The 267,896-nt window shown below is 44.9% G+C and overlaps 28 protein-coding genes, 3 long non-coding RNA genes and 3 pseudogenes across 48 annotated transcripts; 16 read left to right on the top strand and 18 right to left on the bottom strand.

Annotated features, from left to right (window-relative positions):
• Window positions 1-1,564: 1,564 nt before the first annotated feature.
• On the bottom strand, window positions 1,565-11,111 carry LOC100823202 (centromere/kinetochore protein zw10 homolog). Of its 2 annotated transcripts, none has more exons than XM_024454871.1 (14): window positions 10,495-11,111; window positions 10,259-10,402; window positions 9,353-9,526; window positions 8,482-8,640; window positions 7,605-7,835; window positions 7,405-7,515; window positions 7,102-7,194; window positions 4,335-4,430; window positions 3,787-3,915; window positions 3,436-3,513; window positions 3,095-3,253; window positions 2,870-3,023; window positions 2,613-2,779; window positions 1,565-1,852 (listed from the first exon to the last, which is right to left on the bottom strand). In XM_024454871.1, exons 1-13 carry the CDS (start codon window positions 11,029-11,031, stop codon window positions 2,637-2,639), a joined length of 2,208 nt encoding a protein of 735 aa, XP_024310639.1. In that variant the 5' UTR covers window positions 11,032-11,111; the 3' UTR covers window positions 1,565-1,852; window positions 2,613-2,636. The 2 variants fall into 2 exon arrangements, with proteins under 2 accessions (XP_024310639.1, XP_003577491.1); XM_003577443.4 differs by having other exon boundaries at window positions 2,697-2,779.
• Window positions 11,112-15,027: 3,916 nt separating this feature from the next.
• LOC112268893 lies at window positions 15,028-15,329 on the top strand. Its single transcript, XR_002960400.1, has 2 exons — window positions 15,028-15,081; window positions 15,201-15,329. It is a non-coding gene; the product is annotated as an uncharacterized LOC112268893 (long non-coding RNA).
• Window positions 15,330-17,249: 1,920 nt separating this feature from the next.
• LOC112268851 lies at window positions 17,250-17,978 on the top strand. The gene is made up of 2 exons (XM_024455027.1): window positions 17,250-17,335; window positions 17,465-17,978. Exons 1-2 carry the CDS (start codon window positions 17,333-17,335, stop codon window positions 17,933-17,935), a joined length of 474 nt encoding a protein of 157 aa, XP_024310795.1. The 5' UTR covers window positions 17,250-17,332; the 3' UTR covers window positions 17,936-17,978.
• A 1,954-nt stretch (window positions 17,979-19,932) lies between these two features.
• Window positions 19,933-25,903, bottom strand: LOC100822895 (ultraviolet-B receptor UVR8). The gene is made up of 15 exons (XM_003577442.4): window positions 25,536-25,903; window positions 25,344-25,420; window positions 24,801-24,879; window positions 24,269-24,328; window positions 23,768-23,869; window positions 23,591-23,684; window positions 23,150-23,192; window positions 23,021-23,066; window positions 22,897-22,937; window positions 22,686-22,788; window positions 21,956-22,010; window positions 21,786-21,852; window positions 21,637-21,673; window positions 20,898-20,977; window positions 19,933-20,484 (listed from the first exon to the last, which is right to left on the bottom strand). Exons 1-15 carry the CDS (start codon window positions 25,792-25,794, stop codon window positions 20,359-20,361), a joined length of 1,269 nt encoding a protein of 422 aa, XP_003577490.1. The 5' UTR covers window positions 25,795-25,903; the 3' UTR covers window positions 19,933-20,358.
• Window positions 25,904-28,984: 3,081 nt separating this feature from the next.
• On the top strand, window positions 28,985-34,162 carry LOC100822584 (ABC transporter E family member 2). Its single transcript, XM_003577441.4, has 12 exons — window positions 28,985-29,244; window positions 29,814-29,899; window positions 29,981-30,078; window positions 30,194-30,311; window positions 30,458-30,547; window positions 30,836-31,140; window positions 31,233-31,428; window positions 31,505-31,687; window positions 32,258-32,527; window positions 33,106-33,351; window positions 33,570-33,702; window positions 33,780-34,162. The coding sequence occupies exons 1-11, from the start codon at window positions 29,142-29,144 to the stop codon at window positions 33,687-33,689; spliced, it is 1,815 nt and encodes a 604-aa protein (XP_003577489.1). The 5' UTR covers window positions 28,985-29,141; the 3' UTR covers window positions 33,690-33,702; window positions 33,780-34,162.
• Window positions 34,163-36,068: 1,906 nt separating this feature from the next.
• LOC100822274 (transmembrane protein 87B) lies at window positions 36,069-40,885 on the top strand. The gene is made up of 5 exons (XM_003577440.4): window positions 36,069-36,467; window positions 37,248-38,184; window positions 38,541-38,636; window positions 40,056-40,192; window positions 40,371-40,885. Exons 1-5 carry the CDS (start codon window positions 36,253-36,255, stop codon window positions 40,537-40,539), a joined length of 1,554 nt encoding a protein of 517 aa, XP_003577488.1. The 5' UTR covers window positions 36,069-36,252; the 3' UTR covers window positions 40,540-40,885.
• A 5,099-nt stretch (window positions 40,886-45,984) lies between these two features.
• Window positions 45,985-46,587, top strand: LOC112268648 (lysine-rich arabinogalactan protein 19-like). Its single transcript, XM_024454568.1, has one exon. It carries the CDS (start codon window positions 45,985-45,987, stop codon window positions 46,585-46,587), a length of 603 nt encoding a protein of 200 aa, XP_024310336.1.
• On the top strand, window positions 46,346-49,852 carry LOC106866583 (protein FAR1-RELATED SEQUENCE 1). Its single transcript, XM_014901844.2, has 3 exons — window positions 46,346-46,583; window positions 46,917-49,160; window positions 49,362-49,852. The coding sequence occupies exon 2, from the start codon at window positions 48,012-48,014 to the stop codon at window positions 49,095-49,097; it is 1,086 nt and encodes a 361-aa protein (XP_014757330.1). The 5' UTR covers window positions 46,346-46,583; window positions 46,917-48,011; the 3' UTR covers window positions 49,098-49,160; window positions 49,362-49,852.
• Window positions 49,853-50,006: 154 nt separating this feature from the next.
• Window positions 50,007-54,974, bottom strand: LOC104584532. The gene is made up of 4 exons (XR_002966331.1): window positions 54,794-54,974; window positions 50,552-53,972; window positions 50,396-50,465; window positions 50,007-50,288 (listed from the first exon to the last, which is right to left on the bottom strand). It is a non-coding gene; the product is annotated as an uncharacterized LOC104584532 (long non-coding RNA).
• Window positions 54,975-59,237: 4,263 nt separating this feature from the next.
• On the bottom strand, window positions 59,238-60,464 carry LOC100821648 (LOB domain-containing protein 42). The gene has a single exon (XM_024455184.1). The coding sequence runs from the start codon at window positions 60,342-60,344 to the stop codon at window positions 59,442-59,444; it is 903 nt and encodes a 300-aa protein (XP_024310952.1). The 5' UTR covers window positions 60,345-60,464; the 3' UTR covers window positions 59,238-59,441.
• Window positions 60,465-63,472: 3,008 nt separating this feature from the next.
• Window positions 63,473-64,677, bottom strand: LOC112268913 (LOB domain-containing protein 42-like). Its single transcript, XM_024455185.1, has one exon. It carries the CDS (start codon window positions 64,550-64,552, stop codon window positions 63,680-63,682), a length of 873 nt encoding a protein of 290 aa, XP_024310953.1. The 5' UTR covers window positions 64,553-64,677; the 3' UTR covers window positions 63,473-63,679.
• A 2,846-nt stretch (window positions 64,678-67,523) lies between these two features.
• Window positions 67,524-68,468, bottom strand: LOC100834642. Its single transcript, XM_010240836.2, has 2 exons — window positions 67,868-68,468; window positions 67,524-67,708 (listed from the first exon to the last, which is right to left on the bottom strand). The coding sequence occupies exons 1-2, from the start codon at window positions 68,466-68,468 to the stop codon at window positions 67,524-67,526; spliced, it is 786 nt and encodes a 261-aa protein (XP_010239138.2).
• A 6,036-nt stretch (window positions 68,469-74,504) lies between these two features.
• LOC100821046 (pre-mRNA-splicing factor ATP-dependent RNA helicase DEAH10) lies at window positions 74,505-83,547 on the bottom strand. Its single transcript, XM_010239370.3, has 12 exons — window positions 82,365-83,547; window positions 82,220-82,269; window positions 82,032-82,112; window positions 81,342-81,558; window positions 80,810-81,197; window positions 80,447-80,650; window positions 77,988-78,148; window positions 77,738-77,923; window positions 77,049-77,280; window positions 75,960-76,162; window positions 75,159-75,293; window positions 74,505-74,938 (listed from the first exon to the last, which is right to left on the bottom strand). Exons 1-12 carry the CDS (start codon window positions 82,415-82,417, stop codon window positions 74,755-74,757), a joined length of 2,094 nt encoding a protein of 697 aa, XP_010237672.1. The 5' UTR covers window positions 82,418-83,547; the 3' UTR covers window positions 74,505-74,754.
• Window positions 83,548-84,408: 861 nt separating this feature from the next.
• Window positions 84,409-88,687, bottom strand: LOC100834342 (lysine histidine transporter 2). Its single transcript, XM_003575941.4, is given in 7 exon segments — window positions 84,409-84,681; window positions 84,787-84,855; window positions 84,941-85,032; window positions 85,135-85,903; window positions 85,905-86,034; window positions 86,183-88,596; window positions 88,672-88,687. Coding segments are annotated over 6 exon segments (1,338 nt in total). The 5' UTR covers window positions 86,362-88,596; window positions 88,672-88,687; the 3' UTR covers window positions 84,409-84,582.
• A 4,333-nt stretch (window positions 88,688-93,020) lies between these two features.
• Window positions 93,021-95,014, top strand: LOC100834037 (beta-1,3-galactosyltransferase pvg3). The gene is made up of 2 exons (XM_010240835.2): window positions 93,021-93,747; window positions 94,462-95,014. Exons 1-2 carry the CDS (start codon window positions 93,021-93,023, stop codon window positions 94,683-94,685), a joined length of 951 nt encoding a protein of 316 aa, XP_010239137.1. The 3' UTR covers window positions 94,686-95,014.
• On the bottom strand, window positions 94,861-103,943 carry LOC100833724. 2 transcript variants are annotated; one of them, XM_010239368.3, is made up of 9 exons: window positions 103,737-103,943; window positions 100,346-101,661; window positions 99,893-100,253; window positions 99,401-99,485; window positions 98,506-98,562; window positions 97,816-97,875; window positions 97,510-97,728; window positions 96,104-97,405; window positions 94,861-95,766 (listed from the first exon to the last, which is right to left on the bottom strand). In XM_010239368.3, exons 2-9 carry the CDS (start codon window positions 101,610-101,612, stop codon window positions 95,437-95,439), a joined length of 3,681 nt encoding a protein of 1,226 aa, XP_010237670.1. In that variant the 5' UTR covers window positions 101,613-101,661; window positions 103,737-103,943; the 3' UTR covers window positions 94,861-95,436. The 2 variants fall into 2 exon arrangements, with proteins under 2 accessions (XP_010237670.1, XP_010237671.1); XM_010239369.3 differs by lacking the exon at window positions 103,737-103,943 and adding an exon at window positions 102,182-102,448.
• Window positions 103,944-104,201: 258 nt separating this feature from the next.
• LOC100846452 (60S ribosomal protein L35a-1) lies at window positions 104,202-111,504 on the top strand. Of its 2 annotated transcripts, none has more exons than XM_003577434.3 (4): window positions 104,202-104,363; window positions 104,474-104,702; window positions 104,792-104,834; window positions 111,280-111,504. In XM_003577434.3, exons 1-3 carry the CDS (start codon window positions 104,296-104,298, stop codon window positions 104,831-104,833), a joined length of 339 nt encoding a protein of 112 aa, XP_003577482.1. In that variant the 5' UTR covers window positions 104,202-104,295; the 3' UTR covers window position 104,834; window positions 111,280-111,504. The 2 variants fall into 2 exon arrangements, with proteins under 2 accessions (XP_003577482.1, XP_003577481.1); XM_003577433.3 differs by lacking the exon at window positions 111,280-111,504 and adding an exon at window positions 105,363-105,622.
• Window positions 105,758-109,430, top strand: LOC100833420. Its single transcript, XM_010239367.3, has 2 exons — window positions 105,758-107,933; window positions 108,069-109,430. Exon 2 carries the CDS (start codon window positions 108,315-108,317, stop codon window positions 109,296-109,298), a length of 984 nt encoding a protein of 327 aa, XP_010237669.1. The 5' UTR covers window positions 105,758-107,933; window positions 108,069-108,314; the 3' UTR covers window positions 109,299-109,430.
• A 332-nt stretch (window positions 111,505-111,836) lies between the features above and the next one.
• On the top strand, window positions 111,837-117,952 carry LOC104584531. Of its 10 annotated transcripts, none has more exons than XR_001407848.2 (9): window positions 111,839-112,211; window positions 112,633-112,807; window positions 112,906-112,977; window positions 113,064-113,132; window positions 113,220-113,323; window positions 113,672-116,118; window positions 116,537-116,554; window positions 116,644-116,926; window positions 117,370-117,952. It is a non-coding gene; the product is annotated as an uncharacterized LOC104584531 (long non-coding RNA). The 10 variants fall into 10 exon arrangements; XR_001407846.2 differs by having other exon boundaries at window positions 113,672-116,130; XR_002966202.1 differs by having other exon boundaries at window positions 111,837-112,211; window positions 113,672-116,554; window positions 117,418-117,952.
• A 5,447-nt stretch (window positions 117,953-123,399) lies between these two features.
• On the top strand, window positions 123,400-125,900 carry LOC104584974 (protein FAR1-RELATED SEQUENCE 5-like). The gene is made up of 3 exons (XM_010240834.1): window positions 123,400-123,582; window positions 123,684-123,806; window positions 124,572-125,900. Exons 1-3 carry the CDS (start codon window positions 123,400-123,402, stop codon window positions 125,898-125,900), a joined length of 1,635 nt encoding a protein of 544 aa, XP_010239136.1.
• Window positions 125,901-130,946: 5,046 nt separating this feature from the next.
• LOC104584973 lies at window positions 130,947-144,415 on the top strand (annotated as a pseudogene).
• Window positions 144,416-146,336: 1,921 nt separating this feature from the next.
• On the top strand, window positions 146,337-151,967 carry LOC100832797 (annotated as a pseudogene).
• A 4,222-nt stretch (window positions 151,968-156,189) lies between these two features.
• LOC100832484 (probable glycosyltransferase 6) lies at window positions 156,190-157,961 on the top strand. Its single transcript, XM_003575938.4, has one exon. It carries the CDS (start codon window positions 156,314-156,316, stop codon window positions 157,778-157,780), a length of 1,467 nt encoding a protein of 488 aa, XP_003575986.3. The 5' UTR covers window positions 156,190-156,313; the 3' UTR covers window positions 157,781-157,961.
• Window positions 157,962-160,485: 2,524 nt separating this feature from the next.
• LOC106866692 lies at window positions 160,486-161,214 on the bottom strand. Its single transcript, XM_014902324.1, has 2 exons — window positions 160,879-161,214; window positions 160,486-160,800 (listed from the first exon to the last, which is right to left on the bottom strand). Exons 1-2 carry the CDS (start codon window positions 161,212-161,214, stop codon window positions 160,486-160,488), a joined length of 651 nt encoding a protein of 216 aa, XP_014757810.1.
• Window positions 161,215-161,424: 210 nt separating this feature from the next.
• Window positions 161,425-162,191, bottom strand: LOC106866691. Its single transcript, XM_014902323.1, has 3 exons — window positions 162,059-162,191; window positions 161,749-161,987; window positions 161,425-161,640 (listed from the first exon to the last, which is right to left on the bottom strand). Exons 1-3 carry the CDS (start codon window positions 162,189-162,191, stop codon window positions 161,425-161,427), a joined length of 588 nt encoding a protein of 195 aa, XP_014757809.1.
• A 5,974-nt stretch (window positions 162,192-168,165) lies between these two features.
• On the bottom strand, window positions 168,166-169,330 carry LOC100831578 (probable phospholipase A2 homolog 2). The gene is made up of 4 exons (XM_003575937.4): window positions 169,142-169,330; window positions 168,954-168,996; window positions 168,709-168,834; window positions 168,166-168,626 (listed from the first exon to the last, which is right to left on the bottom strand). Exons 1-4 carry the CDS (start codon window positions 169,253-169,255, stop codon window positions 168,406-168,408), a joined length of 504 nt encoding a protein of 167 aa, XP_003575985.1. The 5' UTR covers window positions 169,256-169,330; the 3' UTR covers window positions 168,166-168,405.
• A 6,034-nt stretch (window positions 169,331-175,364) lies between these two features.
• On the top strand, window positions 175,365-178,261 carry LOC100846146 (14-3-3-like protein GF14-D). Its single transcript, XM_003577432.4, has 5 exons — window positions 175,365-175,919; window positions 176,511-176,589; window positions 176,672-176,794; window positions 177,659-177,775; window positions 177,849-178,261. Exons 1-5 carry the CDS (start codon window positions 175,501-175,503, stop codon window positions 177,909-177,911), a joined length of 801 nt encoding a protein of 266 aa, XP_003577480.1. The 5' UTR covers window positions 175,365-175,500; the 3' UTR covers window positions 177,912-178,261.
• A 2,042-nt stretch (window positions 178,262-180,303) lies between these two features.
• Window positions 180,304-184,136, bottom strand: LOC100845844 (adagio-like protein 3). 2 transcript variants are annotated; one of them, XM_003577431.4, is made up of 2 exons: window positions 183,731-184,136; window positions 180,304-182,201 (listed from the first exon to the last, which is right to left on the bottom strand). In XM_003577431.4, exons 1-2 carry the CDS (start codon window positions 184,012-184,014, stop codon window positions 180,620-180,622), a joined length of 1,866 nt encoding a protein of 621 aa, XP_003577479.1. In that variant the 5' UTR covers window positions 184,015-184,136; the 3' UTR covers window positions 180,304-180,619. The 2 variants fall into 2 exon arrangements, with proteins under 2 accessions (XP_003577479.1, XP_010237666.1); XM_010239364.3 differs by having other exon boundaries at window positions 180,304-182,255; window positions 183,731-183,870.
• An 18,024-nt stretch (window positions 184,137-202,160) lies between these two features.
• On the bottom strand, window positions 202,161-219,686 carry LOC100830449. Of its 5 annotated transcripts, none has more exons than XM_024463450.1 (21): window positions 219,465-219,686; window positions 218,812-219,115; window positions 216,527-218,683; window positions 215,648-215,738; window positions 214,763-215,532; window positions 214,279-214,679; window positions 213,999-214,078; window positions 213,349-213,433; window positions 213,181-213,272; window positions 213,019-213,087; window positions 212,842-212,878; window positions 212,113-212,195; window positions 208,996-209,433; window positions 208,813-208,849; window positions 208,682-208,745; window positions 208,470-208,606; window positions 207,832-207,897; window positions 207,608-207,722; window positions 207,460-207,498; window positions 202,952-204,942; window positions 202,161-202,670 (listed from the first exon to the last, which is right to left on the bottom strand). In XM_024463450.1, the coding sequence occupies exons 2-20, from the start codon at window positions 219,095-219,097 to the stop codon at window positions 204,755-204,757; spliced, it is 5,235 nt and encodes a 1,744-aa protein (XP_024319218.1). In that variant the 5' UTR covers window positions 219,098-219,115; window positions 219,465-219,686; the 3' UTR covers window positions 202,161-202,670; window positions 202,952-204,754. The 5 variants fall into 5 exon arrangements, with proteins under 5 accessions (XP_024319218.1, XP_014758582.1, XP_010237664.1 ...); XM_014903096.2 differs by having other exon boundaries at window positions 203,931-204,942; XM_010239362.3 differs by having other exon boundaries at window positions 219,481-219,686.
• Window positions 219,687-228,809: 9,123 nt separating this feature from the next.
• LOC100830137 (binding partner of ACD11 1) lies at window positions 228,810-230,857 on the bottom strand. Its single transcript, XM_024454567.1, has 6 exons — window positions 230,674-230,857; window positions 230,187-230,315; window positions 229,818-229,921; window positions 229,628-229,703; window positions 229,441-229,524; window positions 228,810-229,304 (listed from the first exon to the last, which is right to left on the bottom strand). Exons 1-6 carry the CDS (start codon window positions 230,692-230,694, stop codon window positions 228,810-228,812), a joined length of 909 nt encoding a protein of 302 aa, XP_024310335.1. The 5' UTR covers window positions 230,695-230,857.
• Window positions 230,858-231,328: 471 nt separating this feature from the next.
• LOC100829829 lies at window positions 231,329-235,198 on the bottom strand (annotated as a pseudogene).
• Window positions 235,199-235,494: 296 nt separating this feature from the next.
• LOC100845233 (purple acid phosphatase 4) lies at window positions 235,495-238,771 on the bottom strand. Its single transcript, XM_003577429.4, has 7 exons — window positions 238,467-238,771; window positions 237,122-237,281; window positions 236,751-236,861; window positions 236,438-236,556; window positions 236,190-236,318; window positions 236,054-236,121; window positions 235,495-235,938 (listed from the first exon to the last, which is right to left on the bottom strand). The coding sequence occupies exons 1-7, from the start codon at window positions 238,653-238,655 to the stop codon at window positions 235,719-235,721; spliced, it is 996 nt and encodes a 331-aa protein (XP_003577477.1). The 5' UTR covers window positions 238,656-238,771; the 3' UTR covers window positions 235,495-235,718.
• Window positions 238,772-242,470: 3,699 nt separating this feature from the next.
• LOC112268820 lies at window positions 242,471-244,539 on the top strand. The gene is made up of 4 exons (XM_024454975.1): window positions 242,471-243,518; window positions 243,634-243,789; window positions 243,870-243,965; window positions 244,045-244,539. Exons 1-4 carry the CDS (start codon window positions 243,513-243,515, stop codon window positions 244,294-244,296), a joined length of 510 nt encoding a protein of 169 aa, XP_024310743.1. The 5' UTR covers window positions 242,471-243,512; the 3' UTR covers window positions 244,297-244,539.
• A 1,178-nt stretch (window positions 244,540-245,717) lies between these two features.
• Window positions 245,718-246,794, bottom strand: LOC112272364 (translation initiation factor IF-2-like). The gene is made up of 2 exons (XM_024462945.1): window positions 246,089-246,794; window positions 245,718-245,971 (listed from the first exon to the last, which is right to left on the bottom strand). The coding sequence occupies exons 1-2, from the start codon at window positions 246,573-246,575 to the stop codon at window positions 245,931-245,933; spliced, it is 528 nt and encodes a 175-aa protein (XP_024318713.1). The 5' UTR covers window positions 246,576-246,794; the 3' UTR covers window positions 245,718-245,930.
• Between the last annotated feature and the right edge of the window lie 21,102 nt (window positions 246,795-267,896).

Genomic DNA, 267,896 nt, shown 5'->3' with positions numbered 1-267,896 from the left:
AGTCCTAACTCCCAAATGTTGATAACCGAGCACCAATTCTTGATAGAATTAAAGCTTGACCAAAGGAGGATATCAATGTGCATGAATAATATTGTGTGTGACATGTTAGGCGGATTAGTATTGAACAGGTTTGGAAGATGATTCACGCATTGATCAGAAAATATTTTGAAAAATGCCATTACAAAGAAGCTGCGAGATTCGTCACCAAAAAAAAAAGCAGCTGCTGCAAGATCCTCTACAACCGCGCTAGGGATGAGAAGATGTTCGAGTCTGAGTTGTGTGAGCAAATGCTGGAATAAGAGAAAGTACAATAAAATGATGTGGGCAGACTGTAAGGCTTTAAATACTATATTTTCGTTGAGTTGGTGGAAAGAAAGGAGGAGAGATGAGAGAAACAAACTATTAGGGCATCTTCAATAGGAGGTACTAAGCAGATACTAGTCCTACGTGGCGGAGAGATGAAGAGAAAAGGTTAGTACTAGTTACTTGCAGAAGTAACAGCTTGTGCACGGGTACCAAGAATGAAAAGAGAATGACATGTGGGTCCATTAGAAAAAGAAGAGAATAAACAAAAGAAAGATGAGAGAGATGAAAATTAGTAACGGCTTGCCATTGAAGATGCCCTTAGCTAACAACCGGCTACAATACGTGCTCCTAGGCTCCCGGTGGGAGTAAGATGCGTGGGCCACATATTACTAAAGTAGTACTCTCCCCGTCTCATATTAAATGTCGAAATATTTTAGACATATTTTAGTATAGATAGTCCATTTTTAGACAAATTTGAGTTACTTAACATGAGACGAAGGAAGTACATTCTTAGGGCGACTCCAATGTATATTTCACAACTAAGCCATAAGCTGGGTCCCACGATATATGCTATAGCAAATTAGAAACTCCACAATGTTTAAGACCCACTTTTGGGTTCAAGATGGGGACCATCTCTTACAGCTTTAGAGATAAGGTGCACAAGTCATATAGTAGTATAAAGCTCATCTATTATATTTTATTTGCTTACGACCTAGCAATAGTGCTATGGATGGGTGTTAAGGAAAAATCCTTATGACACACTCCCACAATGTATAAGACCCAGCCTTAAGGTGCAGAAAAGTCCTTAAGACCCAGTTCTTGCACACAATGAAGACGCCCTTATAGGTAACTATTGTACATGTTGTCTATTGTATCGATTATAGATGACATGACATGATAGCCAACAACTGGCTATATTATTACCCTTGCTCTAATGCTACATGTTCATAATGGGCAACTAGAGCTGCCGATGACAGATAAAGAACATCAGCTCATTAATATGTACTTTCCCCGATTCTAAATTGTTATCAAAATATTATGTATCTAGACATTTTTTAAGAATAGATACATTCGTATTTGAACAAATTTGAGTATGATCAGAGGTAGTATTTAGGTTTATCGTGTTGTGCCGCACTTTAGTTTCTGTTCGTTTACTTTCATTGTGTGGCTCTGTGAAGCTGGACATATGCTTTGGACATGGGGTTTCGTGAGGTGGTTTCGTTTTCAAGGAAAATGGAACCAGGGGGGCATGACTCTCTGATCATCTAAAAGAATTCATATATTGATGTGGTTACAGTTTTGGGCTTTGAAAATATAAGACAATAAACTCTCCCTTGATGCAAACTGAACCCGCACGCCAATTGATATCAGCTAGTCACATAATAAAGTGTCTACAAAATCAGATGGGGAGAGGTCAATGATAAAGGCGCACTAATCAACAAAAGCAGTCTGTCCCCGCATCCTAAGCTGGAGTCCTAGAGATCCATCCTAAGCACTCCTTCCGAAGAGGCGAATCAGCGAAAATTGCTTTGACGAAATTTCGCACCTGCGCAAAGGAAACGGATCAGTTAATTCCGTTCTGATAGTTTTATTCAAAATGGACCAATAATGCATATTTTAACCTTACAAAATTCAGAGAAGTGGCAAAGAAGTGGCAAGAATTAGTAGCTGAAACTTCTTGAACGAATTATTCCAAACTAGAAACAGGTCATGCTTGAACTTGTGAAAAAACAGATCTTACTGGGGGCAAAGCCAGCCAATGTAGACTACTACATGGTTCCTAATTGCTGGTCCTGGGCTAGTGGGTTGTATAAAAGGAACAAACACAACAGGATCAATTTATATTTAGAAACGAGATGTGTGTGGTTCTTTTTAGAGAGCTCTGCATGTCTTTTCATCAAGAAAATGAGCAAACCGACAATTATAGGAGTTTGCAGCCTAATGGCTACAACAGAGACAAAAATGCACGCAGCTGTTCTTGCCATCGTTGAACCTTTGGGTTTCCATATGATTATTATATCCATTAAAATAGCTACATAGCAGGTCTGCAAGTAAAGAAATCAAATCAAATCGTGCTAGATTTTCTGGAACCCTGACGACACTCTACTGCAACCACTGGCTCTCGGAGGCTGATTTCACATGCCCATTACGTTATTACCACTAGGTCTCTAAAATGTGCTAAAAATACAAGTAGGATATACTCCAAATGACCCCATGAACAATATATGTTCACAAAAATAAGGATATACTCTCAAATGACACCATGAAGTGAAGGCATGCATAAATTAATAGAAAACAGGTAGTACCAACAAAACAGATGACGAGCACTATCAAGGACCATGATTAGCTGAACTCCATTCCAAGATAAACAGGAAAGGTAACCTCCGCACCTCAGATGATGTGAAACCACAGTTAACTAGCTCCCCACTTTCCCAAGCAGCTGTGATGGACTTCAATGACATATCAAGCAACTCTGAGCAACATTATTGTTTTCCGTATTATTGGAGAGAATGTAAAAAATATAAGCATGTTAAGATAAATAAGTCCAAAAGACAAAACGTACCTGCTAGCTTTCTGAACTTCTTTAAAGATGGTACACTTTCATCCAGCTGGATCCAAGTATCATGATCCAAGAACTTGCCATCACCATCATTCTCAACCAGGGACAAAAATAGTGAGGAGAGGTTTTCAAGAGCCAAATGTATGAGACCTTGCAGCTGGATGCGAATCAGATATTAATAAACGTCAAGAGTGATCAGCTCAAACCTTTCAGGGAGAATATTATCACCTGTAAGGTCTCCTCTGCTGCCATGTCATCTATCATAAGCATATCCTTTGTAATTCTAGAAAAGACAGGTCCAAGGACATGGCACATGCTTCTCCTGTAAATTGACCTAGGCAGTATCGATTCCCACATAATGTGTATCTTTTCTAAAATGAATACAACCTGGAAGTTGGTCACAATATATCATTAGTTGATAATTTAAAACTAATTACTTTTGAGGATTTGGCACTACACAAATAATAGAAAAAAGTTAGGTCACGAATAAGATATCAAGAGAATCCGTGTAATATTTGTTTTGCCATATTTCTTCTAGGTAGCTCATATTCTTCGGCAACGAAACATACCTGCTCAATACTAAATTTTGCTGATTCATAATGCTGAGATTGGTGTGTATTCTGAAAACCATCAGCACCATCTATGGCCTGAAAAATAATGTGGTAAACTAGAAACTTAACAAGTGTATCACAGAAAGGAAAAGAAAGAGATGCCATCATGCATGTGGTCATGTCAAAAGAGGGACAAAGTATTTTGAGGGACGCAAGGGTTCAGAAACCAGACAGAAAAGAAATACTGCCTGCGTTTTCTACCACACGGTTCATTGATTCCGCACACTTCTTCAGAACCAGACTTTTTACAGCCAGTTACCATCTATCATTTTATACTGCAAGGATTTTTTTAAAAAGGTAAGGAAATACCTCGCTTAAGTTAACAGCGACAAGCTGTATTTGTCTTCTTAGTACACTATCTGCCATCTGGGAGAAGATCGGAGCTAAATCCACAAAAACAACTAATTTCTGTAGACCACTAGGAAAATCTGCACGGTACTGGACAGAAGCATCAAGAGAAGTTAGTAAAATGCACTTCCATCTTAAAAACATGTAGATACCTCAAACGGGAAAATACTCAGTCAGATTGCTAACAAAAGAGGAAAAATATAAGTACAGCAGTATGTGGCTGACTCTTTTTTCCCCTTTACTTTAGCACAAATCATACAAGACATAAATCTAGAATGCAAAACAATATCTGAGTTTACTTGTTAACAGTTGCTTGAAAAAAGACAAATATATAAACCAATTTCCAAACGAAACTCAGGGAAGTAGAGGACAAAATTAAGCATGCACATGGGAGGCGATGCATAGTGGCAAATCTGTGTATTATGTAGGAAAGATTTCGAAACACATATTCACTTAAATCAATATCCAAGGTAAATCATGATAAGGAGCAAAGAGTAGGATATACAAACCTCAAATGCAAGACCAAGAGTTTCTTGGGACAAATGGTAGAAGTCATTGTGAATGATGGCAGCCACCTGACTAATACTACCGAGTTGCTTCTCTAGCTTCAGAAAAAAAGTGCTTAATCAGTCACTACGGTATTAAGGTGAAAAACAGTATCCGAAACAAAGAACTGAAGAGTAGAATACGGTGTGAGCTGATTGCAGGAAAGTATCATAATGAGAAGCAATGACAGAATCACTGGAAACAATTTATCTAAAATATATGAAAAGTAAGATTCCCTAAATGTTATCACACAGGAACAATGTAGGCATATGATTCATGAAACAGTCTATGTAAATCCATCTATTGATACAGCATTTGCAGTCAAAATAAGAATTCGTTATTCCACAACCCCGTGTAATAAAAGGTGTAGTTTATAGTTCAAGTGAACAGCACAGACTAAGAAAAAACATCAACGAGCCAAACATTATTTCCCGTACCTTTTCCTTTCACTAAATACTAACTATAGCATAAAGCATGGACCCTTGATATCAAAATGCTCTTATAACAGCAGATGGAGGGAAGAAAAGTCCAGTGTTCAACCATGAACTCAAAACTGTTTGAAATACAACTTTATACTATTGAAACAGTGCACCTTTTACCCATGGTAAGGCCTCGGGGCCTGATGGTGATGGATTCACGGTAGAGTTTTCCTCCAGGCCTGCTGGGAGACCGTGAAGGCCAATATGATGGCTTCTACCGCGAAGCTCCACTCGCTCAGCAGGCATGGCTTTCAGAGGCTAAACCAGGCACTGCTTACCCTGCTGCCCAAGAAGCCTCTGCCCTGAAGGACTACCATCCTATCAGCATTATCCACATTTTGACACTTGGGCACTTCTCTTTGAGGTGTTGTGGCGAGTAGGGTTTTGGTACGAGTTTCCGCAAGTAGATCGCCATCCTCCTCTCCATGGCTAGCACGCAGGTGTTGATTAACGGTGAGTCCAGCATGCCCTATTTGGCACCAAAGGGCCTTTTGCTGGGGGGGGGGGGGGGGGGTCCACTTTCACCTCTGTAGTTTGTGCTGGTCATCGATACACTAAACCGGATCCAAGCCAAGGCTAGGGAGGTCGGCCTACAGGTTGCCTAGCACCCTGCAACTAGGCGGCATCCGTCTCGCTCTAAGCGGACGATGTCGTTATCTTCTGTCATCTGGAAATCGGAGTTGCTGGCGGTCCGCGGCCTGTTCACGTTCTTCGGCCAAACGTCAGGGCTGCACAGCAACTTGCCAAATTCTCGGTGTCTCCGCTCGGTTGCTCTACTCGGAATCCTTAAGCTGTCCAACAAAGCCTTCAAACCCCTCGTTGACTGGATTGCGGACTGCCTGCCAACGTGGAAGGCACCATGATGAAAAAGGCAGGTAGGCTACTTTGTTGAAGGCGGTATTGTCAGCGATCCCCCAGCATCAGCTTCTGGTCATGGGAATCTACAAGAAAGCGAAGCAGGTCACCAAGATCCTGAGGGGGTTACCTTGGAAAGGCAGAGAGGGCGCCCAGGGTGACCACTGTCTCATCAACTGGGCCAAGGTCTGCCAACCGATGCAATACAAGAGATTGGGGGTTCACGAGCTCGCTCTCACGTCGATCAGCCTGTGTGTATGCTGGCTCTGGAGGATGCACTTAGATCCCTCGCGTCCCTGGCGGGGCCTCGATATGCAGTTCACCAAGACAGTGTACGGAGCATCTGCCCTCTTCTGGATGGACAGGTGGCTAGATGGAGGGCCATCTCAAAGTTTGTGCCAGAGCTCCTCAACCTCATCACTCGTGCCACACTGTTCAGGAGGCACTAGCTGATAGGGCTGGATCACTGACATTCAGGGGGCCCTGCCGTTCTGGCAGTACATCCAAGTCTGGCGGGTGATTTGTGGTATCCAGCTCACCGGCTCCCCGGATGCGTTGGTGTGGCACTGGCTACCGATAGACAGACCACCACCAAATCATGTTACAAGACGCTCTTTCGCGGTCCCTAGTTTCATGGTCTTGAAAGCTAAACTGAAAGTCATGGGCCCCACCTAGGTTGAAATTTTTCATCTGGCATGCCTGCCAGCACCGTTGCTGGGAAGCCAAGCGGTGGGCAAGGCACGGGTTGCAGCAGGTCGCAACCTGCATCCTGTATGACCCAATCAGTAGAGGCCATGTGTCACTTTTCTTGCTGGCTGCCCTTCTCCAGCACCTTGTGGCATGAGGTTCTCTCCTGGATCCGATCGGCCACAAGGCCGCTGGTTGTCGGAGATGACTTTGTGGATTGGTGATGTTTGGCCATCCGCTCCACCTCTACCGCATCTCAGAAGGGCACCTCGTCCTTGATTATGCTCACGGTGTGGTGGATCTGGAAACAGTTCAATGCCTCCACCTTCAACAACAAGCAGCCCGAGCTGCTGGCCTTCTTAGCGGTTAACGCTATCAAAGCCAAGGTGCAACTTTGGGTGCGGCAGGAGCAGCAGAGCTCGGAACACTGCTTCTGGCAGCTTCTAGCACCTAGGCGTGTAGTATTTTAAATCTCAACGTCCGCCTTCTTGGGCTTGCACATACTACATAGCTTTTCTTCTACCAATGCATCAAGACACAAGCTTTGTGTTTTCTAGAAGAAAAAATTTCTCTCAGAAATATCGTAGATGATCTCTGATACACATGGTATGATTGCATGGCATACACTATCATCACCGGAAATTTGGTTCATATGTCAATCCCATGACACAACATACAACTACCATGCAAAGTTAGTGCATGCACAAACCTGAACTGGCACAATAGCCTTGTACAAGAGCAACGCATCCCTAGCAGCATGGCAGAACTCCTTTGCAACTCTTGTGGATGACAAACAAGCATCCTGCACTGATTATTCAACAGAAGGAACGAATGTACATCAAATGCATGAGAAATGTTTATATCATGCAAATACTGAAAAGTGGGAGGAAGCATTTGAACACAGAAAGGTGACTGATGAGGAACGATAATGACATGTTACATTAGTACAAACAATTGTGCTAAAACCTACTAGATAACAAATAAATAAAAAAGAATTTGGAGGCAGGCGTACCTTGAGGGCTCCGTGGACCAATCTCATTAACTGAAGCGCTGATTTGGATACAAAACACTTCTCTGGCTGGAAAAGTAAATCAACAACAGAATCTCCTCGGTCATCTGATGCCTGTAATAGCAAGCATCATTAATGAATCCCACATTAGCCTGCTCAGTATTTTGCCTACAACAAAAATAGATTTAACCAAAGCAACTCACAAGAGGATTGTCGTAGTCATACTGTACAATAATTTCTCTTGCTTTCGTTAAGATCTCATTTCTCTTCCTTACGGCAAAATGAACTTCAACATTCTCAACAAATTGGGTCAACTTGCCATCCATTCTGTCAGGCGATATAAACATCATATTCTTAAGGGTGTTCTCAAATTCAGTTGTACTTCTTATAACATCTTGGAACTCAATTAGCTTGGATGCCTCAATAGGAACAGCCTGAAAACATGATTGAATAATCAGTCCAACTATTATAAAGTATATAAGAAATTAAGAACATTATTCTCAGGGAATCTTGCAGAAAAAAAATCTGGTGGCATACTTTTCTTTACAAATACAAACAGAGATTACCAAGCACATGTCCTCAAACAAGACAATCTAAACAATGAAGCTGATAGAAACTAAATTTGCTTGTAGGCTGTGATAGGCCAGTTGGTTCATTTTTTATGATAAAATTCTGAATTCTTCTCACCATGGGACCAAAAAGTTCAATCTTTAAGTTATATGTTTGCTTTAGTGACCTGATACTGTGTCATGTACAACTAGAGTGAAATATAAGTCATAGTGATTCTAGCATACAACTCTAGTCTTGTCAAGTTCTCACAGAAGTTAGAAGTGGTCAATGTTGATAGTAAATTGTATTTCTCAAAAATCCAATCACAACTCATAAGTCGATAGATCGAAGTATAGTTGATTGCTTGATGCAACAAAAGAAATATTGCCAATTGAACTGGCATTGAACAAAGAGGATATTATGAACAGACACATGCACCTGTATCAGTAAAAAGGCTGCTAGTGCTCAGCAGTAGAAACACAGCAAATCAAGCAGTTCCCAAGCATTAGTTTATCAAATAAATTAGCATACCTTGGAGAGAAAATGCGTGATAATCAGATCAGAAATTCTTGACCAGGTTAACTTTGCAAAGGACTGCATCCATGTGATATTCTCCAGACAAATGAACTTGTGGACAAACTTGATGACATCAATTATTCTTGAGTAAAGAACTGAACCATCTTTGCAGCCCTTGAACAATAACAACCAATTATGCCCAGTACAACCAGAAAAAAAAAACAAGAATCAAGTTTACACTGCCGTAATTTGTGAAATCATAGTGATTGCTTGATGGTTGATAGCTCGAGTCTTCTAGATGTACAAAGACCTCATTTTACTTACTCGGTAAATAGATAAGAGCCAAAATGATTTAATTATTTGAAGTTTTAGAACTGTTACTTTAGAAGAAATGTCATCTTCAATTCAACTTCTATTCAACATGCATATTGTGGTAATAACTTGAAAGAATCCTAAGTACACAACTGACAATTGCCTAGGTGGTACATAATCAAGCATGTATGGACCTCTTTGATTCACAGGGTCCAAAAATGCAGAAATAGGAAAAATGTAGGATTGCAGTGTTATGATTAGTTGGACTACAATACAGAAATTCAGATCAAAGGGTGTTTGGGTTACACCATAGGAAAAACAAAGGGATTTTTCCTTTCCAAGGGATTGGAGTCAACAGGAACTTTCCAATGAAAGGTGGTGCAAAGGAACCTAACCTACAGATTGCGATCCAATAATCAAACAACCCACATAGGACAAATTCTTAAAGGATTGTAATCCTCAAAAAAGATACTTTGAATCAAACAGAGCATTAAAATAAGTTTTATTCATTTCTGCAAACATAGTTCAAGAACAATTAGCTCTGATGAAGCAGGAAACACTACGAAACTATTACCTGTAGTTCCTCTGAAGGGACTATACTCAAGACTGATGCTGGGGCTGTGGGACCACCTTGCTCGAGCACTTCTACAGAAACTGTCACTGATATGTTACTGATTGCTGGAATTAGGACATGTTTTATCATCAAGTCTGCAGTTTTTGCCATCCCATAGTCTAAGGAATCAATTATCTGCATATTCAGCAACACAAAGATATGAGAAAGTGGTACATTTACCCAATATTTTTCTACAAAGGAATTTGGTCAAGCTCACAGAACAGTTACATTAGAAGAGATATGAACAACTGATTAGGTGGAGCTTCATAACATAGTAATATAGATAGATAGAAGTACCACCTGCATGTACTAAACTGGTTTGGTTTACTTACTATGTAACATATGGACATGGTCAATCACAATGGTTTCTTCGGTTCTTAAGAAGGCCGGTTCAGAAATACAAAAAATCAGTTCAGTGCAGTGAAGAATTGCCAGCTTACCTTTGATGGGTATGAAAAGGCCAAATGGTGAACTTGCCGAGGCACATATGGACAACGTAACTGATAAGTATGTTTATTTAAACTGCATTTGTGTTAACTGCTGAATGTGTTATACCGGAACTCTGAAATTGACCACCATGACCTTTAGTTCATGAATGCTTGGCCAGTGGTCATCCTCAACAATAGTTTTATTCATTATTCAAGAATCAAAAGGCTTCATAATGTTACCCATTTGATGTTACAAATGTCCAATTTGAACTAACTGCAAAAGTTTAGGGCATGAAGTATGCACTTGATTCTAAGGCAATTATTTATTGTTGATCACTAAATTCGGCATATCTCCTGATCATACTTATCTTCCAAAATATGTTTTCTGGTCCAAATTTGTAGATCTCAAGCCCAGCTGGAATTTCTCAATAAACCTCACCTCCAGTGCCTGCAGTGCCACACGAAGCTCAACACCGCAGGCGCCACTGGAACTGCCTCTCGGCGCAGCACTCACCACCACCTTCCCTCCCTCCGGTGCAAACTCCACGCACTCCTCCACGTTCTTTGCAAGTCCCACTTGCAGCTGCACCATAACCGGAAGCAACCAGCACAGCAGTTAGCAAAAACGCAGCTCCTAAGATGAAGCGAGACAGTTCAAACCAGTACACCCCTCACCTCGTCGACGAGCTGCTCCCATTCGTCCCGAAGAAGCCCAAACACGATTGGCTCGTCCCCACCGGATCCAGATCCCTCAGGGTCCAGCAGGAGGGGCTTGAGCTCAGCGGCAGCGGCGGCGGCAGCGAGCGGGTTGGCCGAGGCACGAGCGGCGCGAAGGCGCGCGGAGAGGGAAGCTACGGAGGAGGCGGCAGCGAGGTGCTCCTGGCGCTCGCGGAGCTCGCGGCGAGCGGCGAGGAGGCGATCAGAGAGGGACCTGAGGTCGGACAGGTCTGGGGAGGAGGAGAGAGGGGAGAGCGCCGACTCGAGGGAGGACTGGAGAGACGCGGACGAGGCCGCGGAGGCGGCGGCGCGGAGGAGCGCGGAGACGAGCGGCTCGCGGTTGGAGGAAGCGAAGGAGAGGGCGGAGGCGTGGAGGCGGTCGGAGCGGAGGCGGAGGCGGTCGATGAGGAGGCGGAGGTCGGGCGCGGAGAGCGGGGTGGAGGGGTCGGCGTCGGCGGTGGTGGAGAGGAGGAGCTCGCGCACGTCGTCGGCCATCGCCGCCGACAACGTGGTGGCGGGCGCGGGGCCGATCCGAACGGGTTTGCTCTGACTCGTGGGAGGAGTTGAGCTGCCGATGACTTGTCTGAGAAATGGCGAAAGGAGGGGGTTTATATGAGAATGAGAATGCGGGAATAATGCTGCTCTATCCGACCGGTATTACTTATCTCAAATTTATCCAAATATGGACATATCTTTGTGTAAAAATCGTATAGATATATGTGATATTTCGACAAATAATTCCGACCAGAAGTACTATAAAAAATAATTTTCCTAAATTCTTATCGTTGTTTCAGTTCTTAATCATAAGATGTGTTTGGTTTTAAACTAGGTTTGTCTTACTAAAAAACTGACTAATCAGAATTTTACTCTAGGTTTTAGTTGCCCACCAACATCGCCAGAAAATGAACCAAAGTGCTAAAGGAAGTATTGGTATATTAAAAAATCAACAATCATCCAAACAAAAACCATTTATTTGGTCATAACAAAAAAGTGATGCTTGATCACAATCCAAATGGACTCATGGAACTCCAAATGAAATATACCATAGAAAAAAAAGGGGCATACCAACTACACTTTACAAAATAATTTTGTCAACATCTAGAAAATCTATTTTGTTAGATGGATTTATATTAGTCAAGTTTCTTCCGTCAAAATGATGATCATAATAGAACTACAGATTGGCTATTAATGCTATTATCCGTGGGCTACAAGAATAAGGGGGTACCGGGATCAAGAATCGTGAGATAAAAACAACAAGTGTTTATTCAGCAAGTGGCTCTATAAAATCATGGAAGGGGATGGCTTGTGGCAAGAATTGATATGCTATATGTATCTCCAATCTAAGCTTTGTCTCGTGTTGATTGAGACTCACCGACCTTCCTTTCTAAAATGGGTTAATGAGAGTCAGGCCGGCTTTCTTTCAGTTTTTTTACTATAAGTGGAACAAGCGTTCGATTTTGGAAGGATGTGTGGTTAGGATCCTTCCTCTATGTGATCGGCATATTACTGAGCGAGGTAACCGGTCGCTTAACCGTCGAGTGTAGCTTGCCGATAGGCTCTTAAAGATGCAAAATTGTTTCCTTGGATGACCTGACGGGCACGATCGTCGTGATTAATCTCAGTTACCAGCTGGATGCTTCTCATTGGACAGACACTGCACCCATTTTATCAATTTACAATGACGGTCATGTATGTTGCTTTGGTTAATTCTAATGGTTGTTTCGAAAAACCCGTGACTGTAGAAGCTCAAAGTACCTCTCAAAATCAAGATCCTTCGTGTGGTGCCTTTTTTAAAAGGTGATCCTCACAAAAGGTAACCAAAACGCAGGTGGAAAGGGGGACAGTGTTGCTTTTGTAACGAAGAGGAAATGATGAAAGATCTCTTCTTCGCTCTTGCCGTGTGGCCTCATCATTGGCGGGTCATTTTTGTGGCCTTCAATCTTCTGCGAGGCATTTCTAATATGTTTGGAAACTGCATTACATGGTTAAGTAGACCAATAAAATCGCTCATATTTGATGGATGCATGCATTATTTGTTGGTTATTATTAAATTGCCAACATGACATGGTTTTATAAGAAAAAGAATCCTCATTTTTGCAGGGATCTATACCTGGTCCCACTAAAGCTTACACAGTTGTGGAATTCTTTGAACTATAGATGCAACAATTTCGAGATGGTCACACATGATTTATCAATCATTTTTCATGGCAAGTTTGTAACATGTTGTCTGGTACATGAGCTACTAGCCACTCTTGGCTTGTAATACTATTATTGTTGTTCGTGGTTCACTCTTCAAAATGATGTTTTACACTTACATATATTACGGTTGTGTGCATCTACCGGTACAGAGGCCGAAGGGTTGCCTTTCTTTTCGAGGAAAGAAGTACATCTGGATTCAAACTAAAAAGACCTCAGTTTTTTTGCACAAAAAACCTCAGGTTTTTGATGATGATCAAATATGTTCGGCTTAAGCATTTAAGTTTTGAAGATGATCAGACACCCTTAAGCACTCTTGATCCATTGTTACTTGGTTTAATACTGGAGTAAGATGTCTGGGTAGTCCTTAGACGGCATTGATGTTCACTTTAGTCCATCAACTTACAAACGGTTAAATTGGACCATGAAACTTGCCATTTAGGTTCAGTTTGGTCCAAATCCTCATCTTGAGCACACTTTTTGCCACCTCGTCATGCTGAATCGAACAAAATCGCAATTGTCGCACACGTGAGAGAGCCGTTGTCTCTTCATGGTATTTAAATAAAAACTCCCAAAATCAGAACAAGTCACTTTAAAGTTCGGCAATTTTCACAACTCGTACCCCTAGCATCCAAATTCCTTGTTTCAATGATGATCAATTATGTTTGGCTTGTTTTCCTACAACGCAAGCCTTTAAGTTTTGAACATGATCAGACAGTTTTAAGCACTCTTGATGAAATGTTGCCTGCATTAATACAAGAGCAAGATGTCTAGCTAGTTCTTAGAATTGGCATTGATGATCCGCTTTAGTCCATCAGCTTGCAAAAGGTCAAATTCGACCTTGAAACTTGTCACTTATGTTCAGTTTAATCTAAAATCCTCATTTCGAGCATAACTTTTGCCATGTCGGCATGTTAACTTGGACAAATCCGCAATCGTTGCGTAGAGAGGCGCCGCCTATTCCTGGTATTTAAAAAAAAATAAAACTCTCCAAAATCAGCACAAGTCACATTAAAGGCCAGCAATTTGGCAATTCGTACCCCTGTCATCCAAATTCCTCATTTCTGTGTTAAAACCTAGCGCCAAAAATCAATTTGCATGCGCGACAACGGCGGCGGCCAAGGCTTGGAAAGTTTGTGTGGTGTGGTGAAGGCCTCTCCCTCTCTGCTGGGAGGTTAGATGAGGATGACTATTTGGATAAAGTCACTTTAATTGTCTATTGTGGCTCCATTTATGCAAGCTAATCACATTGTTCTTCTCCATTTGAGTGGATGTCATACGATCAAAACCATACATATGAACGATTCCCCCCCAACAGTGATTATCGTCTTGAAGTTCGCCGACCGTGCGGTACTGCAAAATCTCATCCTCGCCCGCCTTGGCTACGCTCCGGTGAAAATGAGGATCAAATTAGTGGATTGAGAAGCATCCAAGTGCTTTTCCGCAATGTTGCAATGCCTCTCTGCCTTCCTTGGTTGTGAGGTGTGTGCACCACATTTGAGTTAGCATGTGGACCTGCCAAAACTGTGCACCAAGCGAGGATTTGAACTAAACTGAACCCGAATGCCAAAATTAATGGGCTGGTTTAACCATTTGCGAGATGGTAAACTAAGATGTACATCAGTGCCAAGTTTAAAGAGTAGCGGTGCATTTTACTCTAGATCAATGGACTACACAAATATGTACCTATTGAATTGGTATAGATTAGAAAAAGTTGGGTTATTTAAACGTGAATAAAAAGTGACTGAAGTTTTTTTCTTTCTGAATGAGGGAAGTGGTTTGGACGTATGGTTGCACAAGTTGTAGAGTTTATGTTTACTCATTTGTCTGGTTGAAGAAACAACATAAATTTGCTCGGAGTAGGGAAATATGTAGAAAGAATTGCCACAGTACCACTAGTCAAAACCAAGAGTTCCAAAATAGCACTGAAAAAACCAAACTTGCCAAAACAACACCGCCGTTAAGGTTTTTTAGGCCAAAATAGCACTCCGTTAGCCCTCCGTTTGGGCCAAAGCAAGGTCATCGCATTTTCCTCATCCTCCACGACCTTTCTCTTCTCAACCCCGTCCCGTCCCTTTCTCTTCCACCCCGTCCCCTTCCCTTCCACCCCACGATCCATGGCTGCCCCTCCGCCGGCCGCGTCCCCGCATCCCCTTACCTCCCTCCCCTCTGATTCCCTCCCGCGAGCGCACTCTGCCCGTCGCGGGGGCGCCGTCCACCGCCGCCCGTGCTGACCTGCTGCTGCGCCGTCCCCGACCCTGTTGCTGCTACTTCTCCGCGGGGGTTCCGTCACCATTACTGCTGCTACTTCGCCGCGGGCTCACCACCCGAACCACCTCCACCGCACTGGTACAGTTCTTCCCTTCCCATGTATGCTTTGTTTGGATTAGTCTTTTTCATTGGAGAATTTTGTACCGACGTGCAGTGCAGCAAGTTCAGAATTTGCTATTTTCTTTTGTGTGTTTCAGTGTTGATTGATGGGCACCTTCAAAGTAGAAATAGATGTTAAGTCATACTTGACGATTCTAGATGGTCGAAGAGTGTACCAAAGGGGAAAAACATGGGATTTTGATGTGGGTCGGGACTTGTCCGTGGCGCAGATAACAAAGGCTATGGAGGACAAGTTTCAGTGGTCTACTGATCAGAGAATAACCATTTGGTATGCAGCCGCAGATGGACCCGTTCCTTTAATTTCCGAGTCAGAGATAGCAGAATTATTTGACAAATGCAATGACTCAAGAACTATAAGGTTTGGTGTGACCATTGAGAGCAAAAATAATGGACCTGCTTGTTGAGAATATGCCCTAGAGGCAATCATGTATGATGTAATTCCCAATATATTCATAAAGATTATTAAGTTGTCCTTGTTTGAACATCTGATATGTATCATTGAATATGTGATTTGATTGCGGAACTATGTATTCATGTTGTTCATACTAAATTGTCCTTAGTCATTGAGGTTGTGCTGGACACATAACCTAGACTAATGTGAAAGTTGGCTAATGACTCGGTTCCACTTGTCATGCGATGGTGATGTCATTCCAGCTTACACAGACTCGGCTAAAGAGTTTAGCGAGTCGGACTGACCCATATTGAGATGCAACGAGTAGGTCGTCATTTGCATGTCTCAATCAAGTAATCCTTAGACCTGAGGTTATCACACAATCCGAGTTGTGGATCACCAACTTAGGTTCTATCAAACGTTGTTCCGTAACAGGGCAGTTATAAAGGCAGAGTTCGGGTTGACTGAGAATCAAGCTGTGTGATGTGGATAACCAAGATGGGATTTTGCCCCTCCGACTGGAGAGATATTCTCTGGGCCCTCTCAAGTGATATGATTCGGGAAGCATGGCCATGCGCGACTCGGTTAACTGTTAATCGGGTCGATCGACTAAGAGTTAGTCGGATGAATCGTATATCACAGATCGAGAAGAGAGTTGAATTATTAAAGGGATGACGATTAATCGCCTATAGTTCGACAAGGTATATCGTGAGGCAAAAGGGACTAAGACGTATGTCACATTGGAAGGTACGTCGTCATGCCTCGATGGTACTTGGGAGTCGGCACGTTCTGCTAGGAGCCGCTACCGATTGATCGATTGAGAGTCGGACTCCAATTGTGTCCAAGTCGCCATGAGCCTGCGGGGTCACAAACTTAAGAGCGGGAGCAAGTATTTGGTCGGGTTGGACCCGAACCGGAAATGGGCTGACAATGCGAGTTGGACTCGCAGAATGGATGGGCCACAAGTGCTGGAGCCCACTTCCACTCGGTATATAAGCAGGGGCGTGGGATGCCTAAGGGGCACGGTTCGCCACTCTCATGCGTTGAGAACCCTAGCCCCATTCAGTCCAACCGTCGCACCGGACCTAACAGTCCGCCGCCGGAGCTCTTCCTTGCACGTGTGGATACCGGCAGAGGTGCTGTACATTCAGCACTTCGACGATCGCGGGATTGGATCGGCTGGATCGGATTGAGGGACTGCACTGCATCAAGACGCTGCATCGATAATCCGCAACTGCGCGTCTAGTGGTAATCCTCGTGGCCTTCTACCTTGGCTAGATCTTGGGAGTTCGCGTAGGAAAAGTTTTGTTTATCTCTACGCGCCCCTTCACTGCTCATGTCAATGGTGATGAGGAAAATGATGTGCCGGTTCATGCTCCATTTTTTGCTTGGCCTAACCAAGCCTATGCAGGGGAGTATGAGGATGATGAGCCCGTGCAATATGAGGAGGATAAGAAGGCAGTCCATGTAAAGGCTCCTGAAAATGGGCCGGAGGTAGCTGATATAAGGATTCCATTGGGAACATTGGATGTTGAAAATTCATGGGATGAACAAAATGTGCCCAAGGATGATGAGGGTATACTTGCTAACAATTTGGTTCCCACTCATATCCACGATAGAAATTGTCCTCAGATTCAAGAGAAGGCTACCGTTGTTGATGCAAAAACTTTTAAGGTTTCCTTGAGACAACTAGCAATTAGAGAAGAGTGGTCTTTTAACACACAATATAGTGATAAGGAGAGATTTCGTCATATATGTTCTGATGAAGATTGTCCATGGAGGATACATGCTTCCAAGTTAAAGGGTTGTAATACCTTCATGGTATGGAAACAGCTTTTTATTGGAATTGACATGAGATATTTAGTTATGCACTTGTTATTACATTCTATAAATGTGCTTATTTCTGCACTTGTTATTACATCTTATTTACACACTTGTAAATACTTGTAGGCAAAGAAACTTCCATTTGCTCATACTTGTGGAAGTGCCAACAAAAGTGACAAGAAGAAAGGCAAAGCAAGAATGGCAAACAAGAATTGTATTGCTGATAGGGGGAAAGCCATATTGCAAGAGGAGGCCACACTTAGTGCAAAGGGTCTTAAAGAACGATTGGAAAGGGAGTATAATATGAAGTTGGAGTACAACAATGTTTGGAAAGGGCGATCTCGTGCACTTGCTGCCCTGAATGGCACATATCAAGAGAACTTTCAGTTGTTGTGGAATTTTAAGGCAGAATTAATGGTAGCCAACCCAGGAAGTGTGTGTGAAATAGACATCAAGACAGTCCGTAAGAAAGGTGGCATCGTGCACTACTTCAATAGGCTGTTTATTGCATTCAAGACATGCATTGTTGGTTTTTTGGAAGGCTGCGGATCGTATTTGGGGGTCGATTCAACCTTTCTTACAGGGAAGTACACATGACAGTTGGCTGCAGCTATTGGTGTTGATGGACATAGCTGGATGTTTCCTGTGACTTTTGGGATCTTCGAAAGAGAACACTGAAAATTGGGTGTGGTTCATGCAGCAACTTAAGTTGTGTATTGGTGATCCAGAAGGGCTCAATATCTATATAGATGTATGCAAAGGGTTGGAGAATGCCACAAAAAAAGTGTACCCAAAGTGCGAGCACAGGGAATGCATGATGCATCTCATGCTGAACTTCAAGAAGAAGTTCAAAGGTGACATACTTGATAACATGTGGCCTGCAGCTTGGACATATGAAGTTGAGAAGCATGAGACGCTCATGGGGGAGATAGAATCTATCAGCCCAAAAGCAATAGCCTACTTAAGGAAGGAACATGATCGTGTGTGGACAAGAAGCAAGTTTTCATCAATTACCAAGGTTGAATATGTTAGTAATAACTTGGCAGAAGTCTTCAATAATTGGATCAGAGAGAAGAAACAACTTGCAATTGGAGAGCTCGTAGACACATTAAGAGAGATGTTGATGCAAATGAGAGGCAAAAGGAGAGAGGTTGCAGATGGGCTGTAACGTTGATAGGATAATCGTGTTCGCTCCTTATTACTATTCCTCCGTCCAACAAAAGATGTCTCAAGTTTGTCAAAATTTAGATGTATTTTTTTTTGCAGGTTAGATGTATTTAGACATGACTTAATGTATAGATGCATTCAAATTTGGTCAAAGTTAAGACATCCTTTGTTGGACGGATGGAATACGTAGGATTGTGGTTACAAGGAAGGACCCCTGATAGAGCATATCATTTTGTTTCTTGGCCCGAATAAGACGATGAGGAACCAACCTCACAAGAAACTCAAGTATATTTTAGACCCACAAAAGGTGCATCGGTGGCGGAGGACCCGGTTCCCCTCACGGCATGTTGCTAAATCTTTGTATCTTTTGGTGTCCAAACAACATACCATAACTGGGTTTTTTTAGAGCAACGATCTATCTTTATTGATTCAAGCGACAAAGTACAAAAGATCGATACACAAACGAACACAAATAACAAAGATACTCAACAAAACTAAAAGCTTCATTGTAGTCCTTCGAAGTAAACTTCTCTTGATCCATCTTTCGCATCTTGATACTTCTCCACGTATTCGTTGACAAAATTGCAGAATACCATGCTTGCACAAGCTGAACTAACCTCAAAGGTTTTGAAAAGCCACATGAGCTGCCCACCTCAAACGATGAGAAACTAAGATCATTGAACGCACCATGACCGGGGTAATACCCTTTGCGAGACAAGCTGTAAAACTGCTTCTCCGTCGATGAATCCACAAGGAAAAATACTAGCAACCCGAAAAGACGTGTCGTGAGAACCACTGACTCCATGGCATAGGTTGCAACGCCTACACCAGGACGATGAAAGGAGCCAGGACACCAATCTTCTAGACGACGACGTCTCCATCATAAAGACGCCACCGAGAAACACACAAAAACCTAGCAAAAGAAGGTAGCAAGCAAAACTTGATGCCAGACGTTGATCCGTGGTTCCCCTCGTCTCTTAAGGCTAGATCGGCCGTGAGAGAGGGAGGAACCAATGGAGATTGAAGTTTCTTGGAAGAAGACGACGGATAGGGTTTCTCTTGAAGAAGACGACGAGATAGCCAACAGACCAATACCATAACTGGTGATATCATTGTCGCCACAACTTCTTCTTCGCCTTCGATGTCATCTTTTGCGGCCTTCTTCGTTCTGAAAATGTCTTCGTCTTTAATGTGTTGGAATGGTCATTCTAGATCTTATGCCGCCTGTCAAGCTTGAGGTGCGTCCCTGTCAATGTGCGATCAGTGATGTCTGTCTCACCGTCTGAGCCTCTGAGGTCATGGATGTACCCAGTACACCCATGTCCTCATCATAGGTAATAACCATGACAAAATTGCTGGACTATACAAATAGCAACACCAAAGAGGGATAGTTAAATGCCATCCTAAAAAATAATGGATGATCCATGTAAGGTGCAAGTTTATAACTACACAAACATGGTTTATTTTGGTTAACATCTTATTTTACACGACCCGGTCGTGCACATCAGCATTTCTGTATTTGCGACCGCAAACACCAGAGTTCTTACAGGCTTGTCAAATATGATAGATACAAGCTGGCAAGAAGAAGAAAATAATATGAACACTATACAGCTAGGCTAACCTGTAAAATTCGGTATGTACGACATCTGGCTTGTCTCCCATTCTGTTTAACGAGTTTTTCTAGATACACTCATTTGAGGTGTGTAATCGGCTTGTTTATATTCCTTTTCACATACAAGACGAGTGCAGAACCAAGAGCAAAACTTATTCTTTTCTCCCCTTTATATGCAGGTATAACTTAGTGGTACCAAACATGCCTGGTTGCACTTGCGGTCCTGAAGATGGCACATCAGTCAATTCTCCTTGTACTCAAATATCGCACCGGTATGATTGAAGCCACATGACACATGAACAGCTCTTGCATTCCTGCCAAGTTCCACCATCATAGGCTCAAAATAATCGACATCGTTTCCATGCCCCTGCAAATCACGCACTTAGTCAGCACAAGAAAATGAAATCAGCAATTTTAGTATAAATGAAATGGAGATATTGGAGATATTACGACCATATGACAGGATCTGATGGGAATTGTGCAAGCAGGTACAAAATGCAGAGCATCAGCATGAATTAATCTTTACTCTTATAAAAAAACTCAATTGGTGGTGGCGGTCCGTCACTTCCGGACTATGCCAATTGTTTTTTTACATCAATTGTAGATTTCGCATAAATCATTGAAATGAAAATAACGAATATGGACTATATGATCTAAGAAAGTAAATAAATAAATAAATAAGAGTTATAGCATTCTCTTTAAACATGTTTTTTTTAGTCCGCAGCAGCGCACGGGTGTTGTGCTAGTAATAAATAGTTGTGGTGGCAGCAAGTAACTCACCAATTGCCCACCAGAAGACTGGCCCTCTTCAAAGAATGTACCATTGGCACCTCCCCAACCCCATGTGTAAATATCTTCACCTGGATGTTTTGAGACGTTATGAGTATCACTAACAATGTGGCAATGAAATACAACTGCATATCTATCTTTTTTTTTAATATGGAACGGTCACTCTTGTCAGGTATCTCATATAAAAATACAGTCACTCTTGAGTCTTGAGTCACAAGCGATAGCATTATTCTTCTCACCTTTTTCTTATGAAGAATTTGATTAATATTTTTTATAGGACTTTGCTATTGAAAATTTGTGACTTGTTGAGTTGTGAATTGTGAGGACAGCTAGTTAAATCAAACCATGTGCAGTGACGTGGTCCTATTTGCATTATAGAAACATGATATCGTCAACTCAAAAGCCACTTTAAACTCTATCTTGTTGTTGCTAGATATACTTAACAGAGACAAATGCATAATTTAGGGAACATCATGAAAACAAGTGGAGAACTGGCAATGGACACCCTTTATTTATTTATTTATTTTGATTAAGGAGCTCAGCTCTCGATTTCATTAAAGAAACCGAACTACAGTAGTCTTATCAGGTTCAAATGTCAAACTGGAAATTTAAACTAGCTGGATACAGCATTACAGTCATATAAACGGACACCCGTTTATCAAGATACAAGCATTTGCCACTGGTACTTAGAACCCAGCGTGTTAGAGAAAAGGATGCAAAATTATGATACCTGAAATTACAGCTGTGTGCTTCCAACCACAGGATACCTACAGATGATAGAAGGTGAATGTCCACCAGGAATGAAGGAATGAATTGTCTTTAATGGATGCAATATAAAAGAAAAGCTTGAACCGATGACTAGGCATACCACATACTAACCTTAGATACAGGAAGCTTAAATAATGTACTCCTTAAAACTTCTGGGGAACGAACCATGCCCGTAACCCTGATACATTGTATTATGTAAGAATGCAACCTCAGATTTGTATAGAAACATAACATAGTAGTTGAAGTAGCAAACTTATAGGAAGAGTAATAGATTAAAATACCCGAGGCCAAGGCAACCATTTTCATTTGAACCCCAAGAATACAAATCGCCACCATCTGCAAAAAAAACATCACGATGCATACTTTTAGAACCTTAGAACAGTGGAACGGAACTGATAGTTGTAGTTGACAAATTATAGAACTATAACTTTCCACCCAAATCAGGTCGCTTGCCAAGAGATACTCCCTCCGTTCCATATTAATTGGCACGGATTTTGTACTAAATCCGTGCCAATTAATATGGAGCGGAGGGAGAAGAAATATTTCCTTAGCAAGCAACATAAGCTACAAACTGAAAATAATTCCAAGGGGCAGAACTTCAGAAGGACTGTCTGAAATTTCATGGAATAAATATGAAGCACATAAAGATTCAACAATGTAAAAACCAACAAATTTTGTTCAATTAGAACTTCTTCAGTTGATCATCCAAGAAAAGAAAAGGAGACAAAAATGTGCATATGAGGAAACTAATCTCAAGTTGCATAATGCTATAAGGTGCTAACATATTGATGCAAAATCCATATGTGCCAAGGTTACACTGCACACCACGGCACCTAGGGCAAAACCATGGCATGACCGAATCCTACTACACAAGAAATACATTTAAATGTATGACCAACGGTTTGATCCAAAGTACCAAATATATTCTGAAAATAGTTGATACCAATTAATGCCAGCAAAAATAAAATCCGTGCATTTCTTTTGATTTCATGCAGAACACAAAACTAATACCTGTTAAAGCGCAAGTATGATAACCTCCACAAGCAACTTCTTCCGAAAACTGTATCTCTTCAACAACAGTTGGTCTAGGTGCATCATTTGATCTTCCAAATACCTGTAATTTTTTGTTAAATACAAGGGATGGAGGGACAATGCAAAAAAAAAAAAAGGCTCAACAAGGACAGTGAAACAAAATGTGCCAAGTGGCTTGATTGGATACCACCTTCTCAGTCTTCTGCCCAAATATGAACAAAGTACCTTTTTCTGGAAATTTGATGTAAGAAAATTGTAAGATGGGGAAATCATGATTAGTAGTTGACTAGCTGTCCTACTTGAAAATTGCTTACCATCAATGCAAGCTGAGTGCAGCATTCCTGCAGCTATCCTTTTAATCTAGCCAATGCATAGATAGAAAGAATGAGAAGGGGGTCACTATTTAATCAGGAGGCCAGAGTGTGAAACTTAAAGCAAAATACCTTGACACCATCAAGGTTTTTGATCAACCTTGGTGTATATTCACTGCACAGATGAAGACAAGATTATCAATTATCATCCTTCTAATGAAATATACTTTTTGCGCTGCACAGTGCAAAGTGCAAGAACAGTACCATCAAACGTATTTTACAGAGAAATATCTGACAGAAGCACTCTAACTTGTATCCAGGTTTTTACTCAAGCTCATACTACGTCATCCAGGCACTAGGAACTTTGGTTATCTCAAGTTTATGACATGTGAATTCCCTATGAGATGAGCATTGTCTTCCAAGTACATAAGCATGCCAGCTTATAGGAGCGAATTTTGCATCTCTTATGGTCAAGGATGAACTTTGATCGATATACTGAAATGGGTTATCCAGAACATAGAGTTGTATATCCACAATAAGTGCTACCAAAGAAGGGACAACTGTTGACCATACCTTGAGACCATACCGAATCCCAGGATGCTAGATTTGTGGCCATGTCCAAGTCTACCAGCGCCAGCAGCTCCCCAACTCAAAGCTTCACCTCCCTCTTAAGAAAATGACAGATGAATTTCAGGCGCTCAAAAGCAGAAATATTGAAGTTAATGTAAAATATATTATTGCCATACTCACCTGTAACAGCAATTGAATGTTCTGACCCCAAAGCAACCATTCTCACTCTAACATCAGCCAAGTAGTCAACCTTCCTCGGGGTAGACACTACTTTTCCCACACCTAAACCAAGTTGAAAGAACCCTCTAAGTCAGAATTAAAAGCTGGTGACAAATATGCAACTTAATCAACTGAAAGATTATTGATGAACGAAACAAAAGGCAACCATATTATTACGAAGTAAATCTTAATAGAATCATGATGATATTCACACAAGGTGATGGAAATACGTGTAGGACAAATTGGAGCTTGCCTGCTCAAGTAGTATGTACAGGTTAACCTCATACATGATTCTTTTCAGATTTTTGTTGGGTCAAGTCACCCCACACCCAACAATGTGAATCATGCTATTGTTGATAATGTTAAAGTCTTAACTGTTCCAAATATATCATATATTGCATGAAAGTGGTGATACAACTATGGGTAGCATTAGGAATGCAAAGAAGGAGATAATACTATTACCTTTACCAAGGCCAAGCTGGCCACTCGAATTTTTGCCCCAAACAAAGAGCTCGCCATCCGCTGTTGAGAGAGACAAAGCAAAGTCTCATTACTGCAAATTGATACCACCACTACTCTAATTCACACGTTTACAACTGCAGAAATAAAGTTGGAAAATAATACTCTCTCCAGTTCTGAAAAGCTGTTGATTTAACATTGGTATGGTCTTCAGAATAGAACTTTGATCACTACTTTTTATTGTGATGTATTTATAAAACCAAACAAAAAACTTATATCATGAAAGTACTTTTCGAGACAACTTTATGCATATGATTTTCGAGTATCTAATCTAAACATAAAAGGCATTGGTAATCAAAATTTTGAACGTTTGAGTCTATCTATGTCCAGGAGCGAGCTTTTAGAAAACCGGAAGGAGTAGAAGGCAGTTAAATGTTTTGGTATTTAGTTCGAAACTAACCCAAACAGGTCCTTATCAGTTTATACATACATTCTGTTACTTCTGGTAAACCAAACCAAGACTCTTTTCGCTCACCTGTTACTGCACAGGAATGATGGTTGCCAGCTGAAATTTGTACAACTTTCTCGCCAAATCCAGTGACCTCAATAGGGTCCTACATGAAAAAGGAGACCTGATTTATCGCTTGAAAAATAAATAGAGACCTACAGAGGGAGACAAACAGGTTCATCTTTTTGGGTGGGTGGGTGAGCTAAAGGTTTATATCAAGTGTTAAAGAATTAGATTAAAAAAACATCAAGTACCAATGTTGCAAATTCACCAGTCAGAAAGTGTATCTGCTGCATTGCTTATCCATGATACCATGAGGTGTCAAACATCGGATGTAAAATTGATAATTACATGGAAACATTTCATAACAGTTTACTTCCATGCATTTTGTGTCTCCATACAGTAGTAGACTGGATTTCATAGTTTCGCGACACCTAGTAAGAGTCAACATTGCTCTAATTTGCCCCAATTAATACGAATCATAATCCTTGCCTTACTGTGACTCTGTTTCGTTGGTTGACAATGCACACGCAAATACATCAAGGTATTATTATGGGCATGAAACAGTACCACGATATGGGTCGTAGATGAGCCTATCCCAAGCTGCCCGAAGTCGTTCAGCCCCGTAGCGAACACACGACCACTCTCTGCAGAAAACAGCAGGTGAAAACCACAAACGGGATTACTCTGAAATCTTAACATTGGTCTCTCGCTCTCCGTGATGCTACAAAGGAGGGGAAGCGAGCGGGGGAGGTAGCGTACGTGTGAGGAAGAGGGTGTGGGCGCCGCCGCACGCGAGGGAGGCGGGCGGGTCGCCGGCGCGCGCGAGGAAGAAGGGGCACGCCGTGGGGTTCCACCGCGACTCCAGCGCCCCCAGCCCCAGCCGACCGTAGTCCCCGTTCCCCCACAGCGCCGCCACCCGACGCCACGCCGGCTCGCCCGAACCCGCCACCGCTTCAGTAGAGAGCCATCGCGGCCTCGACCGCGGGCTTGGCCACGGCCACCGCCTCGCTCGCCACATCGCGTTCTCGTTGGAGCTCTCCCGAGCGGTCGCGTCGCTCGCGGCGTCCGCGAGTCCACGTAGTTGCCCTGTCGCGCCTGAATGCCTGATGTTTCTGGGTGCACAGTAGTACAACTTTTTACGAACACGCTCATCTGTTTATAGATCAACCAAAGTTTTATGTCTACGCACTGCTTAGGTGCCCGATAATTGAGATTGCATCAGCATCGCTATATGTGCCAAATTTATTTTTTGAATAGAATGCTATAGCAACGTTAGATCTTCTCTGACTCTTATCTAGACTTTTAAATACATTCATATGTAAACAAATTTGATTTACTTAATATGAGATGGAGGAAGTACATGATGTTGCTATGAGATGGAGGAAGTACATGATGTTGCTAATGATTTAGCGTGCTGTTTCAACTCTCGATTCCCAGCCGATTCCCAATATTTGTATCCAATATATCGTAAGTGAGGCATATGTGTTTAGTTTGAGTCTAAAATTGTTAATATATATGATACTTAATATCTTTGTATCATTTTGGTTGAAAAGACAACAATTAATAAAAGATGACTTTTTTTTTGGTATTGAAGCATTGCAATCATGAAGGAAACATTCACATACATAAACCTTGTAACATTAGATGGATCCATACGTTTAACTACAAAGATACACATATTCGCAATGTATGTAAAAACAAGAAATATGAACCACTGAATTTGCTATACGTGTCACTATTTTTCTTGTTGGTTTTGAGCTGGCAACGAATTGCAACATTTTTTTCACAGAAGTTGTAGAAACATAGATCAATCCCAGCTGGTACCACATGGAAATGATTCTAGGTCTTAAAAATAGAGCTCTTTTGTAGTACACCGAAATTAATATAGACCGTTTATTTGTCTAGATCTAATGGCTAACTTTAGTTGTACTCCGATTCAAGTCTTATGGAGTACCACTCCAAAAACCATGGAGTACCTTCGTCTTAGGGGCAAAACTGTAACAGAGAGGCCACATCTAACACCAAATCTCGTCTTCTCAATCTTTTTGAGACTTGTCGCGTGCGGCATCCCGCTGATCGGTTCCTGCGGACCACATCTCACCGGAGATGCTCGTTGACGATCTCCAACACGTTCTGTCAGCCACTCTGCTGGTGCGCCATGATTTCTTGGGCCAAGGGGAAACCTTGGGTGTTGTCGCCGCCGCCCCTTGCAGCCGCCGACCTCACTGGGTCATGGCTGTGTATCAGGCCTTCTGCCATCAAAATCCTCTGATCCTCCACTCCATTGGGCGTTGAGAGTGGTAGTATCACTTGAGGTTGAAGATCAAAATGGATTCCCTCTTCATTCGGCGATTAATTACTTGTGTGTGTTTTGGAAAATCATAGAGGAATTTCACGGGACTTTATTTCGCTGCTTCATATTTTCAATCGGAAGTCCAGAGAGCAGTTGCGCGTTTCCATCTCAATCGGTTGTCTCTAGCAGAAGTTTCATCTAGGCTTTCTTTGCCCTGGACGATTGAAGACGACGGGAGGACATAGAAGGAAAATTGTGTCTGTGTGTTTCTATAACAAGAAAACAAAAAGTCTAAAATGCCCTTATAACATGGATGGTTAGATTTGTCTGGTACTCTGTTTCCTTGTAAGGAGTACCGGGGTACCGTAAAAATCCTCAAAAATTAAACCATTTGACAAACATGTAAATACTAATAATGCCCGGAACCAAGTACTCTCTCTGCCTCTAATGGAGAAAACTAAACAAGGTTAAGGGATGCTTGAAAAGAGAAAGATGAGCAAATTACTCATGTACAATGAGCTAGCATTATGTTCCTTTAAACGTTGTCACGTAGGATAATTACTAAGGAGATCGAGATAGGATAAAAGCATGTATATCTTTTTTTTGAAAGCTGTGATCTCTTAGCACTTATGTAAACATTACCTATATCTTTAGATGACGTGGAGGAGGGCAAAACAAACTTTCCAACTGTTATAGATGCTATTATACTTCACAGAAACAACACGTTCAAAACTAATTGCAGACTTTGAACATAGATATGTAAAAAGTGTCTTTCATTAACTAAGTGATGGTTTCTTCATCTGAAAATATGACAACTTTCTTCCAGCGCACCATAATTTATCTTTTCATTACATTTTCTTAAATATTTTTTATCCATCACATATTTTTATATTGACATGTACATTAGGAAGAGATGATCATAGTATGTCAAATATCTCATCTAAATGATATAAAGCGCATAGAAGAATACACCGTATGTACCTTAAACATGTACAATGAACATGATCATTTTGTTTCTCACCGCAGGACGTGCAAACCCATACACTTCACTCCTTCCCTCATTTCCCTTTTCAGCTAGCAATCTCTCTTCTCCTTTTTGTTTCGGCATTTGCTCTCTTTTCTCTCCATCAAACACAAATATCTCTCTCTCTCTCTCACTCACTCACTCACTCCCCTCCATCCCTCCTCCAAGTCTCTCATTCGCGCATGCATCTACGTAGTGAATGTGCGTGTGGCATTGCTGTCGCTGGCACCTGTTAACTCAAACTAGTATCACACATTTGAGTCGTTTAAATAAAAAATGAGTTACTGCCTCGTCATTACAAATTAGAAGGACCGAAACTTATTATGGTAAGTAAAAGAAGATTTTATTCAAATGTACTAAATTAAGACAGTGGTTTGGTGCTATGATTGTCGCTTATATAAGCTTTTCAACAAACATTTGTTTATTCTATTGCTTAACTAGCTAAGCATTTTTTTTCATTTTATTGCAATTTTATTATAGCAAATCATAAATAAATTTCACAAACACAATTCAACGATCATAAATTTAGGTCGCATTTGGCATTTGGCATTAGCGAATTCTCATGATCCCATTTGTTTGCCAGCTTTTACTTATTTTCTGATTAATCAACTTATTCTACGGACTAGTTTTTTTTTCAGAAACTTACTGTAGTTTTTATTTACACTTTTTAATAAAAAAATGTAAAATAAATTCAGCATAGCACATTTTGACACACGATTTAGCCTTGGCCTGTGTAATGACCCACTAGGATCAGTGCAATGACTTTTCTGGTTTGTTCTCAATTTCCGAAAAGAAAAACAGGTGTCGGGACTCGGGAATCTGGTTCGGTCGCATCCATCGGCCAGGAGAGGACCCGAGCCTAGGGTTTTGCTTGGTCTGCCCCACCGCCGTGCGTACGTGTCCGCCACACTCCCAAAGCCAAAAGCCAGCCAAAGCGATACCCTCCTTCTCCTCCTCACCGCAGCTCTAGCGCCGCCGCCAGGGCTCTACGCTTTCCCCCACATCGGAGACCCCTTCGCGGCGGCGGCGGCTAAGTGAGTCGCCGCAGATGGCGGACCGGCTGACGCGTATCGCGATCGTGAGCGAGGACAAGTGCAAACCCAAGAAGTGCCGCCAGGAGTGCAAGAAGAGCTGCCCCGTCGTCAAGACCGGTAATTCCCCCCTTTCCCTCTCTCTCCGCCCTCGCGGTTCTGATCGATGCGGCCTTAAGTTTTGCCCTCGGGTGGTATCGGCGAATCCAAGTTTAGATCCCGGTGGTTCCCCCATTTCCATGGGGTAATCTGTTCATGCGATGATTTTGTTATTTTTATATTTGGCGCTCATTGATTAGTGCGCAGTACTTGCAAGATCTGAGGAAATTGGAGCGCTTGACCTTAGTTTAGGCAGCCGTAGCATCATCTGCATGCAGTTTTTTTTAGGGAATCATCTGTATGTAGTTGTTTAAGCGTTGCTATGAACTCACTCAAGATTTAATTTAATTCTCATGCATGTTACTATGCACTAACTGCTTAGTTATTCATATCATAGTAATAAAAAGACCTGGTGTCCACATATGTGCAGGCACTCGTAGAGCTTATTCTCATTATGTGCACCACATCTCCATTTCCCCTGTTGTTTTGTAATCCGTATGCTTAAGTTAATAATTTACATTATGCATGCTTACGAGTTTCCTAGCTTGAAGTGTTACTGTGATCATGACAGATTACTGGCTTGTGTACAGGGAAGCTTTGCATTGAAGTTAGTCCAGCGGCGAAACTTGCATTCATTTCTGAAGAGCTGTGTATTGGTTGCGGTATCTGTGTTAAGGTATGATACAGCTATTGGATGTATGGTTTGTCTAAGAGCTGAAATAAAATCTTCTCACTTCTACTGCATCCTTTGCTGCAGAAATGCCCATTTGATGCCATTGAAATTATCAATCTTCCGAAAGATTTGGAAAAAGATACCACTCATCGCTATGGTCCGAATACCTTCAAATTGCACAGGTGATTTGTTAAATCGAAGAGCCCGGTCTGTATGCAGCTGTATTATCTGTCATTTGTATGTTTTTATCTGTCCTGAAGCTTTTCTTTTGAAGATGTACTGATTCTGCATTTGCAGGTTGCCTGTTCCAAGACCTGGTCAAGTTTTGGGCCTTGTTGGAACCAATGGAATTGGGAAGTCAACTGCACTTAAAGTGTTAGCTGGCAAGCTGAAGCCTAATTTGGGACGATTCAAAGTATGTTATTGCATATCTCCTATCTGATTTCTTAATCTGACTGTTAGTTTGAACTGAGTTTCTTTTGGTGGAAAAGGTCCCTTTCTCTCCTTCTCTATGAACTGCACAAAAGATCTTTTTTTAGCTTTGCATTTGTTTTGTTGCAGAACCCACCTGATTGGCAAGAAATTCTTACATACTTCCGCGGGTCCGAACTTCAGAATTACTTTACGCGTATATTGGAAGATAACCTGAAGGTGCTACTTTTTTACTCATTGTGATTTTAGTTAAAGTAGGGTTTGTTAATACGAAGTCTGCAATAAGCTCGTGATATCCTGCTTACAATTACTTTTTACACCTGCTACCAAAATGTTTGTTGGAAATATGTATATAAACGAAGATAATCTGATATTACTCAAGTTTTGAGTTGTCACTGGTACACACATTTGTATAATCTGTTGCAGAATGTGGTTTTGTATTTGATTTTTTTACTGTTGAACACTTCTGATACTGTGCATTCTGCCTCTCTTCCTACCCTTTTACAGGCTATCATCAAGCCTCAGTATGTTGACCACATTCCAAAAGCTGTTCAAGGAAATGTAGGGCAAGTACTTGAGCAGAAAGATGAGCGGGATATGAAGAATGAGCTGTGTGTTGACCTTGAATTGAACCAGGTTATTGACAGAAATGTAGGAGATTTGTCTGGTGGTGAGCTTCAGAGATTTGCAATAGCAGTTGTTGCTGTGCAAAGTGCAGAAATTTACATGTTTGATGAGCCATCAAGTTATCTTGATGTCAAGCAGAGGCTTAAGGCTGCACAAGTCATTAGGTCCTTGCTTAGATCCAACAGGTAATGCATATTTGGTACCTGATTATCTTTTGAACTCTTGGTTAAAAGCTTTAAGAAATTTACTATTGAGTGCTCTCTGTTTTTGTTTTCAGCTATGTCATTGTCGTGGAACATGACTTGAGTGTCTTAGATTACTTGTCCGACTTTATTTGCTGCTTATATGGGAAGCCAGGTGCTTATGGTGTTGTTACACTGCCATTTTCGGTCCGAGAAGGTATCAATATTTTCCTGGCTGGATTTGTTCCAACAGAGAACCTTCGGTTTCGTGATGAATCTCTTACATTTAAGGTAACATTGGCACATAAGATCTGAATTATTTGTTCAGTAATGAAACCTTGTTCTTATGTTAGTATTGTTCTGTTAGATTGCGGAGACCCAGGAAAATGCAGAGGAAGTAGCGTCATACCAGCGGTACAAGTACCCTTCCATGAGCAAAACACAGGGAAATTTCAAGCTTTCTGTTGCTGAGGGTGAATTCACTGATTCTCAGATTGTTGTGATGCTTGGTGAGAACGGGACAGGGAAAACTACATTCATCAGAATGCTGGTACATCTCTCTCTACCGGTCTACCCCCTCCTCCACACACCCCTTTGTTACCTCTGCTGTATTGCTTCGAAACCTTACGATAACTCCCTAGTACCGGCAGTGTGTTCTCTTCTGAAACTTACAATAACTCCCTAGTACTGTTACTATAATTGTACACATACTATTGAATCAGGATTGTTATTGGATACTGCGAAATGCGTGAGTTTGACGATGCTGGAAGGATACCATCGAGTTTATTGCTGGTCGACAATGTTGATCTTAATTTAGCATAGTTTTACTCTTCCTTTTTCTTAAGCTGGGCGCATCCAATCTAATACTGGCTTTCTAAAGGTGTAATTTTATCTTGTTGAGATTAGAAAATTAAGAACAACTTGTCTTTCTGATACTTCTGTTCTGTATGTTCAATCTAATTTTATTAGAATATTAACTATAACTATTATTTGATTCTTCATTTCCTCTTGATTCTTTAACGTTTGCGAAGCTCATCTTCATAAAAGAGTTTGTCATCTTTAATTTACTGAGTAGATGAAGCATTTTGCATCTTATACGATCCTTGTTATGACTGTACAGGCTGGGTTGTTGAAGCCAGATACCATAGAAGGAACTGAGGTTGAAATTCCTGAATTTAATGTGTCATACAAGCCTCAAAAGATCAGCCCAAAATTCCAGCATCCAGTGAGGCACTTGCTTCATCAGAAAATAAGGGATTCATATACTCATCCTCAGTTTGTGTCTGATGTCATGAAACCACTGCAAATTGAGCAACTCATGGACCAGGAAGTTGTTAATTTATCAGGTGGAGAGCTCCAAAGAGTGGCATTATGTCTGTGCCTTGGAAAGGTATTTTCTGCTTTTACTTGACCTTCGCTGGGAATAAAGTATAGCTGTTATTACATTCTATTGTTTTACTTTTCAAAAGTTTGAAGGCTTTTCATCTGTTATTGTTATACATTTATAATATACTAATTTTTTTTTTCAATTCAATTTCTATGCCTGTATTTATATGCGTATAATAATTGGGTATTCATCTAGGACAAAAATAATACTCCCTCCATTTCAAATTAGTTGCACGTGCAGATTTTAAAGACAAAATGTCAAATAGACAAAATACCACTTCATCTCTCTTTTCATATTACCATCCATTTTCCCCACCTCCCTTCATCCAATAGGATGATAGAATTAAAATTGTTTGCCTAGAAAAAGTATTGAGTACAAGTATTTCGAGAAACTTGCAAAGCCTACTAATTCAAACGCAGGGAGTATATGGTCCATAATCCATGTGACACTTCACCTCCTTGAGCGAGATTTTCAGCACAACCAAATACGAGCGCTTGGTCCTTTGTTATGTGTAGATATAACAAAACTTCGAGACCAATAACAGTCATCTTGTTGGTACTAACTTTGTGGTTGTTGTTCAGCCTGCAGATATTTATTTAATTGATGAGCCAAGTGCATATCTCGATTCAGAACAGCGAATTGTTGCCTCGAAGGTTATCAAAAGATTCATCCTTCATGCAAAGAAAACTGCATTTATCGTAGAGCATGATTTCATCATGGCAACGTACTTAGCGGACAAGGTTATTGTTTATGAAGGACGTGCTTCTATTGACTGCACTGCCAATGCACCTCAGTCTTTGGTATCTGGGATGAATAAATTCTTATCGGTAAGTGCAGTAACAAGTATTGATAATTATCCACAAGATATTTGTAATACTCGAATCTCAAATTGGTTCAGTTGTATGCAGCTTTCTATAAGATTAATGTTCAGTAGTATTCACCAATTCTAGATTAGCATATACAAACCTGCGCTGCTTTCATTTCTTCTTCACTGACTTGCCTATGTTTTCCTGTGCTAATTTTCTTGTTAATTGTTTTGTGATAGCATCTTGACATTACGTTTAGAAGAGACCCGACCAACTATAGGCCACGAATAAACAAACTGGAATCTACAAAAGACAGAGAGCAGAAGAATGCTGGATCTTACTACTACCTTGATGACTAATGAGGAATTACAGGTTGCTAAAATTGTCATTTGTTTACACCTGCACGATCTCCAATATACTTATTCTTGAACGACCTGTTTGCTCTTCAGTGACTTCTCGGAGAGCTTCACGTTGATAATGCTCCGAGTCTGTTGGATGCACCAGACTAGCTGGAAGCTGCTGCCACTACATGAGATCATTAGATGAGACATACAAAAATAATAGGCTACAGGAGGGAAGCCCATCGAGTGAAGTTCTTCGATTATAAAGCAGCGCATGTGGTGTTGATACTGTATTTTTGTTTATTTTTCTCTGTACGATGGGAAGGAAACTAATTGACTCTGAGGGGAGAACGATTATCAGTTTTCGTGTATCTGCATTGTTGTATCATGGCTTTACCATCTGGTATCCTTCAATCCTTGAATTCATACAACTTATAATTTTCTTTGACTTGTATATTTGTTACAGTATCTAGTCGACCATTGTGTTTCTATTTGGAAGGCTGACGTGGTGTATTCTTTGCTGATTGGATAATCAGGTCACTTTCAGTTTCTCACTAAGTGATCACTCCCTCTAGAATTCTTGGACGAAAAGTTGAGATAGGGTTATAATTCGGACTTCCGTATCAGAAAACCACAATTTCTAAAAAACACAACTACCGTGTTAATCGGTCATCATTGAGAAACATAAAGCTGAACCGACATATGAAGCCTGCACGTCAGCGTTTAGGAGCCAAAGAATCCTGATATAATCATGTTTATTGGCGGTCTGGTCTAGAACAGCGGGGAGACCCGTTTGATCGTTTTGGTACGTTTTTGCTCCGTCGCGACCCATTTCCAGCCGAAATTTGCTGCAGGTTTTGGTCTGTCCGGACTGCATTTTTGCACTGTGTTTGTCATCTCCTGACCCGCATGTCTATAGCCAATCAAGCGGACTAAATGTGACCTCCGCTAGGGGCACTTGCAGACCCAAACGGATAACGGACCAAAAGAAGCTCAAAACGAACACAATATGGGTTTTCCTGCTGGAGTTGTCCTAACTAAGCCATACCCCTTCATCCGTTTCTCCCTTCTTTGTTTTCAATCTCAAAAGCAGCCTCCAGTTCTTGAACTTCTTTGCTATCTCAAGTTCCATTTTCACTCCCTCAAAAAAAAATACTTTCTAAGCATGCACCATCATCTTCTCCTGTTAAACTGGGTTGAAGGCACCGGTGAATGGATATGTCGCCGTCCGAGCCCGAACTTCACTCCTAGAGTGATGAGGGCACGGATCCTCAAGAGCCGATATCCAACATCAAGATATGCGCGCGGGAGGAGAGAGAGGCAGGCGCACCACAAGTAAAGATGAAGGATACAGGTTAGAAGAATGACTTGTGTGCAAGGGGCAGCCAACGACAGGGATGATATGCCCAGGTTGCACCACAAGTTGAGTACGAGTACGAGGCGCACTAGGACAGTTTACGACGAGTTCGACACGTCTAAGGGGCGCCCGGATCTGCGAGTCCATATTTGAGTCGAATTCTAGTTTGAGTCGGAATCCAATTTGAGTCTGAATCTGAGTTTGAGTCTGAGTCTAAGTCTGAGTCCGTAATGTGTTTGGGCTTCCCCTCGCATATATATACAAGGGATACACCTAGGGTTAGAGCGAGACCACGTTTAGATTATTCAGAACCTTTTCATTGAACTACTGCAACCGTTCATCTGAAATTATATTCTTCTTTGATTCGATCAGGAATTTACCTTTACCATTTTATTTTGATCTGGTGTTTTTGCTACTGAACATTCATGTGTTATCTATTGTTCCATTGGGAATTAGTAGATTGCCGAACCGCTATCGGCGGCTACGTGCGCAAGCGTGTGGTGTTGCGAATATCATTTAAGGTTGATAATTGTTGCATTGACAACGAGGGAACAAACAGAGATTCGTCAACGTCTTGCGAGTTATCATCCATCAACAACGAGCTCAACGAGAAGATCGGGACACCCCTTATCATAGAGGCTGACGTGTGAGGTTCATGTGTCAATTTGTTGCCAATTGACTTTAGTAGCGGAATTTGAGTTTCTCCTAAAGGGTTGTGTTGTGATAAAAACTCAAAATATGTTTTAATATTGAAGTCTCAATTACTCTTTTTTCGCAAAAAAAGAAGAAGTCTCAGTTACTCTATATGGATTTCTTGCTATATTTACTCCCTCCATTTCATATTTCTTGTCTCAAATTTATCAAAAATGGATGACTCTATAAAACGTCTAGATACACGTGATGTTCAAACAAATTATGGAACGGAGGGAAATTGTAAAAATGGCTTTTCTTCCATGGAAAATTTGCCGATCAGTAAAAACCAGTAGTAGTAGGGGTACTTTTGCTCGTCTCTCTTTCCTCTCCGCCCCGCTGCTTCTGTTGCCCCGCCGTCACTGCGCGGCGGGCCCCGTGCCGCGTCCCCTCTCCGCTCGTCTTCCGGTGAGAGGGCAAGCTACAACGGAGTGACCGATCTACCACCATCAACCACCACCCACACGGCCACACCAGTACGCCACGCCGCTCGCGCTCGCGCTCGAGCTCGAGATCTCCCCCCGCCCTCCTCCCATGGATCCCCTCCGCTTCCGCCTCGGCGCGCTCGTGTCGGCTCTCGTGCTCGCCGCCGCCGGCGGGTGGCTGTGGGGCGGCGCAGAGGCGTCGATCCACACCTACGGCCTCGAGTCCTTCCGCGAGGTGGGCAACGCCTTCCTCCTCTCCGGCGGGAGCGAGGGCATCGTCGCTGTCGGGACCGACCCCGCTGCCCCCGCCTCTTCCTTCATAAAGTAAGCCCACGACTCCTCTCCTCTTCCGCCGCGGCGCCGCCCCTCCTCCTCCTCCTCGTTCTGTGCTTGGAGACCCCAATGGCTGCTGTTTCTGGAAGCTGCTGCCTGCTGCGGAGCCTAGGGCGCGGGCTGTTCTTCTGCGTGACGCGTTGCGTCTGCACGGGCTGTTTAGGTTCAAATTCGTGGGGTTGGTCATGGTCAGGCATTGGCGCTGCGTTGCTTTGCTCGCTGAATGGCAATTAGTTGGTGTCTGTGATGCAACGTTGACACGATTGCTTGTGACGTGCTGATTTTTCGAGGTGGATTCGGGCATTTCGGCATTCGGCTTGCTCTGACGGGTCTGGCCTTTAGGATATTTAGGAATGCTAATAGCTGCAACCCACGCTGTTACTGTGCGGTTATTTGTGGAAGGCTGGATAGCTGCAGATTTTTTTTTGCCTGCTTTTGATTTCTTGTACTGATAGTGATCGTAGTGCTATCATCTTCTCCCGGTTCATGTCTTAGGATTACCATTTTCAGTTGTAGTGTCCATGGAAACCGAAAATTTATTGATGACAATGTTATACTCGAGACCATTTTCCTGTCATGAATCTGATGAAGCTATACACTCTTTGCTTACTCTCTGTTTAGGTTAATTATCTCACTGTTCTCTTTTCTGAATAACAAGTAGGGTTGTAGACTGGTCTAGTTTTTTTAGTCAACTGAGCTATGCTCCTATAAAACTTACTCTTGATGGTCTGGAATTTGGTGTTAACTAGATGACTGAATATTGCTTTTCAGGTTTGTGAATGTTACTTTCTGGAGGACTGCAGAATCAGCGGAATCACACGCAAAAATGGCACACAGTACAGGTCTGGTACAAGCTATTCTATTTGAAGCAGCAGACAGGGATAACATTGGGGGATCTGCCTATGGTGGACAGAGGTCCATTTGCTGTACCCCTGACCTTGCTAAACTAGAGGGCTGCAAACAAGGAGAAGTAATCAAGAGGCCATCCTCTGATGATCCCGATTGGCCTGTTGTGATAGATACACATTTCAGTGCTAATCACCTTTCAGTGAAGTTGGAAGATGAGGAAGTTCGTATTACAAAGACAGGCATGTACAATTTGTTCTTCATTTCTTGCGATCCAAAACTGAGGGGCCTTGCTATGAGTGGGAAGACAATCTGGAAGAATCCTGGCGGATACCTACCGGGACGAATGGCACCTCTGATGAAATTTTATGTTTTCATGTCGCTGGTATATCTGTTAGTCATGGTTATTTGGTTTAGCCAGTACATAAGGTTTTGGAGGGATATACTGCCAATCCAGAATTGGATTACACTAGTCATTGCTCTTGGCCTGTTTGAGATGACACTATGGTATTTCGAATACTTAAACTTCAACAGCAGTGGTGTACGGCCAGTTGGAATCACAACTTGGGTGGTAACCGTTGGCGCCATCAGAAAAACAGTTTCCCGTCTACTGATCCTTTCTATATCAATGGGGTACGGTGTTGTTCGCCCAACTCTGGGAGGGCTCACCTCTAAGGTTTTGCTCCTTGGGCTTACATATTTCCTGGCTTCTGAATTGCTGGATATTGCAGAAAATGTTGGAACAATTAATGACATATCAGGCAAAGCAAAGCTTTTCCTTGTCCTCCCTGATGCATTTTTGGATGCTTTTCTGATACTTTGGATTTTCACTTCTCTTTCCCGCACTCTTGAGAAGCTACAGGTAAGCAAACTTTACTGTAATTTAATTGTTCTAATAGTTTTTTTTGTAACATCATATTATGTTATATTTATTTATTTGGTTTACAGCAACTATCAGTACTGCCAGTAGTTAGATGTGCTGGTGGGTGACTCAAATGATGCACTAGCAATTCTCGCTGGAAGCATAGTTAACTTTTATCTAGTGAGTTATTGATGTGCTAGAACGTCCTAACACTAATGTTTAAGCACAAAGGTGTTCTGTGCTCAGATAGAGGACTTTGGTTAGAATTTGATTATTAAGGCCTGTTGGATCCTTGAGAAAAGAAGAGTTGCGTGGTTGTGTTGTGACTAATATTTGGTGCTTTTCTCATTAATCAGGCAAGGAGGAGCTCTGTGAAATTGGATATATACAGAAAGTTTACAAATGCGTTGGCAGTTTCTGTGATAGCTTCAGTTGTCTGGATTGGTTATGAGGTGTGTAAATTTCACGACATAGACCCACAGTAAACACTGTGCCTATATGAAATCACTATGCAACATGCTTGATATATCTATTTGAGACAATCTTCAGCATTTGCAATATGTTTCCATAAAATGTATTAGCTTTTAATTTCCCAAGACTCATTGATAGAAATAGGCTTCACATATTGGTTTGCTATGTTCTCATCATATTTCAAGTGCAGATTGTTCTGTATATTCCGTTTAAATATGTGTGCCTTAAATGCATCTGCCATATCTAGAAATACATTGATCTACTGTTTCCCTAAAAAAGAAAAACATGCCTTTGTTACAGTCCACTGTCATATCCCTGTTGGTACAACACCTTCTACGGGAAGTTTTGATAATCACTTTCACAGCACTCCCTTAGGTTCGAAGTCTGAACATTGACTTGTCTAAATTTCTAAAGAACTGCATTTCCAAGTTCGAAATTGTCTGCAGCGATTGCAAATTCTTAGCAATATGTATCACATGACACTAGTCTTATGTGACACTGGATAAGTTGGGTTAAAAAAGATCAGTTTTACTAATATAAATTTGGGATAAGCATTGCCAGTATCTCAAAATCTCTCATTAGCGATTTTACTTTTCTTGTTGGAACCTTGTTTTGATTGATATCTATATTAGCGAGCTTTCTCTCAGAATGAATATATTCTTACCACTACCAAAGGCATGAAGTAGATTGAGGGACAGCATGCAGTTTTAATCCAACCCTTGCACATGGCATTGGTCACGGGCTGAGTGGTTGAACACATGCAAATTTATGGGACTCTACACTACGACACGGTAGATTACCGACGCATTCCAAAGTGCGTCAATTTGGTTTCAAAGTGCGTCAATTTGGTTTCAAAGTGCGTCAAATTTATATTTGTGGCATTTTAGAAGTGCTAAAAGTGCAGGCAAAATATGTGGCAGTTCTAGCATAGTTCGGGCAAATGTCTACCGTGAGATAGTGCTATTATCTGCACCATTTTTTCTGCATTTGTGCCAAATATTACTACCCCCGTTCCTAAATATAAGAAGTTCTAGCTTTGTCTTAAGTCAGTTTATAGAAAACTGCATCAACATCTAGAATATAATGTAAGTATACTATGAAAATATATATCACGATGGATTTAATAAAACAAAGGTAAAGTCATAGACATCGGTAGGTTTTTCTATAAACTTGGTCGAAGTTTAAGAAGATTGACTTAGGACAAAGCTAGGACTTCTTACATTTAGGAGCAGATGGAGTTCTACTTATTTAGATATGACTATCAACATGGTGGCCTGCAATTCCTGCACAGGCAATATGACGTTCTCCTTTACTGATCATTGATCAATAATCATTAAGCTAGCTGAATTCACAACGATTTCATTTTGCAACCTGTTTCTTATCATGGTTTCATTTTGCAGGTCTATTTCAAAGCGACAGACCCCTTTAGTGAGAGATGGCAGAGTGCCTGGATCATCACAGCCTTCTGGGATGCTCTTGCATTTGTTTTGCTTGTTGTGATATGTTATCTGTGGGCACCATCCCAAAGCTCACAAAGGTAAATATTTTGCCTCGCCGCTGCTCTTGAGCCTCAGAAAATGCACAATTTAGGAGTTCACTAAATATCTATATAATATGACCACCATCATAACAAAACAGAGGGTTCTTATGTGGGTTAACAAGAAAATGGTTGACTAGGAACCACTCTGAAATTGACACACCCTTCCCATGTCCAGGTATGCGTATTCAGGTGAAGTTGCTGACGAGGATGATGAGGAGGCCCAATCTCTGACAAAGGGGCCTGATGGTGATGTAGGGATGGTAAAGATTGACAAAGACAGAAATGCTGGTGTGAGCAATGCTTTCAGCTTAGAAGATGAGCCTGAGGAGGACAAAAGAGAGTAGTTTTTGTTTGTTATGCTGAGATACTGAGGAAACAAGTGATTTATCGGAGCAAGAATGTTCCAACGTTGCTCAGTTCTTTTTGGTGGTTCGATATCATTTTACGGTCATGCCTTCGCTAAAATGGTTTTGCTGTAGGAGCACGAGATTTTTATCCATGCCTTGTAAGAGTAATGGTTCTAGTTCGATGTGGAGTTTGGGTAGGCCACCATGGTGCAAAATTGCAAATTATTTATACCAAAAACAGTGTACATATATGTTTCTTTGCCGGTTGTGTATTTCTGATGGGCGTCTTGTACGGAACTGATGAACTGATGTGTGTAGACAAGAATTGCTGGATGAACTGTGATGCGGGTGAGGGTGGTCCGATCTTTCGATGAGATTGGTAATTCTTGATTTGGGTAGGAGGTGACGTTGACGATCCGACTATGGCCTAGGAGGCAGCGCCTTAGCAATCAATACACTAATTTCAGAGGGTTATTGATCACGCGGGGGCACGATCAACCTGACCACGAAGGTCTTTGTTCCTGCAAGCAATCGAAGAATAAGTAAGAACAAGATAAATAGCGGATGCAATCTGAAATTGCGAATATACTATATCAAACCAATGTCTCAACGAGACGATAAGTTGGAGTCTTGACGATGGTAAAACAGGTGGTCTAACCGACACACGCGATTACACGAAGGTAGCAAAGATGGCTAAATTTTATCTAATCAAAACCCAAGGCTTCTTAGGGGGGCTCATGGGGTATATATATAAAGGAGGAGGGAGAGATATTTTCGTCCACCTTGAGTAAGGAGGCTGAAATCTAACTCTATCTCTAACTTTCCTAACAAACTACAACTCTTTAGGAAACAGAAAAACAGATCTGTCAGCTTGTTTTGTCCGCCACGGTCAGCACGAGTCGAATCTCTTGATGGGGCCAGATCCGTTGGAAAGGTCTTGTAATTACCTTTCCAACAAGTACTTGTTTGCTTGATTTGGACTCCGGATGCGGCCTGGGTGATTAAAACAAATTCGGGTCTCCTGGCAGCTCGGACCCGAATCGGATTCAACTTTAATTCGTGATATCTTTCTCTATCAAGCTCCGAATCATGTGCCGTTTGATTTGTTGGAAAGTACACTTGAAATCCTTCCCTCTCAGCTGTATGAATGCTTGATTCTTGTTGGCCCTCCCGTTCGCCTCCATCGTATCTCATCTTTATCTTGGACTTGAAAAACTCGACAAGATGCCTACGTAATAAAACGAGACAAGATAGTAGTAGCTCCGCCTCTTCATAAATATGACAATGAAAACAATTACTACTTGAATTCACCTGATTATAAATCTTGTCAAATATTATAAAATTGAAGGTACCAAAGGTCGTATCCATGGTTAGCATGTCTATATCAAACTGATGTGTGGACAAGGGTGAAATCAAGCACACAATACATTACCTACCATGCCAAACATAAAAATTCAATCAGGCAGAGTATACCGGATAACTAGGAAGATATCACGCGAAGTGTTTTTATGCTCTATTTCATATTTTGTTTCGTTAAGACAAAACTTTGACTAATGATAACTCTATTAATATGTGTTTTTATATACATGAAATTTATATCAATAGATTCGTTTTTAAAAGTTTTTTTTAATAATCATGATTTTATATCATATACGTTGCTCCCTCCGTTCTTGCACTAAAACAGCGACAAGTATGTATGAACGGAGGGAGTACATATTAACAGTGTAATTCTTGGTTAAAATTTTGTCTTAACGAAACAAAATACGTCAACCTTTGTGAAATGAAGGAACACAAACGGAGGAGGAAGGAGTAAAGGCGAATTTGGTAACACAGTTCACTGGCAATAATGCCGTACACATAATAGCTGAAGACAATTTAAACAAGCTAGTCCTAGTCGACGATGACCTCCGCGTAGCCATGGACGTTGTAGTGGTCGAGGAGGCCCTTCTTGTAGTCCCAGAGCTCCAGCATAACGAATCAAATATTTGAAATAAATATCGTGCGAATTTTAAACAACACACATTTCATGAACACATCACATTTTATCACATAATTTGAGTTCTGCATACATAAATTTAAGTTGTAAACTAAACAAAAACTACAAATAATGGAGGAGCGATCACAAAAACAATAGTTCTCTTCCTTTGGCGACATCTTCTCACCAGCTTCCCCTCCGCTGACGCCTACTCATCATCGTTGGAGATGATGATGACTTCTTTCTGCTCCTTCGCTGCATTGTTCTCGTCAAGCTGAGCTTGGACCGCTCAAAGACGCGGTGCGCCAGGGAGTCCACGGAGGAGGCTTCACCAAAGGAAGCAGCGGATGATGATGAGGAGGAGGAGGTAGGGCGCGCCACACGGCCACAAGGGAGCTCTCCGCCTCCTCTCGCAGTGCGCGCGGCGGCGGTTGAGCTTCCTGCCGCCGTCTGCTTGGTGCGGCCACGCCGCGTCCGCGCTATCTTGCCTTAGAAAGCTCCATGCCGCACGCTTCCCTCTACAATCATTTTTTTTTGACCGGAAAAACGGCAGGAGAGGCTCCTACTGTGCAATTATATTAGAGGTTAGAACTGTACAGGTTACATGACGAGGGAACATGTTAGTGGGGGGTGATCACCCTAAATTACAAAGCTAAACGATTGATCAAAAGCTCTAAGCTAGATTGGAACTTTTCCTTAGTGGAGCGATGAGCAAGGAGCTTCAACTCAGTTCGAAGTAGGATCCTCCAGGTGGCTTTCAGTGGCGGGATGTGATCAAACAACATGGCATTATGCACTTTCCACAAGGCCCAGGCCGCCAGCACAAAGATCTCCCAGAAGAAGCCTATCTGCCAGGTAGACTTGGCACGAAGCAAACGCTCAGAGAGGGGCAAGTGAAGACCCCAATGAATCCCCAGATCCGCCCAGCAGTCCTGACTGAAAGCACAAGCGAAAAAAAATTGATCCAAATCTTCCTCGACTGGGGAGGGGCAAAGCAAACAATTCCAATCAGAGTTGATGATATACTCTTGGCGCTTCAGCATGTTTCGGGTATTCAGTCTATCCACCACAAGAAGCCAAGCAAAAACTTTATGCTTCATAACACATTTGGACTTCCATAGATGCATCAAACCCGGATGCTTCGGCAGAGTGTCAAAATAATGACAATAGAATCTGCTCGGAGTAAAGGGCTTCTGCCAAAGGTAATGCCAAGTATCGTGAACATTAGACTCAAGGACAGTGTGCTCCAAAGACTGCCTCAATGTATTGAATTCAGTATATGCAAGAGCAGACAAAGGGACTTGTAACGATGGGGCTTGTGGCAAATCAGCCATGAACCTTTGAACAGAGATATCTGCCTGCAGCGAAAAGGAAAAAGCCCTCGGAAATTCATCTGCAAGAAGATGGTCATTCCACAAATCCTTCCAGAGAGTGCAGCTATCACCCGTCGCCACAATGCAGTTTGAGAACCCTCGAAAGATGGGGTTCAGCTTGAAGATGTCTCTCCACCAGAATGAGCCACAAGGGGCAACCGCATGAGGAACAACCGAAGTGTAATAAGTGTCCCATAGAAGATGAACCCAGGGCAAATCACGCTTGTTTAAAATTTATCCAGATGTTTGAGCAACAAGGCTTTATTTTGGATATTCAGATTGAGCACACCAAGACCCCCTCTAGACTTGGGCCGGCAGACCAAGTCCCAAGCCGCTAAGGACTGTCATTTTTCACCAACATCAGTTTGCTTGCTCCAAAGCAGATGACGCCACGCTTTATCAACGTGCTCAATTATCTTAGTAGGAATTTCAAGAGAACACATAGTGTAGGTGGGAGATGACTGAGTTGAGAATCGTGACGCGCCCACCATAAGATAGCAGAGCTGAGGTATTTGACATGCGTCTCTCAATTCGATCCACCAAAGGCATAAAGTCATCATGGATGGTCTCGTAGTGACCAAGGGGAGTCCAAGGTATGTGAAAGGCATAGATCCCACCATGCAGCCGAGCTCAGCTGCAAGAACATTGGTCTGCTGATCCGTGAGGTTAATCGGAATGAGTTGAGATTTATGGAAATTCACCTTCAGGCCAGTGGACTCTGCAAAGCGATTGGGAACAATTTTGAGATGACCAAGCTGAGTGGCACAAGCAGGAAGGACAAGGATGGCGGCGTCCGTGTACTGAATGATCGGAAAATCATATGTGCCAGTCGTAGGGATGGGCAAAGAGAAATGACCTAAGGCATAATCTCTGTTAACAATGTCCTGAAGGAGATCTGCAGCGAGCACAAAGAGAAGTGGTGACAGTGGGTCCCCTTGTCTGACCCCCCACTTGCAACGAAAAGACTTGCCCGCCACTCCATTAAGTAAAACCACAGAAGAGTCAGAACTAAAGATGTCCCTGATCCAAGCACACCACTGGTCACTAAAACCCTCATGCTTCATGATATCAAGAATGACAGAGTGTTAAATGGTGTCGAACGCTTTCTCAAAATCCAGCTTCAAAATAACAATTTCTCTACCCGATGACTGACACTGATGTATGTATTCAAAGGCCCAAGCGAGACAATGTTGAATAAACCTCCCCTTCAAGAAACCATATTGGCTGGTGTGGATAAGCTGCGGTATCCATTTTTGCAGGCGGTTGGCAAGGATTTTTGTTATGAGCTTGATACAACTATTAAGCAACGAGATAGGCCGAAAGTCATTAGTTGTCTCAGGGTCAAGTTTCTTGGGAATCAAGGTGACGAAAGAATCGTTCAGAGCCTAGAGACCAACCTTACCATTAAAAAAATCCAGACAAAGCTTGTAGATATCCTCTCGGATGATTGGACAACAAACTTTGAAGAATAACCCATTAAACCCATCCGGCGCCCGTGCTTTGTCGATGGGAAGTAACTTGACCACACTGTCAATCTCTTCCTTAGTGACCGGGCTAGAAAGTTCCTCCAGCCCATCCACATGATTAATCAAATTCTGCAGATCAAACAGCATAGAAGGGCAACAAGTTTGTTAAAAACTTGAAAAAAAGCAACCTCCTTTTGGACATGCGTGTCACCCACCGATCCATCATCAAGCTTAATCTGAGCAATGTTATTCCGCCTGTAGCGATCAGTGGCAACAGCGTGAAAATATTTAGTGTTTTCGTCACCGAGTTGCGTCCATCTAACCGTACAACGCTTGTGCCAAAAAGCCTGCCTATAAGAAGTTAGCCCAATACAATGACTTTTAATGATCTTTCTAAAGTTGAACTCAGGCCAGGTGAGGAGACGTTGATCTTCAATATCATCGATGAGATGAATAGCTTTGTTGCAATTAGTAATCAGAAGGGAAAGCTCTGACAAGGATCTGCTCCAATTTCTGAGGCCATGTCGCACATTCTTCAGTCTGGCCACAACAACAGATGCGGAGTCACGAGGATGCACAGGCTTATTCCAAGAGAAAATTTACGGTACCCAGTACTCCAAAAACGTACATGGGAGTACCAAAGGCATCAACGGCTGATATCAAAAGGGTACAATGGTCTTTTCACCCCTTAATCAAAGCAAATACGAGTAGATCGGATTATCACATAGACCGATTAGCACCTCCTGTGCTTCGCCTCCGTGCAGTCGCCACCTCGACGCCCCCCAGTGCGCCGCCATCCCCAGCCGGAGCGCCGCCGCCACTCCGCCCCAGTGCGCCTCCACCCCGCCGCTTGAGCGCCGCCGCCACCCCCATCCGCCCCTGCCCTAGCACCGCCGCCCCCCAGTGCATCGCCACCCCGCCGCCTGAGCGCCGCCGCCACCCCGCCCCCGACCGATTCTCCCCCTGCCCTAGCACCACCGCCCCCCGATGCGCCGCCACCCCGCCCCCGACCGATTCTCCCCCTGCCCTAGCGCCGCCGCCCCCCGGTGCGCCGCCACCCCGCCGCCTGAGCGCCACCACCGCGGCCGTGGCTCTGACGGGCGCGCTGGTCTGGGCCGGCACGTCGCTGCTGCTGCAGCTCGTGCTCATCTCCGCCTCCATCTTCGCCGCTGCCGTCAAGTACTCCTTTGTCGCCGCGCTCCTGCTCTTCGTACTCATCGCGCTCCTGTGAGTGTCTCATGTCCCCCTTCTCCTCCTCCTCCTCCGTCCCCTCTGCTCTTGCCCTGTCATCTTGTACCCTGTGCAATTTGCAGAGAACCATGTAGGGTAACAAGCACTAATTTTGAAATGTGAACAAACCTAGGCTAATACTTTTGACAGCATGATTACTGTACTTTAATCACCACTTGCAACAAGCACTTAACCTAATAATCCCAGAAGTGGGAGATGAAAGCTCACCATGGCTGCCCATTTGGGCAGAAAAAGAATTGAACTTTCTTATTGAGAGGAAAGATAATTGAACAAAGGTGCTAATTTGATGATGGTGTTTCATAATGTCAGGTTTGTCAGTTTGTGAGATGGATGGTTATAATGCCAGCTTGGAGGAGATGGAAGAATATCACATGATGGTGAGTCAGATGTTTGGAAGCGTTGAAGAAGGTTACGAGCAGTACAACAGCTATGCAAAATCTAAAGGGTTTAGTGTGAGATTGGACGATAAGGAGTACATTAGTGGCACCACGGAATTGAAAAGAAAACGTTTCTGCTGCTGTAAGGAAGGGTACCATTTGGAGAAGTACTTTGTAGAAAAAGATCAAATAAGGGAGCCACGGGCGCTCACCCGTTGTGGATGTAAAGCTATGCTTGAGATCCAGCGACAACCTGGAACGGGTCTTTGGTTTGTCAAGAATTTTGTTGATGTCCACAGCCATCCACTTGACCCCAAGCAGTCTCCTTTTCTACGGTCACATCGCCGTTTAAACAATGCTTAGAAAGCTGATGCCATAGAATATGGTCTTGGTGGCCTTCGTACGTGCCAAATCATGGAAGTTATGGAGAAGCACCATGGTGGGTATGATCAGGTTGGGTTTGTTTCCCAGGACCTCTATAATTTCTTCGCCAAGTACAAGAAGAAAAGAATCTTAGGAAGGGATGCTGAATTTGTCTTGAACCACATGAGAGCCCAAGTTGAACGAGATGCTGAATTTTTCTTCAAATACAGTACGGATGATGAAGGACATCTTTGAAATATATTCTGGGCAGATTCACAATCTCAGATTGATTATGAAGCATTCGGTGACCTAGTTGTGTTTGACAGCACATATCGGGTCAATCGGTATAATCTCCCATTTGTTCCATTTATTGGGGTGGACCATCATCGCAGTACAATTGTTTTTGGTGTTGGTATTGTTTCAGACGAGACTGTCTCGTCGTACAAGTGGCTACTGCAGTCATTTCTTGAGGCGATGAGCCATAAGAACCCGAGATCTGTGATCACTGATGGAGACGCCGCCATGAGGAAAGCCATTAAGAATGTTATGTCGAGGACAGACCATCGACTATGCAGTTGGCACATTGAGCAGAACATGATACGCCACCTGCGTAATCCAATGCTTCGGGACTTCAGAAAACTCATATATCGTAAGATGGGAGTATATGAGTTTGAGAGATCTTGGGCTCGGTTCAAGGAAAAGTATGAGATCACAGAGCAGGTTGCATGGATGTCCAGAATGTACAAACTTAGGAAGAGGTGGTCTGCGGCTTATACAAATGGAAGATATTTTTTTGGGCATGCAGAGCAACCAGCGTAGCGAGAGTCTTAACTCTAGGCTCCATAATCACCTAGACCGGAAAATGTCGTTGGTTGACTTGGTGGAGCACAGCGAGCACTGCATGTCACGTATCCGCAGAAATGAGGCCGAGTTGGATGCAAAAGCTGCAAATTCAGTTCCTTTCACTAGAATAGATGCTAATCCATTAGAGAAAAATGGTGCCCGTATTTACACACCGAAGATGTTCAGGAAGGTTAGATATTGCATTCGCAGATCATCTGCATGGGAGATTGAAGAGCATACAGAGAGAGATGGGTTGGTCACCTATAGAGCTGCATTAAAAGAAGGAGCGGAAGGAGGGAGCAGACATGTCTTCTTCGTAGAGTGTTCATTTCATGGATCTTCAATGAATGGCATCTTCTGTGGTTGCCGCAAATTGGAGTGCGAAAGTGTCCCATGTTCGCACATTTTTTCACTTCTGAGTTTCCTGGGTGTAGAGACCATTCCTCCGTGTTGTGTTCGGATTAGGTGGACAATGCAAGCAAAGGCCGCATTCGTGTCGGAGACAAATGCCAATACACATGTGTGGTCAGAAGAGATGGGTCGTTACCGGCAAATGCGAAACAAGGCTAGTGTTGCTCTATTCAAAGCTTCGAAGAGCGAAGAGCGTTTGCAGCAGGTGATGGATTTTCTGCAAAGCATTCTCGATCGCCGCTTTGAGAATGATGGGACCCCAGATGAGACGGCTTTTGGTCCTATACCATCCCATTATTCTGCCTCAAGCAATGTTTTTGGGGGGAAAGTCCTTGATCCAAAAATAATCGTGACAAAAGGTGCTCCATCAAAGAAGAGAATGAAGCCATTTCATGAGACATTGAGGCAGTCGAATGGGCACAAGAGGCGAAACAGATCGTGCGGCGAATGTGGCGATTCCACACATGACAGGCGCACTTGTCCAAAACTGAAGTAGTTATTCTGGTGGTTGGTCCTCGCCTACAATGACCAGATCGTGCTGCTATTCTCGTCGGGCAAGGCAAGCTTGAACCTGACCTGACATGTTTTTTTACCCAGCTAGAATCTTAAAGAGAAATATCAGTTCCTTTGCATTTTGTAGTTTTTGCTTGTTTGTATTTATTCAGTTTGCCTCTCATAGTAGGCTTTGTTACTTTCAAGTTTGGCTAATTGCATTGTCGTTCATGCAATTTCTTTATCTGATCAAAGATTTTTGTTACAGTAATAACTGCAGCAGGAGTCGGTCCAGGAGGATGGCAGCATAAGTTGCCCTTCAATTGAGTTGGGTGGTTGTGGCGACTCTCTACTCAACTTGATATATGCACCTCCTTCTGGCCAGTCTGAGGAATTCAGCTTAGGAGATGAGCAAGATGCTCCAGGCAATCATTCTGAAGATGGTAGAAGATAGAATGGCTTATTTAGTTTGAAGGCAATCATTCTGAAGATGGTAGAAGATAGAATGGCTTATTTAGTTTGATTATTGGCTAATACGGCCATTGATTTTAGGTCACAGACCTGGAGTAGTTCTTCCGTGCTATTCATCTTTTAAATTGGGTATGACTTTATCTATCATCAGTAGAAAACTGATTCAGGTTGTATCGGCCGTGCTCTGGTTAATCTAGAACTGTCTGTACTGTATTGCCGTGTGCGTTGAGTGTCGTATTGGATTAGAGTACTTTTGAATAAAACGTGCATATCGGCTAGTGAACTGAATCTTGTATGCCCTGTTCAGATAATATTAAGTCAGTAGAATAATGCATGTTCTGTTAGGTGAACGTTTGCTTTTCTGGCGTTTGCTTTTCTTTCTGGTGTTGAGGTCGGCGTGATGGCATTGGCGTTCCATACGGATGAGCAAAGCAGTGGTGACTGCATGCATAATCAAATCAATCTTGTATTAGGCAGTTACAATCAAATCTGGTATTAGGCAGTTACGATACATCAAATCTGGTTTTTCTGTCTCTATATATATACAATCCTTAGTTCTGTTCCGGGCAGAAAATCAATCTTGAGTTCTCTTCCCGGCCGACGCCATCTAGCTAATCTTCGTTCTGTTCCAGCCGCCGCCGCCTCGTAGCTAATCTTTCGTTCTGTTCCGGGCCGCCGCCGCCAATGGAGACCAACTTTTTCCCTCAGACGAAGAGCAAGAAATCTGCAACAACAAACAAGGTCAGCATGATCCGAATTTTAACTTCAAAACCAGTACATGAACAGTATAAAATATATATGTGAAAATCTTATATGCGTAATCCCTCTGACCTGTGTTTTGTCTTCCATCAGGATCCATCTCCCTCCAGTGACCAATCTCCCTCGTGTGAGCCCAAAACTCCTGCATTAAGCAAAACAATATCTAAAGCCAAGGTTCATATCATACATCACTACTCATTACAAATCATATATATGTAAAAATCTTACATGCGTAATCCCTTGTTCTGTAGGAAACAGTGGCTTGTAGTCCAACAGCCATGTATGAACTGATTGATTGCTTGGACAAGAAACAGAAAGATGAAATTGCAAGCTACAATCTAGGAGGGCTTTTACAAATACCGAATGTCCAAATTCGCAGGAAAGCCTGCATGCAGGTGGCAGGTAGCTACAGTGTTGAAGATGATGCAACGACACTAAGATAAGGATGGTGTTAAAGGATGTAGTACACATCCTAGACCTTCCAGATGAGGGAGAGACCCCAGATGTGAAAGCCAAACATAAAGACGAGAAGGTTGAGGCTCAAAGAAGAAAAAAACAGCATGAACTATTTAATAATTACAAAGATACCACAGGGTCGATAACTTTCAAAGGACTCGTGGAACAAATTAATGAAAACAAAGGAAGTACAGACGAACATTTCGTTAGAAGATTTCTTTTGTGCGCCATATGCCGACACATGTGCCCAGCCACGAAAGCAACTGTGAGCTCTGACTATTTAAAGCTCATGTTGGATGTCAACGACATCAAACAAGTGAATTGGGCTAGGCATGGAGAGCATTAGGCAATACAAGACGAAAAGACAAACGAACCTCTGCGGCAGCCTATCTCTACTACAAGTAAGAACAAATCAGTACTAAGTTCATTTTATAACAAGTGTTGGTACATATCTGATTTTTTTCCTTCTGGTGCATTGCAGGTATGGTACTGGGAAAAATTTTATGTCAACATAGCAAAACATGGGATAGAGGTCAATTATTCTCAGCGTGAAAAACCACTAATTCGACATTGGACTGAAGCAAAGGTGGCACAGAGAACGAAGGCCAACTTCGGAGATGGAGATGTATGCAAACGATTTGCTAAATGTTCATTGCAAGTATATATCATATGATCGTTCGTTATTTGCACAAACTAACCATTAATTTTTTATTTCATATTAGATTATCCAAGATATTACAAGTGATGCAGAATATGTGCTGCATAGACCCGTCTACAGCACCAACCATGTTCATGTATGCACAACTGGAAGAAGCTGAGAACCTACACTTTGCATATTACAAATACAAATTGTATTATGACTCATCTTCATACGTTTATGTAGGATCAAAGTATACTTAAACAAATTCTTCATCGCCTAGGAGCTTTGGAGAATAAATACATTCACAATGACTACGTTTATGAAAACAAGTGGTTCGAGCCACTTGTACATGGTATGGCCGACACTGAACACAATGTGAAGCAGCTAGGGAATTTAGTACTCCGTTTGCTCCACGGCTTCGAGGTCTATCCTATTCACACACTTATGAACATATATATGTATAATGCAATTATTATCCTAAACATCTTCATATGGCTACAAGCAACAATTATTTTCTATGCAGGATAAGGGTTTTGTTTTTTCTGATATTCCCTTCACACAGACTGAGGTAAATTTACAAGTAATTAATTCTACCAGTTTCCATATGTCAAGTAATTAATTCTACCAGATTAACCTGTGATTCTATTATAGAAAACATATTGTCAAGTCGGGGACGAGTGTAAATGGCACACAGGTCCTCACAGCACGCATATCCATGATGAGAAGGACAAAGATGACGACGAGGAAGGGGACGAAGATGGTGAAGGCAAAGGAAACAGTATTGCCAAGCGGCTGCGTGGCCCTCAGGGAGGAAATCAACATCGTCCTTCAAAAAAACAGAATTTTGCTACTATGATCACGCCAAGAGGGAACGCCGCAAAGAAAAGGAAAAAAATGGTGTGTACTACTATCCGGCAAATACCTTGTTTCAAATCATAACACATTCTATAACTTGTAATTGTTCTTCATATTCCTAATGCAGATGATGTGGATGAGACACTTGCTTGGGTAAACAAGCAAAGAGATACCCGGGCTTTGGCCATCGTAGAGAGTGTCACAATTACAAAGAAATTACTAGAATGCCTAACTGTACATTATCCAACAGACTCTGTGAAGAAATATCTGGGTGACGACGTAAGAGTTGTATATTTTTTTTAATTCTGGATTATGACATATTCTAACTTGTATTGTCTTGCATCGAATACTAGATCATTGATGTGGCCATCTTTCATCATCGGTCTCAGAACATGATCGATGAAAGGGATGACGGAAGAGTCCTTGTGGAGATTACTCAAATTGTGCGAAAGTTGTCTTCAGATAGAATACATTATGAATCATCCATGGGACGGCCTGAAAGACGTCGCTGTATAGATTTGGCAATTGAATGGCTCTTGCATGACATGGTACAACAGAATTCCTATTCCATGCATATTTATGTCTATGTCTCTCTCTCTCTCTCTCTCTCTCTCTCTCTATATATATATATATATATATATATATATATATATGTATGTATGTATGTATGTATTTATTTGCTGTTGACACTCACGTCAATCTTCATGCAGATATTCCTGCCTCTTAACGTGGGGTTACATTGGTACCTAGCGGTCGTGAAGTGGACAGATTTAATAGGTGGCCAGACTTAAATGTTAATTCATGGGAGCACGTAAATATCAACCATGTGCCAAGGCAGAAAGACGGGTATGTACATTCATCGCCAATGTCTAATCTTCTTTTTATAAACTCAACGAATGAAATCCTAATTAATTCATTCAGGACATCATGTGGCCTTTTTCTCATCAAGTACATACAACTATGGTCGGGATCCAAGCTGTCCAAGAGATTTTCACAGGTGAAGATTTCGATATTATTCCTACATGCAATGTAAATTTCATCTTTGGATCCATGTTTAACTACTTTACTATACATATACAGAAAGATATAGAAATTTTCAGGAGGCAGCTACCATGTGACATCCTCTACAGTGTGCTGAACAAAATCAAGATCAGGGATATGCAACTGCAAGAAAGTGAAGAAGAAATTCCAGTCTCAAGTGATAGTTCTGAATCATAGATATGCGTCTGTCATAGCAAGTAGTCCTATATTTCTGTTAGGCCATAAATATAGTTTGTCTCCTTCTTTTATCATATTTGTCCGGTGTTGTTAGACTCCATAATTATTCTTCAATGTAGACCTAAACATTTCGAATCATTGCCTGCTGGTGTTACAGTATTATTTTCATACCTTTGTCATTTTCATCTAATCATGTGCATAAAGTTGTGCACTATTTCGGTGCAATGCTGCACAAGTTCATTCTTTCCAATTGTGCTGATAATTTCAATCTGGTTTTACATGCATTCAAAGAAACAGCAATGCTCAAGGAATAGCAAGTTCCATGACAAAAAAATAGGGAAGATGAGAAAGTTAGCATTGGTCACACGTCATACTTACCCCAGGATACTGCTGAAAAACAGGAGAATAATGCTCTCGAGTCACGTATATCTTTTTAGCAAGAGCTAAGAGTGAAGTAACCTTGTTTCCCAAAATGTCAACCTGAATCAAATGCACAAACACTTCAAACAAGTTATAAATATAAGATAAAATTAGTATACATGAGTTATTGCAGTCAAATAAAAGCATACTTCCCTGCAAAAAAAAATGAAAGCATACTTGAAGAAAGCTCATAATGTAAAAAAAATCAATTTCAAATGGGTTCAAGTGGGCAGTAACTCACTTTTGTACTGTCAATAATGTATAACAAACAATGTCCTACTCACCCACTTAATTAAAACGTCAGGGGGGCATCTTCCCCTGTGGTCGAGACTCGAGAAAAAATAATGTATAACAAACAATGTCCTACTCATCAAATAATTATGGAACCTCTTGAACAGTCACACAACAAACATGCTTATATAAACGTCTAGGAATATACCTTCTGGTGCACAAATAATTTAGGATAACGATGACTGAATTGAAATAAGGAATGTGTCCCAGAAGGGATCACAGAGCTAACAAAAACACTGTGATTATCTGATAAATGGATGAGCGTAGCATGAAGTAGCTGCAATCCAGAAAATCAGGAAGCAGAGAAATGCAAAAATATTTGATAATATCAATCCTAGCATAGCATCCTAACTATTTAGGATGAAAGAGAAGCCAGCTCCTCTACAGGCTTTGCTACACTCCCTCAATCCCCCCAAATGTTTAATTTACTTTAATTGATTACTAGGCAAACAAACAACATACAATACATCATACTAAAATTTGCACGAGCATAGCAAATCTGGAACTGAAACAAACGAATCGTGCACTATAATTTTTACGAAGTTAAACCTGTCACCAAATTCCAAAACAAACAATGCCCAAGATCATACCTGTTGAGGCGCGCCCCGACGAGCCCCAGCCCCCTAGTGCGCCGCGCTGCCACCCCTCCGCCTGACTGCGCGGCTCCAGCCCGAGCGCCGCCACGAACCCCCAGTGCGCCGTGCCGCCACCCCTCCGCCTGACTGAGCGGCTCTAGCCCGACCGCCGCCGCCACCCCTCCGCCTGAATGCGCCGCCCCCCCCCCCCCCCCCCCCCTCCGCTTGACTACGCGGCTCCAGCCCGACCGCTGCCGCCACCCCTCCGCCTGAATGCGCCGCCCCCCCAGTGGGCCGCCGCCGCCACCCCCAGTCAAGGCCCGCCACCCCTCCGCCTGAATGCGCCGCCCCCCAGTGCGCCGCCGCCGCCACCCCCAGCCGAGGCCCTCCATCCCTCAGCCGGCGCGGCCGCCCCTCGTCCCCTCCGCCTGTCCGCCAGCGCCTCCATTAAATCGGGGAAGGAAGACAACGAATAACCATTTTTCTTTTTTTTTCTTAATTGCATATCAAAATCCCAAGGGCCTCAGCTTCAAACGTAATTACAAGTTTGCCATTCAATTCGGGGTACTCCCTGGTTTTTCCACCTAGTACTCCGTGGGATTGAGATGAAGTACCAAGCAATGATAGCCATTAGATCGGGACAAATAAACGGTTCATATTAAATCCGGGGTACCGTAAAAAAGCTCCATTCCAACAACCACTCACAACAACAGATGTGGAGTCCCTCTACAATCATCCCGCATGATGATGATTGTCCCAAAGATAACTCGACAGTACTACTTACCTGCTGCATGCCGCTGTGCTTCAAATAGTCCTTGCAAAGCTACATCAATGGGTCCTATGCCGTTGCCGCCTTGTAGCTCGCCATTCCGCGCTCAGTTTCCGCCTTTCGACATGATCTCACCGTTGTTCTTTGCCTGATCCTACAAACACATGGGAAAGACATCTCCAGCGACTGATCGCCGCTAATGAGGTCACCCCAACATCGTCTTCTCTCTCGCAGCCTCAAGCTTGTCGCCCAGATGAAGAGAAAACCGCCAGAATACCAATAGTCAGTACTGAGAGTTCCAAAATACCACTAAAAAATCAAACTTGCCAAAAAAAACATCGCCATTAAGGCTTTTCAGGCCAAAATACCACTGCCGTGAAATTTCAAGCATTCCCGTTTGTCAACCTTGTCAGGCTTTTTAGAATCACAGAAATGCCCTTGTCTAAATCTAGCCAAAACAGCTCGAATTCTCTGCCCTCATCTAAACCTAGCCACTCCAAGCCGTCCGCCACCTCTGCCCGTTACGTAGATGCCCAAACTGGCGCCCACGAGCCCATTGTGGGCGCTCTACACCGCCCCGCCCCACTCGTGCACCGCCTGTTGCCTAGGAGCCCTCTCCTGCTTGGTCTCCCAGGAGCCTTCTCTCTGCTCTGTCACTCTTCTGCTTGGGTGCCGTTTGTTATTTTGCACCTCTCCTGCATTCTAATTTTAAGTTTTCATGTAGGCAAAAGTCCAACAAAACTGAAGCAACCACTGCTCCTCCCAGTGACGGAGGCAGGGGACCAGGGGCCCTGCCCATCCCGCTATAATTCGGTAATTACGCCTAGATCCTTGCCTACATGTACTTATATATAGTGTATTAACATGTTCTGGCCCCTGATAACATATATTTCTACTTTGGTCCTCCTTATGTGCTATTCAAGCCCAATGACAAGCTTGAGGGCAGCGGCCATTGCAAATGCTTCTTCACCTTCTAGTGGTGTAGTGCATCTACAAGGAGCAAAACTACCACTAGTAGTCCTCACAAAAAAGTTTAGTCAATTTACTTGAGAGAACTACTTTTTCAGTTGTTGTATGTTGAACTACTAGTGTGATGCTTTTGGGATCATTAGACCATGAAATTATGTCATTACTATTGCCTTAAAATGCTGCTGAAATGTTGTGAAAATGCTGCTGCTGGAAACTACTGTAGAAATGCTGCTGAATTGCTGAATCGGCTGGTGTGAATCTGCTGCTGAAATCTTGTTTAAAAGCTGCTGAAATGAGTGAAAATAAGAGACTTATGCTTGAAGAGGTAAGGACATATACGTCTTTTTATATGGCCGTTAGTCTCAGTTAGTGCAACAATACAAATGGTATACTTGTATATGCAACAAAAATGGATGCCCGGAAGAAAACACACCCCATTTTCTCCAGCAAGCTCCTACGGGGGCGTCAGTACGTCGAACAGCTTGCGTTGCGTGCAGGTCTTGCACCAAAAATTCATCAAGTAGCAGCAGTAATTATATTATTTACAATTGCGCTGGTTTTTTCTGCCATTAATCTCACTAATGCAACCTCTTAAATCTTAATCATGCCTGAAAACATTGATGCCAGAAGATGCGAGTCGTGCGGATGTTGAGCAGGGAGACTCTGGTCTGCACGAGCCTCCAGAACACCTTCTCGCCGGCTCGCCGCCGGTCTTGAGCTCCTCAACGCATTCGCCCAGCTCCTCGAGCCTCTCCGCCATTCCCGTCTTGGCGAGGCACACCAGCCAGCACCGCCGTCCTCTTGCACGAGCACGTCGACGCCGACGCGACGCCTGCACGGAGGCCGACATGGGCGCCACGGTAACAGCGCGGCGGATGCAGTCGCTCTGGCAGCCACGCGCAGAGCCATACGATGGATCGGCGGCGGCGGTTGAGGAACAACGACGGTTCAGGAGCTCCGCCCGATCCCGCCGCTTCCCTGGGCATGGCGGCAGTTGAAACGAAGAAGTCGTGACTCGTGAGCAGGAGAGAGCGCCGCACGGTAACACTAAATGGCACACGTATGCCATTTAGATTTCCCCGAAAATAACTTTTTTTTTCCTCCTCGGGTTGTGACGTTGAAGCTATATCGAGTCAGTTTGGGCCTGTGAGGCTGTATGGAGCATATCATTTTCTTCACTGGGCGCCGCCAGGTGCCGGGTGGCGAGCTTCTTGTGCCTCTGGGCCTAGCCTTGATCTCAGGTTCGACGGTTATCTCCTTTTTTTACTTCTTCTTTTCTTTGGGATGATGGTTCATCTCTAGCTGCGACAGAAATAAATTTTTGAGATTAGAAAAACCTCTATAACGTCCCCGCAAAAAAAAAACTCTATAACCTCTCTTATTGCAGCGTGGTTCCACGCATTAAGGGCACTTGCTTGTTCTTAGAACGAAGGATGTGGCATCTTTCGGGTTTCCAGCAAGTGGAAACAGTATTGTGATGGTCCACGGTTTTCTTTTCTTATATGTATGGTCCATGTTTATGCCGTGTGTTTGAGCAAAAGAATAAAATAAGTAACGCACAAGACTGAATTTTACTGCTGATGTAAAGTCGTTGCGAGTTATCTCAAAGTTTTAAATGAATTGAATCATGGCTGTGTGCATCAATTGATGCACAGGCCGGGATCGCTTCCCCTTTTCGAAAAGAAGAAAAATGAATTGAACCAATTTGCAAGGGCAACAAATTGTACTATTTGACTGCTATTGAGAACATTTAGCATCTCAACTTGAAAGTCACAGGATTTGTTCTATCTATCAATTTAAACAACTTCTGTCAGGATCTCAGAAATGGTGGACTCCCTGTCACAAAGGGCAGTTCACTGTTAGCTCATACTACAGGAAGCTGATGTGGGGTAATGTTGATTTTCCTCAGAAATTTCTATGGAAAATTAAGATCCTGCTGAAAATTAGGATATTTTTATGGTTGATTGCCCATAAAAGTATTTTGACCAAAGATGTACTAACTCATAGGGGATGGAAAGGGGACACTAAATGCCAGTTTTGTGGGATGGAAGAGTCCATTGATCACTTATTCCTTCATTGTTCGTTGGCAAGATTTGTTTGGAATGTTCTAAAATGTGCTTTCGATCTTCCTGTTCTGCCAAATTCTGTGGAAGAGCTATGGTTGACCTGGCTGCCTGCCTTCTCAGGCAATTCAAAAAAACTTGTTATGGTTGGAGTGGCAGGCCTGTTATGGGTGTTGTGGAATACCAGAAACAGGGCCTGCTTCTCAAATGTTAGAATTACTTCCCCTTTTGGGGTAATCAAACTGTTGTGCTATTGGCTTAATCTCTGGTCGATTTTGCAGACAAAGGAAACAAGCAAAAAATCTTCTTCGGTGGGGGACAAGACTGATCGAACAGGTTGCTAGAGAAGTGTTTGATGCGGCTAGAGGATGGTGTCCATTACAACGAATTGCTGGGTGATCAAGAACCTGTTTGCTGTTTTCTGAAGTTCTCTGTTGAAGCTGCTGGGACTCAATGGGGATTTGCGATGGGGGCTTCGTCTGGTGTGAGGATTGCACTAGGTGCTGGCGTGCTGCTGGGAGAGGTGATAGCAAAGAATTAGGGGAGGGAGTGGCTTTTATGTCAGGTTCTCTTTCTGTAGTGTTTGCTGTATGCTGTTCCTCTGACTTGGCTGACGTCCTTCTCTCCCTAGATCTCAGTTTCCCTTTGGTTATGTCTGTTTGACTGCAAAACCTTGTAGCACCTTGGTTTCATTATATGAAATCGGAGAGGGAAAACCTCTCTTTTTCAAAAAAAAAAGGGGCAGGATCTCAGAAAGTTTGTACAAGCAGACATGACGAATACATGACAGAAATCAATGAAATCCTAAGAACGGCTGACACGATCCCAAAACTGTCTTCTACCATCAGGCCGCTCGCCGCTCTCACGCCGGCAGGCCAAGCCCCAGGCCGATGTGGCTCGACTCGGCGCTCAATCCGCTCACATCAAAGCGCGCCAGTGGCGACATCGCCAAGCGCGTGACCGCCGGTGGTTCCAGCCCGAGCGTCAGCTCCAGCCCAATCTCCTCATGGACGACATGCCGCATCGGCGGTACCGGCAGAGGGCTCTGCTCCGCCTGGCTGACGTGCGAGCCGGCCTCAACCTCGGTGTCCTGACCCGACTCTTCCCGCGTTTGCTCGACTCCGATCACCATGCCTTCGTCGTCGACATGGCCATGGTTGTGGCTGCCGGCCGACTCCTCGTGGCAGGGCTCACGGCTCGGCGCACGGCCGTGGTCATCGTGCTGCTCTGGCTCTTGCCTTGGAGTGGGGGACACGCTCTTGGCACCCTTGTTGGACTTGGAGGTGGAGGACGAGGCGCGCTTGAATCTGGTGCGTCCAGCGCGCGAGACACGCAGCGGATCGGCGGCTTCTTTGTCCTTGGCGACATGGCGGATGTCGTACGCCCGGAGCGGCGGTGTGTCCTGACCGGCGGGGACGGACTCGGAGGAGACCTGGACGATGCGTTCCCCTTTGAGCACGGCTTCTACGGCAGCCTGGCAGGCCTCCCAGCGGCCGGACCAGAGCAGCCCGACGGAGCCGTAGATCGGGTTCACCATCCTTCCGCACGCCTCGTAGAGCAGCGAGCGGAAGAGCGCCGGGCGGAGGTCGTCGGGGCCGGCGGCGAGGAGGTTGAGCAGCCCGGCGCGGCCGTAGAACTTGGCGAGGAAGACGGTGGCGTTGGCCTGCGCGTCGGGGCTCTTGATCCACTCCAGGCACGGCCGGATGGTGCAGCCCTCGCTGCACCCCTTGCGCAGCACACGGCACCCGTTGCAGCTCATCCGCATCTTCGCAGGCCGGCTAGGTAGCTATGCTAGAGCTGCAGCGCAGGATCAACCTGAGTTGTTGGGAGATCGATGGACTGGTGGTGTTGTGAGGAAGATGAATAGATGATGATGGAGGAGAGAAGGGCGGGGCCGGGGGTATTTTATAAAGTGGGTTGGGCGCCAGTGGTTTTGCCAAAGGCTGATTCGGCGCCGCGGGCCAAAACAATGGGAGATGCGGATGCCTGCGGGGGGATTCAGCTCAGCACGCCGCGTCCGCAACCTGCGTCAACGTCTCCCTGCTTTCCCCCCTGACTAAACAAGGTGCGGCGTCCGTGGTTTTGGGAGCCCGGGGCTTCCGGTTTTGTTGGAGTCCAATTCCCACGTCCCAGCTGTGGGCCCACCGCCCCATTGTTTTTCTATATTTCTGCCTGGAGTTTGAAGGTGTGTCTACAGTGGGCCGGTCCTACCGTTCCTTGGTGTTTTGAATTACATGTTGTGGTGTCCCTTGGCCGCCGTCAATCGTCGAGGGGTAAGTGCGCGGTTGATTTTAGAAGGAACAGCGAGAAAACACAGAGAAATAGGTAGTAGACGGGAGTTATTATTTTCGGAACTGCTAAGACGCAGTCGCTTGGAAAATTGTTTCTCTTAGTCGACGCGAAATTTAGCTGGCAATAAATAAACCAAGAACTCATTTTCTGCAAAAGTTTGGTCGTGTTATGCATGTAGAGTAGGAACCAGGTTCGAATCCTGGCCTGACCATTTTTGTGTTTTTTTTTTGCTTTCGTTTTTTATTTATAACTTGTTTCGTTTTTTGTTTCTAATTTTTATTTCTCCTCATTTTTTTTGTTTTCAAGTTTGTATATGTGCACTAACGTAAAATAGCATTATAGGATAGCATGTACATTTATTTTATTCGAAATGTGCAATCGTATATTGCATCTTCGGACGGCTAAAATTATACGTGAAATTTTGTGCGCAAATTTGGATTTTGAAATTTACAATTGGATGGATGGCTAAAATTGCACATGCTTTTTTGTGTATGAATTTGGATTTTTAAATATACAATTAGACATTGCACCTTCGGACGGCTAAATTTGCACGTGAATTTTTGTGTGCAAATTTGGATTTTGAAATGTACAATTGGATATTGCACTATCAGAGACTAAAATTGCAAGTGAAATTTTTTGTGCAATTTGGATTTTGAAATGTGCAATTTGATATTGCACCTTCGGATGGCTAAAATTCCACATGTTTCGCGAATTTTTTAGGTGCAACTAAAAATTGCACGTGAAATTTAATATGCAAATTTCTATTTTATATGCAAATTTAACTATCTCTCTCTCACACACACACACATGTGGAATTTCTATTTTATGAGCGATCGATTGTTTCTCAGTCGACTTAGACGTAGCCACTCCCATTATCTTTTGGATCGATCTTTAATTCATTGACCCATGCGCACGAGGCTAAATTTTTTAAAATCGCAAGTGAAATTTTATGGGCAATTAAAAATTGCACGTGAAATTTTATATGCAAATTTCTGTTTTATATGCAAATTTAACTATCTCTCTCACACACACAACGGGAGCCGTCGACCGAGAAACTTGACATAGCCACTCGGCCACTCCCTTTTATGTTAACAAATTGACGTAGCCACTCGGCCACTCCCTTTTAGTTTACTTCAAGTTTTTGGTAAACATGCAACTGTTGTACTAATGGGAAGAAAAATAAAAGAGGCTAGCTTAATGCAAAAATGACATTTCACTTGCTTTTTTTATTCCTAAAACAAATTCAACTATAATGGATGTTGTGTGTTTCATCCATTAACTCACAAATTTGAAAAATGGATCCATGAACTTGGCATGTACGTTCAGCTTAGTCCAAAATGGTCAAATTCGCACGTAAATTAGCTAAGCTAGATGCCAACGTGGACATGCGGGTTGTTATCGCAATTTTGTCGGCGACAGAACTTTGCGGTTACCCTTGCCAAACCTAGGTCGTTTATCTGTGGTCCAGCTTCATGTTCATCGTTGCCAAGTTAAACTTTGATGTTCAACCTAGGTCGTCTCGGCACGTCACATGAGACTTTTGCGGTAAAACCTTTATGTTCGATTGTTCTCACATTTGAGCAAACGGTTAAATGATGCGAGTTAATGGATGAAAGTGGACATTATTGCCGAGTTAAATGACCCAACATGCAATTTCTTCGTTTCATTTTCAACTTTTTTTTCTAAGTTGTAACATGTGTAATGTTACTCTATGAAGTGGTTTTGAGCAAAAAATGGTGCAAGGGACTGCCTATGGCATAGTTGCCAGGTTTTTTCTTAAAAACTAGTCACTAGCTTTTTAAGCCACCGTTGATTGACGATCTAAAGATCGGGTATAATTTTTGCTATTGGCTTTTTGTTTATCTGCTGTTCCCGAACTATTGCACATTGAAAACATCGAGATGCACAAAAGAGAGGGCAATTCATTAGCCATAGGAGTGCAAATTTGTTGATGGTGTGTTATAATCTAATATATGTGAGCTAAACTAAAATAAAAAATACCGAAAACAACAGAAAACAATAAACTCTACCGCAGAAAGAGATTATAAGGAATGTACTGAAATAGCCAGATAACTAATGCATAAAACTTCAGAGAAGACATAACAAGTAATTTATAATTCTAACTTCTAAGAGCGGAAGAAAAGTATACAAATATTTATGGACAGATGTTAAGACAGTTAAAAAAAATAGTGCAATTAATGCAATTAATTAAACACAAAAGTGATCGTCACAGTACTTACCTAAAAATATATTAGTAAAAAAACGAGCAATGGTATGACTAAAAACCAATTGCAATTACACACGACGCAATTGCATTAAAATTGTGCAATAATATCAAAACAAGAGTGCAATTAATTAGTCGAGGTGGTATTCTGAAGGGTGCGGACGTCGCTAAGCAATTCTAAAAGGAGCAGGAGGAGAAATTAGAGGAAATCTCCAAGTAATCTCATGGCCAAGAATCGACTGATTTTTAGATAAAAAGTACTAGGTGCAAAATGGTAAAATAATAGCGTGCAAGACTGAGCTTTACCTATGTAGAATCGCTGCAAATTTTCTCATAGTTATGAATAAATTCTCTGCAAAGGTAAAGAACACTTTGACTGCTATTTGGAGAACATTTTGCATCTCAACTTGTCATATCAGAATTGTTCTATCAATTTAAACAACGTCTGCCACAGCTGAACCTCAGAGAGTTTGTACGGGCAGACATGGTGAATACATTACAGAAATCAATTAAATCCTAAGAAAGGAGCCTGACACGATCCCAAAACCGTACTACTAACATGAGGCCAGGAGCCCAGGACACTCTCACGCCGGCAGCGCAAGCCCCAGGCCGATGTGGCTCGATTCGGCGCTCAATCCGCTGAGGTCTAAGGGTGCCAGCGGCGACCTCGCCACGCGCGTGACCGACGGCTCCAGCCCGAGCGTCAGCTCCAGCCCGATCTCCTCCTGCCGCATCGGCGGCACAGGGCTCTGCTCGGCCTGGCTGACGTGCGAGCCCGCCTCAGCCTCGGTGTCCTGATCCGACTGTTCCCGCGTTTGCTCGACTCCCATCATCATGCCCTCGTCATCAACATGGCCGTGGTTGTGGCTGCCGGCCGACTCCTCGTGGCTCGGCGCCTGCTCTGATTCCTGCCTTGGGGCGGGAGAGAAGCTCTTTGCACCGGCGCTGGCGCTGACCTTCTTTGTTTTGGAGGTGGAGGACGAGGCGCCGCGCTTGAATCTGGTGCGTCCAGCGCGCGAGACACGCAGCGGATCGGCGGCCTCTGGGTCCTTGGCGACATGGCGGATGTCGTAGGCCCTGAGGGGCGGGGTGGCTTGCGCGGAGGGGACGGCCTCGGAGGAGACCTGAACGACTGGTTCCCCCTTGAGCACGGCTTCTACGGCGGCCTGGCAGGCCTCCCAGCGGCCGGACCAGAGCAGCCCGACGGAGCCGTAGATCGGGTTCACCATCCGGCCGCATGCCTCGTAGAGCAGCGAGCGGAAGAGCGCCGGGCGGAGGTCGTCGGGTCCCGCGGCGAGGAGGTTGAGCAGCCCGGCGCGGCCGTAGAACTTGGCGAGGAAGACGGTGGCGTTGGCCTGCGCGTCGGGGCTCTTGATCCACTCCAGGCACGGCCGGATGGTGCAGCCCTCGCTGCACCCCTTGCGCAGCACCCGGCACCCGTTGCAGCTCATCCGCATCTTCGCGGCGGAGTACTAGCGCTTATCAAATCGGCGCCGGAGTTTTTCGGAGATCAAAATATGCTGGGGACTTGGAATTGGAAATAGTACTACTGGTGGTGATTGGAGATGATGGAGGACAGAAAGAGCGGGGGGCTCGTTTATAAAGTGGGTTGGGCGCCAGTGGTTTTGGCAAAGGCGGATTCGCGGCGCCGGGGGGCCAAAACAATGGGAGACGCAGATACCAGAGAGCGGGATGGACTGCTTGCGGGGCCCGCCTCGTGCTCACCGGGGGCTTCGGCTCTCGCAGCACGCCGCGTCCGAGAAAATGGATTTTAGCTTCCAAACTGGAGGGGGCCGGGAACTTTCGGTGGATCTCCCTGCGCCTGCGGTGGGTGTCAACATCTGGCTGTCTACGAAAACAAGCGGCGGCGTCCATGGTTTTGGGAGTCTGAGGGGTTCCGGTTTTGTTGGAGTCCAACCCACGTTCCCCGCTGTGGCCCCACCGTCCCATTGTTCTATACTTCTAATCTGGATTTCGCAGAAGTGTCAACATTGGGCCGTCCCTACTGCCTACTGCCAAGGGGCTCAGAGTTATCGCGTGTGACACGTACTCATTTTACGCTGTAAAAAGTGGAGGCTTCGGTGCATGCGAAAATCGAACCCCCGGTTTCCATTTTCCTCGACTGTTTTGACTCTATTTAATGAAAATTTTGTTTTTTTAAGCCAAAAATTCTGCTACGAATAACCTCATCTAATCATTTCATCCGAATCCCCTCCGTTCTCATAGATGGGTTCCAATTTCCACAGCGACATGTCTTTCTTCCCGGTGGCATGCCAACATGGTCGTAGTGCGGTATTGATTATAAAAATATTGTGGTTGATTAATATATTCTCCGTTTTATAATTTTTGTCGAAATATTACATGTATGTAGACACTTTTTAAGAATAGATACATACATTTTTGAACAAATTTCAGACAAGAATTATGGAACGGAGAGAGTACATCACTATTCCATAAGCTCGGAGAGAACATACAGTTTAGTCCACAAACTCAAAACACACACACATAAAGTCCTAAACTAGTACTCACTCCGATTCTAAATTCTTGTCCCAAATTTGTCTAAATATGAAATTCTTAAAAATCGTCTACATACATGTAATATTTCGACAACAATTTAGGATTAGAGGGAGTATTAGTGTAACACCTAAGTCCAAAAACAGTTCGGCAGGATTAATTCCAGTCATTGCTGTTGGGTTTCTTGAGGGTTTTTTTGCAAAAAATTCACATAATTATAGGAAAAAAATAACATAATTCTTTGCAGGTTATTGTTGAATTAGCTAAAATTTAACATAATTCTCCGCAAATTGCTGTTAATTTTTTGCAAAACACCATAAGAAACGCTAACGGCAACCTACGGTTTTGGTTTAAGCCGATGTGGCTGCCACGTGGCTAGAATTAACCACCTGAACTGCTTTTGGACCTAGGTGTTACTCCTTTTGTTCCTAATTAATGGGGAACGGAGGGAGTACACTAATGCCAGTTTAGGGCTTTGCGTGTGTTTTCTTAGCTCGTGAACTAAACTGTGCATTCGTTCTGAGTTTATAAACTAGTGCTGTATTTTATTCATTAATATATGATCTTGTTTGAAAAGAAATCATTTGGGCACCCTGTTCATTGAGAAAGCTTCAATCACAGAAAGCAATTTATTTCCATGAATGTCGTATTGATTGCAGATTGAAACCAGCACTTTACTCGATCATATGAATTGCTACCCAAAACTCCAGGGAATGTGGATATTGTGTAGATTCTCAAGCTTTGGTATATTTGAGACCGAGTTTTAGAAAAGGAACCGAACTGCATGTACGAAATGTTGGAAGAAGATCTATTATTTACATAGGAGCAGACTGTCAACAATCCAACAATAGAATTCCAGATAGATCATCACAGCGAGCGGCAATTCAAAAAGCCAAACACCAAAAATAAAAAAGGAAAAAGTTCAGCCCGCACTAGCGTTAATCAAGCGCAAGGAAAAAAAACATTTTCTTAGATTTATTGAGAATAAGCATTTTCTTAGATTTTTTTTCTTAGATGGTACATTGGTGCGAAGAAAGCCTACTAGTCCAGTAAAGCCCAAGAATCAACTAGGCATTTGCTGTCCAGTGCGCACTCGATTTCAGTAAAGCCTAATTGGTCCGCATAGGCGCATACCCTACCTAGCTAACACAAAGTCTCGAGGTTGCGCGGACGTGATGCTCGCACGCGGAGACGGCACGGTGCGGTGGTAGCTGGAGCGATTGTTTGGTCTGGATGTCATGGTTGTGACTCGGGATCGAGCCTCAAAGACGAGGGGCTTTGTTCTCTGGATGCTTCCTGGGCTGGCGCGGGCCATGCAGCCGGGAGCAACGCTTGCCAGGGGAGCAGCCGGGGAAGCAAGAGCAACTCCAACCGTTCCCCATTTCACATCCGGCCTGTCACTTTTTTCGGTCATAGAAAGGGTGCCGGCTAGAATTTGTTTTTAAGGTCCAGTCGGTACCCCAAACCAAATTTTACATTATTTGATCAGTTTTGAATTACATCTCAAACAAATTTAATTAAATTCAAACAAATAAATAAGAAAAACTAGACGTTTCCTCGGAGACTCAATAAATGCTTGACCAGATCATCTTGAAGTTGCCGATGAGTACCGGCGTCTCGAATTTCTTGCCGCCGAGCGAGGAAAGCAGCAAAGGCGGCCGGCACCTCATGATTCACATTGGCTAGAGGACCCATCCGTTGATACGGTTCAGTGTCAAACATCGGACATTCCCACTCGCTCTCAATGATCATGTTGTGCATGATCACACAGGCAGTCATGACCTCCCACATCTGATTTCGACCAAGTGAGAGCAGGGTACCGGACGATGGCAAATCGAGCCTGCAACACACCAAATGCCGCTCGACATCCTTCCTGCATGCTTCCTGTTGCATCGCAAACCAAGATCTTGCTCCTCATGTGGGTGCATTTGAGATTGTCTTCACAAAGGTCGACCATCTTGGATAGATGCTATCTGCCAGGTAGTGTCCCTTGATGTACACATGGCCATTTATCTCATAGTTCACTGGGGGAGCAGTACCTTCAACGAGCTTGGCAAACACATTCGAGCATCGCAGCACATTTATGTCATTGTGCGATCCTGCCATACCGAAGAAGGCATGCCAAATATACAGATCCCGATCGGTCACCGCCTCAAGCACCACACTGCATGATCCTTTGTGGCTTTTATACATGCCCTGGTGTGCAAATGGTCAGTCCTTCCATGACCAATGCATACAGTCGATGCTGCCAAGCATACCTGGGAATCCTCTTTCTGCATTCTGTGCCATGATCCGAGCTGTGTCTTCTGCAGTGGGTGTCCTTAAGTACTGCTCTCCAAACACCGCCACAATTGCCCTACAGAACCTGTACATGCACTCGATGGCCGTGGACTTGGCCATGCGGAGGTAGTCGTCCTGTGTATCGGCAGGAATTCCATAAGCAAGCAAACGGAGGGATACCATGCATTTCTGAATTGATGTCAAACCGAGTGTGCCGACGGCGTCCCTCTTCAATTTGAAGTAATCGTCATACTCCCGGAGGTAATCGACGATCTTCAAAAAGAGCTTCCAAGACATTCTGAAACGGCGCCGAAAGATCACATCGTTGTCCAACGGATCATCGGCGAAGTAGTCGGCGTACGGCATGCAGTAGCCTTCCATCCTTTGCCTGGCCTTTCTCTTGCGGCGGCCCTTCCTCGATCCTCCCCTTCCCGGCCGCTCTACATCTTCGACGATGAGGCCAAGAAGCGACGAGACGATGAGTGGATGCTCCTGTTCACCGTCGGAGGCAACATCATCGGCAGCGGTGACTTCCTCGTCAAAAAGCGCGGCGAGCATCTCTTCGTCGTCTGAATCCATGGCCTTGGCAAATTGCCGAACATCTTGCGAGCAAGAAGTGAGGAGGTGGCCGCCGGGTGGGCACCGACGGGGTGCGGGAACTGGCCCGCGGCAAAGGAAGATCTACGCGGTGGCAGGTTCGGGGGTGGAAGTCGCCGGTGAGAGGGGTGGTTCCGGCGGCGATTCGGGGTGGAAGTTGGCGAAGCTCAGATAGAGAGGGGCAAATAGGGTTTGTTTTTTGGGTTGGGCCGCTGACAGTACTGGCCCGCGAGGTTTTGCACCCGAGCCGGTGCCCCCGCTCGGCATTAAACAGAGAATAGAGTTGCATTGGGTGAATGGGTGGATTTTAGCCCAAGCAATTAAACAGAAAACACAGAAAAGCTACGAAATCAAACAATTTTTATTAAATATCAAATCAACTCTGAAATTAGAAATTTGAACAGTGCATTTTTTTTCATATGTCAAATCCAAATAAAATACTAAAAAGATTGGATTGCCAAGGGAACTAAAATTTAAATTCCCATTGGTGTTAGTTCAATTCAAATCAAATGTTTTATAAAATTTTGATTTTAAGTTTTCACCAATTCAACAAAAAATATTGCCCCTTACATTCAGGGAGAAGTTTTTGAAAGATAAAAAAAAGGCTTTGACATAACTCAGATAAGCGTGACCTATAGTATACGGGTGGGGTGCGACCGAGTGATATCGAGATAATAAATATTAAATATACACTGGCATCTTTTTGATGCACCAAAAAAGCTTCTTTCCGGCATGTGTTCACGCCGTTGATTGTGCAGTCGAGTTGAAGGACTCGAAGTGCAAATAAATTGATGAGAGTACCATTAGAACAAAAACTAAGGCTAACCAATATCCATTTAGGAAAAAATTGCACATTTCTCAAATTTGGCCTGCACCCTACAACACGCAACTTATATAGCGGCCACAAAAGGTCTATTTCCTTCTTGCAATGGACAAACTTTCTTCTGCTTGCCAAAAATTGTGTTTTCCTGACCTATTTTTTTTTTTGTGTGTGTTTTTCGTGACCTAGCCAGGTCATCAAGCTCCTCCACATGCCACTTACACATGTAATATCTGAGAAGAGAATATCTGCACGGGGACATTTGATTATTTTTCGAGAGCAAAAACTGAAACTCTGACACCAACTGGTCACAATCAAGCAATGGCTCCGGCAGACTACTGCACGCCTCGATGCACAGGTAGTCTCTCGCCATCTCAAGCCCCGCTGCGGCACTGCATCTGCGCCTCGGAGCCCCGCATCGATGGTGGCACCCCTGTCTGATACCCAGAAGCTCTTTGCTCCAAGCCCGCCCTTTTGCATTCGCAAAAAAGAGAGATGTGAGCTTTTGAACGGTTGATCTCTTTGATCCCTGATCTAGGCATGTTCAGTTCCTTCACCAGTTCAGTTCCACCCATCCTTGGGGCATTGGAGAGGATTGGCAGAGAATCTTAACATTTTCTGCCAATCCCCACAGCGATCTTTACAACCGAACGAAGGCTAAGTCGATCTTAAATGTTATGTGTGTCTTCCCTTCTCAGATGATGTACTGTACTGCACTCGATTACATGATTAATGGTATGGGGGGTCAAAAGCCCCTTGTTGATCTAAAAAAGCAATTAAGCAATGCTTACTTTGATATACTTTTATATACTAGCCGTTTTGCCCCGTGGCCTGCCACGCTGCACGGAGTGCAGCGTATTTTCAGCAATTCTCCATCGTTATGCACTGACATTTCGTCTATTTTTCTTCTCTTTGCACATTGAACAGTTCATGGTGCCATGTTCTATCCCAGTTACAGTTGATAAAAGTATGAAAAACAGTGTGCAACATATACTCCATAACTCCACACGAACCGAACTAAGATGATAAATATATAGTCCTTATAGTTCACGCGATATTCATCCTTAATTTTTTTTCCTTGAGCTCCTTCCCTTCTTTCTTGGTACCAACTATTTTGCAGATAATTTGGCACATATTGGGATCTGTCATTTGAAACTATAGTTCAGACAAGGATGGCAAGAATATATTAGAAGGCCCTAGATCTCCATGGATAAACCAGTTACTGCAGCAGGGAAAGCATGTATTGAACTCTTTGCAAGATTATTGATCATATTTTCTTCTCACTAATCTTATAAAAAATAATAAACAATAATAAACTTCTGTAAAAACAATAACAAGCTCCAAGTGCTAAGACATATATCGTCTTCATGAATCTCCAAGCTAGAAACAACACACAAATATTTCTAGACGGATATTCTAATAGCAAAAGCAGGGTTCAAAAAAATCAGATTTATTATTACTGGTGACTATAAGTTTACTATTTTGAAGCGAAAAAACACTATCTGATTTAAATGTACTACTGTACTATTTTGGAAGAAATCAATAGACCAAAGTAATACCAAGTAATGGAAAAAAAAACTTCTCACTCACATTTATATCCTTGTTGGGATTTCACCGAACACGTTGTTGGCATGAATAAGCTTGCAATAGGCCATTAATCACATCTACATGTTGGAATAGCTAGTTGTTCCCGTCAGCGGAGTACATCTGAGTGGACGGAGAAACCGGAACCTGGTGGTCGGGATGCCCTTGCAGAGGAGAAGATGAGGAGGAACCAGAGTTTGGGGGTGGCCCCGCTCCTCGGCCATCGCTTGGGGACTACGGGTTGGGAAGACTTCGACCGCGGGGCTGCGGCAGACAGGCGGTTGTGTCTGTGCCAGCATGATGGAGAGCCAGCGTGAGATGTGGCAGGGCGGGGGGGGGGGGGGGGGCTCTCAGTGTATGGCGACCTTGAAGGAGGTATCGGGAGGGGTAGGGGAAGGTTACGGGTGGCGCCTCGTTTCCCTCGACGCGAAGGGCAGGGACTGCTCTGCGGCGGCATCGTCCTCTGCAGATGAGAGAGGCGCGGGGCGGCGGCGGAGGAGGCGGCCGCACGGCGCTAAGGCAGAGCGCAGCAACGGGAGAGCAGCGGAGAAGCGGCGCCGTGCGACGGTTTTATTTCCGGGGCTGTCGAGTCATGACGAAGCGGTACCGGGCAGACGAAGCTAGTTTGACAGGCGACCAAAACGCGTTCGAACTGTCCGTGCTTTTTAGATATGTATAGATTGCCTCCGCTTTTCGTATGTATATGCACAAAACACTCTTATGTGCTAAATTAACACAGTTTCAGTTTCTGGACTAAAGGAAAAACTTATTTAGTCTGGTTTGGTCGAAGAAATTAAAAGTTCTCCTTATGAAACTCAAATTTTGTGCCGGTCTTTCTTGAGAATTCCTGAGCGATCCACGCAGCTCCTTCACTAGGGGCGGTGCACCATAGTAAAAAAACACCTGAAATATCCAAGAAGCAGAGATTTGTATCAGAAAAGCACTGTTTTTGTGTTCACAGAATATGACGCTGACCGATCGACCTTGTTGTTTTTCTGCACCTAATAATAATAATAAAGGTAGGAGTGTTTCTTTCGTCGTCGTCCGCCAGACATATTTGCGTTTTGTCTCCTCTGTTTTTCAAGAATCAACCCACAGTTCGAACATGTCTTTTCTCCCCGGTGGGCCAGTCCCCACGAAAGATAGAGGAAACTCTAGGCCTCTAGCAATGCTCCGCGCCATCCATCCAGCTGCCTCCTGCGCTCTGTGCCGCCCGACGCCCATGGCACAAAGGCGGGCGGCAGCACCGGGGACCTCAGATCCGAGTGGTGGCGGCTGCTGTGTGTGTCTAGCTCCTACGCCGACCAAGCACCACCTGTACCCTCCCCTGCCCCTCCTCGCCTCCGTCCGCTCCCCGCAACAGTCACGTCCACGCGCCCGCGGAACAAGCGCCTCAGCTCCTGGCCCGCCTGGCCTCCTCGCGCCACCGTCTCAGTGTCGTCAGCTTCAACGACGGCGGCCTCCACGTCCTCCGCCGACCCGAGCATGGTGCTGCGAGCGCTCTGCGCACATGGGGAGCTGCCACATGCCCTCTGGTTGCTTGAGTCAAATGAAATTGTTGTTTTTTTCTATAAACATGAATTTTCGTGTGCAGGTGTTTAAGAGACCGTGGCAACGCACGGGCACTGTACTAGTAACTTCTTATGCCCGATTGAGGCAATAAGATCATGGCTTACTTGATATGGCCCAGTTTTTTCTTCTTTTTTTTTGGAAAAGGGAGGTTCCCGGCCATGGCCCAATTAGGTGTCGTACCAGTGGCCCACGAGGTCCCACTGATACGGGACGCGTGGGTCGCCAATGACGAAGCCCCGTCAGGAAGGCCTCTTGGGAAGCGATGAGTCCGGAAAGTCTGCCTCGAGGAGACGACCCTTGGTGAAGGTGAAGCTAAGGGCCGAGTACAAGAAGCCCTCGGGAACCCCGGTCCCGGAAAGCTGAAAAAACGCCTCCTGGCAACTAGCCGGGTGCGCTAGCCGGGAAGGGGCACCCCAGCAACCCACGCTCGGGCATGCAGGCGGGGCCCGCAGAACAGTGAAGACATGACAAGACAGCGGGCACAGTGCATTTAATGCACTGACAGGAGTCTCATCGGCAGGTGACTACCCTATGAACCATTTTTTCTACCATGTACAGTGGAACGGGCGCTGCATGGCGTCCAGCATGGATGAGTAGAAATGTATTTCATGTGGCTGTGACACGCGTCTGAAAAAACGTGTCACGCTGCATGCTTTGGCACCTGTGGTATCCCCTTGTCTATAAAAAGAGAACCAATGTCACCGATCAAAGGGTTCAGCATTCACCCAAGTAGTCAAGCCCTTAGAGGGACAAGTAGCAAAGCACAGGAACTCCCCGGCAACCTGTAACACTCATAAAAGGAAATACAACTCCAAAACAGGATGTAGGTTATTACACCTCCGGGTGGTCCAAACCTGGGTAAATTCTTGTGTCTACACTTCGTGTCTACCGTCACGCCGGCGATCGCCGGAGCTATCGCCTCGCCCTCCACCGAACTAAAAAAGGGGTGCTCGGCATCTCCGGTGCCGGAGACCTGTGCTCCGACATTAGGTAAGGCGGAATATTATAAGAATCCTTTGTGCATATATAAAATAAATAACCGAGCTTAATTTATGGTGAAGAATTTGGGATACCACATGCATGTGTTGATACTTTCTATCTGGACTCACTTGACTCAGCTCCACGTTTCTTTATTTACTCTGTCGAGACAATCTCTGCTCCACGTTTCTTAATGAAGTGTTTGTAACCATCAGCAGTTAATAACAGCGATTTTCTGGTACGTAATCTATGTTTTTTTCCCTATCAAAAGGGGGTATTCCTATTCAATCTTTGCATACTACTCCCACAACCTAGCAGGGTTCTTCCTGATCGTGCTCAGCATTTGGGATATACGGTATTATTGTAAATACGCCAGGAATATGAAAATTAACACTCGCTCTGTTTCTTAATATGTAAGTCATTTTTTCTCAACTTTGATCGTGTTTGTAGAAACAAATATGGAGTGTCTATCTCTCAGTCATCTAAAAAATAGTTATTTTTCAGCCAACAATCGTAGTCATCCAATTAAAATTTTCTTATCCATCAGACATACATTAATCTTACATGAATCTCAATGATTGAATCAAAATGTTGTTATCATCGACTAAGAAATAGTTATTTCTCGGTCACCTAAAAAATAGCAAAACCGAAACAAATAACAACATATGTAACGACACCAAACAAGCACATATAAAAACATAATTGATAAATGATAATAGTCCTAATGCTGGTGTTGTAAATAATTGAGTTTTCTTTTAAAAACTTAGTGAAAATCGACAAGCTTAGACTTAAGACAAACCCAAATATACATATAATTGAAACATAGTTAGTAAGTGAATTTTGTACTGACCGAGTCTGAAGCAATCGCTATCTCGCCATCTCGGTGCTTATTTAGGTCCATACTCTTAGTACAAACTTTTTTTTAATAAAGAACATGGTAGAATACCAGTACAAATGTGATTTTAAAAAAACTAGTTTAAATGTGTCATCAAAATGATGTCGATTTTCCTTAGAAAATAAACAACTACCTTGATTTCACACAACATTTTTCTTTGGCCAACTAGTTATAGTATCTTCTGCTCCCTCCGTCCCAAAATAAGTGACGTGAATTTATATAAGATTCTATACAAATCCACGGGAGTACATTCAATGTAACACTTTTGGTACTCGCTACTTATGGTTGTTTCAGATAAACATTACATTTCTAGATTAACAACACAGCAGCCCTTCATGGCTCTGCATGTCAACATAACAGAGCCCCATCTGTTACATGATTGTTACAATAAACCATGGCTATGGATCAGAAAAAAGAAGTCAGTCCTCAGTGGCGTAGTACTGCGGGGCGAGTTCAGCAAGCCACAGGGGATCAATCCGGCTCAGGTTCTTGACGTAGTTCTGGGTTGTCCGGACCAGCTCGTTGAAGATGACGCAGTCCGGCTTGGTCCGGAAGAGCACCGACGAAGGATGCATCTGCACGCTCTGACCGGTTGCAAGAGCCCTACCAATCAACAGATGAAACCATGAGCTTGGAGCATACAACTTTCACATGTATAGATGAACTACCGAGCATACATGATGCTAAATCAGTATTCATGTTTTGGTTCGTAATAACGAAATGCAACTTAGATTTTGTTAGTGGTCTAAGAGCGTAGGGAGGAAAGAATAAAGGCGACGAGTTATTTGGATTCAACAAGGCAGATACATAATTGTAGTTGTACCTGAATGATCCGTCTGGCTGTCGCATTGCTGCATTCAAGAAGAAAGCAGCAGTGAGGCATCTCCGAAACTGAACCATGTCATCTCCACAAGATGACACGTAAAGCCCCATCTGTTGGACGTGGCCCTGAATTTGACTGCAGCAGACAGGAAATTCCTATGTCAGCTCACTGTACTCTGAAATTCCTGAACTGGACGAGCTTCTCAGATTTTTCTTAATGTCTAATATATTGGGTTTAATTTTGAATCTTTGCTGGTAGTCCTAGAAAAATGGCAATATAAATTCAACAAATAAATCCATCCACTAAAATATTCTGTGTGCTAATGCTACAAACTCATGGCACTGTTCGAGACTATTACATCATTGGTTTTTTTTTTGCGGGTAAGAGACTATTACATCATTGTTAAATAAGCTAACAACCTCCAGGAAGGCCATTGTGCTCATGTGGGCTGCAATTACTGTTCATTGCAGCATTGTTAAATAACTTAACAAACTCCGGAAAGGCCATTGTGCTCACGTGGGCTGCAATTACTTTTTAGTATCAAATTTGTGTTAGCAAGAGGTTTGATACCCTATCGAGTTCCATGCACCAACCATTCACCCAACAGGTTAAGCGGGTGGGAAAATGCGACCAATATACTGATACTTCAACAGTTACGATCAGCCAGATCCATATCAGACATAGTTTTCCCCAACTCATCATTTAAGAGAATGCTTAACTGCATATAATGAATAATCATGTTCTGTCTAATCTGATCCAGTAGTTAAAGCCTTCAATTAAGAATAATAATATAATACTAACCTGTGAACATCACGAGCATGTCTTAAAGAGCGGTAATTGATGAAGTTTTCCCAGCACCATCTGTTCAGAGCCTTCTCCATTGTCTTTTCTTTGGCATTTGCACTTTTGCTCTTTTCCAAGCATTCCAAAGCAGCTCGATATACATTCACCAAAGTTATATGGTCTCCTTCAGAGCTTTCAAAACTCTTCCTAGCAGCTCTTGCCTGAACGGGGAATAAGGTAAAATGATCAATAAGTGCACTTGTAGTTTCTCGAGAAAAAGACAGATAGTGGGAACACACTGGATTTGTTGATCTCAGACTCAACAAGGGATGAGCCAATCAATTATAAGTTGAAGCTTAGAATTCCTCTTTGGTACCAAATGGAAAATCATGAGAAGTTCAAGGCTAAAGGTAAACCCTAAAAAAAACAGTAAGGTTCCACCACATAACTATGAAAACAAAATCAACAACCATTACCAAATTCTGTGGCACCAAAATTTTTGGCCTTGGGCCTTAATAATAGGAGCAATGAATGCTTGAATCTTTCTAGCAACAGGGGCAACCAACAGGGAGGGTGAGTGACAACAAGTGTTGCAGCAGAGTACTCCATTCTGGTACCGTAACAGTATATGAATATTCGATGAAATTAAGGTCGTGTTGATCAAATATATTTATTAATCAATGATCAAAATCAGGTCACCACGAATCAGAAAATCATGTAGTGCCTGGCCCAGGGATGTAAAAACTCGATTATGAAATAAAATACAAACCCACTCCAGGAGACAGTAACTACTCATCCCTCTACCCAAAGTCCACTCTCCCAATTTTCTTCAAAGTTCTCTACTAGCGTTTTCAAGTTCAAACATGTAAGAACGAATACCACTCAAATCAACAAAAATACCTCAAAACAACTATACGCAACTAGGATACTGTTTATCCAGGACAGAAAAACAGGTAAATGGTTCCCTGTAGTTTTTGTAACCCTCCCTGGTGTTGCAACATGTCTAAAAAAATGCATGCAATGGCATCATTGCAATGTAACTAATTTCAAATAGGAACCTAGTGTGGAACATACATTAAACCAGTTGGAAGGGATTCACGAGAATACCTCTTCTAACTTCTCGCGTGGGGTGAAGAAAATTGATTCCACTGAAAGCATAGAAACAACTATCAACATTTCTTCCAAGCACTTGAATTCGTTTGATACTATCAATGCCTTGGAGTACATTGGATCCAAAGGCAGCCTAGCCATCTGTTTACCAACTGGATCTGAGAGCTTATAATCATCAGTCAAAGCTCCTAGTAAAATCAACTGCTCCAATGATTTCAAAATGGATGTCCTGCAGTAAGTTTGGTGCAATTAGCAAAACTATGTGTCCATACAAAGCAGATTACTACAAAGCTTGCGAAATATTCTGTTCGAAGTTTCCAATGAATGCATTCATAAGGTAACAACTTAACAAGTCAGGGCAGGAGTTTGTTTTACCTGACAAATTTAAGCTGGGATCATTGTGATAAGTAATCAAATACTTCACACTGTTACAAAATAAATGACTAGTGTGTGTCTTCTCATTGCTATCGTATTTGAGTTTTGCATAGACAGCAGTTGTCTAGTATATAACTAAACACAGCAGGACACATGAAACAAAACATCAAGTTTCCCCATTGCCAGATAAACTTCATAGGAACAATTTTCTTTTGCATGTCAAATGCACTTCTTGTATGATGCTTCACTATGTTGTAATCAGATTGGGGCTATCTTTTCCCTTATGTATGAAAAAAAAGAAGTAAACTCACCTGGATGGTTTCTCCATGAAATCAAAACCTATGATGTCATCAATTCCAAGAGCTTTGAGCTGTAGTACAACATTCGAGAGGTTACATCGCTTAATCTCAGGAACTGTAGATTCCGCCAGTTTATCAAACTCACATTCTTGGAATAATCGGAAGCACTTCCCTGGCCCCTCCCGTCCAGCACGGCCACTGAGTGAAGAATGACAAGGTAAGAAGAAGCACACAGGAATTAAATATGATTGAAAGTTCTTACCTCCTTTGAAGAGCCTGTGCTTTAGAGACTGGGATGATGATAAGGGACTCCATTCCAGTAACAGGATTGTAGGCGCGTGCTTTGACCATCCCAGGATCAATAACATATTTAATACCAGGTATTGTTACAGAAGTCTCTGCAATATTTGTTGCTAGAACTACCTGACAGACAAACTGGACATTAGTAAATGATGCAAACCTAACATATTACACGACTCATCATGCCTTTATAGGATAAGTAAACATGGAAAATAACAAAATGAAAATGCATTGCTCAATGACCCTTGGAGAAGTTCGAATTTGGAAATGCAGAGCATGAAACCCATGTTGTATGGTGCAGGCATACAGACAAAAGGATAGGGGACAGCATTTTTTTCTTCTCAAAACCATTTTACAGGGATACTGGATAGTGGATACAGAGCATACATTTGTATTTAGAGAAAAGACATCATGTATACATTATTATATAGGATGTGAAAAATAATAGGCTGTCTAATCCATCCACAAAGATGTGGTGATGCACCGCTACCAAGTTTTACAAAAACTAGCTCGGCCAAAATTAGGCTCCGCGCACAACACATAACAGTAAGTCACTAAGCATCACGGTGCAGCAGAATCAAGGTAGGAATGGAGAGATGAGACGGAAAGCAGGAAAGAAGGTAGCGGCAGAAAGAGGGGAAGGGGAGAAAAACAGATGTGCGGTGGACCTCGACCCTGAGGCTGGTAGGAGGTGTGGTGGAGCTGATCGACATGGATGTGGCGTTAAGGAGAGGAGAAACGAGGAGGTGTGTGGCCAAAGTGAATGAATATGTCTTGAGCTCCGGGCCGCAACCAGTTTACCCAAAAGATCAAGCGTGTCCACACATCATTTATTAGTCCCTTCTTCAAAAGCAATATTTTATCAGGAACATGTAATATCCTAGAACAAACACCCAAGGGCTATGATACAACCAAAACAAAATCATCTGCATGGAACCAAAAGGAATGCCTTGTGTCATAACGCAATATGGTGCAAATGTGTATTCACTATTCAGCAACACCTGAGGAGAGTAAATGACAGCTCATACAGGAAACATTTTTCCTTATGCATTTGCTCTCATGTACAATTATGCTTCAGTAAATGAACAACAGCATGGCCTACATATTACACTTAATAACTTTATTGTTTAACATGAGATCACGTAGACAATAGAGTAAAATGCACTCACGGTCACTGAATTTGGTTTCGATTCTCAATTTAGTCACTGTATTTTAAAAAGCGAAACTTGACGAAATATCCCGCATACAGTCACCGGTACCGTATTTTCTACGTATGATTCCGTAGCATGCGCTAGCTCAGCCAAGATTTTTGCATTTTGCACCCTGAAAAAATGCAAAAAAACAGGCCCTGGTCCTCGTTATTTTTCAGGAGGCAAAATGCAAAAACGATCTAGGCTGAGATTATTTTTTCAAGGGGCAAAATGCAAAAATCTGAACTGAGGTGGCATATGCTACGGACTCATACATACAAGATACGGTACCAGTGACCGTATGTGGGATACTTCGTCAAGTTCACGGACCGTAACTTCAGATTTCCAAAATACATTGACTAAATTGAGAATCGAAACCAAGTTCAGTGACCGTGACTGTATTTTACTCTAGATAATATCATGTTTTCATGAATAGGAGGCACGCTAGTGTTTTGGGGCTCTATGAAAGATCTGTAACAGCTTATCAGAAAATTTCATTTCAAACAGACCACCAACATAGAGTTCCTAACTTCGGGTAATGCCTCTTTGCCTACTCTAGTCCATTTTTTCTTCCCAATAGTGGCCAGCTCATGGGCAAGTAAAGGCAAGCTTGGGCTCAAACCAAATACACCTTTCATATCTATTCTGGGGAGACGTATATTGGGGAAATAGTAATTCATGTGCCTCCTTATCAGTGGGCATAAAATACTGGAAGGTAAACATGGGCTTAGGCAAACAGATGCCAACTGCCTGTCAAAAGCCAAACAAGACAAGCAACACAAACACTCAGAAGGCTCCTTCCATCGTGGTTAGTGCAACCGGGAGCGGTAGGCACTCCGCCAACACTCCGCTCCGCCTTGTTGCTTGCAGTCACTGCATGTAGATCATGGCTTTCTCCTTGAAGCACCCTGTTGTTTCTTTCGTGCCAGATAAACCAAAATAGCAGAACTGTGGAATCCAGCTCCTTCCACCGTTGTCCGCTTAGGAGCCGGTTTGTGTCTGGCTAGCCACCAATCTGCTCAAGTGTGCTCAGCCAAGACCAGCTCAATGGGCATAATTCGTTTGCATGTCTAGCTGACAACTAATTAACTGGTCCCTCACTTCATAAGTAACATCACATTACATCAGATATAAAGAGCAGCAAGTAAAATACTCGTCAATTAGGACATTGAAGCATATAGATAGGTTGGAACAAAGGAAAGGTAAGCATTCAAAGAACAGAAAGGTCCACCTTGCGGGCTCCAGCTTGTGCTGGTTTAAAAGCATTCATTTGCTGCTCTGATGGAAGAGATGAGTAGATAGGTGTAGTCCATATCTTGGTACTATCAGGTGGAAGTTGACGAGCACGCTCCTGAATAAGTCTCTCTAGTGATTCAATCTCCTCTTGGCCAGTTAAAAATGCAAGAATGTCTCCAGGTCCTTCCTCCAAATGGATCTAAGAAAGTAAACATCCAAATATGAGGTTCATAAACAAAGAGCTCGCTAGATTAAGTCAGAGTTGAAACAGTATGTTCTGCTATTTGTATGGAATCAAATTTCCTTTCCTCTCCCTATCCATACTACACCTCTTCCATGCAAATTGGATGATGCTCACCTGAAATATTGTAACTAGTGTAGCATCTAGATAATCCGACTCGGGCTGATAAGTATACAGTGTATCAACAGGGTATTGCCGTCCTTGGATATGTACAGCTTTAGCGCCACCAAAATAGTCAGAAAAACACTTGGCGTCCAAACTGGCAGACATAATTATAAGCTTTAGAGGTGCATATTTTATTCCCTGGCATGCCTTTAGAGTAGAACTTTGAGAGTGATCTTGTCTGTCAGACGAAGTCTTTCCGTTTTTATCGGCACAGATAGATCTGGAACGTTGGACTTTTTTCAACAAACCCAGCAAGACATCTGTATGGACTGTTCTTTCGTGGGCTTCGTCAACAACTATAACACTATACTTAGACAATAAAGGATCAAGAAGTGCTTCCCTGAAAATCCAAAGCAATAATCATGCATCAGATTGAAAAAGAGATTAATATAGATAAACCGATAGCAGATTACTGGCACGCATAAATAATAGACCATAAAAATAATCAAATAATAGAAAATTCTGTTTGGTAAATGCAAAATACCTTAGAAGCAAACCGTCGGTCATGTACTTAATCCTTGTTGCATTAGATGTGGAATCATCAAATCGAATAGAGTATCCGACTTTTTTGCCCAATTGATCATTGCATTCCTCAGCAACACGTTTTGCTACTGTAACGGCTGCAACTCTTCGAGGCTGAGTGATCCCAATGACTTTTCCATCCTGACAAAACCCAGCATCATACAAAAATTGTGGCAACTCTGCATGACAAAACCAAACATATGTTTCTTTAAAGAATTGAACTGAAAGAAAGATTAACGATATTTGTAACAAATTAACTGACAACTATATGATATTTCTTCAATAACTGATAAACAATGCTCCTTAAAAGAAACCAAATAAACATACGTACTTGGTATTTGTCAAACTATTAATAATAAAGATTTTTGTAAGATCAAAAACACTGGGGCACAAAAAATACAATGAGGTTTTGGAGACAAGGGGACCTTTCCTTTGGTTCTACAAAAACTTCTCACCCTTACTCTTTACATATTGTAGGATGAATAAACAAATGTTACCAAACTAACAGGAAACTAATACATCACTTTGATAAGTTGCACAAACCAACAATCACAGTTCACAAGCATCACAAAGCTGCATTCTTTCAGCAATGACTTGATCCAAACAATAATGAGCAATGGAAGTTAGAAAAAAAACACAGCAACACACTTACGAGTCGTTTTGCCACTCCCGGTCTCACCGACGACGATCAGAGTGTCATTCTTCTTGACCTCCTCGACAAGCCTTTTCTTCACTGGAACCACAACCATCACCACCACCAACATCAACAAATTTAATCTCCCTAACTTAAACCCAAAATATTAGAGCGCAAAGGAATCAAAGTTTAGCAGTCAAACTGACCTGACGCGATGGGAAGCGATTTCCTCTGCTGACGAATCAGCTGCTTCCTCCTGTCCAAACCAACAAAAATACAGGCTTAGTCCCCAAGCGAATAGACTGAACAAACAAACGCAAAACCGCAGCAAGGATGGTGAGTGGTTGGCACCGCGCGTTATGCTGCTGCTTCTGCGGAGAAGCGCCCGAAGAGAAGGACGGCATCGCGGATGCTTCTGCAGACTCCCGGGCCCTGAAGCTCGCCAGGGCAGACGCGGAGAGCTAGCTCACCGATTATTTCCCCGCTGGCGACGGGCAGCAGGAGCGGTTCGGGCCTTGGCTGCTGCTGCTCGGGGCTTTGGTGTTAGACTAATGGAGGGAGAGGGCGGGGAGGGGAGGGGAGGGGCCGGGGGGAGGCGTTGGGGCAGGCTGAGGCGGAGCCGAGTGGGCTTAGCGGAGGCGGGAGCAGGCGGGAAGAACGCCGAAGGGGGGCAGCTGCGGTGGCTGGCGGCGGCTCTCTCTCGCCCGGTCGCGCCCGATTTCTCCCCAGCCCGCCCGAGAGTCCCGATTGCTGTGTGCGTGCGTGCGGTTTTCCGTTTGGTGCGCTGGGCTAAGGAGGCCCACAGTAGGCTAATTGGTGGTGGGCTGCGTCCTAGCTAGGACCCGGGCCATGGGCCTAGTTGCCTAGGGCCCAGCTCCGCCTTTGGGAGGAGAGGTGGGCTAGAGTGGGTATAGGGGTGTTCCTCTAAAAAAAAAAGTGGGTATAGGGGAATGAGCCAATGAGGTCGCTCGGCCGCGCCGGCGAGCTGTTCTTGGTTTGAATCTCCCCCTTCTTGCATTGTACCTCTCTTAATCGAAGATGCACCTATCGTTTATAATCAATAAAGAAGTACTTTAGCTGTAAAAAAAGAAAGAAACGGAGCCAGTAGCATGTTTGGTTGCTTTATTGTGGCTAATTGTCTGATTATTCAACTGTATATTTTTCATTGTGAACTACCACCGTCGTAGCATAGCAACCACTAGTTCATTGTCATACTCGTGGTGGTGGTGGTGGAAGACGTCGCCTTCCTCTTCCGACGACGAAGGACTAACACATCGCCAGGTTAAATAACACGCATTGTGTGGTAAGAGCCGCATATAGATGTGGTAGAGAAAGAATATGCAATGAGTTAATTAATACTGTAACTTATAACTGTTAGAAAAAGAGCTGTTATAGAAAGGACAGCTCGTTACAAGTGTATCTGGTATACTAAAGTTGATGTAAAAACGACATTATTTAGATGGTAATATTTGAGCTCAGAGGGGCAACGGAAGCCTTAAAACAGCAAGCTGCTCCTCAAAAGCATTTCAACAAACAACTTGTGTGCATATAAAAAATCTGAAGCTCGCCAGGGCAGACGCGGCTCTTACCACACAATGCGTGTTATTTAACCTGGCAATGTGTTAGTCCTTCGTCGTCGGAAGAGGAAGGCGACGTCTTCCACCACCACCACGAGTATGACAATGAACTAGTGGTTGCTATGCTACGACGGTGGTAGTTCACAATGAAAAATATACAGTTGAATAATCAGACAATTAGCCACAATAGAGCAACCAAACATGCTACTGGCTCCGTTTCTTTCTTTTTTTTACAGCTAAAGTACCTCTTTATTGATTAGAAACGATAGTTGCATCTTCGATTAAGAGAGGTACAATGCAAGAAGGGGGAGATTCAAACCAAGAAGAAACATGCTACTGGCTCCGTTTCTATATATATAGAAACAAAAGGGAACATCTTGTATATACTAGATGTTCTCTTTTGTTCTAAATCAAATTTCTTCAAGTTTGACTAAATTTGATCAAGTCAAAATCCTATATATATATATATATATTTGTTAGTAGTGAAATTGTGAATTATTTGTTGATGGTGTATCCTAACGCACCATATTTGTTGAAATAGTGAAACTGAGTGATAATCAATCGAATGCTTTTATAAGTAGCAACCACAAGTTCGGTCGGTTTATTTGTTGAAATAGTGAAACTGAGTGATAATCAATGGAATGCTTTTATAAGTAGCAACCCAAAATCACTTTGGGTTGCTAGTTCAGCTTTCGTGTGGACTAGTGGATTTATTTGAGCCTATGGGTGTCAGGAAGCTGATGCCCATACGCTGTATCCAGCGGCGTACAAATCTAGCTAAGTTAATTTGAGCAAGATTGATTCAAAGATATATCCAACTGACATTTCACAAATGTTGAAGGCTACATAACGCCTCCGTTACACTTGTGTATAGTCCAACAACCACACAAACTCATAATGTTCATCACTTTGGAAGTAAATAAACTCTGCATCTAATCATACTCTACTAGCTATATAGGCTTGTTCCTGCAGGCTTCCATCAGATCTATCGATCATGAGAAGAACTTGTAGGTTTTGGCATTGATGATGATAGACCGGAGTCCTCCGATGGGCGCCAACAACGACAGGAGCACGCCGATTATTATGCAGATCTGCCGGCCAAACCAAGAAAACATCAGCCAGTCCGAACATACAAATCTTGAATGGTAATTATTGAAATCAAGAGGCGGATTATGGGAAGAATGTTCGTGACTTACCCAGTTGGTGCACCATGAGAAGCCGAACTTCTTGGGCTTCATGATGATCAGCCACATGATGCAGGGCAGCTGCAGAAACAGTTTCAATTCAGTTAAGTAAAACAACCCGGCACACTAACTTATAAAAAACAGAGGAGGCATTGAAGACTCTTACGAAGTAGGTCGTTGGGGCAAAGGCAAAGCCACCGAAGAACCCTAGCAATCCACCGAAGAAGGGGATGGCGATGCCAACAATCATGGTGAACACTGTGCATACGAATCACCATCAAAGGATAAAAACGTTAATCAGGTACTGATTCTCTTTTAGCAGATAATTAATTGTAACGAAGGCATATGTACTATACTGACCAACGTAGAGGGAGCGAGCGATGAGACGGAGAGGCCAGCCAGGGTGGAACCGGAGCTTCTTGACGAGGAACGTCTCAAGCATGTCGAAGACGGGCATGGCGTAGATCTGGTAGCTGCCGATGACGTGGACGACGACGAACATGTTGGCGGCGGCGATGAGCCAGCGTGGCTTCTCCAGCGTGATGAGGATATTATCATCCACGGCGTTCCCAAACACGTAGTACCCCACAAACGCCACGGGGAGATAACAGACGGCGACGACAAGGTAGGCCACCATGACGCCGAGCCACATGGGCTTCTTCGACGGCTTGCCGGGAGTCGACGGTATCGTGGCCTGGATCTCCAACACCACGTTATGGCCCGCGTAGGCGAATGCCACGTCACCCAGCGCGCTGAGGAAGTTGAACGTCCTCCCGGCCGACGTGGACGCTGTCATGCTGTAATCGACGACGTGGCTGCTGCCACCGTGGCGGCGGTGCTCGAGGGAGGCGACCCAGGCGATGGTGGAGTAGGAGAGCGACATGACGGCGGCGGCGAGGGAGACGACGGTGATGGAGTTAAAGTTGGGCAGCTGGGAGAGCAGCAGGTGGGCGGACCCGAAGATGACGATGAAGTAGCTGGTCCGGATCGGGGCGGCGTCCGCCGGCGCCACCACGTCGTGGAACTTCTTCAGCGACTTGCCGCCCGTCACCATGTACACGATGCAGACGCCGACTTCCACGATGAGCTGCTGCGGGACGACGATCCACAGGCCCAGCTTCTGCCCGAAAGGCGTGCTGCCCCAGCTCGTGGTACCGGTCGAAACGCTTCCCGGGGACGCACTCGTGCATCTCCACCATCTGCCATAGCGTGTACAGGGTTATCACCCATGACAGGATCATCGCCGCCACCCCTGGCCCCCTGCATCATAATCAAAAGATCGGTTTTTTAAGGCAGGGATCGAGTTGCTTTGATCTTAATTCGTTTTTTTGTTAGTAGTACAAGATCTAATCTGAACATCGAATTGGGGAGAAGCAGGAAGGGGAATTAAGAAGGGTTTTTGACGTACCAGCCGAGCTCGGACATGGCGTAGGGGAGGCTGAGGACGCCGGCGCCGACCAAGGCGGTGACATTGTGGAAGGCGGAGTACCACCACTTGGCCTTCCTGGAAGAGGTGATGGGGAGCCAGTCGTCGATGTCCTGCTGCTCCTTCTGCTCCTTGGTCATGTTCATGGCAGACGGCGTCATTGTGTAGTCAATCGAGCTAGCCTCAATCCGATGGGATCTAATAACTCGATCGATCTCACGCGGAAGAGCCGGAGGAGGGAGGAGATACTGCTGCGATGCGAGGCCGGCCACCAGAAGCGCGGGGCAGATAGATAGATATATATATGGGATTCCGTTCCGGGCGTAACAACCGAACTTCCGTATCTGGGGATTCCGTTCGGGAACAAAGGAATTGCGCGCGAGCACTTCCTGGTCTTGCGCGATGCGCACGCGTCTCCCTCGTCCGATTCCATCGTGCGTTTCTCCTTCTCCCTCCCCTCACTCGGCCCAGTCTACGCACCTCTCCCACCGCTTCGTTCTGCCGTTCCTCCTGGTCTGCCTTGGTAGGGCCGGTTGGCCTCCTCTTCCCCTCTCCTCCGCCGGCGGAGTGCCGGGGCAGCCTCGCCGCCCTGTCTCTCTTCACCGTCGCCGGTGGGAGTTGCCAGCGAACAGCACGACGGTCTCCTTCTGTTGGCTCCCCTTTTTCTCATCTAATAAATTCATCTAAGTGTCTCCCTCTTCTCTGATTCCTTTTTCTACACGTTCATGCTGGCGGCTAAGACTCACCTCCCCCAGATCCGGTGGTTTCGCCAGCGGATCTTGGCTTGCACCGGCTTTGGAGGCGCCTGGCAAAGCAGTCCACCTAATTCCCAGAGACCAACGCTGGCTCCTTGGCTCCGGATCTCGAAGGTGGTGGCTGTAGAGAGGTTGCTGCAGGTGCGTGGTGGGTCTTTGAGGGCTTCGTCTCCCAACACCCGACGGTCCACTGCATCTGTGCGTTGTGCCGCCCTCGTCAATCTTCTGCACCGGCGACTCATGGAAGAAAGAAGGGTTGGCTGGCCCAGGATCTGGTTTTCAGGTCATGGTGACGAATATGAGGTTTGGAGATTTCTTGATCGATGGTTTTTGTCTTGCTTCTAAGCTCCAGGACACGTGCTTTTCACCGACGTTGCTGTAAGCTACTCCACGAAGAGTTCTCGTATGTTCCTTGTCTTGAATCCGATGCCTGACATCATCTCGGTAGCTGCAAGATGAAGGACATAATTTTTAGTTATTTCTTCCCTGGATCTCTAGTTGGACAATGTCATTTGGCAATTTGCATTTTGGATCTTTCCTTTACGGGTTTTCAGTGCGTCAGTTTAAAGTGTAGCTGCTGCACTTTGGAGACAAGATTCAAGGCGATATTCTTACTCTGAATCATTATTTTTTGGATGTAAATTATAGGTAAAGAGTTACTTTTAGATTTCGCTGGATGTAGCTTCAACATATGCGAGTTACTTAGATTCTGGTGCTGGATGTAGTTTTATTTTCCAGAGTTACTTTCTGCTGCTATGTAGTTTTAATTTTCAGAGTTACTTTTAGATTCTGGTGCTGGATGTAGTTTTATTTTCCAGAGTTACTTTCTGCTGCTGCTGGATGTAATTTTAATTTTCAGAGTTACTTTTAGATTCTGCTGCTGGATATAGTAACTTCTGGACGTGTATGTGTCTTTTCGATTGAAGTAAATATCATCGCTGAGAGTAAAGTCTATTTTAAACCATAAGTTTGGAAAGGGTGTATAAGTTGAACCCTGATCTTTAAATCCTGAAATTAGCACCCGACTTTGTTAATCCCGGTCAATCATAACCCTATAGTCATTTCCCGTTGTTTGGCACGTTAGGAAAAGGCCAATCCCGACCAGGATTTGCTGTTGTCCCTAGTACCCTCGATGAAATCCTGACCCACGTGTAAGATTCATCTCTAACCTCCATTCCCGAACACACACTCTCTCTTTCTCAAGTCTGTTTCTTCCTCTTTTCTCCCTGCTCGGTGGAAGACAATAATTTCAGAAATTTTGATCTCACCGGAACTACACAAGGGAAGTTCATCTTAGCCGGGTTAGCACTTAGCAGAAGTAGACAAGAGGATCTCAATAAACAAAACAAGGAGGAGAGACAAAGCCTGATTAGCAATCTTCCGTATGTGCACTTGGACTTGGCATTACACCAAACACCTTGTATGCATCGCTTGGCACTCCACTGATGCTCTCAAGCAACAGCACGCGAAGAAGCATCAGTTCGCTCCCTCTCCCCCTGCGTCCATGCCGTTGGCGGTGACCTCGCCGAGCATGGGTGCGTCCAGGCCGGTGGCGGCCAGCTCGGGTAGATCGAGCAGCTTGACGGCCACGGCCTTGCCGCCGGCGTGGGAGTGCGCGTGGTAGACCTTGGCGAAGACTACCTGGTGGGCGTTCTCACTTCAGGAGAGAGATAATGGCAAAGATTAGGATGGAAAAAGGATAGAGATGAATCTTACACGTGGGTCCAGGGTGTCATTCAGAGTAGCAATGGAGAACATCTAGTCCCGGTCGGGATCAACCTTTTCCCGGTGTGCCAAACGACTATAAGGTTAGGATTGACCGGAATAACAAAGTCAGGATGCAGGATGCTAATTTCAGGGATTCAAAGATCAGGGTTCAACTTAGACACCTTTCACAAATTCAGGATTTAAAATAGACTTTACTCTCCCGCTGATGATAAACGCCGCCACGCCGGTGGGACAGCAGAGGAGGTAAAACAGGACACGAGTAGTATGTGTACTTCTGTAAGTAACGACAAAAGGAAAACCAAAGCCAGCGAGATCGCGTGCGCGCGCACCGCGTAGAACCGGCAATATGTACATTGCTAATTAAGGGAAGAAAAGTACGCACCGGCTAAGACCAGGGAGTGCGCGCGCACTCCCTAGCCCACCCCAACAAAGAATCGTTCCTGCGCGGCCCTACGAGAATCTGGAGCCGACTTGTGGACCCCGTCTCGTGGACCGGCGAGATACCGGTCCCAAAACCCCAAACCCTAGCTACTACTCCCTGGCGGCCTGGCCCATCCCTGTAGTTCGGCCATCGGTTGGATCGAGACCGTGGCCCTATATCTGTTTTTTTTAACAATGACCATGGCTCTGGATTTCCTCGTGATATGGCTAAAATCCAACCGATGATGATGGAATTTAGGTTTGTCTCAATTTGTCTGGAAACCTGTTTTTTTCTTTTCCAAAAAAGATCTCACTTTATTGATTAATTATTAAACAAGGTAGATTGGGTCCAAGAAATTAATTGGAACAAACATGAACAAATGTTGGAGCATAAAGATCTGTTTCGCAAAGATTGGCTCTTAGTGAACTCTTATATTTGAGAGAGTGGTGCAACACTTCCGACATGTTTGGTACGATTTTAGTGCAACACTTTCAGAGCAGCCATCAATTGCAATGGTTTGATGTGCCGCGGCAGCCGATCAAATCATTCCGGAAAAGTTGGATATAAGAGAATCGTATGTGAAGCATTTCCGTATATGAAAATGGTTGCTGCGGAGGAGGGAGAAAGGAACTGACATTTCACGAAGAGTCGAACTCTTACAGCCAAGAGTTAATATATATTTGACATTGTTACTATTGTACATCATCAAATTTAATGCTAATTAACAGGTAACAAGTCGTGTGTAGTTAGCCTAAAGACACTACCTATATGAATTGCTGTACCACCGATGTTAGGTGATATATTGATTCAATCTCTGTAGATGCCCTAATAATGTATGGTCCTTTCACTCAACTTAAATTTTAGTGAATTGGTTTAGTGCATATAGTTCAATATGGTATGAAAACTAAGAGGTCTCGAGTTCAAATACCTGGACAACACAACATTTATATTAACAAAAGAGAGAAGCACTAGGCATTGGTCGTGTACCGGATAGAGTAAAATCAGTTGTCTCCCGAGCCTTCCATCCGGTCATCACAACATGAAACCTCTGCATTCAACATCTTGTTATTCATGTGGAACATCATTGCAACATTTTTTTCACAAAGCTAACAAAAACATCAATATTTTTTCATTGAACAATAAAGGCAATGAAATTTAGAGGATCATCCAACCAGAGCTTCGGTTTCAGAGATCATCAAGGACATGAGGTAGAGTACCCAACGACATAGGTGGCTGCGGCGATTATAAGGACGTGAATAATGGGGTGAGATCAGCCTTCTTTTAACAGCGCCACATATAATGATTTATGATGCGGAAGAGAGAGAAGTGGAAAAAGTCTTGCCTTCTGTTACTTTTTTTTTCAAAGAGAATCATTGATCTATTTGTAATCAGGATGCCGTTGGGGAGGGTATGGGCTAACCCGCATGTTGGCCTCCCCGTACCCAAAGAAAAATTTCCCCGTATTTACCCTCCCCATAATACCCATTACCCATTTTATCCATACCCAATGGGCATCTCGACAATATTGGGCAAACATCAAAAACAAACTTCCAAACAAGCTGGCGGCTCCCATGGATAAAATCGACAAAGAGGAAGAAAATGATCGAAATCCATCCAAGAAAAAAAATTCCAATCACAATAATGCACCGCAATCCAGGAGGGACGGTGCCAGCAACACCCAGGCGACCCCGTCGTTGAACGCCGCCACCACCAGCGCCGTCTCCCCGATGGGAGTGGTGAGCAAGCTTGGCAGCCGGCCTCGTCGGCGCCCTGGATGATGCCGGCGCGGACGACGAAGGCGACGCTGATGCCGAGGTTGATGCCGACGAGAGCGAGGCTGTGGCGGAACGGAGCGGAGGTCGAGCTTCAGGAACAAGAGGAGGTCGATGCTCGCGGCGGACAGCACGGGCGTTCTTCGGGGCGGGAAGAGTGTGTGGAGGTGGCCTTGTTGCGGCCGAGCGCGGCGGCGGCTCAGGCGCTGAGCGACGAGAGCCAAACGGCGGCGGCTCAGGCGCTCAACGACGAGAGCAAGAAAGAAGCCTAGGCGGCGCTGGGAGAACGGGATCGAGAACATGGGATCGAAGAGCTTCCGTGGGGAATTGGGTTTACCCGTTTCCGTCTGATGCTCAGTGGGTAATTCCCCACACCCGGTCCATTCCGTTTGGGGGAAATAAAATTTGCCCATACCCAGCCCAATTGTATGGTTATCCACTGGGTATTGGGGAATGGTGTCCCAACGGCATCCTGAATTTGTAATCATCAACGGTAGTACAAAAAATTCTAATGTAATAAAATTACAATTTACAAATAGGTCTTTAGACCTGGCGACGGAAACAAGCACTGAACGCATCAAAGACGGGCCACGGTTCTTGCCCCTCCATTACCGGAGACGGATAGATCTTGCCAAAAAAGACATTACAAATAGGTTCTCTTAACTAACACATGATCTTTACACAAGAAGGATATGGCATTTTTTTTCCATTGCACTACTAGATTTCACTTTTTCTTCATTTTTTAATTATGTTTATTCAATTAAATATCATTTTTTAACAGATGTGAATAACAGGAGCATTTTCTTTGACGGATGTAATCATCCCGTCGTCGGGTGATTGCTCCCCTCAGCTCTCGTTGTCCGTCAAGCTAGACAAACATGCGGTGCCGGGCGAGATCAGCGACCTTCTCAATTTGATTCCCCGTCGGCCGTCGCTTGAGCTGAGGGTTTAGACTCGATCGAGATTAATTTAGATCACCGGCTGAGCTGTTAGCGTCCACGGGTGCTTGGGAGAAATTAACAATCAGATGATTAATTCGAGTCCAGAAGAAATGCTAAGCGACCAAGCAACTGTGACTGCCCGCCCGTTTGTTCCGATGTGTTAATTAACCGAGTCGCCACTGTTGAAGCACTGACATACAAAAGTACCGGGAGAGAAGACGACTTTTAAGTTTAATTAACAAGCCATGGTACTGGTACATGCGCGCGCGCTCCATTTCTAAAGGTATTGGTACATGCGCGCGCGCTCCATTTCTAAAGGTACTGGTACATGCGCGCGCGCTCCAGTTCTAAATCCGACGACTTCATTTTTGCATGAGTACTTCCGTATCTCGTTTTATAATCTACTCCCTCCGTTTCATAATTCTTGTCTTAAATTTGTCCAAAAATAAATTTATCTATTCTTAAAAGACATCTAAATACATGTAATATTTCGACAATAATTATTAAACGGATGTAGTAGTCAACTAGTAGTATTTCAGAATTTCCGAATGGCCACTGCTCAAGCTGGCATACAAAATTACCGGGAAAGAAGAGACGACTTTTAACGAACGGTCAAATCAGTCGGTTGTTCCGAGTCTTCCGATGATACATGTGCGTCGTTCCGGTTCAAAATCCGACGATTTCGGTTTAGTTCGTATGAAATCAATCCATTCATATGTATTGATTCCATATCGTTTTAGAATCTAGTCAAATATTTTGAAAGTTGGTCATCAATATACTCCTAACAACATGTACAATACTTTCACATAATGTGTGTTGTTCTTATTTTAATTTGGGAAAATTTATTTTTGATAAAAATTGACAGTCGATCCAAGTGTGACCTTGAAGGGTAGTGTACTTATTTAGGAGTAGAATTATGGGCACGTGGGAATTTTTTATACTCCTTGTGGGATTTCTTTGCTCCTCTCATCAATTCCATGTTCTTGGTATCAGATGAGCATCTTTCTGAACTTCAGACGCGTGCTAGAGTATTGCGTACTATGGAGATTCCTTTACCAACAACATTTCCTAGTCCCGTGGCAAATGACAGGAGCGGCACCACCCCCATTGCACACACCCTCTGACCTGACCATATATCTACGCACACCCCACAAGCTAGCTCGATCACGCCGAGACAACACAGATATGCATATGGCAAGAACAATGGCATCCTACTCCTACCTTACGACGAGGCCATCCTATTCCCTCATCTCCCTAATCCTCCTCCTCTCCTTCGCCCTCCTCTGCGTCAGCTTCCCCGCCTACCTCCAAAACCCGCTGAACCCCGCCGCGGCAGGCGTCCGCGGTTGCTTCACCGCAACAACCAACGACGCCGTCGCGCCAGCAGCGGCAACGACGGACGACCAAGACCCGGAGCAGCTCCGGATCCTCGTGGGCGTGCACACGGTGGCCAGGAAGCACGCGCGGCAGCACCTGATCCGCATGGCGTACGCGCTCCAGCAGACTCCGGGGCCCAGCGCGGCGCGTGTGGACGTCCGGTTCGTGCTCTGCGCGCGCCCGATGCCGCCCGAGCACGGGGCGTTCGTGGCCCTGGAGGCCCGGGCGCACGGGGACATGCTGCTGCTGGACTGCGCCGAGAACGCCGAGGACGGGAAGACCTACTCCTACTTTGCCGCCCTGCCGGCGATGCTCGGCGAGCGGGAGCGGCCGTACGACTATGTGATGAAGGTGGACGACGACACGTACTTGAGGCTGGAGGCGCTGGTGGAGACGCTGCGGGACGCGCCGCGGGAGGACATGTACTACGGCGTGGGGCTGCCGTTCATGCACCGGGAGCGCCCGCGGTTCATGCTCGGCATGGGATACGTGCTCTCCTGGGACCTCGTCCAATGGATCGCCGCCTCCGATATGGTCAAGCGGGAGGCCAAAGGTATTGCCTGCAGGCTTCTTGTCATTCTTTGTCGGCGTCCTAGTCCTAGCTCCACACACTATCGTGTTTATGTGTTTTGCACATTCGGTCGAAGAGCCTTCTTCATCCCAAAAGACCAGTCTAATGGAAGGATGATTACTTTCCCTTGTATAAGTTGTCAGTGTTGTGTTTAGACGTTTTGTGCACTCTCCATCTCCAATCCTTCATGTAAGACCCGTAGCCCCCTTCCACTGGCGAGGTGGGACTAAAGTCACTGATGACGTCTAGTATCGTAACAATTTTTAAAATCTACTTGTCCCATCTGTTCCTAATTTAATCTTTGTCGTAAGTCAACCTTTTAAATTTTGACCAAACTTTTAGAAAAACATATGAACATTTACAACTGTAAATTACTTTTATTAAATCCATTGTGATTTATTTTCATATTCCATAGTTAAATGATATTTCAAATATTAGTACATTTTTCTATTAACTTGATCAAAGTTGAAGAAATTTGAATTAGGACAAAGATAGGACTTGTTATATTTAGGAACGGAGGCAGTAGTAGGTAGGAAATACACCGCTCCGACCGTGTAGAAATGCAAGCATTATCTCTCTGACCAACGATTTCGTCAATACTTCTGTTTTTTTTAAAAAAATTTGTGAAGGGCAGTAGTATGTTGTTGTTTATTATTTCGTCAAAATTAATGGATATTTTTCCTGTGTTTGCATCAGGTGTGGAAGATGTGACCACGGGGAATTGGCTAAACATGGGCAACAAGGCCAAGAACAGAGTGAACATTTACCCCAGGATGTATGACTACAAGAGCGCTGAAGCCGAGGATTTCTTGGAGAACACCGTTGGCCTGCACCAGCTGAAGGAGGACCTCAAGTGGGCACACACATTGGAGCACTTCAACGCCACCCGGTTGGAGCCTTCCAGCAAGCTCAACATCTAGCATTCTAGGGAGTGGACTTCACGTGTACAGATCCTTAGGTGAAAGGTTTGTAAATTCGGAGGGTTGTAAACTGAACCTGCCGTTCTGAAGGCAGCATGTATTGGATGCGGTAGTTTCACATAAAATATCGCAGTGAACAGTTTGATGTCCACAAGATTCATGATAAGACATCGAATAACCAATAAGTGCATGCACTTTGTGTTGCATCGGGCTGCAGTTGCCAAGAGGCATTTGTAGAATTTACAGGTAAGCAGGATTTTTCTGCAATGAACAGCCACCACGCATTAATCAACTTACAGGATACAGCATTGGCCCATATTTTACATGTACACAATGATGGACCCGACCTTCAAAGTCAAGAACAGGATATCTACTCGCGAATTCAATAAAAAAATAGTCCTCACCATCCAACCCTAGCTGTCCGGGTCTTTACTCGAGGGATCGGATGCTTCCCCCTGCCAATGAAAGCTAGTTGATTTTATGTGCAATATGTCACGTACTACAGTTGACATACACAGGTCTAGCCTCTGCTTCTTGCTGCGCTGTTCAATCATCTGAGAAGGTATATGCGCCAACAAAATAGTTGACAGGTGTATCTCAAAAACGGGCTGCATCACTGGAGAGTAATCAGCACATCAGAGCAAGTAAAAACAGACTTGCAGAGAGCCATCCAGCCATTGTCATGTGGCGACTGCAGCAAGGCGAGCAGAACATATATCCAGTGCAAAGAAACAAAAGGCTAGAAAGACCTTTAACTCGGGGCAGGGCTCTTTCTAGACCTTCTTGAATCACTGGACTTGTATTCAGCACCCGCCTCTTCCTTCTGCGCTTTAGGTCTTCTGGTTTTTGCCAAGCTAGGTTCACTTGTTCGAGAAGTGGATACCTGTTGGTGCTTTCTAGATCTTGTGCGCTTTGCATGCTCTGGCTTCAACTTTGCTTTGGCAGACCTGGCACTAGAAGATCCATGCAATTTCTCCGGTGAAGTCACACCCTGTTTAACTACATGTACTAATCCTTGTTGGATCTGACACTGGTCATTACTTTCTTGGAACTCTGAACAAACAACTGATGTTGAAGTTCCCTGCACAATGAAATAGGTATCAGCAAACTTGAAGAAGAAAAAAGAACACACAGACGATAAGGAACGGAACACACAGAGATCATAAGGAAAGATATTTTAATTGCATCACCAATCAATGATCGATTGATGACTATAGTATTACAACCTGTGAGCATCAGTCAAAGAAATGCAATAACAATCATAAAAACATCCTGAAACATACGCAGACTAGTGCAATAAACATACTCAACATTCCATAGTAGAAGAGAAAAAATAAAAAATCACAATAGTGCTGTGCCACACTAGATTCATGAACACTATAAATTGATCATGCTACCAGACATGGGCCAAGCATTACCTTATTTTGAGTCAAACAGGGTTCTGTGCCCTGAGCTTGCTCCTCTTCAGAATCATCCATTTCCTCACATTCGAACTCAACATGCTGGCTATCTTCCTCGGAATCACTTAACTCTTCTTGTTCCATTACAATGCCTTGAATTGCTTCTTCGCTGGGCCCTTCAGTGTCATGATAAGAACAAACATTTCCAGGCTCTATAATTGAAATACTAGCTCTGTCCTTCATAGATCCTTCTGGCTGAATGCTGGATTTAGTACTTCTAAAGTCCTTTGCACTCATGAAGTCCGTCGAGGAACATAAATGAATGTCCAAGTCAATATTGTTCTCCCTCCCACAAGGGCTTATGGATGCTTGCAAATCAATACGGTGCTCCCCCTCGCAAGGGCTTGTGGATGCTTGCCTAGCTGTTGACTGGTCATCCACTGGAGGTTTCCGCATTCGACAGTCAGACTGATTAGCAAACTGATGGCCATCCTCTTCTGGTACTTCCTCATGCATCTCAGCTTCAGTTCTTTGCAGTAGAGGATGGAAATCTATAGTATTAGCATTGCTAGGAGCTCCTTCTTCCATGTCATCTGTAGTCTGCCTATTACTTTTCTCAACTTGAACTTTCTCAAAAGGGAAAAGATCATAATTTCTTGAATTACTAATAAGATTTTGAACTGGATGACTATATGACAAATTCACTTCTTGAGGAAACTGAAAAAGCAAAGGATGCATCGGAAAATCTTGCTCAGCACCATCGTCCACCGTATTTCTGTTGTTAACTACATGTTGCTGTAACCTATCACTAGTACTATGATCAGGGAAAAGATTTAGCTGTCTATAAACACTTTCTGTAAAGGTTGGAGGCGGCACAGGAAACAGATCCTTAGCTGTGTTATCTGAGGTGCCATTAAAATGAGCTGCACTCTGATGAAATTCCTTCTGAGATATCACGCGGACGGAAGGTGGGAGGTTTACGGGAGGCAAATCTGGGGCCAACTTGACCACATGGCCACCTTTCTCTTTACGCAATGAACCTTGCAATTCATCCAAAGTGCCGCCTGATACCCTCTTAGATGAAGAAGGGCCATCAGAAGCGCAAGAGCTAAAAGGTATATATGAGGCGCTCACACCATGTTTTCTACCATTTCTGTTATCCTGTTCAAAGCAGCCATGTGCGGCACCACATTCGTCATCAAGGCTATTGCCCGTCTGCCTCATCATGCTCATGCTCCTATTATCTGTATCTGCTAAAAATGCTTCATTGACATATGAATCATCATCATTTTCAACACCCTCAGAAGCATCATTATCAGCCTGCGACCCAAAAGCATTATAAATTGTGCTTAATGACATCAGTGTACACGGACATAGATTTTAAAATAGCTTATGATATCTTGTGATTTCAGAAACACACTAACCTCCTGCCCACAAACTTCTTGTGAATCAGGCACTGAAGCTCTTAATTTTCTCCTCTTCGCTTCATATGATCTCCGCTTTTCTTTTAAGGTTTCACTTTTACTGTAAGATCGCTGGACTCCAGTGGCAACTCTCCACTGACGCTGGAGCAGTGCAGGATCTCTATGTGGCAGAAGAAACATCCAAACAGATGTCCAATCATTTTTGAATATCTTGAGTCCCTGCAGCAACAGTAGGAAAGAAGTAAAAAGTAAGCAAGTACTAATTCAACAGGGAAAAAAGATAGTCGCAGACACAAATATAACCACCTCTTCGATACGCTGCACTTCCTCAACACTCAGGGGAGAATTCTTCATACGGCGCACATCCTGCATTATTACAAACAAGAATATGCTTAGTAGTATGCTAATTCTTTTGGAAAGACAACAGTCAAAGAGATCAACATCTACTTCCTATAGGAGATCACCATAACAGCCATTACAGAACGAGGGTCCGGTCATCCCAGCCCCAAAACAGTATTGGTTTTTTGGTGCAAGGAACCATGCTCACGTACTCTTTTAGAACACGCAGGAGAGCTCTTTGAAGCTCCCAGTAAAATAGAGTTGGCGAAAACCATTTCCGCAGATTGGTTCTGATTACATAACCAAATGTGGTATGATCCATATTACAGAAATTGGCTTATACAGTTTTTCTGGGAATTTTTATCAGTCTTACTTTAATGTCGTCAAGTAAGCAAAATGGAAATGATATGATGCATACAATTTAAATAAAAGAAAATATTAAAATATTGGCATTCAAAACACTGCCAATACCGCTGTACGAACTTCACTACTTCAAATGTCATTATAAGAAAAAGGGCTCTGCTCAAGATTCACATATCAGTTTCAATACTTAATCAGTTAAGACAATGAGCGTATTCTTGAATCCAAATGGACTAAAGGATTCCAAGAATTTATCAAGTATCTTATGTACCAGTAAATGGAAAGGTATACACATACCTTAACTGGATTATCAGGAGCTTTGGATGAGCTGCGGTTCTTTTGTCTCACAAATATCTGCACCGCAAGAAAATCATGTTATCGAACGGGCATAAAGCATACAACAAAGAGAAATCAATATTTTGAGCAACTGAAAACTTGAGACTAGACTAAGCACAAGGCAAAATCAGAATTTTCCCAAAAGGTCAGGATCAGTGGTTGTAAGCAGATACATGGATACACACGAGTATTTAAAAAAATAGTAATTCATATATCATGGTTTGGACAACGGTTAACTTCACGGGTATGTGTTTTTGCTCTTCATCTAAGCAGGCCCTATCCATTATGGCTAGCTCCTAGTCCTAGAGGTCGGGCACTGGCGCACTGGCCACTGCTTCACTGGGCACTGATGCAGTAAGGGGTAGCACTTATGATTTCTTGTTGGGCCTGGAGGTATCCCAAACATGTCCCAGGTGTATCCACCAAGTATCCATCTTTATATATCTTTGTTTATTTGCCCGATACTCAATGGATACATAAATGTATCGGGTATGTATCCTGTATCAGATATGTATCGGACACGGATATGCAGCCTGACTGACGTATCAGTGTTCCAAGCAACCTGGTGAGCAGTGTGAAACTCTCTTTGCCATGTGCCATGCTAATAAAATCAGAACAGCACCTTTTCTCATACAGATTATTTGAAATGAATTCCGTCCTCCTCGTGTTTTCATATAGTCAGATGAAGTCTGTTCTATCGAGTGAAGCAGATACCAAGGGCACCAAACAAGTGATGAAAAATACTAAGTTATTACATCTACCAATCATAGAAAATTGTGGATTACTCAAAAGAAATAAAAGGATATATGAGGTTTGAAGTACAGTTTTGAAACAAATAAACGACACAAAATAGTACCTGATGTGTTGATTTGCAAGGAAGAAAACGCTTTTGTATAGCTCCCCAGTCATTATTATATTCCAGAAGCCCTAGAGCTAATAATCTGCAGGAAGAACATAAGCTAAGATAAAAAATACAGTGAAAAGTATATGATAGCACAGTTGTATTTCAATGTTATATAATCATATCATGCACGTGAAAAGGGATATGCCATTTGGTTAAGCAAGTGGAACAAAAACATAGCAAACTTAAGATGATTAACCACCCAAAAGGAGGTTGCCCTAGTTCAATATGAAGATGAAAGGACAGTTTAGTAAAGCCAGACACATGGCATAAAACAATGCCAGTAACGCTGGAGTGAAAACAGTACAACTTCAACAAGACAAACCTCGATACTCATTGTTCCTTGAATCTTACATTTTAAAGATCACATGGCAAGGAATTCTGATTGAAATTCATGGGTAGATTAGAATTAATAGAAAAAAACGTAGGTGAAGATGAAAATCATACCTGTCCTCTGCATCAGTGAAAAGCACTCTATTGACCATAACTGCAGGAGGTGGCTTATGAGGAAATAGTGAAAAATTGAAAAGTGGATAAAATCTCTGCGCTAATCTTGCAATATCAAATGGAACAGGAGCAACTGACTCCTTTTTAGTATTCTCAACAAGGGTAGCAGCTAATGATTTCTTGGGCTGTAACTGCCCACGTGAAGCTGGTGATGCTGTGGAAACGATATTTGATCTGCCTTGAGAAACATTGGTAGCATCTTTGGTAGTGCTAAGTACCGGTGTAGGAAAAAGAGGTTCTTTCCTCGAGCGGTTCTTTTCAGCAGTGCCATCCAAATGGCTTTTTCTATACTTCACAACAGCTGTCAATTGAGTAAAAAAATGATGCTTAAGTGATGACAAACAAATGAGAACTGCAAAATTGATCACATACATATTTTACGGTTTCTCTTACCAGCTGCAACATCACTTAAGTAATTGAGGACCAAATGAAGTGGTGAGACGTCAAGGATGGACATAATAGGACTCTTAATTAATGGAATCCATTGGCATTGTAAGCTCTCAGAAGATGTATGACTAAATGCTGACTGGAGATGCTGCCATTCAAAACAGAATTGTTGACGGACAGTGTTTCTCCTAGCCAATGCTTGATCACGGTAGCCAACCAACTCAATTATCATTTTTTTAAGATCAGCAGCCACATGCTGTTTAGATGGGTCGAGAACACATAGAGAGAATATTTGGATCATGAGCTGAACATGTTCATATATCAACATGTGCAATTGGCCAAGTTGCTGATCAGTAAATCCACCCATTACAGCAGCACCAGTTACTGACACCAATGATGAAGGGAGATTGACGTTCCGGGAAGGATATTGCCGTGCACAAGCATGCCCAGGAGCCAGGAGCGCAGGTGAGATATAAGGTAAAATTGGCCGTAAGGTAGAATTAGTTGATTCATGACGACAATTGGTTGATCTAGACAACTCCGGTCTCTTCAGCCTAGTCTGAGGCCTATGGCCATCTTTATCATTCCTGCCATTTCTGTTTTTACAGTTCTCGGCATTTTCATCACCATCACTTTCTAGGGCCTCCTCAATTTCGAGCTCAAAGTCTACATCATTCTCATCTTCATCCTGGGTTTCATCTCCCTGGCAAGCCTGTGAGTCATCACCTTCACCAGATAGGACAGCTGCAAGAAACTTGCGGTATTCCTCTTCCTCATCAACATTCTGCAGGCCACCTTCATCATCTGATTCCTGGAGAAAGGTTTCTAATTCCTCAAGTGCATAATTTGCCAAAGAATATCTTGCCCGTGTCCGCCTGCAGATTGCATCTTCCTCCTCGCTACCTGTCGCTTGCTGATGAGAACTCTGCACTGTTGGAGCGAAGGAAGCTTCATTCTGTAAGGGTTCCTTTTCCAATACATTCGAATGACCTTCTCCATGCTCACAATAAAACTGTGTAGAAGTGCTTTCCGGAGCATTTTCTTTGCAGGCACCTTTGGATGACAATCTTTTTTGCGGACGCGCACAGTCACCTGTGTTTTCATTACCAAGGCTATTGTGAAGATACACTTCAGTGCTTGGCTGATTTTCAAAGCTAGTTTCCTCGCACTCAGCCTCTGAGGTGAGGCTTGAAGAGGTCTCAGATGGTGATTCTTCCCTAAGGAAAGGGTTGAAATCCATATCATCGTCCTCCACATCATCATCGACTTCCATATTAAATGAAGCAAGTATAGCTTAGACAAACAGTGGAATCCCCTACTCTCTGACATTCATTAGGTGAACACAAATGTGTTAATAACCTTATAAAATGTGCTTGCAAGAAATAATGATAAGAGACACAACAATGAAACTTAAGAATAATACATATAACCAGCGGCGGAGCTTAGAAAAAATTCTTGGGCGGGCCAAGCTAAAAGAGAACACAAAATTTTGCTCTCAATCACACCACTTCATAACATATTTGTCGTTCCTTAAATTTTTTGTTCTCATTGGTTACATATATGTAATATTACTACAAACAAAAGAAGCTATACCAAAAGATGCTACCTAAGGAGCTAGACCAGCAAAAGGCAAAGGATCAACAGATGCTGCCATAGGATCTTCTTCAACTCCACTTATATCATCTCTTTTTCTTTTCAAGACAACATCAATTCTTCTCTGAGTGTGCTTCCCCATGGTTGTTGCAATTTGTAAAATTGAAAATATATTCAAGGAAACAATCCACCAACCTGTGCCTTGCAATGAAATTGACAAATTGCAAACTAGGGATTTGGGGAAAATACCTGGATAGATAAATTGGGGAAGAGGAGGAGCAGCGGGCGCAGAGGCGGGGGTGAGCGTCAGCGGCGCGCGCGGCCAGCCGTGGCGGCGGAGCGGGAGGGGCTGCGCCGTGGCCGTCGCGGCGAGGCAGCGCACGGGCCACGGGCGCAGGGCAGGCAGGGGCGCGGAGCAGCGGCGGCGTGCCGGGCTGGCTCTGGCGGTGGCTGGGTTCAGTCCGCCGCCTGGTCCTCACGAGCGCAACCGCGCCCTGGTTGCGGGCGTGCGAGACGACGAGGGGCGAAGCGAAGCAGACAGAGGCAGCGTAAGGGGGCTTATTTCTTCTGCTGGTGGGCTGGGCCTTGAGTAGCACTATTTTTTTTTTTTACAAAAAACCAGGGCGGGTCATGTCCCAGTTTGGCCTCCGTCAGTGCATATAACCGGTGCGATAAATAACATGTAGGAACTAAACAATCTTCTATTTTGGGAAAAATACATATTGCATTACAAAATAAGGAAAGTTACAACACACCGACCAGAAGTGGGGATCGAACGCACGACTGGCTCTCACGTGGCCACACCTGCTTTGATGGAGAGTGGGATGACATGGGTGGGGTGATGGATTGTGTGGGTCCAGCGCGCGAAGAATGTTCACGCGAAAGTAAAGACCAATATAAATTCTTTTATGAATAGACTTAGTTACATTACGGTACATAAAAGCCAATAGAATCAACAATTTAGCAAGGATGAAGATGAATATCAAAACCTTATTCATTTGCCTACGAGCAAACTATATCTTTGGACTTTGGAGAGTTAGGCACAATGGAAGATGACTAGAATGCACAAATACAACGTAGGACGTCTGACCTACAAACAACAACGACCATCACGAAGCACACTCGAACTAGGTTGCACAGATATAGTGATACCGATACGAATACGGACACCACGATACCACGATTTTGCAAAAACACCGATAAGGACAGTGCGATACCACGACTTTGCAAAAACAACAATATGTATAAATTTGTGATTTGCTTCCCAATTCAAGAACTACCTGTACTACCACTGGTGCCAGTGCTCAGCATTATCTAGCAGTTACATTAACAATATGAATAAACTTGTGATTTGTAATTAAGTAGACTGAACAGAGAAGCTATCAGAGAAGAAAGAACCTCGAACGGGGAACAGAGAACAGAGAAGGAGAAGTGGAGAGGGGACATGGGAGGAGGCCGGATGGAGCATGGGGAGCCGAGGAGAGGAGGAGGGGAAGGAAACTGAACCGCGTCGCCTCAGCGGAGACAGGAGAGGGCGGCGGCAAGGCAGCAGCAGCCAGCAGGAGCGGCGAGGCGACGGCAGCGGCGCAGCAGCCAGCAGGGGCAGCAAGCCGGTGGCAGCGCAGCAGCAGGGGCAATAACACCCGAATTCACAAAAACTTTCGTGTGATTTGTGAATGAGAAACAGAACTGGAAATTTTCTGGGAGAAAATTCCAAATTCTCTCAGTGCCCTTCTACAATCGCTGACAAATTGATAAGAACAATCGGAAATAATCAGGGCAAAGAGGTGAAATTAGGGCTTACAAAGTAGAGACCCGGTGGCCTCCACCCAGGGGCGAGAAGCGTGCTAGATTGGGTATGGTTGTAGCTCCGCTCTTCGGAGGGCTCCGCACCTGTGGCCTCGGGGGAACTGTGGCTTCAGCGGCGGAGGCGGAGTTGTGCGAAGACGTCACGACGGCGACGGGGAAGGACGATGTGAGCCGGCCGTGGGCGGTGACGAGCAGAACGAAACGATCCAAACCGGGCTGTCGGGTCTGTGTCTTTTTTAACGGAGGAGGCATTTGATTCATTTTGTGGCCTGTTTAGTTTACTCACGGGCCTCGTGAGGTCCACTTGGGCAGAAGGAACGAGCGCAGCCCATACGGCCCATATACCCTACTTGACGTTAAACCCTAGCCCACCGTGCTGAGACGAATCTGCGTCGTTTATCTTGGCGATGATGCGATCTCAACCGTCCAAATATCGGCCGCTTACTACATACACATAAGGCGCCTCCAACGCGCGCCGTCGCATCGCCCTCAAGAAGCCTCCACCAAACTACCCAGCTCTCGTCTCCGGCGGCGGAAGGTAAACAGCAGCAGCCATGGTGAAGGGACGCACGGGACAGCGCGTCAGGCTCTACGTCAGGGGCACCATCCTCGGATTCAAGAGGTGAGGCAGCGCTTCTTCGCACACCCAAAGCGTTCAATGCGGCTGGATCTAGTCATTTCCTTATTGCGATTGATTGAGCCTTTGCGCTAATGGCGTGTGGTGTGTTGCAGGTCGAAGTCGAACCAGTACGAGAGCACGTCGCTGGTGCAGATCGAGGGGCTCAACACCAAGGAGGACGTGTCGTGGTACGCCGGCAAGCGCATGGCGTACGTCTACAAGGCCAAGACCAAGAGCAGCGGCACCCACTACCGCTGCATCTGGGGCAAGATCACACGCCCGCACGGCAACTCCGGTGTCGTCCGCGCCCAGTTCAAGTCCAACCTCCCGGCAGAGTCCATGGTGACTTACTGACTGCCCAATCCTTTCTTTTACCGATGCTACTACCCTGATGATTTTTTGCTGAGTCTGTTGTTTTGTTCCGTGTGTAGGGGCGCAAGGTCAGGGTGTTCATGTACCCAAGCAGCATCTAAGGTTAGCATCAACCTAATCACTTGCGTTTATGTAGCCGTTCAATGTATAATTTTGCTGTTTTTGTCCTCGAGATGACATTGCATTACTAATTTTATTCTATATTTTGCGAAACATTTTGTCCTCGGCCTTGAGATTCATAAGGTTGATTGCGTCTTAGGACTTGGTACTTCATGTTAGACATTAATTGTGAACTTGATATTGAGTAATATGTCAATTGAGGATCATAATTTGTTCTGTTACATGATATGCTGCTAATAGATATGGATTCTGTGAGCCTTGGTAGTCTGCATCTTAAGAAGTACTGTCAGTGTGTGTTGTCAATCTGTTTTGTTCTATGGCCATTGGATCTGAGTTGTCAATTGCTCCTGTCAGTTAGAAATATATGGCGTTCTAGACATTGACGTGCTCTCCCGCGTAAATCCTTATGTTTTTTATATCAGAAAACGTTGCTGAATGATATTTTCAAAATCTCATAGTAGTAGTAATAATATTTACGTCTTACCAATCTGAATGTTATACTCTGTGCAGAATGGAGGGAGTATTAGTTTTTGAAGCTGGAGAGTTCTGCCTGGTACTTTCTAGGAAGTCATGTAATTCACTAATGGATGCCGTATTTCTCAGTAAAGAATGGATTAACAATTACAAATTGTTTGTAGACAAGAATGAGTCAGCATGTTCTGATGATTGAATAGTATCAAAATCAAATGTTTGGAACATACTCCCTCCGTTCCAAAAAGGAGGGCGCATAACCTCTTGCAGCCAAACCAATGCAGGGCAAAGTTATCTCATTTTGGACCTGTTTGCCTTTTGAGTAGTACTCTGTGCGTGCGCAATCTCCTCTTGCTGTGGGCTGCTGTCGCTATCACTAGTCAGCTCCTTGCATGCAAACAATTCGGAAGAATTTGCATTGGGCCCACCACTACGCTGCTTGTTGCTTGCACACGTCCGCTCCGCTTCCACCTCCTTGCATGCGGTGTGGACAGAACTGTTTGTTTGCTCATTGGACGGATGACCAGCAAGAAATTGTTTGGAGGGAACGAATTTTCGGCAGTAGACTGATTAGTACCGCCAACGAAATTGAAATTTGAAAACTGGTCATGTCCTACGCTCCATCTTCCATTCTGCTCATCCTTTGCTCCATCTTCCATGCGCTAGCATGAGCTGAAAATCCAATTCTGCTCACCACTCACTCTGTTTTCTTCTCTGCTTTCCTTCATGACTGACTTGGATCTTAACAAACTGATCAACTGGGATCGGGTAGAATAGTATGAGGGTGAAGTTGAGGATTTGCGTTATGATTTGCAGTGGGATACTGATGAAGAACGAGAAGGAGAGGATGCTGCCGGCCGCAGCAGCCCACGGATCGAGCTTGCCGGACACGGGAATGAAGTTCTCGGTGTCGCCGGCCGCGGCAGCCCACCGCTCGAGATCGCCGGCCACAGAAATGGAGTCCTCGGTGTCGCCGGCCGCGCGGCAGCCCACCGCTCGATCTCGTCGGACGCGGCGATGGACTTGGACCGCCGGCCGTGGGAATGGAGTTGACGACGTTGCCGGCTGCGGCAGCCCACGGCTAGAGCACGTTGGGCGCGGCGACGGACGGCTCAAGCATGCTGGACGCGGTGGCGATCATCAGGCGGAGCAGCACCTTGGCGAGCCTCATTCTAGACGCGGCAACAGAATTCATGGCGCACGGCTCGGGCTCAACGGCAGCAGAAGCTTCTCGCCTGGCTCAAGCTCGGGCACGCTGGAACGTGCTGGCAGCGTGTCATTGCACGAGGCTCCGACACCGGGGGCGTGCGGTCACACCCCCTTTTAGGTTCGGCAGGGGCGTCGGGGATCACTTCGGCGATCGTCGGCGTGGCCGATGGCGTACACGGACTGCAAACTAATGTACCCGGAATACATGCAAGCTAAGGACACATGCATGCGCGTTATAGCTTCTGAGTTTGTTATTAGCCAAAGAACTGGGGTGTTACAGCTTGCTGAGGGAGTCCCCGGGTGCTCTCTCTCTTTCCGGCTAAGTACCGGTTACTACTTTTTGGGCTATTCCTAGTAGTGAACTGTGAACTAGTCCAACCAACCGGGCTTCCAACCCTTTGACCGTCGGTGGGGGTCCTACTTTTATAACCAAGGGGATACCACAGGTGCCAAGGTGCATGCATTACAAGTGTCGAGCGGGGAGGCATGGCAACTCCCCCTCGGTGCGCTGGTGGGCGTGCATGAGCGCCAACTCCTCAGCCAGGGGCCTAAGGCCTAAGAACTAGCCCCTGACATCCACTGTTTACCTGACTAGACGGGCAACGCCCCTCCTGTCGGCTCATTTAATGCGCCGTGCGCCTCGCTCCATGCCCTGGTGAGACTGCGCACTTGACGCCTGGCACGTGCCCGTGTGGCGCTGCTGCTTTGCCTGCTGGGCCCCATCCTTGTGGCGGGAGCCTGTGCCTGGGAACCCCTCCTCCCGGCAAGTGGCTTCCCGGGAGGCGCCCAGGCCTGACCACATCCGGGAACCTCCCCGGCAAGTGGCTTCCCGGGGGTGTCCCGGCAGGAATATTCCCCGAAGCCCCGCTAGCCTTTCCAGGCTGGTAGCTTGCCGGGCTTCTCGTGGCTGCAGCCCGGGATGCGACCCTCCCGAGAACTCGGAGACGAGGCCCACGCGTCGCGCAACGGTGGTACCCCGGGTGCCACTGGTGCGACACAGCGGCAGCGCGTGGCTTAATGCCTAATCGCCGCGGGCGTGGATGCACTCGGCTGGGACTCACTGCTAGTCGCGGACGCGGTGTACCAGCCAATGAAGTCCAGGTACACGCCGAAGAGGTGCACGCGAGCGAATACGGCCACGCCGACGAGCAGCGCACCGGAGATCACGGCGACGCCGACGACCATGGCCACCATGCAGACGACCAACATGCCAGAGATCAGGGCGACGTCGAGGACCATGGCCATGCAGACGACGAGCATGGAGATCACGGCGACGTCGACGCCGACGACCATGGCCATGCAGACGAGGAGCACGCCCATCACGATGGCCATGCAGAAGAGGAGCCCATCACGATGGCCATGCAGACGACGAGCACGCCCATCACCAGCATCATCATCTCCGTAAGTTTTTTTTTTCTCTTTTGCAATGCGCATCTGTTGTACACACATCGATTACTCTTGTGGTGTTTTATTGTTGATTTTGCCATTAAAAGCTGCTAAAGCTAATTCTTTTCCTCCCTTTTTCTTCAATTGTAGATTTCGTCACAATGGTCAGTCAAAGGAGAAAATAGAGCAATGAAGAGAGACAAACACTTTATGCGGCAATGCTTCGTAGAACATCTCTCCATGTTTTGAATAAAGGTGTTACTCAGGCTGTTTCTCTTGAATTTGATGTACCTAGACGGACTGTGCAGAGAATCTGGACTGATGGACAACGTGGTGGTGTTGAAGGAGTCAATAGTAAGAAGCTGAAGAATTGTGGTCGCAAAAGAATTGCATGCGATGCCGATGCCATCAAAGAGATCCCGCTATCTAAGAGACCTCAAGGATCTGCCCAATGAATTGCATATGGTGAAGACCACTTTGTTTAGGCGGTTGAAGGAGGGCAGATTTAGGCGGCCCACTAATGCGTTCAAGCCGACTATCATCGAAGAAAACAAGAAAGCTAGGGTTCTGTATGCACCGTCCATGTTAGACCCACGGAGCTTACCTCATGAGCCTAAATTTCTGGACATGTACAACACCATTTATATTGATGAGAAATGGTTCTATCGCACAAAGGGAACCCAGAAATTTTACTTGGCAAATGACGAGGAGGATCCATTGAGAACCACACAGAGCAAGCACTTCATCGAGAAGGTTATGTTTCTTGCAGCCGTTGCTAGACCAAGATTTGATGTAGAAAAAAACATTACATTCGATGGGAAGATTGGCATCTTTCCATTTGTGACCGAGAAGCCAGCTGAAAGGAGTAGTGTGAATCGACCGAAAGGTACTATGGAAACTAAGGTGTTGCCGACGGTCACCAAGGAGGTTAGTCGTGATTACCTGGTGAACAAAGTATTGCCAGCTATCAAGGAGAAGTGGCCTGAAGAAGATCGTGGTAGGCCAATCATCATTCAACAAGATAACGCAAAAACTCACATTTCAGTCCATGATCCAGAGTTTGTAGCAGCAGCCACCTCCGATGGGTATGACATTCGGCTTACATGTCAGCCACCCAACTCTCCTGATACCAACATTCTAGACTTGGGTTTATTTGCTGCACTTCAGTCTTTGTTCCAAAAGTCATCTCCAAGATCTCTCAAGGACATAGTCACAAAGGTAATTCAAGCTTGGGATGAATATCCGGTTGTCAGGAGCAACCGTGTCTTTTTAACCCATCAAACATGCATGCGAGAGATCATGAGGTTGAAAGGAGAACACAAGAAGATCCCGCATATCGGCAAACAAGCTATGGAGAGACTTGGCTGCGCTGCACTGTGAACCCACCATTGTAAGTGAGGCTGCAGAGTTCCTAAATGGGACTACACAGGAGTAGTACCAGTACTCTGTCCTTGGTTTGATGTTTTGTACAGCATGCTGTTTCACTACAACGCGTAAAGCTTTTGCTAGGAATTTCAAAGTGTCGCAAGTAGTGTTTCTATCAAAAATTTGTAGTCGGTCTTTTATCTCTAGCTATCTTGGTTATCATGGTTTGTTTGGAAAGAACAGTTGAAGCATGGAACAACAACAAAATACTCCTAGTTTTGGAACAAATCTTACACAAACATACACTTTGCCGAATCGACATCCTATGCAAGCATAAGCCTTGCAAAAACAAGAACAACAACAAAATACTCCCCAGTTTCAATGCTCCACACATAAAGTATTACTTCTTCACTTTCATGTGACACATTTTCCAGTAATCGGGTAGATAAATTTTCATCAAAGGCCAATAAATATCTTTAGTGTTTTCATCGTAAGTATCAGGTGCGTACGCCAATTCGTAGTCCTCGCTATTCATGGTATCGGGAGCTTCTTCCTTGCAGCAATCAGCAACTCCAGGTTCTGCAGCCACACACTGGTCCTTGTTTGCCTTGCCTGAGTACATGGACGCGCACTGGACGGCCATGACATCGCGCACGCTGCTGCCATCACCCATGTCACCGCGGCTGCAAGCTCTGTCTCTAAGCATGCCACCACCATCGCCTCCGCACCCACGCACACAGCAGAGATTGCGAGCTCCGTCATCGTCGCTTGAGTCCACGGGCACGCACTGGATGCGCTCGCCAAGCTGGGAGTTGCACGACCTGCCGTGCATGCCGAGGCCGTGGCCGTGGCCGAGCCCACGCGCGTCGTGGCCATGGCCGAGCTTGCCGCACGTGTGTCCAAGTCCACGCGTCGTGCCGCCGTTCATGTCCCGAGTCCGCACACGCCGTCGTCGAGACCGCACGCACGGCCCTCGCTGTGTTGGTCGCCTTCTTCCTCGCGGCCGATGGAGAGTTTGCTGCTGAGTCCGTAGGAGCCGTGGCCACGCTCGTGCATGTCGCCCATGCTCGTGTCGTGGCCGACCCCGCGCACGCCGTCTTCCACCGGCTCGTCGTCCGACAAGTCATGCATGCTGCTGTGGATGAGCCCGCGTGCGCCCTCACCGAGCCCGTCGGGCTCGTCGCGGTGGCTGCCGCGCGGGTCGCAGTGCTCGCTGTGACGGACGGGTCGCCCTCCACCCACGCGCTTCTCTTCTTCCGTGTCTTCTTCCTCGCTGCAGACGTAGAGTTCGTCGAAGCCATCTTCTTGACTCTCCCCCCAAATTGAAAGATCTTGGTATTGAGCATCGTCGGTCTTGTCATCGGAGTGGTCGCAAGGCATGTCGAAGCCAACGGCAAGCGGAGCTTACTCGTCCTCCACAGACGGAAGACAAGCTCTCTTCGATTTCTCATCAAACATCTCGATTTTTCTTTTTGATTTCATCTCGTCTTGGTGTTCTTCTCTTGGAGTTGGAGGCGGAGGCAGCAAGGTGCAGTGGAGGAGGAGCAGGAGGAGTAGTATTCGGGAGGAGAAGAGAAAAGGGGGAAGAATCTGCATGCAGAGTAAAACAAGAAGGTAATAAAGTGATCAGACGGGTGGGCAGTTGAGTGGACAGAAAGTAGGGGCTCTTTGGTCAGGTGGGAGGAGAAAAGAGGAGCGCGCCCTCCTTTTCGGAACATCGCGACAAATGTTACGTGTCTTTTTTTTCGGAACGGAAGGACTAATACATAGTGCATTTGGCAGTACCAGTTATAAGACACTGTTTATGTAAGATCTTTCTTTATTTTCATCAGCATACATTCGGCTCTATTTTGGTGTAGCAATACAACAAATAAGAAATATGATCCTGCATTAAATTATTATTGGCACTGTATGAACGTAAGTTGCTATCTGTATTACTCACGCATCCTTACCATAGCTTTACTAACATTGTTTATCTCTGCTTTGTTGCATGCAGGTTTTACTGAACAAGGGCCAGTAATGCTTATTTCTTCCTTTTGCCGTGAGCTCAAAATGTGATGAATCTATGTTGGCAATTGAAACTGTTCGCCATGTATTCAGAGACCCTGTTGAAGTTTTGGTTAGTCTCGTTGTGAAATGTGCGGACCATTTTAGTATTGTTATATCAGCACTGAAGCGTAATTTGCCATCACTTTATTTGCGTTGTTTGCATTTTTTACCACCAGCCGTTTTTGGTTCTCACCAAGTTGATTTCGATGATGGTTCAGTGCTGTTCTTTTGTTTATAAATTCTTTTTGTGGATTAACGTTCATATGGTATACCCAGTTTCTGACCATTGGGAATCGGCATTGCTGACCAAGTATCTAAATAATCGTATTGTATGCGCCAGCTTTTTTTTTTACTCCTTCCGTCCCGAAATTCTTGTCGCGAAGGCAATTTCGCAAAAACCCCCTTCTCTTTTCTACACGTGAGCTCCGTGGTCCTCTCCCTGCGACGCTCCCCCTTCTCCCCGCGACGCTCCCTTCTCCTCGCCACGCTCCCCTCCCCCTTCTCCTCGCCGCGATCCCCTACCCCCTCTCCCTGCCGCGCTCCCGTCCCCCTTCTCTCTCTTTCTCTCTCTCTCTCTCTCTCTCTCTCTCTCTCTCTCTCTTCTGCCGCCCTTCCCTCACCGTGTCGCGTGCCACAAAAAGGAGGCAGCTTTCGGTGGCGGGGAGGCCGGATCCGGCGGCGCGGCGAGCCCGGCAGCTCGTGAAGGCGGCGGTGTGGCGAGCGGCGGCGTGGCGAGCCCGGCAGCTCCTGAAGGCGGCGACGCGACGATAGAAGGGGAGGAGGAGCAGCTCCTCAAGGCGGCGACGACGACGACGACTAGCAGCTCGTCAAAACGGCCACGAGGACAAGGAGCATCTTCTCATGGCCATGGCCGACAAGGTACTGTACTCTGTTCTTTTGCATTTTTTACTCTGTTCTTGTTCTTTTGTTGCGGTGGCTCTGGCCTTGTTTAGCATGAGTAACAGTGATCATCAGATGCATCTGTGATTATTCCTTGTGTATCCTTACTGTGGTGGCTTAAGCCCTTGTTCCAGCTTTGCTTTACTGTATAAATGCCCTTCCTTGACAGTATTTCTTGTTCACCATGAGTACGGGTACTTGTTTGGAGTAAACACTTGAGAATTCTTCACAGTATGTGTGTTGGGAAGTTAAAGTTAACTTGAATTTGGAACTGCATGGCACTCTTGATGCATAATATTGGACAGCTAGACTCTGTTCTTGTTCTTTTCTTTTCAGCTAGACTCTTGATGTTGCTAAGACTCCATCTGTTCTTGCTAAAAACAAAGATTATTTCTTTCAGGCAAGATCTATAAGTATGTCTCCATCGACCCCGGCTCCCCTGATGCGCCTATCATGCACGCCCTTGCTTTGAGCTTTGCCAGTGGTCATGTCCAAGGCGGCGACCCTTGCTTGCCTTCGCCGTGGTCTTGGGTCCAATGCACTGCCTCTAAGCCACAACCAAGAGTCGTTTCCATGTATGTACGTCGTGATTCAGTTAGAAATGGTCTGTTCTGCTCTCTTTTTTTTTAATTAAGAGTAGTACTGCACTGAAGCTTCTGTACTTGTCAAACAGAGATCTTTCAGGCAAGAACTTGACGGGGAGCATACCACCGGAACTAGCAGCTCTGCCATGCTTAGTACAAATGTAACAACCAGCTTCCCTCATTCTGTTGCTTCTGATTAATCCAAATGCTGAGTCAATATGGTTGATCATGACATGTTTCTCTGCAGCCGACTTGACAACAACATGCTGACGGGCCCAATTCCAGATCTCAGTGCCGCTTCAAACCTGTAAATCATGTCAGTCAGCTGCCTCATTTCTGCCTTTTAACCCCTACTTTATTTAATTGTGTCTGCCATGAATGGAATACTTGAATTATTTTTCAGAGGAGTATTTGTTCTTCTTTGAGGAGGTGAGGATCCAGAAGAGGCTACAGAAGTTAGTTGCATTTGCTTTTCTTCATGATCAAGGAGAGGAGCAGCAGTTCAAGGTTAGAGTACTCTGTTCTTGTTTAATTAATGCCCCTGCCTCTGATTGTTTCCGTACTCTCTTCTTGTTCTTGTTTAATTAATGCCAGTGTCTCTGATTGTTTCTGAACTCATTGCATGATCTGGTAGGAGTAACAGATTAGCATGACTCTGTATACCATGATGTTCTTGTTAATTATTCTCCTTTTGACTCTGTATGTATACCATGACGTTCTTATGATATTTACTCTGTTTTGCTATGCTTTCTGATTTGTTACTTTGAGTACCCTGATCTACTCCTACTCCTAAGAATAGCATGATTTACTCCTAACAGAATGGAACTTAAAGTTTTTTTTCAGCACCATCTACAGGAGTAATTGCTGTTGGGCATGTCCTACTGCCACTCTGAACATTGGGTACTGCTGTCTTCCTACTCCTAAGATAAGTACTCCTACATTGGGTACTTAGCATTTTTTTGTTTAATTAATGCCCCTGCCTCTGATTGTTTCTGTACTCTGATCTTGTTCTTGTTTAATTAATGCCTGTGCCTCTAATTGTTTCTGTACTCTGGTTTCCTATGCTCTCAGTATGGATTATGCTAATGTACTCCATGATCTGGTAGGAGTAACAGACTAGCATGAGTAGATTGTGCTCCTGTAGGACTAATATACTCACTCCTTTGCTATGCTCTCTGATTTTTACTCTGTATACCATGTGCTCTCTGTTTTTGATTATGCTAATGTACTCTATGATCTGGTAGGAGTATCATTTTCTGAAGTTGATTGATTAGCCTTGATTCTGCTAAATCCAGATTAGCCTATGCTTCTCTGCTTGTTCCTTATTAGCATGGGTAAAATCGTAGGAGTGGCATCATCTGTAGTATCATGATCTGAACCTAATCTATTCTCTTCTCTCTTACCTCTCCTATCTTATCTCTTCTGAACCTGAATCTATTCTCTCAACCTGAATTTAAATTTACCTAAACCTGAATTGAAGTCTGAACCTAAACATAAATTTAAATCAGAACTTAAATCACCTAGACCTAACCCTGAACCATGTACAGAACCTTAAACCTGAACTTAAACTGAACCTTAAACCTGAACCACATAAATTTAAAAACTGAACTTAAACTGAATCTAATCCACTTAAACCTGAACTTAAAATCTGAACCATGTATAGAACCTTAAACCTGAACTTTAAAAGCTGAACTTAAACTGAATCTAACTTAAACTTTAAGAGCTGAATCCAATAAAGAATGACACCTCTCATTGAATTGATTGTACAATTAAACTGAAACTTAACTGAACTTTAACCTGAACCATGTAGAGATCACAGTGCACATCCATACAACAAGGACTTTACTGTACTTTAACTGAACTTTAACTGAAATTAAACTGAAACTTAACTGAACTTTAACTGAATTTAAACTGCACTTTAACTGAACCTGAACTTTAACTGAAATTAAGTCCAGCAGCTTCTCTTCTCTTCTCTTCTCTTCTCTTCACTGGTTCAACAGTGCTAAAGTGTTCTCGTACAGTTCAGCGTCACAATCTAGAGAAGCAGATAAGTTTCCTTCCCTCTGCATTCTATCCTTGTTTAGGTGCTGGATCTTGTATCCATTGCCACCTTGTTCTTTCATAACCTCTAGCATGCATGACTGGAGTGTTATGAAAACTCTAGCCAGCTTGTTCGCGTCATAATTATTAAATTCTTCCTCCACATTTTGTATTAGTTCCTTAATAGTTGTAGGTACTCTGCAATCTGTTAGGGATTGAATGGACCTGAAAAATCCTAAGTCGAGCACATTCATATCCGGAGAGTTTGCTGGCTGCTGCATCAGTTGAATGTCCAGGTCAGTTTCTGATACCACTTGTAGGAAAGCTTCATCATTAGGTAGCACATGAGTTCTTGCGTTGTCCTGCTGTATTAAAAATGTTTTCCCAATATCTTCATCAGGCCACATGTTCTGTATAGCTGGAACAACTTTACCACACATAAACTGCCTCATGACTTCCCGGTTCACATTAATTGACTTAATTTCTAATGTCCCCCTCTCTCTATTCTGACTACTCCTGACTGCTGGAGTTTCCTTCACAAATGGCCACACCCTATTTTGCCATCAAAGATTATAGCACCATTTTCATCATACCTAGGTCTTGCCACCGCCGTTAGAAACATTACTTTCCCAATGCTGTTCTTATTATGAACAGTGCGCAAGGGGGATGTTTCTAAAGGATAGAGGTAATAGGTGGCTTTCTTCTTCGTCATATCAAACCACTCTTCATTGATATGCACTATGTTGGTCATATCTTTAAGGTTGGCCTTGCATTTCCTAGTGTTTCTTCATCCAACATGGAAATGCAGAATTTCAATCTTGATATTCTGTTTTCTGCCTTAAGTGTGGGCTTTAAGGTGCTAGTGCAGCGCTTTATATCTCCCCATTGGAACCTTCTGTGCAGCGTTGTACAACTAACACTCATAGCCCTAGCTAGTGCTCTTACTGTTCTCCTTCTGTTTAGCGGTATTGTAGCAATCCTAGAGAGATCTAGATCAGCTCGCTTGCGGCCTGCTCTGCCCTTTTTTTTGTTAGAAAGGTCAAGAGGTAGGTCTTGTGCAATCTGCTCGTGTGCTAGTTTCCATATTCTCTCCACTGTTCTAACAGTTGTATCCAAAAGATTGGCAACATGCACCTTGTCCTTTAATAGTATCTGTCCATTTATGCTTAGTGCCTTCAATGCAATATAAGCACTAAATCTGTGTTCATTTGGCAGGTCCCTTCGTCGTTGTTGTTGAGCACCAGCAAAAGACCAAAACATAAGTTATTCTCCATGTAACAACTCTAGTTTCAGTACTGTACTCCATTTCAGAAAACTTGCTGTCGTTACATGGTGTGTAGATGGAGAACAAATCTGAACAATAATATGCACATACTCTATTCTGAACAAATCTAACCTGAGAGTAATCTAGAGGTTAATTTACTCCTACATTTTCAGCTTTAAAGATTGATTACAACTGGGAGTAATCTACAGTTGTGATTCATTTGCATAAGAAACAAATCTATAGTACTCCATGCACAAACATGTGATGGTTAAGAAACAAATCCGTTCAGTTTGTTTGAGTTACCTGCTGCAGTTCTATCTTGCTGGGTTATATCTTCATCTTCTTGCTGAGCTATATCTTCATCTACTTGTTGTTTCTTGCTGAGCTATATCTTCATCTACTTGCTGTTCTTGCAGCATTGAATTGTGCTTCATGTACAACTTCTTCCTCCACTGCTTCACTTCTTGTTCCTCCACTTCTTGCTTTTTCTGCTTGCTGATGAAATTCTTTCATGATTTGGCAGCTGCTTGATTGAACCGCTACATGGCGAGGCTGTAGGATGCTAGTGAAGGCAGAGGCGGAGCTCTGTTGCAGATGGGGGATGGCGGCAGACCAAGCGAAGGCAGAGGCAGAGCTCTGCCGCAGATGGGAGATTGCGGCACGCCCAGCGAAGGCACAAGCAAATGGGCGATGGAGATGCCGGGCGGCGTAGCTCGTCTGCGGGCGACGGCAGGCAAGAGGCGATGGCGGCGGGCGACGGCATCGCGCGGCGGGCGACGGCATAGTGTTCCTGGCGGCTGATCCTTGTAAGTTTAACTTGCTCCTGTGATTTGAGCGATTTATGTGATTAGAGATTTAAGTCCACACATACAACTACTAATGGCTAGACTTGCTCTATTCTCATACTGTGTGTGCATGCTCTATTCTTAACAAGAACATTCAATTATGAACAAGAACATTCTGAAACTGGGTGTGCATATGTATGGGTGTGCATGGAGTGTTCTTTATTTAATGAAGAACATGTTGTGAACAAGAACATTATGTCTATTATGAACAAGAACATGTTGTGTTCTTTATTTAACGAAGATGTTATGTTCTCAACAATTTAAGCATGTGATGGTTACAACTATTCTGAACAAGAACACAAATGTGTACTGCACATCCTCTGTTCTGTATTTGGAGTATTTTGCTGAACAATAACACAAATCTGCAAGATACTCAATCTAATTTGGCTATGTTCTGTTGCAAGAGTTGCTCAGGCACATAAGTTACCTGCTGCTTCATGCATCATCTCCAGGAGGGCTCAGGTTCAGGTCTGGTATGGCCATGCTTATGAAGAGAAGAAAAAATGGTGATCCTCAGGACTGCAGTTCAAATCTGGCAGCCACAAGAGAGCTGGGCTGGCTGGAGACAAGCCGGAGGAGGTCTGGAGCCGCAGGAGAACTTGTGGAGAGTGGCGTGGCGCCAGGCCTGCAGAGGTGAGGCCGGAGGCGATCTGGAGAGGGCTGGAGGCGACCTGGAGATGGGAGGTTGGAGGCAACCTGGAGATGGGCAGCAGGCGACCTGGAGAGGGGAGGTTGGAGGCGAGCTAGAGGGTGGAGGTTGGAGGCGACCTGGACTAGAGGAGCCGACCTGGAGAGGGGTGGCGGAGGCGACCTGGAGAGGAGAGGCACATGCGACAGTTTGAATTTTGAATGTTGTAATATGAAATCTGTAATTTTTATATTTGTGAGGATGTTTTTGTAAAATTGACCTCCTGAAGAGGCTGCCACAAGAATATCGGAACAGAGAGAGTACTTAAATCTTTTCATTTGGAAAACCTTCTCATCTAAGTCAAATTGCCAGGTAGACGCCAGTTAAATATAGTCGATTCAATAACCGTGTAAAGCAAGTATTGAACTATTTCTCATCCCATTAAGTTACACCGTTGGATTAGCTTAGTTTCTCGCAGACGCGCGTCTACCAGAAGGCGTTTTAATTTCACAACTGAAAACAAGCATATTTACATTTCCATTAAAAAGAACTCTGGCTTAACTCTGCAAATGCTGCATTAATCAATTCAATCTAAGAATCTATTATATCTAAGTAGGAGAATCTCGCATCTTGATTTTCCTTAACATGCAAGCATATGTCTATCATTAATTTGTTCACACCTATTTAATGGGAAACTCATTTTTTGCACATGCATGACTTGCTATCACTCGGTGAAGAATATATCATATAATTTCATTACATGTTTTCAATTTTGGATATTCTTTCGTTGCTAGTCAATTTCTCTCACTTATGTTAATTCTCTTACGTATATTAACTAAAAATTTCCGCAACAATATGCGGGACTATCATCTACTAGTTAAGACAATGCTCTGCTCGTCCGATATCTTTTGGATAAAAGAAGATGAGGAACTAAAATATACTCACTCCTCTTTGTTGTGGAGGAGGCATGATATAATCTTTTCATTCTAGAGCCAGTTTACCTAGCATTGTATGCACATATTAATTAACCAAGAGAGAACTAAATGAGTTGATATACTGAAGCTGAACCACCAGAATAAGTTTGGACACAATAAAAAATCACATCCCCTTTGTAAACGAAACAAATATCTCATAAAATTGATATGAGATAAATGTTCCCACCAACCACAGCTTGCATTGCTAAATTTTATATATACCTGACCAATGGTCAAGTGCATTTTCTCGATGCTTCACAAGTCATTTGAGTTTTACTTGCCACCTCAATTTCTCTCCTACACCAAGTATTATTAGTGAAAACAATGCAAGAAAGACAAAATAGGCACAACAAAAGAAGGGGTTAGCTTGAGAATAGGAGGCACCAGGAAGGGAATGCTTGAGCGTTGGGCTGCTGGTATGCAATGAGTGCCCCCCTTAGTATAATCATAGATCAGGACTTCACTTTCCCTAACACTGTCCATCAGAAGAAAGCTCAGGAGAAGCTCATTCATTCTTGGGGAGCGGGGCTGGTTGTCTAATGAGTTCAATAAATATGTCGACATGAGCATGACACCTCAAGCACATCGAGATGTCATGTGGAAAACAATTTTGATGTATGAAACGAGCTAAGATGTTTGCGCATGTGTGTGTGGAACTTGTTCATAGACAAAACCTGTAGCACATGTTGCAGGTTGCAAAGCCTTGAAAATACACTTTTGTGGACTACTTTTTGAAATGAAATTTGAATTGATGTGTTCTATATATTTGGTTACTTGATACAAGAAGATACAGTGATGCACGCATCTTTTTATTTAAAAAACCTAAAAGGGCCCTACTAGTAAAAATATAATGTGTGTATCTGACTTTTGTTTTGGACCAAATGTGTATATCTGATGGAGTATAATCAACATTCATATATTTCAATCTTCTGCCCTTATTCGTGTTAAAGGAATGGGCTGTTAAATTAACAGTCATCTCGTAGGAACTGTGTATATCTGATGTTGTTTCTCACGTGAGTTGCTTCGCGTCCCATAGTCTGCAGCCGAGTCTTGTCCGACACCCTAACCAATCGGTAGAAATTGATGCACAATTTTTATCGAAGGGCCATGTGCTTCGTTGGACCAACGTCGGACACCACTTCGTCGTAGGTGCAGCAGAGTTGGTTTTCAAATTGCTAATCTGATCTGCAGCTCCTCGTAGGCATAGACTCCTCTTTTTCATGTTGCTTCCGTGCTGGATGGTACTAGCTAGCTTGACTAGGATCTCAGCGAATTCTCGGCATGGAAATTGAAAGACATGTTGCTGAACGTCTCTGTATCAGTTTCTCATGTTGCTCCTTTTTTTAGTGACTGAGATGTGAGCTTGAATTTCAGCCTCTCCATCTGACCACCGATGTATTCTCAGGAGAAGACGCTCGGACGTATGATGTATGATTGGATAGGTATCTTTCCTCATGCCTCCAACTCCAAGTCCAACTTACAAAGTTTATCGGCCAGTGGACTATGGGTGGGTTTCAGAGGCATCACACCAGAAAATCAAAACTGAACTGGGATTTGGGAATGGCCCATGTGTTGGGTTTGCCCAAATATCAGTCACATGAAAACGCACACGATCAAAAATTTATTTGGCCAGAGGCACTTGTCATGCCTCTCTTTTTATCTCTTCTCAATATTTCAAATCCCACGACCTTGTTACAGCCCACGGCTATGCCCGCGTATATATACACTGCCAACACCTAAACACACACGGACTAGTACTCACACGTGGGTAACTCCAATCCTAATAACACAAAGACTCCAATACGCATGCTAGCTTAACAAAGAAACTAACCTAATTACAACTCACAAACTCACCTAAAACTAGTAGAACTCAAACTCAAGATTAATTCTAACAATCTCCCCTAATCTTGAAGTTGCTGTCTTCAGCGCTCTCCCTGATCTTGGCTCTCTTCAGCTTCACGACTCGTCGATTCAACTCAACGCATGATCCGGACTACTAGCCCACGCGGACACATCCCGCGTGCTACGTGCAGATTAGACACACCATTAATCTCACGCAGGAACTCAACTAAACTGGTCATGGTCCCACTACACGCCAAGTTTGATCTTCTCGCCGAGACACGGAGATGACCACATGCCACCTTGTCTGCATGCACGTCGATCTCTTGCTCTGATGACACACCATACTGGACAACTTTCGACCGTGACATGCTTCCACTGCAACAGAGCCTCACACCGACGAGCACTTAGACACAACCACGACTCACGGACGCTGACGCTAAAACACATAACTCCTCAACGAGCTTGCCGACAACAGTTTGCCCTAATGCCGAGTACTTTCCGGCGATCAATATTATGATCTCCCGTTACTAGAAGATCGGTCCACCGTGATGACAACTCGACCCAATCTGCTGAACGCTACTCTTTGCACAATCGCCACCGTCGGATCTGATCCGCCGCCGCTATTGCCCGCTCTTATTCGCGGACACCGCTCCGCCACCGATGCCCGCCCCGAGGCGCTAGCACATCATCTCCCCGGGGCAAGCGCGTCTCCAAATCTTGAGCCTTGCTCTGATACCAAATGTTGGGTTTGCCCAAAGATCAGTCACATGAAGACGCACACGATCGGGAATTTATTTGGCCAGAAGCACCTGTCGTGCATCTCTTTTTATTTCTTCTCAATATCTCAAATCCCACGACCTTGTTACAACCTACGGCTATGCCCGCGTATATATACACGGCCAACACCTAAACACACACGGACTAGTATTCACACGTGGGTAACTCCAATTCTAATAACACAAGGACTCCAACACGCAGGCTAGCTTAACCTGATTACAACTCACAAACTCACCTAATCCTAGTAGAACTCAAACTCAAGACTAATTCTAACAGGATGACCGTGTAGTGTAACATGCACCCGTTCTTTTTCATATCACCGACGGGATCTCTCAAGCATATATGGGTTCTTTGACATCCTGCAATGCCCCTCCTCCGGCACTTAAATAGGGAACGTGATGGATTTAATCTGGTCCAACCATACAAGGACATGATTGTATCGAATCGTAGTTTCTATTTCTTCAAACAGCTAAACATCACTTGTTAGTCTCTCAGATATATTTTTTGAGTAATCGCCAGGAGGAAAAACTCTCCATTTGAATATATCAGCTCAAATTGAGAGTTTCCAAGAGCAGGAAGGTAGTCACGCCACAGATCGGAGTGTACCGATTAACCCAATCTTAATGACCGGATTCTAGCGGAAATATAAAACTGTAGCACCTAATTAAACTACAAAGTCGGAAAACAATAGGACTAGAGAACCACCACTATAGAAACGATCTCTGGCATGCACGAGAGGAGTACCTCGGACGTTGTCGAAGGGCAAACCACTGCCCAGTCAACACGCTTCATCTATTTCAGCCCCAGTCAACACGCTTCATCTATTTCAGCATCCTTAGACGGAGCTGGTCATAAGTGAGACAAATTTTTGCACTCCCCAATGCCTGCTCACATATAGGGACCCGGCCTCATAGGTGTTGCAAAAGAAGTTTTATATGAACTCAGAGTATGGTATGCTATGATGCTTAGATATTTATCTCCTCTCCGTTCAACTGTCCGCTGCAACTCAACAACAATGACAATGCTACGAAGCCATGAAAAAAAGAAAGGGGACAATCAGCTTTCAAATGTGACAATGAAGAAGTGATTCCCAAGCAGACTTCTGAACAGACTACCAGAGATGGAGAGAAGACCAAGAAGCAACATAAATAAAGTATAATGAGGACTCATCCAATTCGTATTGGACAAGCACTTTGTGGTATTGCAAGAAGTGGAGCATATTGCTGAATTTCTATTAATGTTGTAAACTCGTACTAATGCAGAAGAAAGTTACGTGGCTAGAAAATTGAGTCGCATTCTGCTTCCAAAGCAATCAAATTCTGTTGAGGATCCCCACCGCAGCGAGCTGGCCCTTGGGCTGTGGGGAGAGAGAAGAGGAAGAAGAAGGGGAGAAAAGTGTGACTGAAAATATGCAGGGGCTTAATACATAGGCGCAAAAACTGTGGTTTCGCAAGAAAATTATCGCAAACTGTGATTCTTGAGAAGTATGCCTCAAAGATTGTGCTTTCTTGAAATTTACTCAATATTTGACTAGCGCATATTCTAAAACGACATAAATACATGGCTGGAGTAAGTAATTAAGTTAGGAGGCGTAATTCGATACGACCCACCCGGCGTAAGTCATCGGGTTTCCAGGGCCCCGCGACTTAAGTCAGGCCCCTGTAGGTATAGCCCACCGTAAGCCCATATCCAAGCCTTGTATAACCCCGTAGTCGCGTACGTATTCGTCTATGGCGTCGAGGTAACCTGCCCGCAAATGTAAATAGGGAAAAGAGAAAAGAAAAGGAAATGAAAACAAAAACAGAAACGGCCGGATCAACGCCACGAATCGCGCACGCGGTACATTCTCGGCTGGCGGTTTCCAAAAAAAATAATCATGCGGCAGCCGCCATCTGCGATTCGATTCTGTCCGGCGGAAGAGACCCGACACCACCTCGCCATCCTTTTACACAGATCTCCGTGAAAACTCCGGCGGCCGAACACATATCTCGACGGAGTGGTCTCGTTCGAACAACCCTGCCGCGGTTCCCGCCTCCTCCGTTCGTCCAAAGGTAATGCCGTGCTTTCATGCTATTGGCGTCCACGCCAACCTCATGTAGGTTAGCCTAGCTAGCGCTATAGTTTAGCTCCGCCACCCCGGTAGCCATGTATACATTCTGGCTTTTTCATTATCAATAACATCGCAAGTTCATGTGGTTGTGCAGTGCTGAGGTATGGAGGATGACAACGGATACGCGGGCGGGGATTCTAGTTCGGATAATGAATCCACGTCATCTAGTCCTAGGAACGGGCCATTTGGTGGCGAAGGAACCGACGACGGAAACGTGAGGCTTGAGCACGAATTAGGTGTTGATCATGAGCAGGCCGATCCTGCTGATTCGGACTACATGAGCGAAGTAAGTTGTATACCTCGTTTCCTATTCATACCTGAAGTGATGATAAATACAAGGAACGTGACGCCAAGTTATGACGCGTATGGTTTCATTTCTTTTTACAGTCCATGATGGGCTCCGGCGATGAATATGAATATATTGGGGATTCGGACATTGACATGGGGTATGAAAAAGACCCTGAAGAATCGGAGGTTATTACGGGGTCCTACTCGGGAAGCACGAGTGAGGTACGTTGATCAGCTGTTACATGATTTAATGATATTGAGACTTATATATGTATTTCACATTGTGTAGTTGCAAGACCATCTTCAGGACGAAGAAGCGGGAGACTGCAGTTTTAACATGAACATTGAACTTGACGAAGATCGGCGTGGTAGATACTCAGATAATGGAGATGTTTTTCTATTCGGAAGATGCCGCTTACAGTTTGTACAACAAGTATGCTAAAGAAAATGGATTCAGCACAAGAAGAGACAAGGTGAAACGAACCAAGAATGCTCCCGGACAAGTATGCTTAAGGCGTTTTGTCTGTTCGAGGGAAGGCAAACGTCATAAGAGGTACTTTGCCAACCTGGGAGGCCGCTCGCAAAGGCTAAGGGCTGAATCTCGATGCAACTGCAAAGCGCATCTCGTTGTGAATCTCGACCGTCAGCGTGGGGTTTGGGTTGTTGCAAGGTTCGACGACCTCCACAACCATATATTGGCCAAAGCGGATGAAGTCCCATTTCTTTGGTCGCATAGGAAAATCAAAGATTTTCAGAAAGCAGAAATTTTAGCATTGGGAGCTGCTGGGGTCAGAAAACACATGATCATGAGTAGCTTCATAAGCAAATACGGGAGATACAACGAAGTGTGATTCGTGAGACCGGACGTGTATAACATGTGTGCCAGAGAGAAGAGAAAGCTGATTGCGAAGGGTGACGCGTCCACCTCACTCGGCATTATGCTCACCATGAGGGACAATGATCCTGATTTTTTTTTTCGAGTACCAGGCAGATGAGATGGGACGTCTGCGAAGCATGTTCTGGTGTGATTCGCAGTCACGTCAGGACTATCAGGATTTCGGCGACGTCGTCGTGTTTGACAGTACCTACAAGATGAACCGGTATGGCATGCCATTCATTCCCTTTGTTGGTCTGAACAATCATCATAAGACCACAGTTTTTGGGTGCGCCATCGTTTCAGACGTGACTGAAGAAACGTACGTATGGCTGCTCCAAACATTCTTGAGAGCCATGTGTCAGAAGAAACCGAAGGCTGTGATCACTGATGGTGACGCTTCTATGATCAGGGCTATTGGGGCCGTCCTCACAGGCGTATGGCACCGTCTATGTTCTTGGCACATAGAGAAAAACATGAAGAAGCACCTTAGTTTCAAATCAACAAAAGATTTCTGGTCTCTCTTATACTACACCACTTCAGAAGACACATTCGAAGACAGGTGGAACGCGTTTGTTCAGAAATGGCGGACAGATAGAACAGAACCATGGCTGAGGAGGATGTACAGAAAGAAAAGACTGTGGGCTGCGTCCTATCTCTCGGGAGGAGTTTTTCTAGGTATGAAAAGCAATCAAAGAAGTGAAAGTCTGAACACATGCCTCCACCTTCACCTTGACTTCGGAATGACTCTCGTCGATTTGATAGTGCACTATGAGAACGTAATTGTTCGTATCCGCGAGGCAGAGGCAAGTGATGACTGCAGCTGTTCTCAGACACTAGCTGTGGCAGTTACAAACTGTAAGGCGATCGAGGTGGCCGCTTCACGTGTGTTCACTCCGGCAAACTTTTATATGGTGCAGAAAGATCTCAAGAATATTGGCGGCCTACAAGTGTTTGATGTACACGACGGAGATCCTCGCCGTTTCATCGTTGGATGGAAAACAACAACAGGTACAGGTTCCGTGGACTACACACCTGGAAGTTTTGAAGAAACTATCAAGTGCAGCTGTCGTAGGATGGCTTGTAAGGGTCTCCCTTGCAAGCATATCCTCTACATACTAAAGGTATTGAAATTGGAAGAAATTCCTCAGTGTTGTGTTCTTCCACGCTTCTCGAAAAGGGCCAGGCATGGAGTGCCCGCGAGGCGAAACAAAGATCTGTTTGCATGGGCCTGGTACATCGCCACCGCCTGGTCGGACAGCAACGTGTGCGGGAAATACCCGTTCGCCGCTGCGTCGTCCGTCCGGCGGCTGCTGCCACCGCGTCCCCACCCGTCGCCGCGGCCGCTGCCGAATATGGTCGCGAGGGAGAAAGAGGCGCAAGGGAGAGATAGAGGTGAGATGGCGGTGTGGGGATCGGCGAGGGAGGCGGGGGGTTTATAACGGCGAGGGAGGCGACTGGCCGGGGAGATGAGAGGGCTGGTGGGCGCAATAACACCGGCGTGGGAAACACGCGACGGGACGGCCTGCTGGGCGTCTTGGAACCCGCGCGGCGACTGGCAGGGCGATTGCGTGGGAAACCGGCGCAGACCACGACCGCTTTAACTCGCCCACTGACCGCGCGGTTATAGGATACGTGATTGCATGCATGCAAAAACTTACGTACCCTTTTGTCTTCCTTTTGTTTTTTCATTTGCAAATTTTTATAATTTGGTTAAAATTCGGCGGTTTTGGTTGATTTCATATCCGAATTTTTTCGAAAACACGAAACCAAGTGGCCGGTCGTTGTTCATAGGGGTACGCTAGCATGGAAATCAAATTTGGTCTGATTCCGAGGATGTCGAAAAATCGGACCCCCCTTCTGAAATGACGTTTGATGTATAACCCAAACGCCCACTCCGAAGCAACTCCGTTTTTTCGACCGTCTCCGAATGTCCTCGTTTTTTATACACGGCATCTAGGACACCAAAGATGACATTGGAACACGGTTTCCGGAATTTTCCAACTTTTTGAATTTTATACGGTTTTTACGAGTTTGGTCTGAATTCAGCGGTTTTGGCTGATTTCATATCCGAATTTTTTCGAAAACACGAAACCAAGTGGCTGGTCGCTGTTCATAGGGGTTCGCTAGCATGGAAAACAAATTTGGTCCGATTCCGAGGATGTCGAAAAATCGGACCCCCCTTTCGAAATGACGTTTGATGTAAACAAACGCCCTCTCCGAAGCAACTACGTGTTTTCGACCGTCTCCGAATGTCCTCGTTTTTTTTACACGACACCTGGGACACCAAAGATGACACTTGAACACGGTTTCCATATTTTTTCCAACTTTTTGAATTTTCTACGGTTTTTACGAATTTGATCAGAATTCGGCGGTTTTGGCCAATTTCATATTCGAATTTTTTCGAAAACACGAAACCAAGTGGCCGGTCGTTGTTCATAGGGGTACGCTAGCATGGAAATCAAATTTGGTACAATTCCTATTTATTTGAAATCGTAATTTTTTCAACTTTTTTGAATTTCTTACAGTTTCTACGAGTTTCGAAAAACAAAATCCGGGGAGGGGAAACAGGAGCCATTTCTCTCGTCGCGGCCCAAACATGCGTGGCCCACCACTCCGTGCAGCGCTTGCGGCCTTCCCCTCGTCGCGGCACAACACGCGCGGCCCCACAGCGCCGTGCAACTCTAGCAGCCTTCCCCTCATCGCGGCCCCCGACGCGCGGCCCACAAGCACGCGTGCAGTGAGATGCCGTCGTTTAGTCCCACCTCGCCAGTTTAGGGCGGCAATACCGACATAAAAGGGTCCGTCGTCACAAATGCGTTACAATCAGTGCCGTCGATTGCAGTTTAAATCGGCTATGCAATTTTCGTAAAGAAAACTAAATTAGATCGAAATTAAACTATTTATTCGCCGACGCGGCCATTTTTTTATGATTTCATATATGTCTAAATCTCCAACGCGACATTTAAATGGCAATGGAAATAGGAATTTAAACGGCAATGGAAATGGAAATACGAATTTCATTCAAACATTTTGGATTTATTACAAGTTTGAACGAAATTACGAAATTAAACCTAATCTAAGAAACTCCAACTGAAGTCGGTGTCGTCGCCGCTGCCGTCGGAGACCGGCTCGTCCTTCACCGGGACGAACCCGACACTGCTACTGGCGGCGCCGCCGCCGCCGCGTCCCGCCGACTTCATCTGCTCCTAGTCGCATGTCGACCAGGCGAGCGCCTCTTCCTCGGTCATCCGAGGCGGCTCCACCGTGGAGAGCGACATGGCGGCCTGGTAGCCCGGGAACTCCTCGGGATCCTCGGGAACGGCGAGCGACGTCTGCACGCCGCGCTCCTGCGCCCACCACGGCACCGGATCCTCCTGGGCGGGCGCGCCGAGCGGCGGCGGCCCGTCGCGGATGACGATGCCGCGTGCCGGCTGTGCCGCAGGCTGCTTCTTCATGGCCATCTTCTTGCGCAGCGGGGAGAGGCGGCCGGACCTCGGCTGCGGCGGAGGGGGGTCGGGGAGAGCGCGCCGGCGTCGAGGTGGTCGAGGACGGTGACGAGCGTGCGGCCGGGCACGCGCCACCAAGCCCTGCGCCTGACGACGATGTGCCGTCCAGACGGGGGGTTGGCAGGGTCGAACTAGGCGAGCTCGGCCGCCCGCTCGCCCTGGAAGAGTGCCTCCCAGTACGCCGTGTTGTCGGCGACGTCCTTGGGGCCTGCGGGTCGCCGAAATAAGAAGACATAAAATAGTTTGACCAATCTATCGATCTGCGCGTGCCCTATTCAACTATATTCAACTCCTTAGATAATTCTTGAATGTTGTTTCGCACGTGCTCCATTTGGTTTTCTTCACACAATAATATCTCCGCAACAATACGTCTCCTCGAAGCGTTAATGGTTGTCTGCAATAAATATGTTACCTGTTAGTACAACTATTTTTGAAATGTGACGGTGGAAGTACAAACATTCGTGCCTACCTGGCTATATTGTGATGTAGACCTTTCTCCATCCCAGTGCTCCATGGAACGCATCACGAATATACCACACAAGATACTGATACAACACAGATTGATATATATCAAGACATTGCACAAAAGATTTGAATTCTGACCCACCTTATACTCGCCCATTGTTTTGATGTTGTGCTTCATACGACTTAATGGGCCAATCGACCACATCCGGAAACTCTGCACCTGATGCGTTGTTTGCCTCTTCAATGTCTCTTGTGAGGCTGAGTCTCTAAAAAAACAACTACAGTTAGATGCAACAGAGATCCGAATCTCGGGACCAAAGCGGAGACCACGCGCTCTCCGGTGGCGAGAAAACTTCCCATCCGGATGAAGACTCCAGCCAACGCCGCTGCTGGCCCCACGGTGGGCGCCAACTGTCATGGTGGGATCACGGCAGATGCCATAGGATGGCTTAACTTGGGGCCGATGGACAAAGGAGGAGCCGGAGGAGGGAGGACGTGAAGGGAAACACGCACAAATACGCAAACACACACAGATTTACCTAGGTTCGGAGCCCTCTTGTCGAGGTAAGACTCCTACTCCTGCTTTGTTGTATTAGCCGAGATAAACAAGCTCTACAATGGCGCTCCTTGAGCTGTATTCTTGAGGAAGAAGAAGAAGAAGGAGAAAACCCTAGATGCCTAAGTGCTCGTCCCCTCTCCAGGGAGGGGTAATGCTCTATTTATAGGCCGCCCATGTCACACTGACATGCGGGCCGAGTCCTAACGTCACCTTCCTTGGGCCCCGCCGGCACGCGGCTTGGTTCCCACCGGGTGGCACCGCAGGGGACAAGACAACTTTACTTTCCCTGGCACCCTGAAACAAGTACTGCTGCCCTCTGCCGGCTCCCGTCAGAGATTCTCTTTCGGTGCTTCTTTTGTGCAGTCACCTGGTACAGCTGCGTAACCGACGACTGCTTTTCCGCGATAATGATAGCGCTGCTTTACTTTGCGCCGCGATGTCAGGATAAGACCGTTGAGAGATCTCGGTGCTGGCCGAGATTAGGGTGCTCGTCCTTATCCTACAAGCTCATAAGATAAGATAATTATGTCGGCATACACCCGGTATGTCGGCTTAGTAATAGTTTGGCTTTACGATGCCGGCATACACAACCCTGCCGGCTTTGCCTTCGTCATCTCGGCTAGAGCGCGTCGTTATGATCCTACTCGGGGTCATCCCACCGACAATTTCTCTTAGGAATCTCTTTGTTTGGGCTTCTGAAACAATTTATAGGTCCTAAAAATTTGCAGCCAAAAATAAAATCAGCACGTATGAAATTTGCGGCCCATTCAAAACCGAGTGTAAGACCAATCCGAATGCTCCATCATATATTCATATCTTAAGTATGTCACCTAGAAAGAAATGTTGATGTGGCCTATGTTACGGAAAAAAAGGATATGGTATTTTAATCTGGATACGTCTCTCGGCACTAAATCCAAAAAGGATTCATAATTTCTCTTTTACAAAAAATAATAAATGACAGTTTTTCAACTGTAAAATACAAACCATTGTGCATACGCATTGAGAACGCCCAAAAGATCAGCGAGAAAAAGCTTTCCTCGACCATTCCTAACGGAAATGCTTTGCGTCCGATCTTCAGAGTACTACGATAACATTTGGACGCTTTTTTTTCTACCAAGCTGGACTAATCTCATAGGTTTTGAAACACCACATGTGCAACCCACATCAAACAGTTGGAACCCACATCAAACAGTTGGCACGCACCATAATTGGGACACACGACTTACAAGGCAAAATGAAACTGCTGCTATGTTGATGAATAAAAAAAAAACCAAAACACCAAAAGACGAGTCACGAGAACCACTGACTCAATGAACTAGGCCATGATGCTTACATCAAGATGAGAACGAAGCAAAGATACCAATCTTTTAGACGGCATCATCTTCACCGTCAAGATGTCACCTTGAAGAATACAAAACCTAACCACAAAAATTGCAAAACTAATTGTCAAAAGTTCCGTAGTTTGCCTCGTCCTTCAACCCCAAATTGGCTGCCAGAGACGAGAGAAACCGCCTGAGATTGAAATTTTCTTCAACAACGTCGCTAGGTTTCTCTCTAACGGCTAAGGATTTTTTTTTTTCATCTCGATTTGATTTAACTCTCCATTTCCATCCTCTCTCGTTCTCTCTCTTCAGATTTCGGACGGAATATTACCGGGGTCTCATACGGTCCATAGGTTTTTTTTCCGTGTATTGGGCTTAAAACGAACATAAAACGGCCATCCAAGCATGGTCTAGGCCTTGGTCGAAATAGTTTTTTTGCTCCGAATGTTACAATGCACCGCTATTGGGCCCGAAACACGGGCTTCCGAGCTGGCCCCGGGCCGTAGGGTTAGTTGACGCCATAAGTCATCAGAGCTGCACGCCGCAAACCGGGCTCATATTCCCCGTCTCCCTTTCGTATCGGATGACAAAATCCCCCTAAAAAAAAATCCGATTCTCTTTCCGAATCCGGATCCCTGCTGAATTTCCACTCGATGCCTCTGTTTACTCGCAACCCCGCCTCACCGAATAGCACCGGCCACCACCAAATTGTTCCCCAATGGCAAGGATGAAGGACAGATCCCGTCGCCAGCGGCTGCGCGCGGCCTGCGGCTAGGACCGCCTCAGTGCGCTCCCTGACGATCTGCTCCTAGAAATCCTGCGCCGTGTCGACACCCGCACCGCGCTCTCCAGGCGCTGGGCGCACCTCCCCCGCGAGGTCCCCGCACTGGATCTCAAGGTCTCCGACACGCTGCCACGGCGCTACCGGCTACCACCAATGCCTCCTCCTCCGCCGCGAAGCCCGGAAGCTGCCGTGGCCGCACGCGCTTGCCAGGACGCTGACCGCCACGGCCGAGCGGTACGAGCGCCGCGCCATGTGCTCCATGGCCGCCTCCGTCAAGAGCCTTTTGGCTGGCCGCGCTCACCGGCGGAGGTGTTCGACTGCAGCACCTCGCCCTGGATCAACAGCCTCGTCGTGGACGCCGTCGATTCATGGGGCCTCAGGGATCTCGAGGTCGTCGCGACGCCGACCGAGCCCTTCGCGCATCCGCCGCCGGTCTACAGGTTCCCCCATGGCCGCATCAGCGGGAATCCCGGCGCGTCACGCCTTCGAAGCCTCAAGCTCGGCAATTGCCTGCCCCCACCTCTCCAGGGCTTCGCCGCGCTCACCACGCTGGTCTTGAAAAGACTTGCCCAGGACGACGCGCGCTGCCGTCTACGAGGGCGTGCTTGCCGCTTGCCCGCAGCTGCAAGTGCTGCACATCGTTTTTTTAGATCAAAGGCATCTCCGCCCAGTTCCATTTCATCAGAAACGAAACTACAAAGTCAGTTAAAGCTCCCGGTTACAACCAAATCGAAAGAAGTCTCAACGCGGAGACTGTTTTTGCTGGATGCGAGACGGTTGGTTTCATTGCAATAAAGTGGAGCCGGGGAGGGAGTCCCTGTTCATCTAAAAAAAAAGTCTCAACGCGCTCTATAGAGCAACACACAAACTGGAAGGTGAAATTGAAGTTTTGTTATTACAGCCTAAATTTTGGTCGGAAGAGCAAGCCTGCGCAACTGCCTTTTAGATTATCCAACTCAGTTCGCCTTCAGTTGCAGTTGCAGCTTCTGCTCCCCCATGTTGGGCGTCCCCGGCGCAAGCAGAGTGGTGTGGCGCTTCTTGTTCATCGCAGCCGGGGAACTTCCGCCGCCTTGATCTCCATGAGCAGGAGGCACTTGTCCCAGATTTGGATATCTTGTTTGGGGCACAGCGGCTGGCAACGCTTCAATAAGCGCAGTAACTTCCCCCACAGGACATGTATGTTCGTCCAGGTGTGTCGAGAAAATAGTAGGTCTACGAAATTTTCAAAGGATCCACGTAAGTGCAGACGAAATCATAATAACACCATATCTTCTATTGCACAGCCAGTATGTAGCCATGTTTTCATAAGAGCCAATCACTGGTCTTTGTATAATACTGAAAATATCAGACCAGAGTAGTTTAGCAACCACACAGTTAAAGAACAGGTGACTAACTGATTCAGGCTCATTACAAAACAAACAGGTTTAATCATTAAGGTCTTGCCTCTTACTCAGGTTATCTCTGACGAAGTTCCACTTCGGCAATGCCCATGTTGAAGGGCTTTGTGTTTAGTGACAGCGACATGCGTGTGTGTTGACGATCCCGTCGGCTAACAAAGACATAGGGGACACCGTTTTACCCAGGTTCGGGACCCTCGGAAGGTAATACCCCTACGTATTGGTTGTCTGATCTGGTATTGATGGAGAGATTACATGGTTGCCGTGGAGGCTAAGGTGTGTAAATGAGATCTGGCGAGTGCGTCTAGGCGGATTCTATGCAAGGTTGGTCTCTTGGGAGAGAGAGTTGTGAGTTGTCCTCCTTGGATCCCCCTCCCGGTCCTTTATATATGCAGGAACCCAGGTCTCAGGTAGAGTCCAAGTCGGTTAAAATAAAAAGATATACTCGAATTAAGCTTCCTTATTTTGAGTCGCAAGATTAGGCATCCGGACTCCTGGAGTTGTAGTAGGCCTCCGAGCGGGCTTCATGCTGGGCCGTAGTGGGTATACCAAAGATGAGTACCTGAGTGGTCATAACCACGTCAATCTTTGGTTAGGATTCGGTTATTACTTAACAACCAAAGAAACATATGTATTCTAGGGGGAACATAAATGTTCCATAAGGAAGGCACAAACACAGGGTGGAAGGCACAAACACAGGGTGAATCCCTCTGAAGTTCACTATAGCGAAGAGGGATTGAGAGGAATAGATTCCAGAATTATTAAGTTTCCAAATCATCTGGTTTTTCTCAAAAGTAAGCTCAACAGCAGAAACAATTTGGGTTAAATCTTCCCACTATTCTAAAAGTCTTGGTCCAAAGGCACGTCGAGAAGATAGCCTTATTTCCCCAGAATCCCAGATTTCAGCTAGAGTGGCCATTTGTTCATTGCAAATCACATATAGTTCCCAAAACTGAATGGATAGACTGGAGCCCCCAAACCATTGGTCCTCCTAGAAATAGATGGATTTTCCATCTCCTACTAGCCAGTGGTACCCAATCTTAACAGCCTTGTAGGCCCACACGACACCTTTCCAAAATTTATAGCGGTTGTTATTTTCGCAAGCAAAGATGTTGGGATTATCCACTTCATACTTAAAGTTAATGATTTCTTTTCCAAAGCCTATTGGAGTCCAGAATAAATCTACAGATCCATGAGGCAAGTAGGGAGACATTTAGACCTCTCAAGTTAGGTATACCTAAACCTCCAAATTCTTTCTTCATGGCCATAATTTTCCAGTTTGCTAGGTGATACTTTCCATAGGCAATGAGACACCCAATGATCTGAGATAAAGAATTAATTTCCTCCTCCTCAAGGTTCATAGGTATTAGGTCTGATTTATGGTAGTTGATCTTCATGCCAAAGATATGTTCATATAAGGTGAGAATCCACTTCAGATTTTGAGCCATAGTGTTGTCCTTTTTCAAGAAAATTAAAGTATCATCTGCATATTGCAGACAAATAACACCACCAGGGCAGAATTCTGGCAGGAGGCCTAAGATTTGTGATCTATTAGTTGCTTTATAAAGCATTTTAGTGAATACATCAGCCACCAAGTTAAACAATATTGGGGATAGAGGATCACCCTGCCTCAATCCTTTTCCAGTAATGAAGTAGTCCTTTCAACATCATTTAATCTGACACCTAGAGAACCACCCTGAACCAGGGCTTTGATTTTATTCCTCCATGGCAGGCTAAAGCCTCTCTAGGATAGCATCTTTTCAAAATATTCCCAGTTAACTCTACCGTAAGCTTTCTCATAGTCCAATTTTAGCAAAATTCCTTTATTTCTTTGTGATAAATTGCATGTATTATTTCATGAGCCGTTACCACATTGTCAAGAATGTATCTCCCTTTTATGAATGCAGTCTGGTTTATGGATATAAGCCTGTCAGCACAGGCTCCCATTTTGATTATACATGCCTTCTGAATTTTTTTGATGCAATTTGTTAAAGCAATTGGTCTGAACTTCTTAAGAGAAGTAGCATCAGGCCCTTTTGGTATCAGTGTTAGCAATTTAGCATGCCGAAGTTCAATCTAAAGATATCTACTTTGTCCTTGTCTCTCTAAACAAGTTTAACAAAATCTATTTTAATTGTCTCCCAAAACTTTTGGTAAAACAAAAAGGAAAATCCATCTGGACCTGGCGCCCCATCAACATAGGAGGAGAATACAGCTTCCTTAATCTAACTCTTCAGAGAAAGGTTGATTTAAGAAGTCATTTACCTCCTCAGTGACCATGTCTTCAGGTTCCCAGAAGTCATCGTCCAGATTAATATCGAGTCTATCCTCTTTTTCAAAGAGTTTTTTATAGAACTCCACTGCTGCAGCATTTCTCCATTGTCATGTACCATGCCATGTGGGCCATCTAAGGATAAGATCTTCTTCTTCCTTCTTGTTGACACCAATTTTGGCATCGTACCTAAAATAATAAGATAATTATATGAAAAGGTATTTTATAACGGCTAAACTCCGTACTAGATAAAATAAAATATCGCCAAATAATTATATTGGCCAACTAAATTAGCCAATATTAAACATGCATGCCACCGATGGCGGCGGGTCCTATTTGTGACCTTAATCCTTCTGTCAAGAAAAAGGCAGACATTTACGAAATATCGGACTGTGGGATAAATATTGACGTCGCTTCGACGATCCCACAAAATATTATCGCATCATAATTAAGGTAAAATATATGATCAATATTTTAGTCGAAGGCTAAAATCCTTTCGAATAATAAATATGTGTGTGACACACGGATAGGTGTTAAACATCCATATATCTATTATAATATATTAAATTGGAATCGGTGGTGATGATTGGACGCCGTTGGTCGGTGTTGGTCAGTGTTGGTCGGTCAACTTCATTAAAATTACAATCAATATGCCACTGCCCCTTATTTTCTTTTCCTCCCGCCTTATTCACGATTTCAGTAGCAGAAATTCTACGGTTTAGATTTACCGAAAGTTATCGTACGGTCCAAATTTGTCACAACATAATACGAACAGTCCTAAAATAAATCAATCTCCTTAGCACGAAATCCAAAATTCTTCGTATCCATCTCAGTATGGAAATCAATCCGAACCCAAACAAAAAAAATCTCGGTATCAATCTCAGTATGGAAATCAATCCAATCGAAAAATCAATGTCCAGACTTCGCCTCCACCGGCTCGTGCTTGATACACTTTACGTTGTTCCGTAGCATCGTACGGGTTCTTTTGCTAGTAATCAATTAAATGAAAAGGAGAACAATTGATGGCACTTATAGTAGCCACACTAAGTTTGGACGTGCATGCATTAGGTGTTTGGGCATTACTAAATTAATTAGTTGAGTTAAATCGCTTAATAGGTCCGGCGCTCATGCACATAGTGATCGATGGAGCTCCACGTTCAAAACCCAGGCATGATCAATCAACAACTTGCATGCATGTGGCAAACCATTGATCGAAGATTGGCATGCGACCTGGTCTACCAGGAAACTTGGATCTCATTCAAGCTGCAACAGCCATCACACCCACGTCCCGCACGAAACCAACGTCCTGAACCGATTAAACAATCCCACGTTCAGCAAAGGAAAATAAATCAAAGCAAAATAAAGAGAACGAGATGGTTGCCGTAACTTCCTATACGTGAAGCCCGCTACCATCTTCAGCCTATAAATAGGACACCAGGTCTTCTCTTAAAAAAGGGTCAGAAATCCATCCAGGCACCACCGAGGAGAAATCAATAAAACTCTGCTGCTCTCCAACGCCGGCAGAAATCATATTGAACCTCTGCAACTCTCCATCACGGGGAGAATCCATCGAAGAGCCAACAAACGCTGCTGCCACAGCTCATCTTTTTCATCCACGGCATCGCCCCATCTGCATACGTGCTGCTGCCCAGGAGTCCGCCGGAGATCGAGAGGCAAAGCTCTGCTGCTGTTCGGCTCTCTATCCACGCCGAAGCTGCTCCAAGCTGCAGCAGCGACCCGTCGTCGGCCATATACACGCTGCCGTCATCTTCTCGTCGTCTACGTCGCCGGCCGTTCGTCGTCCACGCCATCGTCTACGTCGTTGACAGCCAACCGGCCGGGAGACATCGCAAGAAAAGGTGAGGCTCTGTTCCTTGGTTCGGTATACACCAAACAACATCATATTTGGCCTTCCATCTGCATCTTTTCTTATAATAATGGTTGCATATTTGGTTATTGGCTTGGGCATATTGTCACAAGTCAAGAAGCACCTCACGATAGGATCAAGAATTATGCACTTGGTTTAGTCATATTGTCACAAATCAAGTAGCTTATTCTTAGATTTTGCACATATATCATGTTGCATATTTGGCTCTTGGTTTGGGCATATTGTCACAAGCCAAGAAACACTTCTCATAGGACCCGAAATTACGTTCAGTTTAGTCTCACATCACTAAATTGAATAGATAATTTTCACATGTTGCATCATCCCTATAAAGTGCTCTATACTTCATACATGCCCTTGATCATGCTGCGCGCGTGGGCATATTGTCACACACTGCTAGCATCAATACAAATGAATTGTACTACACGTGGGCATATTGTCACATGGTGTTAGTATTAATATAAATGAAATATGCTACGTGTGGGAACATTGTCACACGACGTTAGCATTAATACAACTGAAACTAAACTATATATATAAAAAAAACCTCATCTAAATATGTTGACTAATTTTTGGTTGCAAGTTCATTTAAGGCTTTACAAAACTAGTCTTACGTGCCATGAGATATTCCTATATATATTAAAATTGATCCATACACCCTCTTCATATAGGTGTATGCATCCGTCTCATACTGATTATATTGAACCATGCACCCTCTTTATATAGGTTGTATGCATCTATTTTATATAGATTAAAATTAAACTATGCACCATCTCCATATAGGTGCATGTATCAGCAAAGAGCCATGTTACAATATATAGATTAGAATCAAACCATGCACCCTCTTTATATAGGTGTATATCTGCATCTGCAAAGAACAAATGTCAGAACATAATCTCATATAGATTAAAATCAAACCATGCACTCCCTTTGAACCAACATACAAATGCAGGTAGGCTAACTTACATGTCATAATATAATCATATAAAGATTAAAATCACACCATGTGCTCCTCTCATATAGGTGCATGATCATAGTCTATATTATTTGCACTAAGACTCAATGTAGAGCATCACTAAATTTCATATAACATCACCATACAAATAGTGAATGATACATATATGCTGCTTAGTTGGTACTAACACAAAGGAAATGGCAATCAAAATATATATCATGGTGCTCCATAAAGCACGCATACTTTGGTTCTATATTTATGAACCTTTGTTTCTAGAATAAAATCGATATACATAGTATGGTTCACATGCATATATGTGACACTATCAAATAAAGTATACATCCATGCATGCGCATATAAAACACACGCATGGTCCCATGGTACATATGCAAAAATACTTTGTATGCTATTTTAGCTAGCTGATTAGCCAATTAAATAAATTATCTATGTTACAAACTGATTAGAATACTCATTATATAATCAAAGTCTATAATGGTTAATCAACTAAAATGATCTAGAACCCATACATCCATACTATATGTATACATCACGTACTACCAATACTAGTACAAATGATATAAAATAGAATATGGCAAGCTGAACATGGCATCCATATGAACAAATCATAGTTACTATCATATATTAGCATAGATAAATCTGGAGCATGATTATCGTGCGACTCATAAATAAATTTGAAGCTTCTTTGAGCACGCCGACGCCGACGACAGCGACGAGGAGTTTTATTTTTACAGTTTTAGAATAGTCATGTGTTGCAATGTTATGTAATAGTTATGTTGGAATTTCTTAATCAGGGGTTTTCTCTTCGGAGATGTAATTAACAGAATTTTTATGTAAATGTAAGAGTTCTGGAAATAAAGAGCCTGCAATGTTTGATCTTTTATTTATTTTTACGCTTTTACGCATTTAATTTATACTATATGTCTCTATGACGTGGACGCTTATCTCTCGTCCCATTTTCTCGTCATCACTTCTTCTCTGATTTGCAATTGCATGAAAATATGCAGTGTTCTTATCTCCTTCTAGTTTGTCTCTCTCTCTCTAGCTCTTTGTCTAGCCTTAGTTTTGTCCTCGCGCGCCCACGTCGACATAGTCGCGCTCTTTGTCTGGCCATGTGTCGCGCATCGGGGCGCCCTTGACTTGAACCGTGCTTCGCACCGAGAAGGTTGGGGATTAGCTTTAGTGGGCACCTCTGTGGGTGTACCTTCTTCACCGGCGGCGATGTGGAACGGGGTCAGCGGTGTTGCGGGGGCAAGAGCTCCCGTGGATGTGGTCAGCATCTCTTGATCCATTGACTCGATGATCAATGGCGGATCTCAATTACAATTCTGTACTGCACATCGTCTCCTGCCATTTCAAAAGCAAGACCTTTCGTGTGTCGTTCGACGCCCCCATGTCAGATATCAGGGAGCTTGTCGTTGACGGCTTCTACATGACCATCGAAATCCGATGTCTCCCCAAGCTCGAAAGCCTCACTATCTTGGACGCGGCTGTGCTCTTGTGCTCCGATGCCACCCCGTGCCTTAAGAGTACGGGCTTCATCCTACTCCGTTGGCCCACTGAAAGTGGAAGGGCATGACATATCTGGTGACGATTGCATGAAGCTCAACGAAATCTTCTGCATACTCACGTGCTTCTTTCAAGGCACCCTCGGCATGACGGATCTTGTCCTGCAGTTCGCCGGGCCAGGTTTGTTGATCGCCCTTAAGAATCCCTTTTTTTCGATGCAGAATCTCAGGAGGCTGTTGGTTGTGGACGTCCCTTCTTCCTGGGACGTCTCGCCCCCCACCCCCCCACCTCCTCGTCCAGGCAGCGCCACTGCTGGAAAGCCTTCATGTCCATGTGCCACATGTTAGAGTGATCTCCCAGCGTGTGGGCCCAACGGCCCACCGGGCCTAGATCTGACGTGCCCTGATCGGGGGTGCCCAACCCAATATGGTTGGTGGGTCCCTGTCGCGCTGCGCTATATAAAGAGGTGGGGTGGCCGGGGCACGGACTACGAGGTTCCCTGCATTTGCCCTCGACCCCACCGACATCCCCTACCGATCTAGGGTTTTGCGCAGACAGTGACGGGAAGCTCCGCCGCCGCCGACGCCGTCGCTCCCTGCCGCTGTCTCTCCCTCGCCGTCGACATGTCCGCCCCATCGAGCTTGTCCTCGTCCCAAGGCGAAGGTACACATCCCTTTTCTCAATCTCTCTCTCTCTCTCTCTCTAGCCCCATACCGGTATGCCATATTCGATTTACACAGAATAGCTATATCACGAACGGATCTACATCTAGACGATTTCCAGTTTCCATCATTGGTATCAGAGCAAGGTTCTAGGCTTGTAGATCCGTCGGAAAAGAGAAAGAAAAAGAGAAAAAAGGGCAAAAAGAAAAGGGAAAACCCTAACCCTAAAAGAAAAACTTACCCGTGAGATGGCCGCCAGTCGCCGCAATGAAAAGGGCGCCGCCGTCGGTCGCTTGACGGTGACGCACGCATCGTAGGGTGCGCGCACCGGCAAGTGGTCGGGGACGACGCCACGCCCTCCGCGCCGGTGCTCTCCGGTAGAAAGAAAGCAGAGGGGGGCGTGAAACGGGGGTAAGGAGAAGGTGGGGGGAGGGAGGAGCAGCCGGCGGAGCCGCTCGCCGTCGCCGGCGAGCGGCCTCTGGCCGGGCGCACCTCGCTGCCGCCGCCGCCAGAGAAGAGACGGACAGAGGAGGAAAAGAAAAGGCTAGGGTTTCGGCCGGCGGGATATAACTCGGCCGAAATTCACTCCCAGCCGTCCGATAAATCGGACGGCTGAGGGTGACCCTGGCACCCTGGCGGGCTGCCTCCGCCCGTTGGGCCACACGCGCCAAAGATGGGCCGTGGGCCACGGCCGGCTGCCCTCGAGCCAGCGCACAGATGGTGCGGTTGGCGCACAGAAGGCGCGGAAGGACGTGGGCCGGTGCAGTTTTAGGCCCAAAAAGTTTTTTTTTAACAGAAGCTTTCTTTAACAGTTATTGTCCAGTTTTTGCACAATTTTGGTCTAAATTTTGTCCTATTCAAACTGAACCAACGAGATGTTTATTTTACAAAATAGTAAAGTATAAAATGATGCTTCTGAAAAGTATAAAGATATGATTTTTGTTCATAGTTTCCGCTGCAAATAGTTTAAAAGTGTTGTTTAAATATGCAAAGAACGTGATTAAAAGTGTTTTATGTTAATTGTGATCCTATTATTTCTTTCTTGACCAACGTCATTAATAGCATGATCATTATTAAAGGTTAAAGTGTGCATTTAATTCTGTTTTCTGCCCAATGGTGATATAGATTAAATTGCATAAACAGTTGTATGAATTAATTTTGACCAACGTTGGATTAATGCATGCAATTGTTGTTATCTTCTCACGTCATTGTGGTTTCAGGAGGGTACTACTTGATGGGATGCCTCAAGAACGTACCAACCCTCAGGGGTGACAACTACACTGAGTGGAGAAAGAAAGTTGACCTGGCCTTTGTTTGTGCCGAGGTGGACTGGTTGGTTGACACTCCACAGCCACCAAAGCCTACAGAGCCAGTCAGGGATGTAAAAGATGATGATGCTGCTTGGGAGAGAAAGAAGAGGGAGTATGCTCCATTGGAGATGTCATACACCCTCGAGAACAAAAAGTGACTCACCGCCAACAAAAAGTGCATGGCTTTTATAAAAAACACAATTGAGCACGCTATTGTGGGCTCAATTGCAGAGTGTGCTTCCGTAGGGATGTATCTTGAAAAGATAAAGAGCCAGTTCATTGGTTCTTCAAAGATATATGCTACCCAGCTAAAGCAGCTGGTGACAGAAAAGTACACAGGAGGAGGACATGGCATAAGACGGCTGGATACCAAGACAGTAAGTTGCCATTTCATTGGCTACCCTAAAAGATCAAAAGGTTTTCGTTTCTACTGTCTAGACAGATACAGAAAGTTTGTGGAAACGAGACACGCCGTCCTCTTAGAGGACGAAATGATGAGGGGGAGCACGGTAGTTCGGAAAGTTTATCTTGAGGAGAAGAGGGTGCATGCACCTAATCCAATGACTCAGGAGCCATTCTTTTCACTACCTGTTGTTGACGCACCGACAATCTCTGAGATTGTGGTGCCGACACCTGTTGCAACTCCACACATGGCAACAATGAGTGAAAGTCCGGAACCTGTCCCTCAGGAGCCGACTCAACCCATTGCTGCACATGAAAGGAAGGTGCAGCAGCCTGAACATGCACCACATGAAGAGACACATAACGTGCCAGAAATTGAGGCCCCTAGAAGGTCTCAAAGAGTTAAAAAGTCAGCCATTCCAAAAGATTATAAAGTTTATAATACAGAAAGAGTTCATATGGAGAATGATCCCACTTCATATGAAGAAGCCATGAGTAGTTCTCACTCATCGAAGTGGCTGGAGGCCATGGAAGATGAGATGAGATTGATGAGTTCCAACGAAGTTTGGGACTTAGAGGAAATTCCTAAAGGAGCCAAAACGGTAGGCTGTAAATGGGTCTACAAAACCAAATATGACTCTAGAGGGAATATAGAAAAATACAAAGCACGACTCGTGTAAAAGGATTTACACAAAGAGAAGAACTAGATTACAGTGAGACATTTTCACCAGTCTCATGCAAAGACCTTCAGAATAATAATGGCACTAGTGGCGCACTTTGATTTAGAGTTACATCAGATGGATGTAAAGACGGCATTTCTAAATGGGGATTTAGAAGAAAAGGTCTACATGAAACAACCCAAACGTTTTATCATGGAAGGCAAGAAAAACATGGGATGCCGCCTAAAGAAATCTATTTATGGATTAAAGCAAACCTCTAGACAGTGGCATCTAAAGTTTAATGAGACTATTAAGAAATTTGGGTTTAAAGAGAATGTTGAGGACAACTGCGTTTATGCAATGTTTAAAAGTGGGAAATATATTGTCCTAATTCTGTATGTGGATGATATCCTGCTTGCTAGTAGCGATGTCAGTCTACTACTAGAAACAAAAAAGTTTTTGTCCTCAAATTTTGATATGAAAGATCTTGGTGAAGCGTCATATGTCTTGGGCATAGAAATTCACCGAGATAGGAAAAATGGGGTTCTAGGACTATCGCAAAAGGCATATTTAGAAAAGATTCTAAAGAAATACAATATGCACGCGAGCAATGCCACACTTGCTCATATAGTCAAGGGCGACAGTTTCGGGAAATTTCAATGTCCCAAAAGTCAATATGAGATCGATCAAATGAAAACGGTTCCATATGCTTCGGCCGTTGGAAGCCTACAGTATGCACAAGTGTGCACTCGTCCTGACTTAGCTTTTATCACCGGGGTACTCGGTAGATATCAAGAAAATACAGGCATAGAGCACTGAAAAATGGTAAAGAAAGCATTGCGTTATGCGCAGGGCACAAAAGACCTCATACTAACATATAGAAGATCTGATTCTCTAGAGATAAGAGGGTATTCAGATGCAGACTTTGCGGGAGATAAAGATGATAGAAAATCCACGTCAGGATATGTATTCACTCTCGCAGGCGGGGCTATTTCGTGGAGAAACTCCAAACAGTCAATAGTTGCATCATCCACGATGTATGCAAAATTTATAGCATGTTATGAGGCCACGGGGCAGGCGATATGGTTAAAGAAATTTATACCCGACTTGAAAGCAGTGGATTGTATTCACAAACCACTAAAAATGTACTGCGACAATCAGCCCGCAGTGTTTTATACTCACAACAAAAAGTCGAGTAATGCTACCAAACCAATAGAGATAAAGTATTATACTGTGAAAAATAAAATCCAGGATCATACTATAAGTCTCGAGCATATAAAGACGAAGGATATGCTTGCGGATCCGCTTACGAAAGACCTACCACCCAGTGTGTTCAAGGAACACTTAGCCGGCTTGGGTTTAAGAGAAAGCCTATGATTCCTGGATAAATAATGGCCCGAAAAGAACAGAATTTGTTTCAACATGTAAAGGTGTGTCGTAGCTGTCTGGTTCTATCGGCAATTGAGCTGAAACGATAAAACATGCTCTACGTACTAATCGGTGGTGAAACGAATACAGCAAAAGGTACACAGTTAAAAGAAAGTTGATATCAATGGGGAGAATGTTAGAGTGATCTCCCAGCCATGTGGGCCCAACGGCCCACCGGGCCTAGATCTGACGCGCCCTGATCGGCGGCGCCCAACCCAATATGGTCGGCGGGCCCTTGTCGTGCATAAAGAGGTGGGGGGGCAAGGTACGGACTACGAGGTTCGCTGCGTTTGCCATCGACCCCACCGACATCCCCTACCGATCTAGGGTTTTGCGCAGACAGCGACGGGAAGCTCTGCCGCCGTCTCTCCCTCGCCGTCGACATGTCCGCCCCGTCGAGCTCGTCGTCGTCCAAAGGGGAAGGTACACATCCCTTTTCTCTCTCTCTAGCCCCATACCCGTATGCCATATTCGATTTACACAGAATAGCTATATCACGGACAGATCTACATCGTCTCACCACAATGTCAAGAGGAGCCAGGCCAGGAGATAGAGTGGCAGCCCTTGACTTCGCGCCACTACCACCTCAAGGAGTTGGTGATCATTGGCTTTCAGAGAACGGAGAGGCACCTTCGCCTTGTGAGGTACGCCATAGAGGTATCCACGGTGCTCCGGCGCATCTCTCTGTTCAAGCATGGACACGTCAAGGACAAGGGGGCCTGCGGCGGGAGATGGTGACCCCGCAAAGCACCTGGAGCAACGAAGAGAAATTTGCTGTTCTTGATGGTATTGCGGTGCAAATTGAAGTGGTGCTTGGTTGAGTTCAGCCTGTGTATTGTACACATATAAAATGGCACTGCCAAGATCTAAAACTTGTGATTTCAAATTTTACAAAGTAGATAACTTAACCAGGAACACACAAAAATCATACTCCCTCCGTTCCAAATTAATTGACGCTAGCTATTTTACAAAAAAGTCATGTTAATTTCCGAAATCAACCTACATTACACACCTTCAACTGAATGTGGACCACGGCCTGATTCCGAAAAATAACAGGGTTTTTTCGCAAAAATTCCGATAGAATGTGGATGTGAGTCGATTTTGGGAAATAGCAAGGATGTTTTTGCAAAAGTGCCAGTGCCAATCAATCTGGTACAGAGGGAGTAGTATATTGTGGTGCAAAATAGTCATAAGAGAGGAGATAAGATAGAAAATCAATTCTAGATTTCTAAACTAAACCAATCTTCTAAAAATAGGAAGGAAACAAAACTTCGGGCATCCGCGATGGCCGATTCTTAACCGGCTCTTATTTAAAATTTGTTTATGTAAGGAAAGAAAAATAGGAGAGAGAAGAGAACTGACTCTTCGTGGAGAGTGAGACTCTTAAGGAAAGAATCGACTAAAAGTCAGCTAAGAGTCAACCTTGTAACCATTGTACAACGTCGCATTTAATGCTAACAAATCATCTAGAATCAGTTTAAAGACACAAGTCATTGCACGTTGTTATTTTATCATTGACTTTAAATGACGTGTAGAGTCAGTACTGATTATACAATTGGAACGTGACAAAGCTCCTGGCCCAAATGATGGGGCACATAAATGAGGAAAATGTTAAAATGGGTAACATGTGTCACATATTTAGTTTAACTGGGGTAATTTGTGCCACAAGTTTTAAATTGGTAACTACTGTCACAAAAAACTTTATAATGGATAAAATGTGTCATTTACTTATCTGGTAATTACATATCTGTGATGCGATCAGAGGCATTGGACTGCCATGCAGTGGAGTAAATATCACGAGTGCTCATTTTTCTTACTGGGGCAACGTGTACTAATAAAGAATTATGTGGTGTCCACATCTCAATTCTTTGTTGTCATCTCCCATCTCTCTCTCAGCTGATCATGGTTAGCCATGACAATACCGACATCCCTCCTGTGCTGCTACTCGTGTTTTGTGCTAAGTGTAGCTGTGTGACGTTGATAACCGTTATTTTATCAAGGTTTTTGATGTTTGCACACGATATGAAATTTTAAACAATATATTCCAACGCTTAAAACTTTAACGTGGTGGATCTATGAAGTCTGCTCTTGCGTGGCAGCGTGGCGTCACCAATGATCACACGAGGATATCCACTAGACACGATAGAAATTACACCGAATCGTGCCACATATCTTCGGAACGAATTTCTACCAAGACTTTTTGTCACATATCAACATACTGTGCGTCAACGCATTATCACGTTGCGGCTGGAAAGATTAAAATACTCAAGGGACGCTGCATGACTGCATCCCACTCGAGTGTGTTTTCCTTTGGAGCCTGTATCAGCCCTGAGATTTCTATCCCACGGCAGACAGGAGACCGAAACAGTACCTGAAATTAATTTGGTCCGTTTATTTATTTTACTTGATCTAACGGCATAGATTAGTTACCACTCTCTGATACTCCAATTTAGATAAGTAAAGTATTAAGATGGAGTATTAAGAACACAAGGGTAAAATCGTTTTTCCTTTCCCCTCGCTCCTTCGCTGGAGTACTCAGAGGGCTGTGAAGACGGTGGTGGCACGCTCTCTGAGGGCAGCGGGCCGGGAAGGAAGCGGTGGTGGCGCAAGAGACAACGGCGGCGGCGTGCGATGGGAGGGCAGTGGCGGCCGCAGGCTGGAATCGGCAAAACGGGATCACGGAAGAGTGACGATCGAACTATTTGTTTTTTTTAAGCCATGCAAAAATGTGAAAAGACGGAAATGACCTTTTCGAATACTCTGTATAGTCCTGGAGTAACAGGTACGGGAGAATCTGCTTTTTATTATGTGAAACAAAGACACAAACAGGAAACAAAGATTAGCTCTAATCGCAGTACAGATCAAACGGCTGAGAGCATCAAGTGCGGCAATCCCTCAATCGCACTCGAGTGCGCTTAAGCAAATCTGATTAATAAAATGTAGTGTGAATTCATCCGTGTCGTGATCCAATTTGATTGTACAAGTTCGCATTCATGTGGTGGCAGACATTCCTCAACTCTCCCTTGCTGAGAATGCCATGCATTTTGGTAGCTGCTTTCACGGAAGAGGATGTTCATGACACTATTTTCCAATTGGAACGTAACAAAGCTGTTGGCCCAAATGGTTTCCCTACTGAGTTTTATCAGTTCTGTTGGAATATTATAAAACGTGACTTGATGGCACTGTTTTCTCAGCTTCAAGTTGGTCAGTTGCCCTTGTTCAAGCTCAACTCTCGTGTCATTACGCTTATCCCTAAAAAAGAAGATCTAGTCCAAATTCAACCATATAAGCTTATTTGTATCTTTAATGTAACCTTCAAATTTTTTATGAAGGTTGCTACTAATCACATCATTGGGATCTCCCATCATGTGATTAGCCATTCTCAAACGGCGTTCATGGTTGGTCGCCACATTTTAGAGGGAGTGGTTGTCTTGCATGAGACTATCCATGAACTTCATCAGAAGAAAATGGATGGGATCTTGTTTACGATTGATTTTGAGAAGGCCTACGATAAGGTTAAGTGGCCATTTCTGAAACAAGCGCTCCATATGAAAGGTTTCGATCCGATGTGATGCAATTGGATTTCCCAATTTGTTCAAGGGGGAAGTGCTGGGGTTAAAGTCAACGATGACATTCGGCATTTTTTTCCAAGCTCGTAAAGGTCTGCGACAGGGCGATCCTCTGTCGCCTGTCCTTTTTAATAGTGTGGCGGATATGCTGGCCATCCTAATTGCTCGTGCCAAAGAAGATGGCTAAGTTGGTGGACTAGTTCCTCATTTAGTCGAGGGAGGAGTCTCCATACTTCAATACGCTGATGATACGATTATTTTTATAGAACAAGACTTAGAGAAAGCCGTCAACACGAAACTAATATTATGCATTTTTGAACAATTGTCTGGTCCTAAAATCAATTTTCATAAAAGCGAGATTTTTTGCTTTGGTAAAGGTAAAGATGATGAGCACCAGTACAAGCATCTCTTCGGTTGTGAGTCGGGATCCATACCTTTTCATTATCTAGGGATTCCAATTCATCACCGCACTTTGCTTAACAAAGAATAGAAGTCGGTGGATGATTGTTTTGAGAAAAAACTAGGGTGTTGGAAGGGTAAGCTTCTTTCCTACGGCGATGGACTTACTCACTTATTAATCCGGTGCTCACTTGTATGCCCATGTTTATGTTATCCTTTCTTGAGATACCTGTCGGGGTACGCAAGAGATTGGATTTCTACAACAATCTGACGAGCATAAGCGCAAGTATAGGTTGACCAAATGGAACATTACCTGTCGTCCGAAAGACCTAGACGGGCTGGGCATTGAGCTTCTTGAAATTAAAACAAATGCCTTCTCAGTAAATGGCTATTTAAACTCCTTAATGAAGAGGGCATGTGGCAAGAGCTATTACGGAATAAATATCTTCAAAATGGCACCCTCTCCCAGACACTCGCTAAACAGACGGACTCTCAATTCTGGAAGGTTCTTGTGAGAGTGAAGGAAGATTTTTTTTAGCCGGCGTATGTTTACCCTCGAGGATGGGACCGGAATTTGTTTCTTGGAAGATACTTGGCTAGGCGATGGGCCGCTTGCTTATCAATATCCATCCTTGTTCTGGATTGCGCAGCACAAAAATGTTTCTGTTGCCACAGTCTTAGGGACCGTTCCCTCGAATATACGATTTAGGTAGAACCTGGTTGGGGCCAATTGGATAAGATGGTTACATTTGGTTCAGCGGCATGATGTTGGTTAACTTTTCACATGATGATGGCTTTGTTTGGAGTCGTACTTCCTCGAGAGTCTTTTTGTAAAGTCTATGTACGATGATTTTATGGAAGCACACACTGTATTTCATGGGAAATACCTCTGGAAGCTTAAAATTCCATCAAAAATCAAGATTTTTATGTCGTTTCAAGATCGCCAAGTTCTATTAACTAAAGATAATCTGGCAAATCGGCATTGGGAAGGGAGTTTAAAATGTTGTTTTTGCGATGCTAATGAGAGTATACAACACCTTTTTCTTACCTTCCCTTTTGCTCGCACTATTTGGCGCATTATTTCCATTACCTTCAATTTACCTTCACCAACAACGATTAACAATTTACTCCCTCCAATCCCAAATTGTTGTTGAAATATTACATGAATCTAGAGGGAGTATTTGGGAACTGGCTTAATGGTGTGGATAAAAAAAATTCAATGCTCATATTCGGATGGGAGTTTCGTTTTCTGTTGGGCTATTTGGAACTGCAGAAATGATGTTATTAATAATCGATCAGGAGCTCCACATTTTTTTGCAGATTATCTACAAAGCTACGCACTGGATTTGGCTATGGGCATTCCCGCTCCCTGTGCACCACCAGCGCCTGTGCACCAACGGAAACTTTTGGCTATGGATGCACCCGGCTGAAGACGATCTCACGGGATATTCTTCAGCTGGGCTGGCTGGCGGTCTACTAGATGACTTAATGCATAGACTCACTATGTTTGATTTATTTCGCTGGCTTATCTTTGTATCCACGATCTTCGATCACTCAATTGTATGACTCGTTAAAACTTTGCAATAAAATTGGTTGTATGCATCACTTGATGCAGAGGCCGGGGATATTCCCCTTTTCGAAAGAAAAAAAAAAGTGGTGACACGTGTGCAATAAGTTGGCATTGTCCTAGTAGCGAATAATCTTGGGTAGTAGGTGGCATACGATACGATTCTCAAGCATGCATAGGTCATAAGTATGACATCACGGTAGCCGTAAGCCCGTAAGAAAGCTCATGTCACCAAGTTGCTCCGATGGTCTGCATAGCACAAGCCAAGCTAGTTTCGAGAAGTATATATAGACCACAAGGTGGAACGTATAGCATCACAGTTCATTCAAACCTAACCATGGATCCACTACGAGGAAAACGGGCGTTGCCGGAGGCTCGGAACCTCCTTCTTTGCCGGGGGTTTTTTTTTTTTGCCGGAGGCTTTTTCTTTGCCGGCGGCCTTTTTATTTTGCCACCGGCAAATCCTTCTTTGTCAGAGGCCCGAGAAAAAGCCGCCGGCAAAGACCTTCGGCAAAGAAAGTTTTTCCCGTAGCGATCCCTCACAAAGATGTGTAGCCTTCGTCCTCCTCCTGCTCGGCTGCGCACACTGCGCGAAGGCGAGCCCGGGGTGTCCCTTGATCGAATCCATCTTCAGTTTCAGTGACTCCTACTCCGACACGGGCAACTTCGTTGAGTTGGCCGGAGGGATCCTTCCGGTCGTGCCTTTCAGCAACCTTCCCTACGGCGAGACCTTCTTCGGCCAACCCACCGGCCGAGCCTCCAACGGCCGCCTCATCGTCGACTTCGTCGGTATTATATATATTGCCTCCAACGTTCTTGGAATATAATTAACGCCCACCATGGACGCCAACCGATATGTGTTGTTGATGGACGCAGCCGAGAAGTATGGGCTCCCTCTCCTCCGCCCGTTTCTTGGCGAAGGGCGTAACTTCACCGGTGGAGCAAACTTCGCGGTCGTCGGCGCCACGGCGCTCGATCAGGCCTTCTTCCTCAAGGAGAAGATCGCCGTCCCGCCGTTCAACAGCTCCTTGGACGTGCAGCTCGAGTGGTTCCAGAAGCTCAAGCCGACCCTGTGCTCAACGAAGCGAGGTTCGTACGTACGGAGTAGCGATCGAGAGAGCGATCAGCTGTACTTATGTGCACTACTGTTGATGCATGCAGGGTGCAAAGACTGCTTCCGGAGGTCGCTCTTCTTCATGGGGGAGTTTGGAGGGAACTACACCTTCATCATGGCCGCAGGGAAAACCGTGTTGCAGGCCATGTCGTACATACCAGACGTCGTACGAGCCATCTCAGTTGGCGTCGAGGTACCGTCGTACGTCACGTTTTGGAACAACTTGCGTACTATTTGGAACATCTTCTTTACCAACAAAAATCTGGTCATTGGCAAACGAAAAATGATAGGTTATTATGTAGCAAATTTAGCTTAATGGATATGCTACATAATACTGGTACTCCCTCCGTTCCATAATAAGAGGCACGCACGCGTCTCTAGATCATTAATTTAGCTAATTAAATATAAATTAAATAATTAAAAAATCATATCATTAGAAAGTTTTTTCAATAACGAATCTAATGATGTACTTTTGTTAAGTAACATGCATATTTAATTAATCAAATTGAAAATCTAGTGATGCGTGCGCGCCTCATATCATGCGATGGAGGAAGTAATTATTTTTTTTGCCAATATCCAGATTTCTGGTTAGAAAAAAATTATTTCCTTCATGGTAAAAATAAAATTAGTACATCTCTAGGCATTAGATGAAGAAATGTTCCATCTTTAAGACCAATATTCTTCTTAAAAAAAGTGTTTCATGTTCATAAATATTAGTTATAAAAAATGTTTCTTATTCATAAAAAATGTTTCATCTGAATTATACAAGCAAATCTTCATTGGAAATATATTCTTTCTGCATACAAAACTATTACCTCTTAGCAAAAACTGTTCCATCTTTGTCGGAAAAAATGTTCCAAAAATCTGAATATTGAATAAAAAAATAACCGCTTGTTAAATAGACTCTTTTGCTAGCTTAACAAGGCCAGCATGTATGTTGACGCCCAGCGAGCTGTGTACAGGCACTGCTGGAGGAGGGAGACAGGTACGTGGTAGTGCCGGGAACACCGCCCGGGGGCTGCCTGCCCATCATCCTCACACTGTATGCAAGGCAGGATGAGGCGAAATACGATATGGGGACCGGGTGCCTCAAGGCCCACAACACGCTTGCGGCCTACCACAACGCGGCGGTACTCACGGCAAGTACCCTAAGGCAAAGGTCATCTATGCCGACTACTATAAGCCAGTCATGGCGTTCCTTAGGGAACCCAAGATATACGGTAACCGTTCATCTCTCCTCGCAACTCGATCTCATCATATATACTATTGAAATGGACTTCCAAGTTCCAACCCTTGCACGGACGATCGAATGTTGCAGGGTTCAATGCCTCCTCACGCCTCCGTGAGTGCTGCGGCGCCGGTGGACCGTACAACTACGACGTGACGGCGGCGTGTGGGTTTCCCACTGCCAGCGCTTGCGAGAACCCTGCTGCCGCGTTGAACTGGGACGGCGTCCACCTCACGGAGACGGCCTACGAACGCATCGCGTCCGGTTGGCTCCAGGGCCCCTATGCACATCCGCCGATTCTTACGGCCACCGACATGCCAGGACTTCTTACCAGCGACAACACAGATGAAGCGCACGATGTCGAATAATATCCTTGCTTGTTTAGTTACCATGGCGTAGGCTTCAGCCACGCGTTCCCTAAATGCTGAATAAAATAAGGACAGAGAACCACATAATCACTTGTGTCCTGTACGAACTTAACATTCTCACCCACGCACTCTCAATGGATATAGTTCACACAAATAAAACATAGTGCTCACTCTTTCCGTTATTAAGTGACTCAAATTTATCTAAATATGAACGTATTTATATATTAAAATACGTCTAGATACATGTGATAAAAAGTCGCTTAACATGGGACGGAGGGAGAAATGATAACCTATTTCGGGCAACATTGTTGTAGTAGAACAACACACTAGCAAATGCAGAAATAATTCACATAACTTGAGTAATTATGGCCCTCATACATTGTGTAAATTTTAGACAAATTAGCAAATGAATCTATTATATATAATAAAAGTACATGACGGAGAAATAAAAAAAAAATAGAGGATCTAGCAAATCCAAAAAAAAACAAAAAAAATGGCAATTGATCTGATGCCTCATTAAATTAGGACCGATAGATTCAATAATCTAACTGGGGATCTCTGTTCCTTTCTTGCCGTCTCCTCGCAGCCCCGATTGCGCTATTCGATCCCCGAGTCCGTCCTCCAATCTCCTCTTCTGTTCTCCTCTCTTCAATCCTTCGGAGCACACAGTACATCTCCGGCTTCCCTCGTCCTTGGCGCCTAGCGCTCCCCTTGCGTGATGATGCAGCAACGGCTGAACCATGGCTCCTTGAGATTGGTTGTGCACAGCTGACTCCTTCCTCGAGCTCGCTGTCTTGCCCCACCGGCCGGCTGCTGCATGCCGTGCTTATCTCCGTTCTGTTTTGTGCTTGGATCTGTGGACACCTCCTCCATCAGCAGGTACTCTGCAACTCTAGGTTTGTCTTTTTCAGCATGCTAGCTATACAAAGTGGAGCGTGGTTGCGTCAGAGGCATGATCGCTTGACTGCATTCTCTTCCCCGATTTGTTTGGTTAATTTAGTTGCAGCTTAATGGGGGTTTTGACATGGTCGGCTTTCTCTTAGCGATGACACGTAGGATAAAATCTGTGAAAAAGAGAGAAACGAAGAAAAAGCACAAGCCTTCTCTTAATTAAGAGATAATCTCTTCATAAGAATGATGAGGCAAAGATAAGACAAATTTACTATTGTACTAGATTTCATCTTTTCTTAACATTTATTTAGTTAATTTTATTTATCTAAATATTAATTTTAAGATAAAACACTAAGAGATAACCCATTGTACAACATGTTTTGTTGTCTTTTCTAATTGACGTGGAATGTCTAAGATAAGACAGTCTTATCAACCATTGTACATGTCCTAATGGGTTCCTATTTTCCTTGATCAGCAGAGTAAGTCATGCAAAATCTCAAAAAAGGTATTGGCGATGGCCGATCACATCTTGGATGTTATTTAATCTGATTAGTTTGATATCTTTGCATGTTTTTTTGAAAGTGGATTGTGTATTAAGAAATAATATTCGGATTACAATCTCGCATGACCTGGCACATCACGCAGGACGGCACAGAGTCTTGCAAAACACCACCACACAACACACTACGACCCCAACTAGCTAACCCATGAACAACTTCATTGTCAATTCGATCGAAGGCCTTGATCGGTTTGATATCTTCAATAATGCCACACAAACTAGACCGATTTTTCAAAGGGTCATTGATCACAAGAATCACTGAAAGTCAATCATTTTCAATGAATAGTAGATATTATGCATCATACAATGATCTCTTTTCGTCTTAAAATTTTAACCGTGCTTATCTCCGTTCTGTTTTGTGCGTGGATCTGTGGACACCTCCTCCATCAGCAGGTACTCTGCGACTCTAGGTTTGTCTTTTTCAGCATGCTAGCTAGACAAAGTGGAGCGTGGTTGCGACAGAGGCATAATCGCTTGACTGCAATCTCTTCCCCGTTTTGATATGGATTTGTTTTAGTTGCAGCTTAATGGGGTTATGACATGATCGATGAGATCCCTTATGTACAGAAACTAATGGGTTCCTATTTTCCTTGATTTGCAAGTAAGCCATGCAAAATCTCAAAGAAGGTATTGTCAATGGCCGATCACTTCTTGGATGTTATTTAATCTGATTAGTTTGATATCTTTGCATGTTTTGACTATGAATAGTAGATATGATACATCGTACAATGATCTCTTTTCATCTTATCTTATTATATACTAAAAGTATATGACGGAGCAACCACAAAAAAATAGAAAAGCCAGAAAATCCCAAAAAAAAGCAAAATATATGGCCGTTCATCGCTTCATGTTGACAAATTATAGCCGTGCGATCTCCCTCCATCCATCCTGTTCCACCTCCGTCCAAGCCATCCAGAGTTCCAGACCACGATCCCTCTCCCTCCCTCCACCCTAGCCAAATCGGTCTACAATCCCTCCCTCCCCCGTCGCCACCATCAGGCACAATGATCTGATTTTTAGAACATGTTAAGTATATTACATGAAAACATAATTTGAAAATCACCTATTGGTGGCCAGTTTTGAGAAAGTAACATTGGTTTATCCTGAAATGAATAATGAAAAATATTTTTTCTAAAACTCTGAAAAATATATCCGGTGTATGTCAGTGAACAGTATGAACGGATGGGTCCTCTAGCCAATGTTAATCATCAGGTGTCGGCCGCCTTTGCTACTTTCCTCGCCATGCGCCAAGAAATTCAAGACGCTGGTACTCATCAGCAACTTCAAGATGATCTGGTCGAGCATTTGTGGAAGCTCCGAGGAAACGTCTAGTTCTTCTTATTTGTTTGATTGAATTTGTTTGAATTGCGATTCAAAACTTATTAAATAATATGCTTGTTTCAATTTGTAATATTTGTAAAATTTAAATTGGCGGGGCGGGTGCCGGCTGGGCCTTAAAAACAACTTCTATCCGGCGCCCACCCACCACCCCCCATACGGCCGAAAAAACTGGCAGGCCGGACACCATATTTGACGTGTTTTATTACATGGTCGACAACTCACGGATCCGAATGGCACCCGACAGGTTTGGGGCCGGGTCCGGCCATACCGGACCTGGACCCGGCCACCGGACCCAAACCCAGCACCGGGTCTAAATTTTTCCCCAGACCCGGCCCCGATACGGGTCTCTGGGACCCGCAGGTATACCCGACCCGGATGAACAGTTCGGCAACAAGCAGTTCAGCGATGCAAACGTGCTCCAAGGCTCAAATCCTCAAACCAGACGAGATTAACAACCATCAGGAGATGAACAGAAATAACCGAAAAGAACAAGCTGCAAGCATCAAGTGCTAATAGAAGCGGCACAGACATTACACATGCATTATCATTCATCCATGGTGTCCATGGCTGGCCGGAGGTGGATGGGGAGTTGGGGACTTGGGGAAGGACAGAGGGCGGGAGAAGTGGGGACTGAGGAGACGCACGAGAGGGCAGGAGCCGACCGCCGGCGGTTCTCGGGCCGGCGGCGCCACGGCAAAGGGCGGGAGGAGTTGGGACGGGGGGCACGGGAGAGATGAGAAAAGGGGGGCGCGGGAGGCCTCTGGATTGCAAACTGGATCAGGACGGGAGTAAATAGTGTTAGGGTTTTTAATTGGACCGTGCTTTTGTATTGAGTTGGGCCGGATTTTTATCAACTCAATGCATTGACATGTGAGGCCCATATTCTGAACCGGGTTTTTGGTTTCTGGGTCCAAGCAAGCCACTACTAGACCCGGACCCGTCAAATCCGACGGGTCCGAAAATTTCCCAATTACAGACCCGTGGGTCTGATTTTTCTTGAGACCCACATGTTAATCGGGTCTAAACCCCGTCAGGTAATCGGGTTTCAGGTACCCATCGCCATCCATGTTAGCCGAGCACAAGACTAAACCCAAACCCGTTCTGGACCCGCGCCGACCAGGCTCCACGTGAGGCTGCCCAAGCTCGCCCGCGGCCGACACACACCCACAGGACCGGCGCGCCCAGCGGGTCGCCCCACGCCGCCTCCGCTTTCCTTGGCGCTGCTGCCGCATCTCGCCTCGGCCGAAGCCCCCGGTTTTCAGCGTCTCCAATTCTCCATCTCTCTTCAGCCCCGGTCAGTCACACTCGGCCACTTCCCAGTTTCCCGTCAAGAAAGCCGCCGCGAGGCGTACGACCTCTTTTTTTTTTTGTACAATATCCTTACGATCCAAGGGTGAAGCAGTTGAGAGTCAAGCAAGATTTACCATGGCCCTCGCACCAAAAAAATTAAAAATTACCATTGCCCACAAATCAGTTGACTCCATGTATACGTTTTAGAGAAAAAAAACAATTGACTCTATCTGTACAAAATCGTGCTGTAACAAACTTGCAGTACTAGTTTGTATAGCAGTATAGGGCATTGCTGAGCCGCGGCGTTCCAATACGAGGCTTTTCTTCCCGGACCCCTCTTCTTCCTTTTGCTTTCGAGCTTTAGCAGTAGTACCAATATAAAACCGCGGGCCGATGCGCGCGGCTCTGCAGGGGAGCAGCATGCCGGGAGAGAAAGGGATGGCTTCGGAGTCCGCGCCCTTCTGCCTCTCGGGGACCGGAGGCGGCAAGGGGGCCGCCGCGGCGAGGGCCGCGCTCGCGGGGCGCTTCCACGACGCGCTCGTCTTCGCGGCCGGCGCCGCCGCGGCGGTGCTCGTGCTCCTCTGCACCGCGTCCTTCCTCTCGCCCTCCCCCGTCCCCAGCATCGTCTCCTTCCCCGCCTTCCCCTCGGTCCCGTCCTCCTCCCCCCTCGCCGGCGCCGGCGGCGACGACGACGACGGCGTCCTGGCGGCGGACCGGCGGCGCACGTTCTACGACGACCCGGAGCTCTCCTACGCCGTGGGCGGCGGGCGGCGCCTCACCGGCTGGGACGCGAAGCGCGCGGAGTGGCTGCGCATCCACGGCCTCAACAATGGCGGCGGCCAGGAGCGCGTGGTGATGCTGTCGGGCTCGCAGTCCCACCCCTGCAAGGGCGCCGGCGGCGACCACGCGCTGCTCCGCTTCCTTAAGAACAAGGTCGACTACTGCCGCCTCCACGGCATCCAGCTCCTCTACAACACGGCGCTGCTCCACCCGGAGATGCTGGCCTACTGGGCCAAGATCCCCGTGGTGCGGGCCACAATGCTGGCCCACCCGGAGGCCGAGTGGGTCTGGTGGGTCGACGCCGACGCCGTCTTCACCGACATGGACTTCTCCCTCCCGCTCCCCAAATACAAGAACCACAACCTCGTCTTCTACGGCTGGGACCGCGAAGTCTACGGCGAGAAGTCCTGGGTCGGGCTCAACGCCGGCGTCTTCCTCATCCGCAACTGCCAGTGGTCGCTGGACTTCATGGACGCCTGGGCCGCCATGAGCCCGACTTCCCCGGATTACGACGAATGGGGGAAAATCCTCATGGACAATCTCAAGTGGAAATCCTCCAACGACTCCGACGACCAGTCGGCGCTCGTGTACCTGCTGATGAAGAACCGGAGGAAATGGGGCCGCAAGACGTACCTCGACCACGACTACTTCTTCCAGGGCTACTGGGCGGAGATCGTGGACCGGCTCGACGGCGTCGCGGTGAGGTACCTGGCGGCGGAGCGGCGCGCCGCCAGGCCCGGGACGTCCGCGCTCCTGCGGCGGAGGCACGCGGAGGCGGAGCACGCGCTGTACGCGGCGGCGAGGAACGCCGTGGTGGGCCGGGCCGTCCCTGGGCCGGCCGGCGGCGGGCAGACGGGCTGGCGCCGGCCCTTCATCACGCACTTCGCCGGGTGCCAGCCCTGCGGCGGCACGCCCAACGTCATCTTCCCCAACGGGAGCTGCGCCGAAGGGGTCCGCCGCGCGCTCAACTTCGCCGACGACCAGGTGCTCCGCGCCTACGGGTTCCGGCACGCGGGGCCGCTCAGCGACGTCGTCCAGCCGCTGCCGTTCGGATACCCGCGCTCTCCGGCGCGCGCCTAGATAGCTAGTACCTGTGCTCCAACGGCGTGAAACCATTATTCAGTGGTAGTAGATCCAAAGATCGATCGATGTTGCTCCAATTTCACTTTCTTTGGACGTGGTAATAGTACTAATACATACTTGAACCTTTGTTCGCATCATTTCACGATTTCGGCTTGATGACGGATTTCGTCCTGCTGTTCATCTTGTTTGGAGTTGTTGTTTTTTACTTCTTCTTAACTAGGCGGCCTAGGTGATGACAATTCAAATTTCAGTTAGATTAGCTTAAGCAGGAGCATCTTGAGTTAGGACCCATAGCTCTGATTAGTTCTTGCCGATCAATTTAAACTTCAGACAAATAAATTACACCTCGAAAGAAATATAGTATCAAGTAATTACTCAATGAGAGCAATCTGGCAGATCTTGACCAAGATATATTGTTACTTAATGTGAAAATTGATTTGAATCAAACCGCCGGTGTATTTAAGGTTAGCGTAGTCAACTTTCGTCAGGACTCACGATATCACGACTAGCACACATCTCTGATCCCGGATCTCATCTTTGCCTACGGTGGCTGGGCAATGCGGGTCCCAATTAGTCAATCTTGCTGGAGTATGTTGTACCGACTTATTTTATGCTAATCTAAATAATTTGACACAAAAATAAATATAAAAATTAAATTGGTTAACCGAATAATAAAATAGGTAAATTGGGAGGGGTAAAAGAGATTACAAGAATCATCGCAATACCAAACAAAGCCTTTGTTCGTGGTTAGAAAAGTGTGCCGACCTTATTTACAATTTATTGTGAAAAATATATACTAAAATTAGTAAGGCAAACAGCAAATAAGTCATTTTTTGTTGGAAAATAATCCACCTAAATACCAAACACAGAGTTAGCACCAAATTCGGGTGGGCAACAAAAAGTCGGACATCAAACTGCCCCACTTATTTCTTCTAATTTATGATTTTATTTAATATTTTTATGAATGATGTTTCGGAGAGACACAAAATTCTAGGAGAAAAATACTCCGAACATCAACTGAAAAAAAAATGATCATCACTTTTTGGAATTTTGCGAGTAATGGATACAGAAAAAAAAACACAACCCCAAAAACTCGAGATGCTCTGAAAAGACGGAAGCGGCCTTGAGCAACTTACTATGCAACGTCACATGGCATCCGCTCACACATTTATTAATGTAAATACTAATGATATTTTAGTAAAATAAAAATTATGCTGAATTTTTTAATGAAATAATATATATCAATGAAGTTTCAGTTAAATATCCAATGAAATTTCAATGTTAATGTGATAATTCCGTTAAAATGTCATTTCATAGATATATCATTGCCATTTCATTAAATATCATACTATTTCATTTTGATTAGTGGATGTGAGTGGATACTAAGTGGCTACACATGATAGGTTTTTCTTTCATGCAAAATGTGTCATTCTGGGCTCTGGAATAAAAAGACCAAGTGATGAGGGTTGAAGTTTGGACCCTTTTGCGTTGAAGTTCCTGCTAAAGATGAGGTGACGCCCAATTTCAGAACACCACCAGTTTTGTTTCGTTTTGGGCAAGGCGTGGCCAAGCTCAATTAAAAATTACGTTTACTTCGGTTTAGGGTTTGAGATGTCCAAGTCTTTTTATTTCCTTTTATTTAAAGTCTGAAGTGTTTTTTGTGTAAAATGTAACGACCCTCTGTAAAACACAAAAAAAAGGCCCCAAACTAGAAACTACCCTCTGAGCAAACCACTTGTTTCCACCTACTTATATCTAAGCAGATAGCATCCAGCAGGATAGGGACAGGCCTGTCTGTATTGCGAAATCTAGGGGCATTACGCTAGAGCCAAATCTCGCGCAACAACAAGAGAATGAGAGAGCCTGCCTTCTTGAGAGCTGTCCCTTGAAGCGTGTAGGTAAAGCCAGACTACCAAGCCTTAAGCGAACCCGACGAAGACGGCGTCCAACAGCCCCATCCAAAAATCAAAAGAACCTCGAACCAGAGTGACATGGAGAAGGAACATTGCAGCAAAAGATGATCAATGGTTTTAAGTTCTTGGTCACAAAGAGCACAAGAAGCCTCGTCAGAAAGACCCTTGGGCTTTGTTTGGATGTAGATATTGGGATGCTTGGCATTGAATTGGTTCCAATGCCAATATCATGATGTATTGATATTGAGAATGAATGCTAATACTTTTGTTTTGATGTTTTGATATTTGGAACCCAGACATGATATTGAGGTTGAATGCCAAATCCTGTTTGGATGGCCAAAGTGATGCATTGAAACTATACGATGATTACATTGTTCTGTAAGTATGGCAAATGTGTATATGTGTAACATTTCAACAATACAAAATTCTTCACAGCAGCCACAACATTATAGTAATTCTGACCAGAAGCAAATAATTTTTTTAAACATGTACATGTACTAGAATCTGACATGCATAATCCACCAAAGTGAACACAATAGCATAATATGAAGTTCTAGATTTAACCATCTTCAGACAATACAAAGTCTCACACAAATTAAATAGTCTCATACGAAATGAACACAGGAGCATAATAAGAAGTCACAAACTTTCAAACCCCATCAGCCAACATCAGCAAAAGCCATTCCTTCCTCTCATCCATGGGGAGATCCATAAGCACTCGAAATTTCCGTTCACTCTGGATTAGCCTCGAATAGGATCTCAGCTTGTCAGGACGAGACAACCCAGGTATCATATTAAGTGCAGCATCTCACTAGTAGGAGGACCCTGAGGAATTGTTAATGGTTGGGTTGTCTTCAAGGCATCATTGAATGATGTCTTCATCTCTCCAACCATGCACAACAGTGCTTCACTAGCACGCTGCCTCTTTGGTGCTGGCTCAACAATACCTGGAGACATATCATTTTCTTGTGCTGTTGCATCAACCTCGGTCTCATTACCAGTCATAGCACCCTCACCATTGGCCTTGTCTTTTGAGTATACGATACAAATCTCATGCCAGTTGTGGATAACTTTGTTCTTGTATATAGCTGCTTTTTCATTAGCCTACAAACAGAAAAGAAAATAAAGTTCCATTGTTATGTTTGAAAAAAATACAGAATAAGCAAATGGCATGTGACGCACCTCCACATATTTGTCCCACACCTCATCACTATCCATAAGCAGCACCTTATTTTCCCAATCCCAACCAAATCCACTTTGAGCAAGAATTTTGCTAAGAATCTCATAATCCTTGTCAAAAGTTTTGCACCTTGATACAATTTTCTCCTTCGTGACATCCACTCCACACTTCTCACGTACAGCTTTAATGGCGTTATGGTACACATGTGGCTTCCATCCATTTTGGGCATGATCACCATTGTTGTGATGCTCAACAAACACGTCCAACAATGCACTGTCCATCTTAGGAGTCCATTGCACATAACTTCTACTGAACTTCTTTCCTCCCGCTTCAGCCATGGACCTACGATTAAAGAAAAGCAAGTACAATAGCCACACAAATTATATTAAAACATCACAAGTACAGCAGCCACACAAATTATATTACTTTGTTCGTCCTCATGATGCATCTAGAAAATATCACCATCAACTAGCTAGCACACAATATCCAAAAGCCTATTCCAGCTAGCTAGTACAAAATATCCAATGTTGCTAGCTAACTCATGCATCCTACTCCGCCTCTAGTTCCACATGGGCCACTTGGTAATCAGCAAACATGCCATCAGCTAATTGGTTCCTGAAGTTAGTCCATTCGTTCATGACTTGAACAGTTCTAATGTAACCAGCATCATCTACATGATCGATTGGCTGAGCTACTATTTCAGCATCCACTTCAGGAAGCAGCAAGTCATCCATCACACGCTGCCTATCCCTTGCAAAGTTGTGCTACACACAACAAGCACTTATAATTCGGTCTACAACAATATTTAATTCCAAGTAAGCATTTTTATTTTAGTTAGCCTTTAGTCAACACCACATGGACATATATGTTACCTGGTCCTTTATGTCAAAGAAACTTGGAGAACGTAAGATATCCCATTTTTTCTTCCACAACCCAAAAGTTCTCTCTACCACATTTCTAGCACCAGAGTGACGCAAATTATACAACTCTTTGGCTGTTTTGGATTGTTGTTGACTTGATATCCACTCTTTCAAGTGATACCGAGTAGACCTGAATGGTGTTAGAAATCCTGGTCCATTTATGTAACCAGCATCAGCCAAGTAATATTTTCCTATGGTCAAGCAAGTAAGTTAGCTAACAATCGATGTAAACCAAAAAAAAAGCCAAGACAAAGAGTCATACCATTAGGTACAACAAATGCATCTTGGCGAGTTATTCTCATTGCATCACGCAAGACTCTTGAGTCAGAGACTGAACCCTCCCAGCCAGGAAAGACATACAGAAATTTCATATTCCAATCAACAACACCTAGCATGTTAGTGGAGATATCTTGTTTCCTATTTCGGTACCTTCCTTGGTCAGCCACATCAACACAAACATCGATATGACAACCATCTAATGCTCCAAATGCATTGCTAAACCACTTCCATTTTCAATCATCGGGAGCTTGCACAGTAGGATTCTGAAGCTTAACGAACTCTCCATAGAGAGATGTAATAGCATTTAACACATGAGAAAAATGTGTACTAGTAGTCCATAAAGACCGCTTGTATTGGCCTCGCAACAACCTCATTTGAGACCATGACCAACTACAAGCAAAAACATGGCAACCTTTTCTTCCACGGCAACATGTACACTATCCCGTAGACCACACCTCTCACGCAACATAGTGTATAAATCATGAAAATTTCTTTTTGTTAGACGTAGCTGATCATAGCATGCAGCTTCAGATCCATCATACATATCCTTCAGCAAGTACTTTCTAAGAGTGTTTTTATGCTCCTCGTCATTAAAGCTCACTAAATCCCTCGGGCCCCATTGTTCAAGAAGATATGCCATCACAAGAACAATGGATTCAAAGAATTTTTCAATGAATATAATCCTTCTCCTCTTTCTTCTCCTGTTTTCTTCTGTTATGTAGGAGGCCATATCTAACTGTTCGTCTATTTTGAAACTACATTGTGGATCAATTTTATTAGCATGGCATCCAATGTAAAACTAGAATGTCCATACAATTTCCCAAAAAATAAAAGTTCAGAGCTATAATCAAAGGCAATCCAACAATTTTTACCTCTAATCTGTAGGGAAATCGTAGATCGTCTTGCTGTTCTTGCCCACACGTGCTCCACAGAAGTGACTTCCAAATCAGATTGAACAGGGAGAGTGAAGGGCATCGGTGCAGCAATAGGAGGTGGAGGTGGAGGAGGGGGAGGAGGAAGGGGAGGGGGAGGACATGACCTTCTGGAGACTGCCGCCGCCTGAGCCTGCCGCCGCTCGCCAGGTCGCCTCCTGAGCCTTCCGCCGCTCGCCAGACCTGCAGAGAGGAAGAGCTGTGAGAGGGGAGGGAGACGGGGCTGGAACGGGCCGCCGGGACGGGAGGCAGACCGCCACCGGAGAAGGAGGAGACGGGGGAAGCAATACCTTCGCCGCCGCCAGGGGCCTCGTGAGGTTTAGATCGGTGAAAGGGAAACCTTGCCCCTATATGAGTTTTGATGAATGATGACAACATGGTTGAGGAACTAATGAGGTACACTGAGTGTTTCAGGTTTTAGTTCCTCAGAAGAGTTGGTTTAACCAGCATCGATGACCCCTAAAAATTGAAGTACAGGTACTGGCGTGAAGTATGAAGAACTCAGTGAAGAACGTGAAGCATAGCATTCTTCATAGATCTTTCCGTAACTTTTTTCTTCACTTGAGTATAGGAACGCCGTACTATTAAGGGGGGTTTCAAGTGTGGAGCTGGTTTAGGTGAAACCTTATTCTTCATGTTCAGCTTAGGTGAAAACCATTTTCTGTGTGTTTTCCATCGGAGTGAAGAATGAGGCATTTCAGGCTTCACAGAAACTTCCGCGTGAAGTCTTCACTCTGGGTTCAAATGTGTTTGAAAATCTGTCGCTTTCATGCTTGACTACCTAATCTAACCGTTGTGAGACAAAGTGATAAAGTGTGAGCTGGAGGCTCAAATTCACTTTATCCAATGGGTCACAACGGCTAGATCAGCCGTGGCCAAGGTTATATAAGATGACCCACCCCAAAGAATTCGGTGGTGATCCCGAGTGATTTGTTTTGAAGAACACCTGATAAAACCATTAGAGCTGAACTGAGCGTGAAGAATGGGATCCCCTCTCTAGCTGAACACTTGAAGCTTGTTACTCTTGGTGATTGGCATCACCTAAACGGCTAGTGATGAGGACATCCCAACTAATGATACAACCATAGCCCCTACAGCACATACACCTCAAGTACCGGAGATACACGGACCAATTACTAGAGCTCGTGCACGACAACTAAATTATCAGGTACTTTCGTTCCTCGGTACTTCATTTAATATTAGTGAGAATATGCTGCTGCCTAAGATGGGTTCTTGTATGTGTTTTAGGAATGAAGGACCTATCTTGCACCTCAAGGATCAGCGTTGGACAGCAAACCATGGAGGTGGCAGCAAGGTGGCGGGAGCTAGCTCAAGTGATGATTTCAGAACATTGAAACCGCCATAACGAGAGATGAGAAGAAGGCCGCATCCTCTTCATCAATGGGATTTCGGCCAAGTGGAGGATTCTCCCTCCAATGGGTATCTATGGGCCAAAGATGAGGGTTATAACCTTGTTTTATTGGGCCTAAGGCCATATAATAGGGTCCAGCCAATTTTTAGATGTTTTCGTTGTGTTTTACGAGGATTCCTAGGCCGTTTCGGAGTCCCTCAAGGGCCTGTCCGAAAACCACCTAGTTCCCCTCCTACTTATACCCCATGAGCCCCCCCATGGAGACTTGGGTTTTGTTTAGTTAAAAGTTAGCCATCGCTACTACTTCGTGTAATCGCGTGTGTCGGTTAGACCACCTGTTTTACCGCTTTCGGAACCCCAACTTATCGTCTCGTTGAGACATTGGTTTGATATAGTATATTCGCAATTTCAGATTGCATCCGCTATTTATCTTGTTCTTGCTTGTTCTTCGATTGCTTGCAGGAACAAAGACCTTCGTGGTCAGGTTGATCGTGCCCCCGCGTGATCGATAACCCTCTGGAGTTGGTGTATCGATTGCTAAGGCGCTGCCTCCTAGGCCGTAGTCGGATCGTCAACGTCACCTCCTACCCAAATCGAGAGTTACCAATCTCATCGAAAGATCGGGCCACCCGTACCCGTATCACGTGGTATCAGTGTTGAAGAGCAATCGAAGATTGTGATTTGCCATCAACCAGTCTGTGAAGGTTCGGAGATCACCTCAAGATCTACCGCGAGTAACTGGGCGAGACTTCGGTCTTAGCTCAGGAGGATTGGGTGGACTTGTGTGTCCGCGAGTCTTGTGTGACTCAGCCCCCTCAACGGAGACGTAGGATTGTACCAACAATCTGAACTTCGAAAACAAATCCCTTTGTCTTCAGTCTTGGTGATTTCGTTCCTCAACTTTTACTTTGTGAAGTATAACTGATTCATTGTGTTCTGTCTTCATCGCTGCTATAAACCTGTTCATCTTTCTTCTTTCCGCTGCTACTCTAAAAATTGTTGAAGCACTGTGACTGTCTTCAGTCTTCATTTTGAAGAAAGCATTAAAACTGGTCACATTCACCCCCCCCCCTCTGTGACATACTCGATCTTTCACTCGGGACTGAGGACAAACTCGACTGCATGCGTGGTCGCGTGAGAATTAGAAGGAGAAGGGAAAAGGGAAAAATGCGTCCGTGAGGACTCGAGCGCGGGCGTCGGTCGATGGAACCAGAAATCCCGAATGCCGAATAATGTCGAGGGGTTTACCTCGACATTGCCTCCGAGCCCGTTTTGCCTGGTGGGCTGGATCTCCAATATGGAGCCCGAATGCCACAGATGAATATCTAGGCTAGCCAGACACCTTAAATCTTGCCATTTGGTCCTTTTGCACTACCAATGTCTAATATCTAGGCCCAATGTCTACATCCAAACAACCTGTTGATATATTTAAGTCGTGTCAAGTATTGTTTGATGAAGCTTTCTCTTTGCTCGGAATACGGTGGAATATAGACCTGCTTGCTTGGAATATCGGTGTTAGCTCCGAGATATCCAAGACACTGAAGAGCTGGTTTGCCTAAAAAATTAGAGTAGATAAATAGTGGTGCACTCAGGGGTGGAACCAGGGGCAAGCACGACAAAGCCCAGGAAACTAAAAGACAGAAAAGGCCAATAAACATCTGAAAGAGGCATTTTACGGTAGGGACGAATGAATAGAAGCCCTCCATTTAGCAGATCTAAGGGTTTAAATCTATCAATACTAGGAGATCAAATGAGTAGTGTTTACTTTTACTACTAGTAAAAAAGGTAAAATCTTAGACAAATCCCTCACAATCCACATGCATCCATGAGGATGATTTCTTTCCTCCATTATAATACATAACCATAAGTGTGACCATAAAATATATATTTTTATATTTGATGAAAAAAGAGACCTCGACCCCTACATCTAAATCTGAATAGTACTCTTTTATTAATTTGATTTGTTATTGCGCGTTAATTATAAAAATGTGTATGCACTGTAATTATGTGTTTAATGACTCACCACTTGAAAGTTATTTTTTGGTTTAACTCTCTCTGCTCAACCGGACAATCCTATAATCACTTTTGACCAAGTTCACACATGACATATGGTTTAAAAAGTCAACTTTTGGTCAATTCTTTTGGTTCACGGAACAACCCTATAGTCCGTGACTCATGTGAGAAATCCGAAATCATGGTTAGGTTCATCTCGTGAAATTGGTTGAAAGCGACTATATATTGATTGTTCGGTTTGTTTAAACCTTTACGTGAATTTTGGTTTAAGAATAAGCATTGCGAAGAAAAAATTCCGCTCAATCGTAGCAAATCAATTAGGCGATACTAACCAAATCTAGAGATAGGGATCGCTGATCTTTCCAAAATAACCATGTCAATACTACTCTAAACTACTACTCGCTCCGTTCAACAAAAAATGTCTTGAGTTTGTCAAAATTTGGATGTAGATGCATCCAAATTTAGTCAAAATTGAGACATCCTTTGTTAGACGGAGGAAGTATTTGTAAATTGTACCGTAAAAAGCCTCTCTCACGGATGGCATGCCTGACTGCCTGCGTTCTGTCGCCTCGTTTCCTTAGATCGTCAATTCGTTATCTGCAGTTCTGCACTCCATGGTGGCTGGCGTTCTTGCTCGCTGCCTCGTCGCCGGGACGGGCACGTACACAATTGTGCGGAGGTGCCGCACGTCCGTATATGTACAACCGCCATCAAATATGTCAATCACTATGTATGTATTTATTTCTGATCGAGCTATCAGTTTAAACTCAAGTTAATTTAACAATTAGATTTGTCTTTGTTTTAACTTAACAATTTAAACCATTCTATATAAGTCAACAAATTTATTTCTGATCTAAGCTGCAAAAGTCACCTCTTATGAGATTATCCCTTGTTCGACGAGCTTGGTAATCATAGAGTTGAATTTAATATCGCAGAAATTTAGATTTCTTTCGCACACGGACACATTTGTTAGTACTATGCTTCATATCAATACATACCGCACCGAGATTTTTATATATCGCGATGTCTTATCTCTTGTGTGGTTTTTTTTCGCTCCTCATGTTCAAATCGTGGTTCCACCCCTAGCTGCACTCACTTGCTAATAAGAGCTGGTTTGCCCTTGCCTTAAAAATGTCTACAGCGGCAATACAAATACCGTCATCTGCCGAACTTTGGCAAAATTAGAATTGATTCGTCTGCCTGTCAACAAAAAATGATTCGTCTGTTGCCATGCAGAAAAGTTACGGCGAACTCCGCGAGGACTGCTGAGTGCTGACTGTGGCAGGGTGATGCACGTGTTATTTGGGCTTCTCTCCTTCGGGGAGGATCCGGTGACCGGTGGGCGCTGCACGGTGCAGGCTATGCTTTCGCTAGCTTTGTGCATGTAGATAAGTCGATAGACCGGCGTGGGCGTACGTACCGTGGATGTATTTCGTATCGTATCCTTTGCGATAAATAGAAGGCATAAATGTATACGAGTCGTTGGGCGTTGGAGCGTAGGAGAAGTACGTACACGGGATATTTTTAGAATCAGCCAAGGCGTAACATACCGTATCACGTCTGCCGCTACGTACGTACTTACGAAATGCTGAGGTTAGAACTCGCTAACGCGACCTCCCGTGTGCAGGGTGCTGACAAGCCCCTGGGCCTTCATTATAGCAGTAGTAGGATATATGGAGTAATAGTTTTAGCACTTGATTTTTGTTCTTCTGATTTTCATTCACGCTTGCAGTTTCCCACTACGTTTTTCGATTTTCAGTTTCCTGAACAGAATTTACACGAAGTGGAGCACCTCTTTTCTGAGCTCTTGATTAATTAGCACGAAGTTCAACTCACACTCTTTTGCTAAAATGTGAATGTTCATCGGGTAGGCCTGAATGATCGATCTGACTTGCACAAATCGCAAGCCACCACGCATCAGCTTGCTGAGCCACCTCCACCAAACTTCTCCTAATTCTAGGCCGGACAGCCGCCAACTTCAACCAGAAACGAAACACAAGTGAATTAAGCAAATTAAGGCGCGCTCCTGTGATGCAGGATCCTCTCGGCGTACACGGCGGCCTCCAGGATGGCCGTGATCTCGTCGGCGACGTCCGTCACGTTGCACCGGTTCCCCTCGAACGTCGCCCACACGACGGCGGCGCCGCCGGCCGCCGCCGCCGATGATGCCGCCGTCCCCACCGCCGCCACGCAGTCCAGCAGGCTCTGGTTACACCACATGTTGAGGTAGTCGTCTGCTCGACACGTGGGAGCTGTCAGACAACTTAATGCCCAAAGTACTGTAGAATATATTGCTGGTGCCAATTAAACACGTACTGTCCGTGGCCTGGACGCAGGCGTCGTGGAGCATGCAGCAGGCGTCCAGGGCGTCGCAGGGGGCCTCGCCCGGGCAGCCGGTGTACGACACGCCGCAGTACTTGCCGTACCGCATCAACGGAGCCTCTGCATACGGAGTATATACATGAATCAATCGATTTATTTATTTATTCTCTTACTCCGTATTTGGTTTGCACGTACGTACGTAGGCAGAAAAATGCTGCGTACGGGAGCAGGATACGGACCTATGGTACCCGAGCAGTACACTGACTCGCACGTTCGGCTGCACTGTGGCCGGAGGTGAAGGGGAAAAAAATAAAGAAATTAGTTTAACTTGATATGAATTGATCTGCCAAATGAAGATCGTCAACCGATAGAACTCTTGCTTGGTCAAATAAAGATTCCTATATAAGCACGGGAATGTAATTCAAACCGAGGAGTCTTGGTCGCTGGACGGTGGCGGCGCGCCGAAGATGCCGAGGGCGAGCGAGCGATCGGCGGCGGCGAGCAGGAGGAGAAGGAGAGGAAGAAGACGACCCGTGTGCATCTTCACAAAATGTATAGTATATCGACGGCAAGCTAACTAAGGCAGCTTGGTTGGATTAGTACGCGCATCAGTGTATGAATGGTGGCTTTGAGGTTCAGTGAAGGAATGTTAGCTATGTCTTGGTGGCGGTTTGGTGGCACCGTTGGGGAGTAGGAGGGGTTCGTTCAAGTCTCCAACGACGATAACGAATTACTGGTACTTACTATAGTAATATTGGAATTAAGAACCATATATATTCTTTTTTAAGTAGCTCAAAGCCAGGGGTTGCTCACATGTATTGTTACTTAGCAGATCAAGTGCAAGTTAATTTTAATTCGGATGAACCGAGACCGAGCGCAAAAGCATAGTCGTGTAGTGTGTAGGCCAATTAAGCAGATTAATCTTTGACTGACTGATTTTGTTAGCTCAACATACCCCAACGGTTTGGTTGATCCGTACGTGTTGGTGATCCCCTTTTGGGATGCATGGGACGGACCAATGCTGCAATGCATGGACGGCAGTTTGGACTGGCTTAATTATGGTATTGTTCCTTTGGTCTTGTCGACAAAACTTGGCAGATAGACGTCGCATTTGGTGGAAACTACTCCAATGGAGAGGACGACGTACGTGCGTGCTTGGCGAGCTTTTGGGCGGAGCAAATTAAATGGCAGACCGCGCAAGACCAAAACCAAGCGTTCTGGGAGTGTTTTTTCTTTTCTTTAACGACGCGTTAATATACCGTTGAGGGAAATCAGGCGCACCCTTCAGAAATGTGGAATTCGTGTTTCCTTGATCTATTTTCCCGTGTGTTCACAAAGTCTCGTATCCGAACACCTGACTAATGTAACTGAACCATGAAAAATAAAAGACGGTTCTGAACAACAGTCGTGTTCCAACGTGAACCCAACAAGGTCACAGAAAATCTGTCGACTGTATTACATGCAAACAGTTGATCCAGGTCCATGTGCCAGATAGCAGATTAGCAGCGTACGAACACTGCCGTGCGGCCACCACTTCACTCGTTGTGGGTCAGCGCCCACCCATGCCCAATTTGCCCATGCATGCATGATGCAGGCCTTGCGTCTTGCGACCGGTTGATCCAATCTCTGGTCCCGTGACGTGCCGGCGCGTGACCCGGCGTCCCGGCGTGCGCGGTAATATATGGCTGCAGCCTGCAGGGCTTGGTCCATGACTCCATGTGCTGCGAAGGTGCCATTCAACCATTGGCATATGACGGATTGACGGCTCAGCTCCTCGAAGATGCACGAAGGCCAAGATAAGATGCTCGGAATAGAAAGTGCATGCACCGGATTCTGTTTCGAAAAGATGCTGTACCGGATCGATCAGGAGTATTCATGAATCGATAAATTTTTGTCCCGTGAGCTGTCAAAATAAAGCTACCCACTCCGTCAAACAAAAAAAGATGTCCGAAGAGTTTGTCAAAATTTTCATGAATCTAAACATGGCTTAATATATATGCATTCAAATTTAGTTAAAGTTGAGACATCTTTTGTTTGACGGAGAGTACTTTACTTAGAGTAACTCTGGCAATAACCGAAAAATCTGAAATGAATAAATGCTGATTCGGTCTACCGAAATCAGTGTTTTTCGGAGCAGTGTTTTTCGGAGCCAGAACATGATCCAAAAACTAACCCAAAAACGAGGTATGCGGTATATGTTCTGTCCGAGTCCGTGCAAAACTGAAACAGGTACCGAAACGCAAATCGACAGTTCGTCGTTCGACAGATACAATTCTCCAAATTGCGCAACAAAAAAGAATGATAAATAAATCAAGTATGAAATTCGTCTTCTTGGCCATCCCCATTTGCCACGGAATCTCCATTTCCACAATCATCGCCATGAGTTGCTACGGCAGCGGCTGCGGATGCCTCTGCGTCTCTGTAACTGCCGCTGCCGCCTTCTCTCTTTGAAGCTCCCACCACTCCCTTGCAAGTGGATCAAGGCCACTTGGATCCATGAGCATGATCTTGTTCTTCTTCGCAAGCACAAGCGCTGCTGTCTTTTCCTCCTCGGTTTTGGCCTTCTCGCGTCGACATTGATCTTTTGAAGCTCAACCTCACGAATAGCTTGCAGCTTTTGCAGTTTTTGTTCATGCTTCTTCTTGGCATTTATCTTTTTGAGCTCCAATTTGGCGGCAAAAGCGATCTCTTTGGACTTGATCAATTAATCGAACTTGGCATTCAAACTTGAGGACTCGGCTGTCTTCTTAAGCTTCCGTTTCTCCTTCTTCCTTCCATCCGGCCTCTTGCTGTTACGCCCACCTTTCGGTGCATCACTTTCATCATCATCATCATCCCTTTTCTTCAGTGCTGCTTCTTGGTCCCTCAAACGCCATTTCTTACTATACCCCAACACCTCCCAATTAGATGAAGATTGGCTGCGGGAGGGTTGGCGCCGCCGGGAGCCGTCGTGGAGCCGCAGTACAAGGATTTCGGGTACTTCATGCCGGACTTTGTGGAGCGGTGCTTGGCCGGATGGAGCTCAGGCGAATAGATCGGCGGCGACGAAGGCTAGTGGTTGGAGCTCTGGCGCGCAGCGGAAATTTCCCTCCCGCCAACGAGATCAGCGCAGTTTTGGTTCTGCACCAATCCAATCTCCACCCCGCGTATATTGGGATTTCTCGCCCGAGAGATCGGATCCCCGAAAAGTTTTTCCGGATCAGGGTCATTTTCAGTACCTAGTCGGGTGCGTTTTTTCCCCCACCGAATCCGAAAAGCGGCGGTTATTTTTCGGATTAGGGTTGTATTCCGTATCTGCTAGAGTTGCTCTTATGTCTCATAAATTAGACATGTCGACGACGTGTTTGCTCATATCAAGATGCGCATGTGACCCGCTAGTTTTTCAGCTTGTCAGACGTGTTCATTTTAGAGTAAAATGGAGGTCCTAATTATTTAGCAAACGTATCAAGTTAGTCCAATCTTTTTAAGTGCACGTTTAAGTCCCAATAATATCTTAAGTGGTTCGTCCCAGGGCCATTTGGTGTATCGCCGTGGCCATTTGCCTAATGCAACCTAGGATTAATTAGGCCCACATGTCAGGTAAGTAATTGGATTGAAATGTTACAGAAAAACCCTTGCAGTTAAGGTTGTTCCATTTAACAGACCTCTCTCATCGTTTTCCTTTCCTTCCGCCACACCCCCTTTCTACCGCGCCCTGGCTCTGCTCCGCCGCCCCTACGGTCATGCTCTATTGACCTGGTCCCGCCGCTGCGCCTCGTCGGCCTTCCCCACCGCCGGCTCATGCCGCCGCGCCCCTCTTCAGCCCACCTCGCCCCAGCCCAACGAGGAGTAGGACAACCCATCCCTTCCACCCACCTCGCAACAGAACACCCTGCGGGATCTCCAGTGCAGGGGCTACTGGTGGCAGCGGCGCTGCTGCTGTTGTCCTTGTCCCTCTCTTCATCGCTGGCGAGCTCCAGTCTAGCGCCGACAGCTAGGGTTAACATGAGGGGGCAGAGGAGAGAATAAGGGGAGAGAACAACCAGGGACCACCAAATGGAAAAACCTTAGATGCAGGGGGTTTATGTGAGATTTTAATCCGTGTACTTACATGACGTGTGGGCCCAATCCTCGGTGGCATTAGTCAAATGGCCACATCATATGGTCAGTGGGGAGCATGCGCTAGAGGGACCTGTGATGAACCACTTAAAAATAATATTGGGACCTAACCATGCATTTTAAAAGATTTAGGACTAACATGGCACCTTTTCAAAAGAATTAGGACCTCTGGTACATTTTACTTTTCATTTTATTCCATGAACTTGAAAATGGTTAAATTGATTTATTAAGATTGCTATAATTGGGTTTAGTTTAGTTTAGCCCAAAGAGAGTGTGTTGCATCGAGGGGGACGGAGAGGCATGGATGACGAGTGTAATTCGAAAAAAGCCACATGGATGATGGAAAATCTACATACTCTAGCCTCGTCTTCTTGTTCTCCGAGCGTATCTACGTGGGAACGGTCGAGGTGATGTTCATACCAACGGCGGAGGACTGACCAAATATTTTCTATGACAAAATTGAGTTCTTTGGCTTATATTGCTAAGCACCTAGAGAAATCACTCTTAGCACATGAAGTGGCAAAATCATCGAGTGTCACAACAACAACAAAAATACTTTATTGCACTTATAATAATTTTCACAACAAATTGCGACCGTTAGTCTTATATAGCTAAAGAATGAAGGGGTAAAAGTCAGTAGTGGCAACATCTCGTTATGGTAAATGCCATAGCTTGTATCTTGTCATAATATGGCCTCTACCACTCGTTCGCGCCGCAACACGCCTTCCGCGATATCAAGATGGGATAGTTTTGGACATCGGTGAGATGGAACCTAAATTTTGCAGTGCGGTGCCATCATTCCTGATTACAGCTAGAACCCTTCCCCTTTGCACATGAGGATCACAAGAGGGTTCTTGGCGCTTAGGTTCTATACATAATGGTTTCTTTTGTAATATACAGATTTAACAGTTGGAATTTTAAGAGGGATAAGGAAGTTGAGGACCTTCTTGTGCAAGTTGAAGAGGCCCGCACCTCTCTAGTGTGTAAGCTTCGTTCGGTGGTTTTGTCTGCGCCGACATGTCGAGTGGCAAAAAGTACTCATCGTGTGAGGTTTTGGACTAAATTTATTACATTTACTAGGTTAATTGGACAGATTTAACAATTTCAAGTTGATGTACTACAACACATACGTGTAATGTTCAAGGACTACCTTGCATTTTAGTCGTAAAACAAGCATAATAACTCAGAAGAATGTACGAATGGGTGTTCATTCTCTCATGAATGGGAATCTTTTGATTTGAAATTGCGGTTTGAAAAAGAAGAAGACAACCTCCTATTCTCAAGAATGTTCCTCCTCCTCCCCCTTCGATGTAAGTTGCATAAACATGGGTTAGAAAGAGGACACAACAACTCACAAAGAACCTTTAGAGTGGTGAAGGTGACCTTACCACCAACGAGCCACGTGAGAGATCTTCATGTCCTTACCAAAATCAAAATGGAGTCCATGGCCATGGTTGCCGAGGCAGGTGAGGTAGTGGCAACCATGGCTATACGAAGGACTAAACGTTTAAGAAGTGGGAAACATCTTCACTTAGACCTATGCTCTTTTTTTCATGTAGTGTACATAAATAATACTATAGTAAATATTTTTGTTTGCAATAACAAATGGTCACATTAGTTCAAATGGATGCATGTCACGATTTAAATTAGAAAACATAGGAGAAAGAGAATACATTGCGCCATAGAGAAAATTGATTTATTTACACACGAAGATCATCCCTTCACCCAGGGAAGATAATCTCTTGTCATTTTGGCAGCTTAGATGTCTTCTTCTAAATAAAACCAATACTATTCCCTCCGATCGGTATTACTTGCGGTGACGGAGACACGCTGGGTGGCTTTGCCCCCCCCCCCCCCCCCAATAAAAGTAATTTCAAGGTAAAATTAGCAGTATTCATGAATAAAAATGGTGGCTCCGTTCCTGATTACTTGTCTCAAATTTGTCAAGATAATGATGTATCTATGTGTAAAAACATCTAGATACATGTAATATTTCGACAAGTAATACCGGCTGGAGGGAGTACAATTTTCTTACACGTGGCCAACCGTTCTATACATTCTTATGGCAAATTAGTGCTTAGTTTCATGGAAGTGCTTAGAAATATTGTTTTCATCATACATTCTTTTTATGCTGCCATAAACATGGTTTCTTCATTTTACAGTAATTTTTACTAATAGTACTTTCTCAGAAAATAAAAATAATTTTCCATGTCGCTGCAGCATAGGCCCTGCACTGCACAGATCGCTCGAAACGGCGCAACCCCCCATTTCGCTGCCGCTGCAGCATGGGCCCCGCATCACCACCCACGCCCCCATTCTGTCACCCTACCATCCTCCACACAGCAAACAGCAAATCCAGCCAATAGAACGCCATCCACCTCCCAACTCCTCCCCGCCACAGAAACGCTCACACGCCCTGCCCGCCGCACCGCTCCTTGCGCCGCGCGGCCCGCATCGCTGCTTTGACCGCCACGCGTCCCCACGCTCCCTCTGACACGCGGGCCCCGCTCCCTCCGCCCCCGGGGGACCCTCCTCAAATCCCCCCCCCACCTCCCTTCCTCTTCCCCCATCTCCCCCCCAACAAACGCGTTCTCCTTCCTACTCCTTCCGTCCAGTCCCCGGATCCGCTGCCCTTCCTTCCCCCAAACTCCGACCCCGGCCAGCGAGCGAGCGAGAGAAGCAGCAGCCATGTCGCCGGCGGAGCCGACGCGGGAGGAGAGCGTGTACATGGCGAAGCTGGCGGAGCAGGCGGAGCGGTACGAGGAGATGGTGGAGTTCATGGAGCGCGTGGCCAAGGCCACCGGCGGGGCCGGCCCCGGGGAGGAGCTCTCCGTCGAGGAGCGCAACCTGCTGTCCGTCGCCTACAAGAACGTCATCGGCGCCCGCAGGGCCTCCTGGAGGATCATCTCCTCCATCGAGCAGAAGGAGGAAGGCCGGGGCAACGAGTCCCACGCCGCTACCATCCGGACCTACCGCAGCAAGATCGAGGCCGAGCTCGCCAAGATCTGCGACGGCATCCTCGCCCTCCTCGACTCCCACCTCGTCCCTTCCGCCGGCGCCGCCGAGTCCAAGGTCTTCTACCTCAAGATGAAGGGCGACTACCACAGGTATTTTATTTGCGAGGCCCATGTCGTGCGATATTTCGAATCCATGACCGGGAGATCTGATTTTTGCGTGTGTATATATGGTCCGATCTGCTGATGGAATGCGTGACCTTTATGCATGTAGTGGAGGGATTTGATGCTTAGATTTATTTGATTGATCTGCTATTTTACAATTTTATGAGGGCTTCCTTTCTTTTAGTGGTGCCGTGTAGGACAGGGTTTTAGACGTGGCCTTTCTGTGTGGTCTATGAAACGATAGTTTATATGTCAAAATTTAAGGTTTTATAATCTCTTGTACGAGTAGCATCACAGGGGCGGGAGTTTGATTCCCAGTGGTGTGTAGCTAAAGTTTAACTTGTGGTCTTTGTATATGGATATGCACGGTTTATTTTCATGTGTGTAGGTAAAGTTAACTAGTGGTCTTTGTATATGGATATGCATGGTTTATTTTGCTGAGTGGTGACAAGTAAAAATTACATAACGTGTGATACTTGTTTGTCTAAGGGGAGGCTTGCTGTTGGCTGCGAGTTTTCTTGGTTACGATTAAGTTGTACTGCAATGAATAGCTGATTTCTCCTTCTGAGTATTGTGCAGGTACCTCGCGGAGTTTAAGTCTGGCGCTGAGAGGAAGGAAGCCGCAGAGAGCACCATGAACGCCTACAAAGCTGCTCAGGTTACTGATGGAGGCAATTTTACTTGTAGTTATAGGCATGACAAGTTGATCCGTTGACCTTAGTTTTGTGCCTTGTTTGCAGGACATTGCTCTTGCAGATTTGGCTCCGACTCACCCCATAAGGCTTGGGCTTGCACTTAACTTCTCTGTGTTCTACTATGAGATCTTGAACTCTCCTGACCGTGCCTGCAACCTTGCAAAACAGGTCTGCTGCCTCTGCTTCCATCTCCATTTGTTTCAGTTACCATGATTACCAGGCTGTGATATCAGGCGTGTGTGTCACGAGTTGTTTTGATTTTTCTAACGGACAACCAGAACAATGTCTTACTAACACTTTCTGCTATTTTCATTAAGCAGATTGCCGGCTAGCATTTTCTAAAATTTTGCACAGTTACTAGCATGCCTTTATGGATGTTTTTAGCCATCATTAGTTTATGGTGAACCCCCAACTGTACTATCTGCATCTCCTGGCAGATGGCACATCTCGCAAGCATTCTTTTAAATTGTCAATTAATCTTTGTGAAGGATTCTTACCTTCCTGCAACATTCCTGCTCTTGCTTGTGCTACTTGCACAATTGGTTTGGGTTATCAGTATTAGATTTCTGTCAAATGCAGGTCAGTAGTTGGTAGTTATAATTATATAAATATTTATAATGTGTTATCTGATACTTTTCTACATTTTTCGTGCTATCTGCTTTGCATGCTGCATGCAATTGTTGTCCTTCATGGCATTTGAGTTGACAGGTAAAGTAATATATCCCCAAATATTGTGTGAACTGTAAAACATTCCTCTAGTTGTTTCTTAGGTGTAAAACTTACATGGCCTATCAGATATACATTCCACTTAGACGTGTTATGTTACCTAGATTGGGAAGAAAAGTGAGAACTTAAAATGGAGGATACTTGGTAATTGTTGATTTGTATTATCGATGATTATGTACTAGCCATGCGGCATGCATGTATCGTATAAAATCAAAGCTAGGAAAAAAGCTGACTTAAATCCATTTGTTGTACTTGTCCTTTGACTTAATATGGAATCTTCTCATTGAACGTCCATGTTTGTCGCAGGCCTTTGATGAGGCTATATCAGAGCTGGACAGTCTGGGTGAAGAATCCTACAAGGACAGCACTTTGATCATGCAGCTCCTGCGTGACAACTTGACTCTATGGACATCTGACACCAATGTGAGTTTCCTTGATCTGTTTTGTAGTTCTTCCCATCTTCATGGTTCTTATGCTGATTTATTTCTTTGTACAGGAGGATGGTGGTGATGAGATCAAGGAAGCCCCGGCTCCAAAAGAATCTGGAGATGGACAGTAAGCTCAGACACCAGTCTGATCCACCAGCGGTTGTTGGGGGTAATGAAAATCGAGGGACTTGGATTTGATAGCTATGTTCTAGCATACATGCTGCTATCGTCGCTGTGTCGATGAGCAGACAACGCTGTTTAATTAAGTACTTAGAAGTTTCTGGGCTATGCTTTTCTTGTGTTGATAAATGCTGGCTGGATCATGGTTTTCTTGTTCCAATGGCCACTAGCAAAAACCTGCTCTTTTTCACCCATTAGAATGTTTGCTATATCAATCATGTTTGACAAGACTCATTAACTAGTACTGTTCTACTGAACTTGAACTGTCTTGTTAATCTTTGGCTCAACCAGTCTTTTGACACCTGATCTCCTTCGATCGTCTCGAGTCGATTTTGTATCGTGGTCTGATTCAGAAGATTGTTCATGGTTTGTCTGAATGATGGTTGTCTTGGCAATTTCTCTTTGGCCGAACTTCCTCAAATCACTTGGTCTCCTCGAACTATCTCATAGATTGAGGTGGTCATTTGCACGACTCGGAAATGTATCATTGACTCGGTTGATTGAGAAGATTGTCCACGGTTTAGGCGTTTAGCTGAATGATGCTTGTTTTGGTCAAGTCTTAACTGGCAGCTTGGTTTCTTGGTCAAATATCAGTGGCGCTTTGAGTGAAAGGTAAATGCGATCGTATCGTTACACCAGGGAGTCCCATCCAGGGACCCTGGCGATTCCATGATTTTTCCTGCTTTTTGCGAAAGGAGAGGCCAGGTTCGTTCAATCCTGCGTACTGCAGAAGATGTCTTTCTGTTAGTGCTTTGCAGAGGTTGCTGTGATCTTAATAATTTATCCATCCTCGCAGAGCATCTTTGTCGTTGATGCCGGTTGAAGCTGCGGTGAAAAAGAGATGGGTTCCTTGTTCCCATAGAAAGCATCACACTTTTTATACAAACTGAAGTCAAGGAAGTCAGGGCTTATTTATATCTTGGAAGATCTGCTTTTTTTTTTTATCAAGTCAAGGAAAGCAGAGTTACAATTTCATACAAACTGAAGTAAAAAACAAACAGCCCCTGGGTTTCGTCTTCCTCTCCCTGGAAAGCTCCGTCTTCCATTCCAAGGCTGGAACCGCAGGGGGAGAATCTGATGCGCATCCTGGGCCAAGAACTGGCACTTCCGCCCGAGACCTACTCCCTCCGTTCCGACGTACAGGGCGCATGCTTTTGTTTTACTAACTCCGTCTCATATTAATTGACTCAAATTTGTTCAAATTTGAATGCAGTTCTGTCTAAAAATCATCTAGATATATGTAATAGAAAGTCACTTGATATGATACGGAGGGAGCAGAATTTATAACTTTAATGAGCGATCAGTTCACCTATACGCTTATTGCGTGGCATCGTTGCTGATACTCAATGAACTTAGCTACTCCCTCCGATCCATAATAAATGTCAGTGATTTTGCACAACTTTAGTACAACTATAAACCAAATTAACGACTCTTATTATGAATCGGATGGAGTACTTTTGAAGTAAGAGAAAATGATCTCTCCTAAGAATTGAGTTAGTCGAGCCATCATTTCATATACACGAAAAAGATATGATATAACAAGTGTAGGACAAGATCTCCAAATAGGTTAGATCGTCCCAATATAAGTTCCCCTTCCTTAACAAAAAATATAAGTTCTTTTGAAAGCGAAGATTGAACCACTTAGCCAACATCAGGAAGCTACACACACCTTGTTTAGTCGAATAAAGACTATTTTTTTACAATTTTGTTGGTACCAGGAAAAATCTCTGGTCAAAATTAAATCTTAAAAAATGTACATAGGGTGTGGGTGGGTGGGGGGGGGGGTCAATGTTCAGTCTACGCTGCTGCTGCTTCTTCTGTAAGAACAAAAATCCCAAAGAAACAGGGAGAACTCTGTATCATGTGTAGGAATTATAAACTTACAAACAGCGTGGCAGTGGAATAACATTGTGTTGCCACTGGCATCGGGTGGTGGTGGATCCGACCACAGATTTGTTTGAGGGGGGCAATGTTTTGCAGGACCATCGAATGTGCCATGAGCCCATGACCCATGAAGATACTCGCCAATGCTGACACGCTGATCGTGAGAGGAATTCTCTTGGGATTTCTGGCTTATCCATCCGACTTCCGATTGGGCGAGACATTTGAACTTAGTTAAACCTATTTAACCTCATTGCAATTTATTATAGTAAGTGCCATGCTTGCAACTGTGGTGTGACAATTATACACTACAGCGGTGGTACATCGATAATTATCCTAACGAAAGTTAATACGACCGTAGACCTTCGGAGCTTGCAGGTCAGGGGTTTGAATGTACGCTGAAGAGATTGTTATTTGACCCAATTAAGCAACAGTATTGCGAGTCTCCAGGACACATTCATCTAACATCAATTAGTAGAATAACTCACTAACTGAAACAGCATAATGATACATATAAATGAGCGCATACAAGATGGAGGCATCATCAGTACATGCATTTACAACCTACAAATAGACTTTCATATCTATACTATCAGAATCCCAGCTCTACTGATATGATGGCATCTCTATGAGAACCCCAAGTATACTAAGCTTTCTACCACTAACACTTTTTTTTTGACTCTTTGCACTAATTGTTGTATACAAAAGGGCAACAATGCAGATAAAATGAACCATGAGATCTAAAATCATATGAATTCTGCACCCAGCATGGGTAGAATCAGGAATCTTCGTCAGGCCTGCTTGCAAGGCAAAGCTCATGGAGCTCATTCAGAATCCACTCCTCTCCAGTGTGTCCACCAAGAACCAAGACCCTGGTGCCACCAACCACACAGGTACTATGCCCCCAAGCGAACTTCGGCGGCTGACCAGGGACATTCAGAATCCTCCATGTCGGTTTTTCTTCTGCTGGGTCAAGCAAGAACAGCTCGGCAGGTGAGTGCAGCCCAGCAATTGAGCCACCAAATATGATGATCCTTCCACAGGGCAGGGTCACGGTTACATGATCAAGCCTTGGTGGTGGACCGACACTTGGAAACCCAGTTGTCGCCAACTGCCTCCATTGTGGGTTCTTTTCACCAACATCCATTGTGTAGGCATCACTGGAGCGCAGCCGGAGCGAGCCACTCTTTGCCATTCCACCAAACATAAATAGTTTACTCTTACCATAAACAGACATGGTGTGGCCAAGGCGGGATGACCAGGATGTTGGGATCTCCTTCCATGCTGGTTTTTCCTTTGCCAGGTCAAGTAGGAATGTGTCACTTAGAAGCACACCGGACTCGGCACACCCACCTGACACAAGAAGTTTTGAACCATCCAGCGTGCATGAACTGTGCCAAGACCGTGGCAATGGTGGCCCATCGCTTGTAACCTCCCTCCAAGTGGGCTGCTGAGCATCAAGGTCAAGGACAAAGACATCGTTAAGCAAACCCTGCTGTCCACAGCCTCCAAACACTACCAGCCATGAGCCATTTAGCCATGTGAGTGTGTGCCCCCAACGGCCAGGTGGGGAGGCAGAAACCTTGACACGGCGCCATTCTGGCTTTGCCGCATCCAAGTTAAGCACAAAGGTGTCATCCATAGGCTGCATGTTGACACCCTCCCCTCCAAACAGGACAAGGCGGTTGCCAACAGCACAGGCACTGAAGTTGCACCGGGATGGCTCAACCCGTCCTCCAACTGTGAACTTCCTCCATGATGCTGCCTCAAGGGTTGTCAACTCTCTCGCAAGACGACCCCATCCTAACATCTTGGTGCTCATCTCAAGCCTGACAGTGACATCTCTTCCCCACGCGTTTTGGCAGACCATTTTTCTCAGATGGTCATTCTTGGTCAACTGATGCATTCTGGTGCAGACTGATCCAATGGATGCTACATCTCTCGGTGACAGGCGAGATAAGATGTTGTGAGCTAGAACTTCATCTGAGAGTTGGAAGATACCGCAGTAGTCTGAACATTGGATTTTAGTAGTATGCTCGTGAGAAGCGGGGTTCATATCTTGAATGCTGGGCCTCCGGTTGGACTGTTGCTTATACACTGGGTACGATATGTTGCTGAGATCGATGTTAGCATCAGAGAACAGCTGGATCGCAATAATATGTGTCATAGAGCCATCATCTCCATGCATTGGAATGAGCCTCAGCCTGTTGTTCAGTGGAGCACCATCTTTCCGGAAATTCAGTAGCTCACCTTCAAACTCGATCCCATCATTGAGGCATCGCCGCATCTCTGAAACAACCATTGGATCGACAAGGGGATGCCGTCTTTGGGCACGTGGGTCCCGAAATTGTAGGAATCGGCTGAAAATAAAGTTTTGAGTCAACAGAGTAATGTGAGAAGCTTCGCTAGGCCCTCTGTCAAATATGTCATTGAATTGTTAGCTTGAAGCAAGTATGCTACAGTTCGATAGTTGGTACAAGTGAAAAATGATAACAAAAATAAGGTAAAGATAAAAGAAGATAATAATTTAATAACTAATGTCAGTGGTAAATAACTGTCATAGCAGATCAAACATAGAGAACATACATTTGTTCAATAGCCAGGCTGGAACAATAACTAGTTAGCATATTTTCTTTTGCTTTTGTATGGATGCCATCGATCTTAAGCCAACATTAATAAGCATGAGACTCAAAGTTAACAGTGATATTTGTTTTACATTCTTGTAAATGTGAAATTTAGGTCCAACATTGTTGAAAATCAAAACTACTCTTATCAAAACAGAGACTAAATTTTATAAAATGATAACTTCTGTAATAGTGAAGAAATAAGATGTTTGCAATTACTTGTATGGCCTGAGCTATCCAAGAATTTAACTTCTTATAGATGTAAACAGTTCAATCAATTTTCTATAACAAATCTCATAATCCGATTATAAAGCCAATTTGCAGGTACGAATACTGCCAGCCTGCTATAGATAATATGAAACAACCAACAGTGATAAGGCCACTGACTGAGATGATGCCACAATGGAATACCAACTCACTAACATGTACTAAATTGCTACAGCCCTCCTCCTGAAAGATAGTACTGGTAAAACTACCCCTCGCCCTGTTGCAAATTCATGTGCCCAGATGCTACAGACATCTATGGATACATGCACATTTTGTATGCCAAATATGTTTTGAGTTCTATTATTGCATCATGCTCTTTTTACGTGCAAGTGGCCGACACTAGTAGAGCGAGAGTGCACAGAAGTACCAGGAAGAGAACCAGAAACGGCTCCATCCATGCCTTCCTCACCCTCTACCCACTAGAAACGGAACGGCTCAGCAAAAACAGAAAGAATATGTGAGCATTTCGCCATCAGTCTTTAAGACTTCACCGCATGCAATTTTTTGTGCTACCAGTACCAACCCATTCAATCGTTAATGAATATGTTTATACCATGAACAGATCCAAAGCAGATCTCATCTGCCCGGTTCCCTCACCTAGTTTATCGGCCGCACGTTTCTCTCACTTCGGTTCAAGCGGCACAATATGCTAAATGCAAGAACCGTCCAATCAAACGAGATACCCAACAGTTCAAATCGGGAAGTACGTATGTGTCTTTGCCACTAGTATTATGGACACAAACTGCAAAGACAGAGTGGTGGATCATGAAATCGGAAACGGAGTTGCACGTATGCAAATTAAAATCCTAATTTTTAGGCGGAACGGCATATACTCACAAACCAACAGCCATTCCAAACTAGCCACCCGAACTTCCGAGCACGCAATTCAAGCCTCAAACAACAAGCATTCCATTTCCAACATCCGGGGGCACACCCAAAAAAGCGTAGAAGAACAAAGCAGAGCAGACAAGACGAGCACAGGAGGCTCGAGAGCTCACCAGTTCCGGCCGAGGACCTCGTGCGCGCGGTACCCCGTGGCAGCCTCGAAGGCGGCGTTGACGTAGATGACGGGGAAGTCGGGCTCCACCGCGTCCGCCACCACGATCGCCGCCGCCCTTTGCTCCCCCGCCGGGCCCGCCGCCGGCGCCCCCCACGCCCACCCCTCTTCTTCCTCCTCCTCTTCCTCCTCCCCGTCCACCTCCATCCCCATATCCTCCGCAGCAGCGCAGAGCCTCATCCGCTTCACCGCTACCACGGCGCCGTGATCCGCGGCGTCAAACATGCCTCTCACTAGCCTTCTCTCTCTCTCGCCGGTGCTCGTGCGTGGGTGGGTTGGAGACGGAGATGATGCTGCTGCCGCCGATGCAGAAGAAGAGGTGGGAAGATATTTTCCTCCGCTTAGCAGAGTAGTTGTTTTATGGGCGCGCGGCGCGGGGGAGAAGGGGCACGAGGTTGGTGGTTAATTACCGGTTTCGCCACAAAATATCTCGCGCTCGGTGCCGCTGCCGCGGCGCCTGATGCTGCCGAGCTGCACGTGGGCCCGTGACGCCAGGAGACGGTGCGGGTGGGCCACTGGGCGGCATCCAACGGCGCACCTTGGTTTCCTTCGCCTGGTAGCCAAAGTTGGCGCCGACCTAGGAATACCGAGATATTTTTCAAAAAGAAAACAGGAACCGAGATATTTCTCCTAAAAACAAATTAAGGTCTACCGATATCTCAGCCTCAAGGTATCAACATAAGAAAAAACATGGACTTTGAGGTTTTTTTTGCCAATTTTGGTAAATGGCAAAATAATCATTCAGGAAATGGAAAACTACCTTTTTCTGAATAAAGTAATTCCCTTTTCAAAATAGATAAATAAAGTCATTCCAATTTATGTTTTCTAAAAGTAAAATGTTCCCTGCTCATGCCACACGCATATATAATTTTATTACACACGCTATGTACTAACCATTTTTAGTTGGTAAAACGTGTTTACACGGAAATAACTAATTTTGATCTTAAAGTTTAGCATAGCTAATTGCAGTGGTATATGAGCTTACAAGTATCTAGACACCACTGGTTTGTCATAGCTTTCCAACCATCAAATCTTGAAAATGCTCGAGCCCACGGCTGAAATATCGTTGAATTGCCTCGTCACCAATCAGAAAAATATCATAGTCAGAGTCGGAATTATTCCATGCCTAGATCCAATGTCGCCATCCTTACTATTGGCTGCTTGAGTTTGGCTCCCTGATACACCTCTAAATATAAGTTTGAAAAAACTATAATCCAAACAAAATTATGGCATCGATATGACAACGGCCAGGTAAATTTGATCGAGGTATTTCTTTTTCCTAAACCTCCTCAGATGGTAGGATGTGCATGCATCTGTTTAGAAAGTTTGGTAAGAGAACTTACGATTAACAAGTAGCATAGGCTCGAGCCGAAGGAATTACCGTTTGACACACGCGCGCGGCCGGCGAAGCGAGCGTCCGAGACCCTAAGAAGCCGGCGGAAACCATTTTGACTCCCGAGATCCAGTGATCACTATAGTTCAAACTTCATTAAAATCAGTTTCAAAAAAATCTGATTTTTTTACAGTATTAATATATATGTATACTACATATCTGTACATTTTCGTATAAAGATACATTGATTTGTGGTCTGTGAAAAAATAACAAACCTGAAGATATATAATAACGCTATTGTACATCTGTACTGACACTACAATTTTTTTAAATTTTTTTAGCACTGGACCCCGGAGCCAAAAATCCACGTCCCGAGAATCTTCGCTATTTACTGGCACGACAAAATATCCAACAACCCGTTGAAACTGACCCGAGGCCCCGAGGACAGAACCGTCTTCCGTCCCTCGACCACCGAGATATTTAAATAGCTGCCCTCACCATCTCCAGACTTCTTCACGTCCTCGACCCGCCCGAGACCCAGAAAATATCTCCCGGCCCAGGTCCTCGCGCGCCACGTACCACGTCGCCCACACCCCGCGCCGCGGGAATGTTGTCTCGCTGCTTTCCGCCTTGTCGGCCACCGGTCGCTGTCAGCTTGCATCGAGTCAGTCGAGCAGCGTGAGAGGAAACGGAACGACCCGTCCGTACGTGCCTGGGAGACGTGGAGACGCCAGAGCCGGCCACGTGCCGGCGTAAGCCGCGATTTGCGTTGCGGCTGCTAGTGGAATGAAACCCCTGTAGTAATTGCTCTCGCTCGAACGTACGATCTCGGTTGCACCGATACTGTTGTGGACCGTGGTTAGCACGGCTGCGACGTAAGTCGTTCTGCCTTTGGCTCTGCCGCTCCGGTGACACCCGCCCACATGGCCACATGGGTAGTACCACTGCCGCACCGATCCGCATCACGTGCCGTATATATCGTGCTGAAGATCAAAATTTACTGCTGGCCATTTTTTTTAAAGAACTTTGAGCAAGGATCAGTGATCGGTCAATCGGTGCATGCATAAGAATTGGTGTGGTTAGATTCGTACCTAGAAGAACAGTCCACAAATCATACATCTCAAAATGTACACGCAATATGTTTTGAAACGATGAGATCAAAGTAAAAAACATAAGATGTAAAGTTTTGTCCCAAGCCAGCAAAATTCTTAATGTTTGACCAAACTTAAGGAAAAATGTACTGATATCTGCCATAACAAAATAAGTACATTCCCTCAAAAAAAAAGTAGATTACGAAAATATATATGATGATGAATCAAATGAAATAAATTGTGAGTTATAGGTATTGATAGATTTTCTAGAAAGTTGGTAAAATTTTAAGAAGTTTGACTTAGAACAAACTTAGAACATTTTTTATTTAGAAATGGAGTCAGTATTACTGTACTGCCACGTAGGCTAAATTGACTACACCATTATTTGTTGTGGTTCTTAGTTATAATGACCGATGTGATTGTTGAGTAAATTCTATTTGCACCGAGTAGTTCCGCCAGAGTTGGCATCAATTACCCCATTTAGTGGTTCACCTATAATTTTTTTTGACCAAAAACAATAGGAGAGGATCCTACTGTGGTATATATATATATAAATAATAAAAGTTACAAATTACATATTTACAAATTTGTAATCGGGGTCATGCCCCTGTTATTTTAGAAGCGGTCTATCAAAGATAAAAAAAGCGGTAGATAGGGATTGAGGAGGGACAAAAAAAAAGCCTTTTCTCTAAAAAAAAAGGGATTGAGGTACCCTGAAACCAAGAAGAGACAGATCAGATCTGAACTTAACCACCCAGCTTTGAAAACGAGCTCTTTCCCCCTCAAAAATGAGTTTAGTTCTATTTTTCCAGATGTTACACGCTGCTAGTGAAAAGACCTCAAAGAAGAGATGATGAGGACATCCCAACTAATGATACAACCACAGCCCCTACAGCACATACACCTCAAGTACCGGAGATACACGGACCAATTACTAGAGCTCGTGCACGACAACTAAATTATCAGGTACTTTCGTTCCTCGATACTTCATTTAATATTAATGAGAATATGCTGCTGCCTAAGATGGGTTCTTTTATGTGTTTTAGGAATGAAGGACCTAGCTTGCACCTCAAGGATCAGCGTTGGACAGCAAACCATGGAGGTGGCAGCAAGGTGGCGGGAGCTAGCTCAAGTGATGATTTCAAAACACTGAAACCGCCATAACGAGAGATGAGAAGAAGGCCGCATCCTCTTCATCAATGGGATTTCGGCCAAGTGGAGGATTCTCCCTCCAATGGGTATCTATGGGCCAAAGATGAGGGTTATAACCTTGTTTTATTGGGCCTAAAGCCATATAATAGGGTCCAGCCAATTTTTAGATGTTTTCGTTGTGTTTTAGGAGGATTCCTAGGCCGTTTCGGAGTCCCTCAAGGGCCTGTCCGAAAACCACCTAGTTCCCCTCCTATTTATACCCCATGAGCCCCCCCATGGAGCCTTGGGTTTTGATTAGATAAAGTTTAGCCTTTGCTACTTTCGTGTAATCGCGTGTGTCGGTTAGACCACCTGTTTTACCGTCATCAAGACTCCAACTATATTGAGTATTCAGATTCGTGAATCTTCATATCTCCTATTCGCAATTTCAGATTGCTTTTCATCTTGTTCTTGCTTGTTCTTCGATTGCTTGCAGGAACAAAGACCTTCGTGGTCAGGTTGATCGTGCCCCCGCGGGATCAATAACCTTCTGGAGTTGGTGTATCGATCGCTAAGGCGCTGCCTCTTAGGTTGTAGTCGGATCGTCAACGTCACCTCCTACCAAATCGATAATTAGGTATCTCATCGAAAAATCGGGACACCCTCGAGGCTATCACGTGGTATCAGAGCTTAAGGTTGCTCGATGAGATTTTTCCAGTTTATCCATAGTTTAGATCTGTTTTTACCTATCGTCCAGAAAAAGCCAAACAAAAATTAGAATTAGTTACCTTGTCCTAGAACCAATCTGAGCCTTGCAATTTTCACATTAGTATTTGCATTGTTGAATCTTTGCTGCATTAATCGTGTCGAGTTGCTGGATTAGATTGGATCGTTTTTCAGATTTTTTCTACTAGATCGAACTTGCTTTTGGTTTTCTTGTTCTTCGTGTGACGCAGGTTTCCTTCATCAATCTTCCGCCGCCAAACTTCCTGCCACACCACCGCCATAATCTTCCGCCGCCACCATATCTTCCACCGAGTCCCTCTTCGAGTCCTACACCGAGTCCCTCTTCGAGTCCTACATCGAGTCGGGAAGTTATAGTTTTCAGCCGCGAGTTCGAGTCCGAGTCCAATCAAGAGTGCTTTTGAAAAGTGTTTCATAATAGATCGAAGTTTGTTTAGAGATCAAGTTGTTCGGAAAGTTGTGAAAAAAAAAAAAGGGAAAGAAAAAAAAAGGAAGAAAGAAAGAAAAAAAAATGAAAAAAAAAGAGAAAGAGTTCGAGTCAGTTTCGGACCCGAGTCCGAGTAGAATTTTAGTTTCGGGTGGGTTTGACCCGTGTTCAGTAAAACGGACGTATCTTTTGCATACCAACTCGGATTTGAACGTTCTTGGACTTTTTGGAAAGCGCACGACGAAGCGCATCAGGAAATATCCAGGGCATCGCCCTGCACTTTGACCCTAAAATTCGGCCTCTATGGTGGACTTTTCGAGCTCCAAAGTTTCTGCACCCGTTTTACGGCACCGGGGCAGCGCAGTATATCTCAGTTTTCTCCACCGTCCGACCTCCGTTTCGAGTGATCTTGCACTTGTTGGAAAGCTTGTTTTGATACGCTTCTAACCCATATTTTATCATATTTTTCTGAGTTTTCCTTACTACAGCCTTTGCTATTCTTCTAGAGACCGACGTGCAGCTTTCCGGTCTTAACTTCTTTTGCGTGAGTTTCTGGGGATAAACAAAAAAAAAGAAAAACAAATAGAAAAGAATAAGAAGCCAAACAGAAGGCCAAAAAAAAAAAGAAAAAAAAAGAGAAAAAAAATATTCCCCAGAGATTTACTTGTTTTACCTTTCATTTGATCTTTCCTTTCTACCTTTTTCAGTATCTAGGCTTAGTTAATTTCTGTAATTCGTTCTTGTCGACTCCAGCAACTAGGACTAGCATTTTTGAGCATATTTTCAACTTTGCATTGCTGATTTGATTATTCGCTTTTCCTTGCTACTCACATAAGCCTCCAAGCTACACAGATTCTACACCTAGGTTGGTTTGCCTCGAGGCATCGATACACTAATCTTCGGAGGGCTTGTTCTCGCCGCTGGCCATCACCTTCCTGTTTGCTGGGTAAGAACGAGTAAGAACTTGATTAAAAGTTGAGTGGAGTGATCTTTGGAACCCCACATCCTAGTAGTGCATAGGGACTTTTCCTTGTGATTTGTTTCTTATTTTCTCCTAACGATGGCAGGTTCTGACGATGATTTACAATGCCACTCTCCACGCACAAAGGGCATTATTTCACATTTTGATCGCAAGCTTAGGCTCCGTAACGAGGAGCTGGATGAGGACGTTCGGGTTGCGAATGAGAGACTTGGAACCTTGGAGAGCGCGCACATTGAAACAAATACCAAGCTAACATCTTTACAGAATTCTGTTGCTACCATTAGTACTTCTCTGGCAGAAATCATGACGCAACTGGCGGCAATTGCTGCAACGACCATCGCTACACCGGGAGGAAACAATACACACAACCAGCGGACCGCTAATAACGGTACCTTCGCAAGCGAGGTTGAGGAGAACGACGACGACTACTCCGCGGATACGGAACACGACGGGGCCGTAAACCATCACAACGACCGTGATCATCGCCGAACTCGTTTCAACCGCCGAGGTATGGGATCGACACGACCTCACAGAGAGGAACATGACTTGCTGCATTCTATTAAACTTAAGGTTCCTCCTTTTGATGGAAAATATGACCCTGATGCTTACCTTACATGGGAATTAGAATTGAGTCAAAAATTTACTTGCCATGATTTTCCTGCTAATAAGAGGGTTAGGGCTGCTACTAGTGAGTTTACTGATTTTGCTTCTGTTTGGTGGCATGAGTATTGTATTGCACATCCTAACGCTATACCACCAACATGGGATGATTTGAAAAGAATTATGCGTGCTAGATATGTTCCTTCATACTATTCGCGTGACTTGTTAAAGAAACTACAACAATTAAGGCAAGGTAGTAATTCTGTCCAAGATTATTATCAAGAAATGCAAAAGAACATGTTACGTTGTGGTTTAGTTGAGAATGAGGAAGCTGCTATGGCTAGATTCTTTGGTGGTTTAAATTGTGAAATTGCTGACATTGTTGATTATAAGGAGTATAATTCTATCAATCGATTGTTTCACATTGCTTGCAAAGCTGAAAGGGAAGTGCAGGGACGACACGCGAACGCGCGGACCAACTTTTCTGCAGGTCGTACTTCCTCATGGGCAGCACGCAGCCCCGCTGCCCCTTCCACACGCCCAGCTGCACCCCCTACACGTCCGGCTGTTCCGACTACTTCCACCAACAAGCAAAGTACCTCTACACCTACATCCGCAAAGGTTGGACCAGCAGCAACAAGAAATACACCCGCTGCCTCTGCACAAAGTTCAGCAGCGTCCGTTGCTTCCACCGGACGGACCGGAGATAACCAATGTCGTAGGTGCAAAGGATACGGGCATTTTCAACGGGACTGTCCAACCAAACGCGTTATGATCATACGTGAAGACGGAGTATATGATTCAGCCAGTGATTTTGACGAAGCTACCTATGCTCTCATTGCCGAGGAAGAGCAAGAAGACCCCGCTGCCCACCATGACGAGGAGTTAATGGGAGCTGAAGCCGCTGATCAGTACTTGAGTTTGATTGCACAACGCACCTTGAGCGTCCAAATGAGCCACGCCGAACAAAATCAGCGGCATAACTTGTTCCAAACAAAAGGGGTCATCAAGGAGCGCGCTGTTCGTATCATCATAGATGGGGGAAGTTGCAATAATTTGGCCAGCACGGAGATGGTGGAAAAACTTGTTCTTACCACCAGGCCGCACCCCCACCCTTACTACATTCAATGGTTTAACAACAGCGGTAAGCTCAAGGTAACTAGAACAGTCCGTGCACACTTTACTATTGGTACATATTCTGATTTTGTGGATTGTGATGTGGTACCTATGCAAGCATGTTCTATGTTACTCGGTCGTCCATGGCAATATGATACAGATTCTGTTCATCATGGTAGAACTAATCATTATTCTTTTATGCATGCTGGTAAGAAAATTGGTTTGAAACCTATGACTCCTGAACAAATTGTGAAAGATGATCTTGCTAGAGCTAGTAGAGCAAAGTGCAAAGAGAAGAATAAGAGTGAGAACCATAATGTCGCTAAAGAATTTAAGCACCAAACGTCTACTAGCAAATCTGAACCGAAACATGTTAATGAAATTAAATTGAAAGGTGCATGCTTGCTTGCAAGTAAATCCGATATTTCTGAGTTAGATACGAATAATTCTGTTTGCTATGCATTCATTTGCAAAGAGGCTTTGTTTTCATTTGAGGATATGCCTCCCTCTTTGCCCCCTGCTGTTACTCACGTTTTGCAGGAGTATTCCGACATCTTTCCACAAGACGTACCACCAGGATTACCACCTATTCGAGGGATTGAACATCAAATTGATTTAATTCCTGGTGCTTCGCTGCCCAACCGTGCGCCCTACCGTACCAATCCAGAGGAGACGAAGGAGATTCAACGACAAGTTCAAGAATTGCTCGACAAAGGTTATATTCGTGAATCCCTTAGTCCTTGTGCTGTTCCTGTTATTTTGGTACCAAAGAAAGATGGTTCTTGGCGTATGTGTGTAGATTGTAGAGCTATTAATAACATTACTATTCGCTATCGTCACCCAATTCCTAGACTTGATGATATGTTAGATGAATTAAGTGGCTCTACCGTGTTCTCTAAAGTTGATTTACGTAGTGGTTACCACCAAATTCGAATGAAATTAGGCGATGAATGGAAAACAACATTTAAAACTAAGTTTGGACTATATGAGTGGTTAGTCATGCCTTTCGGTCTTACTAACGCACCTAGCACTTTCATGCGGTTAATGAACGAAGTTTTACGTGCTTTCATAGGACGATTTGTGATGGTTTATTTTGATGATATATTGATTTACAGCAGCTCTTTAGAAGACCACTTGAATCATTTACGTGCTGTTTTTGATGCTTTGAGAGATGCACGTTTGTTTGGTAACCTTGAGAAGTGCACCTTTTGCACTGATCGAGTTTCGTTTCTTGGCTATGTTGTCACTCCACAGGGCATAGAAGTTGATAAGGCCAAGATCGACGCTATTCAAAGCTGGCCAACTCCAACAACGGTCACCCAAGTGAGGAGCTTTCTTGGACTCGCTGGGTTTTATCGCCGTTTTGTAAAGGATTTCAGCACCCTTGCTGCACCGCTTAATGAGCTCACAAAGAAGGACGTTCCATATGTATGGGGCGCTGCACAAGAAGAAGCTTTTCTCATATTGAAAGATAAGTTGACACATGCTCCTTTACTCCAACTTCCTGATTTTAATAAGACTTTTGAGTTGGAGTGTGATGCTAGTGGAATCGGTTTAGGAGGTGTGTTGTTACAAGATGGAAAACCTGTTGCATACTTTAGTAAAAAATTGAGTGGGCCTAGTCTGAATTATTCTACTTATGATAAGGAATTATATGCTCTCGTTCGGACTTTAGAAACATGGCAACATTATTTATGGCCCAAAGAATTTGTTATACATTCTGATCATGAATCTTTGAAGCATATTCGTAGTCAAGCAAAGCTGAACCGTCGTCATGCTAAATGGGTTGAATTTATTGAGTCTTTTCCGTATGTTATTAAACATAAGAAGGGTAAAGATAATGTTATTGCTGATGCGTTATCACGTCGTTATACCTTGTTATCTCAGCTTGATTTTCGGATATTTGGATTGGAGACTATAAAAGAACAATATGAACATGATGCAGATTTTAAGGATGTTTTGCAGCATTGTAAAGAGGGCAGAACATGGAACAAGTTCGTCATTAATGATGGATTTGTGTTACGTGCTAACAAGCTATGCATCCCAGATAGCTCCGTTCGTCTTTTGTTGTTACAGGAGGCACATGGAGGAGGGTTGATGGGTCACTTCGGCGTGAAGAAGACCGAAGATGTGCTCGCTGATCATTTCTTTTGGCCTCGGATGAGACGGGATGTTGAGAGATTTATCGCTCGCTGCACTACATGTCAAAAAGCTAAGTCACGACTCAATCCTCATGGTTTATATATGCCTCTCCCTGTTCCTAATGTTCCTTGGGAAGATATATCAATGGATTTTGTTTTGGAATTGCCTCGAACTAAGAAGGGGAGGGATAGCATATTTGTTGTTGTTGATAGATTTTCTAAGATGGCACATTTTATACCTTGTCATAAGAGCGATGATGCTACAAATGTTGCTGATTTATTCTTTCGTGAAATTGTTCGCTTGCATGGTGTGCCCAATACTATAGTTTCAGATCGTGACACAAAATTTCTTAGCCACTTTTGGAGATGTTTATGGGCTAAGTTGGGGACTAAACTGCTTTTTAGTACTACATGTCATCCCCAAACAGATGGACAAACTGAAGTTGTTAATAGAACATTATCTACTATGCTTAGGGCTGTTTTAAAGAAGAACTTGAAAATGTGGGAAGAATGTTTACCTCATATTGAATTTGCTTATAATCGTTCACTGCATTCAACCACAAAATTGTGCCCTTTTGAAATTGTTTATGGTTTTATGCCTCGTGCACCAATTGATTTGTTACCTTTGCCAACTTCTGAAAAAGTTAACTTTGATGCTAAGGAACGTGCTGAACTTATAATAAAAATGCATGAGACGACTAAAGAGAACATTGAGCGCATGAATTCTAAGTATAAACTTGCGGGAGATAGGGGCAGAAAACAAATTGTGTTTGGACCTGGAGATCTTGTTTGGTTGCATTTGCGCAAAGATCGTTTCCCTGATTTGCGCAAGTCTAAGTTAATGCCACAAGCTGATGGTCCCTTTAAGGTGTTAGCAAAAATTAATGATAATGCATATAAACTTGAGCTACCTGCAGATTTTGGGGTTAGTCTCACGTTTAATATTGCAGATTTGAAGCCTTATTTGGGAGAAGAAGATGAACTACCGTCGAGGACGACTTCGATTCAAGAAGGGGAGGATGATGAGAACATCCCAACTAATGATACAACCACAGCCCCTACAGCACATACACCTCAAGTACCGGAGATACACGGACCAATTACTAGAGCTCGTGCACGACAACTAAATTATCAGGTACTTTCGTTCCTCGATACTTCATTTAATATTAATGAGAATATGCTGCTGTCTAAGATGGGTTCTTTTATGTGTTTTAGGAATGAAGGACCTAGCTTGCACCTCAAGGATCAGCGTTGGACAGCAAACCATGGAGGTGGCAGCAAGGTGGCGGGAGCTAGCTCAAGTGATGATTTCAAAACACTGAAACCGCCATAACGAGAGATGAGAAGAAAGCCGCATCCTCTTCATCAATGGGATTTCGGCCAAGTGGAGGATTCTCCCTCCAATGGGTATCTATGGGCCAAAGATGAGGGTTATAACCTTGCTTTATTGGGCCTAAAGCCATATAATAGGGTCCAGCCAATTTTTAGATGTTTTCGTTGTGTTTTAGGAGGATTCCTAGGCCGTTTCGGAGTCCCTCAAGGGCCTGTCCGAAAACCACCTAGTTCCCCTCCTATTTATACCCCATGAGCCCCCCCATGGAGCCTTGGGTTTTGATTAGATAAAGTTTAGCCTTTGCTACTTTCGTGTAATCGCGTGTGTCGGTTAGACCACCTGTTTTACCGTCATCAAGACTCCAACTATATTGAGTATTCAGATTCGTGAATCTTCATATCTCCTATTCGCAATTTCAGATTGCTTTTCATCTTGTTCTTGCTTGTTCTTCGATTGCTTGCAGGAACAAAGACCTTCGTGGTCAGGTTGATCGTGCCCCCGCGGGATCAATAACCTTCTGGAGTTGGTGTATCGATCGCTAAGGCGCTGCCTCCTAGGTTGTAGTCGGATCGTCAACGTCACCTCCTACCAAATCGATAATTAGGTATCTCATCGAAAGATCGGGACACCCTCGAGGCTATCAAGAGAGGGTTATTTAATTGTTGTTTAACCACCGGAAGAGCTTCTAAGCAAGTGAATCCAGAAGGCCAGGTGATCTGAAGGTGGTGCCAACATTGCTTGCTGAATTGACAATCCAAAAACAGGTGTTGCAATGTTTCTTCAGCTCCAGCATTACAAAGAACACAATCCAGACTAGTTCAATGTTGTAATTTCTTCGAGGTGTTCAGTCTGTCACTGAGTAACAACCACATAAATACTTTAACTTTGAGAGGTTTTTTTGATTTCCATATCCAAAGGAAAGGTTGTGGTGGTGAAATTCTTCGGAAGCAGAAATTGTAGAATTTCCTTGCTGAAAAGGCAGTCTCCCAAGTAGGAATCCATTTGTCCTTTCTGAAAACCGAAATATCAGCCTCCATAATTAAATCATCTAATTGATGCATTTCAGCTAGAGCTTCAGGGGAAATAGGGATGCAGAATCCAGCTCCAATGGAACCCAGATTACAGTAACTTTCAATAGAAATGTCTTCATCTCCGACATAAGAAAAAAGGCATGCAAACTTTGAAGATAGAGACTCCTCCTTAACCCAAGCATCCTTCCATAATAAAATAGTATCTCCAGAAGCTGATACCTCTAAAGAGAGGGATTAGTTTTATGATTGACTTCCACCAGAAAGAGCCAACGGGGATCATAGCTTGAGGAACCCCAACCTGGTAATATGCTTCCCATAGAAGGTTCACCCATGGAATGCCTTCCTTGTTAAAGAATTTAAACAGATGCTTTTCCTTGATTTTGCACTCCCAGATTTATGACTCCAAGACCACCATGCTTCTTAGGTCTACATACTTTGTCCCAGGCCACTAAGGCATTATTAGATTCTCCATTTGCAGTTTTCTTACTCCACAAGCACCTTCTCCTAATTTTATCAATATGATTCACCACCTTAACAGGCAATTGCAAAGAGCGCATTGTATAGGTTGCCAAAGAGGAAAGCACCGAATTAATGATAGTTAATTTTCTGCCATATGAGAGTAAAGCTGTGGTACTAGACATTCTTCTCTCAATTCTGTCCACAAAAGGAAGAAAAATGTGTCACATACCCCCCCCCCCCCCCGCCCAACCAGCCCATGTTTTGCTCCACGTCGAGCACGTATTTCCAACCAGGAATGTCCAACCATCACAATCCAGTGATCCACAATGTCCAGAGTGAGTTTGTTCCCCACGTGTGTGGGTGCAGTCGGTCGTTTTGGGGCCTTTCCTCGACCTAATAATCTTTTTGGGTTTCTTTCTCTAAGGGCTGAGTTTTTTATGCACTTTTATATATTTACTACAACATAGTTGTATTTCAAAAATACCTCAATTTGAAGAAAAATGGTTTTATATGCATAAAATTTCAGAATTCCACAAACTGAGATAGCTCAACCGGTTAGGTTTCTTGTGGTGAAACTAGTCCACCAGTATTTAAATCCTAGAGTTAGCAAGGGTGTTCGTATTTACTAGGATTTATTTTAGGATTTAATCAACGATATTCTTTCAATGGTAAATGATGTACCCCTAAACAACGAGAAACTTGTGATGACTTTCTCAAATTTAAGATCTGCCGGCTCAGTATTTCGGAAGTGCTCATAGGGCCAGAACGTGCGTGCATGCGTTTGTAAGGTGAGAGTACGTACATGTTTGTGAGCATCCGAAAGGGCATTTCCCTACCTAAGGATTTTGGTGGTGATAACAATATGTTGTGTGGACTAATCGTGCGCTAAGTGTTTCAGGTTTGATATCAAATGGCGTAAGACGATTCGTTGCCCCCCAAAAGGAAAGAAGCGTAGTGGAGTTTAATGACTTTTTAATTTATTTGACTCGTAGAAACTCCACACTATAAAGAGGGAGTCCACATGGAAAGTTATTTGGGTGAATCAACTTCACGTACACAAACATACATTTTGAACCCACAAATTGCCTACCCAAGTGAGAGAGAGAGAGAGCAACACCTGCTTTCTAGCTATTGTGCCAAAACTATCCCAGGTCCGGATGTTCCGGCCTGCTGGAACTTCCGGCCAACGTCCGGACAAGGTTCGTGATGCCTCTGGAATTCCCTGTGGGAATTGCGGAAGTTGGACCGGACCTTGAGTGGCACTTCCGGTGATTCACAGAACTTCCCCCCCCCCCCCCCCGGACGAATCAATCCATAACAGTTAGATTGTGGGACCCCATATAAATAACCCTTCGTTCCCAATGGGTTTCCTACCCGAGCAAGCTCAAGAACAGTCCCTCTCTCACGCAAGAACTCCAAAAGCTTAAATCTTCTAGATCTCTCTCCATAGAGCATCCCCTTGTTGATTCTTTGAGGATTGGAGGAGAAAAGCTAGATCTAGGGTTTAGTCAAAAAGTTGATTCTCCTTGTTTCTTTTGTAGATTTTGGGATCCCTAGCCGGAAGGTGTCTCCAAGAGGCCACATCCTTGGTGTAGTGGTGCTCGTGGACTCAGGAAGGAGCCTCCAATTTGGCTATGGAGACGTGTCCTTTTCCTTGTCTGTAAAGGTTCGGCGTTCGCTTTCAAGAAAGTCATTATTGGAGCTCGACTCGCCTTTGTGGTGTTATGAGAGGAGAATAGAATAAGATTTTGTGGCGCCTCTACCTTTGTGGTAGAGCACTCCTTCAAACGGAGACGTACACCTTTCCAAAAGGTGGAACTCCAGAGCCAAATCTTCGTCTCCCAAGTGTTATCAATCTTGCCCCTTTACTTACTTGCAAAATTATATTGTTTATCTTTTGTTTCTGTTCTTCGACTATTGCATTTCATACTAGGATTGCATTCAGTTTAGAGAATCTAGTGAGCCCTAGGATTAAGTGTTTGTGTCTTTCAAGGAAAAGAAAAAGAAAAGTAAAATTTGTTAGGCACCTATTTACCCTACTATAGTCGACCATACCGATCTTTCAGGCGTCTGTCGTGCTTCCGGAAAAAAGTCAAAGTTCTTTTTATTTTCACATTTCATAAATTCTACTCGCAGTTTGAGCAAAACAAGAACAATTAGGAAGGTCTCTATTGCGCCTAATTATTATTGCTCCCAACTTTTCACAAACAATGACGCCCACATATTTTGAGATTTAACTTTAACCAACAATTAGACTAATGATACATGGGTTGTGTTACAAAATTATACCATAGGATTCGTATTCGAAAAAAGTTTTGTGTAACTGATGGTCAAATATAAACCTCAAAATGTGTGGATTTAATTCCTCGTGAAAGGAGGAAGTATCATTTCGGGTGGCTATGTCTCAAGTGCCTGTTTTTTCAAGAAGAAATGGTTAAATCTCACTAGACGAACCAAAACAGTTGGCATCTAGATCCCCACTCTCCACCGGTCTCTTTCCCACGTGTTGCCGTTGGATTAAGATCCGACAGACAACGCGTCGACTGATTTCTAACTAAAAAGGGACGATTTCTCCATAGTAAACCCGTATTATTTAACATAAAGAAGGGCTCTATTATTGTTTTCAAGAAAGTTTCTTTTTCAAGAAAAACGTTGTAAGTGCACATAAATCTACAATGATGTGCTATTTGTTTATTTACAAGGTTTTTCTTTTAGACTCTAAAGGATTTGTTCAACTTTAATGTTTGCTTGGGGTTTAAACCCTTCTCTAAGGAGTTTAGTGCATATGCTACCACAAAAAAAATAAAAATAAAAAATCCCATATTGCTCTACCTAGTGATTGCACACAGGGAGTTGTCCTTCACAAATATTAAGCTCACGCATATTGCTTCCGTGGTGTTGTTGCAAGTACATCAATGTAAAGTATGCATCCAACAATGCACTCTTGAGAGTGAATGCACTGATAGTTCTGAAAGTATTGTTGGTTGCTAAGCTAGTTCTATGACTACACAAATGCATAATTGAGTGTGTTTTTTAAATGTCAAAATTGAGTTTTAAAAGCAGGCTAAATGAATCAACGGAGGTCCTATACAGCTATACATGACATGATTAGAAGAGAACTTTTGAGGCCTTCTTTGCAATATATTGTCTCGGAGGAGGTGTTTCCACCATGTGTATTTATGACTCAATTTTACATTTTTAGGACTCACTTTTACATTTTCACCGTTTTAGAACTAACTTGGCATCCCCATAATTCTTTAGAACTTTAGTGCATTTTACTTATTTATGTTTCGCTTAATATGCTCTAAGATTGTACATAAAAGCCTCGGAGAAAAAAGCGGTTAGTGCACGCCAAGGAAGCGACCCATTTCTAGTGAAGTGTCAAGAAAAAGACAAGAAAACAACTGTTGATCTGACAGTGATTATACCTGCCAGGTGCAGTGAAACAGCCAGTTATGATTCTTACAAAATGGGGAAATCAGGAATTCCATATTGTATTCCTTAGTGACAGTTTGCTATCTACATGTCTACATGGGCCTAATATGGGCCAGTCCTAAACTGGTTTGGAGAATCTAACACATTGAGTTTGCCACTATGAAGACAATGTTGCTCTCTAGTTTGAGCTTTGGTAAAGAAGTCTGCAACTTGAAGCTCAGATGGCACATACTGAAGGGCGATGGTTGACTGCTGACAATGAGAACGAGTGAATGAAGCATCCACTCCAATATGCTTAGTCAACTCATGTTTGACAGGATCATTGGCAATCTGTATGGCCCCAGTGTTATCACAAAGAAGAGGTGTAGGATCCTTGCAGTCTACACCTATATCAGCCAACAACCAACGGAGCCAAACAATCTCAGAAGTAGTGGTGGCCAGCGCCCGAAGCTCAGCTTCTGTACTTGTTCGTGACACTGCAGTTTGCTTCTTAGACTTCCTGCGATCAGAGAAGTGCCAAGAAAAATGCAATAGCCAGTAACCGATCGCCGATCAATGGGATCACTCGCCCATGTCGAATCAGAGTAAGCATGAAGCTTGAGTTGACTCGAACGAGCATAGAACAAGCACTGAGAAGCAGTGCCCCTCAAATAACGCAGCACACGAAGCAAGTGGCTGTAATGGACTGATGTGGGAGCACTGACGAACTAGCTGAGTACATCAACAAACATGAGCAATATCCGGTCTGGTGATAGTAAGATAAACAAGACTGCCAACTATATGATGGTACCGAGAGGGATCATCAAGCAGGACACCATCACTACTACGAAGATGTACATGGAGTTCCATGGGTGTAGCAGCAACATGTGTGTCAGTGAGACCAGAACAAGAGATAAGATCTTCAATATATCGATGCTGAGAGAGATAGTAACCGTCAACTGTAGAGGTGACCTCAATCCCCAAGAAGTAGCTGCGAGGGCCCAAATCAGACATCATGAACTGCTGCTTCACAAAGGTGATATACTCCAAATCATCTCCAGTGATGAGCATGACGTCCACATAAAGCAAGAGTAGCGTGCGTCCATGCTTGGAGGTATGAGTGAATAATGCTGGATCATGGTCACTAGGAGAGAATCCAGCAGCACAAACAACTGAACTGAACCGCTCAAACCAGGCCCTGGGAGCTTGCTTGAGACCATAAAGAGCACGTCGGAGGCGACAAACATGGTCAGCAGGAGCATCAATGCCGGGCGGTGGTTTCATGTAAATCACCATGAAGAAAAGCATTCTTCACATCCATCTGGGAGCTAGTCCATGAATGTGCTGCCGACACAGCTATCAAAGTCCGAACAGTTGTCATATGAGCAATGGGAGCAAAAGTTTCATCATAATCACGGCCATACGCCTACTGAAAACCACGAGCAACAAGACGAGCCTTGTAGCGTGCTACCATTGGTTTTGATCTTAAACACCCATTTGCACGTAATAGGAATGACTCGAGCTGGTAGAGGAACAAGATCCCAAGTGCCATTACGTTCCAATGCTGCAAGCTCTTCTGACATAGATTCCTGCCACTCAGGAATACTCGCGGCCTCCTCATAAGTACTAGGTTCACATACAACTCCAGCAGTAGAACGATATCTCTCAGGAAGAGATAAATTACCACGATCACGAAGCGGTGCCTAGAAGGCGAGGCAGGTTGTTGATCGTCATGAGGAGCATCGGTGGTACTCGCCGGTACACTGGAAGGAGAAGAAGTGGAAGGCTGATCCTGAGTGGAAACACGAGGTCGACGACTATAGTGGTAAGGAAAAGGGGATATGTCAACAACTGAAGGAGTAGGTAAAGATGTATCAAGTGATGCAGGAGGAACAAAAGAAGGTATTGGAATGTCAGTGGAAGAATCAGAAGACGGAATAGGAGGGAGATAGAGGAAAGAAATTGAATCTGGAGGTGACGGAGACTTAGGAATGGAAGAAGAGTAGAAATAGGGTTGGTCCTCCACAAAGGTGACATCTCGAGACATGCGAATACGACGGGCAGATGGATCATAACAACGATATCCTTTATGCTCAAGACTATACCCAAGAAAAACACACTCAACCGACAAGGCGGTTAACTTGGTTCGCTCTCGAGGTGCCAACAGAACATAACAAGTACAACTAAAAACTCGAAGATGGTCATACTCAGGAGGAGAGCCAAACAAGATTTCTCCGAGACATTTTCCCTCAAGGCGAGAAGATGGCTGGATATTAATGAGATAAACAGCCGTTGAGACCTCCTCAGCCCAAAAGTGAGAAGGAACAAACGAGGCAATCAAAAGAGTGCGGGCAGTCTCAATGATGTGACGATGTTTATGCTCAACGACACCATTTTGAGGGTGAGCACCAGGACATGAAAGTTGAGGGAGAGTGCCCTCGGAAGAAAAGAACTGGCGAAAAATGGTCGACATGTATCGCCCCCCCCCCCCCCCCCCCCATGAATCAGAACGAAAAATTCTAATAGCAGCATTAAATTGAGTGTGGACCATACAAGCAAAAGACCGGTATATAGACAACAATTGAGAGCGGTGTTTCATAAAGTAGATCCATGTATATGGAGAGTGATCATCAACTAATATAACATAGTACTTGTGACCACCCTTAGAGGCAAAAGGAGCAGGACCCAAACATCAGAGTGTATAAGATCAAAAGGGGAACTAGAGATGGAAATACTAGTAGGGTACAGAAGTTGGATCTGCTTGCCAAGCTTACAACCCTTACAATCGAAACTAGGATCAACAGACACATGACCTAGGACTCCCTCATGGACTAAGGTAGATAGGCGGGAACCACACAAATGTCCCAAACGATGATGCCACAAAAGGAAACATAGCAGAGGATGCAGATCCCAAAGCTAAGGCTGAATCTGAAGTAGTGTCAGGGCAAAAGGATGACGACGGTAGACTCAAGTGATCAAGAACATAGAGTTCAGGAGAACGTCTACGCTGATGGCCACTGAGTCCAGGAGAACGTCTACGGCAATGGCCAGTACCAACGAGTGCTCGGGTTTGACGATCCTGGACAAAGTAAGAAGAATCATCAAAACCAACAAAACAATTCATGTCGGTAAGTTGACCAACAGAAATGAGATTCATAGACAGCTTGGGCACAAGAGACACATCAGGAATAGTAAACTGAGAAGTGGAAAGAGTGCCATGATGAGTAACCGAACAAGAAGTGCCATCAGCTGTTTGTACACAAGTACCATCTGTAACTGACTGACATGAGGCAAGTTGAGAGGCATCTGAAGTCATGTGAAAAGAAGCTCCTGAGTCGAGTACCCAGGAAGGAGAAGTACCTAGTGCAGGAGTAGACGCTGCTGAACCACCGGACAATTGATGGCTCATCTCAGGCTGAACAGTCATGACTGAAGCTGCAGACGCTGAAGGGACATTGGTCGCACGCCGAGGCGCACCCCCCTGAGAAGCACCACGCCTGGCCCTTAGCTCGGCCAGCAACTCCGGGTGTAACTTGAAACATCTCTGAACACGGTGGCCAGGCCTCTTGCAGTGAGAGCAAATAATCTCACTAAAAGAGGGGGCAGCAGCAACTCCAAGCTGAGGAACGACCGAAGAAGCAAGCACATGCGGAAGAGCCACCGAAGATGAGGCAAGTGAGCGAAGGCGGGTCTCCTCAGCAAGCAAAGACGAGAGAGCACTGCCATGTTTGGGAGCTCGGTTCGGCTAAGAAGCTGACCTCTTATTTGCTCAAAATCTGGCCTAAGTCGCATCACAAAATCAAACATTATATTTTGCTCCTCGTACAACTCCTTAGCTGCGCACTCTTTGCATCCTGAGCAGGCCTTTGGCACCATGGAATCAAGCTGTCTCGACAACCTTGTGAAAGAGCTATGAAATTCTTCAACTGACATATCCTGCTGCTGAAGGTTCTGGAGATTTTGTCGAATGGAATAGCGAAGAGCTGCACTACTTTGTTGATAACGCTGCTGAAGGTACTCCCACATTTTCTTTGCAGAAGGGAGATCGATGAAATTCATTCTAATGGAAACTTCAGCATTTATTCACAAGAAGCCCATCACACGATTATCAGTGCGCTGCCAGTCAGAAAACTTCTTACCATCATCCTTGCTGTTATCTGGAAGCTCATCAGTGAGGTGAGATGCCATACCAATGGATCGAAGTTGCATACGAATAGATGCAGCCCACTCACGGTAATTCAGGCCATCAAGCTTGATATCTGAGGTCATAAGAGAACCAGTCCCATGGAAGGGGTCTGATGCCATAGTCAATAAGACTAACAAGAGATGTCACACACACCTCAATGCAAGCTGCAGCAGAAGCAACAACCAAGAACTCAGGCTGTGAGCAGAATCTCCAGAGGTGCCTGTGGAGAAGCTCCAACAGCAGCAAATCGGAGAAGAAGCTCCAAGAACAGCAAATGGCGGCTGTGGAGAAGCTCCAGCAGCAGCAAATCAGAGAAGAAGCTCCAGCAGCAGCAAATCGGTGAACAAGCTCCAGCAGTAGCAAACGGAGAAGAAGCTCGAGCAGCAGCAAATCGGGGAAGGAAAGAGGCACTCGCCTGAGGGCGGAGAGAGAGGTACTCGCCAGAGACCTGACCGCCCGGCGGCAAACTCGCCGGAGAAGATCAGTGACGGGAGATGGTGGCTAGGGTTCGTGGCTCTGATACCATCTTACAAAATGGGGAAATCAGGAATTCCATACTGTATTCCTTAGTGATAGTTTGCTATGTACATGTCTACATGGGCCTCATATGGGCCAGTCCTACAGTATACACATTACACACTTAACAATGATACGAGCAGGAGTACATAAAAAGATGTAACATAAAAAAGGTCGTCGGTGAGCCAGGCTTAATACGGAAAACCGATGACATATATATACAACGAAATCTGGCACATAAACAAGGTCCTTTGCCAGCTAGTGCAGCAGATAAACCAAACAGAAAGTAAATAAGTTCCTACTCCATAGTTCTATTTCTAGGAGGAAGGCTGTCTCAGGCCAAGTGATTTCCAGGTTCCTATTTCCATGTTTCATTTCCTAGAAGATTGGCTGTCGTCCGGCCGGAACTGATATGACCAATGCACAGATCGAGAGCCAATGCTTTACCATTGCCATCATATTTATGAAACTGATGTCTTGGCTGAACTGGAGTTTTGACCAGTTTCTGCTGTCTTGGCTGAACTGGAGTTTTGACCAGTTTCTGCTGTCTTGCGTGATCTGGGCAATCTGCTTGCTGCAAGGTGCAAATGGGGGCATAGAGGCCTTGGTGCCCTAGTTTCCATGTCAAATCCTCGCACACAGACAAATCCTGCATTGCATGTTAACTCTTTGTCAAGGTAACTTCAAATAAATTCCTTTGAGCCCAATATACTAACATCCTAATCCATTTACCCAGGAAGAAGAGCTTTGAAATACTAGCAGTGTATTTGGCCCCACATGAGGCATCAAGGATATTATCTGTACAATTGCACTGAAATGCTATAGAACTCCAGCAGTTCTGGCTGAAAGAGTATGCGAGGGCATTGCTGGTCCTCAGTCATTGACACAAGTCTAGCTAGGGTGATGTCATTATCAACAGATTGTAGTTGGTTCTGTTGGAGAGTTTGAGTTTTGGTCTAGTCAGGGTAAGGGTTTAAATGTAATCCTAATCCTAGTAGGATAGCTCTGCAAAAAAAGGGGTTTTGGTCCCTGAGCGACACACATAATCGTTCCCCAAACCATTGTTTCAGAAGTCACCACCACTACTCTTCGACTTGTTACCGTTGCTCATTGACCACTTTGGTAACTTCGCCAGCAATGCCTACATTAGCAGAGCTACGGCAGTCTCTTGCATCCACAAACGTGCATCTTATTTACATTGGATAATTGATTCAGGAGCAGATAAACATGTTACTGACTCGCTGGATGCATTTGTATCTTACTTTTTCATTCCCATTTGGAAATATTAAGATATCATTACATCATTTCAGTTAGTTTTGTCTGCCTCAGAATTTTTGTCTTCCAAGAGATGAGAGCAAGGAAGATGACTGGGACTAGAATAAGGCATAATGGGCCTTTTGTGCATTGATCAATCGGATACTGTGGTGAGTATCAGCTGTGGCTTCTGGAGGTGTTGATCGCTTGGGACAACTTTAGTTTGCGTGCATATTGGGTAATACCTTCAGCTATACAATCGGGCGGACATGAGGAAACTAGTATGTGATGCTTTTGAATTTGGCAATCGTGCACTATCTAGATATGCCAGCACCGGTCTTTTGGACTGATGAACCATTTTACTTGATACATTTTCATATTTTGGGCCCACACTCTATTCACATGGGTTTGAGGACACGAAGCTTAGGTTGTCCTCCAGTTTGAGGTTTTGTCAAGAAGTGTAATTGGTTGATTGTTGGCCGTGAAAGCGCGTGAAGAAAGCATCGACGCTAATATATGCTCAGTTAGCTCAAGCTTTACCGGATCATCTGTTACCTGAGTAGCAGTCCTGCTGTAAAAAAAAGGATGTGTGGGTGGATCATATGAAACGCCAAGATCAACCAATAATCAACAAAACCCAGATAGCAATAGTTTGAAGGTCAGCCTCAATCCCAGAACGAGACAATGCAGCCTATTTCTTAGACTTCCATGCAATGAGAGAAGAGAAGTACAAAGAAAGAGAAAGTACCACATGACAAAGCAACAATCAACATATTCATTCACCCACATGGAGCTAGGAGTAAGCATAAGGCTGATTACCACGAGTATAAAACAACAGGCAAGATGTTATCCCCCTCGGATCGAAGTACACGAAGGAAGTCACTAGTCAACTGAGGTAGGACCACTGGCAAACTGAAGAATGTGAACCGCAGGAGCAAATACCAGATTAGGCCACAGTGAGGTACACAAGGATGCCTACAATATGTCAATTGTCAGAGAATGGGAGGGATCCTCGAGACGAGCGTCATAGTAGGGTGCAACTATAAAATGGAGCACCATGGGTGTTCTAGCAATCCGTGTATCAGTAAGACCCGAGGATGACATCAAATCCTGAGCATAGTGATTTTGAGAGAGATAGTAACCATCATCTGTGTGATCTTATGTGGAAGGCTCCAAGATCTAGCTAAGCTAGAAAATTAAACTAAGCCTAATAGTATTTAGGAGCTGTACAGGGTGGGACCCTCACCTATTCGTCACCAGCATGAGGGCAGGGAGAAGAGGGAGGGGCAGGGAGAACTTTTTAACAAAGGTTCTGGCGAGTTGTTTGGGGGGAGAGAGAGGCTTCCACCTTTTCTTATCGTTTTGAGAACCAGGAAATTGTTTTGCTCCGTAGCCATTGTGCATTTAGAAGAAAATTTCATGAACAGGCTCTCTTCCACTTTGCATTAGTTCAATGGTCCGTCGAATTGATGATCCAGCAGTTCTTCCGTAATAATATACAGAGATCTCTTCATATTATAAGGTTATCTCAAAGCATGTGTGAGTCCTTAGGCAATGGTATTGTATTAGGAAATCTGGGATTGGATTGAAGGAGTCTAATTCGTCTAGAGTTCAAATTGCATTAGGGGCCTAAGCATCTACTCTATAAGGATGTCATTTATCTATGTTTGTTTCATTTTCTCGAGAATTTTTTTATCTATGTTTGAGGCAAGCAAGAAATAATTGATCTATTATCTCCTAGTTATTTTATCTGGCTTTCTTCAGCACAGCATTTATGTCGTTGTGGATCAAGATTCACAACAACGCTTGTAAGAACTGGTTAACCATTAGTTGTATCTTTGATGAGAACAGCAGCACTATCTTTCCCAACTGTACCATGCACTGACACCCAAATGAAATGTATAATTCTTACCTCTCCAGAAGCACTGTTGTACTTTTTCAGTTGTTAGACCTACAGAATGGAATAGCATTTGTTGGTACTAGGTCAAATAAAGATTTCTTTTACCCGCAAAAAAACAAATAAAGATTTCTTTGAACTGTTGATGTATGCTAGTCAGAACCTTTAAATATGCTCGGCACTGAGGTCCCAAAGTAGACCATACGCCTTTGCAAGTTCCATAACTGCTCCCTTGCAACATATATGGGATCGTGGCTAGATTTGTGATCAGCAAATACCTGCATGAATAATTTCACAAGTCTGAAAGTCCACTCCGTAGAGAGAGGAGGCCCACAGCTAGCAGCTTTTCTCTAACCTATTCTTGTGGAAAAAGGGAAGACGTGATACCTCGTTAACTTGGAAATAAGTGCCATTAAGTGGGAAACTGCCCTTCATAGCTGTTCGACACGGAACCTGTTCATGTTCCGGTAAACTTGTCATTAGTGGAGAAGCACATGCAATTTTCCAGACCGACAATGAATCTTTTATATTATTACTGAACTGTTGGTGGTATTTGGTAGCTTACTGACAATATTCTTTTGCATTGATGGAACGGCTAAAAAAACTCAGCAATATGCATCTGTTACTATGCAAAACAACAGAAGTGCATTTGGTCTACTAGCAACAAGTTATTCATATTCCTCAAACTGTTACTATGCATCATGTAGCTTAACAATATATTTTTTTTTAATACGCCAGGATTGGCCCAGAAGGCCAGAATATACACTGCTGTTTTCTTTTGAGAAAAGACTAGACTATTTTCATATAACAAACTAACATAAAAAAGTGCATTTGATAAACAGTTATTTGCAAGCAGGTAAGTTAACAACTTTGTAAATTTTATTTTCTGTACTAATTCAGGGATTTAGATCCAGCTTTCCAGGGTGGCTTAGGTAGCATTCTCTGGACTACGAAACTAGGCACTTGATTCACCTCACTAACATCTCTACTCTAATCAGTACTCGTGGTTACCAGGATTGCCTTACCAGAATCGTGCCTCTGACATATCTAGATTGATTTTCTCTCTCAGGCACACAATAGTGACACTCATTATTACAAAAGCCAGTTTCCACTTCAGAGTCACAGCATGATTTTGATGCCTTGCTCATTTCCTTTATGTCATCTGCATATTTGCCACAATATTAGTGAAGATCAACTTACATGAGCAGTCATGCTTTCTCAAAGAAAATAAGCTTGCCTTCCATCCATATGGTCAACAGGTAAGGACTTGGATCGTCAGGTTCCCGTTGGTCAAGTTCTAGCTGTTAATCAATTTCTGAATCAGGAGCGATGTTTTGAAATGCTTAAATGAAGATGGCAGTATCTAACCTGTTGCACGAGAGAGTGCGAATCTGGAAGTTCATAACTGCAAGTAGAATCTAACTTCAGTAATAGCGATCAAATTGAACATTTTCGGAACAAAAAACATGCTTTACAAGGGAAAACAATAGCTACGTAGTAAGTGTAAAGTGATGCATATTTAAGCTAAAGCAAACTCAGTTCATTGCTTACACATAGTGCTCTGTCCGAAGCCTGTGCACATTCTTTAGTTTAGGGGCTGGAATCGAAGCTGCTTGAGTGCTAATAGCAACAAGTGCTTTTGCGATATCACCAAACTGCAGGTCATTATTGCTTTCTTTAATGCAATTTTCCAAGTTCCGAGCAAAAGTCTCCATGTTAAGCTTTATTGTTGGGATTTCACCAGTATCTACATCATAATCTTCAATATCATTTACTAAAGTTTCTGGACATTCTTCCTCCCTTGGACTTGCTGGTTCCTCAACTATTGGCTCAGAGTTGTTAGCAGGAAAATCCCTTCCAAAGGTACTTCCCTCGAGTTGAGGCAGAACAGTTGAATTCCGAGTGGGCAAGCCACCATTCTCGAAACTGAATTGATTGCTCGACTTCACCAAGCTTTTCTCCTGAGGCGCGGGAAGTGCAAGCCGTGCACTGCATTAAAAAAGAAATGAGGATTCAGAAAGCAAGAAGAAACTTAAAAATCAATAAAGTACACGAAAGAAAAAGCTCCTTGGCAAGACCAAGCAAAGTGCCTCATGCATTCTGGTTGCACAAGAGAAAAATAATGTGTGCACTGGAGATGTAGAAGCGGAAAGAACACCGACGAGTGAATTGATGACTGTGCTCTCCCTCTCTGCGCTGCGAGCTACCCTGGCTCCAGCTGCCCCAGCCCCACCACCTGCCACTCTGGATACAGCAGTGGGCAGCCGCAAAACTCCTTCTAAGCACCCCGCCCCCCATCGATGCTCAAAAACCTAAGTCCTCGCAGGTGCTCATTGGGTCATGCTCGGAGGTTCACCATCTTACCACCGAGGAGGCTTTGGATGACTCTGACGAGGGCTGCTAGAAGCAGCCAAGGATGAGAAATAGAGGTCATCGGGGCATGAAGAGGAAATCTTCCGGAGCTCATGCCACGGTTTCTGCAATGAATGGAACATGAGATCTCATCAGCTTTGATTTGTTTCAAATTGTTGACGCGGTCTTTGCTTGAGGTTGGGGATGAAACCTGACAACAAGCAGGACTCGCAGAAAGGCAATGTCGCCTCCCTCAAAATGGGCCTCGTCACTCATCCATAAATGTGGGCATAAAATCTGGTCCAGCTGACCCCACCCTACGCCAAGGCTTCGTCCGTGCTCGACGATGGACTGTCACCCAAGCCACCTGATGTGCTTCCGGTTGACAACGACGAGATCGAATAGGTGGTGGTTGGTCCATGGCCTGTTGTTCACCAAAGGCCATGACATACCAGTCATTTCCCTCGCCAGTCGCGCCGACACCAGCCCCGATGGCCAACAACGACGATCTCGACATCAGTGGCGGCCTGATGGCTGCCCCCCCAACAATGGACCATCTCACCTCAACGACGATCTCCACCATCTCGGAGGCTAGTGCTATTGCCGGTGCCTGGCATGTTGCCTGGAGCTGTGGCAGAGGACGCTGACCTCAAGACCAGCACACCCGCACCCCCAACGAGGCCCTCCGGTATGGTGTGATAGCCCTTGTTTCTGGATAGACTAGCCAATAGCCCTGAGGAGACGCCGTTGCCTTCCTTCCCTGCAACCCACCTCATATGGTGAGACTAGGCGCCCTCGGTCACTGCAGGCTGCTCGAGTTAGACTCCCAGCCAGGCACAGCTTGTCAATTGCCGGACCGTACGTGATCACGAGAAAAACGGATCGTGACCTCTCGCATCGTCCCCATGAGGCGACCGGGAGGGATCCCTAGTCCCATCGCCAGCCCTCACCCACACCTCCTTCCTCCCTCTCCGCCGCCGCCAGAGGGCGTGGCCGAGCGAAGCTTGGTCGTCGCCAGCGGCGGCTGGGCGATCGAATCTCCTCGCGCGTGGGTTCGGCGGCGCGGGACGCTACCCCTGGGCCTGGACGTGGTGCAGGCCGGGCATCACGGTGGCGAGGCCCTCTGGCTTTTGGCAGCAGCGTCATGTACGGAACGGCAGCGGCGCGGCGGACGGCAGTCTGGTGGCTGCGATCTGGCGGTTCCGCCTCCGATCGGCAAGGGCGGCGGATCTGTGCGTGGCGGGGATGCTTAGGCCCGATCTTCAATTGGTACCGGGCACCTCCGATCCGTTTTGCAAGTTCGTTGACGCGGCCGCATCGTTCCAGTCAGCTCCGGGATTGGACTTGCATGGCTGCCAGTGAAAACCGAGGTGGACGATGGAGGCGTCTTCGCGTCTTTTCCTTGTCGAAGGCATCGTCTTTGCAGCTGGCACTTCCTTGCTCGGGATGCTCCGGGGAAAACCCTAGATCTGGGTCTCCTGGATCGGACGATGATGGCACTTTCAAGGTCATCCCTCCAGTGGGCATCGTTTTGGAGCACGTGCTGTAACTGGAGGGGTTTGCTGGCGGAGCGGTGTTCATCTACCGCATCGACGGCGCCGGAGCTCGGCAGCATGGCACAGCAGGGTCTCGGCGACGGGCATGTTTTGATGGACAAGCGCAGGGCGGTGGAGCTGTCTGACGCCGTGGTGACGTCGATGGCAGACCTGGCAAGGTTAATTTGCAAGCGTGCGCATTTGGTGCGTGCTAAGGATCTGCTGGATCGGTTGTGCCCTGTTGTGGCCAACGGATTTAGATGAGGTGCGTTGGTGTGTGGTCAGGATATGAGGTCCCGATCATGGTCACTCCCTTCATCAAGTTTGTAGGTGTTCCGACAATTGTCGTTTGAAAGCCGGCTTTGGGTTGATCAATGTATTTGTATGTTTCGTTGAATAATATAATAAAAAAAAGGCTGTGTGCATCATTTCGATGCAGAGGCAGGAGGTTCGTCCTCCATTTCAAAAAAGAAAAAATATGTGTATCGGAATTAACAGAACCATCTGATCAAGGTAAGTAAAACGACATCCACGACATAAAACTGTTTCTGAGGTGTATAGCACCAGTGCCTTTTCTCCTCATCAGCAGGTATATTGTGAGTGGAGGTAGTGTGTGTCTCAGAAGTCTCAACCAACAGGAGTATGCCCTTTTTGTGGAAGGATCAATCATGCAAGTGAAATTGGTGCTAATTGTTTTCAAGTCTCATGGTTGCTCCATTCGATTCTTGTTTTGTGCTAGATATCAGCTACTATTTCTTGAGTAAAGCAAATGTGATAATACCTTGCGAAGGCACTTGCAAAATGCTTACATTCACTTCTCATTGGACATGCATTGCAATTTGGCTTGCTTTTGGTACAGAACACCTGCATTGATTATAGAAATAAGTACTCCCTCTGTTCCATAATGTAAGGCATATAAGGCTTTGTTAAGACAAGGTTTTGACTTTTGACCAAGAATACTATGTTAAGATGTGGTTTATATGACATGAAATTGGTATGGCTAGATTCGTTATCAAAAGTATTTACTAATAGTTGTGGTTTCATAGTATATACTCCCTCTTTCTTAAAGATTGGCGCATAAGTTTTTCTTGCTTTTCCCTCAAAAGGTTGGCGCATAAAGATCTCATCGTCTTCTCCCTGCAAAGTTAACGCTCTGCATGCATGCATGGCGCTATGCAAGCTTGCATGCGGCTAATAACTCTGAATTCTAGAACTGGCCGCGTTAATGCGAGCAAAGTGCTAAGCGTTGGGTAGCCGGATAATTAAGAGCTCTTATGTCTTAGCCAGGGCAAAATCGTCCAGCATGTAGAGGATTATGAGTTTCTTGGTCTTTGTGCATGAAGCATATGCACCAAGCTTTTAGAAAAGGAGGGAGTATCTCACAACATATTAATAGAGTAATTCTTGGTCAAAGCCTTGTCTTAATGAAACCTAATACGCCTTATATTATGTAACGGAGGGAGTATTTACTGGTTTCGAACGAATCCATCTGTAGATCCTAATAAATTACCTTTCCAAAAGTAATCATCTGGTAATGGAGCTCGTACCTGTGAAATTGAGATAATTCAGTCAAACTAGTTTAGTTCTTATTATACATGATTTACAGAGATTGCGATTTGCTGAGGTAACCTATAATTTGCCAACAAAAATCAAGTGCAGAAAATTAAGCTGATATGGTATAACTCACAGTGTTTGCTGATCAAGTTTGCACAGACGAGGCCAAAGGTACTTTTGTATAGTCTCCAAGACAGGATATCTTTGATAAGCAAAAACCAGATCGACATAAGGAACCTTCAACTTTCAACAGAAAATACACAATGAGATAAATGTTGTAATGCAGGACACATACAGCTCGAGGAGATGTAACTGTAGAGATTCAGGAAGAGGTTGAATGGGCACCCATCCCAGTCTTACACATATGCGGCCAACATTGGTGTCAACCTGAGTGAACAAAGCATTGCTGTGTAAATATGAAATTGACTGCAGGTGAAATAGAATTACTCCAACAGCAACTTACAGGGAAGGCAAGATGATGTAATGTCAGAAGACGAACACACTCAACACTTTTGAGTCCCAGTCCACGTATGCTGAGTAAGTAATCCCTAAAAGATAAATGAAATCAATTTTAATAGAACACCTTCTTTTTCGAGAAACCAATAGAAGTAATTTCTCTGCATTGGCTTTCAGAATTATCCTAAAACTGAACAAGTCCTTCAGTGCTTAAGTCAACTGCATAACATATTACAACCTTTTGTTAATACGCTTGTTCCATTCACGTACGTAACTTCTACATTACCACATAGAATTCAGTTTTAGGTATTAAATGTCAATGTTAACTTGTTATACCTCTTGCTCCGTTTGATTCTTTCACACACTTCAGTTGCAGACTTATACTCCCTCCAATCCTAAATTGTTGTCGAAATATTACATGTATTTAGACCCTTTTTAAGAATAGAAATAGATACATCCATATTTGGGCAAATTTGAGACAAGAATTTAGGATCGGAGGGAGTAGTTGACTTGTCATTTCAAACACTAAAAATATCACCAGCAAGGTAAAGAGATACAAGTGAGAGAGAATATAGTGCGCAAACCGCAAAGAGGAGAGTACAAAGGGAGGAGATCCAAGTGGGTGGATACAAGCATTATGTATGCTGAGTATCTTACTTTGCTGAGTCAGGGGGGATATCTCTTAACCATTCAAGATCAATGCTTCCATGATCTCTGACCAAACGTTTCAGGAAATTCTGTGAAAACAGAAATTAATGTGAGCATAACTATAAAAGTGGCTATCAGATTTCTAGTGCTACAGCAGAAAATTTGATTCCACATAATTATTTAACCAAAAGGCTAATACAACCTTCTGACAAAGAGCATAGTTTTAACTTTCAACAAAACATCATGCAGTGCAAATAAAACCTATTACATCCTAATGTTCAATTAGTACCTGGATTCGCTCTGCCAAAACATTGTTCATTCCTCGTTCCCGAATAGCGTGAGAAATTCTTTGTACATCTGCACACCGTACTGCTTCCCAATTAACGGAGTCTCTTCTTTCAAAAGATCTTTCATTCATGTGACCGTCATCATAAGCCTGCCTTCGAAATTTATCCCAGTCAAAATTTTCCATATTTTTTTTATTCGTGGTTCTTGTTTTCTTTGGCTTTGATGCTTGTGCTGCTTTATCTGGCACTGCATTGTGGGAAATAAAACCAGATCTTAAAGTAGATTCATCCGCCCTGCTTGCTGTATCTGCTATCATTCCATCTCCACCGGTAACAGAGAGTGATTCATGCTGCTGCAAGTCTGATGCTTCAGAACCGGTCCTTTTGTCGTACTGCAGTTCGACTGCACGGACATCAACCTTCTGTCAAGCAACTAACAAAATTGTATGTCGATTGAAGTGATAGAAGAAAGAGATGCTTGCTGACCTGGAAGATCTGTGCTTGTTTCGGGAGTAGTTAGTGTAGGGGCCACAGTCTTGTGATTATCAAATGGCATGAGAAGAGAAAATTTCTCCTCAACTACGCCATTTTTGGGGTGTGCTGACGCAGAATCTGTGGCACTCTTGTGCGATGTCGAAGAAACATATGGTTCATTTGCCACATCTGGTTGTCGATTATCAACTGAGATAAATGGATACATCACAGAAGTAGAGGGAATCACTTGTTCACCTACACCATTGTCATTCATAGCTCCTGTTTCGATTCTTCGGCATTCAAGTTCATTGGTTGCCGCATCATTTCCTGCTAATGAATTTCCACCAAAATTGCTTTTCAGCTGCTGAAAAGCTGCACCATCGACACCACCAACAAAATATCTAGGTGCACAATTTTTTCCCAGACTCAAAGATAACTGTGTTTGAAGAACAGTTTTGGAAACTGCAACACTCTCAGAAGATGACATATCCTTCTGGGACTGTTTCTCTGGTGGGTTTCTTGCTGATGCAGTTAATTCTATCGAAGAGAAATCTAGAAACTGGTGTGCTCTATGGTCTATTTCTGTCTCTTGGTGGATGCAAAAACCCTCATTTGCTTCTAGATCTGATCTTGCAGCACTACCAAAAAAGTCAAACATGCTTATGTCTCCTACTGCGCTCGTGCTAATGATTTCTTCATTGTCTTGACTGGTAATACCATCCTTACAATTGCTATCGACAGACCCTGGAGGAAAACTCGCAGCAAGGGCCATATAGGCAGAGCTGCATTTCATAAAAATAGCAATCATAACAATAGTTTGTAAACAAGATATATTCATCCTTTTATTTTAAAGGACTGAGAGTATTGTTACAAACACCCTGATTGTGAAAATAATACCTTGAAAGATGATCAGATACATTCTGGGTGAGGAATACTCCTACTACGGAGTCAACTACTGATCCTTTCCAAGGAGAGAAGTGTCTGTCACCTGATAAAACAAGCAATTCGAAGTTTAGCTACAAATTTCAACCACGGGTTCATGGATATTAAAAAAAAACAGTAGGTAATATTCCACACTTATCATTCCTTTATACTGCAATGGTCAATGGTCATACACAGAAATACAATAAGTCTAAAAACTCACTATTCTATTACCCACCTGTATTTTAATTGACATAAAGTTCTTATGTTGTACTCCCTCCGTTCCATAATTCTTGTCGAAATATTACATGTACCTAGACGCTATTTAGGAATAGATACATCCATTTTTGGGCAAATTTGAGACAAGAATTCTGGAACGGAGGTAGTATCATTTATGAAATTCAAAACCTAGATTTAGAAAGAAGAAGTCAGCTTCTCAAATTTCAATCTTTAAATGTTACCTATTAAGTTGTCACAATAGAGAACTAAAGTTTTGAGTGGCCAATGACTTCTACAGAAGATCTCCAAATTCTTAATAATTGCAATTTTCACCACATTGAGCAGTGGGGTTATTTTTCAATATAAGAGATGCTAGGTAAAGAAATTATCATTCAACCTCTAAAATTATAGCACCCATAGAACATTTTTAGATAGGTCCCAGCAGTAGAAAGAGGTAACATGACAATATTTAACAGCTACATCGACTAATTCTCTTTGTTAGCAAACTCTTGACTCTTGAGATAGGTGTTAGCAGTAGAAGGGATAACAAGAATGTTAAAGGAAAGCTGAATTCGGCATCATGAACATTAAAATTGATTTTAGGTCTCAAATGAATTTACACCTGCACCACAGTACCTTGAACTAGTCGCATTCGTGCTATAAATGAATTAGCACGGCCTTGAAAAACATCTCTTTCTTTCTGCCAGAATCTCTCTTTGTCAACATCAGTCCCATCTACAGTTTCGGCTGCTTTCCCCATCAAAAGGTTCCAAACTCTTGTGGTCTCATAATCCAAGTCAACTTTAGCTCGAGGGCGCTGCTTCTTGATTAAATGCAACGGCCTCTCGTACGGGAGGCCACTATATGGCACAAGAGAATTTGACACACCACCTGTTGCTCTGAATGAGACAACAGAGGGCGTGGACAAAGATGGATGAATCCCAGTTCTATGCACATGGTTGGTGTTCAAATCAAGTTGTTCCAGCCTTGCTGCAACTTCTTGGAGATAATCCATATATGATACAGTTGATGTATGTTCTGAGCTTCTTTCTGGTACTTCATAGTAGATATCAAGCTTGATTCTTCTATTATCTGGAGCCTGAGGTAAAGTCTGCTGAAAAGTTCCATCTGATCCTTTTGACCCATTAGATCCACCAGAAAAAATGCTTCCAGACGAAAACATGTTTTTCTTGTCCATATTTGGTTGAATGGAACTGGTGGAATAAAGTCGTTCCTTCCATGAACGTTTCTTGGTCGTAAATTTAATGCAGGAACTTTCATACAGGGCCTCCATGCATGACTGAGTTAACCTTGTCAGTGCTTGGGAATTATTCTTCTCAACATCCATAATAGGAAAAAACGAATTCCGACGGGCTCGGACCGATCGCTTCTTTTTTACCCTACCAGCTTGGCAAAATGCTAGCATCTCAGCAGCAGTCCTCAAGATGATGGAGTCTTGTGAACCGGTGAGGGAGGAATCACTCTGTCTATGTTGTTGTCCATGTTCCTCTTCGGCCAGTTTCGACACCTTAGTCACCTGACTTTCTGTGGATTCTGTTTCAGGTATAGATGTAGCAGAGCGATTCATATCAAAACCATCAATGTCAGAGTATTTCACCCCTAAGTCCTTGTTGTTCCCTTCCATTATAGTTACCCCCATCCTTGTGGTGTCAGGATCATGAGTGCTTCCCACACTTTCTTGTTTTCCTGCTGGTTCCCTGCTAAGGCATCCAGAAGTTGCAGGTGAAATTTCTTGTGTAGGTTTTGGTGTGATTTCGGGTAAATGTATATACTCATCTAACAGTTCGTTCAGTTTGCGTGTCATGCCAAAAACAAATCCTCCTGGTAAATTTTCCATGTCTGCCTGCAGTCCATGTCCAATCTGCGCAGCTGATCTAGTCATCAAACACAAAGAACTTTTAGCATGAGCAAGCTTCTCGTTATGTTGACATGAGTTGCCTGTTGATGATTGGTCTCCCTGCGCTCCTTGTTCACCGAGTTCGAATTGCAGTCTTCTTCTAACTGATGCAGTTCTGCTTCTAGCAGCATTTTCTGTCTCTCCAGATATTGATTGGTCGGTAACAGGTCCTGGGAACTTCTCCAGAGAGCTGAGATTTCTTTTCTTCCGGACATAACTTCTCTTGGCTTTCTGATTCAGAGACTTCTCTTCTGGCGTTTTAACTGCAGAGTTTTGCTTCTTGCCTGACTTGTCTTCACGTATTACCTTTGCTCTATGTTTCTTCCTCCAAGGCTTTGCTTTTCGTACAGGGGTATCCTCACTCTGGAATGTTTCAACCTTTTCAGTACTTGCAATCTGAATCGCTATCTCAGTCAGTGTTCTTTCGTTGAACGCAGCTGTGGGATCATTCTGTTTGAGTTGTGTCCTGGGCCTTTTTGGCGTCCGCTGGTAGTTATGCATGTTGTGATCAGTTGCACCTTCACCAAGTAGTTCGATCAATTGTTTAGTGTGTTGGCCTTGTGTTTCATCGGTGCTTGAAGGAATAGCTGACTCTAATTTACTGTGGACATCACAGATAACTGCTGCTGCTGCTGATGATGATGATGATGGTAGTTGGCCATCATTTCCTTGAATCTCAGTATTGGGTGCTTCGGCATCTAAACCATTTGGCTGAGAATGCATAGATGGATGTTCAGAATTGCAACTAACTGGAGTGGCTTGTGCTGAAGGACAAGAAAAACCATTTGACATGTCACTCGCAACATCATTTGACGCCCTTCCGAGTGAAAAGAAATCACTTCGGGGAAGCTGAATAGAAGGTGCAGCTTCAGAATCTTTAGAGGAAAACCAAACCAGAAAAGGAAGTCAGTCTTTTCATAACATAAGACGGTTCAGACATTCAGCCACAAAACTTGGATGAAACTAACATAAAACCTCTGAAAGCAAAAGTACCAACACTCACCTCCTGGAACGCGGGGCCTCGATCCCCTTTCATTCCGCCGCCTATGGAACACCAAGATACTTATCGGCACCTGTGTGCATCCTGCAGGCAAGCTACAGGACGCTCGGATGGAGGGGCCGGCATCTTGTTGAGCACCGCTCCCGGGTGCTAGATTTTGCGAGCCTGTGCTGTGCGCGCCATCGCCCAGGGTTAGGGGCCTATTGCCCCTCCCCGCCGACATGGCCGGAGTCCAATTTTCTTGGTTCTCAGCAGGATTTGCCTGCAAGTTGAATCCCGACCGCTCCATCCTTGCTTCCAACACAACCTGCACAAAGAAGTACAAGACCAAATCAGACAAAAAGGAACAAATAACACCGAGAAAGGGACTCGGCGTACTCCTGCCGCCGGAGATTAAAGGCGATGGAGCAAAAGGCGCGGATCTAAAGGGAGGATAGTATGCACTAGCACGCCCAAAGTTTTGCGGGGGTTGGGTTTCACCGTTGCTCAAAAACCCGGGCAAAGCGGTTGCCGAGTATTGGAGAAATTTTGTAACCGGATTAAGTCGTACAGGAGCTTGAGCACGAGAGCCAAAACGAAAACGAAAAAGAAAAATCCAAAACAAGCACAGCAGAAAGAAGAAGAAAATTGGGAGGAGAAGTAGGCGAAGAACTAACAGATTGCTGTAGCCACCTTCGCTAGCAGCGCAGAAAATAATCTCGGGGTGAGATACAGGCAACCACATGGGCAGGGTGAGGAAGATTAATCGTCGAAAGGCCGGCCGGCCTCTGGATTATAATCTGCGAATTCACCGCGACTCCGGAGAAATGGAGGGGAACGAAGAGTAATGACCCTCGTTCCCTGGTCTCTTTGCTTTGCCGGGGAAACGGCCGGCGCTGCCGCTTAGTATTTATGAACGTTCCCGCGCTTTGCCGCGCCGCTAAATGCTAAATGAAGTTTCGTATTCGGCGTCCCCGCGTCTTTTGTGGTTATTTCTCGGTTGCTTGATTACAAAATGTTGACATGCTAAAAATCTTGGAGCAAGATCTGGACATCATTCACGTTATGCAATCTCTCGCATGCTGCCGTTGGGTTAAGATGTAACGGTTTCGTACCTGAACTTATCTGTTAACTAAAAATCAGTTAACTTTCATATAGCACAATCGTTTTTCTTACTTCCTCCGTCCAACAAAAGTTGTCTCAACTTTGACTAAATTTGAATGCATCTGTACACTAAGTCATGTCTAGATACATCCAAATTTTGACAAACTTGAGACATCTTTTGTTGGACGGAGAAAGTATGTTATCTAGACAAGTAAGTGGACGGATCCCCATAGTAGATCATTGTCTAATTTTTGGGAGTTTCAATAAAAACTTGCTCCAGCTACCAGTATTAAGTGTCACACCTTTGTCTAGATATGCATGTATCTAAATGCATTATAACGTGTAGATACATGCGTATATAGACAAATTTCGACACTTAATACCGGACGGAGGGATTATACAATAGAATGATATTATGGTATCCTCAACAAAAAGTTGTTAATTCATCCCATGGCTTCTCTCTTTTTTTTATTCTTTCTTCCAATGGACCCACATGTCATCATCTTTTCATTCTTGATACACGTACACATGTTGTCACATCTGCAAGTAACTACTACATCCGTTCTGATATAAGGGCCCCAATGCATCCCTTACAACAGGTAGTAGTGCTTATCTATGTATATCTCTCTTTACTCCGGATATGATAGTTGTTGTTTGTGATGCCCTCGTTCTTCTCTTAACAATACCACGTGGGATTCAAATTCTCTTGATTTGTTTGTTTGGAAGGGCCTGATGGTTGGTCTTGACCTTTTTCGCCGCCTAACCAAGGTCTCCATTGGCAACGGCCGCTCAACTTTCTTCTGGCTTGATCTTTGGTTGGGGGAGGACACACTCGCCTCCCATTTCCCTGCTTTGTTCTCCCACTCCCTCAGGCCTAACATCTTTGTTGCTTCGGCCATGCTCTTTTTCGACAGCCTTACAACCTTTCACCCCAAGCTTTCCCATGCCGCTACCCTTGAATTTGGCGATTTGCAAAACTTGTTGGCTTATGTGGTCTTGAATTTACAGGTCGAAGACTCGCGATTGTGTCGATTGGATGGCAAGATCCTCTCCACGAGATCTGCATACTCGTCTTCCTTTGTGGACAAAAGCGACGATCCTGCGGCGTCCTCAGTCTGGGAGAACTTCGCTCCGAATCGCTGCAAAATCTTCATGTGGTTAGCTTGCAAGAACCGGCTCTTCACCAACGATCACCAGTTCCATCGTGGCCTGTCTACCGACGACAAATGCCCCTTCTGCACTCTTTCAGAGACTACTTCGCACTTGTTCCTCCACTGCCACGCCCTTCGTCCTATCTTGGCGGCGCTTCAATGTAACATCCCAATTTTTTTCAAACTTTACATCATGCATTTGCACTCATGAGCATCATACCATTTATGCACTTTGAGCACTTTTAAACCTAGAATTTAAAATTTAAAACCTGTTATTAAGCCTTTTACCTTTTAATCCTACTTTGCATCTTTTCGGAATTTTCCAACCCATGGGGTTTTGACAATAGAAAGGGGTTTAAAGCAATAAGATAAGCTACCCCATAATTTTTGGAATTTAATTTGGAGTTGAAAAACTATTTTGTTTTTAAAAAATATTGCACTATAGGCAATTATATAAGCAAAACTATTTTTCATAATTTACTTTTGGAGGAAATCAAGTCCCAGATGCTATGGCATTTGAGGATATGATTTTACAAATTTTCTGGAATTTATTTGAGTTCATTTCGAGTTCAAAATCAAAAGCTATAAAGGAAAAACAGAAAAAGAAAAAGAGAAAAGAAAAGAAACGGACCGGCCCGGCGGAATGGGCCGAACCGGCCCCGCCCGCCGCACGCGCGCGCCCGTCGGCCCGGCCTCGCGAACCGGCCCGGCTAGCCCGCCCGCCCGCTAGCGCCCCGCGCGCCCGAGCTGAGCCACTGACAGGTGGGGCCCACCTGTCAGGCTCTTCTTGCCCAAAGAGATAAGAGCAGAATCTATCCTTAATGCCCGAGCTTTCAAGACGCGATTTAGGGCGCCATGAAGCCCCATCTTAACTCCCCCGCGCGCCACTATAAAGTCGCTAGCCCCCTCTACATTTTCCCTGCTCACTCTCACTCCACCTCGCGCTCACGCCGCCGGAATTTCTTGCCGGACTTGCCGCTGCCGCCGCCGGTCTTGAGGTCGTCGTCGTCACACCGGTGAGCATTAGACCCGAAACCCGACTTTTTCCTCTATCTCTCGTCCTTGCGCACACTTTGACACGGTTCGTTTTTCTTTTGGTGCACCAAAGCCCCCGGGAGCCATCCGCCCGAGCTCGCCGGCGCCGCCGCCGCGTCCCCGAGGAGCTAGACGCATCCACCGTCATCCCCGAGGAGAACCGACCGCGTCACGGACTTCGCCTCACCGCGCCGCCCCACGCCGACGTTTTCCTCACACCCGGAGGCCACCGAGACGCCCACACGCTGCCCCGCCCGAGACGCCGCCGCTATCGGAGCTCGCCGCCGGAAACCTAGCCGCCGGAGGTGAGCTCGGAGCTTTCCTGGCCGTTGGATCTCGGCTGACGGCCGAGATTAGAACCTTTAAATCGAAGGGGTATCCTTCGTTCCCGTCCGTTGATCACCCTTTAAATGAAATCCAACGGTTGTGTTTTAATTTTACCCGAACCGGTATGGGCGAATCACATAACGCCACGTGTCATGTAAATAAAAGTGTAAAATGGTTTCCGGACGAAATAAATGGTAAAATTGCAGAAAAACCCATGGAACTTCAAACGCTCATAACTTTTGAACCGTTTGGCCAGATTTGACGAACTGCACCTTTTTGGAATCCTCACGGCATGTAGAATCTTTTGGCATAGTTTGTTTTCAGTTTTGGACAACTGAAACAGGACCAAGTGACAGAATGCTTCACTATGAATGTTATCACTTAAAAATTGTTTTAAAACTATTTTGTACGATTTATCCACTCCTAAAATTTTCTAGATGCACCCTCTATCCAGTGGAACCAGAAGAAAAATTGTTTTTGTATAAAAATGGATGTATCACCAAAGTTAGATTAATCTAGCTTAAAATAGATTAAACTGGCTTGGTTTAATGTTTTCATTTTTCTCTATACCGTGAACATAATCCTAACTTTCCATCACATAGATTAAATCACTAAACAAGTTAATTGTGACAGAAACCAAAACTAGGAGTGCATCATGTGCATGGCATCATGCATATTTTTCCTGATTGCTTGTATGTTTCGTGTGGATTGTTCATTTTTGCTATACGCTTGTTTGTTAGATTGTTCAGAGTGCGAACCCTGTCTTTGTGAAGAGTGTGAAAACAACAACAACTTTGGACAAGGCAAGTTCATCTTGATCATGAATTACCTACTATCACACTTATTTTAATCCTTTATGCATTAGCGTTGTTTGTAGAATTGCATTAGGATTAAAATACCGTATTTATGCTAGCTATATTGTCGTAGTTGAATAGATTTTCCTCGCCCTCATATCCCCACCAATATCCATCGGTAGTAGTTACGCTTAGCCGTGCTATGTAAATATGCATGGGAGGGAACCACTTTCATTCTAGAAATATTGTTGATGTAAAATGTTATTTTTGAAGTATGGCTAAAATCAACTACTAATGAACCATCCTGGGTGGGCGGCTTTGAGTATTATGGTTGTACGCGACGTCAGGTCCATTTCTACGGGGCCCGCTGAGTCGTCTCTCCATGGATTCGGGAGCGTCCATGGTCGTCTCTCCCGTGGATTCGGGGAGCGCCTGCGTCGCAAATGTGGAATGCCACCCGGGGTAACCAGAGGCTGAATTGGATTCCTATTTAATTGCTTCCAGTACAACCACATGCTATATGGGTTCTGGCGAGAATAGAGTATGTTGTATGAACCTAAACCCGAAGAATTGTAATGATGTAGCAGTGTAGGTGGAGCGTTGTTCTCTCGTGGTCTAGGGAATTAGTTCTGAAAATCTCGTAATCGACGCCGTTGCTACTCTACCCTGAGGACAGCAATGGATTAACCCGTCGGTTTCTTGTGGAGAATGTGTACAACCTCTCGAGAGTGTCAAAACTAAGTACTTAGCCGTGTCCCCGGTTATGGATGAATTTTGAGCAGCTAGTAATGGAAACTAAGTAAGGTCTCACCATTCAAACTTCTAAATAAAATGAATGGTTTAAACTTGGGTTAGGAGCATTGATGTGTCTACTCAATGTCCTTAGTTTTAATAAGAGCATCGGTGTGTCTACCCAATGTCCAATAGATTTATCTTACTGTAAAATTCAATTGTAATAGGATAAAATTATGTTATTGCTTCCACGCCAAAAAGCCTAAACTCCACCTAGCCAATATTGCATATATTTGATAGGATCTGTTATAAACTCCGGTGAACTTGCCAATACATTCAATGTATTGATCCTAGTGGCTGCAACCTTTAAATTGTTGCAAGGAATTCTGACGATGAGTAAGGTTACGTTGTGTTGGGTCACGAGCCTACATTCCAACATGCGTTCTCTGTGGTGTTGCAATGGCTCAAATTTCCCTTCGTTTTCCGCTGCTGAACAATTTATGTTATTTTTTAATGCTAACCCGAGTTGTTATGCAAAGTTGTAAGTACCTTAAAGTTCTGGATAAAGACGATGTAATAAATTACTTGATCTTTGTTTCTCAGTATTACATCTTGAACTATGTGTGCTAGTGAGTCGATCCAGGGACTAGCACTATAAGCACAGAGATCGAACCCTGTACGGGGGTGGTCGCTTCATTCAGTCTGTCCACCAGAATGCTTCTTCGTGCCCCAACTTGGCCGCTCTCGCCACTGCAAGACAACCGGCCGACCAGACTCACTCCACTTCTCCTTGCTGTTCTATGGAATATCTGGAAAAGACAGAATGCTATGGTCTTCAACAATGTGCTCGAGGATCCCCACTTGGTCATCAACAGGTGCTCTGCGGATGTTTCACTTTGGTCTCATCGCTGTACCTCCACTTCTTCAAAAGATCTTATGAATGACTGGGCTGTAATGTTTACCCATTTAGCTAGATAGATGTGATCCTTTGTATTGTACATCCTTCCACACCCCCCCCCCCCCCACTCTCTCTTGTAAAGCTCTCGGTCGTTTTAATAAAGTTGTGCAGGCTGGCTTTCGCCCGCCGTAGTTCGGGTCAAAAATACCACGTGGGATAATTTCTGAATAAATGAAAAAGATTGTAAGGTTTCTCTTAACTACAAGATAATCTTTTCTCAAGAAAAATAAGACAATTTTTTTGTACAGTAGTTCATCCTATCTTCACATTTATTTAATTAATTTTATTCATTAGTTACAAGATAAGACACTAATCGAAATGTTTTATGGTGAAGTATCGAGTGAAAACTTTCATTGAGTGCAAAGCACCGTGCCAGCCTCAGCGAGCCAACAGGGAGGGATCAAAATCCAATCCACAAATCCAGCGCGATTAATTTGGCCTGATGACACATTTCTCGCTGCTCCGCCCGCAGTCGCAGCTGACCGATCGCGATCCAGAGCGTCCAGCGACGACGACGACAGCCAACGCGGGCATCGCGAGCGGAGCTGGCTTCTGTAAACATCGTAGCCACTGGATTAAGAACACACGGCTCGGAACAAAGGTGGGAGTCCCAGCAATGATTAAACACATTTTTGCATACTAAGTGGTTTGTGTCACTTTCACCTTTGATCCGAGCTGTGCATTGTTTATCCAACGGATTACGAGAATAGTTTGCATGTTTTTGCACTGAAGGGGTTTTCATCGGATGCGTCGGCATGTTTTATTGTTTTACCTAAATGACATGGAATACATAAGAGAAGGCCATCCCTTTTTGGCATCCTAGCCTCTTTCCTGAAGGTGACAGGGGCTCCCTAGCTATCTTGCACTCCACCCGACCCGACGCGCTCCCATGTCTGGCAACCACACCCATCATGCTGAACTCGTCTGGAGAAAGAAGAACGATTTGGGTGAGAAATGTCAATCCTTCGCGGCCTGAGATTTGGTCTGCAGGCCTAAAGATAAAGGAGGACTTGGAGTGCTTAATCTGAAAATTCAGAGTAAAGCTTTACTACTCAAGCATCTTGATAATTTTTACAACAAGCATGACTTTTCATGAGTGCATCTCCTTTGGAACTCTTCTAATGTGGCCCATGCTATCAGCCATTGTTGCTTCTTTTGGTGGAAGGATATTATGAAGCTTAATCCCATCGTTCGGGGGTTTTCAAACTGAATTGTTAATTCCGGAGATAGTTGTCTTTTCTGGAAGAACATGTGGAAGGACATAATTCTTTGCGAAGTTTTTTCCGTAATTTTACATTCTCATTGCAAGATGACATTTATGTCCACCAAGCACCTCTTTCCTCTCAACCTTATCAAGAGTTTGTGCTTCTAAGAGAAAATCATTCGGTTGTTCTCCAAACTGATGTTCCTGACGTTTGGGTTTACCAATGGGGCCAAAATTATTCTACTGATAGGTTTTACAAACACTACTTTGCTTCCCCGGTTAGTCATCCGGTCATGATGAAAATCTGAAAATCAAAGTGCATGATGTGGCAGATGGGAGTAAGAGATACTCCCTCGGTCCCAAAGTAATTAACCTTATACAAATTTAAGTCACTTACTTTGGGATGAATTGAGTACATAATTTTTTTTTAGACGAGGAACAACACTAAGGTGAGGAGAGAGTCTTTTCGTCCGCCAATAACTTGGATGCCATCAATGAAGCTTGAGTCTCGATATCCCCTTTTATGTGGAGACAAGTCCATATTACCCCTGAATTTTAGAGGTGGTTCAGATTACCCCTCAACACTAAAACCATTTAAAATACCCCCTAAACTCTTATTCCCGTTTAGATTACCCACCTCCCGCATCTCAGGCTGGTTTTGACCGGGTTTTTACTGGTATTAGACTGCCAGGTCAGCAAACATAGTCCCCATCTAAAAAAAAATGCCTAACTTCTGTTTCACCTCGCTCCACAGGGCATCATTGCTCGATGACGGCCGCAGCCACCCCAACCGCCGGCGAGCTCGGTGCGCCGTCTCCTTCACTTCCGCCCCAAGCTCTCTTCTGCCTCAGTGCGTCCCAGCTCGGTGTCTCTGTCCTGCACGGAAATCCCAGCCAAGTCGCCGGCGAGCTCGGCGGCCTCCTCCGACCTTCTGTCCCGTTGTCAACCTCTGTGCCCTCCCAAGTCGCCTCTGCCACCTCCCATTCCGCATCTCGCCTCCCCCGAATCAGGAGACGCCGCCGCCGCAAATGAATCGAAAGACGCCAATGACCTCCATGCCTCCCCGCGCCGCCACGCCATCGCACGCCAGGGCGTACTCTGTGCCGGAGCTCGTTCCGCCGCGCACCCATGCCTCTCCCCCAAATTCCCGAAATACCTCCAGCCCTGCAGGCTTCCAGCCGTCGCGCGCAGGCCCGTGTGGCCGTGTCTGACCACGCACGGGCGGGAGTTCCGTGCTGAACCTTTCTGCTTCTCCTTCCTCGTGTTCTCAGACACAAGAGGAAGCAGAGCAGGTTTGTCGGTCCAAATCGCAGAGGAAATCAAGCCTCAGCTGCCAGTAGTCCAGTACAGGAGGAGAGAGCTGTAGTCGGAGCTGCGGCAACCAGAGGCTTGCTGGCCAATTTCTCGTGGAGATGAGAGATGCGGGAGGGAGGGGATAAGATGAACTGGAGAGAGAGACGGCTCAAAGTGCTCAACTGGGTGGGCCTTGTGCTGACGTGGTGGCAGTCGATTTGGTCAAATTTTGCCACGTATGTAAAAACCAGGTCCAAACAGGGCGAGGGTGGTAATCTAAACGGTTTTAATAGTTCGGAGATGTGTTGTAACCGCCGAACCGGTATTGGAGTTGAGGGGAGTAGTTTAAACTTCGTGTATAGTTCGAGGTTGTAATACGTACTTATCTTTTTTTTTAAATCAGTCGTGACTTTATTCAATTTCGAAAACCATTACAAGTGAAGTGATCTGGATCATGGACACAAGAAATTATAAAGTAATCCTTACAGCTAAAAATTATAATGAAATCTCTCGAAAACATATTCTCCATGATATCAATCTTTGCAACACGAAATGTTGTCCGGGCTTCAGCAAAAATATAGCGATTAGACTAGAGCAGTAACATCACCACTCGTACACCCGCACGATCATACCTTTGAAGGTTTCAGAAAACCCTTGAGTCGCTCATCTAAAAAGATGAGAAGCCACGAGCGTTGAATGTACTTGGACCGGGGATTATCTCCTAAAAGTGCAGGTTGTCGAACCATATGAACTTCACCGAAACGTTAATAAGGACTCCAATATCACAAAAGATCAAACCAACGAAAGGATCGTGACACACCAGCAAAAGCTCGTCTATCCATGTAAACACTTCGATCTGCGACGAGTCCACTCTGGGCCGGCGTAGCACCTGGATGAAACTTGGGTCCTCTTGCTCATCTTGATTGGGCCTCGGTTCCCCGGCCCACTCGTTTCTCCTTCTGTTTCAGAACTGATAGCTTCAGTAACGCCCTTAGCCGCAGGTTCAGTTGGTGCAGCTGAGACCGAGGTCATAACACACCTCAGCCACGGTACGCGCGCGGAGCCTGAGAAACGGGGGCGCTCTGGATCAAATCCCCTGGTTTCCTTCCTCCGACCTCGACGCACGTCACGACGACATGGCGGGGCTCGTCTGTGAGAACTCGATCGGGGAACTCCATAGATCTCGATCAGTTTAACTGAAAATAGATAAATTGTCCTGCTCCGTTACTAGCTTCTTACTCCAAGAAACCTTATTGCATCTCGCACATGAAAGCCAAGAAACACCTCGAAGAACAGGATGGAAACTAGTAGTACCTCGAGAAGATGATTTCTCCTAATAGCTACTGTAACTAGCATAGCACTAGATTCTAGTTAAGCCACATCGATTTTCAGTCTTATTCCTTTGATCTGGGCCCGTCTTTTACTCATGAGCAAGCGCCGGCGCGAGCCACGTCGTCAACCTGCACCGCGTGCACTTGCGCCGCAGCCGGCGGCGTCGCCGAGTCCACGCCGTCGTCATTCATGGACTCCACCTTATCCATGGTCATGGCGCCGACGTCGGCCGCGGCCCTGGCGACGGCGCCGACGGCCGCGGACACCCACGCGGCGCCGCGCGACGCGTAGGGGCTGGACGCCACGATCGTCTCGGCCGTGGTGATCGCGCCCCGGGCGCGCTCCGACACCTGGAGCCGCTCGTCCACGCCGCGCACGGCAAGGGTGAACTTGTCGCTGAGGCCGAAGCGGCGGTCCAGCCTCGCCACGCGCGCGCTGGCCGAGGACAGCAGCTGGTGCCGGTCGTCGAAGGACCGGGCGCGCTTCAGGGCGTCCTTGCTCAGCACGAAGCCCCTGGCCAGCATCGTGCTCACCACCTCTTCCGCCTTCTTCACCGCCGCCTCCGTCGGCGTCCTCGGTGACCCCAGCTCCTGTATGTTTTTTTTTGCAAGCATAAACCTCTTAGTTCACAAGAATTAGCAAATGTAACCGAGAAAATCACATATTTATACATGTTTATGCATGTTTAGTTATTAATTGCGAGTGAAGAACATGAGCTCTCACCTCTGCATGGGTGTATGCCTCTGGAGGCAGGTCATAGTCTTCCACTGGTGTGATATTTACAGAGGCATCAGATATGCTTGCTCCCTGAACAAGTAAATCCACCACAGTATTTTTAGTTTTCAAGATTCAAAACAGTAAGAAATTAGAAGGGAAAAAACTTGAGATACATATGTGGATATGTCATTACAGAGAGGAGCAGGGCAGTGTCAGCTCCATGGAACTCCTCGAAGGTCACATAGGCAACCTGTGATGTCTCTGATTCCCTGCTATGAGCATGCACAGAAAAAAATACCATGAGAACATCTAGTGATGAGGGAATTAGTTGTACAAAGCATTGCTGACGACTGACGAGAAGATGAGAAAGTATGGGTAGAGACCTCCGCATCTCGACATACTCAATGTCGCCGGAGAAGGAGAAGAACTCCTTGATGTTGTCAGCGGTCGCGGAGCCCGAGATGTTGGTCACCTTGATTGTTCTTGCCTGATACAAGCATGATCAATCCACTACCGATGACAGTTAAGCATGCCACGCAAAACGTGGTGTTAATGATTATTGCTGCTACATTGTCAACAGTTTGATAGTGTCATTCGCGATGATATGTAAATATGGTTCATCGGTGCAATCGCTAGCGACGAGGCACTGTAATTGGATATCGGTGTTTCTGAACATGTCATATGTATAAGCATGATGATACTCCGGTGTTGTGGGAGTGTTTGATGCAGGGGATGGGTCTGTTCCGACTCACATTTGGGACATCGATGGTCCAGCTGGGGGAGGTTCTGAGTTGTGGTGATGGTTGTGGGGAGGAGGAGGAGCTGAATTGATCAGGACGAGGAGCCACTTCTACCCTGAGACAGCCCGGGGCCAGCCGGACCTGCAGTGGGAGATCAGATCGACATGGTCAGGGCTCGATCAACTTAATTAAATCCGATCAATGGCAAGATTTATTTCTTGGACTAGTCGTTGTTCTACGTTCATACTCTTCCTATTTATGTTTCTAAAACTTTTGCACATTTGAATCCGATCACTTTTGAAATCAGAGAATAAGAGATCACTAAAATGCAGAAGTTGATGGGGAACGGTCCAGAAATGCGTGTTTTTTTTAGAGAGACAGAGAGATCTCCAGAAATGCGTGTGATTCAACCAAAACAAAGATCATGATCTAACAAGACCTGAGAGAAAAAAATAATGGTCAACCGGAGGAGGGAAGATGCTGTTATGTGATGACTCACCGCCATGAACGACTCTTGCATCAACCAGCTCTGTCGGGGCACTGAAGAGTGAAGAAGACACCGGGTCACCGGGATGGATCACGTAGAGGGGATGATGAATTGATCCTCTCCTCCCCTGTTTTGCACTTCTGCTCGCTGGCAGTCCTGCGCAGGACGAGAGAGAGAGAGGAGATGTGTGGGTAAATGGTAAATGCCTGCGTGAGTGGAGCAGCGGCAAGTTCGGTTCCAGTGGCTCGGGGGAGGAAGGGAAGTGGAGAAAGGACAAACAGGCTGCAAGCGCTCCGGCATTCCTACGACGGTTCCGACGGGCAAAAATTTTCACCGGGCGCCTGTTTCGGATATCGGCCCATCCCGGTCTATACAAATTGCTACTGCTGCCCGCAAACCTGCGAGAGCTCGCAGCCTCCCCTTGTGTGGGCCGGCCCATTTGTAAACTTCAGATGGTTGCTGCGGTTGCCCTAAAAAAACATGCTCGTTTTTCTTGTTAAGTTTTGATTAGAGAGTACGCATTTTTTTTTAAAGTCATATACTAAATCAACCAACCCTAACAAAACCATCTTCAAAGTAAGAGAAAATTACACGTAATTTTTTTGAGTAAACGTCGTTGTCTTCTTTCTGCACTTGCCGATGACGCGCCGTGAACGAAGTTCGATGCTGTCTCTGGACCTCCGAACCACGTCGGAGCCAGAAAAACATTGTTAACATGTAAAAACCGTAAATAAAATCCGAAGGATCCTCGAGCAAGACAATAAGTTGGGATCTCACCGCACAATCTTTGGAACAAGGTCTGTGCTTATTGTAGCGAAAACCATCGGATGCAATGCAATCTCTCGTTTGGGCGGCGTCACATCTCACAAACAATAGAATTAAGAACAATCAAATGGCTTAATAACCAGTTAATTCATCAGTAGTGGTGCGCGGGCTTGGTGTGTCCCCAGCTATATATGCAGGACGTCGCCGGCGACGCCGTGGAACGCGAGGCTCGCCTCGGTGCCGGTCAGCCGCAGCGACATGAACCCCTGCCCGTCGTGGAAGAACTCCACCTTGTCGCCGCCCGGCGCGTAGACGCCGCCCCACGACTTGGACCCGCCGCCGCTCGTCAGGTACTGCAGCGGACTGCCACGCAAAACAAACAGGAGAAAAAAAGGAGATAACTATCCATGATCAGACATTCAGACAAAGGAAAAGAAAGCGAGAAGTTCTTTTTTATGCTGAAGCATGATCTGAGCTGAGCTGACCTGTCAGTGCTGCTGATGTGCTCCAGGCAGTGGTCGTGGCCGTTGAGGTAGAGGTCCACGCCATGCGCCTGCACATTTCAATTTGTTACCGATGCGTTGCGCTAAGGTTTCAAACAAACGAAGTTCAGATCGCTGGCTAGTATTGGTGAGTAATCAACGGGAATATGTAGCGCATGTGGTATCCTTTGAGCATGGGCACGAGCAGCTGCACGAGTTCTTCGGTGTCGCCGTGCTTGCCGGGAGTCCGGATGGGGTGGTGCCATGTTTTTAAATAGCGAGCTGTCTAGCAGATTTGGACCACTCTCGTTAAAACTATGCACTTTTAGCGCTAAATAGAAAATGTCGCTAATAGCTCGCTAAAATGCGCTAAAACGCTAAATTGGGCCAGAAAATAGCGCTATTTCTCCCGCTAAGCCCCAAAATTTCTTGATTTGAATTTGAAAGTTGCACCTAGTTATGTAATATGCACTTATGCAATCCTTTTATTGCTACAATCATCATGGTTATTCAATAAAAGTTTGTGTCATTCAATTTCTGGTCATATTTTTTAGATGATATGAATACATGATGCCTAATTTTCATGAAAAATTTCTTATTTCTGAGAAAAACGCTAAATGGCTTAGCGCCGCTATAGCTTTCTTAGCAGCTGGAAAATGCCGCCGCTAAGAAGCATAATCTGCTATTTAAAACTATGGGTGGTGCCCGACGACGATCTTCCACTGCGCCCTCGACTGCTGCGACTCCACTTCCTGCGTGTGAAATTCAGAACAAATGGCCATTGGCTATGACATGCTAACACATGGAAATAACATACTAGTTGTACTTGGAATGATTCTCATTTTTCACCAAGATTTGAAATTTTCAGCCAGTTCATTAGGTATTTTCATCTCGATAAAAAAAAATTAGTGACACATGTGTTCATGCCAAGTTCAAATATGGTTCAAATTCATGAAAATTTCTTCAAACATTGCTTTGCTTTCAGTCAAATTAAAGTGGTACTTTCAGTAATTCAGCCATATAAAAAACCCTCAGAAATATTGGAAATTTCCGAAACATTACCGAATTTAGAATCAATACCTTGAGGAGGTTTGTGATGTAGGTCTCGCGAGGAGCAACACCTCTCCAGTCGTACGTGCTGTTCTTAGGATTGGTCCAATACTTGAGGACGAATGGTGTTGTGTCAACGAAGAAGAAATCAGCAATTTCTTCAGTTTTGTTGTAGAGAGAATTGGAAGGAAAAAAAATGCAAGAAAATTAATATTTCCCCGCTTGTTTTTACTTATAATGTGTGAACTTCAAACAAGACAGGGATAGGAACACTCATGGCACCTGCGTCGACGACGAATGACTTCATGCAGATCCACCGGCTGTCGACTCTACGAAGGACAGGGCTGATCTGAGCAAGCGCGTCTCCTCTGTAGTCATGATTGCCAAGAACTACAAAATTTGCCACATCTGGAATATTGAGCAAGACATTTTGGTACTACGAGTCTATGACTAATGCTATATAGGATGTACACTGTTAATAAACATCGACACAATTAATTGTAAGGAAGGCTTGGATATGCATTATGTACCATCTAAAGTTCTAAAACTAATCTACTGGCAGAACTGCATTACCGGTGTACCAAGGCTTCTGGAGGCTTTTAGCCGTGTAGATGCCAGTGAAGGACTCCTCGAAGGCCTTGTCGTCGACGCCCGTGAGGCCATCGTCATAGAAGTTGTCGCCAGTGGAGATGACGAAGTCGACGCCCATCTTCTCGGCTGCCAACCTCATCGACAGACGCATACATGCACGCACGTTGCCAAATCATTCACACATCAGAATACATTTTATTCGGGCCGAGTAGTGGGGGCTTTGCATGCTTGGGGTACTTACCACTTCTAAAAGTTACTTAAAAACATTCGTGTTAACCATTAGATCTTCAAATAAACGGATTAGTTTTAGAACTTTAAGGTGGACCCCCCAGCCCCCCGCCCATGGTTAGTGGTCCAATGGTTAGAAACTGACAGTTTTTATATTTCCACTAAATAGAAGTTTCACCTGATACGCCTCTTCTCAAGGGTAAGGAAATTTTGGTTGTTTGAACTATCAAGTACAGCAAATTAACTTCAGTTCACTGGATTTTCTTTGCCAGAAAAAAAACATTTTGAGATCATATTCTTCCTGATATATGTTATTCCCTCCGATCCTAAATTATTGTCGAAATATTACATGTATCCAGACACTTTTTAAAATAGATACATTCATACTTGAACAAATTTGAATCAAGAATTTAGAATCAAAGGAAATAGTATGGTAGTCTGGCATAGCAGATTAGTAAGCAAGCACTCCTATCCTAATGGATAGAATAATTTACATTTTTGAATCTTTGTAATAAGAAACACGTGTTTACTACTGTCGATCTGTCATGAATAATTATGCTACCCATGCAAAGCATCAAAACCTCGTGCAAAAAAAAAGTCCAAAAACTTTTTTAAATGGGCCACAAGCTCACGTCGTGCCATGACAGCATCTTTAAGTAAAGCACTGCCAAAAGACGTTCAACAGTGTGCTACCCAAGGATAAGATTCCAACCACGGCAGAGATCACATCGATTCAAGACAGCGCGTATGACGTAAAAAAGATCAACTTTGTCGCCGTGTTAACACTTGTGACTTATCAACATTAGAGCAGCTTGCATCGATTTTTGGCATCAGTTAATCACACATTTAACTAGCCGATGGATTACTGGTGAGGTGTCACTTTGTTGTCGGAACAAATTAACTGACAACGTGAGTTGTGTCACTTCTTACATACTAATCCTCGTTACATAATCTTTGTCTTAAAATTGTCCAAAAATAGATGTATCTATTTCTAAAAGGTGTCTCCATACATGTAAGATTTCAACAAGAATTATGAATCCCTCCGTTTTAAGATATATCTCATATTGATTTGTGCATTTGGATCATAGTAGTTCTTGTTTCTACTCCCAACCATTCATATTAACCGGTGCGAGTATCAAGAAAAAAATGAGATGTATTATAAAACAAATAAAAAAATCTATATGCATAGTATTTTGGAACGGAGGAAGTACCTGAGCGGTGACCCGGGACTGGTTGAACTCCCCGCGCCTGCCCCAGTCGCCCACGGCGAGGATGGTCAGCGACCCGTCAGCACTGGGCGAGTGCTCCACTCGCGGCAGCTCAGCCGCCGCCGGCAAGGCAGCCCCCGCGAAGGCAGCGATAGTGACGACGATGAGCGCAACTGGAGCCACGGCGGAACTGCAGGCACGTACTGTTGACATGTGGAGTGTGCGCAAGCGCGCAACTGCGCTTGTATTTATAGCCTTGCGGCTTGTAGGAAGAGAAAGAAAAGAAAGAATGGCGCGTGCCACCAACCATATTCGAGCTGGGCAATATGTAATGGGTGGGTCCGTGGGTGGGAGGGAAAGCTAGTAGGCGTGACCAATGTGAGGCTGTAGGTGCGCCCAGGAGGCATTTGAATTTGCTGGCAATTTGTATACTCCTGCAGCAAAGTGGCCTAGCTAGGGAGTGGAGCAGAGCTTCCTGGGGGTCTTGTTCCGGGTCTTGAACATACACATTGCAGCAAAATGAGCCAACAGTCTTTGTTAACTTATTCAACAGACGAGTACAGTCAATCAATCAATGAACATTACTGACATTTTGTCACAATGGTACACGGTCCGAGCGCGCGCGCACAAACAGGCGCAAGACAAGACACTATAGCATGTAGAGATCGATCGAAGCATTTGCGTCCGATTCGCACGGATTAATTGAACAATGCCGCTTCAGTTACTACGTTGATCAGCTCACGATCCTCGCGCCGGTAGGCGACTTGGTGAGCTCCCAGGCGTGCAGGACCTCGCCGGAGACGTCGTAAAAGGCGAAGCGGGCCTCCGCGGCGGTGAGCTGCATGGAGAGGAACCCTTGCCCGTCGTACAGGAACTCCATCTTGTCGGAGGTCGGCTTGAACTTGCCCGCCCACGCCTTCGACCCGCCGCCGCTCGTCACGAACTCCACCGGACTGCATTGCATACATGCACACAAATTAATTTGGATTCATCTGTTGGTGTTTGGTTAAATCCAAGGGCTGGAGGAAGAATAATTCTGTCGATGAAGCTTTAATTTGGACCGATCACCTGTCGGTGCTGCTGGTCCGCTGCAGGCAGTGGTCGTGGCCGTTCAGGTACATGTCAACCCCATGTGTCTGGAAAACAGAAAAATGTAAGTTGGGTAAAGCCCAAAATTGATAATGCCAACGCCAAATATAGCCACCTTGAGGACTGGGAGGAGGTATTCCCGGAGCTCGGTGGTGTTGCCGTGCTCGCAGCCGCTGCTGATGGGGTGGTGGCCCACGACCACCTTCCACGTCGCATTGGACGCCGTCAGGGCCTCCTCCAGATCCTGCAGGCCGGCAGATTTAATTAACACATTTTATTTATACACATTAGTGTGAATCATCTGATCGATTATCTAAAATCACATTAGCCCCCTCGCAAAATATTTGCGACTTTGTGTACTACCTTGAGGAGATTTGAGATGTAGGTGTCACGAGGCGCCACGTTCCTCCAGTCGAACTTGCTCTCGTTCCAGTACTTGAGCACGAACGGCGACGTGTCCACCAGGAAGAAGTCCACGATGCCTTTTTTTTTTGGTTGAGTTGTTCAGCCAGAAACAGAGCAGCAGGCCGGTGTCAGTCAAATGAAAGCAAGCGTGAAATACTCTCGCTTGGCAGGACAAACTTTGGTCATATTTGCGCAAAACGGCGTTGGTTATCGGTAAATTCGGCTGGTAGTTAAATACTGTACCTTTTTTTGAAAGAGAGTAGTTAAATACCTGATTCGACGATGAATGACTTGTTGACGGAGGTCCACCGGGTGTCGACGTCCCGGATGGCGGGGCTCTGCTGCGCGAGCGCGTCTCCGGTGTAGTCATGGTTGCCAAGGACTGCACGCATAGCCATGAATAAAATTACATGACTCCCGCCGACCCATATTATATTACATGTATTTAGATGTTTTTTAAACATACATGCATTCATATTTAAAAAAAATTAAGACAAGTAATATGAATCGGAGGAAACAGATTCTTTTTTAGGTCAAATAAAATTACAATAGCTGGTCTTCAGAGTTCAGACCAAGACACATCTGGAGGTTTTTACAGACAGTGCCTGTACGTACGGCGAGTGGCATCAATTAATTAATTACCGATGTACCAAGGCTTCTGGAGGCTGTCGGCGGTGTAGATGTCGCTGAAGGAGGCCCTGAAGAAGGCCGTGTCGTTGTCGCCGGCGAGGCCGTCGTTGTAGAAGTTGTCGCCCGTGGAGATCACGAAGTCGGCGCTCAGCTTCTCCCCGACCACCCCCATCTGCACGCACATACACTTGGGGAATTACTACTACTAACCATGGACCGGTGTTCTTTCTGTTTCTGTTAGCGACCTTATTACAGATCAGATAAGTCAATGCAGGTCAACGATCGATCTCTGCATTGAGGAAGGGAGATCGAGTAATACATGAACATGCCGGTGCATGCATGCATGCAACCGCGCGCACCTAACGCGAGCACGTACTAGAGATAATAAATGAGCCCTCTTGCTTTCGGCTACTTAGAGAACCAAACACAAATCACAGGCATACATCTGCATGATGCATTAATTAATCAATGACTGGTTAATTGTTCCGCAAAAGCAAAAAGGGCCCAGCTGCCGATCGAAGCATCAAAACGCCGACACCCATCTTTCTGCAATATATATATATATATATATATATATATATATATATATATATATGGGGTTCCCCTGCAGTCTTTTCTTCTCAAAAAAGAAAAAACAAATACGCATGTGGTTCGTCGAAGAAAACATATGATAAGGTTTATTCAGATGTTTCTTAAGATAAACCGAGCAGTGGGTTTAAGTTTTTGATGAAATGTCTATGAAATTTCTGAATTTTCAGTGTATTTGGTGGGCCTCGAAATTTTGTCATTTCAATAAAAAAAATCGGTGTGACTACAATTTGAGCCACGTAAACGTCCTCTAACATAGAGTCTAATATATATCGGTTTTCCTTTTTCACTGAGAACCTCACAATTAACTTTTGTAATTTGTACCAGACAAATTTGTGTTCTGCTACAATTTTGATAAATTTGGTTAACATTCGATGGAAATACAAACAACAAAATCCCAAATATTTCTAAATTCAGAACTTTCAATGGGTACAGAAATTTCATAAAAAAATTTAAATTTCACCGAAGTATTTAATTTCAGAAATTTGATTTAAACGCATTTTTCTATAAGTAGTAGAGGCATATATAGGGGCATTTCGAAAGGAATAAAAAAGGAGCTATGACACATGATAAATTACATCATACGATCAATCAGCAACCATGCTGCCATTGCAAAGCGACGTTGCACTTGAGCCATGCATGTTAACCATTCGATCATGCATGGTAATTAACCGGGCATGCCTCATTACCTTGCGCTGGCAGTTATAAAGATCAAGCATATTACCGAAAAATATTTAAATAAAGATTGCACGTCATATTATATACGTACCTGCTCGGCGACCAGAGTCTGGTTGTACTGCCCGGCCCTCCCCCAGTCACCGACGGCGAGCACCGTCAGCGACCCGTGCTCCTTGGGCGAGTGCTGCACCTTCTGCAGCTCGGCCTCCACCTGCGAAAGCAGCAGCGCGCCAGCAACGACGACGACGCCGGTTATAAGGAGAACAGCCGAAGAAGCCATGTCCGAGCAACGCTCAAAGTCTACTCCAGTTGCCGGCCGGAGGAAGAAGATGGAAGAAGGCACGCGGTTGTTGCTGCTGCTGGGTGTGGCTGATCTGATCCATACAAGCCCCGCGCGCCGGGTATTTATAGCGGGCGAAAGTGCGGCTGCGGGTGGGCCTTGGCGGCTGGCTAAGCCGTCGGTTAGAGGGCGGGTTTAATTGGAGATCAGACTGAGACACTGAGTGATTGATTGATTGATTGCGGATAAGACGATGATGAGAGCGAGGGCTTTGCGTGAGCGCTACGTGCTCGCGCGGGGCGGGCATTGAACTGCCGCCGCCGCGTACAGATTTTAAAGTGCCCCTTCCATTGCACGGACGAGATGGATGGCTAACCCCACGGAATTGAAGCGGGCTTGCTTTGCTTTGCTTAGCTTGCTCTGCGTGTGTGCATGCTTGCGGGAGCAGATTAGATGTATACCATTTCGTCAAGTCATATATACTCCGTACGTACGTTAGTTGTTGTACAAAATGCTGTGGTACGTGCATTCATGCGACGGCCCGCGATATGCCAGAGTTCCTTGTTAAGTTTTAAGTTGGATGCTGTAAGAAAAGGTTTAAGTTGGACAGGCTGTGGAAGTTTTGTTGTTCAGGGGCAGCTCGGTCTGTCTTGTCGCAGTTCTAGCTCCTGGGCCCCGGCCGCCGATACGTCGAGCTGGCCCACCAGCGGCCAGCGGCAGCGTAAGTCGGTACATGTGTGCAGGGATCTGTTTGATCAATCAACTCAAAAAAAAACTCAAAAAAAAAAATTCCCTCAAAAAAATAACTCAAAAGAAAACTGAGAATAGATACGCCATGATTATTCCGACACGACGCGACCAAGAGCAGATACGGAATTGTCATCGTCGAACTTCACTATAGTGGCCTTTTTGTATGTTGTTGCACGGAAGGAAGGCCTCCTAGCTCGCCCACGGGCCTCATTTAATTCCAGATTATTAACCCGTTGCGTTCTTATGTTTCGGGCTGCATACTGTTGCTAGCCTGCTAGGTGTCGATGAGGTGCAGGCTGTACTGAATACTGTCTTTCTAATTCCCGGTATAAATATATCGTCGTTTAGGTCCAGGGGCCCCTGAGCTTCGAGGGCCCAGTTCGGCCGGCCCTGCTTCCACCCATATCCTTCATGGCACTTTGGCAGCCAACAAAGGGGCAGTTTTTTTTTTTCAACTTCTTCACAACCAAGCTTTAACTTCTCTATCCACAGAAGAAATGATGGTGGGAAGAAGCCCTTGAGAAATCTGAGTCTGGTTCTTTTTGCTTCCATCGTTTCAGCTTATTCTCTAAGTTTGTTGAGGAAAAGTCTATAATCTCCTTGAACTAAAATTATGTCTTGCCAAAGATGTTGTTGCGACAATCTATGATTATCATCATTGGTTCGCCAGAAATTGCAAAAAATTCAAACTTCTATGTATTGCGGAAAATACAAAAACGAAACTGTCAACATCCAATACAAGAAATTGGAGAAAATACAAAAGTAAAACTATCATATAGGCAGGAGCAGGTATCCATCGGCTCAGGACCGCCAGCCCACAGGGCAGTTGCTTACGGCGGCTCACACGATGACGAGAACCCTTGCACTGGCCACGAACCAGCAGGGTGGCTTTGCTCGGCGACGGCAGAACGGATTCCGGCGATGGAGCAAGGGCTTCGGGGTGACGCGGTGGGGTAGAGGCCTCAACCCTAGATGCATGTAGAGGGGAGGGGAGGAATCACGCACGGGATGGAGTGAGTTGCGAATTGGTATGTGTATACCTGCTGTCACATTTTGGGGGTAATTCAAGTGGTCTTTTAGGGCAAGGAAATATGAGATTCCCTCAAAAACTCAGGAAGTGTTGTCACGGACTAACTTTTTTCACATGAAGGATTTAAAGGTTGGTCTGCTCATAGAAGCTGGACTTAAATCGTACTTCTTTTTTTTTGTGTCGGCTGCTCTCAACCTGGAAACTGATTTACAGACCGAAATGAACTAGCCGAAGCGATCAGCAAAGCAGACACCGGCCAGAAATGTCATCAGCAAAATGATCAATATATGCCTTAACGGCTAGCTGGCTAGCCTTGGGGCGATCGAAACAATTAAGAACACCGCCGCGATCAAAACAAGAAGATAAACATAAGTCGCTTGATCCGATCGGCGGCCTACCAAAAATAACCATCAGCTAAGTCCACACACAAAACTTTCGACAAGAGCGCCGGCGCCCGCTGTATCTCGATCGCCGGCGAGCGGTGCGATGTCAGCCAACAAGGCCTCCTCGTCGCACGGCGCCGTCCTTCTCCCCATGGCAACCCTCCTCCTCCGGGGCCTCGTGGGCCTCCTCTGCACAGCTTCGCGCCGCTTCGTGTCAGTGGCGCTCGTAGACCTCCCGGAATTCGTGGAAATATGCCGGCCGACCTTCAGTTCTCTGGAACAGCATGAGCGCACGGGCGAGCACGTCTCGTGGAGTCGTGGGGGGCCGGCGTTGGATGCGCGTACAGCCTGCTGGCCGTCAACGTGAGGAAGAAGATGATATGAGGCAGCCTGCGGGGCACAGTCTTCCTCATTTCTGCTGACGTCTGCTACACAAAAATCATGGTTTAAAGTTTAGAATTATTCTGCACATAGATGAAAAAAATTATTAACATTGTGAGCTAAATTGGAAACATTTTTTGGATTTTTAATAGCAATTTTTTTTTTGCATAGCACACAGATCAACGTATTTCTCAATGAAAATTTGTGCATAGCAGACATCCATTTATATACATCCATTTATATACTTGAGGATAACTTTTCAAAACGTGATTTTTCATTTCTTCATGTTCTCATATACACCTCATTACAGTCGTTACATAATGTTTCTAAAGTTGCACTCTTTTAATATGCATTCTCAGTGTAACCATAATTGAAAAGGCAGAGCACCTGCCATGTTTGTCAAAAAAAAACCCCACAGATTTATATGTTACTAACATTAAAATGAACTGAAATATCACTTGCTAAAAAGTATTATATCATCATGCTCAATTCAAGTGCTACTGCTGCTTCCATGAAATTTGTGTACAAATTGTGCCAGACTACTGGGCAATTCTGCAGAGGTCCGATACAGCTTACAGACATTTGCTACACTTAAATGTTTTTTCACATTGGTTCACCATTAGCTTATAGGCATGTTTTCTTGCATTTAATTTCAACACATGAAGCATGGACGTCAATGCTTTTAATTCAAGAACTTATATGATAAATCTCTTCGCTGATGTTGCAGATGGAAATTCATGAGGTGTGTGTGCTGTCTCGCTCATGTGAATGCCTGGGATATTATTTGGACCAGCCATAATTGTTTCGCTGTTTGCTACCTTACAAATTCTATGTCATTCTCGATATGTATACAGTTATGTAGCCATATATGGATAACTGAGTACTTTCATATCTTAATTTATTTAATCATCTAGTGTGTTTGTCATTGTACGATCACGTGCATTTGTTGCTATATGACATAAAACATCTTAATAACTATTCTTTTGATCATATTGGTAGCTCTACTTGTTATGTTGTTAGCACAGGATATATTTGAATTTGCATGACCCATTCTACGCATTTTCTTATTTACAGAGACAAGGTAATAAGAGGCAAATGAACATACGGATCATGCCGAATCTTTCTTTTTTGAGGCAATCAACGGGGGGGGGGGGGGGGGGGGGGCTCCCTACCTGAATATATTACTCCAAAGTAAGAAATAAATAGTCACGCCATAGACCGGCGGCTATTTTTGTATCGTTTTTCCTAATTCTGAAAGTCTATAAGGTTAGGTCCTCAATTATCATTACAAGACCATGAGCAGAGGTGACGATCTCATTATTGAATACTTTGGCATTATGAGCTTTCCAGATCCTCCACAGAATGATTAGTAAGATGGAAGGCCAAATAGCAACGGTAAGACCGACAGGAGAAGGGAGATGCCAAAGGTCGGGGAAGACAGTTCCATGAGACAGAATACCCATTTTATCCCAGACCTGGAGCGCAAGAGGGCACGAGAGGAACAGGTGATTCCGGTCTTCTGAACCAAGACCACAGCTCGCACAGGCCGCCGATTGAGTGTCGAATTTGTGATGCAAATTTTGACGCGTGTTGAGACGATCCCTGAAGAGGAGCCAAGCAAAGACCTTGACTTTGTTGGGGACGAAAGCTTGCCAAATGTGATCAGCGTGAGGGTCCGTTGGAGCAGCGGAGAGGGCAAGGTAAGCGCCCCTTGTGGACAGCAGAGACCCATCTCTTAGGGTACTGACATCGGGCGCATCATCAAGAGCAACGTCCTGCAACACAAGAAGCAAAAGATCGAGTTCTGCCTCAGCAACAAGAGTTAGTCGATTCCGCAAGCCAAGCTCAAGTCCCTCGTCCACAATTTTTGAAACAAAAGCATTTGGCTTGGTGTGGTGGGAGAAGAGTATAGGGAAAACTGAAGCAAGCGGATGTGGTAAAATCCAGCAATCAAGCCAAAAAAAGGTGGAAGCTCCTGATCTAACCTTACAAGAAGTGATCGATCTTAATAAATCTGTGTGCTGTATAATAAGCTTAGCAAGGTGGGAAGTGGGTGGTGAGGCTTTGAAGGGATGAGGCCAGTGAGGCTTTGAAGGGATCATGCCGAATCTTCAAGCACAAAAAGGTCAAGAGCAGAACTGCTGCACAAAAAACCTGAAGAGTTGACTGATGGCTCTAAAAATGCGCCGGGGTGTGAGATGAACAAAACTTTATCTGCGTTACGAGAAGGCATCACCAAGTAGTTCTCCACCATCTGGAAAGAATAACTCTCAAGTGATTCCACGGAAGATAGTGAGTTCATGTGCAGTACCAATGAAGGTTCTTGGGCTTCCCCATGCTTCCTCAGAAAATCCAACACTTCATTACAAATCTAGATATTGGGGAAGTAGTTAATCACAAAGTCCTGTCTGACATTTTGTTTTCTGATGGTCAGATTAATACACGTGGAACAAGTGCTGATGAAGGGCATGATATGCGTCCGACTGCAGGACAGAAAATGGATTCAACTTGCATAAATAATGCTGCCCAACAGATACATGAAATGCACCCTGTTCATGCACTTCCAGGAAACAGCGACGACTCTGATAATGTGAGTTCCCATCATTTTCTTCTGTTGTTTCAGTAATGTTACTATCAGTTTACATATTCTCACCTGGGTAATTTGTTCAGAGACTGTCGGGGAGGAGAGGACATCGTGCGATCAACGTAAATGATGGAACAATCCAAAGGATTCAAGAACCTTTGAATCAATTCATAGTGGACAAGGTATGTGTTGTGCAAACTACACGTACAAATGTGTATTAATTGTATGTTGTATTTCAGTGGAGTGGATGTTTAATTGCAGGTTTTCAAAATGCTGCGAATTCACATTGCACCATTGGCAACACTCTATTGGGTTCACATCAAATCTCTGATGAGCAAGTTTTATTCACGAAAACCTCACGCTGGTGGGATCTATGTCGGGACATACCACAACAGATCCCAACAGATCGATCCCATTCTCTGCAGTAATCAATCCCAGAGGACTCTTTCGGTTAATTTCAATCTCCCAACTCTAGCAGACCTGTCATTAACTTACGCAGACAGGCAGATATAGGTTGATTATTATTTGATTGACAAGTACTGTATATTTCATATTGGATGGTGGATGGACAAATATAGGTATCTGAAAAGAGATTCAACACACCTGCAAAAAGAAGAAAGATAAAAAAAAAGAGAAGAGATTCAACACAGGACACTGCTCTCCGAAAAAGGAGGACATGTCCTCAATCAGTAATCAGCTGAACATGTCCTCAATCTCAAGTAATTAACTTGTTCGGAAGAAGATGCATGCGAGACGCTCGGATCAGCTTCATCGTTGGCTGTGTGATGCCAGCGGCAAGCCGATGGGCTATAAAATCTCTAATGGGGCGTGTTACTAGCTTGTTAGTCGCGTATCGTGAAGCCACCGCCGATGGCTGCACGTACACGTACGTTACATGTCGACATGCTTGGTCACCGCACCAGATCAGCGCATTCTTTTTTTTTTTGACACCCCCTAGAATATGGTGTCACTTTGGATTCTATTTTGTATCTGTGACCGTGTTTTTTGTCCGACATCATATCGAAACCAAAAAATGTCAAGCAAAGGATGGTGTATGTATTGTATTTAAAATATGGCCATGCATGTCTTCCTTTCGCTTTCCTAAATCCTGGCCTAGCCTGGGTCACCACTATTGTGTACCTCTACTTTAACGAGTCTTTTTTGGTGTCCCAGATTTAATGCTGGCCAACCATCCATCTTGCTCCAACGGTCTGGTACTTCATCACCATGAGAAAAAGAATAAGGACTGAGATGAAACAGACCCAAACTGCATGGTAATTAATATTCAGATACCCTTCATTTAGGAGCATGGGACTTAAAAATAGAATGTTCATGAAATTTTGTATCCTGGCATGGTTAGAAACGTTTTTGGACAGAAAGCTCTGTATCCATGGAGTGTTGCCGATGCTTCCAGATTCTTATACCACTTCCAAAAAAGACCAATCTGCATGTATTAACCAATTACTCAGTATACAAGTCTGAATATATATTAGATCTAACATTTCCTGAGAGCTTGCATAAGCAGCATAATTTTTTATAACCAATAATCCATGTAAAAAAAGATTGCCTAGAGGATGTTACTTGAAAAACGTACTGAGCGGCTTCATGTAGACATGATATGTGAGGCCACTCTATCGGGATCCAAACCAAATTTAAATCCTGAAATTTTAAGTTCAGTAAAATTTCGTCTAAATTCAATGAATTTTGATCGATACAATACCAAAATGACGTGTGGGGCCACTATGTCTAGATGGCTGAAAAATCTTAAAACGGATAAAAATGTGTTCTTAGAGTGGGTAGAACGTGGAATTCACTAAAAAAAAATCCTTAGTATGATCGTCTACATTTTGAAAAGTTTATGAGCAAACTTCTTATACTATGCATTTGGAGTTAGTTAACTAATATTATAATAAATATTGGAGAGCTTGGGTGGGTAAACAAATACTCCGCTACTACAGTACTTTAGTCAAAATACGTGCTGTGCTGTCTGTACAACACGTTTTTTTTTTAGAAAACACGGTACAGACGCAAGCACTCACACACACACGGACGTACACTCATCCTATGAACGCACACACGCACACCCTACCCTTATGAGCACCTCCGAGAGACTGAGCCACAGGCCGATCATCTTGAGATTGATGAAATCACCACAGACGCCTCGTAGTTGATGGGTACGTCACTCCCACTGAAAGCACAACGCCGGTTAAAACCTAAAATAAATCTTAGGCTGGTTCCACCACAAGAAACCAACCACCAGCTGTGGTTTTGATAGGACCAATAAGACTACATGGTCAAAACTAACCTTTTTGGTAGTTCAAATCTGAGGTCAGGGGCTCCCGCGACTGCCGACCGCGACCCGCGCCTAGGGTTCCGGCCACCGCCGCCGCCACTCCAGCGTCGGCGTCCACCCCTCCCGCCGGCGGCCCCGCCCTCCCCCCTTGCCCCTCCTTCCCCGCCCTCCCACGCTCGTCCGCTCCTGTGACCGGCGACCGCGACCCGCGCCTAGGTTTCCGGCCACCGCCGCCGCCTCTCCGGCGTCGGCGCCCACCCCTCCCCGTCGGCGGCCGCTCCGGCTCCGGTGGCCACCTCTCTCGCCGCTCCGGTCGCCCTCCTCCGACGGTGGGGACTCGGTGCGCTCCTATTGCGAGGTCCTCCGCCGTGGGAGCCCGCTGGTGGAGGCCTTGGAGGAGGTTCCTCCGGTGCGCGCTCAACCTGTTCGACAGTTGGCTTCCCTCGTCGTTGCTGCTGCTGGCGACCGAGAGACTGTGGAGGAGGGCGGCTGGAGGCATCAGTGCCGCCAGCAAAAGCGCAGCCTCGGCCAGGGCCCCCTCCCGACGTCCATGGCCCGGCCTGACATGCCGCCAGACTTGGCGGGTCGCTGCTACAATTGCTTGGGGTTCGACCACGTCTCCGCGCTCTGCCCCAACCCGACTAAGTGCCTGCGCTGTGGTGGCGAGGGGCACGTTGCGCGGCTGTGCAGGGCCAGGCGCAGCCCTTCCGGTGGTTCCCCCCCCCCCCCCCGGCGGAGGACGGGCGCGTGCTGCCGGTCGCGGCGAGGCTGGGCCCTGCCCCTCAAGCGCCTCCTGCGGCCCGTGCGGCGTCCGGTGCGCAGTCCAGGCCGGCCGGGGCGCCTCGCGGGGCTGCTCCTGCTGCCGGGGTTGTGCGGCCTGGGCCGGCCCTTCTGGCCAGGCTCGGCCCACGTCCTCCACTGGTGGTGCCAACCCCTGCCCCGGTGGTGCCCTATGCCCCGGTGGCGCCCCCTGCCCCAGCTCCGTCGGTGGTGCAGCCGGCGCCGGTGCCGCGGCAGGTGGCTAAGCCTGCTTCCTTGGTGCCGCGGCAGGTGGCTGCCACTGCTGTGGATGGCCTAACGCTGGGGGCGGCTTCCCTGCGGCCCGGGGTGGAGCTCTGTATTATCCCAAGGAGTGTGGAGATTGATGCTGAAGAACAAGCCCTTCGCTGGAGTGTGGTGGTCTCTGTTACTGGCACAAGACCGCGCATTGCTCAGGTGGCGGTGTCCAGGGTGGTTATGGCGAGGCTGCCGGCTCTCGAGGGGTGCTTTACGGCTCACCGCTTCTGGCCGGACGATTTCTTACTGGTGTTTGCTTCTAGGGAGACTCGTGATGCCGTCCTGGCCGCCGGGTCCATGGATGCTCGCGGGTTTCCCTGAGGTTCTCGCCGTGGAATCGCTTCCACCAAGCGGTGGGGCGCAAGGCTCTCTTCCGTGCACACATTGAGATGGAGGGCGTGCCCCCACACGTGTGGAACTTGAGCACGGCGGCGTCGCTGCTTGGTCCGGCCTGCTCCATTGAGCGTCTTGGGACCACGACGGCCAGCAAGGAGGACTTGGGGCACTTTAGTGTCTTTGCATGGACTTCGGATCCCTGTTTGATCCCCCGCGAGAAGACGCTGCAGATCCCGGAGGCACCGGCGGTCGACGATGAGGAGGATGACCTCATGTTGCTGCCGGAGATGATCATCCCCTCGGAGGTCAATCTGCTGGAGTACAGGGTTTTCGTCCACCTGCTGCGGGTGGAGGATTCTTCCGCTTCGACGGATCGTTCTTCTTCCGAGGACTGGCCCTCCGACAAAGGCGACAGTGGGCACGACGGTGATCCCGATCGTGGTTATGGGGATCGGCGGCCGGCCAAGGGCACACGGCAGAATTTCTTCCGCTGCTCTCGGGGCCGCGTGGATGAAGATGACTTCGGGGACCATCCCCATGGGTTTCGTCGGGTGGCGGCTGGTGTTCAACGTGGTGCTGCCAGTGCGCGGGTGGCTTCTCGGCTCTCAGCGGAGGCACCTGCGTTTACTCCGGCAAGGAGAGGGACGGTGGTGCTGCCGGCCGATCCTCTCCTTGCGTGGTCGGCTCCGCCTCCTCTTGCGGACGTCGGCTGGGACCCGATGCTGCTGGAGGCCTCGGCTTCCGCTGCGGCCGTGGGGTCGCCGGAGCCTGCTGGTGGTTTCCCTCTGTCGGTGTCTCGGGACCTAGACCTGGACCTGCCGGTGTTGAGCTCCCTTGGAATCTCGAGGATGTGGTGTTTCCGCCACTCTCTTCGGGACCCGTGATGGATGGCTCGCCGCTGAGCATGTTCACGGTGTCTCTGTCCGAGGCTCTCCCCCCGGAGGTTGAGGCCTCTCCAGCCGTGCTCTCGCCTACGTCGCCGGATTCCTCGGCACCGCTGTGCTCGGGTTCGATGGCGGATGCTCCTTCGCCGGTGGTCTGCTCTCTGTTGGAGGACTCGGGTGTGGCTTCGAGGGAGGTTGCGGCTTTCCTGGCGCGGGTGCGGCGCGCGCCTTCGCCAGTGCTGGCTAGGCCCCAGCGGAGGTAGGCTTCGCGGCTAGTGGCTCAGCCGGACCCGGTCCATCGTAGCAGGCACCTTGCGAGGGAGAAGGTGGCGAGCTCTTGTGCCAGCAAGCAGCAGCATGCCATCATCCACAGGCTTGGGATTGCTAGGGAAGGCGAGCGTATTGGTGATGAGGCGCTTCAAGCGTACCTGGAGCTCTTCAGCCGGCCTCTCTCTTCGGAGCACATTTCGGCGATCCTTTCCTTGTTTGGGTGGGAGAGTGTGGCCCTGCCCCTTGAGGATGGGGTAGGGGTGGAGGTGCTGGGTTAGTCCCTGGACTACCTTGCACTTGGTGGTGGTGGTTGGTGGCTTTTCCTATGGCTGACGGCAATATTTCTATTTTGGTGTGGAACGTACGTGGCTTAAATGCTAGAGCTAAGCGTATGGCGATTCGTAAGATGGTGGTCTCCTCTGGAGCTTGTATTGTGGGACTCCAAGAATCTAAATTAAGTTCGGTTTCTCGCTATGTGGTGGAGGAGTGCTGTGGACCGGATTTTGATTCTTTCTTTTTTCTTCTTGCCATTGGCACTTGTGGAGGCATTATTCTTGCGCGGAAGGGGGCTTTGGTGCAGCTTGCCAACCCGCACATTTCTAGCTTTGCTGTTTCGGCAAGTGTCTCGTCCGGAGCTGGCATTCCTTGGAGGTTCACGGTGGTTTATGGGCCCTAGGATGATGGGGACAAGCTGTTGTTTCTTCAGGAGCTTCGCGATATTCGTGACCTTTGTGCGGGGCGGTGGCTTGTGGCCGGTGATTTTAATCTCATTGTGAAGGTGGCGAACAAGAGCAATGAGAATGTCAACAGGAGGTTGATGGGGAAGTTCCGCCGACTCTTGCGTGACCTTGAGTTGAAGGAGCTCTATCTCAACGGGCGGCGCTATACGTGGTCCAATGAGCGCGAGCACGCGACTCTTGAGAAGCTCGACCGAGCCTTCTCCTCCGTGGACTAGGATTCATCCTTTCCGGACGCTTTTCTTTCGGCGCTTAGTACTGCGACTTCTGCTCACTGCCCTCTCCTGGTGGTGTTGGAGGCCCAACTCACCAGAGGTCGTCGTTTCTACTTTGAGAGTTTCTGGCCTCGTGTGGAGGGCTTCTTGGAGGTGGTCAAGGCCGCGTGGGATTCTGGCGAATCCGTGGCAAACCCTTTCAAGCGCCTCGACTCCAAACTCCGTCGTACGGCGAGGAAACTCCGTAGCTGGAGTGATAGATTCATCGGCAACATTAGGCTCCAATGCCTCGTTGCTACCGAGATCATCCTCAGGCTTGATGTGGCTATGGACGCGCATGTGCTTTCGCCGGAGGAGAGGGGTCTTCGGCGGACCCTCAAGCGCAAGCTCCTTGGCTTGGCCTCCTTGGAGCGGTCCATTGCGAGGCAGCGTTCGAGAGTTCTTTGGCTTCGGGAGGGTGACGTTTGCACGCGATTCTTTCACCTGCATGCGAGTCACAGGAGGAGGAAGAACTTCATCTCTCACCTCCTCGTGGATGATGTGCTGGTGTCGGGGCACGAGCAAAAGGCCGTGGCGGTGGATGATTTCTTCACCGGTTTGCTGGGCTCGGTCCAGGATCGGCCATCCTCTTTGGACCTCGATTTCCTGGACGTCCCTAGTTGTAACCTGGAGGCCCTTGAGCGAGATTTCTCTGAGGAGGAGATTTGGGCTGTGGTTAAGACCCAGGAGCTTGATAAGACGCCTGGCCCGGATGGCTTCACTGGGAGATTCTTCGTTTCCTGCGGGAGGTCATTAAGCATGACGTGGTGGCGGTCTTTGATGCCTTGGCGAGGCTTGACGTTCGGGGTATGAGGGCCATTAATTCGGCCCTTATCACTCTGTTGCCTAAGAAGCAGGATGCGCGTGAGGTGCGGGATTTTCGGCCGGTTAGCCTCATTCACAGTGTGGCCAAGCTGGTCGTGAAAGTCCTTGCGACGCGGGTGGTGCCTTCCGTTGTGGTGCTGGTGGGCCCTCACCAGAGTGCCTTCGTCAAGGGGCGTTGCCTCCATGACAATTTCATGTTGGTGCAATGCACGGCGAGGAAACTCCACCGAGCGAGGGTTGACGCGATCCTCCTCAAGCTTGATATCTCGAAGGCTTTTGACATGGTGGATTGTGCCTTCCTCTTGGAGACCTTGGTGCGTCGTGGCTTTGGCCCCTGCTTTAGGGCGTGGATTTGTGGGCTCCTTTCTTCTGCGTCGACGTGAGTCCTCCTCAATGGCTTCCCTGAGGCTCCCATTGAGCATAGGAGAGGCCTTCGGCAAGGAGACCCCCTTTCCTCGATGCTTTTCATTCTGGTGATGGACGTGCTCCATTGCATGATCGAGAAGGCGACAGAATTTGGGCTGTTGACCCGGCTTGCTTCGCGGGGGTTCTCTCAGCGCACGTCCATCTTCGCCGATGATGTGGTTACCTTCCTGCGGCTGACTTGGAGGGACGTGGTGGGCATGTCCGCGATCATCTCGGATTTTGGTGATGCCTCCGGCCTCCGCACGAACTTCGCCAAGAGTTCCGCTCATCTTATTCGCTGCTCCGAGGAGCAACGGTTGATGGTGGGCAATATTCTGCAGTGCGAGATTCGTGCCTTTCCTTGCACCTACTTGGGCCTTCCGCTTGGGCTGAGGAAGCGGTCGGCTGGGCAGATCAAGCCGCTGGTGGACAAGCTTGAGGGCCGGCTGGCGTCGTGGAAGGCCCCCCTCCTGTCCAAGGGCGGCCGGCTTGTGCTCATCAAGTCCACCTTGACTGCTATGCCGGTCTACGCTATGATGTCGCTAGATCTACCGGCTAAAATCTTGAAGGGCGTGGACAAGGTCTGTCGTGGTTTCCTCTGGAGAGGACAGAAAGAGGCCAAGGGCGGTCACTGCATGGTGGCCTGGAAGGCTGTCTGCTCGCCGAAGCCCTTCGGTGGGCTTGGTATCCCAAATCTCCATATGCTCAACCTTGCCTTGCGGGTCCAATGGAGGTGGCTTGAACGCACGGATGACTCGAGGCCTTGGAAAGATTTCTCCTTCAAGGCCTCCAGGGAGGTTGAGGAGATCTTCGAGGCAGACACATCTTCTAGAGTGGGTGATGGTTCGAGCACCTTGTTCTGGTCCGATCGGTGGTTGCGGGGTGTGCGACTCCGCGAGGCTTTCCCGGTGCTTGCGGCGAACATCCGGCCCAAGGTGTTGCGCGAGCGCTCGATTAAAGACGCGTTGTTTGGTGCGTGGCTGCTGGATGTGGGGCCTAACCTTTCGACCAGGGCGATAGGCGAGTTCCTTGCGCTCTGGGAGTGGATCCGCGATGTCCGGCTGGTGGATGAGGCTCCCGACTCCTTGTCCTGGAACTGGTCCACTGATGGGCGGTTTTCTGCCAAATCGGCCTATGCAAACCTCTTTGCCGGCCTGACGCGTGATCCTATGGCATCGGTGGTTTGGGGCTCTCGGGCGCCGGGGCGGTGCCGCTTCTTCGCGTGGCTTGCGGCCCGCAACCGTTGTTGGATGGCCAACCGGCTCGAGAAGCGCGTCCTCCCGCGCCCCGACAAGTGCCCCCTCTGCGACCAAGAGAGGGAATGTATTTCTCACTTGCTGGTGGGCTGCGTGGTCTCGCGGCAGGTTTGGCTGAAGGTGCTCACCCTGGTGGGCCATGGGGATTGGTGTCCGGGCACGGACGTGGACCTGCGTGGATGGTGGACCTCCCTTCCCTCCTCTAGGGGTGAACGGAAAGACGTCTTGACGATGGTTACCTTGGTCTTCTGGACCATCTGGTGTCATCGGAATGACGTGGTTTTCAATGGGGCGGCTCCGTCGACGTTGCGGATCTTCGAGAGGGTGAGAGAGGAGCTGAGTTGTTGGTCTCAGGCTGGGCTCTTCAGGAGTGGCACCCTCGTTCCGGCCCATGTGGCGAGTAGGTGGATCGTTAGCATGCAATCTTTTCTTTTTGGTTGCCACTTTGTGACGTTGTTTGCCGCTACGACGTGCGTTGTACTCAGAGCCTTCTAACTCTTCTTCTTTAATACATGATGCACCCGCTAGGTTGCATTCTTGAAAAAATAAGACTACATCCCGTATGTTTATCCTACTGTACTCATCTCAACGAAGAGCGAGGGTAGTTCTGATCCCTATCATTAATAGTTAAAGTTGATGTATCCATGCAAGGCTCCTTAATTATATAATTATTCTTTTAGTGGTCGCTCGTTACTGGCCAAAATATGACTCTTTGGCTCTTTCTAAGGTTGCATGGTGAATACATGAGTAAATTAGATGGAAACCAAATGTAACCCCTTTTTCGTTATACGGGTAATGAGCTCCACCAGTAGGTTTTCTCATACGTGTAAACAATGCACATCAATCATCAGTGGCGGAGGACGAACTAAATTTTTGGTGTGGCGAAATTGGTAGAGTGGAAGTGATAATGGGTACAATGGTAAAAGTAACGGATACATTGCAGTATAGACGCAATATTTTTTAAAAACATTCGATTCTCATTCGATTAGAAGAACATAGAGTATTTACGAGCGTACAAAAACATAAACCGAGGCATAGGCGACAAAGACAACCCCACCGGAATATTTAATTGACATAGCAAGAACTATAATATATGCGCGGACATATCTATTATATATATTAAAAGTACATGACGGAGCAATCAGAAAAAGACACGTCTCTAGAAAATCCCAAAAAAAGCAAAACATCTGACCATCTATTACGTGGACCCATATAAAATCAATGGACCAGATCTAACTGAGGGAAAAACAGGGCTCCTGCGAACCCAAGCACGGACAATTTCGGTCGCCCGGTTGGGAGAAAAAAAGAATCTCCGGCCGCCTCCTCCTCTCTCTGATCCACCGCGCTGCGCTCGCATATGAGAAGTGATCGGCCGCTCCTAATCGCTCAAACTATTGGACTACCGTTGTTCATGCATGCATGACGTATACGGTGAATTTTTTTCTCTCTCGAAAGAATCAACTCCATGCACGTAAGCATGCCATGGATGATGGATTAAGCAGATCAAGAAGTGGCATGCACATGTTAGTGGATGGACAGGGCAAAAAAGGATCTTCCGATGATCACAAGTACACGCAAAAGAGCAAGCGGATACTTTTTTTCCGGGACAATGAACATACTAAATCTGTAGCAAGGTAATTAAGTCAAGCGTACATATATATTTTGATAGAAATTATTTACTAATTACGGAGTATGATACTTTGGGTAGAAAAATAATTACCATCCGGAGGAAATTGCTCCTCAATTGAGCCTACACAGTGAGGAAAGCAAAGCAGATTGCATCTACCAACTCTCTGTAAGTTGTTAATTCTATGAGTACATCTATTTTTCGGGTAAAATAGATCAATTTACTTTCTGCCGTGTTTGCATTTTATCGAGTGCGGCATTTTTGGTGGGATATAGAAAGGTTAGTAAATTGATTTAATGCCCACCTAAACCCAATATGTTACGGTTAGTGTTAAGTCAATATTTCAAGATGTACAAAATTAGTTTAAGACCTACCTATGCCCAATATGTTGTGATTAGTGTAACATACTACCTTAGCTGATCGACGTGCTACAACATCTCAACTGTTTCTCCACGAATCACGAGGATATTAAATAGTAAGCTCAACTTCATCCGCCACAATTTATATTTTTGCAGGAATGAGTTATTAGTGGATATTTAAAACATTATAAATAAATACCAATACATGATCTCAAGTTTTAACACTGCTTACTAATTAACATCATGTACGAGTGGCTAGCTAGCGAACCAAATACTTACAAACGAAATACCGCTACAAATACCAAAAACAAACGAAGCTCATGATCTAAACTTTAGTCTGAATATCGATAGAATGGTCATGTGTCGCATCATCAATTTGTTCACACCTATTTGGTGGGATCTGATCACTAAATATTTTTGCACTTCATGCATGCAACTTGTCGTCAAGTCACCTCCACTAAGTATTTTTCCTACACATGATCAATATGTTCACACCTAATTAATGGGATCTCGTCTTTTTTGCAATGCATGTTGGCAACTTGCCATCAATTTGTTTCAGGACCACATTGTCCGTAGGTGATACCATAGCAGTCAATCAAGGCATCACATGGTTAATTATATAAGATAGACCAGCTACTTTCGATAATCATTATATAATCTATCTTAATTATATAAGATAGACCACCTACTCAATTTCACTCATCTATGTTAACTAAAAAATTTCCGCGACAGTGAAACCACATACAAAACACAGTATGCTTCTCAACTACTAGGTGTAGTGGAGTTGGTTAATTTTACTTTTCTAGGTGTATTGTACTAGGTTGCTTAATATTGCTTTCCTAACTACCAATCATGCTCATGATCCTAACTTCATCTGATTTTATTACTTTAATATCACATCAAATCAACATGTCGTCTCTTATGAAGTTCATTACACCTACCGATGACTGTGACCTAAGTTCTACTCCCCTTTTTTTTTTAGGGAAACAGTAGATCACAAATATATTAATAAAAAAGTAATGATATATACAAAGCTGATAACCAAGAATTATCAAGCCAATAAACACTAATATAATTATGGAAGTAATTTCTTATACTGATATACTATCTCATACAAATGGTACATACATAAAACACACACAAAGATTTTAGTGTTTTGTGTAATTTGTAGTAAAAGAGTAAAGATTACTTTGCATAACTTATAGTTGAGAAACAATTAAGTGCTAAAATGTTTCCCGTTATAATAACAAAATATGAATACATGCAGAGCCATAATTTTGTACCTATGAAGCACCAACTTTATTTATTGGGGAAATTGGTCAGGGACACCGTTATTTTGTGGCATTTACCCAAACACACCATCCGATCGTGAATTTGTTGGGTACCATTACAATTTCGTGGCCATTTGATGAAACACACCGCCGATCCAAAAACGGTAAGTTGACTTTTCAGTTACCCGTGAAATTATCGTATTACCCTTCTCTTCTTTCTCCAGAACCCGAACTGTCTCTTCCTCTTTTTTTCTCGAGCTCGCACGCAGAACCCTAGCTGCTCCCGTCTAGCATTGCTGCCCCTGCTACCTCCGTGCGGCCGCGCTGCCCCCGCTGCTGCCGTTGCTCCCGGCCGATGCGCGCCCTGCTCCGTCGCCCGCAAGACCGCTTCCCTCCGCCGCTGCTGCCGTTCCTCCGCCACGCAGCAGCCGACCGGGCACCAGTGGAGACCGGCGTGGCAAGGTGCGGCCATGGATCATCGCCTTCCCGCAGCAGCTGACCGTGAAGGATTCACCGTCACACTGGACCATCGCCTACATGCAGCCATGGATGCCGGCCTGTCCTGGTTGCCTGACAGCTAATTTTTCCCCAAATTCCATTCCTAATTAGATGCGAACTCCTCGTAGTAGAGTCTCTAATGCATGTCGCTATTAATTTAGTTCGGCTACTAGAATTGATGTCCGGGTTTGTGCGTATTCTGAATTTGGTGATAATGGGGCACAAGTTTGGCATCCAACTAGGGATGAACTGAAAATTGACAGAGATTGTGTTAATTTCAAAGATTTCTGTAAAGAACTAGATGAAGAAATAAAACATGGACTCGATCAGAAGTTGTTAATCACTTTCTATGATAAATCTATCCATTACTTTTCGTTTTTGGACCAGCGGTGTGTTTCAGCAAATGACCACAGAATTGTAATGGTACCCAACAAATCCACAATTGAGCGGTGTATTTGGACAAAGATCACAAAATAACGGTGTCCCCTAGCCAATTTCCCCTTATTTATTTGACACTTTCAGACAATTTTTGTGTAATACTTTTTGATGATGCCCTCGCATTTGCGAGGGCCACTTTGCTAGTTTTGATAGAAACATATTTTGCTAAGTAAAGCTCAAACAAAAAATCCCCACAAATTTATCAAATATATTCATGCAGAGAACAATAACAAGAACTTGTCACATATGGATGCACTATAGAGCCATCTAAATTATAAAATTTCTGGGACCAGCTTAATCTAGTGCTTGACTTCATCGTGGACTTGTAGTGTGGCGCCGCGTGAGGAATGGTCGTAGTTGTCCGTGGGCCGCAGGGAGAGTGGGGACACACAAGGAGTGGCCAAACGGGATATTTGTTCTGCGATGCGCTGATGCCGGTTGCTTTGCCGATCAGAGAGTTTGAGGAGGAAGACGAGAATTTACAGACGGCAACAATATTCGTGGAATCGATCTTATACTTACCAGGCCTTTTTTTATGGCCACAAACTGAAAAAAGAAAAGGCTGACTATCCACCTGAGGTCCAAACACCACCATCTTCTACAGTATACCTCCTTTTCCAATTCTCGTCCACAAAACAAAAATTAGAACGGATCCTAATCTAATGACGCATGAAAGCAAGGTATGGCAGGTGCCACACCTTTTGCCATACTGGGCGCTACGCCCCTTTTAATCATGTAAAAAAGTTGTTAATAACTATATAAGTCTCTAAATCTTCTCCAAATTAAGTTTATCGGTCTAACAATATGAATATATGTAACCAAGACTTTAGTAATTTCGAGGAACGGTGAACATGTTGTCATCTCTCATCACCAAAATTAGGGTTAGCTACGGTGGTATCCGAAAAGAAAGGACATGTCCAGGGTAGCTGTCCTGGACAATTAGAGGCAATAAAAAAGTTGTGGAAATATGATTGCAAAAATAAGGGAATTGTACATCTCACGTCACCCAAACTTGACTTAAGACGTACTCCAAGAGTAAAGAAAAGTTGTGGAGTAATCTTGATTTATTGGTAGAAAAGTATGGCACATACTATGTAGCAATGCTAGCTTCTTATAACCCTCATTTTGACAAAAGACAGCTGTTTTCAAAACAAGGTACATGTCCGGGTACATGTCCTCAGGCTGGTCATAGTGGGAGTAACAAAGGTGGTAACTAAAATGCCAACTAAGCAATTTGGGTGATGTGGCATGTTATTAATGAGAAAAGAGAGGGTTGGGGTAACTAGATATGTTACCATCACATTACACTTCTCAAGATACAATGAGTCTATAAAACTAATAAATGAGCCTTTCATGTTACCACAAATATATTACTACTCACTATTAAAATAGTAACATAAACTAGTAACATATGCATGTTACTAGGTTATGTTACTCCCCACTGTGCCCGTCCTCGGTAACCAGAGACCAAAAATCTAACATGTCCTTGCTCTCCGGAAACGTAGGACATGTCCTGAATTGAATCTCCTGAGGTTTGTCCGATGCAAGGTATTGTGGCTTGCGCGTACATAGTACATGAGATTTGGTCATACTCTAGTGCATTATTATCTCAACGAAGAGCCAGCAGCCCAAGCTGTTGACCGACCAATCTGGTCCAACCATTGCCGATCGGGTGCACATCGTTGCATGTGGACGTGCTTGGTCTCGTCCGGTCATACTACGTACTCCGTATTAATTTCCCCGGAAAAGAACTTTGTCGTTGGAGTGGTTCAAAATGGTGTCCGGCGGGTCGGCGAATATGCGTCGGATGCTCGGGCGAATGCCAAGACAAGATCAGGCCGGCTGGCACGACTCGATCATGCCATACTCTAGAAAAAGAAGTAAAATTTTGTTTCCAGAAAGTAGTACAGTATGCAGTGGCACGGCTTGGCTCAGGATCCCTGGCTTGGCTTTTGATGTAAAAGGTCTGTTGCCTTTTGTTTTGCCGGGCTGTAGCCTGCAGGCGTAGGACCCTCTAGGGGCCCAGCAGTACGCAGGTTCAACGTAGGTCTACCCTATAGCTTGTGAACTCTGCACCCAGCTGCATGCCTGCGTTGTTCTCTAGGCCCGAGAACCATTATGCACTGATTTTCTTTTGAGTATTTTTTTTAATTGTGCTCTACTGCCTGATCCCAGTACTCCCTCCTTTCCAAACTGTATAGCGGATTATTATTTTGTTAATACCAACATTTCAAATTGGAGGTTTTTAGCAATACTAAAAAAAATGAAGATTGACATGGAAAGCTGCTGTATGCGAAAGAAGTAATTGCTTGAGGCGGGCATGCAAACCGTCCGGCAAATTTCTTTTGATTTTTTCTAAGAGGAGTTTATTCTGCCCGGCGCAGATCGTCTCACTTGCTAACTTGTGAAGTTGAGTCACTGACAAGTGGAGCCCACAACTGAAGGGCCCACACGTCAGTGACTCAAAGTCATAAGGCAGCAAGTCAGAGAATCCCAGCGACCCACTCGCATGCATGATTAACTGCACCGACGCAACGTCCTCCATGTAAGGAAGCAGTGATCCGCCTTACATTTTGCAAATCAAACAAAAACAATAATAACACCAGAGGTCGAACCAATTAAGAGGATCGAGTATTTTAGTCCAATTATCTGTGAAACAGAGCGGACTGGTCCTAAAACTTGAGATGATGCAAAGATGTCCAATAATTTAATTCGAATCGGCAGCCAGATGGACATCAGTCCAGCGCGGAATACTTTACCCACGTCACAGACCGAGCTTGGAGCTTGATTACCTTATGTTTCCAAAAGAAGCTCGTCACAGAAGAGACACAGAGCCAGACCAAACCCTACCCATCACTGTTTCAATCTCCATCGATTTCTCTGTCTCTCATATATTGCCAATTCGCATCAGAAGGTGAGGGAACTGCTGATCAATATCTGCCCTAGTGTTTTAATCAGTACCTTTGTATGAGGTTTTGTGTGTCCTTGGCGACGGTGGAGGCGGTGACGCACAGATTGAAGGTTTCCAGCCTCCATCTCCGTTCTGGATTGACTATTATAGCCTACTCCATGTAGCCTGTGGATTGCACGGCTCGTAATTTCACGATTTTGGTCAGCTTCCTCATCGGTTCGGCAACGATTCAACAGTTTGACAAACCTGATTTGCGAGGGGTGTGTCCCAGCCACAGAGCGTTCAATCAGATGGGGTGGGCGGCTCATGCGGCTTTATAAAACCTACAAGGTTAATCCATCTCATGCAGGTTGGGTCTTTTAATATTTCGTCACCAGACATTTGGAGAATATATAATCAAGATGCGATTAGCGCAGTTACAGAAGTTGGCTTCAAAGTTGAATTCTTTTGAGTATTTTCCTTAATCTACTTCCTGATCCCTCCTTTCCAAATTGTATGGCGGATTAAAACAATTGTTAATACCAAAATTTCTAAATGTTAGGCAGATTAATTTTTTTGACAAACATTCAAATTTTCTAGGATGGAATTTCAATTGTTTGCACAATTTTTTTTTAATAAAAAACATACTCCCTCCGTCAAACAAAGAATGTCTCAACTTTGACTAAATTTGAATGCATCTATACACTAAGTCATGTCTAGATATATTCAAATTTTGATAAATTTGAGACATCTTTTGTTGGACGAAGGAAGTATGAATTTCTTTCTTTCTTTTAAATTGCCAGGGACATATTTTTTTTTCTATGTATCTATTTGTGAAACTTCTAAATCCATGATCAATTTGTTTCCTGTGGCTTGGGAATCGCGGAAGCCCCCGATCGAATATGTTTGGCTGCAGGTGGAGCAGAAAGGACTGGAGAAGACGTAGGGTCAGGTTCACTCGCGAGCCTTATAAAGGTTGAGTTTGAAGCCTTTGGCCGTCGATCGATCTCCCCCAAAATCATGGATACAGCAGCAGGTAGCATAGCCTAGCCTAGGAGGGTTCGTCAATGTGGATGTGACTGATCTCTGCATGCATGCGCCCAAGCCAAGTCCAAGGAATATTAGTAAGTAGTATATTAATTTGAGCAGTTCGTTTCTTTGACCGTGTGTACATGCTACTTGTCGGAATCTGTGCCGCTCCCCTTCCCCCCCTCTCTCCCTCTCTCTCACTCTCGCTCCGTAGGCATCCAGTGAAACAACAAGGAGTAGCAGCAGTATGCAGAGGCAGCAGGGAGATCTCGGCAAGAACATGGACGTGCCATCTTTTATGAATACAGTAACACCCTGGATACCGTGAACGCACACACGCACACCCTACTCTCATGATCACTTTCGAAAGACTGAGCCGGCAGATCTTGAGAGATTGACGAAGTCACCGCTGGCGTCTTGTTGTTGACAGGTACGTCACCTACCATTGAAAGGATAGCGTCAGTTAAATCTTGAAATAATCCAGGAAATGTGACACACATATGTCAAGTTTAGGACTTGAACCGGAGTGGGCTGGTTCCACCACAGGGAACCAAGCCACCCGAGCTAGGCTCAGTTCACATTGACGTGCCATCCTAGATTCCTACCGCAAGCAAAAAATGGATTGTAAAGATCTCGGCAAGACGGCAAGAACACAGACGTGCCGCGCCACGTAGTATGTTTGTTGGAGTTGTTTCAAAATTTGTTTCATAAGAGCGTTCTTTAGATTTGTTTCTCTAACTTTATATTTTTGGGTGCTAAAAATGCTTTCAAAACATCTGTTGTGGGAATCCATCCTGTCCCCCGCGTGGCACCCCAGGGGCGGCCTGCGCAGAGACTCTAGCCCTAGCTGTCCCCGCCGCCCCTTCCCTCGCCACTGTTGGGCGAAGCTAGCTCCATGGCGGCGGCGGCGAAGCCATCTATTTGCTGCGGTGCGAGTGGATCTGGTATGGCGTTGGTGCTGGGGAGAGGCCCGCGAGCGGTAGGACTCCGGCAGCTGCTGTGTAGGTGCGTCGGTGCTCGGCAGGGGCTATTCAATAACCAAATGGCAGAAGAGATCCTCCTTGGCCTTGACTGCTGCATGCTAGGTTCTCCAATTCCCATGAGTTCAAACTATGTTTGGAGCAATTGTAAATAGTTGTCATAAAATGGAAAAGTAACACTATTAAAAGTGGCATATTCTCTGGTTTCTAAAAATAAGGCATATTTTGTTTACCTTGACCAAAAATTTGACTCATGGTCAAAGAAAACAAAATAAATCTTATTTTTAATTAAGAAAACAAAAATATGCTTGTTTATGGTTTTTTTTATAACATAAGTCAAACGCTAATTGACTAATCTTTTGTCAAACTCTTGGTCAAAGAAAACAAAATAGGAACAGAGGGAGTACTCCCCTTGTCTATAAATAAGTGTATTTTTAGGTTTTGTCCTAAGTCAAAAATATGAAAGTTTGACCGATTTTATTGGAAAACGTAGAAACATTTATGACACAAAATTATTACTATTAGATCCGTTTTGAAAATGTAGTTTCGTAATATACAGGTTTGATGTCATGTTGCTATTTTTTTTAGCAAAGTTGGTCGAATCTAAAAATGTCTGATTTCAAACAAAACCTATATGTACGCTTATTTATGGACTAATCTTGGGTGATAAAAAGTAGCAGCTGCCGCCTGCCAGTGTGGCACGGCTTGGCTTGGGATCCCATTGCTTTTGACTTACTAGCTAAATGTCCGTACTTTGCTACGAGATTAAAAATCTGCTACTCATATTTTTTAAATTTCTGATAAATATTAATTATCTTAAAATATTATTTTTGAATTTTTTTATCCCGAAAGTCATCAGAACCAATCAAGAATAGTCAAATTAAAGATCGTGATACGTACAAAATGAGTCGCAATTAGATGAGTCTGTAGCCATTAAAGGGTAATCTTGTTGAAGTGAACTCATGACCACCAATAATTTTTATCTTTAGACCATTCTGAACCATTTACGAACATTACAGCGAATATGATCAAGACATTTATGGCTCCTACATAAATAAGAAGTTGTGCGACAGCTACAAAGTAGGAATTCAATAAAAAAATAGAATAAGGATATACAAACAAGAACTAATCCCAGCGAAAAGTCAGAATAAATGGGGTTGGTAAGTAATACTACTCCTAGACCCCCTAGTAGAAGAACAAATCCCAAAAATAGCACAAGAATCTCGTGTATTGGTCCGGGTAAATCCATTATGGATAAAAATAAATTAATAGGATAAATTTTTTCATGAATTGACTAAAACTAAAGGATTCAAGGGAGGAAAAAGGGATTATGATATTTTTTTTGTGTATAAGCTGTATAGTTAGAAATTCTATCACGAAAATCTAGTATGATTTAAAATAAGAAATAATTTTTTAAAATAAGCGGTAGTTATTAGCTTTTCTTTATAGTTAGTAAAGAATTGTTCGATTTTTATAAAAAAAAAGAAAAAAAAATCCTAGTTTAGTAATCAGTAATCGTTCTTGAATTTGTATTAAACAAGTCGCAATTAGATGAGTCCGTAGCCATTAAAAGATAGTCTTGTTGAAGTGAACTCACGACCAACAACTCATATCTTTATAAGTGTAATTTATAAATGCGAAGAAAAGTAGTTCTGTACGAATACGTGTCTCGTTTTCTTTTCTTTTGCTGTCCGCTGCAGGCTGCAGGAGTAGGAGTGTAACGTGTAGGGCGCAGCAGTAGCTCGTGAACTCTACGAGAAGATCACACCCCAGGAAAAAGATCACAGCCAGATGCGTACACTGCATGCGCGCTAGCCATGCACCGTTGCGTAATGCGCCACGAGTAAAGTATTTTCTCTAGTTGATCGAGCTGTTCTACTTCTATCTATGCGTGCCTCTTGACCTGATTCCGTACTCCATTTCGTCTCAATAAAGGGCAAAAGTAGGGAAGGGCAGTTTAAACTTTAACCACCCCACATCTTCAATGGACATCTAAGGATGCACATTTAATTGGAAACTTTGTGAGTTGTGTGTTAAACAAATACTCCCTCTGATTCTAAATTTTTGATTCAAATTTGTCCAAATATGGATATCTTTATTATTAAAAAACGTCTCGATATATGTAATATTTCGACAACATTTTAGAATCGGAGGGAGTATCTCGTCGCTCGGTTCAGACACAAAGCCTATAAAAGTCAAGCCGAATTTGAATTTGAACTCACTAACGGATGAGTTACTCGTTAGACCCATTTAACTTTATAAGACTTGAGTGTTAGACTATTAATCATGTTATGTTGGAACTGTTAAGTGAATTATGATTAAGGCTCAGTTTGGCATTGCTGAATTGTGCTGCACTGAATTTATTTTATAATTTCTGCTGTGAAAAAATACACACAAAAATAAAAAAAATTAGTTAGCCAATTTCAAAAATAGTAAAAAACGGGTGAGAAAAACAGAATTATAAGAATCCACCGCAATGCCAAACGCAGCCTAAGTTGATTTGTAATACTAATTCTATGTATGTGTGGATGTAACTAGAGCAGAGCGATCGGGAGATAATCGCCTCGACCCCTAACCCAATCGTCCACGCGCCTCCACCTCCACCAACCCCCACAACGGCCGAGAAGACTGAACCGGACGCGGCGCAAGACAGAGAGAAACCACCTCGATTACCTCGACCCCTACCCAATCGCCCACAAAATAGATGCTTCTGGAACACACCCGAATGACCGAACCCAACAACAAGCGAAAGAAAAAGCCCAGTAAGCAACAAAACGGAGCCCACGGCCTAGGCGGAAACAGAACCAGCAGATCGATCGATCGACGTGGACACTTTGAGCAACGGGAGTATTCTCCGTCCTCTAGAGGAGAGAAAGATTTTTTTTATTAGACGATGCGTCATGTATTTTTATGTTGGCGTACAAGGAGTAGCAGTTAATCTATACATTAGATTGAAGAAAATAGACAGACCAATTCATTCCGGGTGTTTAAAACAACTCATCTATTTGGAGCACTTATAAAATAAAACGAAAACCAAGGTCTCCAAGGAGACAATATAAGTCATACTAATTAGAGAAAATAACCTAAAACTATCACATTTGGTGCAATCTGAAAAACATCTTTTATTATTATTATTTTCAAATTACCATCGGTTTTGTGCACTGAGTACTCCCGCGCACTGATTTGCCGGTTTAGAACGTTTTGATGCAAAACCTGACAAGTGGGCCCACCTGTCGGTGCCACGGTGGCGCCACGCTGGACTTAACCCATTGACTTCTCTTTCCCAACTCTAGCGGCTGAGCGAGGACGAACACGGATGGCGTTTCTTCCCCAACTCCAGCGGCGGCGCGCGTTTTCTCCAGCCCCGTTGGTCCTTCATCTTTGATCCGCCCCGTTGCACCTCTAGGCCCTGAACGGACCTGCTCCTCCAGGCTGAGAGGGGTTGAGGATGGGCAGCCGGCCACGCCCCAGTAGCTACAGTCCCCCGAGCGGACCTACTCCTCCCCTACAACTGCGCTGCAAGCTCGCAAGCTCGCCCAATCCGTTGCTCGGCACATTTTGCTGCCACTTAATCAAGCGTGCACGACGCCGGTAGTATGATTTCCTTGGCTTTGGGGCTTTAGGAGCTCCGTGATGTACGTCTTGTCATGTTGGCTTTGATTGAGGAGCTCTGTGAGGAACTAGGAAGCGGCACAGTGAAACAGTATGAGCAAGGAGGGCGCGGGAGGCGGTGCTGGGGCCGGTTGGATCGTTCCGTGGGCGTGGGTGGGGGGAGCTCATGGTTTCGGGGCTTGGCCGCTTGCGCCCCAGCGGAGGCGGCTCATGGCGTTCTCGATGAGAGAGAGATGCGGGCGGTGGTGAGCTCGGACCCGGCAGTGGCAGCAGCGCCTGCGGGCAGACAGAGGCGGGCAGGAGGAGGCGGAGCAGGAGCGATTCACGGCGGCGCGGACCAGGGAAGGGAGCCCCGACGTCGGCCAGGCGCGCCGCCTCGAGCACCTCGTCCTCGGCCATGGCGGGGCCGGCGGAAAGGGGGGGCCCAGGTAGCCGGTCGGCATGTCCGGCGCGCAGAAGAGCGAGACTGGGGCAGCGAGGATGGTGGGCTCGTATGGGTCGCGAGGCTCTGGCCGCATCGTCCGGAAGATTGCCGCGGCCTCAGGGAGCAGCGTGGCGAGGAGGCCGAGCACAATGAAGAGGAGTTGGCATCTTTCCATGAAGGAGAACCTTGTCCACGTGGCGCCAATGTGGCGCCGACAGGTGGCCGCACTTGTCAGGTTTTGCATCAAAATGCTGTAAATCAGTAAATCAGTGCGCGGGAGTACCTCAGTGCACAAAACCAGTGGTAACTTGAATTTTTTTTTAAAAAAAATGTGGTTTTCTTAGAAGGCTGCCCCAAATGTCGTGGTTTTGGGTAATTTTCTCTACTAATTACTTGTAAATTTGTGAACTGTTACAAGTCATACCACTGGACAAGCAAAGGTCTGATATGTAAATATCAGAAACGAAGAGGGGGCAAATTAAAATTTCAAAGGCAAACTGGTTACTTGGTGTTGCTCAAAGGGGAGAGCAGAAGCAAACCAAGCCTAGGATAAAGAAAAAGCAAAAAAGGGGGCATCGGCGAAGAAGGAGAGGAGGAGGAAACGGGAACCATGGATGAGGTGGCCATGACGAAGGACGCGGCGGCGGCGGCAGACAAGACCCGGTCGCACCCACTGTTGCCGTTGGAGGACAAGACCCGCTCTCACTTACTGCTGCCGGGGGAGGACAACTCCCTGGCGCCGGCGGAGGAGAAGAACCGCTCTCACTCACTGCCGCTGCCGGTGGAGAACAACAACTCCTCGTCGACCCTCCCGCCGGCGCCGGACGCAGTACCGCCGATGGAGGAGAAGGCGCCGTCCATGAGGTAACTTCTGGCCCTCCTTACATGCTCCTTCGAAGCTAGACAAATTTCTTCCTTTCCTTCTTTCTTTGGCTCTTGGCAAAAAAACCAAGACTTTAACAAAGGATAATTTCCACCGTCAAAAAACCTCTAGATTACTGTGTGTTTTCCAAAGGCCATGAATCAAATCCTTTGTGAATGTTCTTTGGGCTGTGTGTGTGTGTGAAAATGCCGGAATATTTTTGTTTTTACCAATGAAATTTGGATCAATGTTAAGCGGGTATGGAATTAAATGTGATCCTAAAATCAGTAAAGGGATAGAACATTCTGCTATTAGAGTTCGATCATCCGACGAGGGATGTATATGTCTTGGTTTTGGTTTTGGCTTTGTGGTAGTTTTATCCTCACGTTTGGTGCTTTGTCCACAGGCCCTCACTACCGCTCCTGGTAGAGGACAACTCCCTGTCAACCCTCATGCCGGCGCCGGACGAAGTACAGCCGCTGGATGAGAAGGCGCCGTCCATGAGGTAACTTCTGGCCCTCCTCCAAAGCTAAACTAATTTCCTTGTTTCTTTCATTCTTTCTTTGGCTTTTGGCAAAAAAAACTAAAACTTTAATTTCTACGGTGAAAAAACCTCTACATTGTGTCTTTTCCAAAGGCCATGAATCAACTCCTTTGTGAATGTTCTTTGGGCTGTGTGTGTGTGAAAATGCTGGAATATTTTTGTTTTTACCAATGAAATTTGGATCAATGTTAAGCGGGTATGGAATTAAATGTGATCGTGAAATCAGTAAGGGGATAGAACATTCTGCTATTAGAGTTCGATCATCCGACGAGCGATGTATATGTCTTGGTTTTGGTTTTGGTTTTGTGATAGTTTTATCTTCACGTTTGGTGCTTTGTCCACAGGCCCTCACTGCCGCTCCTGGTAGAGGACAACTCCCTGTCAACCCTCATGCCGGCGCCGGACGCAGTACAGCCGCTGGAGGAGAAGGCGCCGTCCATGAGGTAACTTCTGGGCCTCGTCCAAGGTAAACTAATTTCCTTCTTTCCTTCTTTCTTTCTTTCTTTCTTTGGCTTTTGGCAAAAAAAAACTAAGTCTTTAATTTCTACGGTGACAAACCTCTACATTGTGTCTTTTCCAAAGGCCATGAATCAACTCCTTTGTGAATGTTCTTAATTTGGGCTGTGTGTGAAAGTGCCGGAATATTTTTGTTTTTACCAATGAAATTTGGTTCAATGTTAAGCGGGTATGGAAATGTGATCCTGAAATCAGTAAGGGGATATAAGATTCGGCTATTAGAGTTCGATCATCCGACGAACGATGTATATGTCTTGGTTTCGTGGTAGTTTTATCTTCACGTGTACTGCTTTGTCCACAGGCCTCACTGTTGCTCCTGTTGGAGGACAACAACTCCTCGTCGACCCTCATGCCGGCGCCGGACGCAGTGCCGCCGCTGGAGGAGAAGGCGCCGTCCATGAGGTAACTTCTGGGCCTCCTTAGATGCTCCTCCGAAGCTAGACAAATTTCTTCCTTTCCTTCTTTCTTTGGCTCTTGGCAAAAATACCAAGACTTTAACAAAGGATAATTTCCACGGTCAAAAACCCTCTAGATTACTGTGTCTTTTCCAAAGGCCATGAATCAACTCTTTTGTGAATGTTCTTTGGGCTGTGTGTGTGTGAAAATGCCGGAATATGCTTGTTTTTACCAATGAAATTTGGATGAATGTTAAGCGGGTATGGAATTAAATGTGATCGTGAAATCAGTAAGGGATAGAACATTCTGCCATTAGAGTTCGATCATCCGACGAGCGATGTATATGTCTTG

This window comes from Brachypodium distachyon, chromosome 4 (assembly GCF_000005505.3).
Source record: "Brachypodium distachyon strain Bd21 chromosome 4, Brachypodium_distachyon_v3.0, whole genome shotgun sequence".
Lineage (NCBI taxonomy): Eukaryota > Viridiplantae > Streptophyta > Magnoliopsida > Poales > Poaceae > Brachypodium > Brachypodium distachyon.
The sequence above is the reverse complement of the archived record's forward strand: the minus strand, read 5'-3'. Positions and strand labels throughout refer to the sequence as shown.

Excerpts from the sequence above, each read along its gene's own strand:
- LOC100830137 (XM_024454567.1), bottom strand. The coding sequence starts at position 230,694 with ATGCAAGAGTCGTTCATGGCG. Across the intron at positions 230,316-230,673 it reads TGCAAGAGTCGTTCATGGCG|GTCCGGCTGGCCCCGGGCTG; the intron begins GTGAGTCATCAC and ends CTCCCACTGCAG. Across the intron at positions 229,525-229,627 it reads ACACTGCCCTGCTCCTCTCT|GGAGCAAGCATATCTGATGC; the intron begins GTAATGACATAT and ends TTACTTGTTCAG.
- LOC106866691 (XM_014902323.1), bottom strand. The coding sequence starts at position 162,191 with ATGCTAGGTGTTGTTGATTGGAATATGAAATTTCTGTATGTCTTTCCT. Across the intron at positions 161,988-162,058 it reads TGCATTTGTTGTACCTAATG|GAAAATATTACTTGGCTGAT; the intron begins GTATGACTCTTT and ends GCTTGACCATAG. Across the intron at positions 161,641-161,748 it reads TCTTTGACATAAAGGACCAG|CACAACTTTGCAAGGGATAG; the intron begins GTAACATATATG and ends TGTTGTGTGTAG.
- LOC100822584 (XM_003577441.4), top strand. The coding sequence starts at position 29,142 with ATGGCGGACCGGCTGACGCGTATCGCGATCGTGAGCGAGGACAAGTGC. Across the intron at positions 30,312-30,457 it reads CTAATTTGGGACGATTCAAA|AACCCACCTGATTGGCAAGA; the intron begins GTATGTTATTGC and ends GTTTTGTTGCAG. Across the intron at positions 31,688-32,257 it reads CTACATTCATCAGAATGCTG|GCTGGGTTGTTGAAGCCAGA; the intron begins GTACATCTCTCT and ends ATGACTGTACAG.
- LOC104584974 (XM_010240834.1), top strand. The coding sequence starts at position 123,400 with ATGGAGGATGACAACGGATACGCGGGCGGGGATTCTAGTTCGGATAAT. Across the intron at positions 123,583-123,683 it reads ATTCGGACTACATGAGCGAA|TCCATGATGGGCTCCGGCGA; the intron begins GTAAGTTGTATA and ends TTCTTTTTACAG. Across the intron at positions 123,807-124,571 it reads ACTCGGGAAGCACGAGTGAG|GCAGATGAGATGGGACGTCT; the intron begins GTACGTTGATCA and ends TTCGAGTACCAG.
- LOC112272364 (XM_024462945.1), bottom strand. The coding sequence starts at position 246,575 with ATGCCTCCAGCCGCCCTCCTCCACAGTCTCTCGGTCGCCAGCAGCAGC. Across the intron at positions 245,972-246,088 it reads AGATTTGAACTACCAAAAAG|TGGGAGTGACGTACCCATCA; the intron begins GTTAGTTTTGAC and ends TTGTGCTTTCAG.
- LOC100831578 (XM_003575937.4), bottom strand. The coding sequence starts at position 169,255 with ATGCACACGGGTCGTCTTCTTCCTCTCCTTCTCCTCCTGCTCGCCGCC. Across the intron at positions 168,835-168,953 it reads GTACTGCTCGGGTACCATAG|AGGCTCCGTTGATGCGGTAC; the intron begins GTCCGTATCCTG and ends CTCCGTATGCAG. Across the intron at positions 168,627-168,708 it reads CTGCGTCCAGGCCACGGACA|ACGACTACCTCAACATGTGG; the intron begins GTACGTGTTTAA and ends CGTGTCGAGCAG.
- LOC100834037 (XM_010240835.2), top strand. The coding sequence starts at position 93,021 with ATGGCATCCTACTCCTACCTTACGACGAGGCCATCCTATTCCCTCATC. Across the intron at positions 93,748-94,461 it reads GGTCAAGCGGGAGGCCAAAG|GTGTGGAAGATGTGACCACG; the intron begins GTATTGCCTGCA and ends TGTTTGCATCAG.
- LOC100832484 (XM_003575938.4), top strand. The coding sequence starts at position 156,314 with ATGCGCGCGGCTCTGCAGGGGAGCAGCATGCCGGGAGAGAAAGGGATG.
- LOC100821046 (XM_010239370.3), bottom strand. The coding sequence starts at position 82,417 with ATGCCGTCCTTCTCTTCGGGCGCTTCTCCGCAGAAGCAGCAGCATAAC. Across the intron at positions 77,281-77,737 it reads TTCATGGAGAAACCATCCAG|GACATCCATTTTGAAATCAT; the intron begins GTGAGTTTACTT and ends AACTTACTGCAG. Across the intron at positions 74,939-75,158 it reads CAGCCAGACGGATCATTCAG|GGCTCTTGCAACCGGTCAGA; the intron begins GTACAACTACAA and ends GTTGATTGGTAG.
- LOC112268820 (XM_024454975.1), top strand. Across the intron at positions 243,790-243,869 it reads ACAGCGACGACTCTGATAAT|AGACTGTCGGGGAGGAGAGG; the intron begins GTGAGTTCCCAT and ends TAATTTGTTCAG. Across the intron at positions 243,966-244,044 it reads ATCAATTCATAGTGGACAAG|GTTTTCAAAATGCTGCGAAT; the intron begins GTATGTGTTGTG and ends GTTTAATTGCAG.
- LOC100822895 (XM_003577442.4), bottom strand. The coding sequence starts at position 25,794 with ATGTGGCGAGCGAGGCGGTGGCCGTGGCCAAGCCCGCGGTCGAGGCCG. Across the intron at positions 21,853-21,955 it reads AATGGTTGCCTTGGCCTCGG|GGTTACGGGCATGGTTCGTT; the intron begins GTATTTTAATCT and ends ACAATGTATCAG. Across the intron at positions 20,978-21,636 it reads GCACACAGCTGTAATTTCAG|GTGAAGATATTTACACATGG; the intron begins GTATCATAATTT and ends CAAAACATCCAG.
- LOC100833420 (XM_010239367.3), top strand. The coding sequence starts at position 108,315 with ATGCCGATGCCATCAAAGAGATCCCGCTATCTAAGAGACCTCAAGGAT.
- LOC100833724 (XM_010239368.3), bottom strand. The coding sequence starts at position 101,612 with ATGGAAGTCGATGATGATGTGGAGGACGATGATATGGATTTCAACCCT. Across the intron at positions 100,254-100,345 it reads CTTAAGTGATGTTGCAGCTG|CTGTTGTGAAGTATAGAAAA; the intron begins GTAAGAGAAACC and ends CTCAATTGACAG. Across the intron at positions 97,729-97,815 it reads AAGTGCAGCGTATCGAAGAG|GGACTCAAGATATTCAAAAA; the intron begins GTGGTTATATTT and ends CTGTTGCTGCAG.
- LOC100845844 (XM_003577431.4), bottom strand. The coding sequence starts at position 184,014 with ATGTTTGACGCCGCGGATCACGGCGCCGTGGTAGCGGTGAAGCGGATG. Across the intron at positions 182,202-183,730 it reads GAGGTCCTCGGCCGGAACTG|CCGATTCCTACAATTTCGGG; the intron begins GTGAGCTCTCGA and ends CTTTATTTTCAG.
- LOC106866583 (XM_014901844.2), top strand. The coding sequence starts at position 48,012 with ATGAGTTTGAGAGATCTTGGGCTCGGTTCAAGGAAAAGTATGAGATCA.
- LOC100821648 (XM_024455184.1), bottom strand. The coding sequence starts at position 60,344 with ATGCGGATGAGCTGCAACGGGTGCCGTGTGCTGCGCAAGGGGTGCAGC.
- LOC100845233 (XM_003577429.4), bottom strand. The coding sequence starts at position 238,655 with ATGGCTTCTTCGGCTGTTCTCCTTATAACCGGCGTCGTCGTCGTTGCT. Across the intron at positions 236,557-236,750 it reads GTCATTCATCGTCGAATCAG|GCATCGTGGACTTCTTCCTG; the intron begins GTATTTAACTAC and ends CAAAAAAAAAAG. Across the intron at positions 235,939-236,053 it reads CGGACCAGCAGCACCGACAG|TCCGGTGGAGTTCGTGACGA; the intron begins GTGATCGGTCCA and ends TATGCAATGCAG.
- LOC112268648 (XM_024454568.1), top strand. The coding sequence starts at position 45,985 with ATGGGAGTACCAAAGGCATCAACGGCTGATATCAAAAGGGTACAATGG.
- LOC112268913 (XM_024455185.1), bottom strand. The coding sequence starts at position 64,552 with ATGCGGATGAGCTGCAACGGGTGCCGGGTGCTGCGCAAGGGGTGCAGC.
- LOC100846452 (XM_003577434.3), top strand. The coding sequence starts at position 104,296 with ATGGTGAAGGGACGCACGGGACAGCGCGTCAGGCTCTACGTCAGGGGC. Across the intron at positions 104,364-104,473 it reads ACCATCCTCGGATTCAAGAG|GTCGAAGTCGAACCAGTACG; the intron begins GTGAGGCAGCGC and ends GGTGTGTTGCAG. Across the intron at positions 104,703-104,791 it reads ACCTCCCGGCAGAGTCCATG|GGGCGCAAGGTCAGGGTGTT; the intron begins GTGACTTACTGA and ends TTCCGTGTGTAG.
- LOC106866692 (XM_014902324.1), bottom strand. The coding sequence starts at position 161,214 with ATGGCTGAAGCGGGAGGAAAGAAGTTCAGTAGAAGTTATGTGCAATGG. Across the intron at positions 160,801-160,878 it reads TGTGGGACAAATATGTGGAG|GCTAATGAAAAAGCAGCTAT; the intron begins GTGCGTCACATG and ends TTCTGTTTGTAG.
- LOC100822274 (XM_003577440.4), top strand. The coding sequence starts at position 36,253 with ATGGATCCCCTCCGCTTCCGCCTCGGCGCGCTCGTGTCGGCTCTCGTG. Across the intron at positions 38,637-40,055 it reads TTGTCTGGATTGGTTATGAG|GTCTATTTCAAAGCGACAGA; the intron begins GTGTGTAAATTT and ends TTCATTTTGCAG. Across the intron at positions 40,193-40,370 it reads CCATCCCAAAGCTCACAAAG|GTATGCGTATTCAGGTGAAG; the intron begins GTAAATATTTTG and ends TCCCATGTCCAG.
- LOC100830449 (XM_024463450.1), bottom strand. The coding sequence starts at position 219,097 with ATGGAGCGGTCGGGATTCAACTTGCAGGCAAATCCTGCTGAGAACCAA. Across the intron at positions 213,088-213,180 it reads CAGTTACATCTCCTCGAGCT|ATATCCTGTCTTGGAGACTA; the intron begins GTATGTGTCCTG and ends TGCTTATCAAAG. Across the intron at positions 207,898-208,469 it reads ATGTCAGAGGCACGATTCTG|GTTCCGTGTCGAACAGCTAT; the intron begins GTAAGGCAATCC and ends GAACATGAACAG.
- LOC100823202 (XM_003577443.4), bottom strand. The coding sequence starts at position 11,031 with ATGGCCGACGACGTGCGCGAGCTCCTCCTCTCCACCACCGCCGACGCC. Across the intron at positions 10,403-10,494 it reads GGGAGCAGCTCGTCGACGAG|CTGCAAGTGGGACTTGCAAA; the intron begins GTGAGGGGTGTA and ends GTTATGGTGCAG. Across the intron at positions 3,514-3,786 it reads TCGCTGTTAACTTAAGCGAG|GCCATAGATGGTGCTGATGG; the intron begins GTATTTCCTTAC and ends ATTATTTTTCAG.
- LOC100846146 (XM_003577432.4), top strand. The coding sequence starts at position 175,501 with ATGTCGCCGGCGGAGCCGACGCGGGAGGAGAGCGTGTACATGGCGAAG. Across the intron at positions 176,795-177,658 it reads CCTGCAACCTTGCAAAACAG|GCCTTTGATGAGGCTATATC; the intron begins GTCTGCTGCCTC and ends TGTTTGTCGCAG. Across the intron at positions 177,776-177,848 it reads TATGGACATCTGACACCAAT|GAGGATGGTGGTGATGAGAT; the intron begins GTGAGTTTCCTT and ends TTCTTTGTACAG.
- LOC100834642 (XM_010240836.2), bottom strand. The coding sequence starts at position 68,468 with ATGGATTCAGACGACGAAGAGATGCTCGCCGCGCTTTTTGACGAGGAA. Across the intron at positions 67,709-67,867 it reads TGCAGAAAGAGGATTCCCAG|GATCGCACAATGACATAAAT; the intron begins GTATGCTTGGCA and ends TCGGTATGGCAG.